General features: G+C 39.5%; 6 protein-coding genes across 7 annotated transcripts; 3 read left to right on the forward strand and 3 right to left on the reverse strand.

Annotated features, from left to right (window-relative positions):
- Positions 1–20,744: 20,744 nt before the first annotated feature.
- Positions 20,745–82,432, reverse strand: rspo2 (R-spondin 2). 2 transcript variants are annotated; one of them, XM_086154636.1, is made up of 6 exons: positions 82,008–82,432; positions 81,433–81,752; positions 55,278–55,454; positions 46,465–46,608; positions 45,980–46,168; positions 20,745–22,262 (listed from the first exon to the last, which is right to left on the reverse strand). In XM_086154636.1, the coding sequence occupies exons 2-6, from the start codon at positions 81,653–81,655 to the stop codon at positions 22,147–22,149; spliced, it is 849 nt and encodes a 282-aa protein (XP_086010762.1). In that variant the 5' UTR covers positions 81,656–81,752; positions 82,008–82,432; the 3' UTR covers positions 20,745–22,146. The 2 variants fall into 2 exon arrangements, with proteins under 2 accessions (XP_086010762.1, XP_086010763.1); XM_086154637.1 differs by lacking the exon at positions 46,465–46,608.
- A 3,983-nt stretch (positions 82,433–86,415) lies between these two features.
- On the reverse strand, positions 86,416–120,197 carry eif3ea (eukaryotic translation initiation factor 3, subunit E, a). Its single transcript, XM_086154638.1, has 13 exons — positions 120,086–120,197; positions 118,572–118,689; positions 118,148–118,265; positions 115,524–115,566; positions 114,738–114,842; positions 105,931–106,056; positions 105,656–105,780; positions 102,219–102,345; positions 101,223–101,324; positions 96,218–96,327; positions 88,250–88,352; positions 87,674–87,808; positions 86,416–86,573 (listed from the first exon to the last, which is right to left on the reverse strand). The coding sequence occupies exons 1-13, from the start codon at positions 120,173–120,175 to the stop codon at positions 86,538–86,540; spliced, it is 1,338 nt and encodes a 445-aa protein (XP_086010764.1). The 5' UTR covers positions 120,176–120,197; the 3' UTR covers positions 86,416–86,537.
- An 8,180-nt stretch (positions 120,198–128,377) lies between these two features.
- emc2 (ER membrane protein complex subunit 2) lies at positions 128,378–153,422 on the forward strand. The gene is made up of 11 exons (XM_086154639.1): positions 128,378–128,431; positions 129,117–129,230; positions 130,736–130,800; positions 132,424–132,509; positions 134,142–134,199; positions 140,483–140,568; positions 140,830–140,889; positions 144,051–144,132; positions 144,386–144,496; positions 146,235–146,339; positions 152,869–153,422. Exons 1-11 carry the CDS (start codon positions 128,392–128,394, stop codon positions 152,953–152,955), a joined length of 894 nt encoding a protein of 297 aa, XP_086010765.1. The 5' UTR covers positions 128,378–128,391; the 3' UTR covers positions 152,956–153,422.
- Positions 153,423–206,726: 53,304 nt separating this feature from the next.
- tmem74 (transmembrane protein 74) lies at positions 206,727–208,851 on the reverse strand. Its single transcript, XM_086155843.1, has 2 exons — positions 208,743–208,851; positions 206,727–208,067 (listed from the first exon to the last, which is right to left on the reverse strand). The coding sequence occupies exon 2, from the start codon at positions 208,005–208,007 to the stop codon at positions 207,174–207,176; it is 834 nt and encodes a 277-aa protein (XP_086011969.1). The 5' UTR covers positions 208,008–208,067; positions 208,743–208,851; the 3' UTR covers positions 206,727–207,173.
- An 8,925-nt stretch (positions 208,852–217,776) lies between these two features.
- On the forward strand, positions 217,777–227,077 carry trhra (thyrotropin-releasing hormone receptor a). Its single transcript, XM_086155844.1, has 2 exons — positions 217,777–218,670; positions 224,778–227,077. Exons 1-2 carry the CDS (start codon positions 217,864–217,866, stop codon positions 225,216–225,218), a joined length of 1,248 nt encoding a protein of 415 aa, XP_086011970.1. The 5' UTR covers positions 217,777–217,863; the 3' UTR covers positions 225,219–227,077.
- Positions 227,078–260,767: 33,690 nt separating this feature from the next.
- eny2 (ENY2 transcription and export complex 2 subunit) lies at positions 260,768–263,968 on the forward strand. Its single transcript, XM_086155845.1, has 5 exons — positions 260,768–260,971; positions 261,047–261,121; positions 261,399–261,469; positions 263,555–263,629; positions 263,752–263,968. Exons 2-5 carry the CDS (start codon positions 261,054–261,056, stop codon positions 263,823–263,825), a joined length of 288 nt encoding a protein of 95 aa, XP_086011971.1. The 5' UTR covers positions 260,768–260,971; positions 261,047–261,053; the 3' UTR covers positions 263,826–263,968.
- Positions 263,969–288,358: the final 24,390 nt, after the last annotated feature.

A 288,358-nucleotide genomic window follows, 5' to 3' on the forward strand; every position in this document is an offset into this window, starting at 1 on the left:
GAAAGGGAAAATGTCAATAAAATAGATTCAACCGAGAGCCTCTGTGAAGTTGTTTCCTTTTTTTTCGGTCCTCACATCTCCGATCGAACATAATGGAAAGATGAACTCAAATTAAAGGTATATTGACTCTTATGTTGCTTTTTCAAATTCGGGGATTGACAAAATATTTTAAAATGCACATTTATAATAGAACTAGATGCTGCCTGTCAACCTGTTGAGTCCTTTCATAGCCACAGAAAAGCATCTTCTGCTGAAAGCCCCACAGTAAATCCCTTTCACACTGTAATAAGCCCTGCTTTGTTTCCTAAGTATCCAAGGGAAAACATTTATTGGACTAATTATGTTGGATTTTCTTCCTGTGTAACAAATGCTTTGGCAAACTTCCCAGCAAAGTGTCAAAACTTCTCACCTACTCTATACCACTGAGCATTGAGAGGCGAAAGAGGGGGCATAACTGCAGGGTATTATTAATGGCGGAGAAAATGTTTGTTGTACAACAAATAATGTCCCTTCAGTCTTTACAGAATATTATCTTGAAAAAAGAGGGGAAATGGTGTGACAAAGTGACACAGGAAGATCATAAAATAGTGGCAGGCACAGTCAGTGCTCCACCGCTATGTGCCTGTTGTTGCAGCGAAGTGATTTAGATGCAACAGACATTGTCCAAAACATAGCCAGTATTAAATAAATTAAAAGAGCATATGACTTTTGTATACTCTGGCATTTCTCCAGGAAGTCCTGGCTTATGTTGGAGTCATCAAGAGACACTTACAGGGCTGTGTTTGCAGCCTCAGGGAAGCACTGCAAACAGGATCTAGGATGTGCTCATTTTATTAATAGATCCCGCTGGCTTGAGGACTCAATTCAATATACAATTGTATTTCAAATGAGTGTCTGTTTTATTAATTAACTAAATCAATTTCACTGAATCAACAGCTTCTCACAAATGGTGCACAGCATTAAGAAGTTTCCGAGAATACCGACTAGTAGGACTTGGGCGTTCTAGGATGTGTTTTGTGTGTTGTTGTTGTTACACTTGTGTCACACTTGACTTTACAATGACATATTCTTAGTTTGCTGGATTAAGCACACATTTTGCTGCGTATCCACTTCTACTTAAGTGCAGTTAATATCCTTAAAATAACACTTATTGGCCCTGCGATTGGCTGGCGACCAATCCAGGGTGTACCCCGCCTCTCAGCCGATGACAGCTGGGCCAGCCTCCAGCATCCCCCCGCGACCCTGAGAGCAGGAAAAGCGGTAGAAGATGGATGGATGGATGATGGATGGATGGATGGATGGATGGATGGAGCACTTGTTATATTACAAGATTCAAAACATATATTATCACATGTACAGTGTAGAAATGTGTTTCCCCATACAGTGAAATTCCTACTTTTTGCTGTCCACCATGCATTCAGATATGTATTGGTAAGAAATAATGACAGCGTAAAGATTATTATAAATACGAACAGTGTGGGCAGTGCAAATAAGACGTCAGCTTGGTCTGCAGAAAAAAAAACACGATTGAGTGTCAGTTTTTTAAGAGTCTGATGGCAGTTGGGGAGAACAAGGTCTTTAGTTGTGTTGTTCTACATTTCACACTCTGGTACCTCCGGCCGAAGGTTAGGAATGTGAACAGTCCATGATGAGGGTGGCCATGGTCCTTTGCAATAGAGGCAGCTCCCTTGCAGACTCTGTAGAGGTAGATGCTCTGCAGAGAAGGGTTCTGGTAATCCTCTCTGCAGTCTTTAGCAGGCGTCTGCGGTCCAGAGTGTGCGGTGCTGCCGTACCACACCATGATGCAGCTGGTCAGGATGCCCTCAACAATGCAGCTGTAGAAATTGCTGAGGTTCTTGGATGACATGTCAAACCTCCTCAGCCTCCTCAAGAAGTACAATTGGTGTTGAGCCCTCCTAACCGTCTCTGTCGTGTTGAGGGACCAGGTGAGGTTCTCGCTTATGTGAACACCCTGGTATTTGAAGATGCTCACCCTCTCGACTTCAAAACCTTGGAGGAACAGTGGCTGATGAGTTCTTGACACTGCCAAAAGGAAATTGATAAAAGGAAGAAAATGCAAGGGTTTTTGTGCGAGAGCCATTTTTATTTTCAAACCCTAATGCTTTTGCCTGATTAAAAAAAAATTAAAATCAGGGAAATGATGAACAAAGTGAAAAGGGTCTCTGGAATTTTTGAATAAAAAAAAAATATACTCACACACAAAAACAAACAAGTGTATGATAAGCATTCAGGAGTAAACAGAAGAGAGAGAAAAAAAAAGAGTATGCCAACTATTGCACTGATGCATCAGCTGAATCAAGTTGATTTGAGTTGGTGTGCAGACACTGGGGCCAGCAATCACCAGAAAGTATTTCCTATTCTCAGTGCCATGCAGTCCAACTCCTTGAGGCAGGTACAATCTGAGGTCAAGCCAGTTTAAAATAATATAATATTTTTTTCAAGTTCAAGCTTTGCCAAAATAGAAAAACGCAAAGGAAAACAGAAAAGTTCAAGTCTTTCCATGAATTGTGATTGGTAGCTGTGCGATTGTGCTATTAGACACAAGGTAAGTAGATCAATCATTTTTTATAACTTGGTATGAAGTAGTTTAATGTAAACCCTTGATTTTTGTCTTTTGTCTTTCACATAGAGCATCACAAGCACAACAGACATCTGCAATACCTGATTAAAAAAAAAATATTAAGGAAAAACAAAAAAAAACGGAGTCAAAGATGATTCCCCCCCAAAAACTGAAAATTGCACCAACAAAAATCTGATGATTTCAACAATGATCAATGACACATTATATTTTGGATTATGTTCACTAGCAATGCTAAAAGCAAAAAAAAAAATATGAATAGACATAGCATTGTTTGTGCTTGCTGATGTTGAATCATTAGGATCATTATTTGTGGCCTGGGTAATTTGGTCTTCATTTCACTGACTGCATGTTTTGGATTGTGGGAGGAAAAGAGAGAAAAGCGTCCACACCAAAAAACTGCGGTTGGAATCAAACCATGAACCATCTTGATGTTAAGGGGGAGGCACTGGCCACACCTGTCCTTTGTCTTTCATTTAAATAACTTGAAATAACAAGTTATTTATTTCTTTTATTTATTTAAAAAGAGTGTGATCTTAAGTACACAGGAATCATAAGTCTGATTGTCAGAACACCCTCTTGTTTAATAATTTGGAAAGAAATCCAGAAAAAATGTATTCATTATATTTTTCTTTTTCATTTTCTGACACAGTGTTTGTCATTTCAACTAAGTTTGTATCTATTCATGCTTTTTTACAAAACTTGTACTACAGGTCACAGCAGCATTTTTATTTGCTGTAGATATTAAATGTACTTTACTGCTCCAGTGTTGTATATACAAGGTCAGGATTAATGTTACTTTCTTAAATCTTCTTCTTTCGGCTTTTCCCTTCAGGGGTCGCCACAGCAAATCAACTTTCTCCATGTTTTCTATCATTATCTCTCTGTTTCGCCAACCTGTATAGCTCATTCTCACCCTCCTTACTATCCAACTGAGCATACAAGTCATCGTACGCCCTTTGTTTTGCCTTTGCTACCTCTATCTTTACCTTACATTGTATCTCCCTGTACTCCTGTCTGTTCCTCAAGTCCTCTCAGCATCCCACTTTTTTGCTAACCGCTTTCTTTGTATATACTCCTGCACTTCCTCATTCCTTCACCAAGTCTCCTTATCTACTTTCCTTCCAGATGGCACACCAAGTACTTTTCTACCTGTCTCCCTGATAACACCAGCTATAGTTGTCCAATCATCTGGAAGCTCACCCTGACCACCCAGACCCTTTCTCAACTCCTCCCTTAAAACCATACACCACTCCCCCCTTTTCAGCTTCCACCACTTTGTCCTCTTCTCTGTCTTTGTCCTCTTGATCTTCTTTGTCACCAGAGTCATCATACAAACCACCATCCTATTCTGTCTGGCTACACTTTCACCTACAACTACTTTGCAGTCACTGATCTCTTTCAGGTTACCTCGTCTATACAAGATGTACTCTACCTGCGTGCTTCTACCTTCGCTCTTATAAGTTACCCTATGTTCCTGTTTTTTCTGGAAAAAGGTGTTCACTACAGCCATTTCCATCATTTTTTGCTAAATCTACCACCATCTGTCCCTCTGCATTCCTGTCCTGGATGCCAAATCTGCCCATTACTTCTTCATCCCCTCTATTGCCTTCACCAACATGTCCATTAAAGTCTGCACCAATTACCACTCTCTCATTTCTGGGAATATTCTGCATCACTTCATCTAACTCATTCCAGAACTTCTCCTTCTCCTCAAATTCACATCCCTCCTGCAGGGCATAGGCACTGACAACATTGCGCATCCAACCTTCAATTTCCATTTCGGACTCATAAGTCTATCTGACGGTCTTTTCACCTTCAGAACGTTCCTAACAAACTCCTCCTTCAAGATAACCCCTACACCATTTCTCTTCTTGTCAGTACCATAATAGTACAACTTAAAGCCTGCTCCTAAGCTTCTAGCCTTACTACCTTTCCACTTGGTCTCCTGGATACACAGTATATCCACCTTCCTTCTCTGCATCATGTCGACCAACTCTCTACCTTTTCCTGTAATCGTCCTGATATTCAAAGTCCCTACTCTCAGTCCCAGGCTCTTTCCTTTCCTCCTCTCTCTCTGCTTCCGAACACGACCTCCTCCTCTTCTTCTTGTTCTTTTCTTCGACCCACAGTAGCCCACTTTCAACTGGGGCCCTGTAGGTCATCAGTACCAATGGCGGTCGTTGTTAACCCGGTCCTCAACCGATCTGGTATGATATGGTTATGGTTGACTCGCATGTTTGGTTTTACGCCGGATGCCCTTCCTGACGCAACCCTCTGCATTTATCTGAGCTTGGGACCGGCTCAGTGCCCCCCCAAGGTTTCCACGGGCCAGTGCCTCCCTGAGGCTGCAATAATGTTACTTTCTTAAATAAATCTTCATATTAGTGAGGGACGGAACTATACATTGGCACTGATGTCAACTTTGCCAGGAATGTGAAGCAAGTGCTTATTTCTATATTCTTCATAAACAGGTCTCATTATTTTTTAATACATAGTACAATAATAAATGTGGTTGTAAGTACAGATTAAGTATACGCAGACATATACTATATAGCTGTATTTCAGCCTGTAGGGAGGAAAAAGAAGCAAATATTCTGCTTGAAGTAAAAAAGAATAATGATCTTGTTGCTGTAAATCTGAAATATTTAGGGAAACCAGGAATGTCAAAAGTGGCTGTTAGGCAAAGTAACTTTATGCTACGTACTTGATAATGCTGTAGTTGAGTATGTTGCCCCTGGGTCTTTTGTCTTTCACACATATGTGGCATTTGGCTTCTGCAGCCTTGGTGTCTGCTGTGTGCTGCAGATTGATTCCTGCACCACAACCATGAAATAATAATGACTAACATAAATTTTATGTGGGTTTAACTGACAGTGCAGGAAGAAGTCAAATGTACCACTTCCTGCTCTAAAAACCTATCATATGTATAGAATGAATCACTGTTATGTATTTGAGTATGTAATGCTGATTTATAATAAAGCTTCAGACTGACATAGAACAGCACACAGACATGATTCTGGTGTATCTCATTCACATATCATGAAGTACTGATGCTATTCATTGTTTCTATAGTTAGCAGGTGAATGTTTCTCATGCCTCTTAGATTTCCAGCTGCTGTTGTCATAAATGTGATACATTTTCGATAGATTATTGCAGATTTTCAGGGAAGGCAGCATTGCATCATCCAGAGGGCATCACCTTGCACATAAGTACAGCCACTTTTTAATTATACTCTTTTTATATCTATCTGTTTTTAATTTATTGTAGTCTCTTTTTATATACTCTTGTCTATATTTATATTTTCTTGTTTATATTTTATTTCTTCATCCAGATATTTATTGAATGTTTACAATTCGCGTGCCCCCAAATTGTCCCTCGGGGAAAAATAAAGTTTCCGATTCTGATTCTGATTGCCTAATCATTGATGTTGTTTAATAAATAGAGGGGGGAAAAGAGCAATTTGTATTTGGGAGAAAAAAATAGAATCGCTTTTAATGAATACATTGCAACGTTGCTGTCAAATTTTGTTGTTTAAATTATTTGGATCATGAACCGATTCTTTAAAGGCGATGAAAGACTGAATCGATCAATGTTGTTATGGTAATATGTATAAATGCATTGGCATAATGATTATTGATTTCATGCATATAGAAATAATTTTATAGATATATATTTCTTTGTTTTTGTAGTCAGGGCTCAAAAGATATCTTCAGTTTTCACTTTAACATTTTCATTTAAATGACAGAGAAGTTTTTCATATTAATGAACTGACAACTGTATAAATACTCGAACATTTTCCCAGTAAACAGAATCTAAGATCAGAAAATCTAGTTTGTTCTCGGTAGAATCTTTGTAAAACTCTAAAAGATGAAGACACCCATTATTGCTGTCGTAGCTATTATCATTCTCCCATGTCTTTTCCTCCCTGAGAGCATTGCCACCTGCACTAATGTAAGTACTTCTTTTCCTTTTTGCCTTTCCCCTTCAGGGGTCACCACGGCGACTCAACCTCCTCCATCCCTGTTCTCTGTATCCTCTCCTCTCACCAACTCCATTCATATCCTCTTTCATTACATCCATGAATGTTCTCTTTTATCTTCCTCTAGACCTCCTACCCAGCAACTCCAACCCCAAAACACCAATATATTTACTATCCCTCCTCTGTACATGATCGAACCATCTCCTCTCTGACCTTCTCACCAAAACATCTAACATGTGCTGTCCCTTTGACGGACTCATTCCTGATCGTATCCATCCTCGTCAAAGAGAACCTCAACATCTTCATCTCTGCTACCTCCAGCTTTGCTTCCTGTCTTTTCTTCAATGCACCGGTCTCCAAATCACACACCATGGCTGGTCTCACAATTGGTACACCTTCTCTTTCATTCTGGCTTAACGTCTTTCACCACATATTACCCCTGACACATTTCTCCACCCGCTCCAACCTGTTTTGCCTCTTTTCACTAACCATTGCTCTAGACTTTTGAACCCAAGTACTTAAAATCCTCCACCTTCTTTATTTCCACTGTAACCAGAAACCGCTACTCGCGGACACTTCCATCCCTCCACGGGTACATCATCAGGACCAACCACTTCCTCTCGTCATCCTCTTCACCTTTCCCTCTTCTGCCCCTCCCTCTCTTTCATTTCTCTCATTCATCAGATCAGATCCTTTATATCCTTTCCATCTCTATCTCTTTGCTTTTGCCAACCTGTATGAAGAATTCTCCCCCCTCCCCCTTACTGTCCAACCCAGCATACAAGTCACAACTGTTTGAAGTACTTGAGCGTTATTGAATCTCATGTCATGTTTTCTTCTCTTTTTTTCACTATTTTGAACCGTATTACAGTCAGAGTTGCAACCATCCTTGGGGATGATGAGGAGACGTTCAAAATCAAAAGGGATGATAGGAGGCCAAGAACCGGATGTAGCGTCTGAAGAAATATCTATAATGTCTCCTAAGGTATGCTCATTTAAAAGAATTAGCTAAGCCGTAATCTGCAGTGACATTTAAATGTAGTGCTGAAGATATATTTTTTTATTCATGTGTTGCAAACAGACACCGCATGAGAGGTCAAAATATGGTGTCAAGTGCAAATCTCATGTCATGTTTTCTCTCTTTTTCACTATTTTGAACCATGAAATATTATTACAGTCAGAGTTGCAACCATCCTTGGGGATGATGAGGAGCCGTTCAAAACCAAAAGGGATGATAAGAGGCCAAGTAGTCGATGTGGCCTCTGAAGAAACATCCGTAGTATCTCCTAAGGTATGCTCATTTAGCAGAATTAGCAAAGTCGTAATCGGCAATGACATTTAAATGCAGTACTGAATTTTTTTTTTTATTCATGTCTTGTAAACAGATACCACGTGTGAGGTCAAAACGCGGTGTCAGGTGTAGATTTTGCTGCAGATGCTGTGGACTTATGGGATGCGGTTATTGCTGCAGATCATGAGGATTCTTGGTGTGGGGGCAAACAATACAGATTACGTGGACAACATGGTTTCATCAATAATTTTGGTTTATTCTATCAGGGCACTTTTATATTCTTGACCGAATTTTAAAAAGTTTCAGCCCAAGCATTTTATTAGGGTGTCTATATCATTTTTGGTCCATTATCTTTTGTTTTATCTCTATTTTTGGTCAAATTACTAATCATAAACAGAATACATAGTGAGAACATGATGATAACTTGGTGTTGGGGGTAAAGACCTCTTAGAGATGCTGCATACTTTAAGCTTGCCATCCTACTTAGTGATCTGTGGCCACTACAAACTAAGAGGATGTAGATTGTGCTGTAAGTTATGCTGATTCTTGAACCCCTTATGGTAAATATTTAATCCAAATTTGTTTCTGAAAACACATTTTGACATTGTTGAATGATGTCAATGAATATGTTGTATTATGAATTTGTATTTACAGTGTTGTTCACCTTAAACATTGGTCACATTACTTAAACATCATATGGGAATGGATGGCTGTAAAAATATACGTCATAATTCCTTTCTTAATTTTTTTGATCCAGAAAATTTTATGTGATTTTTGGTGTATTATGTTTGACCCAGTGAATAAAAAAAAAACATGACTTCCATTTGCTGTAACTTCATCGGCACATTAAAACATTCAATGATAATTTTATCGTGGTTACAAATGTGTGTTTAATTTCTTGAGAAAAAAAAGCATGAGTTCGTTCCTTGAAATGAGTTCCTAAAAAGAGAAGCAGGTTTTTCCTTTTAATAGACAATAAAAAATGGAGAAATAGGAAATCAAGTCTTACACTACTCAGTTTTTTTAAATAAAAAAGGTATGAGAGTAAGATATAGAGAATTTCCAAGTTCCTGTATCGATGAATCTTCCATCCTTATTCCAAGCATTATTCAGTAATAGAAGCCTAGGGTATAGCCTGAGGTAAAATTCAAACTTGCATAAACACTCAAAAATGTTCAGACTCAATAATCAGTACTGGTAAGAAGCCCACAAAAGAAAAAGCATTTAAAATATAAACCTTCAAAACCTCCAAATGATAAAAACATTCATTGTGGAAGTTGTTTCAAGTGACATTTTCACCTGCACTTTCCTTCATGAGAGCGTTCCCGTGATCACAGTATTGGTTTTGTTAAATCTCATTTCATATTTTCTAGAGTGTTTCAATTATGGCTAACTGTAAATGATCAATAAAGGCATAAGCGCCAAAACCAGAACAGGTACTGAAGAGCCATGAACTGGTTATGCCGTGTGAAGATTCACCTGCACCATGCAAAAACACACTGTCAACTAGATGACTGATTTCTTTCATCGGTAAATAGTCATTTGTTTATTTGCAAATATATTAAGCTTACTACACATTTTAATAGATTTAAAAATTATTGAAGTCTGTCAAGTAATAGCTGTATTGGTTTTTATGGGGCAGTTACATACACATCCTCCCCTCCCTTTACATCACAACATGTCCCAAATACATTCTCAAATGTTGCAAATACAGTGGAAAAAGGAACAGCATCGCTTCAGGATTAGGTTACTTGTGATTAGTTTCTTTTTCTTTAACCACAGCATTACTTCTGCAGTAATGCTCAAAAGTCATCAGCCAGAAAATATCTTAAAATGTAGCTGTCATGTTTATATCAAATAAACAATTTGTAACCACACAAATACGTCACCATTAAACATAACATATTTTCCTGTGTCAGTTTTTCGGTGTGTATTGTTTTTCTTCCACAATTGCATTGAAGATCATTAGTTTTCAACAAACTAGCGTGACGCTTTTTATTTACAATGCTACACAACAGAGTTTTCTGAGCTTATAAGTAGGTCTTTTTGCTATTTTTGTGCCTCAGTGACAAGGTGTCTGGAGTGGTATCATTGGAGCAGGTTTGGACATGCGGGTTGTTGGAAAACAAAAGAAGTCTGTTGACTTATTCTGAGTTGGGGATTGTTGGGGTCAGGTGTGAGTCTTTGATTTTACTGTTTGATACAGATGGGTCTGCAGGTAGGTGCATGTTGATCTGTCTTTGGATTGATATAAACTTTGAGTCACACACTCAATGGCTCTACGGGCTTTACATTGACAGTATTGGGCTGGACCCCTGGTACTAGCACTGCTATTTCGGAACTGCCAGAATTCCTTTGTGCCGTGGATTCAAGATGCTTGAAACATTCCTCAGAGATTTTGCGTGTGTCAAGAAAATATACCTTACATCATGACACCACTTCCCCCATCAGCCTAAACCATTGATAAAAGGCAGGATACAGCCATTGCCTCCCTCTTATTTGCAGCATTTGTATATTTGCAACATTCTTGATGAACTTTGAATAAGAATATCGTTTGGAGTCATACATTGGGGTCCTTTTTTTTACATCTGATTGTCCTTTTACAGATAAAACCACTAACCAATGCATAAAAGGGAATCTGAGGGAGTGATAAAATGATATAAGATACGACTCATTAGAATTCAACACCACAGTGGTGAGACAATTCCTACAAAGGCAGAAGGAAATAGCACAAAAGTGCAGTACACTTGGAAAGCAAAAACACACAAGTATCAAAATAGTTAAGAAAAGGGCAGGGGAATTGCAGAGTAACAAAATGAAGACATCTTTGCCTATGCAGTTATTGTCATTCTCATCTGTATTTTCCCCCGAGAGCTTTGCCTCTTGCACTGATGTGAGTACTTGAGTTTTGTCAAATCTCATGTCATGTATTCTCAAGTTGTTTCCATTATTTCAAGCTGTAAATAATGAATACAGACAAAGGTGCAAACACCAGGGGATATGATGAGGACCCTGTACCAGTTACAGCCTGTGAAGAAACATCTGTAGTGCCTTCAGAGTTATGTTAATTTTGCAGAATCAGCAAAGTTGTAGCATACAGTAATTCTAATTTTATGCTGAAGATGTACTGTATGTTTTATTCATGTCTTGCAAACAGATGCTGCGCACCGAAACGAAATGGTGTAGATTTCACTGCGGCTGTTGTGGACAAGGATGTTCACTTTGCTGCAAGCATTGAGGATTCTTGAACCAACCATTTACCATAGCTATGCAATGTTTAACATGAATGTTTCATTCACAATTTAATTCCAAATGTATAAACAATTGCATTGCAGTCCTCAAGCGAAGCATTTCATGTCATGTTCTGAAGTGACTGCCATACTGTATTTCCATAAACAATTTACACTTTCATAATATTTATTGAGTATATTCATGTTTTGGCTTTTCAGAATTATAAGAAAAAATAAATAACTAAAAGCATCCCTTTCTTGAATGAGTGTCTGTAATTCGGGGGACCAAATGTCAAATACCTCAGAGTGACATGGACAACTCACCATTTTTACTGTGGTTTTGGCAATGTTCACAGTTTACTTTGAAAAAATTAAAAATATAATAGAACATATTCTTGAGTGAATTTGATGAAGTATCAGCCCCAACAATTTAGTGGCATTTCCTTATTTATGTTTCTCATACCATTCTTGGTTAAATCCCTTATTGGTTGCAGAGGACACTCTGGGAAATGAACACATTTAAAATAATTGTAGAATTGAGGTATATCTATTCAGCTTAAAATTTTCTACAGGGCTGAATCACAAAAGGTTGTACTTACACAAGTATAACAAGTTGCTTATCTGACCAGCAGGCTGATCATTAAACAAGACTGGATTTAGAAGTTAAGTTGATGAGACCCCAGTTCATCAGTACAAGGCAGAATAGAACCATGTTTTCAAGTGTCCATTAAATGGCTCAACCCACCCAGTGGATCACCAGCTTGGGGGAAAAGGCTGGGACACCACAGTAGCACACCAATGTCCTGAGCAGCACACATTTGTCCCAGGAGCAAAATTCTCTCCTTTACAACAACTGTTTGGACCAAGCCTCAGTGAGGGCTTGCCTAGCCAGGCCGTTCACTACCGAGTCATTCTCGAGGATGATACTGGTAGCCCAAGCCAGGCTCCTCTCCTGCCTCTGACTCTGGGTCCAAAAACCGAGTCCAGAGATGCGCATAAGGGCAAAAAACATAAGGACCATTGGGATACAGTTGGTGGCCTCTGAATGGCTAGATGATTTACCCACAGGACCAGTGGTAGGTGGCAGGTTGCCGCTGCCAGTTGGTCGGGATCCCAAGTTGGATGGCAAGGGGGCGGTTGGACCCTTTGACTAAACCAACGCTCTCAGGAAGCAGTGTAGTAAAAGACAATTCTTCAAGGATAATACTCTGTGATAAACACACAGGTTGTGATCCATACATCAAGCAGGGAAAAGCCTTGGGTCTGATTGGATGCACAATTATGGTGCCTCCACATTCTGCTACCTCTGATTCTGCAGCACAGCATACTTCATTGCACCACAAGTGTAAATGTACAGCACAGAGAAACACTTGGTTTCCCAAGATGTTATTTAACTGATTGTCACCTTTCTGTTGTCTTGAATCGTTTGAGCCATTCTCATCTGACCTGATATTTTGACCCAGAGAACTGCTGCTATTTTCTCTTTTTTGGATCATCCTCTGTAGACCTTAGAGATGGTTCTGAGTGAAAATCCCTGTAGATCAGCAGTTTCTAAAACACCCAGACCACATTCAAACTCCCTTTTCTTTCCTATTTTCATGCTCGGTTTGGACTTCAGCAGGTCATCGTGATCATGTTTGTATGCCAAGATACACTGAGTTGCTTCTATATAACTGACTGATCAGCTATTTGAATTAGTCTTTCTTTCTTTCTGATAAAGCAATATCTCATAAAGTGAGCAATGAGTTCATGAAGCTGAAAGATTGTGTTTGAGACTGCAGTTCTCTTTTAAGGAATGTTTTTTTTTGCTTTGCTCTCAAATAATCTGTCTTCTTTGGACACTACTGTCCTCAAACGACAGTGTGTGCAGGGGGGTGTCATCAAAAAGTGAAATAATAAAAGCAACATGAGTTTGTTCATTGAAATGCCAATTGAAACGAGGAACAAGTTTTAATGCAAATGAACTGAATCCTGTATAAATATGGCCACATTCAGATTCAATAAATGGGAGTTTAGAAGTGAAGATTTTGTTCATTCAACATCGAAACTGTCTAAATCCTTTGCATGATGAAGACATCCATTATTGTGGTCACAGTTGCAGTCGTTCTCACCTGTAACTTCCTTCATGAGAGCTTTGCTGCATGCATTGAAGTAAGTACTTGAATTTTGGTTTATTTAATTTCATGTTTTCCAAAAGTTTTTGAATTGTGTTAAATTGAAAATTATACATCCAGTCAGAGCCGCGAATACAAGGACACATGACTGAGAATGATGGGCCACAAAGGATCTTTGAGGTGAAAGCTTCTCCATATTTGAGGGAACATTTATTTAACAGAATCATTGAAGAAATCAAAATGTAATGTAATTTGAATTTGATGCTGAAGATTTGCATTCTATTCTTATCTTTTAAGCTGATAGTAAAAAGGCTAAGACACAACACACAATGTTGATGGCCCTGGAGCTGCAGAGGACAACTGTTGGGACGGTGCTGCGGAACAATATCAACCATCGCTTAAAAGTATTTTGTTTTTTCCATTGAAACATGCCCCTTTCATGTTCAATATGGATGTATCATTAAAAATCAATTCAAATTACAAAAAGTGAATTGTTTCAAGGGATGTTGTGTAGGGATTTTTCCTCATTCATACACAATGCTTTACGTAAGAGAGTCTCCAGACCCTTTACATCCAAAGCCGTTTATGTACATCTATCTTAAGCTGTTAATAAAAAAGGACAACAGTATTGTTAAAGAATAACTCGAGTCTCTAAAAAGATATTGCCAAATCATTGCTATGAGTGCTCCTGAGTGCTTAGAAGTCCTGAGTCAGATGATATCCATTTCATTGCGTCTTTAAGTACAACATTTATTTTTATTACGAGAATACACGGATGCAGTTTGTAACACTGTAGTTTTCTGTTGGCCACTGCAACCCTCCCTGTAAATGTTGTTTTCGCAACAAATTCTAACATTACTGAAATGTGTCAACACTTTGTTGAGCATAAAAAATGTCTGCCACACTTTTAATATACAGATATTTGATATACAAATATTTAAAAATATGGAGCATTCAACTGGCTTATGGAAATAGTCAAGTGTCATTTTCATTCTTGATGTTACGGATACTGCCAGTATTGCATATTTTCAGTTACTGGAATTTGACCCAGGAAAAACATAAATAACTTCAAACAGTCATCTGTAGGTGGTTGGTTCGCTTCAGATGTATTCTCAAATGTAACAGCACCCATGATATGCAAACAGCCATTTATCAACAGTGGCCAGCACTGTGAGGCAAGGCTAATTGCCCATTCATTTTGCAGTGGCTGGAAATATTGTCCTTCAAAACGTTGGAATCTCAAAAGATTGTTGTTGCCTCACATCTTGACATGTGAATTCCTGCCAGAGTTAACAAATCAACGCTCCCGTCCCTGCAAGAGGGTTATACCCGAGTCATGTGAGGTCTAGCTCCCTCAAATATATTTAACTCACTGTAGAACGGTCATCTTACGGCGTTTGACAAGCAGAACAATAGCAACCCTGAGGCTGCAGTGGCAGAGTTTGTGATTTAGTTACTCTCACACAAATAGTCTCTCAGAAACACATATATTGAGACATATGCACAGACAACCAGACTGGAGCCTGGCAGACTTCTACTCTGATCCCACACTCGAGAAGGCTTGCAGGAGACCAAGCAATGTGCCAGGACTCACTCATGCCCAGATGGATGCTCACTTTACACCCCCCATAACACAGGACTACTGCCAAGCCATAGAAGGAGATACAGTAATAGATGAGATGCTTCTGGTGACCCCCCACCACCACCACCACCACCACACACACACACACACACACACACACACACACACACACACACACATTTAATTTAACAGACTCTCTGAACACATATGAAACACAATGCAGGCAAGTAGGGGGCCTGTTATCGTGAACTCCAGTATACTACCTCCATAAATATTCAAGCTATTTTTTAAAGCTTTGGAAACTGTATACCTATTTCAGGTGGAGGGCTTGGGAACATGGAATCGGTCATTGGTCATCTATTGGTAGACTTTGCGAACAGTAGTTTTAGATCAAATCATCTTTGTGTCTTCGCTTTGTCTTCTTTGCATTTTCTGCCATTTAATGGTGAAAAGCTAATACTGAACTTCATTTTAAAGTGAATAACTTGCTCCCGGGTATGTGTTTCAAATGCTACATACCATCATATCACACTAATTGGCAGATACTACCGTTGGAAAGTCCGTTAACGTGTACAATGCGTGTCACCCATGAAACATTCTGGTCACATTTTCATGAACTGATGAATTTGTATGAAAGCTTGATTTCGTCGGGGCCATGAAACTGACTGTTAAAGTTCTATGTACATTTTTGTGAAAACCACTTGGTGACTTGTTGGAATGTGCAGCCCCTACATCTTTATCTCTTGTCAGATAGACTTTAGGGAGATGCATATCAGGCTGTGCAAGAGGCTGTGCATCCAGTGATTCATACCTATGCACAAGATTGATTTGGCAATTTGATATATAACTGTAATCAAGCTTTAGTTATAATAAATGACAATCTGCCACTGTAGGATAGAACTGTGAAATTAATTGCTGTTATTTTTCTTCTCGACTGAATCCATATGTCCTTGTTACATTCATTTTTTATCTTTAATTTGTAATTTAACAACAGCTCATTAACTGACAAATGACTCATCATTTTCTGTTCTTAATCACATAAACCAGCAACGGAGGACGGCAAAGTGTGAACCAGAAATTCAAACAGAGGTCACACCCCTCAGCCAAGCTGTGAACCATTTACATACACATGCACACATCTCCAGATACACACATGTAGGCGCACATACACGTGCAGAAACACACGCAGAAATACAATTAAGGATGAGAACCAGTGACACAAGGTCAAGACCTCCCTTTCTGCTGAGTTGATTAAGCACGTTTCTACAACCCACACACAGCGGAATAAATTCTGATCTGTTGTGCTGAGGATGATGACTGTGTTGCGCTCAGTGGGAGCATCACTGGCTCCAGCCTTCCCAGAAAGCCCATCCAAGCAAACAAGCAAGACTTAAGTTTAATGCGGTGGTTGTAGAGCCTCACTTCCACCTACTTGCTGTGCCTTGGGGGAGCAATCAACCTAGCCCCTTTTTTTTTTTTGTAAGATAATGCCTGTTTGTACATGTGCATGTATGTAAGAATGAATATTTCCTCTGCAGACCCTCCAAGTGGAGGCAAAGGTTGCTTGTGAGGCATGGCAGTGCATAATCCAACCCTGAATGAAAGCGTGGGGGGATAGACATTCCTGGACAATGAGACCCTCCTCGACCCCCTACTGTACTCATACCCACTTAAAATCTGCTTACCCACAATTCAACACTTGGCCCAAGTGCCCAGCCCCCCTGGAACCGGTGCAGTGCCACTTATGCATTTCCCACCCATGGAAGCCACAAGTGTCAGTTATGGCTCAAATACATCCCTTCTGGGCCCTTACTGAGAACATTATATCCTATTCAACTGGTTTTAATATAGTTTAATAAGATCTGTTTTTGATTAATTCTCCCTTGAAACCGGTAGTAACACGGCTTCTAGGTACATATAAAAAATCGCATGAATGGAGAAGGACTGCCGGAGAGTCGGGAGGGGAATAAAAGAATCCTTGTGGATTTGTTCTCAACAGCTGGCCTGTGAGCCCAATATAATGGTTGTGCCCATGGCTCTAAAAAGTACCAGTAAGGGGAAATATTCGCCTGGACTGTAATGTTTTTAAGGTGCGCATTCAGTTGAGGTCATAAAGAACTTGCATGTCACATCCTGTGTGAAAGGACAGAGTTTCTCGGCCTAAATTTCCCTTGAGTGGACAAGGAGAATGGGTGTGTGTTTTGTTTGGTGTTTCCCAGTGTACAAGTAAAAGTTTTTTTAAACAACCTGTGGTTAAATGTGCAAAAAAAAAAAAAAAGCATAAGGAAAGAGCTAGTTTGGTGAAAAATGCCCATTTGTTTCATATGATGGATGGTGATGAAAATGTTCCCAATTGCACCTGCTGTTAAGAACAGCAGAAACACTTCCACAGGAAACACTCGTAAATATCCCATGAATATCCCAAGATTCGTCATCCAAGAATTGAAACCAGAAATTATAACATACAAGTTTAGCAATAAAAAGCAAAGCAATCCCTTTCCTGCAGATGTGGAGGGGCTACGACTTCTGAGTGAGGGGGGCTCCAGGCCAACACAAAATCATTAGGCGTATTCAAGTTTGAAATGTGTCTGCAATGAAAGAAAGTTCTCTCTCGGTAACAGATCTGGAAAGCAGATAACTGTCACCAACAGTGAGGGAGTTGTTTACTTTTCAGATGTATTAAATATGCAGCGACTTCAGATATAGTAGAAATGTGCGTTTAGAGTTGACTTTGGATTGAATATTAGTAATAACTTGAGTGATAAGTCAGCCATTCATGCCATCATTAGGGTCATGCACATCATGATTTCTCACATGTGGCAGTCTTGTCTGAAAAATTAATATCCGCTGTGAGTTGACACCGGGATGTCCCCTCTCTTTAGTCTTGCCCGGACTCATGGCGATGAATGACTCCAGATTTCCTTTGCCTCAAAGGGAACGCGATGGCTCATTATAGTTATTAAAGCACCAAATTATTACGGCATTTATTATCCCAGGTAATATTTCTCCGTGCCGCAAATGTCATAACTTTCATTTCGGTAATCTGCATTGGAACAAATGTGTCACACATGCACACTCGGGCTCCACTGAGTGAATGTAGAGCAGAGGTCTCTGAGCCCCTCCTCTTATCCTCTTACTGTCTTAGTCTGGTGTGGTATATACATTGTGGACAATACATGCACTTACGCACTATATAGAGATTGCTATCGCTGATCAGCGCACAATGCAGAGGGTCATTTCCTGTTAGCGGTTTCACTTGTTGTGTTTTTGACGCAGGCTTCAATAATAGGACCCAACAGAACTAATGAAAATGCTCCCTGTCAGATTAAAAGAGAACTTCAGTCTCAGCCACCTAACCACATTTAGCACAAACATCTAAACGCACAGACACTCGTGGAAAGACAGGGAGATAGACACACACACACACACGCACACAGACAAACACACACACGCAGGCATGCAAGAGCACATACACAAAGTTTACAGAAGTGGTTTAAAAGGATAGGACCATTCTCTTTGCTTTCAGGATCAATGTTGACCCTTTGGATAGCAGCACTGACAATGCTACCAGTGTCTATCAAATTGGTCAAAAAGAAATAGATAAATAAAAAGAAAAGTTGAAGAGGTGAGGAGGAAATAAAGACATTCATTCAATTGAGATGTGTGACAGGATTGCCTTTGTGCCTCCCGCTCTCTTTTACTTTTTCCATTTTAGACTCCGCAGTATGTGCTTTAGTGGTGGTCTTGTGCTTAATGAATCCACTTCACTTCAGTTCCTCTCCATAAGCCCTTAGGTTTAATCTCCCAGTCTGGAGTAGTGATAGTCTGGCCCAGGGGATGACATCTGTGAATCGTTCATTAACTTGTAACCAGCAGCAGATGTCTTTAAAAACAACTCGCAACATGTAAGCCTTGTTCATTCCCTGCAACAGTCATTTTTGCTTTGCTTCATTTACTGTTCATCTTAACTGGCAGCCTGACGTGGTTTGGTGACCAAGTGTTGAGCATTATTTTGGAAAAAAAAAAAAAAATCATGCCAATTAGGCGGTGCAATATGGAAGATTAAAAAGCGATCCCAAACTATAACTAAACATTCACCAATTCTTCTTTCTTTTTCTTGATATATCAACAATTAAAAAATTAAAAAAAGAGACTTCTATTTTAACAAACTTCCTTTGATTTCCCCAACCCTTTTCACATATTTCCGTAAGGCTACAATATTACATATATTTGCTCGAAACATGATATTGATTTTCTTGCTGTCAGGTTTCCTTCTTGTAGAAAGGGGAGGAGTTATATAGTTTGATAGCCACAGGTAAGAAAGACCTTCCGTGGTGGTCCCAGTCTATGGCTGAAAGCGCTCCGGTAGGACTTCAGTAAAGCGTGCAAAGGATGAGAGGCCATGATACTGAGCAGCTTCTTCAGCATCCTCCTCTCAGACACCTCCACTAACAAGTCCAATTCGACTCCCAGGATGGAGCCAGCCTTCTTGAAAAGCTACCTGCAGCCCCAGCACAGCGCAGAAGATGCCGGACACCACAATGCGATAAAACATCTGCAGCATGGCTCTGCAGATGTTGAAAGACCTGAGTCTCATGAGAAACAACAGCTCTGACCTTTCAGTCCAGTCTAGTTTATTGTCCATATGGACACCCAGGTACTTGTATTCATCTACAATGTCCACATCTGCTCCACTGATGGAGACGGAGTTTGGACGTGTCGTCCACCACCGACTATTTCGTCTTCATTATCTTGAGTTACGGGTGGTTTAGTCCACGCCACTCCACAAACCTGGCCACCACACTCCTGTGCTCAGCCCGAGATGGCAGAAACGTCCGAGAAATGAGAACAAATATCTCACATACTATAAGTGGAAATGATACGTCTGTCTTTCATCTCTTATCAACCCTAAGTAATTTGTGAAAAGTATCAGTAAGGCGTTTATATAAGTAAGTAATAAGTAAGGCATTTATATGCCTTACTTCTTTTCAAAAGAGCTTATACAACAATGCTACAGTGTTGTTAAGTTAGGTATATGATGATTGATATCATATTCTAGCAAGTGTCTGGTAAAGAGGACGGTAAGCCAGTTAGTAGCATATCATGATGAATTTACTGATCATTGTCTTTGGCCTACAGATATAGATTTTAAAATCTTTTGTCCATTTAAGCCTGCCATAGCTTAAAGGTCTCTCAATGGATGTGTAAAAATATATGACCCTTCTGTAAATGGTGTAAAGGCACTTCAGACACCAGTGGAGAGAGGAGAAGGGAAAGATTCCGATGGAAATATTGTACGAGATATCTGGAAGTGCTTTCGGGGGCCGGGAGACCGTGTGCTTGATCCAGAATGATAAATATTTTAAATGCAGTGATTCATCTGCTACTGTTCACCCGTGAGCTCTATGACAGATTTGGCTGATGATGGGGCTTTGGGGCTAAATTAGGTGTGACTTACATTAAACACTTTGTCATTCCCCATATAGCATGAGGATTTAGCTGTAATAAGACTTTTACATTTGTTTATTTGATGTTTTTAGAACCATAAAAATGATTAAATGCAATGCACATCCCACAAAGACGGCACTGAATGTGTTTGCATGATGAAAGACAAGCGCCACAGCCAAACACATGTTGTTATGGCATTACTGTACGGATGGTGGAAATGAATGAGCCACCAACAACATGCACTGGTTTGGTATCATTCATGAGGATACGTCATAGCGGATTACAAACCCTCTACAGTGCCGTCATGCCATTAAGGCCCAATTGACCGTATCCAATCCTCTGGCTGGAGGTCCAACTTGTGTCATGCAGCGCAACATGATGGAATTCACAAATGCTTTCACGATCACATAATTACACTGGAGTCAGACAAGGAAACGGCAGTTTTCAGAGTTTAGCCACATATATTATAGCATTAGACAATAATGAAAGGCTTCATCATACAGTCACATGAAATGTATTTTAATAAAACACAATGTACACATATGCAGTCCTAGGACCATACATTTGCTGGAGTCTAATTATTAAACCTAGAATATATCAAAGCAGAGCTGTGTTTGTCTTTTTCTTCTTCAAAACATTGAAATCAGTAGATGAGGTCAAACAAATGTAATACAACACTTTGCGTGACGTCAGACACAAACTTTTATCCAGGTGTTAATGATATGCACTGTTATGAGGAATTCAAATAATATTTAAGCATATAAGAGTAACAGTATGAGGCAGAATTCTCACTGACAAAGAAGTACAAAATAGAATTAATAAATAAATCAAATATATACCATATAAATGAAATAGCTATGTGGTGGCTATGTTTATTAATTGTTTTTAATCACTTAAATCTGCAGCTTTGTATTACATCCTGTTTTTTAATCTCTAAAACATTTAGAACGGTGAACAAGTCAATACTGAAAATACAGTAATAAGCTTTCATAATTCGATAAACTATGTACACATGAGTCTGTTGCCATGCTAGTTATACAACTAAATTTTCTTTTTTTGTTCTTTTACTTATCCACACTATACAGTTAGAGCATAAAGCGGCCTGAACGTAAACAGTTTGTGCTGAGAATAAAATACTTTGCATCTATGTATGGTAATTTCTTTAATATTACTCTCAAAAATGTACATAACATAAAGGCCACAGATGGGAACACTCTGTCTCCATTCAGAACGAAAGGTGAGGGTAGCTTTGACATAAATATAGGAACCAAAAACAGTCTCATTCAGCTCACGAAGCCATTTTCTTGTCCATCGGCATCATTTCCTTAAGCCGAATCTCTTTCACCTCTTCATCCTCCATCTTGTTTCAGCCTCCCCATTTACCTCTTCTGTGTCGGGGTTTTTTTTTTTTTCGTTTTTTTTCCCTGCCTCCCTTTCCTTCCCGGCGCGGTTTAGCTTCGCCAACTCACAACCTCTCCTTTCAACCCCCCTCGATTCTGGTTCTCCCACCCCCGCAGTCTCTGGGTGCCCCTCCGTCTTCCATCACCCTGGACGGTTAATGACATTGTTAATGACAGGAAATGAGTTCAGTAATGCCAACTGTAAAGGTCCACAAGGCAAGGCATGGGTGGGGGCTGCGGGAACAGAGTCACCTGGGGAGAAGCAGCAGGAGGCAGAGGCATGTGTGTGTGGGATGTGTGTGGATACCAATATTGTATGTTAGACATATATTTTTGTGGTGATAGATTTGTGAGTCATGCCGGTGGTCTGGTGGGCGGGGGGGGGGGCGGGGGGGAGGTCTGGGCGGCGGTGGGGTTTGTGATAGACGTTGGTCGGAGTATGGGTGCAGCAGCAGTTAGCAGCTTTGCGTTGTTCAACGGGTAGTTCGTGGTTTACGTCCTCACTGGCTGGAGCGTGCAGAGGCCAAGTGGTCACTGTGTTGGTTTTGGGCTCGAAACCGCAGCCGCTGCTTGTTCTTCTTCTTTGGTTCTTTGGGCCGGTGCTTCCCTGAGCCTCCTGAAAGGGGAAAAACAAAGATTTTTTTTTTTTTTTTTTTCCACACAAATGTTGCACTGAGCTTTTTGAATCAACGGGTACTGAAATGGGGAGATATTAACCTGGAAATTGATCTTGATTCAAATACAGGGGGGTACAAATGTTTCGAAGCAAAGATATCATCAAAGTAGCTCGTGGCCTCCGTTCGGTACTGAGGCGCCCTGAAAGTTGTCAATATGCATCAGTGAAACACACTGTCACTTGAACTTAAAGTCGCGTTCTGGTTTTACACCGCTCATTGCCGTTCAAGCTGCGAAACAGGACAAGAGCTGGTAAGTCAACCAAGGTAATTAATTCAGTACTAAACCAAAATGCTACTGCCAAACCTCGGACCAAGTCATGCAGTCATCGTGTAACGCCAGCACTGATCTCTTTACACTGACATTCAACTAAATTTATTCAGTTCAAGATTCTTGTGATTATATGTGGCGAATTGCGTGGCTACACACCTGCTTATATTTAGAGGCTATTGCAGCCATATAATACAAGTTGAAACATGGGGTTATTTGACCAGCGTTTGTTGGTTGTTTCCCTTGCCAAAGTTTAAGTGCTACAACCTCAGAGTTACAGTTCTTTTGAGGCTGTAGCACTTAAACTTTGGAACTCTCCTCTATTTGAACTGGGATCTGATGACATTGGAAAATTTAAAAAAAGCATCAAGACCCTTTGTTCAAAGTTTTCTTTTTTTCCCCCTTTGTTTTTGTCTCTTATTTCTTCTTTTCTTATTTTATCTAACTTCACTTCGACTTTTCTTTTCACTGCAAAATCAGATGCACGCGCACATGAAACGCACATTTAAAAAGAACTGAACATGAGAAACTCGTCAAAAGACAATGGCAGTTACCCAGTAGAGATGATGTTGCGTGATAAATGCAACAAATGCATAACCCATAATGTCCTGGATAACTTGGAATATTCTATAATGGCATGTAAAGGCAAAGGCATGATATGTGTGGAATTTAATGGTGATTGCATTTTAAGTTTGAACATTTATAAAAGGCCGATGGGACATTAGTGAGAAGTGTGAAAGCGTTCAAAATGCTACATTCCTGCCCGAACTACAAAGTTGATCCACCGAAAAAAGTTGATTTTTTTTATAATTTTAGACGCCATTAGTGTATTTAGAATTCCACAAATTGCATTACACAAAAACAATGGCAACATCACACAGGGATGTAAATTTCACATAAGGGAACATCATCAGGTTCGGCTCTTAGGACCCAACTTCGATTTCAAATGAATGCCCCCCAGCTCAACGCTTTTCCCTGTCAATGTCAGAGATATGGGAGACATAGGGGAAGTTGCATAATTCTTTCCAATTTAGTCACCAGCCCAAGGTTAATCCATCCCAGGTTTGGATGGGTGGGCAAGCCATGCTGCGAACTGACTTCCTACTCGCATGGAAGCTTGTGTGGTGTAGGCTCTGCACACACGACTCTCTGTGACAGAGAATACTCTGGCTACCGAACCACAAGGCAACAATCTGGCTGCCAAGGCCACAAATAAGATAACGAGGTGTGTGTGCGAGATGTGTGCAAGGGGGAGTGAGTGTGAGGGAATTTAAAGGAAAAGAAAATCTAATGGGGGGAAAAGTGGAGTAAGACTTCTCTGATGTGACCCTATCTGGATCCTGATCTGGAACACAAAGAAACAGACCGTAGCATGGTTCGTTGAGGGGTGAAGCACAGAAAACGGATACAGATAAACGAGTCCTGAGTGCATTTCTTCATTTTGGGTTAATCTTCAAGCTTCTTCTCTCACGGGCGAACATGCAACATGATGTAAAATGGATTTATCTCTAATTGCTGTCTAATACATGCTGAAATGTGGCCTTTTAAGCAAACCCGAAAACCAAACCATTGCTCATTCTCTGGAAAACAAGTGAAAATATACACTTGTTTAATCTGACATACATGGTACCGCTCCTTATAGGGTTTATCATTGAATAATACGGATGCATGAAAACATCAAACCATCTCAGAGGTATTTCCTGCAATTAATCTAATCTCCCTATTTTGAATCCCATTGCCAATCTGACCCATAGCTATAAAGATTCTCACAACCGCTCCCAAGTTAAAGTCATGCTTTGAAAACTACTTTTTTTTAAATTGCTTCCATCAAAATTGTATGCCGTTCAGTCGAAGAATGTTACCAAAAGGATCGCTGAACTTGCCTCACAGATGCCACTTTATTTATCTTGCGGGACTTGCGTTGGATAAAAGTTGCAAGGCTGTCCACGCAAACTTTGAGCGAAAAGGCTTTTAGCCCATAGGGTCATTTTCCTGCTTACCATTTAAAGTATAATATTCATTCAAAACAGTGTTGCTACGTGCGTAATAACACAAGTCTCAGTGTAATCACCTCAAGCTGAACTACATTTGACAGCAATAAATAACCTGGGGCAACATTAAACTGAAGGACCGCATGGTCCATTCTTTGGACGCAATGCTGCATTTAAAACTGAATGCGTTGGTTGCATTTACAGCAATTGCTTGAAACATAAATGAACATGGGAGAGTTAAGTTAAAGAGCAGTTTTTGTAGCTAGTTCCAAGCTGGGCAGGAGATCTGTGACACAAAAGTGTTTTGTACTCTTGTCAGAACACATGCAGCACGCACATAAAACGGCAGGAGAGAAACAATGTTCGAGGTTTTACATTCAGGCTAAGCTACCGAGTTCAGGAGGTACAAAGTGCACTTGAATTTCAAACAGTGGTTAATCACCTTATATTGAATAGACAGATAATGTACGGCTTTTGATTGAATTGAAGTCAATGATACGCTTTCGCACAACAGCAAAAGTTTGACACGGACAAACATCTGTTTTGCGAAAGGAAATTTTTGCCATGTTTTCTTATAAAAAAAAAAAAAATCCTTTTTATATTTGCAGCAACTGCAAAATGGAGTGAGCAGCTAAGCCAAAGTGAGGAACCACACCCTGGCTTGGTCATCCATATACTCTGGGAGCTGCCATAGCCTCAGCCAGCCTTGGCTTAACAATATTCTTTAACAATTCTATTTAAAAAGGAAGAAAAAACACAATAATAAATCATTTTTGAGGAAGAGAAGTCTGTCATTTCAAAAAGTGTTTGGCATTTCAAGTGTCAGGACGGGAAGACACAGCCCAAAATGGTGTTAAATATCACCTCCCTAAAATCTCTGAGAGAATTTCTATCAGTTTATTGTCACTGAGTTTTAACATGGGATTATAAGTACATGTAGGAATACGAATACTAAGAACGCAAGATAGAAATGTACCTAGAAAGTTCTTGAGCGGAGGAAGATGGAACACTTCATGATACAAAACGATTTGACTGGTTGATAAACAACTATGACATTTATGGAGGAAAATTAACAGCTATGCACATATGAAATCTCCACTATCTTTGGAAACAATTACATTTGTCCACTACAAACACACACACACACACATATATATATTGTGGAATTAATTAATTAGAGGTCAAAAATCAGTCTAACACCACATTTATCTGTTTTTTTACATTTTTATTTTCTCAGTCCGAAGACTTCTGTGCTCCCTATTCCCAGCATTTATTCGACATTTTCTTTCAAGCCGTCTCCCCCTAGCCTTGTTGTGCCTTTAGCTGCAGTGAGTTGATGACAGCTGTCAAGGCAGCGAACAAGTAAAATTATCATCTTACACATGAAATACACAAACCATCCATTCTCAAAGAAAAAGAGAAAGTTATGGAAGCCATTACATCAGAAGCCAAATACACTCCATGAGCTGATCCCTGATGCTTTCCAGTCATCGCCTTCAAATTATTACATCATAAATCACCAGATTCTGGATCTTGTAAAGATACTGTAAGTATTCAGACAATATCCAGTGTACTTCAGCTCTGTTCCATACTGAATCTTAATGTAATCAACACAGATGTCCTCACGTCTTCAATAATAATTTAGACAAGGAACAGGTTACACAGATTCTCCTGAAAACTGGATCTTTTCAGTCTGGCGTCTCCGTATTAGTATCATCGATGTACAATATATCAATTTGCAGTATGAAATTCTCAAATTAAATGACCACACTTTATGAAATTACTTTCAGTGCATATTTAGATATTTTTTTAACCCATACTTCTTGACGCTGACAGCTAGAGGGCAACCAATCCCCACATAAGTCCCTTGCTCTTACTTCTGATACAATACAAACCTAATGAGATTGTCTATCATATCTGTTCAAAAAGTACCATTTCTTTCTTTCTGTTTTTTTTTTTTTTTAATTCTAAGCTCCAGGCACTCTGAACACTAAGCTTTCATCATCTCATATTTACCACCGATGTAATCACTTAAGCTGATTACAAAGGTTCACAGAGGAAACTGTTTAATTTGCCTGGAAAGAAATGATTAAGTCATCTCATTTGCTTTCAAACCCAAGAACAAATTCATGAATCTTACAGCATTTATAGATAATTTTGTCTTGGAAAGCGCTGTGAGTTTCAAATCATCTTTGGTCTGTGTTTTTGCATTGTGACCGGCACAGTAAGGATTCAATCACAAGAGAATGGCTTTTATCAGAAAATTATAATCCCGGTTTATACTTTTCTTTCCACTCTGGCTGCGCTGACTCTCACTGCAGCGAGCCATAATTTCACCAATGTTTAGTTTTCCCTCGTAGATACCATCTTTCACTGCCAGCTTGACATTTATGTTTGAGTTCGAAATGAAAGTAAATCAAACAAACAAACAAAAATAAATCTCAAGCTCAAATCAAAATGTTTTGTATTTCTGAATCAGAAGCAGAGCTTGTGGTGGGATGGCTGTTTACCACTGTCAAAAATGACCTTTGTGGAATTTGTTTATGAAAATGTGTACGTGCGTGTGCACGATTCAAGGTCGGTCTGTATGCCGGTGCACCACCATTGCAAGCGTCTATATCACCTATGTGAGTTTAAAAACAGCCCAAAAGTTACAACTGCCAAACCAGTGAGCAAAAAGATATTAAAGTTGTCTGCACGCACTGCGGTGGACGTTCCTCAATAACCCCTCTAAGCTGTTGGGATCTATACTTTTTTCCTTTGTGTTCCCCCTCTTACTTTTCCCTGTGATGATATTTGAAGCTTTTAGCAACACACGAGAAGACTGGATGGTGAAGATCCAACAATGTGTTAAGCACTATGAGATGTATCATATTATTGGGCTCACGCTGCACAGTAATATCTCCTTGCGGAATGGCAGTATGACTACTAGTCCAACTGATGCACTGAAAGATAATCAGTCAAATCCATATCCACAGGGAAGGGAGCCAAAGCCAAAGCTCCCTTCATCTGTGTCAAAGCTAATATCTTTGTTTTGGAAAAGGGGACCAAACTCCATAATATGTATAAGTTTACATGAGAGAGAGAGTGCGCATTATGCAACCGTGTCGTATTCCAATGAAATCAGACTTATATTTACCTTTGTGTCACTATTCATTGTTAAAACAATTTCTCCTACTTCTCCCCCAAGAATGGAATATTCCTTACTTTATTAGCATTGAGACTATGGCGGGGTTATCTATTTGCTAGCCTGTAATCACAGAGGCCATGACCTGCTAAAAAATAGCTGTGCACTAAATGTCAGAAAAGGCCAAATGATTTCATCCCCTCACGGCGCTGCAAGAATCGAAAGCCTAATCTTATCTCCATTGCTTGTGGTTTGAAAAAAATCAATGGCTGACCTAGAGAAGGCATTAAGACATACGGTAAATGGGATTCTATACTGCTGAAAACTCTCCCCCAATCTCCTGTTACCCCATTGCCTCGCCGGACGCAAGCAGTCAATTAATAACCTTCGTAGGACGGAAGAGGGGAGGCGGCTCGGCCACGAAACAAATCAGAAATAATTTTCGAGAAAATTCCGGTGGCCTTAAAGATGGTAAAGCCAGAACTTTTGGTGGTTCCTCTTTTTTTTTTTTTTTTTTTTTTTTTTCATAACAAGACAGAAGCGGAGGCCATTATTTGTGAGGGAAGGAGAGAACTACTGGCGCCAGTAAGATTTGATTTCAGTGGCAGAAATTGGATTAGCAGCCATTAAGGGCCTCCTCACACATACATTTATAATGCTGTGAAGGGGAAACGATCTTTAGCCAGCATGCACTCTCCTCACTCACACACCGACGACTGTCTGGCTAAAGGTTACATACGTCGACATAGCCCCATTCTTCTGCTGAACATGGTTTTCACTTGATTTAGAGGTAATACTCAATGAGATGACCTTAGGCGACCTGTCATTCATTAAGGTGCCGGCCCAGGCGATGCTGCGACTTTATTTTTTTGCACGCACGCATGGAAAAGCTGTGAGCAAACGTCCACTTTTTCGCACAGGGGAACGTATTACAAATAAATGAATTTTAAAAGCGCTGAACCCGCGATGAATGAAAACGCTTCAATCTTTGGGAGAGAAAAGTACAGCGCGATCCCGCAGCATAAACACAAAGACAGTGAGATCTAGGGGGGAATCAACCTTTTGACAGAGGACAATCAGTTACAAGAAGCTCATCTTGCCAACCAACTGACAAGAGGTTCTCTGCACAGTGTCACTTAGCTCTAACAAGGTTACTCTGGATCACACTTTTTCATTCAGTCTTTCATTCTGCCATTTTCCTTCCCCCATGCTCTGCTTACTATCCCTTTGCTGCAGGGTGAAAATGATTTAAAACATACACGTCGCAATTTCAAAACATAATCTCGGGATTAAGTTGGTCATTATTTTCTCATCAATGACCCGGTTGAGGATCTGCACAGACATTAAAAATCAGGTTAGCTCACCGCTGACCTCTTTGATGCTCCGTTTCATTGACAATAAGTTAAAGTGAAAATCCGACTCGGAGATTAATATCTCTAAGCGGAAAAGTCCTGGCAAAACATGCATGAATGACACAGTGATTAATTTGCCCTATGGTCAGTGCAGACAGTTTGTTTTTCCCCCTCTGGAGAGGGTCTATCACACCAGCAACAGTCAGCCACAACTGGTCCAGGAAGCCAAAAGAACAGATGATGACCCTGGACATTAAAGTTCTACATCATTCTGCTCACAGTTCAAAGTGACGCTATGGTGCGTTTCACAATATGTTAACTGCTCCCTTGTGCTGTTTGGGTAACCACCTCTGGCTTCAGGACTCAAAGGTAGGTTATCAAATAGAAGCCTTCCATGACAGATGTTACATCGGGCCACATTCCAAAAAGCTGCAAATAGTCCAAAATCTGGCAACCCTGATCCACTTTCTCCCATTACGCCTTCACTTATATATTTCAACTATGTTTCAGGATGATTTCTTCCAGCTGAACATGGAGAAGTATAATTCAAACATGTATTTCTGCAGATCACCTGGTGGGGAAACATGGGATGTGATTGCTCCTGTTTCCAAGATAGATTTTGGTGCTTCATTTAAATGTGATTAAAAAAAAAAAGGATATACCAGGGGTGGGAATTGCAGTGAGCATGTGCAGTGAACTGCTCCAGCCATATCTGTTTTTTGATCATTATGTAGTGGATATTAACTATATAACTATGTAAGTGGGATACGTTTAACTATTTAGGCGTTGTTGATGGGGGGGGCACACGAGTGGAAGGGGGTGCAAAATTTACTGTCATGGAGCAGGGACACAAAAATATAATAAAACTATTTTTCTAGTCGTAAAATAAACGCTGAGGGCAGGGATGAGTCACCTAATATTTTAAACCGTTTTTCCAGGAACAGTAATGTCCAGCAAAACATAATTATGTTGTAATGCTTTTTTGAAATCTATTTGGCATACATAATGAGATAAATGATGTTTAGCAAAGTGACAAAGGTTAAAAGCTGGGAAAGTTCAGTGGACAAATTGAGAATCTCCAAGGGGGCAATTTTTCAGCCTCGGCTTTTGAAAATAATTTTTTTTCTCTCACTAGCTGGACAACAGTTGATTAAATGGAGGGCAAACAATGTTGACTGCTCAAGCTATTGCAAGTTTCCCTTTTTTTTTTTTGTTTTCCGAGTTCTTCAAGTTTCATTCAAAGAAAAGAAAAAAAGGCCTGGGAAAATTAATGTCAGATATCCAAAGTAAACATCTTGGGTTTTAATTCTATTGTGAAGGCAAAATTGAGCTATAATATAAGTCAAGTTTAAGAGCACTACATTGGCTTGTAAAATTTCTCTGTTGGAAAATTCCATAAATATTAGTGAAGGAAAGCTTACATAATAAGTTAGCTTTTGTTGCATTGAAAGAAAACATCAGTTATTGTTATGAGAGGAGTATTAAATGGCATCACAGAGTAGCAACAGGGGAAATACAAATAACTGAAGGTACATCTTTCTCCTCTTTCAAATGTCAATATAACATCAAAATCTGAAAGGCCTATCCAGCGCTGGGCGAGAGGCAGAGGATCAGCCTGGATGGCTGCGGGTCGATTGCAAATGAAGCAGTAGAGACATCTTTTCAGATTCACTGCAATATGAAATCTAGAGTCTCCAATTATCCAGCGACAAGTTTTTGCGAGAGGAACCAGGAAAACCTGGAATGAAACTCATATGAGCACAGTAGGCATCTCAGTAAACTCCATGATAAAAGAACATCTGTTAAATACATGAAATGATGGCATGAAAACTTTTGCTGATATGATAGTGATGGCTGATAATATCCACCTGTTGCTTAATGAAAATAGAAGATTTGAATCTAATGCTGTTAACATCTAATCAACGCATTTGTGTGATATTTGCATTTTTTCCAAATACAGAAAATGATTGACCTCAAAGTCTGGTTGAAGAACACATGCTTGCCCTGAACTGCTGCATACATTCTGCTTCCTGCTGAGAAAATCAGCAGCAGCGGATAGATTTCCACTTGGTAAATTAGTTTAGCTATTATTTCTAAATGTCTGGTCTGGGTACTATACCAGACACCAAGAAAAAGAAGAGTTGAGCTGTTAAATCACATGACATTATATGGTTTCTGGGCTATGACATTCTGCCAACTGTTAGTTTTCCCACTTCCACTCGAAGCTGCCAAAATGTAAAGTGTAAATTTAATGCAGTAATCTGCACACACACACACACACACACACACACACACACACACACACACAGACACACACACACACGCACACACACAATATGCCCCCCTGCAGCAGTGAGGTAAAACTGTCATCAGAAGTCCAACAAATGCCTGCTGTTTATGAAACTCAACCTCTCCAAAACAGTGCCAGCTAGTGAGGTATGACACTCCTCTTTCAGGACTGAATTAAGAAGTATAATATTTTTTTTCCACGGAATGGAACCTTGCTCTTTTGCAGTGGTTTCACACAACCGACGGTGTCATGAGTGGAAGCAGCCAGGCAGTGAACAGGCATAAAGACAGACCCGCTGAGCCTGGTGTGCCTGGAAACCACAGGACCCAGAGAAGTGAGCAGCCCCCTCTGCGGTCTGCTATCTCCCGACTGACTCATCGACACATCTGGGCTTAAGTATATGGGGCTCTCCTGCTGCATGGGCACTTGGGTAAATGAGGGATAATTAGCTTTAGTTGACTTTAATGAATGGCTTAATGTTTTTTTTATTTCTGATGTGAAAAATATAAAGCTCAGTACTTATCAAAGGGAAAAGGGTCTGCTGCGCTCGAGCTTCTGAAGGCTTGCTGCTGGTGCGGGTCTTGTTTGTGTTGCTATTTGTATGGGGGGTGGAGGTTTGAGCTCAGCTGAAGATAGTTGCAACACATCAGGGAGTGGTTAAAATGTGACCACAGATGCAAAAATCAGGAACATTCAGGGGACATACAGTAGCAAATTCATCAATGGAGCTGTTAAGTTACCGCAGATATGAGCAGAAGTTATGGCACTCCATTTGAATTTCAACCTATTCTTTGTCACGGCACAATCTATCAAAGGCTGTGAGCAATCTTATAATTCCACATCCCATTTGATAAGACGGGTATTTTGTTCACACTGATATACAAGTGCTTACTGCTGCAGCTCAGAATGATGTTTAATATGTGAAGTTTGATTACTTTATGTGGCTGATAAAACTAAACTTTTCTTTTCAGTTATTGTAAACATGCGAGCAATCTATCCCACTTCATTTTTTAAGCAAAAACACATCGGCATCCCGTGACTAAATTAATACACGCTCGCTTTCTCTCAGATATCTGCCGCCGCATAAACCGGCATCTATCTCACTGCTAGTAATGGCATATCTACAAGCATCCCAACAGTGTGTCAAGACAGGAAAAGGATGTCCTGCACAAGAGGAGTAAAGGACACAATGGAAAAGGCATTTATTATCTGATCGGTTGAATCTGCATGTCAGCAGCTAGTTGTGTTTTCTGTCAGCTCGGGCCTTCGGTAAGTTGGAGTCACCCCCCGATAGGAGGAGATTTACGCAGCTCACTCCCCTCACGAGCCTCCAGGCACCATGCCCCACTTAACGGAATACAGGAGTACAGATGTTGACACGGCTACAAGGGAGCAGGCAAAGAGGTGACTCGGGGGTTGCCAATAAAGGAAAAAGATTGGGTGGCCAAACCCCTTTTTTACCCTAAAACAGTAGCATTAAGTCTGGAAACAGTTCCCATACGTGGGACATAGATGAAATCCATGCTTGCAGCAGCATGGTCGCGCCTCAGCTTAACAACTGGGAGGAGAGAAAATTCTCCTGTGTTAATGTGTTTGGAGGATGGTGTCGGTCGTTTTTGTCTTTCCATGACTGAAAGCACAAATATCGCAACTAGGAGAAGCCGAAAAAGGGAGCAGAATGCTTTATCTTCTTAACTGCAGTTACTTTCTGACAAGGCAAATAGAAAAGGCAAAAGATGTATGTTACTTCTATTGACAGGAGATCGGTTATAGTCTGTTTACATGTACAATTTAAAGATTTAATTCCAAATGATTATCGTGGATAGTCGTGATCTACTATGAACTACAGTTTACATACACAGAAAAATTTCAATACAATTATTGAGACAATAACAGTGGTACTGCTATGGAATTCTGCGTGATATTATTCTTTGGGTTAATTTTCCCAATTTTCTAGCTGATGTTAACTTCAGAAATTGCTTGTATCAAAACATACTTCTTTTCATCACAAGATTTATTGTAAAACTCATTTTATAGCTTCATTCTCACAGGTTCACGAATGCTGCGCCATCTTGTCTGAAATTCAATAGTTACTTCTAGTTTACTGAAGTGATTAGTAAAATAAGTATCAACATTACAACTATTTTAGGGTTTTAAATGTTTAAAAAAGACAATCAGCAATGTTTTGTTGCGTGACATTAAGTGGCTCCATACATTTGGTGACTTTTAATTCAGGAAACATGATCCATTTGATGGCCGCTATCAAAGTCAATTGTTATGTAGAAACAGATTGCAGGCTTAGGGTGCAACAGTAATGAAGTTGAAATGCTGCCTGCATGAACAGTGCAACCAAGACAGCCACAGCACGGCACAGATGTGATACAGACACAGGATATGTGAGCCAAGGGTTACAGTACATAGTTCTGTGAGGGGATGGTTACAATAAAAGTATAGAGCTGATTTCAATATTGCCATATATCACACCTTGGTTTTATTTCACAGTTTAGTCTTTAAACAAAAATGAGCCCATTCAACTGACCATGGCGCTCGTCACATTCCTTCAGAGACTATCAGTCGGCGATAAAATGATCACTTCTTTATAGTACGATCTTCAGCCACAGATTGGTGCAATACTATTTAAAGATATTATTAGAACAGATTCTATCATTGTATTTTGCACTATTGTTTCGCTGTTGCTATCAATCAGTTGTAATAATTGTTTTAAATGTAGGAATTCATTATCAACTGCCCAGTTGCATCTGTTATGTTAGTCCCTTAAAACATAGTATGCATAGTTTTAAAGACTGGACACAACGTTGCTATGGTTTGACCCTTCTGTTCCATCAAGCTTGCTATACTGTAGCTTTGTAGTAATAAAAAAATCCCTGAAATTACAGATATCGCCTTCCTTCTCCACGCTGGCCAATGCTTCTGCTATAAAACTTCCTCAATTGAGATTTACAGTGAAGGGTTTCCATTCAGTTGTATTACTGACACCTTAACATTCTGTTCACACTGATGACAGAGGCATCTTTCAAGTCTAGTTTTCCTTCACATTCATCTCCTGTTACTGCAGCCTTCGAGCATTGCTTTCCCTCTTTTATGATCTCACTGTCACATATGTAAATGCATGATGAAAAAACATATGCAACTGCGTCAACCTCACTGAAAAGGCCTGTCAGTCATTTTACTCCCGTGTGCAATGTTAAAACTTGCATTATTATTATTGCTCGTTCTATTAGCCCTCATTCCTTTCAAAGTCATCCTCCAGGTTGCATTGCCTTTAGAAAATTATATATGTACCTGTATACACACATATACAAACACACAAATTTCTTAAGAATAGTAATTAATGCATAAATATAATGGTTTCTTGAGAAATTATCATAGATCAGAAAAAAAAGATGAGGTAGATTGGAAAACATTAACTGAAATGATGAAGTTAATACAAAAAATATGATAAAGTTAGTCCACATTGTTCAGAATGTTAATTTGAATGACGTAGAAAACGGGATAAACAATCAACAGTAAAAAGTAGGGAGGCAAGACACAGTGTCACTACTATACCATTATAGTACTGGCCAAGTTCGGGTTTGCAGTGGCCAATAAGAATTGAAGATAATAGCTCAGGAGCACGCTCTTTAATAGAGGATCATTGAACACCATAACAGGTAAACTTCGGCTATAATTCCCAATGCGAACAGTCAGTCCCTCCATGATGCCAAAAAATATTGAACAGGTTATTGCATCGCAACAGTTGTAACATGGAACACCGACACAAACAACCGGGCTTCTTAGGACGAGGCTCACAAAGTTGTAACTATTACAGCAACAAAAGGATGCTGGGAAGCTTCCTGTGGCCCGTCTCCTCACAGCACGTGACAATATCGAGACAAAACATGGCAGCTACATTCTCCCATCCCACCATGCATTCGTGCTGCTCTGTGTCTGCGCACGAGTGTTTTCATGCATTTTCGATGGCACACTCTTCTGTCTCTAATTCCACCTGGTCTCCGTCCTCTGGGTCTCTGTGGGTCTGCAAGGGAACGAAGGAGGATATAGGAGGAAATTGTTTGTATGATTCCCTCTTATATCTCATTTCTACTAAAGTCCTTTCATCCCCGCTTCTCTCTTCTGGGAAACTCCGAGAGGAAATCCCTCACATGTTTGGACATGGAGCACAACTGTCCCGAATCAGGACGGGGCCCGAGCGAGCGGGGAGCCAAGCTAAGTCAGAAAGGCTTAGAGACTAAAACAGAGACAGGGGCCATCAGGATCATGCTACAATCCCCATGCAATGACCAGAGATGAGGGAATCAAGTCGGGCCGGTAGTTTTTGTTTTCTCTCGATGGTACCGCTAACTCTGAAAGGCGCTGCTGTTCGGTCTCGTACGACGAGCCCTACAGATTGCACATGTTTTTTTTTGGACAAATATAGCTCATTACTTCACAGACTTCAACGGAAGAGGGGGGGGCGGGTTAGAGTGTTTGATGTGTTGACCGAGCTGCTGTTGCACAGAGAGAGAGAGAGGAAAAGCCAATTCAGGAAAGGCCTGATCCTCTTTAAGGCCTGTGCTGTATCAAACACTTGTCAAACAGCAGGCAGGCAGACAGCTGAGTGGCTCTGACAGATCTGATCATAGGCACCACGAGTCACTGCCGCTCAGCTCATCTATCCAGGGACCACTCTCCCACTCTTGTCAATAATCCCCCTTCAACTCACTAAAACGTAAACAGAGGGCTTTAAGGCATATGGCAGACATTTTCTTGTTGTTTTTAGATGTGTATGATTACAGTGCAATTTCAACGGTCATTTCAGGGTCTCACCTCGCCGAGGAGAGGTATGTGTACTACAGAAGGCAGCGGCGTCTGTCAGAGATGCGAAAAAGGGAAGGAGAAAGAAATCGAATCAAAGGGAGAGTTAAGCCCCGGCTAATCCGAAAGAAATGTCTCAAGGTCTGTTGAGATCATGGTCCTGAACCTTACCGCCCAATGGGAAAGTACTTTTGTGTTTGAAGAGATTTGATATGGTACCTGGAGGAGATTGAGTTTCATGACAGCGACCGCTAATTTCATAATTTTATGAGAGGAATTCCATAAATACCAGAGGACTCAAAAACCTAAAATTAGATTTTGAAATTACCCAACACATATTCGCTTGACTTGTTCAAAGTAGCGTATGTTCCTAGAATACAATTTGCAGTTAAATGACACAATTTACTGATTGATTCTCGTAGAAATGGCAAATGGACCGTCTTCCCTCATTCGAGAGGCTTCTTCGGTTTAGTTCGGATGAGGGTCGAAACGTCTTCCCGTGAAGAAATTCAAGTCCAGTTGCCACGAAAAGAAGGTATCGACAATAATTCACCGTGACCTGGATGACTGAGAACCTCCGCGGATATTTACCGATAAACTTTTCCCAAATTCTAATTAAAATGTTCTCGGTTTTTGTGTTCAGAAATATTTGGCTGCAAACGCATACCAGAGATAGTTGTGGAATGCATATCACATCCTCTCCTTTCTAAAATTTCAAAAAAAGGATTTTAGTCGTGGCAACATATTTCATAGAGAATTCCCCTCAAATTTAACAGTATGTAGTATCAAAGGAGGATTATCTTTACAGGATGTCTGGGATTTTCTCACAGTATTTCATGTGAAAGGTGACGCTTGTAGGGATTGAGCCCACAGGAAATTATCACCTGGCTCTAGAGTTGCCTTCACCTCTACACAACACCCTTTTAGTCTTTCACCTCATTGTTTTATTTTTACGGGCTGCATTTTTTACCGCAAATTTCCTCTTATGGCTCCAATTGTTGTTTCTGGAAACAAATGGTAGTAGTTGCCTCTACTTTAACAGTTCTACACCTGACTGCAAAGTAGCCGACTGACAAGCCAATTAAGGACCACATTTAGAATACATATGTCTCTCGGCGGTTACTGAAAACTAAAAACAGACGGAAGGGAACGGAGGGCTTACATTCAACATATGTCGAATACATTACTTCACATACTAATTGTCACAGTGTTACACTCGTGATAGTTCAATTCAGTGTTTAAAGCAAGATATGCTGCCACCGGTTGTGCTCGTTCAGGAAAAAAAAAAAGCCCGACCGATTTTCGAGAAAATGTTTTCCGTTCAGTTCCCTTCTCTGACCGACCTTAACAAGCTGTTAGACAGACCTGTGGAAGTAGGCCGGTGCTTGGTTGAAGTTTTTGTTGACCTTCCTCTAATTGCTAACGTGTAACATCACCTTAGTCCTCAGCTTTTCTCTCATGATGGGAGTGTGCGACAGAACTCTGCAACCTGCCCTCTACTTACAACGGTAATGGCCCTGCTTTTAGCCAGCTCAGCCCTGAATTTGTTACAGTTAGTTGACACATACACAAGCACGTGCACAGATGTACAAACTCGTATAGACACATGTTAACACACACACACACACACAGAAACACGACCAATCATACACAGCGAAGGGCTAACAGGTCTCTACTTGTTGTGTCTGCATGTCTGTATTCTGGGTGCAAGCTCGTGGACACGAGTGGGTCAGAAGCCAAAACCTGAATTACTAGATGTAATTAAAAGCCGTGATGTCTCTATAAAAACACCCGCCAGATATGGGGAAAAGGCAGGGAGGGAGGATGGAAAGAGGAGGAGAGGAGAGGACAGGGCTTCTGGTGGCTGAGCCTGTGCAACTGTGCACCAGATGTTTTCTGGAACCCCTGTTCAGCTCCTCGTCTCCCTTCGTTTCTCCTCAAGCCAGACCGCTAGAGAGGGTGGACTCCACTGCATGCAGGGCTGCTCTGAACAATGTGCGCCACGCGAACACATCCTCCTCTGTGGCATGCACATTGTTCCTCAAACAGCCACGTACTATGATATGTGATACATGCGCAAGGCAGTGTCATTTCAAATCTGAGACAGGAAAAGAGAATGGAAACAGGGCAGAGAATGTGAGCTGATAATGCAGTGACTTGTTCTGCCTGTGAGGTCTGTTTTATTGTTTATCAGTGTCTATTACGTCTTTCTCATACTCTGTGTGAGAATCTATGTCTTTGTGCATCCTCATCTGCTTGGCGTGGTGAATGCGGAGATAAAAGTTTTCATGGCCCACACGAGAGTTGGCAGCGGCGCTGGACTAGAGGTCTGGCAGACAGAGAGAGGAGGTGCAGAGATGCAACACAAATAGACAAAGCTCAGTCTGACCAGTTTTGGTTAGCGAGAAACGAGGTAAGAAACCCTGAAACAAGGGCCTAGTTCAAACAAGGGTTAGTTAGATGTAGGTGCTTCACAGTTTTGGACCAGACCCAATCGGAAAACAGATACGTTGATTAAAAACAGTTGTTTTTTTTTTTGTGCAAGAGGAATATCTAACTAAACCGCAAAGTCTGACGTTTTCATAGAATGAGGGAGTATCGTTTACTTCTGTTGGGGTGTATCTTTGCACTTTATTCACACTTATCTATGTATTTATCGTAGACCAAACAAATAACACTACATTTGCATTTTTGCTTTTAATAGTACATCATTGAAAAAATGACTATGGTAAGCCATGCTATTAAAATGAGGAATTATTACTTATCATCACTGCTGAAGATATTTTACAAATGGCAGTCCCAGATGATCTAATCCTGCTTAACAGGTAGCATCACAAGCTGTTGCCATCCATCCTTGTAAAGACTTGGACCGTGTCTCTGCTGCAGTAAAAAAATCATTGGGTGAAACAGCACAAACAGCCCATCAAGGAGAACGTTCACCAAAGGTCTGTTTTACAGTCCCAAACGTGTCATGGGCAATATCAGCCCATATACTGCACAGCAGGGGGAAATAGCTCCCATTTGTGGGGCATGGGAACAAGAAAACATTCCTCTTTGCCCAGTATTTCCACTCTTACTCCTTCGTTTCCCTCTCAACCACTTCCTGAACGACTGACACTTTGTTTGTTTGTGTTTGTCTATTTTCATGGCATCGTTGACGCCTGTTTGTATACTTCAGTTACAAAATACAACAATTAAGCGTTTCCTGCAGCAGAACAAGATTTTGAACTTATTCATGAATGCCTGAAGATATTCAAGCATTCGCTCAAAGAAATTCATAACAAGAGGTGAAGAAAGATCATCGGGTAGATCACTAGCCGGATGGACAGACGTTAATTTCGGAATAAAAATACAAACATTAGGCAATGTTTGTGTGGAAATGACCTCAACACAAGTCTGGAGTGCAAAAGAGAAAAGTAAGAAGGGAAGAGGATTGTAGAGGGCTAAGGGATTTCATGAAAACATTTTTGAAAGGCAAAGTGATGAGGCTGGAACAAGTGCAACGGGGGGAGGAAGCGAAAGAGAGTAATGACAATTCAGAGCACGGTAAGAAACGGCGCGGCCATTAATGTTTACCAGCCTTGTAACAGCACCTAACAGGTCGGCGGGGTGTCCGCGGCTGGACTGCCAGTCAGCCTGTATCCAATGCATGTACATTAGCCAATGAAAGACGGTTCGGCAAAACTCAATACAGCCATGGAGTGTGGGGAAAAAAAAAAAAAAAAAAAAAGAACTAATTCACACCCCACCTCTTTCTTAAAAGACCAGATGACAATAATGTGCAGTATGGAGTCTCCATGAACACCGCTGACCCTCCTCTTCCACCTCCCTCCCTCCACCGCCTGGTCTTTGAAAGGCCTCCACATATTTATGGCTCATGCCTGTGGTATGACGATGGATGCTCCATATAAAAGCCAGCAGGATGATGGGGAGTTTCAAGTATTGCTCTCCGAACACAACGACAGCAGCCATATTTATTTTGGTCAAAGAGCAGGGGCACTTCATGAGAAGTTAATCAGAGATTCCCCACGCTAAAAAGGAATGTGTCCAGGGTAGAATAGTCTCCTCACACATCGCCGGTAATGACATTCTTCTCTGATGGAGGATTTAAAACAGCTGAGCCGTACAAGAGTTCAGACAAACAAACTGACATTTGGTTGATGATAAAGGTTTGGTTGATATCTGGTCCAAATGCTCGCCTAGATGATCGGTGATCATCTGGTGAGCGCGGGCGAATAAAAGTGTACGAACGAGGGGGGCGGGCGGGCGAGCGATATTAGCAAATATGACGCCTGAAATACAGAATATGTTCATTTATGACCCCGACCACGGTGGACTGGCTATAACTGCAATTGGCATTGGAATGCAAAAAACTTGGCCATGGCAGTGACAGGTTGATGTTTCTTTCCTTCTCACCCATAATGTTATTTACTACTGCTCAGTTGAAAGCTTCCAAAACACTATCCATTCAGGGTTTCACATTATGTGTCCCTCACAAGGAAATCCTGCTAAAGTTCTGCAACTTGCACAATCAGTTTTGAATGACATTTAATTAAATTAATGAGCCTTGTGAGGCTCTGAGGTGAGTAGCGATGAAAGGGGAGGGGCGAGGAGTCACACTGAGGCACAACCACAGCCTTGTATCCAGATTCAAGCCAGATCCTCGCCTTCCTTCCATGCTACCCAAAGGAGGCAAGGTACTAACCAGCTACTGTGTCAGCCCCTGTGGAGCAGCCTTATTAAATGAAGATTAAGTCGTGGCTCCCCTAGTCACAACAGGCTGCAGTGTGAGGCACACATAATCAGTATGACAGGGCGACTGCCAATTAGTGCTTTCCTTCTGTCCTGGGAAAACGCTCCTTGCTCTGCTCCCGCTGGCGGGGAGAACTGATCCAGATTGTCCATGATATTACCCGGGCCAGAGATCGCCGTTAATCACCACCCGTCATTCCAGGGCGGCAAAAATCAGAACAGGGCTTGTCATCTGTGCCCCAGCTCTCCCTTCCAAAAGTTTTCACTTCCCATAGAGCCGACCCGGGGAAGATTAATTGAAATAATGAGATAAGTACAAAAATAAGTGCAAACCTCTATGCTCAAGTTCTTTAGGTAGCACTCAGTGGTGGCTCAAACAGAGACAGATTGCTGCTTGGCTTGGGCTAACCACACCATGAGCTCTTTGGCTGAGACAAGATGAACATGCTCCCTCAATTAGCCTCATGTTGAAAGCGTGTGCCTGTTTAAGAAAGGCTGCTCTCATGGTAGACGACTGCATCTGACAAAAACACGTCCAGAAATGTCTTTGGGTGCTGACTTCCAAACCAAACACTGGCCCGGACCTCAGATTTTGTGGACGAAAGTGAAACTAAAATGCTCCGATGTGAATGGCATCTTTCATTAGAACAACCGGCTGGGCACAATAAGCACAAGCTCCATAATCGTCAGCAAAATGCACATTTGAGCATTTGCTCGTTCGCCAGAGAGCAGAATTGTTTGGAGTTTTAAGCAATGTGTACAACAGACAAGGTGGTTGAGCTTCCTCCAGAACAGATTTCAAGCAATTACAATTGCTCTGTGCAGTGCATTAACGGAGCAGATGGTCCGCAGACGGTGAAGACCAGGAGGTCCAAAGCACTGTGAATTCACCGCAGAACCAGACTAGCTTCAGACAGAACCTGGCGTGTGTCCCAGCAGTCAACCAAATCCTCCCAGATTCTGGTGCATCCAGGTTGAATCTGGATTCCCTTTGGCTCCTTGCCCTGACTGGAGGTGCTTGTGTGTAAATAAACAAGTATCTCCCATGTATATCCAATGGCCTGAAATGCAGGCCTTTTTTTTTTTTTCTTTCCCCAGTGTCAATGTCATTGATTAAGGGTTGTCAAGGAGGGGTGACAAATATGAACCCCGTTGGTACGTGAACTCCCCTCGACGTGTGGAAAATTCTGCGCAGACGCGGACCCATGTTGACCTTTTTCACACTCGTAGCTCACAGCAGGACTTTTACTGCATCAGAAACTGAGGCAACAGGGTTTGGGGTGAAAAACGCAAGAGGCTGAATGTGACGCTGCACTCTAGCAATCGCGGTGACTTTTATAACGCCCTTCACCAGAGTGTCCTCAAAGTTCCTGAATCTCATATAATTCATATCAACAACACACTCCCTTGGAGAAAGCACCGTCTCCATAGACAGACAATAAATATGGGATGGAGGGAGGGGAAGTACAATGACAAGTATTGTTTGATGACAGATTTGTCACACATATGAACAACTATTAATAGATTGAGATTTTGTTTTTGCTGTTGTCGACTGGACTATACTCGGACTTTCTAATCCTGATCCGGCTTGCTTCTCTCATATCAGGGACTCAGGATCATCAACCCAAAAATTTACTTGAACACTAAACTCAATTAATTTGCACAGGAGGAAAAAAAAAAAAAAAGTCTTGTTTGGGTTCACTTTGGGCTTGACTGCCTCTTAAACTACAAATGCCCTTTTAATTAATTTGTTTTTGCCTACAAGTCAAGCAAACAAGGCACAAGAAATGTCTGAGAATCTCAAAGCCGATTCGTAAAAAAATCGGAAATTAGCCGGTGGTATGTTTGTATTGGACTTTACTCCCTCTTAAATCCAAAATCATGGATTAGCATGGAACTTTTGAGAGGTTTAACATTTCACATTGTTTATGCAGCATCTAATGTAAATAGTAGAATCAGTGGTTTGCTGATCGTAGTAGAGTGGGTGGGCGAGTGAGAAGAAACGACAAAGATCGATCGATGGGCAAAGAAGATCAGTGAAATTGACACATGCTAATGTTTGCAAACCGGTGAAACTGTTGTGGACGGGTCAGAAAATACATCCAGAGAATTTCTAAATGACAGCCACAGCCAGATCCTTGTGTGTTATCATTCTCACCTTTCCTCTCCTCCCCTTTCATCACTGTATACGAAAGAGAGCGAAGCCGATTCTATGTCTATGCTGATAGCACCAGACCAGCTATTAATAAAGTCTCTTTATTGTTTATAGCCTTTTTGGATGAGCTCTCCAGGGATCCAGAGGATTGAAAGCATTTACTATCTTAAAGGGGGAGGGGGGGTGCAAACGTCTGGCACACACACCGACCACGCAGACACTATTTCAGACTTCCTGATTCCTCAAGAGATGGTCTGGGACATTTTCCAACTAAGTGTGACATGGAACTTAAGTATTAAGCCTAAAAAGAGTGACTGGCCCCATTGTTAGAAATTTCCCGCAGTGTTATAATCAGTTTATGTTTTTAGAGGTAATGCTTTTACACACACACATTTTCATTTGTTAAATGTCATCGTCAAAAAGCTCTAATGAACAGGTTTTAACTTTCCGGAATGCGTTAGGATACTGAGAATAAAATGTTCAAGTTAATATTTACCCACTAAAATGGTCTTAATTTGCCACAGAGGTGGAGCTTTATAATACCCTCAGGAGATATCTCTTAAAACAAGTCCAACCAGGCACATCAATTCAGTCAAATCTGTTTTTGCCAAAGCTGAAGTTAAAATAAAATGTAGCTTGGCAGTTAGTAAAGAAAAAAATATGTTAATAATAAAAACATGTGATAATGCCACCAGATATTTTCATTTCCGCTACCAAAGGCGTTTTAAGGGAACAAAGTGTATTATTAGGACGCTGCTGTTTTGACAAAGCTGGCTGAGAACACCAAATGAATCACAGCAGAGCAAATGATAAACATTGTTTAAAGAGATCTGTAACTTATAAGGAGCAAAGAAGACCTGGTTTACACGATACATCATGTTTGGTGTGAAAGTGCTTAGACTTTTGACATCATCTGGGCTTCAGTTCCAGTGCTTGTGTATTGTTTCACACAGAAGGATTAGATCTTTCCTGACACTGAGGGGAAGAACTCAAATCGTTCGGATTGTCCTTATGTGTCTTGGCTAAGCTCGACGACGGGGCTCTGCCTGTGACATCCAGGGGAAATATACTGTAAATACACAAATCCAAGCAGGCCTGACCGGATAAGCGTAAACATTACATACCAACCTATTCTGTTTTTTCTTATTTCACGTCTCTATTTAATTCCCAGTATCAGTGGGTGCGTGAGTTATATAACCCTAGATTTGTCCGGGAAAGGGGAGCTGATGCAATATTCATTTTTAATATTAAACCTACATCGTGCAAAGCTGTCAGCTAAACACGCCGAGTTTGTCCATCGTCCCTTGCAAACTGTTTCATGTTTACCTCTTGAGCTGCTCTTACAGCCTCTGGCCGGCTGTTGATAACCTGATTGGAGTGTTGGCCTCTGCTTCCCTTTGGTCTAAGCTTTACCAGCACTTGCAGGAAGTGATAATTTTACAGTGGCAAGAGCGGCAAGGTTCCTGGAACTGTGAAGTGTTTCTTTTGGCCTTTTTTGCTTTCTCAATCCTCCTCAGCTTTGTATTTATTCTTAAAAAAAAAAAAAAAAAAAAAAAAGTGTTGCACCAGCTTTAGCTAAGTGGGGAATTTCTCACCGGTGGTTAAGTGGTTGGCAATTAACTGCTCATGACTGATGATTTTATGTCTGAAATGTACCTTTGTAAAAACGTTTCGCATGAGAATGGAGTGTGAAAGTTGCAGCTGCACTTTGAAACAGATTTAAAACTCCGCAGATGAGAATGAAATCTCTTACCAAAAAAAAAAAATGTAAAAGATGAACAATATCACTGGGGAAGAATAGCTTTAAGTGAGATTGAGAGAGGATGTTGGTTCTGCTTTAAGACTTTAAAAATCATTTTCATCAGTAACTTTACGCAAGTGAAAAAGAAACCTTGCAGACAATAGCAGATTTTAATTAAAGAAGGTCAGAAAGTCCCCCGAAAAGGTCAAACAGAAAAGGAAAAGGGAGGAGGCCCGAAGAGGTGTGTGGGGGTTGGGGAGCGCTTCCCTGACAAGGAGGACAAGCTTTAGGAACTAAATGTGCCATGGAATCACAATTTCCAACCCCGACAGCAGTGACTGCCTTGGTAGTGTTGAAATATGAGAAACCGACAGGGTTTATTTCAAGTTTATTAACTCTTTCAACACCTCAGTAGTATATCATCCTCCCATTCAGCATGGTGGAAATATTTTTCTCTGTTGAACAATGTTTTCTTTTTTGACAGCTTAAATGATAGCCACCACTGTAATTGCCTTCTTATATAGTGAATTAAATATTTACATTTGGCCAACCCTAATCCAAACTTTATGAAAGAGGTAAAAGTACACTAAGGCAGAGGCCATTTATTTTAAAAGCACTGCAAACTAAGGCCATCACCTAAATAGTGTGTTTGGTTGAATGGTTTACTTTTGAAAAAAAAAAAAAAAAAAATTTCCTTTAACTGTATTCACACACAGAGAAATTCCAGATTTGACTTCTCATTTAACGGTCTGACACACATACTGCGTGTGCCGCAAATATCTCTCAAACTGACGGGAGGAAACAGAGATGGCCATTTAGGAAACCTGCAGATCATACTTTAAGGGAGATGGGGGGAAAAATATACCTCAGAAAAAGAACCGCCTCGAACAAGGCCGCCGTGGAAAAATACTGATATTTCATGCACAGAAACACCACGGCGCACCTCAAAAACACAGACGATGAAAAAAAACAAGGCCGAGTGGGCTACGGGAGACAGGTGGAACTGTAAAAGCGGGAGTACTCCTATGGGATAAGTGGACTGTTTTTCTTTAATATTCACCCGGGCGGTGTAAACGTTAAAGTGAACGTGCATGGAGTCACAACTGACTGACAAACTGTCTCACACACACACACACCCCCATATATATGGCTGGAACATCCTTACCTCTCCTGCAGTGCCTCATTGCCATTTTGCACATCCTGGACTCAGCAATGGTGGGACAGGGTATCGTGTCCTTGGGTGGCTTTTTTACAATGTGCCGCGTCCGGGTCTCCAGACCCCACTTATAGCCACAGGTTTTGTTTCTCCTGGTACAGGCTCCCCATTCACTCCACTGCCCCACCTCACAGCCCTCTGCAGAGACACCGAAAAAAAAAAAAGGATGTGCAGTCAGACCATAGCGGAGTGCCATTTAGATGAAACTCAAAGACCCCAGGTCAAGATTTAAGACTGGGTAGTGGAGCTTTACTAGAATGCTATAATCTCTTTGTGTGTGGTCGAAACTGAAATGCTTTTTCTTTTTATTCCATAGAAGCAAGCCAACTGAAGTGTTACACAATTCTGTTAGCACAGAAAGAAACAGAGTAAAGGTTTACTGTTTGGATTCCCAAATTTTGAATTTGTTTTCCTCCCTGTGTTATTTCACGTACCTCCGCACTCCATGGTGTCGTCGAGCGGGGCAAAGCCCTCGGGACACTTATCAAAGCAGCGTCCTTTGTGCAGGTAGAAACCTGACTTGCACTTTGTGCAGAAATCTTTACTGAAGCAGGACTCGCAGTTCTCTATCCTGCACCCTGGAGAAAGAAGAGGAGAAAGAGGAGAGATCATGGTCTGTAGAGCCCTCTCATCTGGAGTTGATAGAGCGCTATGGGGTTTGGGAAGGGGGGTCCTTGAAAGGATTATATCGTCTATGCCGCAAAAAAAAAAAAAAAAAAAAAAAGCTGCCAATGCCATATGAATCATTTTTCTCCAGGCCTCAAGTGTATCTCAGAAAACTTGTTTTGCCTAAGATTTCTAACTTCCTGCTCTTGTTCTTAAAAGGCAAAAAGGGGGAGACGGTGGGGAAATTCGTTATGATGACCTCTTTCAAGACATTTCGGTGAAACCCAAGGGCCTGGATACAAACACACACGCTCACATGTTTTTAACTAATACAGCACTGCAACGGAAGAATACATCCCATTAGGGCTTTGAATTGTGTCTCTAATACGCTGTTGTGTCACTCCACGCTGCTCAAACGTGTGTCTCTTTCCATAACTGAAATCGGGTTTTCATTAAAGTGTGAATGGTGGCTCATGACCATTGAGTTGGCCAGCTGTATGAATCCTTTAAGTTTTGGCTACGATATAACGCAACAGCACACTTATCCACTCACACCACACCCTGCCGCTGCACATGACACACAGCGCCGCACTTGCAAAGACGTCCACATCAATGTGTCTTCGAACTCTTGCTCTGCAAATAGCACCTCAGGCAGGGCCAAATTACACCGACCACACCATCAGGGTGATACACAGGCTCACATGATTAGAAGGAGCCTCCAACAGTGTTCTAATTTATGACACTCCTCAGAATCCCTACATTGTGCAACAGCCCGATAGGCTTCCAGTAATCGGGAGCCGCAGCCTTTAACCTGATGCCACTGTCTCTCTGCTCGCGAGAGGCTTCTCAGGTAGGGTGTCATCTGGTCCTCTGACTTTGACACTGACATAACCATGAATTAGCGTGTTTGTTTCTCGAGGCCCGAATGTGCATTTCTGTGATTTTCCATATGTGAGACTGGTGGAGGCTGGGGGCTGCTCTTTTATCTATGACCCTTGCAGGGCCCAGGGAAGGGAAGGTTCTCACAATCACACCCCTTAATTACACCATCTCCAGCTAACCATCAGGCCTCCTCCTCGACATTCCTCGAAAACAAGGGGGTCCCTCCCCGCTTTACTTTGAACCCTAAAGTATGGCCTCTGCCCACTCACTCTGGTCTCACGCTTCTCGACCAGTCTAAACAAACCATGGACACACATACAAACACACACACGCACACACAAACGTGTGCACAAACATACACATACCAATCAGATATGGCAAAAGTTAAAACCAACTCTGCAACCGAGTTGTTCACCACAAACTGATATAATATACTCACCTCGCCCATTCAATTCCTATTTTCTCATATTATTATCAATTACACCATTTGATATATTTCAGTTATCTGGTTATGTTCCTGACCATTTATTACATTGCATCCTAAGTGTCAACATAAGCGTGGCATGGAAAAACGGATTGTACGATGCTTGAATTTTGTAAAGGTAATGAAAATCAAATTTGCGAATTCATCGTTTCAAAACCATCTTACTTTTCCTCACTTCTGTCTGAAACTAAATCGGGTATGATAAAAAAGGTAAAGCCAATACGGGGAACAAACTAATAAACCACAAAGCGAAGCAAAATGCTGTCTTTTACTCTTCACACCTCCCAGCCCTGTCATCACCTGAGAGACTTTGAGTTTTCAAGCAAAAAAAAAAAAAAAAAGAGTTGGCGGGTGAACATCTGGCAGCAATCCCACGCACCCTTCTTGTTGTGTAATCCACAGTTTCTACAGTAACAAAAAGTGACACCAACGAGAGATATAGTAAATACTTGCGGTATATGAGGAAAATATATAATTTGAAAAATCATATATGCTTCTATGTTTCGTTGAAGTCAGCCAAAAACATGCAGGGAAAGCTCATTTTCTAAATAGAAGATAAGTCATGATGCCATCCTATCAGATGGATGACAAGTCAGTGTGTCTCCCGGGAGTTAGAATGCAGGGAGGAAAAGCTTGAGAGTCAACAGTCATCAGAGACAGGAACAGATAGAGAAGGGATCCCTATGATAGACATTCATCCCTCTGTCCACTTATCACCAAAAGGCTATCTAGGACACCGTGGGGTATCTGTGACAGTGGGGAAGCTCCCACACTGGCCACTAGTCTGTCAGCCGGCCAAGTCAGAAGTCAGACAGCTTGTTCAACAGGTCCGAGGAAGGATACAGGGGAGCGAGTTCATTCTCCTTGCAGGATTAACCTCTGGACCACCTTTAAAGGCTTCATCTAGGTGCCTCAGGGAAACTAATGAGAAATAATGAGGTCATCAGATCCCACTGAAGGCCTGGTGTTAGAGACTTAAACGTATTATCATCATTATCTCCTGGTCTGGTTCTGCAATGAGTTATATTGTGAAGGCAGGAAGAAACACCTAATGTATCAGCTTAGAGAGGAATTTTAAAAGCTGCTAATTAAGCTACTTTGGAGAAAAGCTGTCGGATCTGAACGATTCTTCGTTTTACACGTGAATTAATGGCACGATGCATTTCGAGCGTATTTCGAGATGAGACGTTTTTACCGAATATGATCGTTCGCGTCATTAGCAGAGCCTATTCTCTGAATTACCGAAGATCATCCACGCTCCAACACGACGTCGGCGTTGGTGAAATGCTGTGCCTCCACAGTATCAGAAAGTATAATTTCAATCGCCCCATTTAATTATATGAATATATACTTCCCAAAGACAGGGTGCTCAATTATTTTGTGAAAACTAAATAAACTCTCGTGTTCCAAATTGGATCTGGTATGTTATCTGAGCTGGATATGGTTTGTTAGACCACTCATCTCAGCGTCCTCCAGAAAACTAACCAGACCTGATGTTGCACAGCAGGAGTGTCCGTGTCGTAAAAGAACTGGCAGCACGAAGGGGAAAACAAGTCCTATTTTTCCATCCGTTGACTCCAAGCTGAGTCGTACAGCTCTGACCTACTCTCTACGCCTGAGGTTTGGCTGACATGGAAGCTTTGGCTTGCTCGCTGCCACTCAGCCATGTCATATGGAGCTGTGGATGGCAAGAGTTCATGGCAAAGGCCAGAGCTGCCATGTTCTCCTCAACTCTTTCCATGCAGTTTTTTTTCCACATGGGTGCTCCCATGCATGCCGCTGCAGATCTAGGTGAAAGGAAGGTGGTGTTCCTGTCAATCAGCACCTCCCAAAGAGAGCACGGAGATGGCAGGCTCGTCGGTGGTTCTGCTTGCGTCTTTACTCCAAGATACACATATTATGATATACCGGGATCAGCTCCTGTGTCTGCTCAGCCAGCTCTAGCATACACACAAACAGCATTGAGGTTCAGACAGTGGTCAAGCACACATAGCCTTTAGTCACACAATAGTATGCACAATTACACTTTTTTAAGAAAATAACCAATCCAACCCTGTGTCTAGTTGTTATGTCCTGGGAGATGGGCTTGCCTTGGTTGGTGCATTGTGTTGTCTGGCAAATCTGAAATTGCGGTTAGTAAAGCTGTGATGATTAAATGTCCCTTGGTAAAGCTGAAAGGCCAAAAGCAACTGGTCTTTTTCTTGGTTTGTCTGCTCAGTGGAAATACCCGCAAGCTCAGAATTAGAACTAGAAAGTGAGAACTTGAATGAGAAACATGAGATTGAAAGCTGCCAGTACTATCAAGTGAATGTTGCAAAATCCATGACAGCTCTTTTAAACAGCCTTGGTACCCGTTTGACTGAAACCCGTGGTGCAACACTGCAAGAAAATTCCGATTCTCTTCCCGATCTCCCCGCTATCAGAAACGAAGTAAACATATCACAAACGGCAATCTCAGAAAAATCCCTCTGACAAAATAGTCTCTAGCGGGACGTTATGTTGGCACAGAAGGAGCTGTGATATTCAAACCATGTTTCCAGGATATTGGCAATCCCTGGCCTTGATCAGACTGGATGCTGGTTGGCAGTGAATTCAGCTGAGCTGTTTTCTAAATACACAGGGGGGGTAAGAATTATTAGATTGGTGGAGCCACTATGTGAATGTGTGTATAGCAGTTGGGGGCCTCTAATACACCTCCACGGAGAGAGTTTAGAGCGCAGCCTTGCTCCCACTTTGACTTTTCCGAAACGTTCTCCCCTTAAAAGACTGCTCCGATAGTCGCCACTCAGCTCATAGTTCTTCTAGCCAGACAGCTCGCCTGTGATGCAAAATGTCAGAAAATATCTTGGCGTAGGAATGTGCTGTATGTTAAAACCAACATATTATGAAATGTGAGGCAACAGCATGACTGCACCACATTCACACAAATTTGGCTGCAAAAAGGAGCCCACTGTTTGACCATTGCTACAAATCATCCCAGTGGAGCAGTGGGTTGACACCCACAGACACTGGTGTGGGGCCTCTTTTGGGCAGCTGATAAGAAACCTTGTGGACCCCGCTAGAGTTGCTACATATGGTTTATGGCTCTTATAAATCCATCCATTTCCTCCTAAACACGGTTTTAGCAACCGAAAGCTCCAGAAACATAATGAACATAAAGAATTTACTATGAAACAAGTTGGACCAAACATCTCAATGATGGCAGTTCACACCGTGGTTGCCTTGTCCTGGATTTTATTTGAACCTAAGCAAAAAAAATAGATTAATATTTATATGTTGCAGAAAATATGTAGCATTGTTTTTTGGGGGGGGAACCGGTTACGGCTTTTTCTTTTTGTGCATGCGTATTTTTTTCTCTGAAATGTAGAGACAAATCCTTAAACCAAAAAATCTTGACATTAAAAATAATCAAGTAAAATAGTTTGTTCAGAAAAAATGTGTAGTTATTATGGTAAGTCAAAAGAGCTGGAATAATGCAAACATGTTTGCAACGGGAATATCAAACATGACTTGTGCATTTCTGCTGATAAGCAACAGTCTACTACAAAACTTTTTTTTGTTTTTTTTTCCCCTAAGCCCAAATGATGTTGGCCAGCTAAATTGTTGCTCTATTTATTTATTTCATAAAATTTATTAACAAACACAGAAATATAAAGAAATGCATCCACACATTTCATGTAAACTTCACACCAGTTTAACATAGATTTGCGGATTTTTCTAGGGGTCACTCAGATCAAATCCTTGCGGTAAAATCAATTGTTAATTTCTTCTTTAACCTACAGCTGTCTCTTTTTAGTCCCTTACAGAAAACCTGAAGACAAACTTTCAAATGGTAAGCGAATGGGTATGTAAGTCTCTTACTTGTCTAGTTCTTGTTTTACTTTACCAAGGCTGTCCACAAAAAAATTCTTCAATGAGATAAGATCACACAGACAAACTCTAGTGTAATAATAAGCAGCTGCTCCTTAAGTGATTTCAGAGCCTGTGTTTGAAAAGCTCATGATAACAGAGATGTAATGCCATGTTCCAGGACTCCTCGGAAACCAGGAGCGCACAGCAGCCATTGCTGCGTCACTGGACAACAGTTTACCTCGCTTTAACTTTACCTCGGATACCGAGGAGCTGATCATGAGCTTCCATCCGAAAAACATTTCTCTTAACGGGGGTCAGTCGTGAAGTTTGCATTGAAAATGACAGAGAGAACAGCCGAAAATGAGGGTCAAATAGAGAAATGGATTAGAGAGCCATGACGAAAGCTGTATTCACATCAAAGTAATTCTAACTCTGACATCTGATGCTATGTGACAATACAAGATGTTGCTCTATGTGCAGCTTTTATAAAGACAGATTCAGATTAACTGGCCGCACATCAGGACGAGTTACAGTCAAAGTACAACCGGCAGGGGAATACAGCATTCAGCGGGCTTAAAGTAAGAATAAGATGTTACTCTCTTCTTAGAGTTTTGACAATACGATGAAATGACAGAGGGGCCTTTAAGAATCTTTGTTGTACGCGGCAGCGTGTGTCCTGACAAGAGCAAGTCAATTTAAATATATTACTCTGATAGATATATATATATATATATATATATATATATATATGTAATACATTACTCCTTGCTCTGCTGGCTTCCTGTTCGGGTGACAGCAGACTTTAAGGTGTTGATCCTCACCTAGAAAATTGTCAATTGCACCATCTTATCCGACTTGGTGAAATCATGTGCTTGGACATATATTGGAACCAAGCCTCACTTCCCAAGCGTCAACCTCCCGACGAAATGTGAAACATCTGTTAGTGTCACGCACCGATGCATTAGACACCCCTTTTTTATAATTTTCTGATGAACCTAGAGCAGCATGCCTTCATCAACATCGGTATCTCTTTCTAAACCTAACCTAAACAAAAGCGGACTTTGTATTTTCCACATATTTTTGTTGTAAATGAGAAATCGCATTCTTCCACCGACGCCGTACCTGAAAGCAGACGCTTCTCCAGGTGCATCTAAAAATGAAGCTCCTGGTTTGTCAAAAAATGACAAAAAAAGGGTGTCTAATGCATCTGCATGTGACGCCAAGGGAAGTTTCACATTCGGTCAGGTATTTGGAGAGAGGATCTGTCGTACCCTGGGTTCCTTGGGTTCTAACTCTGTGTCCCCAAGGTCCAAAAAAAGACTGTCAGCGAGAGGGCCTTTTATTTTAATGAATCAACCTGCGGCGTTAATGTCTTTGAAGCAAAGCTCAAGACCCATTTGTTTGCCACTACAAATGAATTCTGAGTAATGTTGAGTTTTTATTGTGTTCCTTTTTTTTTTTTTTTTTCAGTTGCACAGTGGTTGGCGCTTCCGTCTCACAGCAAGAAGGTCCCTGGTTTGATCCCAACAGGGGGCCTTTCTGTGTGGAGTTTGCATATTCTGCCCAGGTCTGCGTGGGTTTCCTCTGATTTCCTCCCACAGTCCAAAAACATGCAGGAGGTTAATTGAAAGCCTTCAGCCCCATTGTATCCGTCATTATAGGGTAGGCAGAATGAATAATAGTGTGATCTTTTTTTCCATTAGTGTTCTACTCTTTAATGGAAAGCGCGCTATAAATGTATATATATTTGACAAACATGTGTTTGCAGCTGCATATGATCAGACAGAGCGCAGTAATTTATTTATAGATATCTAATAACTTGTTTTCTCCAAAAAGATATTAAAACACATTAATCCAACAGTGCACCCCATTTTATCGATACATTTAAATAAAGTTTCAAACATTTAATGAATCACTAATTCCTATGTTAGCGCACATTACTTATGGTCAAAGATTAAACTGGTTGGAAAACATGTGGCACCATAATGTAAGATTTGGGGGGATTCAAATTCCAGTTCCCAAAACCTCTGTCATCTGAAGTAACCAACTAGCCAGCTTGGTTGGCTGGTGAAACTTCAAAATGATTTTAATTTTCATAATCACATGGGGACAGCAGATGTATTGCAATCCACGTCAGCAGTGATTGGGTGAGCAGACTGTACACTACTTTTCTCTTCCTGTGGTTTCTGCATGTTCATATTATTGGGCCTTAAGGTCTGGACACCCTCCTCTGGGTCTGTCAGGAGTTTGGCTCGGGGAACCGAATGGGTTCAGTTCCTCTCTTTTTCATATGAAACACTCAGCCAACACCTCAGGCTCTGTGTAAACCTATAAAGTCTCTTGCTCACTTGCTGTTCCAGTGCATATTCCATGTTAAAATAAGGTTATGAGATCGCAGTGCTATACGAGGAGGTGAGAGAGACATTTCATTAATTGGATTTTAAAATTATTCTTTGACAGGAATAACAAGAACATTTTAAAATTTCAATATTATTGTTGGGGTTTTCTTGTTATTATAGTAAAATGTAATTCAGCATGTGAGGCCGAAAAGGTGTGGTCTGTTTTAAGTTATGAAACCAAAACAGTGTTTTCCACAAAACAGTAGGTAGAAAAAAAATAGAGAAAGACAAAAAAAAAAAAAAAAAAAACTATTAACTAAATTTACTGCCGTCTGACAGAGCACTATGTGCCTGCACTGAGACAACTATTTGCAGGATATTTAATGTGGTTTTATCTGTGGAACAATAAAAAATGTGAGCTTACATTCATTTTCTCATTAGAGAACACTATTCAAAACATTATCAATCTTAAGAGTTAATGCTTTGTTTTCTGTTCTTAAGACTTTCTGTTATTTCTTATCAAGCTTTGGTCAAAATACAGTTGTAGAGAAGCTGGACGTTTCGGCTGAAACTGGCTGCGTGTTCAAAGTCAAAATGACTTTGTCTGCCAATAAATTACACTGTCTAGTGAAAATCTCAATCCTCAAGACCCTGCAAACATTTGCCAAAAGACGTTTAGTTTCATGCCTTAATGCAAATATACAATCATCTTTGTAGTTAAAATGATGTTAAATGGCACAGCTACTATTTTGCATGTTACTCTCAATGGTACAATAGAAGCCGTGATGGAATTGAATCGATGAAACTCAAGTGCGCTCTGATTGTATTTTAATGTATATTAAATGCCTTCAAAAAATACATTGGATTCTATGGGTGTCATGCAGGTGAAGCCAGAGGAATAAGTCCCAAGGTAAACAGGGCTCTAACCATGCACCACAAACACACATGTGAACAGATGAACTCTTTGATTGAGACGTGCGTGTGTGTGTGATAACCGATGATGAACAACAATACCGGGGGGGGGGGGGGGGGGTCAGGTGTACGAGCTGGCGAAGACAAATCGGAAGAGTCGAGGAGAACTTACTGGAGCACATGTTGAGTTCAGGGCTGCGCATGCCGTAGTATCCAGCTGGGCAGTCATGAAGACACTCCCCATACTGCCTCATCCTCTCTCTCCTCAAGAAGAGAAAGAGTTTTGGCTGGCAGTTTACACAGCCGTTGTCTCTGGAGCATACCGAGCAGCCTTTACAGATGGGGTTAGCTGAGAATACAAAGAGCAAAAATCGGAAAGGTGATTAGAGGGACAGAAATAACAGAAAGCACATTGGAGAAAACGTATCCTGTAGTTATTGCTCTGAGCATAAATATACTTTGTATTCCTCAAAGCTCATAAAATGCTCCCCTTGAGGTTCAACGACTGTCGTCGAGGGGCCTCAGCAAAATAGTGCTTGTGTAAATTCAGTATTTAAATATAATAAATCTGAAAACCGCAGCATTAATTATCGTATGTGTTTTGATTATCATCCAAACTGTTTCCCGGTGTAGTATTTTATTCAAATATTGTGCTTCTAACTTCCAGCTTGTTTGTCTTGAGTTATTTTTTTTCAGTCATTGTTGTGGAACATTATTTTCCAATTCTCAGCCTTCGCAAACGGCCGCTTTCATGTTAAGATCAGAAGGAGGGACGAAACCCATACAAACCACTCAGGGTCAGAATAACAAAAATCAACAATTTTTTTAACAAAGTGGGGAAAAAGGTCTCTTATTGAGGGAGAGGGAAGGGACAAAACTTGAAAGCGGATAGGAAATAAGACGTACTGGCAACGTTCATGAGAACAATAATTCGAGGAGTGAAGGGATAGGAACCTGATGAAGGGAAATGCAGACAACGTTTATATGCACACTTAGATGGAAACAGGTGGACACAATCAAGACTAAAATGGAGGCCAGGAACAGGTGTGGACGAATCACGGCTTCCTGACCCCGACACAAATCACATCGCTTTCCTGGAAAATAGTATTAAAAAAATCAATAGTTAAAATATATTGACATTTTTTTGTGCGCGCTCCACTTACGGTTTGTTTTTTCATTTGTTTGATTTACTGTTTTGTTTCAGATGGTTTGGAGGAGTGGGGGTCAGGTCGGCGATCGTGGATAATATTTTTTTGTGTTTAACTGCATGTGAAGCAAAAATGATTGCTGGAATGAAGAGTTTTAAAAACCGATCCCTGGAAGACCGCTAGGAACTGGCGCCATCGCAGAAAGACGCTACCATCATTGAAATTGTGCTGTTTCGGTGTCTTTAGGGCTTTTATACGTGACCTTTCAATACACAAACAATCAGATGACTTTTGGCGGGTAGCTTAAACTGACCAAGGACAGATGAGAAGGACGGAGCATTTTCACATAATCAACAGATTTAGTTTTTCCTGGCACTGTCTTCCTATTGAGCCCATTTGCAGAAAAATGTATAGCACACTTTCGCTGGCGATACTTGAACTCAGCTGATCCGAGTCAGCCTAAGAGAATGGGCTTAAGTGTGAGGTCGGTTGTGATGTTAGTTTTTGCAGCGGCGGTATTGGAACATGCTTCTGACATGGTGGTTCAAATGTCTGTTTATTCTGTAGTTGCAAAAGAAAAGTGGAATAATTTTAGATATTTGGGTCATTATTCAACTGTGGACGACCTCAGCTTCAAATGATGGCGAGGCTGGGGCGAGAGACACAACTGTGGGAGGGCTGACCAGCTAAATACAACCCAAGTGTGAGTATAAATCGAAAAACCGCCATAATAGATAAATTAGCAGAATATTCTCTAAATTATAGTAAATATGTCCAATTCAGCAAATTGTCATTCATGCAAACTCTGGTTCCCCTCTCAGCGTTGAGATGCTGATTGGTTATGAATATGAATATTGCATTAATTCTGGTGGAGCTGGCCTCCTGAACAATTGCAAGACAGCCGTTGAAAGCCCCCGAACCCGCAGTATCTGTAGTCTCAGCTCGAGTTCCCTGCAGAAGACAAAGGAGCCAGTAAAAAGACAGTCCACTCCATAAAATGTGACTTTCAATGTAAACTCCTTTAGCGTCCCGGTTACAGAAAAATGTCCTTGGGTGAATCCAATATCTCCATATGAGAGACACTTCAATTGACATCGGCCAAGTTTTAAATATCACGAGCACGGACCGTGTAACAGCTCCGCTCTGAGTGAACGACCTACCACAACGTTTAATAAAACACCGCGCAGCAAACCGGACAAACCCGGAGAGACAGAGCAGAGAGAGGCTGCTTTACTGGCTGTGGATCAGCATATTAGATTTCTCTGAACAGATTCATCCAGACGAAAATGAGTGCTAAGTGGGCCCAGCGCAAGCATCAGTTTGTAATCATGTGAAAATCAGTCAGTAGATGTCAGTGGCTGCCTAAGTCTCATCATTTTTTTTTTTTTTTTTTTTAATTTATTTTTTTTTTATTTCTTTTCCTGGAGCGCAGGGGGATGGTCTTCACAGAGGTATGCTGGCTCCGCCACAATATGCTCGTTCTCCTGCAGCCAGAGTAGATGGAGGTAAGATTAAGTGCTAATCAGAATGTGTCTCTGATGGTCTTTAGGGATGAGGTTTACAGCAACACCCCATTGATCACAGCAGGGCCCGAGCACGCGTTCCAAGCCCATTCATCACATGGACTGGTGATTGTTCATCTCCAGTCGACGCTCCCTCAGTAAGACATGATGGTAAAATGAAAACCCCAAATTATAACTAGTTCGGGTGCGTCAAATTCTCAGATGGAAAATTGCAATATATGTTCAACTGTCAGTCAGCTGTCTAACTGTTATATATATGTATATATATATATATATATATATAATTTTTTTTTTTTTTTTTTTTTCATTTCAATCCCGCCAAGGCAACCTGTCTTGGCAGAATTGAAATAAAAGCTGTCTTTCACTTCAAAATATTATCCTCAGAGTCACTCAGCTCAATTTGGGAGACGCAGGTCCCGTTGATCAAATTTACAGCCGGCTGAAACGGCAGACGTGCCCTTGGTCGGTCCCGATTCCGCATATAGGTTTTAAAATACCAAGGGCAAATACTTGCTTTTAAACATCCTCATACATTCGTTTAAATACTTTATAGCCATTATCCCTACAACATACCGAAGATGTTTCATTTCTTTATGTCACTGCCTACATATTGTAAGACTAAAACCTTAATACTTAACCACATTTTTCTATAAAATATACAATCTGGAGGTGTTTACAGCAAACTGACATTCGCATTAACTTGGTCACATTCACTCCCTCTGCCCTTGCCAAACTTGAACACAACACTGACAGAAACGGAAAGCCAACTTGGCAAAACTAAAGAACGGCAAGGCTGGAAAGCTTATTTCTTCAGCCTGTTTTGAGCAGTTTCAGACTTATAACTATCGACAGTGCGCTAACAATACTATCCTTGCAATAATAGAAAAATAAAATCTGGGCTTACGGTCATCTTAGATCATTGGCTGGTCAATCAGCAGAGAAATTACACTCACTGAAAAGCCTCTTCATCAGTCTGGCTCACAAATTCCACTCACTCTTTTTGTTGTCAAACATTTGTTTTGCCGGTTGCTAATCTCACAATGCACACTGATTGAAAATAATATAATTTTCTGCCGTTTCAATGCAGCAGATACCACATCCTGGAAATAGCATACGACTGGGGAAAAAAAGGGGGGAAAGAAAGGCTGTATACGGCGGAGAGAACCTCGAGTGCTGATCTTGGGAGATTAGCTTGTGTGTGTCTGTGGAAAGGTTTGGAGGTTCAGGCCACAGGTATGTCAGGAAGGAGGCCACAATTCACAGTGTCTGGAGCTGCGCTGTCCAACTCACGTCCTACACTATCAGCATAACGTCTAACGCACTTTACATCAGTCTGCCAACTGCCAGCAGGTCTCAGCCATTTGAAAAGAAAACATTTAAATATGACTCAATTTTTTTTTTTTTTTTTTTTTTTCTTTAGTCTAGATGAAAAATGCAAGAGCAACACGAGAAATGAAACGGCTAAAAAGTCAATTTGGAGAAAGTTTGTAATAATATTTTGAACCTCATTGTGCTTTATTGGTATGAAAATTGAAAACAGTGCTCTCGAACATGTAATAACCATATTTTAAGTGGCAATAAAGAAGAGAAAATCGTAGGAAATTGAGTGCGCTTTTGCCTCTCAGGTCTCTATAGATCTTGGCAGCTTAACCTAATTTGGCCGTATGTTTAGTGTGCTGGGGGTTTGTTCTGAACGTTGGATGTGGTCTTTGTTTTTCCTCTTGTTTTTCTTTTTTTTTTTCCTGTTTTAGAACAGCAGAGCCAGTCTTTTCTTTGACACATGCTCGCCGGCCTTCTTCGGCTTCTTTTTTCCCACAAATCATGTAATGCCTTAGTTCTTCTTGGGCATTTTTTCTGTCAATCAGGGTGAAACTGAAGTGACACAGATATATAGAAAATCCACAAAGAAAGTGATCATTGTGAGATTATGGATACCGACTTTACCATACCCTAAATGTTTCTTGAGACAGGAGAGAGGGGGCACATGCCATTTGAAGTGCCACTCCCTGCATGTGATAAACCAGTGTCGTTTATGGTTTCAACCACAGAATACATATTACGTGAAACAAAACAAATCCGCAGTTCCCACTTCTGACATTCAAACTAAATATCCCTCTGAGCCTCAAGTATTGTATTTACAAAAGCCAGAGTACATATGAACATCACTGAAGAAGCCTCAGCACGGACTTTTAACACAAAGGCTTAATATGTGCCTGAATGTGTCATGCCTGCAAGGCAAAGGGCTGGTAGAACGCAGTTGTTCTGGTACAAGAACCACATGAAGAAGTCCTCACATATCCTCTTCCTTACCCGGCCACAATACATAGTGACAGCTCGACTGTGGATGATTCTGCTGTATGCTAAATAGGGAAAAATATGACACTTTTCAATTTACAAAGGAAAGTGTACTTAACGAAACATCAAAAGAACATAATATTCAAGCTGAAACAAAAGATTTAACACTTCTCAGTCGGTTCAATCAATGTTCTAAAGTGACCTGACATGTAGTTTTGTTAGCCTTCCTGAAGAAAATAAAAGAATATAAAATTGACAGTAAAAACTACAAACACTACTACTGCCATAATAATAATAATAATAATAATAATAATAATAATTAGTATGATTGTTGTCAAAACATATTATTTAATGATAATAATTATTATTATTGTTATCGTCATTTTATTATTACTATTATTATTATTAAAATCTATTATTTAATAATTATTATTATTATTGTTATTATCATTGTCCGATGACAGCTGGGATAGGCTCCAGCATCCCCTACGACCCCGAGTGCAGGATAAGCAGCAGACGATGGATGGAATAATTGGAGCTGCAGAATAATGGTAACCAACAATTAATCTGTCGGAAGGGTCATAAGAGATAAATTAAGTAATTAAATCTGGCACAAAATGAACGGCTATCGCTGAATTACTTCCCTCTGCATGAAAAGTAATCAGTGCTTTAAAACCATTTTACAGGAGAAAATATACCAATCTGACTTCTATGCTTTTGAGATGATTTCAAGATGACAAAGCGGAATGGCCTTTCAGATATTCATTGATAAGAATCCTTTTTTTTTTTTTTTTTTTTTTTTTTCAAAAAGTCTTTCAGTCACCCAGGAGAGTGAAGCTCACAACATGAGAAATGACGACATGTTTGGAAAGCAACGCGTTTATGCGACAGCGGAGAACTCGCTGGGAGGTTTGATCTGAATGCAACTCAAGAACAATTAAGGCTGTTGTGAGATCCAACAGAAACCCAACCTCCATCTCAGGTACATTTTTATGAGCACAGAGCAAGCGTGACAGGCTGTACTCTGGCCTGCCAAAATCCTCCACATATACATGGGGTTCCGCCCACGTCGGCTAGCTTCCTGCCTTCCACTCACCTACCATTACCCATGAAATCATTCACATTGACCCATTCCAACATTCTGCAACCCGAAACCCTAACAAGGCAAATTGCACATAATTTTTGTGTTTCTTTTAGAGTCCTGAATTTAACACTGAGAACAAGAAGACATTATTACAAAGGGTTTTACTGATGTGGGTTCTCACAGCTCTAAAATATTGGCACAAAAAATATTTTAAGGCTGCTGAAAACTGATACTTTTCAACTGTTTCCACTTGTTTCAAATTGACAATTTTATGATAATTCAAAAAAAAAAAAAAAAATGCAATGTGTTATCGTGTTATAAATATAGCATGGTATGTACATACCATTATGATGTTTTTAATAAAACTTCATGAGATCCCTGAAGGCGTCCTAGTATCTTAAAATCATGTGTTTAAACAACAGACAAGAAACACTTATATAAACATAATACATTATACAATAAATATATGCATATATACAGAATTTATATTGACACGGTCTTATAAATCATCCACGCCAAATGTTGACATGTGAAATATTAGAATAAATTTTGCCGAGAATAACAGCTGAGCTGATGTGGACTTGCAGCAGGTTTTTAATTATCATAATGCAGTGGTGAATTCCAAAGGCAGCAGATACAGGACAAGAGATTTAAAGCACAAATGCCTCTATTCTCACAGTTCTCAAACATTTCTCCGAGGGCCTTCGGTATGTAAATCTAATAACGAAGAATGTGAGAAGCATTCATATCGCCTGTTGCACGGAAAAGGAACTTACAGTAAAGCGCATACAGCCCGTGGTATCATCGAGTCATACATGAAAACGATTTATTCGCTTTATCTTTCCCAATTGAAAATGTTTTACGGCGAAGAAGCAGCGAGTATAAAGCGTCAGCAGATCTCATGTGGAACACATCACGTTCACAAACAAATTGTCCTCTTTCCTCGTGGCACTGAGACAATTATTGTTTATTGTCCACCTCTCTTGTTCCTCTTAAATGATGGTATAAGCTTGCCGCTGCTTCTCTCCAGAGAGAAAAGGGCACAGACGGGACAGCAAAGCATTGCGGCCACCAGAAGACCGGAGGCAAATCAAGCCATAAGAAGTAACAGCCTGTTTTTGGATCTGTGTTCAAACAGCCCAACTATGTAGGATTTGCTGTAAAAGGCAAGAGTGGCAACAGTGTCAACCCTCGCACCCAGGGTTCATGAGCCGCCTTAACGGCTCAGCGTGGTTCGAGCAGGGAGAATGACATCGAATCGGCTGCTTTTCAGGACCATGACTTTTTCAGTCATGGATCTGGAAGTTGCACTTCGCTCAAAAATTGTGGAAAAAAAAAAAAATGGGAGTTGGAGGGAAGTACATCAGGACTGCGCGCTGAAGGCACATTTCTATTCCAATTTAGCAGAAAATATGTTGGACTTGCCTCGGACTCTTTTCCAGCTGGAAATAGTCAGGTTCTAGGATCTACGTCTTTTCCCGAGTTTACTTTACCAGATCATACTGTAAGCACATGTTTATAATTTAGGACAGTCCTGGTGCTTATAATGATTTTGCAGCTTTAGACTGAGCAAACACATTTGCTATTAGCTCGGCCAAAGTGACACAGATCCACCAGGCGGGGCCGACAGAGTGGGGATTTGAACCTTTACTTGAAAGGTTGGTGGTTTATTTCGACGATTGGTAAAACAGACAGTCATAGTTCAAACAGGCAACTGGAAAATTGGGGCCAATTTAAAGCTAAAATTTCTGGTGCACAATAAAACAGAAGCCCGAGGTAATTTACTGTGATGTGATTCGGCAAACTGAGCCAGTCACACGCAGGTGAAAAGATTATGTTTGGCTCAACGGTGGGCCTCGATATAAAGTAAATGTTATAAAAGGGCTAGTCTGACATATCTGCTTTCTTGCAGACGTTTAGATGGAAATATTTTGGAAAGAACAAAAATAACTTCCTGTAGTTTTCGTAACTTTATGGCATTAATGCTAATATATACAAACACAAATGAGATCCATGCTATTCAAACGGCCTTGGAGATGAAATCAAAATGCATTTACTCATAATCAAAATGAACCTCCTCAGACAGACATACGCATACTGTGCGTGGATAGAAAAATATGCTTTAAACAGCTGTTTGCCGCCCACAACCACTCAAAGCTAAAATATGCATTCCCAAAAAAAGCATATGGTAATTACGGTAATCTTAATGAACACCCATCGGAGCAGTTTAACGGATTATGAAGCCGTGTTGATTTGTTTTAGTTTTACAAGGAGCATGACAGAACTAATCACTGTCTGGTAAGTTTCACAATTGCCATATAAATTAATACTCCCTCACAATTTAGGTAATTGACTACACTTGCCATTGTTCTCCTGCCAAATGATCAATATTCAAAGTTTCTAGTCATTGTTTGAAGCCAATAAGGATAAAAGGCACTGGTAGGTGGATTTGAACAGCGGTTTTATACCATCCGGCTGAGCGTTTGGTCTACCGGCTCCGACGTTTATCAATCTCCCGACCGAAAGTTAGACGCAAACATTTCCGGCAATTTCCAAATACCCATTCAAAGTCAGAGAAAGAGAATTGAGTTGAACTTTTGTTGTATGTCTAACACTGCACATCGTGCGAGTCTGCTCCTGCTCAAACCTTTCTGTTGGCAAACTGTTTATACATATGCGTGTTTATGTGGAATCCCAATGCATTGAAAAGAGACTTGACGTGACAGGAAGCATTTTTATTTCCATTTTGTTTTCTTCTGTCCAAATGTAAACTCTCATACCATGATACTGTGTCTTCAGAATAAAAAAAATAAAAAATCTTCAAATGAAAGACTACATGAAAAAACAAAAACAATCAAAATTAAATCAAGAGGTGCAGATGACAGTTTAATTATCGTACGATCAAAAACGGTACTGAACCAAATGAGTCAGATGAGTTGGATATGGATTTCGCTTACTTTCGATTTGCAGCAGCTTAAAGCCGATAGACAGAGATATTACGTCTATTACACCTTTCACTCATCTGCCCGTCTGAACCTGTTGTGACTCTCAACCCCGCATTGGTTCAAGATGAATAGAAGACTATAGTTTACCATATCCTGAGTGAAAGACCACATCTGGATGTCCTGGTGTGAAAGTGATCTTATAATTAATGTTTAAAGGAAGATTAGGAGAGAAAAACAGGTGACTTGGCAGACCTCGTTTTAAAATTGGTTCTTCGGTCCTTCCGAATCTCCCCGGACACTTGAAGCCTTGACCTTAATAACCATGTGACTGCCATGGAAAAGAAAAACCTTGAAGAATTAGATTGATATGTTGGTCATGCCGCGTCGCCTCCGCATTGTGAATTGCGGTTCTGCAAAGAGTTTTACTGTTCCGCTGTGGCATGAAAACATCGGAATCTCTGTTCACAGTCATTGTCGATGTTGTTTAAAGCCTCCCCAGGCACAATGCAAACCTCTATTAATGTTCGATGTTTATTTCACTGAAAGGAAAGTTTCATTCTTTTCAAAGTATTGGACATGTATTTATTGCCCCATTTTTTTTTTTTTTTTTTTTTTGAGAGGGTGTGTTTTCTGTATTTATGGCAAAGCTGCACCACAGTCACGTTGTGCTAATTGCGACACTTCGTCATTATAAAATGCATGGAACATCCCAAAAGAGAGTGAACTATTCCTCCCAAGCGAAAACTCTTCATAGCAAAAATCTGCACAGTCTATAAGGCTTAAGCCAATGTGAGTTCTTTCTCATCATTTTTTTTCTCAGCCCATCTCTTTCTGCTGAGTGGCACAGGTCATCACTCAGCTTCTCCCTTTGATTCTCATAATGGGCGATATTTGGTTTATATGTGATGATAGACTTTATCGCTCTCTGGGCATGCACAAGAGACGAGCATGCGGTTTGCGTTTTCTTGCCAGCTCTTTTTCTTCTGCCCATCTTTATTCACTCTCTCACACAGAAAACAGCCGATCTTCTTGTGAAACGCCCCAGTTTAAACACCCCCAGAACTATAAATCAGCAAAGCACTGTTTACATATTTAGTCAGTTTAAAATATAAAATTTTTCCTGACAAAGATGATGAAATTATTACAATCGTAACATTTTTCTAGGATCGAACTTGATAAATTATAGCTCTCTGTGTAAATATGCCAAGAAACACATTGGCCTTTAGCTGCAAAACTATATGGAGTACAATAAATCTCTCTGTAGTTTTTGGTTCCATCCAGAAATTATGCACGCTACATTTGGAAATTATTAGTTCAACTGTGCAGTAGGTGTTTGCAATATACAGTAGGTTTGTCAGGAAATTTAACTTGTATGGGAAATCCAAAAATCCAACATAACGAAAATTTATGGCACGACATGCAGAGAATGCAACTGCATCAAGTGAGAGGACAAGAAATCCATTACAAGTAGGTTGATTCTAGTCAAAATAGTTCGCTGTGAATTGTATGGCTTTAAGTCTGCTTTCTACTTTCATAAAGAAGGGGAAAAACATGAGAAGCCGGGCATATTTTTCCCCCAAATCCTTTCTTTTTTTACTGACCAGACATTAGAATAAAAGGTCCCGAACTCAACGTTATAGCAGAATGTTTATTCAAAAAAGATGTGGAAACAAACTGGAGATGATTTATTCCTTCAGAAAATTATTTAACTCAGAAGCAACAACTGACACGGTCCCCCCCAAGAAATCCTGTTAACTGTGGGAAAAGTTCACCTCCCCCTTTAACAAAACCAAGCAAAGAAAACAGGTGGATTTCAAGTCTAGTGATTAGTTTCTCTAAAGCTGCATATAAATCTGCTAAGGTCCCTAAAACAAGGATGAATGACAGGAGCCAATCAACCAAGGAAATGCAACTCAGACACATGCTGTGCTTGAAAAAGAAATGCCCCCCCCCCCCTCAAAAAAAAAGGGGGGGGGAGTTTGGAATATTTCATTATATACACTCCCTCAAATCCACTCAAGCTGTGAGAGAAATGTGTTTTCCCTCAGAAAAGAAAGAAGAAAATGCTGGGTGGAGTGGCTCCGATTAGCCCACATGTTGGTAATTCATGACACATAAATCTCACACCTAATTTTCACACCTGTAGCTCAATGTGCTGGAAGTCTAGTAATTCACTCACTTGCACAAGCACACGTATGCATACACGCATGCCACGCATGCACGCAAAGACACACACACACACATATATACATACAGAGAGTGTGGCTCAGGAGTGGGTTTCCCTCTGCGTGCAAGGGGAACAAGGACATCACAGAAGAGGATCAGTAAAATCATCGGGCATGCTCGGCATATTTGCACCCCATGTAGCATTGCTCCATCTGTCCCACCCTAACCCCACTTCCCTCTCCTTCTCCCATTTGTCATCACAATGACTAAACTCAGCTTCACTTCCAGCTCGCACATCTGACAACCAAGAAAAGTTGGATCTGGATTTTTCAAACTTGCCAGAAAGCATAACACGAGCTACAGATCCAGATGGAGGACACTTTTATTCAGGTGTCACGCAACAGCCGCGTGTGGAAAAGACAACAAAAAAAAAAAACAATCTTCATATAAATAACATTTTTATTATTTCCTATCAGTGAAGGTGCTGCCAAACCCTTAATTCATGAACAGATGGTTTTGCCGATAAATCAATCACATTGAAAGTGCATTATATGTGTGTGTGTGTGTGTGCTATTAAATAAAATGTACCTTTACTAAAACGAATAATAAAATAACATTTTCACTTCAAGGTCCACATCTTTCCAAGCTTTCAAACTGAAAGTCATTAAACAGCGACTGATTTTGTCTCAAGGAAGTAAAAAATAACAACCACATGGCCTGCTGCGTATTTTGGATACTGTTATTATAAAATCCACAGTTATCTGTCGCAGTAACTGTATATAAAAGTGAATCTGCATCGTTTAGGATGTAATGTTGGTTTATATAGTCCACTTTCCACAGATGTTTCTTTTTTTCTGTTATGTTTGTGAGAAATCTCAAAGACCAATTGTATCCGTCTGCACACCACAAACAAGAGGCAGGGAAATTAATCTGGTGGGGCACGGCGGAGCATTTAGTGCAAGATATTTCCCCCAGGATTCAGTGGAGAGTGAATATGGGACTGAGATTCATCAAGTGGATACAAATATGATTCCAAATCAATGCTAATATTGTTCTGTTACTGTAGGATGAGTAAAGACATGTCATATTGACTGAAGAGTTGATGTGTTTGCGGCTTCCAATGTGCCCAACGCTGACAGATGATTTCAAATAATTGTATTGCAAGTTTACTTTTCCAGCTATTACTTCATTGACTTTATTGCTAGTTGTGATTTGTTTTGCTCTTTTAAGCTCTTTCTTATTCAAGCAAACTTTAAATCAGTTAGTTGATGAGAAATCGCCAGACGTAATATGCTCGTGATATAGGAGATAGTCTCATAACACCGTGAATACACAATAAAATCACTGCACATACTAACTGAAAAAAGCAATAGGTCGATTTCTAGGCTTAGCATCTGCCCTAAAGTTATACCTCACTGACCCTTTAACAAGACAGAGCTTCCGACCCCCATTGCCTCGCCAGTGGGGAGATCTAAGGTGATCGCCAGGGTCAAAAGTGGAGCGCACCACAGGAGACAGACGACAGAAACCCGCTGGTCTCGCTTTCACACATGGCGCATGCCGCAAAAAAACAAAAACACACACACAGAAACATCAAAGAAAGCCTTATTTTTCTCCGTAAAAACCCTACTTTGGATCCAATATCTACATCAGGTCCTTCACAGGAATCCAAGAAACGCTTGTTAACTTTCCGAAGTGAATGACGTCTGTTTCCTATAAGATAAATGGAACGGGGGTAAGAGGATTAAATACTGAAAATTGCATATTTTTCCTTCGGTTGAAACTAATGAGCGGTGTCTGTATTTCTACTAATGATGACATTTGCTCAACTTCATTTTTATTCCACTCCCAGCGCACTCAAACCAACCTCAGAGACTAACAAGCGCATGTCCAGACAAACACCACCTTTTCATCGAACAGGTGTCTGGGCCACATATGGTGCTTCTCTCGCCACCACAAAACTGCTCCTGAGAGGCTGGTACTGCCAGGGCATAGAAACAGGAGACGGCTTATGTTGGCTCGAAAAGTTTATACTCAGCGTTGAGATTTTTTTTTTTTTTTTTCTAATTTTTTTTTTTTTTTTTTCTTTTCTCATCACTGCAGTTACACTATAAAAATCCCGGGGATGAACGCTTTCATAAACTGGAAAATGGATCTCATAAAGTAAAATGAAAACCTTGATGTCTGTGCAAAGTTAATTTGTTTTCGGCAAAGGTATTTCATCTGCTCGCGCTCTTGGATGTTCTGCCAGCGTCTGCTTTGGTATGCAGGTAAAGCAGACTAAGGTGTTAGGTGTGACTATTAAAGATGAGGAAACAAAAATTGCACCGCAAATTGGGTGGCAGGAGTTGCTCAGCGTATTGTTACAGGAAGCAACAGCGTCAGATGCAAGCTTTACCTGTCTTGTTCCTACATGCCATAGTGTTTACTGCTACAAATGAGCCACAAATGTGGTTGTCAAGTGTTGGCAGCTGTTGGGACGGCGTTGAAAGAGATACGCAATATACTTCCCTAAATTTGAATCCGTATGCGAGTTTGCACACTCATACCGGTTGGTGGTAAACAGCTCGGCTTTTGGTTAACTACGGTTTGTTTCTGCGCGTATTGTAGAACCGTCCCTAAACCCATCGTGGAGTAAACATGTAAACTACATGTGACCCCTGTCCATAGATACCTATTCATTTTGAGTCCTACCGGTGACAACTGTTTACACAGCGGCGGCTGCTGCTGCTTCTGCGACCTGGCCCCTGTCCAAATAAAACAATATCCAGTTTAGGAGAAGTCAGCCAAGATGTAATATAAGTGCATAACTGGGGGGAGTGAAGGCATTTGAGAAATGTTAATGGACTTTTCTTTCTGTTAAAGCTTTATACTTTTCTGTCAACCATTTTTCTCCACCACAGTCTTCTATCATTGCCTGGAAACAGTAATAGGATTACCGAGCAATACTAATGGAGAAAGAAGACTCGAGATCAGTCACCATAAGTGGCATTTTCTTTGATGAAGTGCAAAATTAAATGGAACGTTTCAACCCGAGAACACAACTTATAAACTTCCCTGGCAATAAGACTTCCACATGCTCTTTTAATGATATGCATGAGTGTATTGTTGCTTCATCATCGCACGCCTGTGTGACATGTGTCTAGGGCTTAGCGGGGAGCCAACACGGATAATAACAATCACCACCGCAACACAAATGGGTCAACATGCATCGTAATGCGGATCCAACAGCCATTCAACAAAACCAGCTCTCAGGAGTATGTCTATAATATCTATTCCGATCAAGAAGCTCCAAGGATCATATCAACGACATTGGAGGAGTGATAAATGGCGGTAGCATTCAATAAACAGGTTGTAAAGTTCAATTTACAGGTAAAAAACTCAAAGTTCTCCACCAACTCCATGCATTACAAATTACAGGGAGGCTAACATTTGTTAACTTACTATCACACAGGGACTGGCGATGTCATCAAAGTGCATGGACGTCATTTATTTTCTACAAAAACCAGCATCTCGCAGTGGTGAGCAGTGAGATGACTGCAGCTTTATTTAGATGTCAATGGCCAAGATGTTACGCTGACAGTCTGGGTAAGCTATGGTAATGGGCTATGCCCTGATTTTTTTTCCACCATACAGAATCCAGAGACCTTGTACACTTAAGTTCAGGGGTGTCCAAAATTTTTATTCAACTTGATTTTCTTAACTTGAAGATGTTTCACCCCTCATCCGAGAGGCCTCTTCAGTTCTGATAATGAAAGATTCCTGGAGGCCAAAGAGCCCCCTTGACTGCTTTTTGGCTGTATAAAATCAGATTTTGGTGGATTTGGACACACTTACTTTAGTTACTCCCAAAAAATACACGCAAAAAATTCATCCCGAACCCCATATATGTAAATTAACAAACCGTGGCCAAAATTTGTCTTTGACATTTGTGTTCCCGCCAAGTTAATGAGTTGTTATTTTGTACTTTATGCACAACTTTTAATACAATATAATTTGCTGAAAATAAATTGCATACCACCACAGCATGCAGAGCAGAGGAGCCTGATTGGAATAACGCTGTAACAGTTTTAAAAGGAAGAATTTTGTGCCTGAATATTTTGTTTATTTCATTGGAGCTTCCACTTCACAGACTCGGATTATGTTCGGCCGGCCAAATTAAATTTGAAGATGCACTGAAAAGAGGCCACATATCGAAACAGCTCCTTACCAAACAAAAACCGGCACGTCTACAAACAGTGATGAACTTAGCAAGTACACCATCAGTGGGGGCGGGGAGTAACATCATTTTGTGATGATTTAAGTGTATGGGCAAGATATCGGCTCTGACCAAAAAGGTCCAACTGTGAGAGCTGTCAGAAGTCTATTCAACCTTAAATCAAACACTTCTACTTTTACACTTATTTTAACATGGACAGGAATTTTACCATTTATTTGGAATTGATTGACGGCTACCCAAGACAAAAGTCAAATTTTAACTTTTCCTCTCAACGTGTTCTCTTGCTGTTTTGCTATCAGATTTTCTTTTGTGACAGCTTTTCTTCAACCGCAGGATTTCAAAGGTTCAGCTGTTGGACGTGCGTCTGTATATTATGCCGTTGACATCAGAAAGATCGGGTGTGAAAAGGACACAGGAGCTTTTTATGCAGGAGAAGTGCCAGGACTCTTCTCTATTAAACAACCTGATTCTTATGGCCCTGCTGCAGGAATTACAGCTTAAAAAAATGCCTAGTTTACATTTACACCAATAATATATGAACCAAGAAGTGAAAATGACTAAAAGTCCAATGACTAAATCCGTCCCTTAGTATCGACAAAACAAATCAAGGTGCCGGATGACTTTAACGCACAATATCGGTTGGAAACGCTTCTGTTGAAACTTGACAAACTCACACTTACTGAAATGTTGTTATGCAACTGTGCATTTGTGAGGCTATATAAGATACACTAAAGGGGTAATCAACCATTAATTGCATCATGTTTGAACCTAAATATTTTGGCCCTATTGTGCTTTGTGAAAAACCTGCTTTTAAGGGATGGTATTTTATTTGTTTTAGTTTGACCTTTGACCTTCCATGGAGATGTTTGAATGGGAAGGGAGTGATGGCTCTTTTTATCACTCATGCTTTAATCATGGTAATTTCCAAATACAGTGGACCACATCTGGATTTTTTTTCCAACAACTTTTTCATTGTGTTGGCAACTTACCCTGCTAACTAGTCTGGATAATAACAATTATCACTATTATAATATTATAACTGGCAAATGAGCTCTTAGCTCAGCAATGGGTAAATTGTCTGATGATAGAATTGAAACTTTACTCCATGAAAGCAACTTTCAGTGTCACAGATTTGCCTGCTGGAATGGTTTGGCCTTCAGCTCTTCAACTCAGTTGGGCTTTGGCTGCTCTTTATTAAACTTGCCATTATGTATTGCAGAAAGAGGGTGGGTGTTGAACATCCTCTGGCAAAGCACTGTTTAAAGGATTCTGTTGACAGAATCTTGTCTCCTTGGCATTGGGAAGCACTTCTGGTATTATGTGTTCCCATGAGTCAAATTTCCCTCTCAATCTTCTTTTTAAACCGCCCTCCTCTTAGTGCTGACATCAGCAACGGGGGTGTGTTGTCTCTGTGTGTTGTAGGTTGTGTCATCCCAACTCTGTGTTGATGAGGTTCACACTATTTTCACAGTCCAATTGTTTATATTCACTTAAATATTTACACATTTCTTCGTTAGGGAGCTTTGTCTCACAGACAAAGTTTATCATATGATCCGCCCTATTCGGAACACTGACGTAGAGCAAACGTTAATCAATTCAAGCACATTATTCTTTTGTGAATCTCGGAGGGGGCCTTAAAAGCAGCGACTATGTCATTTTTAGTATGGTTAAATCAGACAGGAAGTGTTGTGTGGCGTTGGCAGTTGGAAATTAAAATATACAACCAGCTCCACATCCAGTACATCATCACACATGCACCAATGTGCCATGAAAGGAGGGTCGGAGACTTATTCGGCGGCTGCGTTGTCTCCATCCATTCCCTGGCAGTGACAGGCGCCTGCGCGGTGGTGTCACAGGCTCTTTCCTTTTAAATTTTAAATGATGCTCATAAAAAAGCCAAATGTTATGTGCTTACATTTTACTCGTGTACCAAATGCCTTCTCGGTTGATCACAGTTTTTCATTTGAGTTGCTACACTGGGAAATATTCAATCATATTCATGTGACTCCCCTTCATGCATGATATATTTGTCTTATTTAACATCTTGTGGATCAGAGAGTCCCCATGAGCAACAAAAGGAATGACTCTGTTTTGTTTTTGATGCTATGATTAATATTCTAGCCATGTAGGACTGTTTCAGTGGCAATGGTTGAAAAAAAAGGCTGTCATATTGGTTATATCCTGGATGTGTGATTATATGGTCTGTCTATTTTCACAACCACATGCATAATAAATAAAAAGGCCTTATAACAGGGACTAAAGAAGGCAAACCGACTTCATCAGAAATCAAAGAGGGTTATGTTTATTATGTTGGTTAAACTAAAAGAAAAATAATAACAATCATAGAATATTTTTCAAAGCTGACCAAAACAACTTAAATACAAGCAGAATTTCCAAGATAGATGAAAATTATCCATCCACTGAGTGGCAGTGTTGAAATTAACTTTAGCTTCTGGATCCTTTAGAAACACAAACATGTATTATTTCAATGACTTTGAGTACTTGCACTCCAAAGGAGTACGACCTGCAACAGTCACTGCAACGAAAAGTCGATTTCTGTTGCTTGCTGGTTCAGTGAGACTAAAAGGGGAACCTAAACATCTCTGGGCATTTTAATTTGTTCTGCAATCATAATGAAGAGCACAAGAGGCCTTGGCTAGCCTCTTACGGTTACAACTTGAGCAAACCAAAACGAAGCAGATGTGTATTGAAGACCAAATGTCCTCTCTTGTTTTAGAGGAAGTTATAAAACTGACTGACAATTATTGAGGAATCACCTTGAACAATCCCAGCAGGATAAGCTCTGTACCAAGTCAGCATCAGGCAGCATTTTGCATCCTCTTGCTTCTGTTGCTTAAGTGATCTACAGTCTTATTGCTTTGCTCTAAAAACAGACAGATGCATGTCTCATCCAATGACTCTTCCGCTGATATGAGCATCCTCTTCCCTTCACTTTCCTTCCCCCCGCACCCTCTAGTTTGACCACATAAATCTGAAGCGGATGACCCTCTAAAACCTCTTTACATCTGACATGCACGCTAGGCTACGTTTCCCCTCTCTATTTTTTTCCTCTCACTCTCTGAGAGACAATGAGCTCAGCATCAAGGCCCAGTAATGATTCCCAGGCTTGTTCCTGATTAAAAACACGCCGGGTGCTTCTGCACTCCGCAAGCAGCCATGAGGCCTTCTCCTCACACCACAGGGCCAGAGAGCTTTGAGAGGGAAGCGAAAAAAAAAAAAAACGGCTTGACACAGCTCCACAGCTCAATGCCCAACAAAACAAAAAAACAAGAAAAAAAAAAGTCCAGTGTAAACCTCTCTCACTGCAACATCCAAAGCGCTTGTTCTGACTAGCCCAGGCCTTATTAAATAAGCAAGTCTTCATTTATTCTAAGGGTGCCCACATTAACATCAACCACAGCCAAAACCATAAAAAAGGCATAACAGAGGCCGCATACAATCGTTGGCTTGGGTGCATCCGGGTGAGGATATATAACATGTGTCGGGTTTATCTTTCACACAACACGATGAAACAAAACAAAGCGAGGAGATGAAGGGAAGTGCAGTATATTTCATGTAGTCGGTGCCAGAGATTTGCTACTAGTCAAATTGCATCAGACAGTCACCTGGCACTGATGGAGGCAACAACACCCTTCCCTGGCTGTGCACGGGCTGCAAAAATTACTGGCAAGCTTCACAAAAAGACGCTGTATTGCAGCTCAGCAGCCCGCTTCCTTTCCATACCAAACATATTGTATGTTACGCATTATTTTGATGTGGGGTGTAAGTGTAATTGCGGGTCCTATAAAAGTGGGGACACCGAGGGGAAAATGTAGTCTTGTCCATCTGTCAAATGTTAAGGAGCGGGGATAAGTTTTTAAATCACATTTCTATGCCTCGCTGATATACGAGCAGCAGCTATTCAACAGGCATTGATAGATGCAGAGCGCTAGTGACGTGGTGTGTGTTTGTATGTGTGTGTGTGTGTGTGTGTGTGAGTGAGAGAGAGTGTGTGTGTGTGTTTGTTTCTGCATACTTTGGTGTATTTTCTCAAGGGGCCTCTGTAAGTTTTGAATTTCCAGGCCTTGTGGATCGATGCAAAGTAGGCACTAGTCAGCACGCACACAGAGGAGAAAAATGACATGGCAAACAATAGCAGATAAAGTGCGAGGGCTCTCGAGAAACATTAGACATCAAACATCCATTTTGAACTCCAGGTCACTGAAAATATCAACGTTTTCAAGAAATGTATACAGGGCAGGAAAATACAATCTACCCATTCAGTCACACAGAGCACATAGAATGACTGTGGCGGAAATGTGTATTTTCACATTAAGTACAAATCTAATTTGACTAAATGTAAAACTCTCCAAATAGAAAAAATTCAAAGTTGCTCTTCACTTTTTCAAAACATTCTTTAATCTTTATATATTTGTGAGCAAACTGAGCCTTTAACCGCGTCTTGGTGCAACGGCAGCAGGCAGCTTTCCATTTGAAAACTGGGGATTTTCGTACTTTTATTAAAAAATTCAACAACAAAAAAATGATGTTCATATTAAATTGTATTCATGCATCCACAATTGTACTTGGTTTTTATGTCATGTGTTTTAAAGCCCTGTCAAGAAGAACCCAGGTACACAATATTATTTCCTGATTCCAATAGACAATATCCAAGCTTGAAGAGTTACTGTCAGTTTATAAATCTTGTCTGGGTATTAGTTTGTCATTCAAGGATTATCTAAACACACATCAGTCAAATCTCTGAATGGCAGTTGTTCACTCTTATTCAAATATTACAAAAGACAAACTCAGCTCGGAATAAAATCGCTCTATGTCATTCTTGCCAATGGTAACCTTTCTTTTAATTCATAATGTGTGTTTAATGCTCTCCAGTGCTACATTTGAAGTCATAAAAAAAAAAAATATATATATATATATATATATATATATAGTTTTTTAATGTATATATACATATGTATATATATATTCTGTCAAAAATTGCACTCAAATGAAATAATCCTTTTTTTAAGTTAAAAAAAACAACTGTGACATGTGGGTACAATATATGCCCAGAGATGGGAATGAATGAATTACAAAAAAATAATAAAATTATGAATTTAGAAATGAACTGCTCATCAACATTGCAAATAAAAATGTAGAACAGTGGCACTATTATTTTTATTGGTTTTGAAATAATATATATATATATGCTTTGCGGAAAATCCGGAAGTGAAAATTGATCAGAAATAGGACCTTCTTCAATTGCTCTTTTAATTTGAATAAAAATATTATAGAATTTATATTGATTATCATTTTTTAATTTACATTCTATATTTATTTTTAAAGTTTGGACATGACAAAGCTTACGCTTTTCTCCAATGGCCAAACTTTATTCCCACTCTGGGTCTAACTGTTTGACTCCTGCAGATATAATAGAGGTACTGGCAAGAAACCAAGAATGCCCATTTTCCCCCCAAAAAATCCAACACTGACTTGGTTGCTTTATTTTGTAAACAACGAAGAGGAAATTGGAAATTTTTAACAATCTCCAAGATCAGATTCATTGGTAGGAAAAACACAATGGATACCTATTGTATCCACATCATTACCTCTCCACAGCTCTTCATTGAATACTTAGAGGTGTGTATTAGTAATGTGAGAGGTAAGTAGTTTGGAAGTGCACTGCAGTCTGAGCCCGGGGCTCTGGGCAAGTCTCCTACCTCTGAACCCAGCATATGAGTCATTTTTTTCAAAAAATGCTCCTTTTGTGTTGTTGTTTTATGCGTGGCACTTAGCAATGATTCCCACATTAGAAATTTTACTGCCCAATAAAGTTGAGAGATTCGGACCAAACTGGCTGGTCATATTTAGTAGCCCTACAAGGAAACGTATTAATGTGTAATTGCAATGAGGGAGAATGAACTTGGGGGAAAGAACACGGGGCGAATTTACATCGCTCTTGTACTCGGGAGGGACACTGCACTTTTTGTCTGCAGCTGCCGCTGCTGCTCAGGGGTTTCCGAGCTCGGCGAGGAAATATGGAGCGTATTATAGCTTTTTATATAATATGTTTTTTCTTTCTTTTTTCTTTTTAAATTTCATTTTATTTCATTTCACATTTCCGAAAAATTAAGTTTTACACTGTGGTAAAAAGTTGCTTAAAATAAAAAACATGTGTTTGGCATTTATCTTTGCCAGGATATGGGATCCTCTGATGACAGTGATTCAGGGTGGAAGAGAAAAGGAAAGAAAAGGAGTGAAGCATGAACGCACACAATGAATGTTTCCTCGCTATAATGTGATCGATGGACGCATGCAGTAAAGGTTACAATAAGGGCTTTTCTCATCGCTCTCTCTCATTCTGTTTAAACATGGAGCAACAGCTGAAAGAAATAATATTAACCCCGCTGTCCCACCTCTAATTCCTCAAGCACTTTCTCATGTATGATTGCATGACAAAGGATTGTCAGGCTCTTTCTCGTGCGTCCGGTGAAATGTAACTTTTGAGATAAGAGACAAAATATTGGAATCACAACGTAAAAAAAAAAAAAAACAATCAAGATTTGTCGTGTCCATTTTGTCAAACGGGGAAGGAAAGAATCTTTCTTAGTGTGTCTCTCTGCCATAGAATGTTCATGCTACTCCATGCTATTCCTCTGCTGAGATTTTCGGCAGCGTAGCATGGCATTAGTGCACTGAGGAGCCTTTCACCAGCTTCATCTGATACCACCGTGACTTGGAGAACGAGCTGCACTACAGGCCTGGATTGACATGCATGGGTTAGTAGGTCAAACAAGGGGCTACTCTTTCAATAGTCTAGAGCTTCGGTCAGACTAATGTAATTTATCAATACAGTGCATAAGTGAATCCTTGTCCTGAAGGGCCGGGATAATCTCTTGGACAGACCGCAGTCATGATTGGACGGTTTGTTAGGAGGTGTCAGACGGAGGTGCTACCTGGCGAAATGTGAAAGCCTGATTGTTCTCAACTTTGTGACGGCATTAGAAGGATGCACCTGTGGGGAGACAATGTGTGTCTCCCTCAAGTACCTTCAGTTATTCCCAGGAAAAAAAAAAAAAAATGAAAAGGAAGAGAGAAAAGAGTAATGCAACCAGACTTATCGGGACCTGACTAATGGGGCCTGGGAGAAAAAAGCCAGAGCTCTGTTCCTTAACGCTAGAGCTAAGGTTCAGGTCAAGACTTGGCTCACTGTAATCCCTCTCAGGTGATGGTGTTCACATTCAGCTGTTTTCAGCTGATCTGCTTAAATATGCCTTCCTCATCCCTGAAAAAAGTCCCCTATTTGTCCCATCGGCACAAAACCATCAAGGGCGCTAAGATAGTGGGAGGGCAGCTGCTCATACTGATAAACCTCAGATCACTTTCCAGCCTTTCCATATATCCTCTGCTTGGTTAGCCAATTTAAAAAAAAAAAAGAGAGAGAGAGAGAGAGAGGAAAAAAAAGGGAAAGAAAAACACCAAAAGTTTTGTGGAAAGAAACAAGACAGGATGCGGGCATAACACCACCTGGATTAGAGTGGCATCATTTGAAAAAAAAACAAAAAAAAAACTTGTGAACAGACACAGCATCTGTGTGAATTTTATCACTTTTTCCAAAGGCAAGAATGACAAGGCTGGTTGAACGGCTACGGGACCTCTGGGAACGCTCCCCCTCTGCCCTGTCAGGCACATAATCAACAAGCAACATTGCAATAAAGTGCCAGTTTCCAACATTAAAAAGCTAAAAACCCTGCAAACAGGAGACTTTTAGCAAGACGCCCGATGAACTCCACTTGAAATTGCATATTTACATCTAGAGGCATTCGAATTTTTCACTTTGCACACACCAAAAACCTGCTGTTGAGTTTAAGAGCCTGTACAGATCATGGTTTTCTCAGCTTTTTGTTTCCAAAAAAATCTAATTTATGCACATCCTTACTTTATCTTAGATTTATTCATTCAGTATTTTAAAGCTCCCACGTAGAACCTCGGGCATAATCAGCCACACATGACAATATTCCTTAGATATCGGCCTTAAAACACCACACACACACAAACACACACATGCACGCGCATTATTGTTGCCAACTGTCATCAGCGCTACAAAATATTGTGCATCTCTGACTTCACTCCCTCCGCCCTGCTAGGCTGGCGCTGGTTTCACTTTTGTCCTTCAAAACATCTGGAGATGCACTCCAAAAACAGATTGAACTGATCTGCCCAGGAGAACTATGTGAGAGTTTTCGGCCAGTCCGGAATTCAACTTTTATTTCCCAGTGTGGATGGGTAAGGGTTAACAGTATCACCTGGCACCTTTTCACAATTCTGAGGCGTTACATATTCATAAGCCTGTTTAAATGTGTGCATGTGTGTGTGTGTGTGTGTGTGTGTGTGTGTGTCTGTCAGTTCCTTCAGGCAGCAATGGTACTTGAAGTTGATTTTATGTAGTCAGCAGGTGGCATCATTAGCCAGCGAATAAAAATGAAAAGTAGCACCTCTGTGTTTTTCGCTCCATCACCGCAGTGATCGCGGCATCATTTTCCAGTTTCTGTTTGAGAGGTCGGGAGGTGTAAATTTAATGTGTTTTGTCATCTATGGGTTTCGAAAAAGACAATAAATTACAAAAGCGTGTGCATGTACATAAACTGTCACCGCAGGCAAAGGGGAGGTTAGTGGGTCATGCCACGCGGAGTGTGAGCAAGACAAGATCAGCCCAGAAAACCACAAAAAGATCCTAATCTCAAATATTCTCATTCATTTTAAAAGAACTCCAGTCATGAGCAATGACTGCTTTTCTGCTTGACGTTCCCCTCTTATAATTCCTTGTACACCCCTTACAACCAACTCCACGGGAATGTGCACACAATAAACTGTATGATATGCCAATTTTTCTTTTTCCCCATGTAAAAAGGAAAAAAAAAAAAAAAAGGACATTTGTTAAATTATGCAGGATGTGTTTTGTTATGCATAAAACGGCTACACTCAGGGAGCAGAGTGTGTCCAAATTGTGTTTCAAATGTGTCTGGGACTCAACACTCCTGAACGGTTTGGATAGCTCCCTGTGCATGCCAGACAGACTGTATATAAAGCTGTCACAGGAACCTTGAGGGCTAGAAAAATATTCAAGCATTTCTGGGAGTATTGGACAATGATCTCTTACACATGCTTCTTTCAATATAAGCGTGATAAATAAAGGAAGGAAACAAATACCGAAAAAGCTGTCCGGCTCCCACTGCTTCCTACATGCTTTTTTTTTTTTTTTTTTAAAAACTTACAGTAAAGGGAATGTGAGCATATTTGCACGGGATTCGCTTGACAAGTGTAACACAGGTACGAGGAGCTGGACACAACAATGCATACCTTAAGCCAAGACCCGGCCTGCTGCTGTTGTGGAGGTCACATGTAAAAGTTCAACTCTTGATCTCAGTGGTTTCTCAGTGGTAAACCCCATACACACACACACACACACTCTCAGAAACACAAGGCACGCATACAAGAGACCCCCCCCCCAACACACACACACTCTTGAGAAGGGGGAGGTGGGGGGACGGTGTCAAGGTTCACTTTAAGACAAAGTAAAACTGGATTTGTTACTTCATCACCCAACAGATGTTTGCTGTCCCAAAGCAAGTTTTCTACATTCTGTCCTGCAGATACGTCGTGGCACAAAGAAACACACTTTCAAGAACACACACACACACACACGCACACACACACGGGGGCTGAAAAACGTGTGTGTGCCAGTACCCCGCAGTGACTGCCTGATTATTTGCAGATGGGCAGTGGAGGGGCTTTTTCAAAATGTGTAGGTTCCCCCTGGCACGCAGTGCATATGATTAAATCTGTGATTGCCATACAATTTACAAGACGGACCCCCCCTTCCCCCCCCAACACCACCCCCTCTACCCCCCCACCCCCGCCCCGACTTTAAATGAGTAATTCTAATGTACTAACACACACGGTGGCGGTGAAAAAAAAAGAAGTTTGCCGCCTAAACCAAGTCACTCTGGGGATGTGGGCGTTATGTCACAGGTCTAATGGGGTGTGTTTTGTGTATGTGTGTGTGTGTGTGGGGGGGGGGGGGGGTCCGCAGGGGGCCACGTTTCTAATCCCACTGTCTCCTCATCCATCCCGAATACGGAGCTGTATTTACAAAGAGGCTGATCCCCCTCCCTCCTCCTCCTCCTCCTCCTCCTCCTCTTCCTCCTCAACTCCTGCGCCTCCGCCGGGAGATTGTTCTGCGGGTTTCCTACCGACGGTTCAAAGTGCTTATGAGATCAATTAAAACCAGCTTACGGGGTCGGAGTGGAGATGTGCGATTCATAAGTCAGAGGAAGAGGGGACTATTCATCGGAACCCCCACCACCCCCCTCAAATAAGTAGTCCGATCCGCACCGGTGAACTTAAAAAAAAAATCAATTACAACATTTTCACTTGTCTGCTGCTTCATTGCGGGCAATGCCGGTGTTAACATCTAGTCAGTAGCTAAGAGTTAAATAAGATGAACTAGTGGGGGTGGGGGTGGAGGAGAGGACGGGTCGTGCCAAATACGCACGCCGCGATCCAAACGCGTGTCCCATAATAACGCCTTATCGGACCGGTTTTCAAAATCGTTACATAATCAGAGTAGGGGGGGGGCGGATCTTCCATCGGTGTTTTCAAGGAAAACGGCATTCTTTCAAGTTTGAGATTTATGTTAAATCTGTTTATTTCTGGAAGATTCGTCTCACCTGTGCGCCGGCAGAGCCAAACACAGGTGAGGTGCGGGGGGGAGCGGCTGGGGACCGATCCGCCCGACCGCTGTCACAAATCCGGAGTTTGCGCCCCACGCTGTGAAAACGTGACTTTCTTTTTTTTTTTTTTAAAGCAAAGCAGAGAAAATGACGCTATTTATCGAACCGTCGGTCCCGGATGCTGCCACGGGATCCGGATCCGAAAACGTCTTACCTCTTTTGCTTCTCCTCCAGCGGTGCGACGGCGCCTGACAGTTGCTGTACTCCATACAGTTCAATACGATCAGGGCAAATGAGAAAAGTCGAAACTGCATCTGGACGGCGATCTGTCTTTCCAACTCCGATAAAAAGGTGCCGGCGGTGCTCGGGGACGAACTCTCTGACTCGGTAACGCTCTCCTCCAGGTTCTCCGGTCGCTCCTCAAACGTGTCAAACATCAGCCGGGATGCGACATGGAAGTACCTCGTCGCCAATTTGGATCATTTTTCGAAGCGCGCCGGTTCTCCAGTCACTAAAAGCGTCTTTCTCGTCGCGCTGCGGGGGGAACAAAAAAAAAAAACACGAGAAGAGGAGGGTTACTGTGATAACAATGTAACGAAATCAACACCTACTACTGAAAGCAAAAAAAAAAAAAAATAAATAATGTGTACTGTGTGTTAATGCGCTTGATCAGTAGCAAATGCAGCGAGAAGGCGCGCTGCTCGGACCCCCCTCCAAAAAAAAAAAAAAAAAATCGAGCGCAACCGTGCGTAATAGTCGCCAAGACGCTCCTTGAAACGCGCCTGATACCTTGGCATCGGATGAAATGTAATCCCCGTTCCGATCCACCTTTAGGTTCCCCCTGAGTGCAAGTGCAGCTCGGGCACGGGCAGAAGCATCCCTCTTTGTGCGAGAAACTTGTGTTCCTCCTGAAGAGAGAGCAGAAGGTCCGAGGAGGGGAGGAAAAAAAAAAAAAAAAGTAGCTGTTGGGTGAGTAGGGGGTGTGTGTGTGGGGGGGGTGTTTCCTCCTCTCTTGAAAAAAAAAAGCTTAGAATCCCCCTTTACCTGCGTTTCCTCACTTGAGCTCGTCCCTGTGGCGCGGCAGAAACAAACTCATATGTGCCGCGTTCTGGAAGCGAAAAGGAGGAGGAGGAGGAGGAGGAGGAGGGAGGGGAAGAAGAAGAGGAGAAGCGGTCAGTGAGTGTGCGCTCTGCTGAGGTTGTGGGACTGACTCCCGACTGGTCCTGATGCTTTCTGCCTTTTTTTTTTCCTCCCCCCCTCTCATATAGCGCCGGGTTCCTGTCACGTGTGGCGGCTCCTCGTTTCGGTGCGCCCCCCCGCCCCCCCTTCCCACCTCCCGGTTCGGAGATGTTGATGATGATGATGACATTTCTCGTAGTCTCCCCTCTCTCTCTCTCTCTCTCTCTCTCTCCACGCACACGCACACACACACACACACACGCACTCACCCACGCGTTGGAGATCGCCTCCGGGTCCTAGTGAGTGTAAACAGCTGTTGCGCCCTGAGATACAAACATCACAGGGGGGGAGAGGTCGTTACAGTTGCGTGGTACTGATAATAATACTAATATATTAATGAAATTTTCAATAGGGAAGGGAAGGGGTGTTTTATCCACTTCCAATCAAGTCATTAGGTAAGGATTCTTATCCTTAAGGGTGTTTTCCAATAAACCGGGAATTAAGTTGGAAAAAAAAAAGTAAAGGCAACACACATTCCCTCTCACTTTTAGATGTCCTCCACCGATAATAAGCCCAATTGAATCATTTGAGGCGAGCCAGAAAAGCAAGTATCTGCCTAATGTGTATAATGAGATGAGCCCGCAGGCGACCATCCCGCTTATTGCGCGCCCAGAACGAAGTCCCTCACCCGGTGCCCTGAAATTAATGGAAATCGTCGGGAGAGGCTGTAATTGTGGATCGCGGATAAATCATTTAGTAATTTCAGGGTTTTCAGAGATTCGGGCCTTTAACGCCGTCCCATGCGACCTCATCAATGGAGACCATCTCGGCTTCTCCTTCGATCAAAACCACCTTGTGGGGAGCGACATGACGGGCTGGCAGTCTTCCACCCCTCGGTGACATTCAAAGGCTGGAAGCTTGACAACTCCGGAGCTCATTGCGAGGAATGATTAGGGATCGCTCACGACGTGCGTCTGCTGCATTATGGGATGTAATGATTGTTGGGGGAAGTTTCTCAATTTACATGCTTTTTTTTTAAGAAAAAAAAAAAAAGATTTGTCAGTAAACTGCAAAGGCATTTCTGGTATCATGTTTTGTTTTTTGTTTTTTTATCTGACCGGAAACTGCTCATGGTTTGTGATGGGAATATAAGTGGTGAATGTTCCTCCTTCAGCCACTAGGTGTGGCACTTAATCTTTTATGTATTTCAAGAAATCATTTTCATGTCAGGCCCTCCAAGCGCCGCCGAGGCAGCCAGCACATCACATGCTTAAGTCTTTTGAGATTAAATAACAACAACAATAATAATACTAATAACAATAATAGAAATTTGTCGGTAGCCCAGGAAGCACATTTGACCAAAATCGATACCATATTAACATTTCAAATATTCATTTTTTTTTTGTACTGCTTTTACACTAATCTGACTAACACAACATGGACATGGGTAAAGAGATTTTCTAACCGCTCACATATATGAAGCAAGGCAAGTTTCATCACATCATAATTTCATCATTGGGGCATATTAAAAAACAAACAAACTGAATTAAAAGAAAAAAACAAGTCTGGGGCGGTTGGATGGCCTTGAACAATACATTTTTTTGAATTGGAAAAAAAAAAAAAAAAGGAGGGAGATTCTTATATATTTCCTCTCCAAAACCTATAATGACCTTTGTCCTGACTTTGTTTATTTATTTATCCACCCAGAGAGCAGTGACAGACATTGTGGTCAGGGGGCCTGTTCACCACAGGCAGCACTGTTGGTTTGGATACTTCTCTAAAACAACATCTGAGAGTGCAACGTTAAGGTGAATGTGATAATTTAGGTCTCCAGCACTTTTATTTTCATGATGTGTCATGGAGCAGGGGGCCGGTAAACCAATCAGTGTATACTCTCCATCCCTCCTTTCCTCTCCTCCCTCCCCCATCGCTCTCCTTCATGGGCACAGAAGTGGAGGTGACGTAAGCATTTGGATGGTCTGGCTCGGAGCCCTCAGTGCCATAACAGCAATGAGGGGAGTTGCTGTAAGCTTTCTTCAGAGATCCAGATTTGATGGTTTTTTGCATGAGCCATCGCAGTGTTGTTGTCAAATCACAATTAATGTTTGCCACAAATGTAGTTGAAAAGTTCTGTGTTGTACATCATTTAAGGATTTATGTCTTGAATGACAGGTTTGAGGGGGGAAAAAGCCCTGTTATACAACTTGGAAACCTTGTTGCAGTAAATTTGTTATATTTGGCTACGTGACTAAATTTGACATAACTACATGAGGAGTATTGGTCGTTAAGAGTTGGGTGCCCACATAATGACATCTGAAGTTGCTTAACATCTGGATACATCTCCTACACTCAAAGGAAATGTATCAGACTGGTCATGAAAGTTTTTTTTTGATTGTGTATTTTGATCATATGCTCTTAAGGTCATATCTCATGCAGTTAGAACAGCCTAAATGGTAAATTTAATTGATATAATTGTTCCGCAAAAAAATCTATCAAGTTGCCTGTAGATATCCCTCACGCAGGGACTTTAGATCAGTTGTTGGAATATCAATAAATATATATATATATATATATATATATATATATATACACACACACACACACACACACACACACACACACACACACACACACACATTTATATATATATATATATGACATGATTTCTGGACATGTACTATTTATTGATGAAGACGTCAAATATATGGCCAGAAGAACTGTCATTAAGGATTAAGGAGATCCCGGCTTCCTTTTACAAGGACAAAAAAGATGAGGCAAAAACCTTTGTAGCCTCAAATAAATTGATTGGGGAAAGATATTTGAACTTCCTTTGAATGGTTAGAAATCTCGACAGAGATTTTTTTTCGAAATTTTAACTGAATTAACTGCTTGGCCTTTGACTAAACTCAGTGGGCTTGCCCAAAAAGTTTTATTAAAGGACGTCAAGAGAACTTCCTCTCTCAAAATCTTGATATATTTTGTCATTTAACTTAAGTGACAAAAATGCCAATAATTTGATATCTGATTCAAGGAAACACACATCCCCTTTCATTTGGCCATGTTGCTGTTACCACCTGAAAACCCTGTGGAGGGCAGCAAGGGCTGGCTTATTATAGGTTGTAACAAAGCAAATGGAAACAAACGCAAAGCTCGACAACTTCAGCACCCCCTGCCCCCGGTTTGAGACACCTTATGAGAAAATAAAATGCACTAATGACCTCCAAGAACTTGGTTTAAAAAAAGTGCTTTTACACACACACATAAACACATACATGCACACATACTTTGCTTACTTCTATCTAGTAAGTATGCAATGGTTACTGGACAGATCATGAAAAAGAGGAAACTTATACCCCTGTTCTGTTTCACTGATTAAAACACTTGCATGACAGTCTGGTCTTTTTCTTCAGGGCCAACCGATTGCACCTTCCAGAATTTGGAAAGCAGGTGTATTTTTACATAAAAAATATCCCCAGTAGTTTAACTGCAGACAACAAGAGGGGAAATTAAAGGCACATGAAGGAATGACTGCCTGTTTGTGAGTAACTGCGATAAAAACGGAGGGAGGGAAAGGAAGAGGACTGAATTATGAGAAGGTCGAAAGCAGGGAAAAGTGGGGGTGGGGTGGGACATTAAAAAGATTGTGTCCGTCTGGCTAATGGTTCTTTATGGCTCCCTCATGTCCTCAGATGGGCAAGATGACTGGCAGAGAGTGTGACCACTGGTAACTGTACATCACCTCTGTTTGCCCCTTTCAGCTAACGTCCCACTCAGTGAGACTGCCTGCCACGGTGAAGCGCACCACTTAAACACCATAAAACCAACAGACTAAACAGCCATTCATCATTACAGTGCACACATGAGCTCCATCACACACACAACAGTCTCCACCGTCCCACTCGGTGACTCAATGCACACATTAAAACTTCATCAAGTATTACTGATTCAAAAAGGTCTGACCGCTCAAACCTCAACCATAGTTTGTAATGTCCAGAAATAAGGCGATCATGGGTGAAAATGGTTTTGTTGGTTGCTTTTATTGAACTGGTGATGACTTGAACCTAGTACAAAACTGTACTGTGAAATGTGGAAAAAAAAACCTGTGACTCCATGCATACAATGCAATCATCTTCTGTGTCACTAAAATCCCATTTCCTGACCTGCCCAGGTGGGTGTCTGCAAGAAAAGAAAACTTTAAATTAGGCCATTAGTAGATTAAAAACAACTTTATGTTGTTGATTGCGGCATAAATGTGCAAGTAGTTAAGAGCTGACTTTTTCGTGTGTGTGTGTGCGCGTGTGTGTGTTCGGCTTGTAAGCGTTGGGTGGTGGTGAAGCTGACAGGGACCCTAAGCAGAAGGCCCAGATGGCAGGCAGTAAATGTTCTCTATATGTAAGTCATTTGTTGCCTTGAGGACAGCAGGATCTGTGAGTTGTTTGCAGACTTTTTTTTTTTTGTCCAATTACAAAAACTCTTTAATGAGGGGGGTCTTTTCTTTTTCTTCCTTTTTTTTTTTCGGGAACAGGACAGAGTTATGGCTTCTCTCCTGCAGATATTTCGGCGGCTAACTGTGACAGCCTTTTTAAGAGCTGCACAATTGAAAACGTGACGATCGAAGACGTGCGATGTGTCCCCGTGGCCTTAATGCTGGTGAGACTTACGGATTTAATCCCCTTTCACAAACAAAATTGTCCTCGCCAGTTTCAGGGGCCATATGAACTGAGAGCCCCGGTTCAGAGTATGTGCGTGATTATGACATTTTAGCTAGTTGTAGTACTTGAACTGTCTACATACCACTAAAAAGCGCAAGGTCAACATCAAAAACATACTTAAATGGGATGACTGGACCCTGAGCCAGACATCTGCACCCGGTCCTAAGTGCAGGGAACTTAAAGCTTTGAGTAATGTTCACCAAGAGCCAATGTAAGGGTCCACCTTATTTACGTTACTGAGCTGAGTCATTGTGCAGTCAAGCCTCGTTTTATGGTTGTTTGGAATCTACCTTGTCATTAGGCCTTTGAAGAGCAACGGAAGGATGAAAGCACGAGCTCTGTTAAACTTGCTCTTACTAGCTTATTTCGTGTAAAGAGAGTTTTGGTTGATGGTTCATCAACATTCTTCAGCCTTGTTCTGAGCTGATCATTTAAGATGCTTTGAACTGACTTTGTGTTGACCCAGCAATCCGATCGGTTAATAGATGGATGATTGCCCTCAGCGACAAACTAGGGTGTTGAGGTTTGCGTGCATTTTGTATATACAGTACGTATGTTGCTCACCTCGTTCTTCTTGCTGGTGGCCTGCTTTTTCTCGATGTTCATCGCCAACATTTGGCTGCGGAAAGACAGACTCTTGGTCTTCTCAATCACCTGCTGGTACGGTGATACGGCATTGTTCCCCATGACCACATGGCCCTTAAATTAAAACATGAAAATGGAAAACAAATTCACGAAACACTCATCTTTTGTCTTGAAGACACCTCCAACCGCAAAGTCATCATCCAGAGGACACACAGATAATGGTAGAAATATTCAGATATTTCTGTCATTCCCATTAGACTGAGCTATGACTTGCCGATTACAGAGGGCTACTCGTACTGTGTAGGGCAAAAGATGCAGTTTCAACACATAGCTGCAAATCAATGAGAGAACCCAACAAGGCTGAGCTATAGTTGTGACAATGTCCTGACAGTGTCACCTTCAATTACATCAGGGCACGAATAATGACTCTTTCTATTCTTAAGTCAAACAGGAGGACAACTGGTAGGCGACTAACATTGCTACCCCCAATTTTCAAAGGGCTGTTTACAAAGCTTTGATTAATTAGGTAAGTACTGCGCTGAGAGAACGTCTCACCAGTTTGGAGTCTATCTTGGCATCCAGCCTGGCATTGCGGATAAGGTTGACAATCCATCTCTCAGCCTCCTCAGACGTCATGTTCAGTTTGTCTGCCAGCATGCTGTTGAGAGAGAGAGACAGATACTCTGCTCTAGTCTGGTAACTTAAAGCTTAAAGGGGTTTGTTCCCCAGCTTGGCAGATTCACCTGAATGTTAAGAGAATACAGAGGAATCCTCATACAAGAAAAGAAATCAGTGGCATCGAGATCACAGAGCTCAGGGGCACATTATAATTTCTTAAAAAAAATAAAAGCAATCAAAATAATTCTCACATATTTTATTACATTTTTAATGTTTATGACAGATGTGATCATTCACAGTGGACAGCATAAGCCTCCCTCACATTTGTGTTGCCATGTGTACAAAATGCACTAAATATCTATTATGTCATAATGAACTACATTAGGATGGCTATCGCATATTACGTGCCAATTACGACTAGTGACAGCAGTGGACATGGCCAACAGAATATAGTTCAGGATAGAGGGTAATATAATAATAATTAATAATAATTTATACTTTATTAATCCCTCATGGAGAAATTCATTCTCCGCATTTTAGCCATCATGGATGAACTATGAGCAGTTGCCTGCCGTCCATCAGCGCCAGGGGAGCAGTTAGGGGTTCAGTGTCTTGCTCTACCTCCTGCATCATGCCACCCCTACAGACATTTGACCACTGCATTAAACCCATCATGGATGAACCATGAGCAGAAGGTAGCTGAGGAACAGCGCCAGTTGTGGGTTCAGTGTCTTGCACTATAGCAAATAGCTCTCAATAGCTTTTTATCTGTTAATCAATCAGGCCATTTTGGTAACTCTGTCAGTGATATTCCGTGTCCTCGTTCATACAAATGTTGTGGGAAATAACCAAAAACAAATCGAGAGTCTTTTATTGATGTCAGCTCTGTCTATAAGATGTGCCAACGGCACCACTTGAGTGCATAACCTTGTCATGACACAAGTGTCAGTCGGTGACTGTCCCTCAGCATGCAAGCCAGGCCGGGGACTGGACCGCCCTTTGATAAAGCTAGACATGAATGTGTCACAGAAAAGGGAGGAGGTATGAGGGTGGCTGCGGTTCTTTGATCCAAAGCTTTCCCCAGTGCAGCTGGCTTCCCTTGTGGCTTTCAAAATAACTAGACCCCCCTCAACTCCCAACTACCCCCCACCCCAACACACACACACATTTCCTGCCCCCTTCCTCCTGCCTGACCCCCCACCAACCTCCATGCCTACCACATTTCATATAAGAGCCCCAATAAATATCCCAAAACGCTATATGCAATGGCCACAATTACTGGAGGCCCCCTAACGTCCCATCCAGAAATCAAGATGCCACACCCAATGCCACACCCAATCCAAATCCAATGAGGCGACTACTACAGGACAAATTCGTCATTGTGTAATATGCCCTTAAATTTGGTTACCTGATCAATTGTTGCTTCCTGATCCATTAATCCCATTGAGTGGGGCTCCTTCAATTAGCTGACTACTGACCTAGACCGCTTATTCTATCAAAGTACCGCAAACGCACATCAGACTATTACTACTGATGTCAACTGTTTCACAGATGTTTACTGTTTTACCTCACTACCTCACTCATTCACACATATCATGTCCTAATTTTGTTATCTATTTTTTTTTCATCCTTGTTGTTGTCACTCCATTCTCACCCTGCTTATCCAATTTTTCCCCTGTTTGTTAATTTCTTTCATTCTGTCTTATTGACATGGTTATTGTTGCGCTGCTGTGACAATGAATTTCCCCTATGGGGATCAATGAAGTACTATCTTATCTTATCTTAACTGTTACAGAGACTGACTTCTTTGAGACATGGAAGATAATCACATTTTAAGTTTGTGAAAGTGCCAGTCTCACCTCAAGGCCACACAGAAGAGAAAAACAGGGTGCTGTTCTCATACCACTTACTTGGAAAAAGTTATAGAAAGAGACACATATAGGAACATGAAATTATATCGGTGTCCGGAGAGAACAATCTACAAAAAGTATTGCTGGATATTGAAAACAGGTTAGGTATTTTTGATGTGTGTGCTGTACTCCGGATTGTCAACCTCATCCAAGATGAACTTCTGGTCAGAGAAACAGTTTACAAGTGATGCCGGTGTTCATGTTCCATTTTAGGTCTTTGAAGAACAATGGAACAAAAACAACAAAGTAGACACAGATTAACACAAATGTGTCACTGGCTAAAGTAGTATGCTGATATGATCTTTAAGATAATACCTTATTAATCCTCATACGGGAAGTTTGTTTGTCACAGCAGCGCAACGATAACGATAAATATGAATATAAATAGAAGAGACAATGAAAAGGACAAAGACAACAACAAGGATAAAAATAGATAACAGAATGCCAACAAAGATAAAAAATAAAACTGAATTAGTCTTATTTGACATTGTTTAGTAAGTGATGTGTGATTGTCAATATCGAATAATACCTGAATCACAAACTTCAGTGAAGATTTGCATTAACATTGTTAAGCCATGCATCACATCAAAGTTATCCCTGAGGTATCATGCAAGCAAATATGCTCCCACCCCCAGGCCAAATCATCATCTCATATAACATGAAATAGCAGGACAAGAGATACACAAAATAGTATCTTTGGGGCAAAACATTTTGAACTTGCAGACCCTTTTTTGGACCGAATTAATATTACCTAATACTTTATTGAATTTTAATCGGGTGTTTTGTGGTTACAGTACTTGTATCTACCATATCATAACATAGTTTATCAAGTGTGGTAATTTTAGATACTGTATATAAAATGCAACTGCAGATTATATCCGAAGCATTATTGAGTACAACTGTTAAAAACAGAAAATGTATACACACGCAACTGAATGTTAACTATCGTTGTCTGAGATCGATTCTGTGATGAATTCCGTGAAATTTTCAGACATGAGCAACGGTGCTACTAGTGGAAAGTGTTAGTTTGGAGCCTTAAATCGACAAAATGAGGCTCTGTCATACTGAACCCTTTCAGTTTTGTGAGGTGATGGAGGAGGTGTATAATTGACTGAAGAATTACAACCTTTGTGGTATGATTCTTGTGGAAGGGAAAAAGGAAACAGAAACTGATCAACCTGCCACTCATACCACCCAAATGTAAGACTAACTCTGCTGGACAGATGATTATACTTCAGCCCATCAAAATCCATGGAAAATGATGCATGACAACAAAATAGCTCTGACGGATCATTACTGTAGACCTAACAAGTATGGAAAAAGTGTCAACTGTCTAATGACTCAAGTTTAGGTTCTGATGGATAACATATGCTTGGCGATCACGGAGTGACACTATTGTTTCACAGGAAGGCCGAATAAAGTCGACAGGCTCAAACACCACTAATGTAAACCAAACGGTCCACTGATGAATAGCTGTAACTCATATCAAAATCCAAACGTAACCAAAAATGGTCTACTATGACAGCAGCTGCGTAGCAGGGAAGGGTTGCCATGCCAATTTGTTTGGAACATGACATTTGGCCAAAGACTGAGGGTAACATAGATACTGTATGACCGCATACTGTTTGTATGCGTTGGTTTAAGTCTGGACTGAATTTCTTTGTCTTTTATATGGCAGAGTTAAATTTTAGCTGACCCTGACAAAAGAAACACCTGAGGGCCTGCTGCCAAGTTTGGTGTCAATATATCTATTATTCAATCCTCCTGTCTTCCTTCAAATGCCATTGGCAGTGGTGGATGAAATACTCTTGAAAAGATAATCTGTGAAACACTTGGGTAAATCACACATCACATATACATCATTCTACATTTTTTTTCTTTTTTTAAAACCCTTTGGACAGAAATTGTTGTCATGGAGTACACTTAACACAGTGTGATCGCAAAAATTCAGTTTAATATTTCTATTTACTGTCTAAGTATAGCACTGGTGTGAAAAGTAATAGATGAAAATTTGTCTTAATACTTGGCCCAAGTCAAAGTTGCCATGGATGAGCAGAAAGGACTTTCCTTGATCACTGAACAACTAGAAACAAAATTAAAATCCCAAGAGAGATAGCTTGATATGGGTGTAAATCTCGATGAACTCAACAACAACTAATTTAAGGGCACCAGGTAAAATCAATAATACCCAATGGCACCTTTCACTTATTGCCAAACTATCAAGTAATCTATCGGAAATTTAAACAATATTGGCTCCTTTGTAACCCATGTGAAGAAATGATTGTAGTGTAGCAGTGCTGGATGTTTTGTTTGGAAATTCAGTAAAGTGGGGGTACATGTCAGTCAAGTCCTGGTCAAATACGATGATCAAAACAAAGTTGATCTGGTTTCCTCACAAGGGACTTATGCTAACCCATAACCCCTCTAATGTGATCACTGCAGCAAAACATGAGAATACAAAACGCCCAGAAGGGCCCAGAGCCTAGGCCTGTACCCACCAAACTTCTTTAATCTAATATATAAAAGAAGGTCTGGCAATGCTTTACTCCTAGGAAGGACATTTGTGTATCAGAGCGGGGTTGCTTTATCTCATTGTCTCAGAGGCCTGTATGACAGTGAGGCCTGTACCCCTGTACAGATCTCAGAGACAAAGCATGGAATGAGGGGAACAAAAAAAAAAAAAGAGCAAAGGATAGAGATATGAGAGGGAGGAGGGAATAGGTCAGACTTAAACAACCTATACTATTGACATCCTTTGGCCCTAAAGCCAAGCAGACAGCCTCCACGAATGGTTTTACTTTACACAACTATGATCCCGTTCCTTTGGGGAGAGGGGATCACTTACATTTCGACCCCAATGCTTACTCTGGCTCCTGAGCTTTCGACTTCAGGCTAGGGACTCCTGTGGGTCTCAATACCAACCTCACACTTAGAGAAAGGGGTCAAGAAGTGGGGTCTAACTCTGTTAGGGAGGAGGATGGGGGATCTTTCTCAAAAGTAGCCCTCTTCTCAACATGCCTTGCCTAAAATGAGTGCATTGTTAAACACTAACATATGATAGTATTTGGGAGACTCCAAGCCATTTGGAGCAACCTCGCTTTGGGCTTGGGGTAAAATAGATTTTTCGGGGAAACAGAAATGATTGTGTGGTCTTTTTAATGACTCAATTGTGAGGTGGAAAGATCTTCGGTGTGGCATCCAAATACACAAAACCCTCGTTCCAACTACCAGTGAGCTGCTGTGTATAAATGCTATCTAGTTAAAAATAAATAAATAAATAAAAATCAGGTCTCGAGCGTCGGATAACAACGTCATAGGACAAGTGTGCGTTTGAGGTCACAGTTGGGTCTCACACTGACACATTCAGGGATTGACTGGGGGAAAAAACATAAATCAAACTGGGAAACAAAGCTAAATTGGAAACATACACATGGGACACTGAAAAGTCTAGACAAAAGGATGTGTGTGCATGTAATTTAGGCACAGGCAGAATCTCATTTTCACTGCCTACAGTACTTTTTACGTAAGCCTTTATTGCATGAAACAACTCAATTACACCAACTTCTGGTCTAATTTTGAGTCCCGAACTGTGGGCGAAAGGCGGACTAAATATCTGTGAAACCATCATGGCCAGCAGCTGTAAAAATGTCCTCATTAAAAACAGCCATCAAATTCATTTGAATCCACGCTTGAGTGCAGAAGGCTTCTGGGTAGAGGACTAATGACTTGGAATTTGGGTGTCTGTCAAAAATAGGCATGTTCTGCCCATCGTCATAATGCTGCCAAAAATAAACACGGAAATCCCTGAAACTGCCTCTGATATGTGTTCTGTTTTCAAACCTCAACAAAGATCCAAAAACACAGAAAAAACTGGAAAAATTGCAATTTGACTTCCTCTTTCAGTGTTACCACTAACCTTTGTGGTCCTTAACAAGTAAATGGATCCAATTGCAGAAAGACTGCCAAAAAAGAACCAGGACTCCTAATCAATTCCAGACAATCTGCAACTGGAGAGTTCGACAGGCCGTGATCATGTTCCATGGTTCAACCTTGACTATAGTCCTCCACGGCTCTATATAACATTGAATGCAATCATTTTCGTGTCAACAGAAGTAAATCATTCCCTCTTTCCACCGAACATAATATGTTTGTTGACCATATTTAAAATTCTGAGCTTTCCTCACATCTGCAGCATTTACATTACGACTTATCCACAATATTAGGCCTTGGCAATATAATGTGTGCGTGTGTGTATGTGTGTGTGTGTGGGGGGGGGGGGGATACAATACAAGCTGTAGACACATCAATAATAATAAAATAAAAAAACACATTCCACAAAATGTTTACTAATTTAAATGCCAAAAAGAAAAAAATAAATAAATATTCAACAAATGTACAACCTTTTATTGCAGGAGTATTGCAGGAGCAAATCTCAACTTTACAGTGCAGCAACGAAAGCTTTCTTTCCTTCTTTATTACCTTCTTTCTTTCTCTTTTTTTTCAATTCCATTGCCGCAGGAGGCAGAGCAATTGTCTCTGGAATCGAACATTCCTGGTTCGATTCCCGGCTCCTCCTAGTGTCTCGAAGTGATTGTTGAGAAAGACACTGAACCCCTAATTGCTCCCCTGGCACTGGTGGACGGCAGCCTACTCCTCATGGTTCATCCATGATGAGTTAATTGCAGAGAATGAATTTCTCCACAGGGATCAATAAAGGATACATTTTTAATAATTATAATTATTATTTTTCAATTCAAGTACTTGTTTTGAGTTAAAGCGATTTAGAGGGAGAAAATACTGGGCTTGGTTCATTATTGAGGGAGAGCACTAAGACTTGGAAGTGCAAAACAGCTGCAGTTGGGAATCTGTCCGACTCCGAACAAAATATGGAAAAGGATTGGAAAACCAAGCACAATTTTAAAAATACTGGAATTTATGGTCTGGTTGTTTGGCATTAAACGCTTGGTTTTGGTTCAAATAATCACTGCTGTTTACACTTGCCTATTCGATTGTCACATCTATAGCTGATGCTGATCAAATGAAATTAGTGTCGACAGTCCAAAAATAAATGATAAAGAAAAAAATAGGACAGGTCGGCTAGCATTTTCTCTTCTTTTTAACTTAGTTATAGTGATTTAATTCAAAATAATGCGAGTGATAGGTAACAACTCCCACGAACAGCTTGATATAAAAATATATTTAGCCAGCACCATCATTGACAAAAACATAATGTCTGAGGGTCGACATTTCCCCCCACTTTAGCAAAGAAGTTGCCGCCAAGGCGTCTGTTCATAACACCACCTTTTATAAGAGCAGAAACTGAAATCACTAGTTAATTGTGTCTTTGGCACAGTTGAGGGTAAGTGGCTCATAAGGGTGAATGATCTGTCTTTTTTTTGCATCCGCAAGAACAGCAAAAAGCCAAATCCTACAATCTTTCCGAATCTCAGACAACTAATTCAATTTGTTGAAGTTAACAATTTCTTGGTTTTAGGTAGGTATCCAAGGTCAATATAGTACTATAATGCTTAAAGTACAAGTTCGTAGAGTAGGAAACATTTGGCTTACATCTATTAAAGGAAAAAGAGGCGATCTCTTTCAGTCTGCAACAGCAGCTGGTTGCATCTAAATTCCTTGAAACGAACGTCTTTCTATAGGAAACACTGTCCATGAATTGACCTTAAACAGGTGGTCTTGAAGACCTGGAAGCAGTTAAACCTCACAATACCTAATCCTTAAGATGTCCAAGGTGAGTGTGGTTATGTGTAGAGGGGGCAATAAACACTTATCTGTAGGGAAAATTGCACTAATCATAAAATCCAATACTCAAACTTATCGTGCATGTCTTATGATGTTGTTGGTTTTTGTATTTTTGAATGGCAGTGTATTTTCTTGTTTAAGGAAGTCAAGATTAATAAATGTAGCTGATGTCTCCATATAGCACCACAAAAGATCACTACAGCATGGTCAATTTAGTTTGACGGGCGCAACTGACCTGATGCTAATGCACTGGTGAATTCTGCAGAAGGTTTCAAAAATAAAGAGACGGGCATTCTCAATGAAGTCCTCCAGGCAGGCGACAAGGAAGAAGTCATTCACAAGCACCTGAAAACAGAAAAAAACATATCGTGCTGAAGACTAACAAAGTTTGATTTCTGTTGAGATTAGCTCATGACAATTTGATTGCAAAGGAATAAGATTGAGGCATTGCTTAATTTATTCCAACCTTTGCTTAAGGTCTTTGCTCATGCGCAGATGTTTGTGAGAGACTATATTTGTCCAGATTTAAGGCAAACTGTAACTGTTTACTGAATTGTTATTTGGTCTCCGAGATTCAAATCTGTGCATGTCTCCTGTGTTTAACTGACACATGGCAACTTTTCTCTTGATTTTACGCTGTCAATGTTTTACCATGCCAGGAACCTGGGGCAAAAACAGGACTTTTGGCTACCTTACCCTGTAATGTCTATTCAAGTTGTTTTTCCTTAACTGCTAAATCAAAAAATAAACCACAATAAAGTGTAGAGAGGTCAGAAGCCCTCAGGAAATTAAGTGATTAATTGCAATAGAAAATCTTGAATGGACCATGGCCAGATACAGTCTCTTGGCATCTGGAAAGTGTAACCCGTTTATTGTAATTGTAAGTTAATGCAAGTTTACACGGGGTCAGAAAGATCCTATTGTCTTTATTCAAGATACCAAAACACGGCTTTCCTCCGCTAATGCAAGGCAAGGCAAGGTGGCCTGTACCAATACACTTTCACTCCTGTAAACACTGGAAGCCAACAGATGACCACATTATCACTGATGCCTGAACCATGATCTGGTGTGGTGGTCCAATTTAAACTAATGAAAGACTGGCAAAATTCACCAAATTTATCATCTGATCAAGGCTGCCCCCCAAAAGCAAATAAATTCACCAATGATAGCAAGTCAGCCGTCCATATGGAGTGACGCCCGTGCCCTGTTACAGTACAAAATTATTCCAGCTCTCTTGACACCACAGCAGATGGCCAAGTCATCTACTTCAACTATCATAAATGTTCACAACCCAGCAATGGACCCAGAGGTGCCACAGCGTGAAACACTCATATTTCCCAGTACTTGCTGCATTCCAACTCTCCAGTAAATGCTAGTTCATATCACAGGCCTCAATCTTCAAAAGTTCTTAGAATTACCAGCTGCTTGCAGAGAGTTGCTATCTGCCCAGAGTTCTGCTTGAATAAATCCTAACTACATGACACTATCAGGCACAGCACATTTCAGCTAAGACAACACTTATCTAAGGCTGATAAACTTTGAACAGTTAACTGCCCTAATTACTGTCATCTGAGATTCAGACCACAAAGCTTAAACAAATTCTGAAAGGAACATGAAGAATTCTTTTATGCGCCACCCAAAGGCCTGAATATAGGTAGAGCTATACTTTTCATTCTTTGACATGCAAGCATCTAACATCTGACAGTGATTCCAGAATTTGGTGGGAAAAGCAACACACACACACACAGACGCACACACGCATTGACAAATGCACAGCTTGAACTGTACAATTTCAAGAGAACATTACTATCCACTTGGCCAAAACCATTGTGAAAGGTACAGAGAACTGAAGACAGGGGAACTGAAATGAGTATCCCTATCTTGCTTTTACAGGAATGAGTAAATAAATGTGTCACTCTTCTCAGTGTCTCAAAATTGATGCATTATGATAGCTCATCAAGATGAGAGTGCACCCCAATGGGGTATTCTTTTACATCAATCATTCCACGGTCTCTGAAACACCCTTGTACTTCTGAAATACTGCATTTTTTGAAGGCTTGGGTGTGGATTTCTTCAAGAAAAAAAAAGCTGCCTCACTGACTTCAAACAAAACCATTTTGGGGGAAATGTTTGCCGACCATCACAGGTGATGCGTTAAAAGGGCTGTTAAACATTTTTGGAACCACCCACCTTGTTAGGGCAGCTTGTGAGCTGAATAAGGTCAATAGAGGGCTTTTTGTGCCTACTGGACATGCTCTGATAAGACTGACAGGTAGTATAGTGTTAAAAGCACCTGAAATTACTTGACCTGAGAGCTAGATGGTATTGAGCATCTGTTTCACCCACAGTGGAGTCTGTGTAAACAAAACCCTATGAGAGGAGGTCAAGACAATACAGAGAGGTCCTAAAAAGTTCATGGAAGTGTATGTGCAGGTTCATGTTCGAGGATGGGTGTCATGTCTTGGTTGAAAATTGACACAGCTCAGACTTTGTTGCAAAGATTTTATTCACACATAACCCTTGGAGGCAAATCCGCGGGAAAAATTAAATTTGTCTTAGAACGTGAGACCTAATGTTTTGCTTTTCAAAAGATATAACAAAGTAAAAAAAGAACATGTGGGAAAAAAAATGATTAGGGACTTACTTTTTAATAAAAAGATAACTTTGGAAACTGTGGTCTATTGGAATGAAAAAATTATGACATGGAACCTCTAATATTTCTCCTGTGAAAAGCCAATTGATCAGACCATTTTCATTGCAGGTGTTTAAGGGGCAGGACACCTGCTAGGTATAATAAACTTATTACTCTCCATCAATGATGCTCACAAATAATGAAAGAGTGATTATAAAAGCTGTTGTTTCTGTTGCAGTAGCATATAATTTTAAGTAAAATCATACATATTTTACTGGTGTTTCATTGGTTGTGTTCATACTATGGAGTATCTTTGAATCATTCAATATCAGCCAAAATAATAATTAAACAAACCAATCAAATAAATGAATGGACTTTGTGTTATCTCTTTTGTCATTGAAGTGGTGGTCAAATGTTTGTAAAAAAAAAGGGAAAAAAAGTCTGGATAGAGTGAGGATCATATTAAAATAATCCTTCTTTACATTGGAATTATTTAAATGTCATTTTCATACATTGTGCTATTTAAGTATCTTGACATTTCTAAAATTCTAATTTCAGTAAGTTCAATAGAAAAACTAAAATGAATAAACAGCTGTATAAAGAGCCATGAGAAAATGGGCCTTGGAATTGGAAATTATACTAATGCATTTGAAATGCATTGAGATTTCCATGACATACTGTAGCAACATGATACATGTTGTGATACCTCTAATTTTTATATTCTAAATGATATGCTGAAAATGCAGACATTTCCTGTGCCTGTTTTTTTTCCTGAATTACTCAAAGTGTCACATTTAAAAGACATGTAAATGACATCTGATGTATTTCAGCAGCTTGCTTCTTTTTAAGAAAAAACAAAGAAAAAAACACACGAGATTATCCAAATGTCAGTTTTGAACCAAAGGCTCTGATGCTGACTTTACATGTTGGTACGATAGATGCCATGACTAATGGCAGAAATATGATATGGGAGGAGTATAGATGCAGTACATTATAAATATCAGTATTGCAATCACAATAATATTACAAGAATGTTAGGGGGGAAAAAAAGCACCAAAAGGCCTGTCATTCCAGTAAAATAAAAAGGCTTTCGATTGGGTAAAAGTCATTATTCTTTTTGAAAGTGTTAAGTGTGAGTGTTGTGTGCAACAAGCGTAAACACTTATTGCAAACAGGACTTGGAGGCTTTGATCCTTCTTGCTGTTTTTGTCTGCGATGTAACAAAATCCATATTTATTGCACTACAACTCATACTTGTGTTTTGCTATTGTTCCAACAGCTGGAATGAGAAGCTCTTACTACTGGGACCGTGTCACTTTATTGCTACTGCCTGCTGCTGCTTTGGGAAATCTACTGCATTCAGAATAAAACCGCAGCAAAAGAAATTTTGGATACTTCAAAATGAAACTGATTTTGCCCGACAACTTTTTCCCCCCTGGCAAAAAACATCTGGCCAAAAGTGCCTCACAGACCAGATTAGACAATTTGCATGACTGGATTGAGATCAGGTGACTGACTTGGTCATTGAAAACTATTCAATTTCTTTGTTTCCAGTATGTCTTGGTCATTATCCAACTGCACTAAGTTGTTGTCTTATCAGTTTTGAAGTTCAGTTTAGTTGAACTGAAGCGGAGAGCAAAGCCCTGTGCAATTCAGAATTAATCCCGCTACATCAATCCACACTCACATCATCAATAAAAACAAGTGACCCAGTTACTTTGACAGTCATGTATGCCGTTGCCATGACACTTCCTCTACTATGTTTGACAGATGATGTGGGACACTTCAGATCATGAGGCGTTCTTTTCCTTCTCCAGTTTTCTAGTTTTCCCTTCATTATGGCAAAAGTTAATCTTGCTGTCATCTGTCCAATGAATCTTGTTCCAGAACTAGAGGCTTTTTCAGATGTTTATAGGCAAAATCTGCTCTGGGTCTCCCTTTCCTGAGCCTTACCAGTGGTTTGGCCTCAAATGTAATTATAATATATTCGTGAAGATGTCTTTCGATTATAAACACTTAATGATACACCTCGCTCTAACAGAATGCACTTGACTTTTTAAAGAGTTTGATCGTCACTTTTGGCCTCATATTACAATCATCAGTGGATAGGTTTGAAATAAGAACAGACCTGGGCATGAAAGTACATATCTGTCAGAGGACCAGCTAATGAAAATGAATTTGTCTGTGTAATATAAATGTTATGTGTTACTGAAATATTTATATTTGTAGAATACTGAAATATTTATGATATAATCTGACATTAATGACTAGAACAAGAAACCTTAGAATAAAATAGAAGTCACACAGCTACAATTAAAATGGAAGGCCTGCACACCCTAATTTTTTCTGTTTTGCTACTTACCATGACCAACAGGCCTGGTCCGTCATGGTAAATTGCAACTACAGCAATTTCCTGTCTGAAACTTATGCAGACCTTCAGATAATAGTAAAGCTGTGTTACTGAACAGAGGGTCATATTATTATTACCAATTATATAATTATATTAACTGTTTTATGTGAGGATTTAGCAATTAAATCCACATATTAAGAGTCTTCAGTCGATCTCTTTGTTGTCGCAGAAGTACAGGAGTGTGATATGCCTACTCACCAACTCACACTCTCTCAGTTTCTTCTGAGCACCATCAAAGTCGAAGTTCACATACAGGCACTCAATAAACTCTGTTATTGGATCTTTGTATGTGTAGCATTCCTGAAAAAAAAGACACAAATAATATTATCTACTTAAATAGATTGACATGTATTTTACTTTCCCTTTTTATAAAATTCAAGTTTATTTATGTGTGGATGGAAATAAATTAGGTAGATATGTATATGTATATGTTTATGTATAGAACATAAAAAATAATACAGCAACCAAAACAATTCAGTACCAGGTCTGAGACCAAAGAGCCCAGAGTTTGAAACATGATTTTGTCACATACTGCATAGGCTCTAAAAATGGTGTTTTGTGCATGGGTCCAATTGGTCTACTCCAAATGTGGAGGAACCAGTTCAGTCTAGTCCCATCAAGACCATTCAGATACCATAAGTTGAAGATTTTTTTAAAAGGTTCAGAGCATTCAAGAATTATGTCAAATCTTCTTCTGGACTGGAATGTTTTCCCTTCAAGGGAAGACAATCAAGACAATCCAATTGCTTAAAGAAGAGGATTTTGACAAGAATTGACCATGAGGTGGATGACTGAGACCCTCCACAGACATTTAAATACTATGTGATTTAAACTATAAATTATAAAGGGATAATTATATTGTCAATAAGGTGACAGTTCTGTCTTGTCTTTGTATCCCATGTTCTATATACAGTAATGGTAAGATATAAAATATCTCTTTTGAGCTCTTCACCAGCATGTAGCAGGTAATTTGGGATGAAAATTAAACTTCACAATGTCGCATTACAGAGAGCATTAGTCAAGTTCAGCCGATGTTTGTGGGAAGAAAAAAAAAACTTTTGGCTGCACCATTCTCAAACTTGATGTAGCAAAAGTTATTTTGGACGATAAAATATGAAGAGGTTTTGTGCAGATCTGCTACGATAAGCACAAGGTGGTAGCAGTGAGACTTTGCAAACAACAGGAGTCTGTTACCTGCTGTATGACCTTCACCAAGTCCTTCAGAACCTGACGACGCTTGCGGACATCCTTATTTGTTATAACCGCAGTGGTTAAATAACGCAAGATGTGGGGACACATCATCTGGATGGCATTGAGATATCTGGATTAATGAGGATAAAAGTAATAGGTTATACAAATGACAGATATTAGGAAAATATAACATTTTGATATTTTTGAGGTCCTGACAGTTAAAAGGGAAATAAAAGGTTTCTGCAGCTAAACAAATAAATGTCCTGACAACAGCTGCCCTGCAGGATACGTGTCCAGCTTTAAGTGGTCTCTTTCATTAGTGTCCCTTGCAAGTGTGGAGGAAAAGGAAACCTGGCAAAAAGATATAGATCAGTAAGCAAGGACCTGCCCGATAGCTGAAACCCAATCCATCAGGGACTGATTCCTTAACCACAGGTCAACTGGCTAAGAGCTAAACATAAGAGACAAGACGCTGTACAGACTGGCAAACTCAAAAACAACCCCGAAGACAACTCTGCAAAAATGAACAGAGAAGTTTTAACACACGCTACTTTCTGTAATCTTTCCCCTCCACTGAGAGGAGTCAGCACTTTCATGTGTGCACTTGCTGAAGACCTGTGAAATTAAGGAAAGAAGGCGTCTTAATAAGATCATGGGAAATCAAGAGCTACCAAAACATCCAAATGCACCTTGGAAGAAGTTGGAATAGTATCAAGAACTATACTGTTGGAATAAACCATTAAGAAGGCAATTAATCAATTGTCTTGACTTCTGAACCAGCTTATTATAACACTGATGGGAGACTGGACAAAAAGTGTCAGTGCAGCACCTTACACCTGCTAGTCTAATTGAAAACAAATGAAGAACAGGGCAAAACGCAGTGACAGTCTTAATAACTAAAAATAAAATTTTGGTAGTAACTTAGTAAATTCGCTCTTTCGTCGATCCACGCAATATGACTGTCACAGTGATACTGCATCATTTTGCTCCCTTTGAAAGAAGTACTTGGACAGAACCTACACGGACATGGGAAGAACACACTAGCTCCAAACTGAATAGTAAGGGTTTACTGGCAAGTCAGAAGCGTAATTGTCAACAATTACTCAACCACACTACATTTAACGTAGGGAAAGACAATTTGGTTTATGTGCTTATCCTCCTCCTGCTGAACAGCCATAGTTTAGCAGTTCAGTTCATTGTCAATAGAAAATAAATTTCACAGCTAGTCCCCCTTTTGTGCAAGCAAAGGTGTAAAGTCAATAACTAAAATATTTATTGCTATCATGAAGAGTAATTGATGTTTTATTGACCTGTTGCACCTGCTTCCTTCTGGAAAGATCTAGAACATGGGACAAATTGTGACACACTACAACTCAGCTGTATTTATTTTATAAGAATTTTGTTGGGTTATGAGTGAGAGAACTTGGCAAAGAAAAATTACAAAAATGTATTTTTCAGTGTTAACAGGCTACATTACTTGAAAACAAAGACATAGGGTCTAAAACACATATACACTCATATTTATACCCCCCCCCCCCAGAATCTATTAATTCCTATATGAATAGGGAAAAGTATTTCTCCAATAATTTATTTGTAGCACCTCAAATGTTGAAGTAAAATAGATGGTGTTCAGAGAAAGATTGCAAACAGCAGTATAACAATCAATCAAAATGCCTAATAAAGGGCAAGGGATCGGTGGCAATTGTGATGTTAAAACAGAAAAAAAAACAAATCCTTCGATTAACTCAGGATGACACAAGGGGACATTTTTGATACGGGAGGTTGTTTCTCCAAAGGTCAGATTTGTTTGAATATCTTTGAAGCCCAGCGTTATGTTGTTGCAATGGATGGTGGATTTTCCTGCTGAAAAAATGCCCCCCTTTACACCACCACCCTTATATCAATCGTATGGAAAAGAAACTGCATTGAACTGGAATGGCTCTCACTCAGCCCATTGGCTATAGAATTACCTTCATGATGTGCAGTTCTGATCGGCAACTTGTGATGCATGGATAGAGTTGGTATTGATTATATTCCATATTTTATGAGTACAATATGGCAGAAGTGATCAATATCTCAAATAGCTAGTTAACCAGACTGAACTTAATCATTGGACTTGCTTTCATTGTTCACCGATTCTTTCTCCTTGAAAGTAATGCTCAAGAAGCAGAAATCAAAATACAACTGGAATCTTTTCTCTCCTAGCACAACTTGGAATTCGGATATTTTGGGATCATTTTGAGTGAATTTGCAGAATCCGCTTTATTTGCTGCTAAAACGTAAAACTGACAATGAGGTTGCATGGAATATAGGATTTTCTTTTAAAAAATCCATTATTGCTCAACTAACATTTCCATAACACTTAGAAACGGGGTAATGTTTATGTTCAAACAAGTTTATTCTATCAACAAAGCAAACAAGGCTTTGGTCAACATTTAGGGACCGCTGGGGTAAGGGAGGTCAAATTTGGAGCTGGAGAACAAGCACTGGTCACTGACTTTAGCCAAAGGAAGCACTGGTCAAGAGATGGGAAACAAGGACAAAGCCAAGCCAAGCCTCAGTGAGGAAAACATGAGGTTTTGAGATTGTGAAACTGCAAAGCACACAAAACTACCTCAGTTTGTCCACACAGATGGCTGGGTGAACATTTCATGAGTAATTATTGGGCAGACCTCCTTAATCATCCACAATAAAATTAAAAACTAAGTAAAATTGAGGGACCCAGACATTTGAGTATGCTGTGTTGTGGTCTCCTGTCATACTGTCTGTGGAGCCCAATCATCTTTACAGTTATACAAGCCTGCAATCAGAACAGGGGGAGGGAGTAAAAACATCAAAATAGGTGGTGTGCAAACTTTAACACAGTGTATAAAGTTTCCGATCTGCGTTACACATGGCCCCCTTCTCAACTTGGACAGTAAACAGACCACACGAAAATGCACACTTCTGAAACCACTTTAAAAACACCAGCAGGGTTCATGAAGAACCCCACCACCCAGAAAAGAGTGTGAAAGCAAATGGTGTTCTAAAAATCAAATAACTTATGATTTCTTCGAATGTTTCAGCAATAAATAATTAACTTAAGGAAATGATAACGCTTAAACCCCATTATATCTTGGTTTCTATTGAAAAACTACCGGTATCGATATTATGTAGATGCTTTTAACTATGGTAGGCATTATCTAACAATATACACAAATATACAGTGTGCACAAATTTAATTGAACCATGACGGGCAGCAACACATGAGATTAACACAAGCTGCTTTGTTTATACCATTGCCATTGCTTGACAAGATTTTAAAAAAGATAAATAGATGAAAAAATTTCTTAACCTCATAACTTATAATTTTTTTTTTCTAGGACTGTTTTTCTTGGTGTGAAACCAGAGGCTAAAACAAGAAACTCAAAAGAATGTTTGGTAAAATAAAGTATACTTACTGTTGCTGATACAGAAAGAGCTCGATTATATTGTCTCTGCCTTTTGGGTGGTTGAAGAAGACAAAGAGAGACCAATGGATGAGCCATGTCCTCTGCTGCAGAGCCTGGAGAGGGGAGCTCACAGACTGGAAATAAAAAACACGTAAAATGCTTAATAAAAAGACCATTTTGAAGCCATTTAAATGGCTATCAGTGCAGTAACAGATAAAGCCATAGAGGAAGTCTGTAGGAATAGGAAATTCAAAATGAATTGTCCTGAAAGGACCATTGAATACATTGTTGTCGATAGTCTCCCTCAGGCGGGTAAGATCTTCCATGGCTGCTTCCCAGTTCTGCATCAGGATCTCAGAGGCCAACTTGCCCCACAGAGAATTCAGGGCATTTCTGTCTGTAGATGGAACCTTGGGAATAGACAATAAAGAGCACTTGTTCAAATCAGAAACACACAACAATAAGACAAATTACTTTTCTTTCTTTCCATCATAAGCTAATTGAAGAAACATTAACTGGGAGGTTTCTCATTTAGGTCTGATTCTCTTAAGAAGACTGGGTTTGCCACTTTATTTGAAACGCTGCAGTCACTTTTTTTTATCTATTCTGGATAAATGAATTAAAACATATCATCTGCAGGGAAATAGAACTAGACAGGAAATGAAAAATTAATCTGGAGGGACTGTTGAGCTTTTTTTTTTTTTTTTTTTAAACCAAAGCTTTTGCACTATAGACACTCCACTGCAGTCAATCATTTACTTTGATCATTTAAAATGACCATACTATCAAGCCATCATGGCAATAGTACAATACCTTTTATTTCTACCACATTCAAAAATGGCAATAGCCACTGGAAACAGCAATGCGGCTAAAGGGTTCCACTATGGGATATATGTCATATAATTGATACAGATGAAGGGACAGAACAAAATGCAAAAATGTTTATGAAGCAGCAGCATCCAAAACACCATTAACTCAGAGCTGGATGGACAATAAGATTCAAAAGCAGAACATTTACTCTATTCACCAGATGCTGCTCCCTGTAATAATTTAATATGATCTCACCACAGCCGCCTATTTTGTACACAAGCCATTCCCGATGAAACATATTGCATACTTGGTTGCAGAAAAATAAGCACCTACATTCCATACCAAGCAGACAAAATTGAAATCCATGCGGAAAAATAGATCTCCATAAATACTGCAAGTCTATGGCTGCTAAAAGAAGTACAGAACAACAACAAAATATAGCATGGCTGACCAAAATGTACAAAACTAGAAGCATGATTTATTCAAATGGAATGTTTTTCTTAAAAGGAATAGTCAAATGCTATCTTTTGACCGTTTGACAGGCTGTTTTCTGCAGCTGTACAGGCAACAGTGATGTAACTGTCTGAAGTCTGTTTGTTGTTAACAACAGAACAAAAGTTCATAAAGTTGTCAGAATTTAAAAAATTAAAAAAATAAAATAAAAAATAGAAGAGTAATTGTGAAACTTTAAGTGCAGCAGTAGGGTCTGAGCACACAGGAAAACAACAAGCATGTGATTATTTGAAAATATTGGTGATTACAGTATGTAGAGTGATTTTAATGATTATCATGAATGTTACACTATACCTGGATTTTATTTTTCTGCTGATGTTTGTACTAAACAAGACAACAAATCAGTGTGGGGCTACATGCTAACATGCAGCATGGTATGGTATTTTCTAGTGATACACAATTTCATCTATAACAGTGGTTATAGACAGTTATAGATTTTATATAATAAAAAATTCTGTCCGTAAAGCCCCCCTTACACACAAATAGAATGAAATCTCTCACACTGAGTTATTGCTTACACAACTGAACAGTTTATTAAAAAATTACCAGCATTTTCAGAGAACAATACTATTTAGTCATTTACTTCTTTTTGGAAAACCCCCTATATCAATTTGCATTCCTGAAGGTGTGCCATTTTGGGAACCACATACTTAAGAAACTATTTGCGTTCAACAAGCTACTTCTTTTGAGCGCATCACTTCCTCTCAAAACCAAACATTTTGTCATTGTTTCTCTTTTACGTCCTCCTACATGCTAATGATGTTTCCCTGCACTCAAATTTGTTAGTTACCTACACAAATTCATGCTGTGGTACTTTAGTCCTTCAACATCTCAGTCAAAATTTCTCTAATAATCAAATGTTGGTTGGATGAGAATTTTGTCCCCTCTGTGAAGGAATGTTTGCTTTACCTAATACACCCTTTTTAAGGGGCATATATGAAGTTTGAATGTTTGTATTTCCATTTTCTTTATAACTTTTGGAAGAAAACACATTTGTTCTTTGGCAGTAATTATACTAAGTAAGCTTCATAATGGTATCAATTTGGCAAAACCAACCAAGCCCAATAAGGAAAAGGCTGGAGGATTGGTGGCAGTTCATGAGCTCAAATGATTTCTTTTTTTATCTTATGTAATTTTTATCATTTTAGTTCTGTGTTTCTTTAAACAAGTGTGAAATTATGAAAACCAAAGGGGTTCTGTGTGTGTGTATACACACACACACACACACACCCATATTATGCAACACTACATCAAAGGGCTACTGTGATAAAACATCAAATTTGCCAATGGACTGCTGTTAACTTATTTACCTCAATATATCTTGCTGTACATATGAAAGTAGCTTTAATTTCTTAAATTAAACGTAACTTACATTTCCTGTCTTTTCAACCTACTGCAGACTTCAACTGAAGAAAACGGTGCTGAAACGTGCATTAAATTGAGGCATAGCTACTTTTCATACAAGACAAGCTATGCTGTGAGCCAAAGTCTTTGGTTTTGTGGTCAAGATTAACACCATTCACCGCTCTTGGAATTTCTATCGCAGTACTTTTCTTCTAAAACAATACATTTATGGAGGAATGCTGTATAAATGAATTGGAACGAAGAAATTGAAATGTAATCCGACTCACTACAGTAATCACCATTCCCTGAGATATAGTTTGGCTTACTATGAATTATACATACATCAAACATAATTTACAACATGCATTGATGATGAATATCATTCATATAACAGTTTACTATCTGACCCAAAGGCTATCAAGATAACAGAACATAATTGGGATACTGTTCAGGATAATTATTCTAGCTTTGGGCTTATAAAAAAAACATTGTTTTTTTTTTTGCAACTGCAACACATACAGCTTCCTATGGACATCACAAACATATAGTAGTTGGAATATTTAGCTTTAGATAACAGCTGATGATGCGATCATAAGTCCACTTACGATATGCAGTTCATAGTGATGACCATGAAGCACTGACACGGTCACTGAACTTAAAGCTGAGGGAAAATAAAACTTACATAAATTCCTCGACCTTAAAGGGAAGTCCATATCGGCCAGTGATCCCTGCTTCTGACAGAGGGTCGTTTTCTTGTCTAAGAACACGGAGGAGAGGCCAGTTTGCCTCATGGCTGCAATTATGTGGGTGATATAGTTAAAAGAACTGACATTGTGAAAATGTCAAAAATGTGTTCGTTTATTCCAAAAGTCATGATGAAGGCAATGGAAGTACACATGATGAAGCTCTATAATCGCCCATATGGAATGCTTACTAGTCTGAAAGCAAATGCCACCAATTGGTAAACCCAACAGCTTGCATTCCATTGGCTGGGGAGTTAGGGTAGGGTTGTTCAACAAAAAAAAAAAAGCAAAGGGCAGCAATTCTAAAAGAGTGCAGGGTTTGTACAAAAGGTGAAAGGCTAAAGCTCAAATCCAGAAAATCTTTGTGGACATAAACTTGTTTGAGCACAAGCAAACCATGTGAGGAATATGACATAAAATCTAAGGCTAAACAGGGGATGCTTCAGTGCAAGAGACAGCTAAAATTAATTTCAAAGTGAACTGAATTGAACTCAAACGGCAGATCTCATTTTTGCATGAATAAAACTTAAATAACTGTTAAAATCACGTGCCGAGCCTTAGACAAAGAGGACAATGCAGTCAAATGATGGTTGAGGAAACAGCATTCTTTTAGGAGTTGGTGTTACTGTTGGCTGCACAACATATCTAGATAAAACTAGAACTTCTGAGACAAATGACTGTGTTACTATTTTCCCAAATAAATATCCCTAAAAAAATCTGCACTTTCCAGTAAGAAGTTATTTCAGGGGTTGTGATCTAACTGGGTAGTTATCTAAGGACAAATCTGTTCTACTATAGTGATGCTGAATCCTGCCTGATCAGTGTGAATTTTTTTCCCTCTTTAAATAAAGTAACAACAATCAAGTTATCTTTTGAAAAAAATTGTGAGAAAAATGTAAAAAAGCAAAAGGTCTCAACTTCTCAACCTCAAGTTATGCCCCCGTAATTCTTTTACAATTTTTAATGTTGGCATTCATTTCAAGAAATAAAAGAGAAGGAGCCAGAAGAGCACTGAATAAATTCATCAATTCGGGAAATTACAATAAATTGGCTAGTCTATCTGATGCAGGCATCACACTGTAGTATAATACCCTATCAAATGAGGTTTGCTTAATTTTCCAAGTTAACACCAATTCAGTCCTGATAAAGATAACTGCAACAATTTCAATCCATTTCAACAAACTGGGCAATTGGCCTGTAATAAAACATGCTAAGAAGTTACATCTTTCAAAGAACGGTCATTCATAAAAATGTTATATGCCACAGCTTCAGCTTTCCAGAGCAGGCGAAAACAAAACAAAACTCAGATCATGAGATGCAGGTTTAGAAGGCCTCTGAAATGAAGAGGAACAATCATTCCCAAGTGGACACTAGACAACACCCAAAGGCCCATGAGGAAACACTATAATAGTTCACGATAACACCAAACACAGGTTGCAGTGACATGAGTCAAGCAGGAAGCGAGGGTGGGTGTCTGCTGAGTGGCCAGAGAAACCTAGATGCTAACCACACTCCCCCAGTTGTTCGACAGTTGCTGAAGTGGATGGTGAGACACGACAGATGTACATAGGTTTGGGAAATACTAAAAAAAGAACAGGTCCCTGCTGGAACCAAAGAAATTGGCAAGATTATACAGATATACAGTCAATGAGGCGTTTAAACTTGCCACGGGGCTGATATAGCCTGATTCAGTGAAGTGCAATCATTTGAGACGATGGCAAGAAAATATTTGGAATACGTTTTGCAGTGTTCTCCAGGGGAGAAAACCGGATTGTTTGACCACGTATCTAAATCAGAGCAGCTGCAATTATGGATAACAGATGCGAATTGAAGTCCAATAGCATATTTTGTGTACATGTCAAAAAAGCTCAGTATGTTAACAACAGACATTGACATGACAGTTAAAAAATTACAAAAAAAGTCTCTGTCAATTTGAAAGGTCAGCATTTCATCTATTAAAGTGTTTTGTTTGTTGTTTTCCCTTTTTGAAAGTCCCTGCCTGCCAGGTTTGGATGACCTCCAGGTCATTATGGCAGCTTTCTACACACGGTCTGGCTTTCCCTAGTGGCCACGCTAGAAAAGTCTCAATACCGGTGTTTTTCCAGCAGTTACCTTAAGTTTCCATTGCTTTCTGAAATGGGCACATTTTCCCTGACTGACCAGCAACAATAAATTTACTGTGCTGGGGATCCGTCGGGATACTCAATCTTTATTCTTAACATCCAATCCCTGTATTAAGTGATGATATGAATAAGTTGCTCTTTTCGGACCAGGCCAACCTGTAACAAGACCCGAGGCATGGATTTTGCAAGGCTGGCTTCATTCATTTAATTGACTGGGTTTCCCACGTTAAATGACTTTATGGACCCTCACCTCTTTCATGCGGGGAGGGAAAACAGACAAGGGGCCTGTGAAGATGGGAGGTCCACAAAACACAGAAAAAAGAGGAGAGAGAGACTGGTATACAGACTTTCACTGATGAAATCCTTCTCTACCATTCCCCCCCTTTCTGAAAAGCCTCTTGCATTGTCAAGAGTAAGCAACAGATCTAGTTACAGAGTCTGATCTCGCTGGAACTTAAAATGAGAGGTCTAACATTTTGAGGGGTAAAAAAATATCTATGCTGGATTTGCAATGGCATACCTCAATTAGAACAATTTTGGTTTATTTAGACTGAGTTACAACGCCATGTAAACAACTGTTGTTGGAAAAGTGAGCTTTGTAAGTTTTTCTTAAATTCATTTTTCTTTGGAATGGAATGAATGTTGAATACCCATTGATATTGTCTAAAACACACTCCCGTACTGAGCAGATTATTGATGAGTAAACAAACAAATAAAAAGGATCACATATTCAACTGCATTTATTTGATGTATCTGAAGGACCCACATGCAACATTCTTAATGTGCTAACTTTTCCTGACTAACTAGCATCACAGACATTTGGATGGCAAGAGACAAGGCAATGGAATATGAAGGGCCAATTAGAATGAAATGAAACCATTGTCTTAATATTTTTCCTTCTAATGAGTAGACAAAATTACAATATTTTTCTTGTCCATGCTTCCCAGCCTGGCAAGAGAACTTGGCTTACCACAAAGCTAAATATTCAGCTAAACACAGACAAAAGCAGGAGGACATATGAGTGACACTTGGAAACCACTGACGATGAATGGTGGTTCCCCTTGTCCTACGGCACTCAACTGAGTTGAACTTAGTAACATTTGATCAACAGGATTCAAAAGTGTGTTTACCCGCCACACTACCGCTGACATTGACCTTTTACAGACATGATGGTATATGATCATACTGCGATCGGTCTTCACTTCCTGACACACACTGATATGAAAACTTAATTGAGTTTTGCCAGTAGCCTGGCAACCAGATAGAGATGCCGATCTCAGATTCATTTTAATCTGCAAATCCATCAGGCGCCTTTCCCATTCCAGCCTGATTTCTAACGTCTATAACCAAACTGGGCCAACAACAGACAGGTTTAAAAAGAGAACTGGCAAAATAACTACAGAGAAACATAACTGCTTCGTAAATTACAGTTATTTTTGTAACCCAGTTGGCTGAAACTATCAAAGTACACTGAAAATTGAGACAGTATATTTACTTTTGATGATCAACAAAACCAGACTTGGAGCTTTCACAGGGAAGAGGGATGCATTACTGGAATTCCGATTGCATTAGGTAAGCGGCATGTAGTATATTACATTTTTCAAAGTCTCAGCAAAATGTTACAAAATCCATTAGACTGACAAATTGTTCTGCTGCCTGTTCCATTTTTGATTAGTAGCTGTTGTGCACAAAAGTGTTCCACTTTCCTGATAAATGTCAGAAGAACAAGAATAGCGACATCAAAAATAAATTGTCAACATGTGATTTTGACTTGTTGGCAAAGAACAAAGTAATTTTTGAATGAAACTTTGTTTAAAGTTGATTCTTTCTTTGGTCTGAAAGCTAGCCAACACTATGTGCATTTTGGCAGTTTGAATCCATGACCAGTCACCCAGTGCTCAAATTTGTACAAAATGATCTCAGAGTATGACAACCAAAGCTCTCCGAATCAGCGTTTCAGTTAATGTTTACATCAAATTGAAATGAACATCAACAGTTTCAACTTGTTCTGATGAAACTGCCATGTAGCCACAAACATTTGTCATGATATAATGCTTAAAGTCACTGTTATTAGGCTAACACAATGTATTGTGATCGGGAGGCTAACACTAACCTGCGAATAATCGTACATCAAGTAATGTTGGTATTTTTTGGATTGCATGACGATAGGTCTGTTGCTGTGAGCCCATCCTACCCAATCACACAGGCCTAGATTCTTGATAACTGAACAATCCATTAATATGGGAATTTTTTCCTATGGTAGGAGATCCACCATCAACCAGGTACCACTTGATCGTAAATACAGTCTGAGACTTTTCTAAAAACCTATTTCACTGTGGTTTCTTTAAACAACAATTAAAGAGCAGACCTTCAATACAGCCCCAAAATATAGTTTTACTTAGAATGCAGAAAGGTTTTTGGGGTCATTTCTGTGTAGTACTGAATATACAATGCAATAATGTTTACTGTACGTCTCAGAGAGGCTTAGAACTTTTCACACAATTGAAATATAAAAGTGACAATACAATAAAAACCACAGTCAGGTTTTGACAACCAAAAACGTTGAGCTCTTTTAAGGGGTAGCTGTTCATGCTCCATATTATCTCAAGCAAAAAGCAGCAAAGCCAAATGCAAGACAACTGGTCTATGTAGAGAAAAATAGTTTATGTATACACTTATAAGAATACAGTTCAGAGTTCTAATTATCTTCTGTAAAGATTACTTGAGCAACTTCTCATCATCAGAAACATTTATTTCATACAAGTCTTCCAAATACACACGCACGCACGCACGCACGCACGCACGCACACACACACACACACTCTGGTTAACTCTTGGATGTCAAAACAGATATGCCTTTTATATCAGAAGCTTAGACATGACTGCAGACTGTATCCACAGTACTCAAATCAGTGATGTGACAACCGAGGCCCAGCCGATGAAAAGAATACAGAGCTATTATGCAGCCCACTACTGATCACTTGGCCTTGTAAAAGATCCTCTTCAAAATGACCAAGAGCAGCAGTTTCCCCTTAATACAGAGAATGTGCATGGAATTGAGTAAGTTGAGAAGGAAATTAGGTGAGCTTTTCACTGTTTCTCCCAAGTGTTCTTTGGTTTCCTAAGCAAGCATTGGCTTTTTGATTAATTGAAATAATGTCCGAAAACATTGTTTGATATCAAATTTCACATAAAAATTGGATTGTAGTAGAAAAATTATATTCACGCTGTCAAGTGAGACAGGTCTACTACAGCAGTCAGTTTATTACATTTCACTTTATCCCATATTCTATATTCTTTATGCTTAAATCATAAGAAAATCTATTATCTATTTTAAGATAATGTTAAAAGCCACATTGATCCCATGCAACTATGGTCTATGATATTCCTTACAACAGAGTACAGTATAAGCTTGTCAAACAAAAACAAAAGACAATCATTGTAAAAGGTTGACCCATCTCTTTTTGAAATGTGCGTAAATATCATGAATAACAGTATATTCCGACTCCCGTGATATCTATTAATATTACCTGGGGTAGAAAAAAATTGCAAACTTACCAAGACACGGAAAAAGTAGAGATATTCAGCAGCTCCAGAGTAGTTTCCACACTCGTATTGGAATTTGGCATATCTGTATAGTGTGTCCAAGTATCCCTGACGAAACTTTGAAAGAAATATGAACGCATCAATATTGCTAAATGGAAAAACGTGAATAGTTGTCGGGCTCAGTTATACAATATTTGGAGAGAGAATAGAGAATAGAACTTTTGTAAGAATTTTGCGTATGAAGGGGTAATTTGAACTAAATTTGAAAAGTATACAAAGGCCTCTCATTTATGACCTTCTTGGCTCTCCATATATCTGTGTAGTTCTCCTACCATCAATTGTTTATGATGTCACTGTGACCTGAGGCCATTCAAGACTCAATGAAACAGTAACATACAGCGGTTCTCAGGCTCTGCAAGCCACAGCGAACCAAAGGACATTGAGCCTGGGTTGAGTGGAGGTACACTGAGGACAGCATGCAGGTCAGCGGGATAATAGAGTGGGAAAGGACAGATGGAGCAAGAAGGCAAACATCATGGTAAATATAGAACCTCCGGCATTCTTGCGGCTCTATCCACGAGTCCCCAACTACTCGGTTTATTCTTAACCAAAGAATGTAAATGTCTGCAAAATTGGGGCAAGCCATACAAACCAAGTAAAAGACTTAAGGATTTGAAAAGTAGAATGTACATTTGCCTGTTGACCCTATTCAGTCCTATAAAAAACAAAAGCGGTTGAAACAAAAACAATGGGAAATGCACTATAGAAGTAAGATGTCCTCAAATCAAGCCTACTTACGTCATGCTTTTCTGCCAAATACTCAAAGAGCATCCGTCCATCCCTGGAAAAACAATATCATATTCAGTAGTTAAGAACTGTATTGCAAAAGTTACTGTTCACCAAAAATCCTAGGTTTTGGAACTGCATTCAGGTAAGTGTTTACACTGATGGTCAGAATCAGGGCCAATACATAAATGAAAGTCATTTGAAATTGTTAACAACACAATGGATTTCACAAATCTGTGCAAACCCTGTCTAAAATTAAATTTGGTGAACAAAGTGAGTACTAATCTTCCAGCTCGGGCTTTCGGTCTAGGGATTTTTTAAAACAAAGTCAAAAAATCTCTCCTCTCAACTGTTGCGTGGTTTAAAATCTTTGTATTTATTTGGATAATTTACTAAATGTGTGTTTACATGCTATTTAGCTGTATTAAAAGGTGAGGGTGTACATTTTCTTGCTCATATGTTCCATAATAACTGCCATTTTATTTAAACAGTGCCAAGATGAGTTCAGGTAGGATCTTGATTATGGGACGGGCCATGTAACCTCCTGTGTGACTTTGCTTCAGTGTGGAGGGTCAGAAATTATATGGCAAATCTACTGGAAAGATATTTCAAATTTCAATTGTTGTTTGATTTAGAGAAAATCAGTGGCAGAGAATTCCATCCTAAACAATGATTCAAAGAAAAAAAAACAATGCACAGATGCTCCACCACCTTCTACACTGAAAAAGTGAAAGGCCTTTTTAAATGTGTTATTAAAGTGCTTTCAGAGTTATCAAATCACAAACTGACAGTTTTATTTACAGATGTAAAACACTCACAAGAAGCTGTTGATGCTCTGACATCCACTATCAATTATAGGTCATCTGGATTACTGAGAATTAATGAATGACTTTCTGATCCCCTGATTACCTCTGTTTAGGCAAAACTATGTACAACATGAAGCCAGACCAATATTAAAATGACACTTTTGTGGCTTCCCTTTTTGATGTTGTGTGTACTTTTACCAAGGCAAAACTGTGAGTAGCTTACAGAAAAATAATAAAAACAATCAATTTTCCCCTCTTAGTTTTTGCATTTCTCTACATTGGAAAGACATACCCTACATAATGCATTTCGTTTGTTCAGCTCACCAATCACTCTCTCTCATTAAAAATAAATCTCTCTCAGACAGCAGTCCATCTCCTGCTCTCATTCAATAATTATCCAGCTATCCAAACTATGAACTTTTAATGCCTGTAAACAATGAAAGAAACGCTGAATCTCGATAAATGTTGCACTCTAACCATTTTTTCAACAAATTTCTGATATCATACACTTGGAGTTGTCCTTTTATAATCAGGTAACTCAGAATGCATTTTAATGGCAGTTTAATGGCAGAGTGAAAAGCACTGAAAAAGTCAAGTGGAGTTGTTGTTGTTTTCAAACAAAATGCTAGCCTACTTAACATGTTATCAAAACAGTGTTCAACTCAAGGATTATGCCGGACATTGGTTTTTCATACATTGTATTAAAGTGGCTTATATGTTTACTTAAGAAGTTCAAGGTGGGCACTGGACAAATGTAATTGCTAAAAAAAGGAGGCTGTGTATAGGCTTATGTCAATGAGTGTGAGGTCTTCAGATTTAAGCCTAGTCACAACAAGCTTTAAAAAAAAATGTGACAATTAGTTAAATCAGAATACCTCAACCATGCACTGCTATCCTAATCCAACAAACCAGGTTCAAGAAAATGGATAATTATTATTAGGGTTCTGCAAAGCTTGATGTCAGAGGTAGGTGGCCAATTAGGCAGTGATTTAAACGGTTGTAAACTCTTATTTCCAGCTTAACCTGCACTTGAGGGAAAAAAGTTCTTGCTGAAAAAAGTAACACTAAAATTTCAGGGTTGATGCTTCAGTTATCCCACTAACCCACTAATCATGCTTCGTGATACGAGTTCTTAAAGCATGCAGACGAAACGACTATTTGGTCAATAAAGATTCTTAGAACAATAGTTGGCATTACCTTTAAAAGTGCATTGCAGATCTGTTTGCATTTATCCTAATGGAGAAGGCACTGGGATTCAAATATGAACCCATTTCTCATTTTCAGCACTGAGCGACCCTCTAATCGAGACATAACGTTGAAAACGCGTTCATCACACATAATTTAGGCCATAATAGCACACTAAACTGCCTTTGGCTGGAGAGAAAATTGTTCATTGACACCAGATGAGTGTTCTATTGTTTTAAAAATCCAGTGGTATGAACAAAAATAAAGCATAACTTAAAACAGACAAATCAGTCCTCAAACAATTGAGGGTATCCTTTCTACACAGCAAACCTATCAATAACAATCAATGACATGTGCTAAGACACTGAAATAAAATCTCACAAATTTATGCTGTGAATAGACCAACTGCTGGCCAAAACTTTAAAAAGGCAGAGAAGAAAAAAAGACATCTTAATAAAAAAATGCTACCCAAAAATGCTTACTCACTGTAAACAATAAAATTAAATAAACAATGAAAATGTTTTAATTTTTGTCTGGCAATCACATTTAAAAAAATCTTAAAAATATAAATCTAAAAAACAAAAAGCAGGCCCATCACCTGGTATGCAACTACAAATTCGTCTAGAAAGAATTCAAAGGCTTTACCGGGTAGATTGCATCTGCTTTGTTGTCTCCGGATCCTCAAACATTTTCACAATTGGTTCTGTCTCAGACTGCAGCTGCTTCAGCTGGGCCACAACCTCAGTCCTCTTCTCTCGAAGAGCTAAAAAGGAGGATAATTAGTCTTATTAGCAACAGAATGTCCATAAAGTATTGTGTCTTGCATCTGAGCATTGGAATAGAAAAGCTATAAAATATAAGTTAACTGCTACATAAATTCTGAGTGAGTAGAGTATGGTTTCTGAGGTCTTTCAAGCTATAGAACCATCTTACTTTGTTTTGTGCAAAATTAAATTTGAAAAAAAAAAAAAAAAGAAGGTTGGTTTTGAGGTGCGAGCTGGTTAATATAGGTAATTTTGCTATCACTTCACAAATACTAAAGGAGAAATAAAGATAAGGCAATACTTACTTTGGGGAATCTCTTTATCAGAAAAGAGGCTCCTGTACACATCCATAGCAAAATCCACCATGTTTGTGTCACTGAGGAGTTCCAACTTCCCCTGAAGCAGTTCCTGCTCATTATAGATCTAGGAACAATACAAACAACTTACATTGAAGGCAACAAGCTTTTTTTATTAGTTATAGCAATGCAAAAGTACCTTCGGATACACTATGTTATCAGTTCAGCATCAGTCAATATCCTAATTTTTCCAGTATTTCATGACAGTCTCTTAACATCTACACTTGAACAACTTTTTGTTGTTACAGTGATGTGCTCAAGTAATATTACCTAAGACTAGCTTTGAAAGCATGACATTGATGAATTCTGGTAATTTTAGTAATAGTTCACCATTATATTTGGAATGAGTAATGTGCTATACGGCACATGAGCAAAATATCGATTTTCAAGGATTGCATTTCCCTAAAGAGCTTCTTTGTGAGAAAGGAAAAAAATGGTCAAGTGCGTGTATGAATAAGTGATATATATATATATATATATATAAATATATATATATACATACACACACACACACACACAAATATACATACACACGCATATATATGTATACCCATTATTTTTGTTATTATAAACAATCACATATCAGCATATACGGGCCATCATCCAGAGAAGATGCAGTAATAGGAGTTCCTTGCTGCAGCTGATCGGCAGTACTGCCAGAACTTTTCAGGCCTTATCAAATGAAATAATGTGACAGAGAGCAGGCTTTATCCGCTTCATCTGTGCATGCAGGGACCTGAGGAGCTCCTTGCTCACATATGGGAGCGAGCACTGTTGAGAGTTGGGCAGTAGAAGCTTGACTCTGCTTCAGTAAAATCAGTGATATTTTATAAACATTGTCATTAAATGTTATTAAAACGAAGCTACATAACCTCAGCTGTGAGAAACCGGTAATCAATCACGTAGTGACGTCAGACATGTGGGAGACACGTGATACGTATACGCTCGAACGAGTACGCGTGCGCAGACAGGTCCACGTGCGCCGGAAAGAGTCTAAACGAATTGCTGAATGATTTGAGTTAAAATCATGATTTGCACTGCAAGCACGCAATTAAATATTGCAAAAAGCGAACAACTTTCTCAAATACACTGGCGAACATACAGTCCCTGGCACAACCACTACGAAGGTAATAGGTAGACAAAATATTCAAAATAATTTGACCGTTTCTTGCATTAATGAGACGTTAGACCAGGATGTGCTTTATATAACATTATATTTTATTTGACTCATCGCATTAACGTTACTATTAATTTTAGTTTAGAAGGAGTACGTGTTCACTTATTTTGAACTCGGGAAGTTTGATTTCCGGCTGACCGTCTGTTAATTCCGGATACTTCACAACTAAAAAGTGACCAGCCCAGAAGCATGGTGCGGGCTTTAAGACCGTTTTTAAGTCGTGTCTAGTGTTATAAAACTAATGCCAACACGAACCGAAGTGAGCGAGTTTTCATGTACTCCGTACCTCTTTCACAGACAGGAACTCCAGCAGGGGGAAAACGAGATGACGGTCTAAAAAGTTGGCAATTTTTGTGGTGAGATCGTATTCCGCCATGTTTGCGCTTGCGAAACGGAAGTGACGTAGCAGTCGAGCAGGGAGGAGCAACCCAGTCAACTTCCTGATTAAGAAACAGAACAAAGACGAGTGACGGTAACTTTCTGTGCAATAATAAAACATAACTTTAAATAAAACAGTCTAAGGAAGCTGTCGCATCTCAAATTAAAAAAAAAATCAAATACGAAGCAACAACTTAATAAAAACAGATCCTGGGAGTTCTTATAAAGCCATAAATAAATAGGTTATTTGGGTATTTTTAGACTAAAAGTGTTTCAGAAACGTTACATGGCATGATAAACTGCTGTATCCATGTGTGCATTAGTAATAATGAAAATAATAGTAAGACGTTATCATTATTATTGTTGTAAAACTAGTTTCTGTTATAGACAGGTTGTTGTAATTGTTTATAATAATACAGTTAACATTGGTATATATAATAATACAGTTAACATTGGTATAGATGAAAAACAACAATTTATGATTGACCTGTATAGACATATTTTTCTATGAAAAGTGCAGTGATGCAGTGGCTGACACTATCATGTCACAATTGGGAGAGTGTGATTACAGGCTGCTTATTTGTTGAATGTGAATGTCCTGAGAAGTGCTCCAAATTAGTAAATTGTTAATAGTGGAGGTGCATAAGTGACTGTGGATTGTTGTTTTTGTGTACCAAATAAGTGTTCAGTCATTGATCACTGAGCTTTCCAAGGTGTACCGCAATGTAAGCTGGGTTTGGCTGCAGCCTCTCCGCAATATAGCTGTGGACAAACTCTGTTCACCAGCATGCTTGCTCATTTATTTTTATTTGCCTCGCTTGTTTCTCTGAATGATGCAAGACTTTGTCTTGTAAACCTTTCAAAATTCCCATAATTTCCTTGCGGTGTTGAAACAGTAAAACATTTCATTTATAAAGATTGATCCAAGCAATGTTTCTGTTGAATTCGAAACCACAGTCTTTCCTCCAGACACCACCAATGTTTCCTCTAAAACTTGCGTATGACTTCTTTATGGAACTAAAACTTTTTAAGGCCAAATATAATGATGATGATGAACCCACACTAACCAGACTGCTAAATTTTAATGAAAACAATCAGATAATTTCCGATCATTTCACTTTCCACAAGGTTAGGGAGTCTTCACTGTGCATGTGACATCCATCTTTTGCCCCTTTTCAGTTCTGCAGCTGCCTCATAAAGGTGCCCATGTATTAAGCATACTTACATGAGCTGATATCACATTCAATTGCCCATTTCTAATAGTGTTCATGTTACCATCAAAACAACCCCAATGACACTGTGCTGTACCCTCAAACAATTGTTCCCTTGTTACCACTCAGCACTCTCTCCTTTTCTCTCTCCCCTCCCTTTCCCTCTCTTTTTCATACTTAGTGTCTTAGAAATACAGTAAGTCACAAACAGACTCCTACTTAGTGGCACTCTGCAACATTTCAGCAAACCAGCAAAAAGTGTCAACCGCACAATATCTTGGTTTAGCATTTTTGAGGAATTCTGTCCCTATTAGATCACTTACACATCTAATTTAAAGCTCAAGTTTGTCTACTGATGAGTTGGCTTTTTAAATATTCTTTCAGTATCCCTTTCAGTATCGTGTTATTTCCAATCAGTACTTTTTTTTTTTAAATATGTCCTTAATGAATTCACATGCATTCATAACCCCGAGTGTTATATTATGGTTTTATTCATTGAAATTCAATAATTAAGTCACAATGCTCTCAGTGCTCATCTAATTTTTCTTACTGATTGAAATCACTTAAGTCCCATCTGTGTCATGCCTTAATGTATAATAGTTATAACCCTGTAATTCTGTGTTATTGTTCATTCTCAGAGTAACTTGAGTTGTGTTTTTGCATTCAACATGCAGGGAATGATAGTTGTTATTACACAATATTGAATTAGGAAGTAACATGAAAAATATTCACTGGTACAGGCAGAGTCAATAAGCATTCTCACATAGGTTACATACCACAAGCTAAATTTTAAATGACAAGAAATCATGTATTTTGAAGATGAATATGAAGGCCAAATAATATTGGCTTCTCTTGTTTCAACCAGCCAATCTTCATTTTGAAAAAAGGTGCCCAAGTAAAGGAAAAACATGCTCAGGGATTTTTCCCTGCTTCAGATTTTGTGTCAACTTTACTTTCCAACACCACAGTAAAATTATTTTTCTAATAATATGCTGCAGTCATATAAATTTGTTAAATCCCAGCCCCAAAGGAATCCAGATTCTTTGAGTACTTCACCAAGGAGCTTCACTAATCCTTTTTTTTTTACATGTTTTTGTTTTTTACTCACAGTATTGGAAGTATTTCTTTAAAACAGCTTAGATGAAGCATATTGCAATGCAAAATAATACTAGTGTTTTGTAACAGAAGACTTTATGTTTTTGAAACATATTCGGAACTTTCAATACAAAATAAAACAGAATGTATTAAGTATTTTGTGGAACATTCTAAAAAATGCTTTTCCTGATTTCTCGACTATTTGTCAGCAATGGTGTTGTCAGGAAAAAATGTTAGCTTAGAGTAAAAAATAAGGAGCTGACACTTTTTTCTGCTGCCTTTCAAAAACAGTCTAAATATAATTTGTTGTGATGTCACACATTTTTTTGGACCACGAACAAGGATTTTCTCTGGATTATAGTAATGGCTATTTTGTAACTGAAAAAGGCTGCTTGAAGAAACTGCCTCCAGCCAAGTCATGCACCTGGAAAAATGTACAGTGTTACAGGTTAATACAAGCTGTATTCAGATGATTAAATAAAAAGATATCAAAATAATGATGAATTTCAAAAAGTGTCAATGAGCAAAGGACAGAGCAAAAATATAGCTATTCTCTTCCACGCCTCATGCTAAGAAATTGGTCAAAGCCCATTTTGAACAGATAGATATGACAGTGTTATATTATCTCACTTTGTGTGTCAAGCAACTCCTCTAAAACTGCAGTTGTTTTTGCAAATGTCAATCTACTGCTTTAGGTGACCCATCCTGGTGGTTTGCATTCTAACATAACTGTCCTGTAAATGTATTTGCAATTTGGAAAGCTTCATTTGCCAAGTTGCTCCTCAGTCAACCAAAAACCACAGAGTAAATGTAACAGATAACAATGATTATCAAATTTATATTGCAACCTCATAAAAAAAAAAAAAAAAAAAAAAAAAAAAAAAAAATGAGCTTCCAATAAAGATAGTTAAAAATTGAACTGAAGTTATATCACTCCATTTGAGGTTTGTCCATTGTCTATCGCTTATCCTACTCGAGGTCACGGGGGATGCTGGAGCCTATCCCAGCTGCGTTTGGGCAATAGGTAGGGTACACCCTGGACTGGTCACCCATCAATCGCAAGGCCATATATACAGACCGACAACCATTCACACTCTCATTCGCACATCTGGGCAATTTTTCCTATTTTTCCAATTAACCTGCTATATGTTTTTGGGCTGTGCGAGGAAACCAGAGAAAACCCATGCAGACACAGGGAGAATGTGCAAACTCCACACATAAGGGTCCCGTTTCAGAATCAAGCCAGGGTCCTTTGTGCTTCGCCCACAGTGTTGGTCAAAACCTTATGATAATACAGAAACAATAGTTTGACGACAGCAGCTCTCACTATGATCAAGCATTCAGCAACAGCGAAGAGAAAAAAGTCGACAAGAAATGGGAAAAACTCTGATTTGGGAAAAAAAAGAAACCTTAAAAGTAATGTGAACTCAAGGTCAGCAGTTGTCTGCCTCAACATGATAGGGAAAGACGAGTTGAGAGTAGACAGAGAGGACCAAAAAATAGAACAAGCAAAAAATTTAGCAACAGCAATCAATATTAAAGTTAGAAAAAGCAGTGTATAAATGAGAATCTCCAGGTTTGCCTGTGTGAGGTCTTCTGGCAGCAAGTCATGTTACAAGCTGTGATCTTGGGAAAATGCATTAAAATACTCACTTCAGAGACAGACTAAATTTTCTGTTCTTTGCTCGTCTGCCTTATCCAGTTTGATCCCAGACATTAACCATATCCTATCAAAACTGATATTTAGGACTTTTTACCATCTTAATTTGTCCATTTGCACTCATTTGATTTATGCTCTTTCTGTTGCTGGTATTCACTCAAAGTTGATCACATGAATGAGGTGAGTAGAAACCTACTTGTGGGCTCAGAAGCACTGAGCCCACAAAATCCGTTTTTGTCCATTAAATGCAAGTGAGGTATATGTCTGAAATGTTTGGGGGGTCACCGTGGTTAAGATGTTAAGGGTGGTTATCTTGGAATCATAATTCTCTTTCAATTCCCAAGGTCCTGGTTGTCTGCCGACGTGTTCTTGAGCAAGATACTGAACCCCTTATGTGGCTCAGTGGCTGACCACTATTCGTGGTCTGGCCATGATGGGTTAAATGCAAAGGATTACTAATTTCCCTCATAGGATTAAAGTATTCAAAATTTCCAAAAAGTCAGATAACAATGCTATTTACTGGAAACTGTTTACCCCGGTCCAATGAACAGCCAGACAAGAGAATTAATATTATTTTTTTTAAAGGGTTTTCACATAGTTTAAGCAAGCTGCATAAAAGGGATGTAAATGAAGTGATCTGTGATGATTTTGTACTTTTGTAGGATGAGCAGTTGCAGGGAGTGATATATGCTTGTTTGTGTAAGATAAAGCAAAAAAAGTGACTGCTCTAATCACACACGACATCTACTTTGAATACATGGGTGTTGCCTGGAACTCAGAACGTATAATTAAATGCAGAATATTGCTTCACGTATTTGTCTTGCAGAGAATGTTTCCTTGCATTAACAGAATAACATGTAAAGGGCTAGATATTCCATGAAAAACCTCATCCAATAGTTCCCTGAAAACTTTCTTGGTCATTGAATGAATCCAAGAGAGGAAGAGGAGAGGATACTGCCAAAGACATCCACGACCAGCTTCATTGCAATATCTGTCAAACTATAAATCAATATGAGCAGAAGACAAATGACTGTGCTGGATTTTGCAAAGCCAAGCATCCCTGCTCTGAACTGGAATTTCAGCAACGCTTGTGAATTTAAATTATTCCTTCGTAAACTTTTTTTCATATGCATCACCTCACTCTTGGTTCGTGTCAGGTTATAAATCAGCAGCCCACACTTCTGTTTTCAGAACCCATGCTGACGTCAGTACTGTCACACTCGATGGCAATCGGATGAAGATTATCAACCAGGCTCATGGGCTAGAAAACAATGCAAACTTACTGCCAGCACCTAATGGCATCAAGCATGGCAGAACATCTGGGAAACACATGTCTGGTGGACAAGAGTAACTTGTGCTCATACAGAACTGCAATATCACAGAACAAAGAAAGAAGTGGCCATTAATATTTGACCCCCCTTGTACTTCAGCAACAACCTCCGTTCCCATGTTCCTTTCCCCTGTTATGCAGAAACCTAAGTTGTCCACTGCAATTTTCTTTGAAAACATGACATTACAGGGAAACCTGGAGGTATCTCCAAATTTGCGGTTAAAAATATACTGAAGAAAAGCGAAATCTGATAACACCAGTCTATACTGTTTTGTTGCAAGATTTCACTGTACAGGGGACAAGCTTTGAATGATCTTCCTGTGGATTCAAAAATTCTGCAATAATTGCTATTGTGTGTATTTATGTAGTTAAGAGGGTTGTGAATAAAACCACTCCTGAAATAATGGAAAGAAATCTAGCACAGTGACTGGCCATTACTCCTATGAAAGTCAAACCTCAAGCTCGACCCCCTGAGAGGTTGTAGAAGTGCTTTATTATTCAAAAAAGTGCTTCTGCTGAATGAACTTCATCAGTTGCCACAATGAAGATGATGTGATTTTTGGATACCACACAGAATCTTTTTCAATATTTGGCTCAGAGGTGTCAAAATGGTCACATCGCTGCCAAATCCTATCTCAAACATCCAACTTTCCCTTTAATGAGCCTGTATGAGGGTAATGTTAGATTGGCATCTTCTGTCATTATTCATTTTTTTTTAAATGAATTCCAGAAGGAGTGCAGTAATTTGCTTATAAAAAAAAGGACTCTTTCTAATTCTAAATTACCATCACATCTCATGATGGATGTCACAGATGACACTCAAATCCAAACCAGTGTGGCAATGCCGTATCTACATGTGGTTACACTCGAAACTTCAAGAAGCAGTCCTTCCACACAAGGTGCTGTAAGAGCAATTCATCTTCAGCTATGGACTAAAGTGAGCAATGTCAATTACAATTCTGGTGCTACTCTGACATGAGGCTGAATATTGTTCTTGGCACTGAAGCAACATTGAAGAACAAGAGGATAACGAAGCCTAGCTGTGATATTCCATAGGTTCCAAACTCAGGGCCTCTCACTCAGGATATGGGTGAGGTCAAAGGTGCAATAGAGGGAGTCCATCATAGGCAAAGCGTGCTGAAGTCATCTGTACAGAGTTATTCGCGGTGAGGTGAAAGCAACTTGGTCAGACAGGGAACCTAATCAGATTTCAAAGTAAACACAGTGCCGCCGGCTCCAGAAGGCTTAGTCCAAACATTGTTGCTAATTGCATCTGTCTTCATTTTCCGCAACTCACTGTACAACACCAATGAAAAAGAAATCTAGATGGAACAGGAACTATTTTGAAACCACAGAAAGCACCTCTACCTTACCTCAATTTTTAGTCCATAACTGTTCATTTTAGAGATTGCCAGCTCTGATTGCTTTTGTCAGAAATCAAAATATAATGCCTGTGAAGTGTTTCTATAGGAATATTTCTTTTTCATGCATGGAGAGAGAAAATGAATACACACACACATTACATGCATATATGTTTGTCTAATGTGGTACTTGGAGGGAACTTCCAGAATGAGGAAATATAAGCAAGGACCAGTCTAGCAGTACAGATCATCCCAAAAGGTGTCATTGTGTTATGCATTCACAACGGAGCTGCTCCAATATCAAATGGACATTTTTGGGGGGAGATTCTCAACCAACTACTTTCTATAAGCTACACACAACATTTTAACACAGCGCTTTTATCACCATGGAATCTCTGGCTGGGCCCTGCTATGTGACGTTTATTGCAGGTCACTATTAGGGTCTTGGCCTTCAAGGCACCTTGGGAAACGGGGAAAACACTCCACCCAAAAGACGGTGCATGAAAGGTTTAATGTGGTTACTTTGGTATTTGGTGTTCATGCAAAAATTCAACCACATATCAACTGACTGCCATGCATCGACTCTAAAATTACGGGATGTCAAAAATGAGAGTAACTCATTCTATACTGCTATTATTTATATCCCTGACAGCGATGAGCTTCTTTCCTTCTTGTGCACTTGCTGGTTGGCAATGATGATAATATATCCCCCCATCCCACACTACACCATAAAAAAGGCCAACATTATCCTTTTACTTTAGAGCACTGACCAAGTGTATGTAAACAATATAGAGCTACACTGGATAAGATGTATTTCTAAAAGTTTTCAAACTTTGTCAGAAGCTCTGGTCTACAATTAATATAAACAACTATGTGATCTTTAAGCGTGGTACTTGTTCAAACTTATCCAGCAACTAATAAGGTTTGAGTATGCTCATTCAATAAAATAAGAATATATTGCCATCATTTTTGGCTCTCATCCCAGTGGTTGTTCATTCATATTTAAGATTTAGAGAAGGGTCAGAGTTATGACTGTTGATGAACCAAAATCCATATACTTTGGAATAAGAATTATATTTATTTTAAAAATATAGTAATAAACCAGTCAAAAATAGTTACACCAACATGTTGTTCTCTACCAATGTTTGTAATACCCAAATTATTTTGCAAAACCTTTTCTAAAACTTGTGGTTGTTTGTGGCTTGTCATTCTAATCATTCTAAATTTGTGTATGTTACCCTCAACATACATAAAAGATAAACAATCAATTTCAATAAACATTTTTGACACAATTCATTTTTTTTCAATGAAATTACTGCTATTTTATTATTGTTATTGTTAAAGTTTTTAACGTTAATAATAATAATAGCAACAAAACATTATCACCAACAACAACAACAGCAATAACATTAATAGTAATAATAATAATAATAACAATAACAACAACAATAATAATAATAATAATAATAATAATAATAATAATAATATACCAGATCCCGCCCATAGCTTGCTACGCTATGACGTAACGGTCGGGCATGTGTTGTCAAAAAAGGAAAGATGGCGTCGGTTTCAGAAATGTACGATGTGGGTTGGGAAGGTAAGGCCAAACATTTAAATGCCATTTATGCATCCTTTAATATTTCAAAAAATGGTGTGTATTGTGCTCTGTGCATGAACCTGTCTACGATTGTAATTGCTCCTCTCAAATTGATCGATTTTACAGTATTAACGTATCAACGCCCGTTATATAGCAAGCTACCAGCTAGCAAAGTCAACGTTAACGTTCTACAGAGTCGTATATTGTGTTCGTATAAACAGTTTTGTGTCACGTTGTTGATTATTCTGTAAATGTACCAGTCGTTGTTAGATGAAATTATTTTGATGTTCGATGTCAACCGATTTTTGTCACAGATCGAAGACCATTTGACGTTAGCACGGCTATGTTTAGCTAATGCTAACTGGCAATTAGTGATTGTCTCCCCGTTAAAAATGAAGGGTATCTTTCACATATTACTGCAGTAGTGATTTTAGAGGTAGAGATACTTCTGCCCGAGTTTGTTGTGTACAGAGACCCTTTCACATTAAAAAGAGATTAGAGTATCTCCTTTGTGCAGATTGCATTGCTAATTTCGGAAATTTAAACAATAAATTGATATATGTATGACATTTCACCATCTTCATTCCCATCGTGCTTGATGTTGTTGCAATATCTATGTAAACGGGATTATGGAGCCATGAACTCTGTGTGCCAGTTGTTCTCACTCCAGTCTCTTGATCCACAGAGATGAGAGATAAGCTGCGAAAGTGGAGAGAAGATACCTGCAGGAACAGTGAACAGATTGTCGAGGTTGGCGAAGAGCTCATCAGTGAACATTCTTCAAAACTTGGAGATGACAGTAAGTACATTAATTATTATATTGTGTGTTTAAGAATTGAATTAAATAAAGAGAATACTCCCAACATACACAATACTGAGGACCGTGGGTTACAGAAAAAAAAGATAACATGTAAATCTATCCAATAGTCTGGATTTTTCAATACAATTACAAACCCTCTGGTATGAAAAGGACAATCAAAGTCATGATTCAGTTTTTAATAATGCACTGTAATTAAAGACAATTTGGTTTTATTTTATTCTGTGGGCATTCCCTTTCCCCTCTTCCTTCTCTTTGCATGTTATATCAAAAATCATGTCATTTTTAACATGTAACAGAATATGATAGTACTGTAATGAGTATAATTATAAATGGCTTCAAGTACTGTATCAGTATCCCAATAACTGGATACATTTGGTCTCCTCATCAAAACTCATTGTGACTCTGTTGTAATTAGTCTGGGATCAGATACACTCAAAAACAGTGAGAGGCCATTATTAGTTTTCATTTGTAAAAAGGCATTAAAACCCCTGAAAGACAACATTCACCTTTAACTTACATTTTAAACACACTGCAACATAAAATGAAGACAAGCAGAAGTAACTTTTTTATCTTTTTTTTCAAATATGCAATATGTTATATTATAATATAGAGCGGTACCTTTTGAAACATTGGGACCTTTCTGGAAGCAACAGTAATGTCAACTGCTACCCTTGTTAGCTTGCCTTCGGTCACTTGTCTTAAGATGCAAGCAATCTGCTGATTCTGGCTAAGCAACATCCAAAGACACTCAGTCTCCCAAAACATGGCCGTAGAGGATGCAAAATAAGCAAAAATATTATCAAGCACTAAGAAATTAATGTATAATATGAACCTTAATGATTCAAAATGTTTTTTTTCAACAGTACAAAAACAAAAATCAGCAGACATTTGTGTCAATACCTTTGCAATCACTTATTCAAATAATTGAATTTCTTTGGATAGAAAAATGGTCTTGTCACTGTTAAAAGAAAAACACAAATTGAAAATGCTAAATGAACATATAATTGGACTACCATTCCACTTATATCATTTAGTACAAATTTCATCACATATCACAAGGTTGTAGGTCAACATGTAATCGTGGCCACTGACAGCTTTTGCATTTGTGTCATGAAAGTTGTACATCTGATAAGATGTTCATGTAACTGTACATGTCAGACAGAGGGTCCACTCAGTCATTTACATGACTATCATAAACCTTATCTGTGTTGTTGTAGCCTCCAAAATGACCATGAAGATATTTTTTCCTTTTGGTCATGATGTATCAAATACATAATACAGAAGATAGATTCTAAGTTTCGTCTTATTGTGGGAAGGTTTTTCACTCTTATAATGGAAGGTTGTTTTAGTAAAGCTATGGATAAGCAGGACAAAGTTTGTGTGGGTGCCTCAGTTGCACTGTACTTTTTATGTTACACAGACAGTGGAATTGACAGAGGTTTTAACAAGATTTTATCTGTTTTTGTTTTTCTCCTCTTGTTCAGTATGGATCATTTATGAACAGGTCATGGTTGCAGCACTGGACTGCAGTCGGGATGACCTAGCTCTGGTTAGTTTTTATCATTCTTCTTTACATTTCCAAGTGCTTCTAAAGATATTGTTTAGTCTTTCACAGTCATTGTTCCACAGTAGAATTCTCTGCACAAAGAACAAATCTGATTATGTGAACAAATGGTTTTAGTCTTTCCATCGACCTAGAAAGTTGGAAATTGAGAGGTCATTGCACAAGGATGGAGTAGCATGCTTCAAGTGCTTGCTGAAATGGACCGGGTTTTAAAAAGACAAGAGGTTACGGTAACTAAAATATTAATCTATATTCAGTGTGGATCTGACCCCCCTGGCCAAATTAATGACTCACTCAGTACTCGGGAGGAAGTACACCCTCATTAGAATAAGTTGTCTCTTGGCTATCTGTGCAGCCCCATGCCAGACATAAAAATAGCAGCAGGAAAAAAAAAAGATCAGTGAATAGCAAAAAAAAATTCTGGTCACAGTGCAGATTTTTCATTTTCACTAAGAGAAAGATTGAATATATTTCCAACAAATTCTTTAAAGCATTTAATTGCAAACTTAAAGGTAGCAGTGGCACTTAAGTTTCAAATGCGTGGCAGTATCATTGCTGTGTTCAGAACTGAATTGTTTTCTATAACTTAGTTCATTCGTGGGATTGAATCAATTCAAGCTTCAAGACACACTCAAGAAACGTACTCTGTATGTGTGTATACATACATACATTATATATATATATATATATATATATATATATTACTATAAGCTGTTAATCAGTGAATAAATGTTGATACTGTTTGTGACTAATTGAAGTTATTTATTAGTTTATTCATTCTATTCTGCTTGTCCTGCACTCTTGTGTTTAACAACCTCACCAATCATCCATCTATCCATTGTCTACCGCTTATGCTACTGGGTCAGGGGGGATGCTGGAGCCTATCCCAGCTGCCATCGGGCAAGAGACGGGGTCAATCGCAGGGCCACATATGCGGACAGACAACTATTCAATCTGTCATTCGCACATCTGGGCAATTTTTTTTCTTATTAACCTGCAGCAGGTTAATTTTTCAAATTAACCTGCTGCATGTTTTTAGACTGTGGGAGGAAACCGGAGAACCTGGAGGAAACCCACTCCCGACATGGGGAAGACATGCAAACGCCACACAGAAAGGTCTCATGTTGGAATTGAACTTTTGTGCTGTGAGGCCAAAGCGCTACCACTACGTCACCGCGCTGCCCCCGCACTGATCATATTGATCCAAATCATACTCAAGTAGACATATGAATAATTAAAGGTGCTTGTCAAAATGTTATTTGAGGATACATTAATTCTGGGCTTTGGCAATTTTTTTTAAGTAGAGTTTCCACAGGTCTATTTGACAGTGACAAAGCGTGAGAACACCATCAAACCGACTATAGACAAATTCCAAAATCATTGTGCTTTTTGGACTAAATGTTATGGAAATATAATATTCCCAAATCTCTCAATTGACCATTGAGTGTTTTTACTGGCTATGTCTTTCCTTAAGTTTGTCGACATGGAATCTGACATTTTCAAAACAGGTGGTTTGTGTCTGTAGAATGATGTTTGAGAGCAAAAGTTTAAAATCCGTTTATTTACAGCCAACTATAAATGGTGTCTCCTCTTCCCACATCCTCACAGACCTGTCTACAGGAACTGAGGGCGCAGTTTCCAGATAGCCACAGAGTGAAGCGATTATCAGGCATGAGGCTTGAGGCTTTGGAAAGGTAAGCATGGAGTTGGAAAAACTCCAAAAGGGAGAGGAGGCAAAAAGACAACCTCACTGTTTTGCCTGGTTCTTTGGGAGACCCAACTGTTTGTAGTTCTGTTGTCTGGGTGTGTGTCTGCACTGAATATGTCCAGGGTAGGGTGTGTTTAAATTGGATCACCCAGCATTCCTTTGGAGAAGTGGGGAATTTAGAGCGGAAAGGTTTGGTGCTGGGTAGCTCTGTGGCCCTGTAGCCCAAGTTAGGGATTCCCGGGAAGGAAGTGGTTTGATACCACTGTTATTCTGGGGGTCCCTCAATCTCTGATTTTACTCCTCCATTGGTTCCCCTCTTCTTTTAGTCCCAGTCTTTTTTTCTATTTTTCTTTTTCCCATGCTTTTTTTGTGTCCTTTTTCGGTTCTGGTGTGCTACGTGTGTTTAGGTCCTTTAACTTTTATCACCACCCTAATTTCAATCCCCATTCAGTAGTTTTATTTTTGAACCGGCAGTTGATTTAAGAAAATATGCAGAGAGGAAAGTATTAGTCCCAAGTGTGTATTTTCGTCTGTTCTTTGCAGAAGTTAATCAATGTGCCTCTCTCACATTCTTCAACCAGATTACCATTTCTGGTTTATCGGTTATGTCAGAGTCTATGTGATAATTGAGAGTGATTGCCTTGGTACTGTCAGATTAAATAAACAGCAAACAGGGATCTAATTAGCAGCAGACATAGCCAGATTTGAATGACACAGCTTCAGACAGCGAGGCCCTTCCCCTTCACATACACACAGAGAAACACATGCACGCACATGCAGAAAAGCACACACTGCGTTCCTAAATAAATAAAGTAAATCAAAGTGGCTTGTGAGTGGTTGCCTGGTGCCATCTGAAATCTCCCTAAGTGTGGCTGAGTAATAAAGTGAATGTGAGGGAAGTAGTAGTGCTGGAAGTGGGGCTGCTCAGCACTAATGGGAACCAGAGTCGCTTCTGTCTGTTGTAGACTGTGGGTGGGATGCTTTGTGATAACTGAACCTCATTTTTGGCAGTTTAAACATCAGTAATTTGAAAACTCCTTCATGAGGAAAAAAAGTTCTAAAATAATCTATCAGCGCCTGATTTGTCACAGCAGGAGAAAGTCTCATATCTCTTCTTCCCAAGTTTCTTTACAGTTTGATATTTACAGCTCATAAATTTTTCCTTTTTAACCAAAGTCATGTGGTCTCATGCTAACAACTTCGGATTTGTGTAGGACATTGCTCATTGCTTCACGTGTATGTTTTGGTATCATTTGTAAGTCAGACAACTGAATAAGAAATTTGTTGTAAATCTAGGTAGATTATAAAGCAAAACAAAATTGACACAACGCAATGAAAGATTGATCTTTAAAGCGGTGAACTTTACGTTGACAAGATGTATTGTGGCGATATGAGCCTCTCATTGTATTTGCCTCCTGACTATTTAACTTAACAAAAAATAAGTATTTATTCCCTTCTTAAGGTCATCACTCTTTGTACTGTCCCCACAGTAATCATAGAAAGCTGCCATTTGATATATAGGAACGTGATCATCCTGAACTCTGTAACGTTTCCTGGCTTAAGACTGGAAGAGGTTTGAAAAACAAAAAATGTCTCCTTTTTTTTTCTCCTTTTGAAGATATGATGAGGCCAACAAGCACTATGATGCCATTCTTCAGGATGACCCCACTAATACGGTAAGGAAGAGAAGTAGAGGGAAAAAAATCCTTCTTCTCTGTGTTCTACTTGCTTTACTCTGTGGTTTCTGCTTTTGGATGGCTTTAAATCTTCAGAGGCACTTTGGTGTTAGTGGTGTGAGTTTGCTAAGTTAAACTCCCCGTGGCCTCTCTGACCTCAACCACAGTGCTGATCAGCCTATCACCCACACAAATGAAAATTGAGGGGGCTTTGTGGGCGGTAACTCATGGTCTTAGTCAGTAGCCTACATGTTTGTTGGAAGTTAAGTGTCAATAAAACTGTGGCTTTGAAGATGGTGATTTTTAACCTCCTGTCTCACCTTCCTCATTGCAATCCACTGCAGGTGCAAAGTGTGAGCTAAGCAGGTTAACACATAAGAATCTCAACATAATTCAACAATAATTCACTTACTTATCAACTCTAACTTGATTTATTTTGTCTCATCCCTCCTGCCTGGCAGCAAAGATGTTCATCCACCTTCCTCTGATTTGTTGTTGCGTCTATCACTGGAGTTTTTTTTCCATAGCTGGCACTTTGCTACAGGCGTAGCAAATATGTACAGTGTTATGCATATACACAAAGTCAAATCCAAAATTCTTCATACCCCAGATGTATGAATAGTTTTGGGTTTGACTGCATGTCCACTAGACAGCATGGGATTTTTGAAATGCAATTTATTTTGTTGTGCGCCATAACAGCTATAACGGTTCCCCTTCTCTTATGCAGTCTACCTTGCTTACTTACGGGGGCATGGGGAGACTTAGGTTTTTATCTTATTTTGTCCTGTATATGGCCATAGTTGCTGCTTTCCATCTTGGTTTGTCTCACTTCCAGCTCGATGTCAACAGCAGAGATATGCATTCCAACTAATTTCTAAGGGAAGTGGCAATTTGTTAGATGTGACTTGTATGATGGGTCGATGCCATTACTTTTTATACCTTAGAAAATCCTAAATAATAGAAGATATATTTTTGAAAAATCAACCATATAACTTTTTTGTGCTAAAATGCTTTCTGGGGGTGCTTGCATGATGTCCTATATCAGAGTCAGTGATTTTGAGGATTCTAAATTAAACTCTTCTGGATCATGGCAATGAGGGATTTTGGAACTCCATGTCAGTTCAGATCCTGACCAAAATGCATGTATAACAGCCAGATTATATGTTTCCTGCAAAAAATGTCGATCTGTAGAGCAATTTATGTTCTGCACAACAGCCATCATATATTCTGATACTGATCTTTGTCTATATATTAATGTCTGTGCCATATAATCTGACCATTATGAATTGGGGCGAGACACAAGTTTCCTTTTCATCGATCCAAAGACTTGCATTTGGAACTCTCCCTCACTGTGGTGAGAGGACCTTAAATCTACATTTAATCTCAATATTTCTTATCATGAAAGGACATTAGTCATCAGTTTGCCAGAATGGTTATTTTTTGTCTTTATGTAAAAGGAGTTTGCCATGGCTCCGGAATGAGCTTTTATGAGCTCTTGCTATGGTCTGTTTTAACAAAGTTCTAGTAGATGGGTAATGGTGCTTATCATCCGTTTATTATTTTAACTATTCACACACACATTAACACTTAAAGTAGATTCAGTGTCTTTATATAAACCAAAATTAGGCTGTTTAGATCAGATCTATTGCAAGGACTATGTTTGGTGGATTTTTTCAGAGAGCCAGGTAGATTGGAAAGTATTAAATGCATATATTCAACTCTAATTTTGTTAATACTGTTCCATCAGCTGTAGTTCATGGTTTTCAGAAATTGTATTGGTCACTGAATTTTTAAAAGAAACCCATAATCTTGTTTGACTGCACTCAATTTTTTTTTTTTTTTTTTTTTTTTTTAAACCATCACTTCATAATGTAATACCCCAGTAAAAGATGACAATACTGTGCCTAAAAGCTGTTTGACAAACACTGCTAACCATCAGCAGAGGAATGTGTCACCACTAATCTTCACTTTCTGGGTCAGTGAGCCCCTAAATGAAAAAGCCCTTGTTAATTTGTCCTTTTACCACAGCCACTCGGCAGGTTAAGTGTCTATGTAGAGCCCTGATGCTGAAAAAATAAACGAAATGGAAGACAATTTCAGCAAGTTGGGACTGTAGGCAAATTAAATACAGTGGTCTTTGTGATCTTATTTTCTGTTTTGAAACAAGGATTAGTAAAAAAAAGGATAGGGTGGGTCATAGGAGATTAACGACTTTTTAATGACTGTGTTTTGTGATCTTATGTGAGGCAAGAGACAGCAGGGAAAAATGTTCCTTGTATTTTTCTCCAATTGTTTCACTTTAAAAGTCTAAGGGAATCAAGGTTTGGTCTCTTTGAGGGAAAAAAAGAAAAAGAAACAGAAAACCATTTCATTTAAAATTGGGAAAAAGTGTTGAGATTGTGTGAACAGTACACTGCGTCTAATGAGACAAATGGTAAAGACGAAACAGGACTTCCAGCTATGTGCTGATTGAATAGAAGAAATGAAAGGTCCAATCCTGTTTGCCACACAGCATCTCTAAGAGCATATCTACTCTCCACAGCGAAATCTTGTCTGATTGTAGAAAACATTATCCTGGAGGCTGCAAATTTGATCTACTGACCGGTCACCATTTTGTCAGCAAACAATTACACTTAAAATTATTTCATGTTTTGGGCCCTGTTGGTCTAACATGAAGTTTCCAGCACATTAAGATCTCTGGTACTGTGATCATGTTTTGCCCATCAAAATGGCCATGAAGTAACTGAAGATGATTTTTACCAAACCAGTAAAGACAGGAGCCTGAAATCTGTTGTTTTTTTTCTCTTTTTAATAACTGTTGTCAGTACAAGGCTGTAATTAACGAAGTGGTTATAAGTCAGCTGCTTTAAACTGATGGCATGGATATATAACACATTTTGTAAGGTATAAAGTAGTAGAATGTCTAAAGAGGTTTTCAGTCATCCAGGTCATAGTTAATTTTTCTTCATCCAAAGATGATCTGTTAAAATGATTTGCACCAAGGGGTTTCTCATATATTTGCCATCATAAACATTTATATATTTTAATTGAGTTGAATACCTGAATCACTTGATGTAATTCTTTGCTGTAATAAATTTTATTCTTTTGAGACTAGGGACTAGAGAAATATGGGTGTAAATCAATTATAATGTAACAGCATGTAATGTAACAACAGGTAATGTAATTTGATTGGGATTGCTTGCAACTATAAGTACTGATTATGATGATGCTTAAAGCAAATGCAATGCTTTTTAAAAGCTTTTTAAAATCTCTAGTGTTCCTCAGAGCAGCGTTGTCAAGCAAAAAATATTTTGATGTGCTGCTCTGAATTATGCCGTAGTCTCGTTCCATACCATGCCTGACAAGAAACCAACATTATGGATGGTTTTTGCAAATGTTTTGAAAACTGAAAAAAGATGCCACAATTATTCTCTTCAAGACAAGAATGACGTGAAACCCACTAATCATGTTACTTTTTTGTAACACTGTCATTTTTAAATACAAAATGGGTGTGCTCTTACCAAGATCATTTATGTTTAAGTAATTTGCGTAATTTTCAGCAAATTGCTTTGCATTTATCCTCTGTTATGACAATGGGAGTTGAAATTTCAGTGAATCCCAGGGCGCCTCCCCAACATTTCACTGATCATCTTGGGATCCACGAACATCCTCAGACAGGGAATGGTTGGTTTCCTGGTCCATAAATCCCGAGCACTACCACCCTAGTGCGCTTGGGCTGTCAATCAAACTTAGGTCTGGGAACATAACAATCCCAAGATGCTAACATAAAACTATTTTCTCACAATTCTTTCCCAGCAAGAGTTGGGAGGAGCGCTAGAGTGTGGTGCAATGACAATGGCATTATTTGTGTCACCTGTGTTGGAATGAGGGCTGTTTCAGCATGTTCTCCAACATGCGCAAGAGTCAGGCAGAGGATGGACTTGAGAAATGGCGGAAAATTGGCGACCACAAGGAAGACTTGTGAGGCATGCCAGCATGCAAAGCAGAGATTGGAAACTGAGCTGTTGTAATTACAGGCTGTGGAATAGATGTGGTACCCATTAACCAAAATTGTTGAATCAACAAAAAATGCTCAAGGTTTTTTTGCCATGGCGGTGTCCAAAAAATGTTTCTAGCTCTTAGCCCTTCCATTGCTTGCTATGTTCCAGTGCCTTCAGCAATGATCTGGCAAAATTCTTGTCTGCATGCGTAGTGGCATTTTTTTCACCTTTCTATTTCTTTTGAATATTTTAATAATGCCTACATGGATACACCAATTGATAATTTATTTAACATTGCGCTGACTGTGTCAATATTAAATTACGTCACCCTTATTACACCCAAAATGTTCAGTTGAAAACCTTTTATTTCTTAAATAAGTCACTGAGGTCACATGCACGACTCCTGAGGTTTATCCACAATCATAGACAATAACAGGTTCATCGAAGGAGAGGAAAAGATCAGTATTGGTCAATTGATTTGAAAAATAAATCCCCAATTATGAATTGTTGACCACATAACTGTCAAGAAGTCCCAATCAATATTAAGGATTTACAGGCTAAAAATAGTCATTTGTTTTGTGACATAGTGAATTTTAAATTGCAACCACCTTTTTCCTCTAAACAAATGTGTGACCCTTTTCTGTCATTGGCTTAGTCCAGGCAGGTTACAGTTGGCTGTTATAGTGAGAAAAGAAATCATGAAAACAGAGATCTGCTGCCAAAATATTCTGGATTATTTGTTTAAGAAAGAGCGAGAGGCGTGGTTTGAAATTGCTTCTGATTTAACTAAGTGCAGTTTGACTCTAGGCTTCAACCTCCCATATGTTCTTTTCTGCCCCAAATATTTTTTTAATCCTAGAAAGAAAAAGGTAAAAAGTGTTTTTTTTTTTTATGGCAGAAGCGCTAACCTGCAAAAATCTTTGTTCATCATTACTGTAATAGTTGTATATTTTGCTGTTTCCTTTAGTCAGTATTGGATGAGAAAAGATCCCAGATGCTTGTAATTTAGTCTGAAGTGAGTATAAATTCCAGCGTCTCACATAGCATCAAATTCTGGTTAAATGCTTTTGAAGTAAATGATGTGATCTTAAATACAGCTCAAAAAAGTAAATAATGAATTGAACTTTCACTGCTCCCTGTTGCTTGATAACTTCATAACACATGTAATTTATAGCTTTTAAAATTGCTCTCAGACCACCCAAATACTTAACATAGTTGCTCTTAAGATAGTTACATTGAGTTTGGCCAAAAAGGAAGAATAGGTAGAAAGCCTCGATGTTGAAACTCTGGATTATGAACGTGGCGTACCATTGCTGCATTCTTTCCCAAGACGACAAAATACTACTTGTTTGTGGCACCGGGATTCGGGACTGCAGTGCCTTTGCAGGATTATTACCCATCGAAATGTGTTAGTGATTTTTTTTTTTTTTTGCAATTTGCAATGGTAGTGACAGAGGACTCCTAAATTTACAGCCTCCTGGATATGACTCACACACAGTCCTCAATTGCTTTGGCTATGAGTGCAGGAGAGGAAGCCCCACTCAATCAAGTGCCAGTCCATAAATAAAATAAGCTGTGGCAGGGCAGTGCACTTCTAATGGAGCAGCAGCTCTTGTTAAGGTTTTCACTTACTACAAAGACGAGGAGGATGGTCAGGGGGAGTAAAACATTCGGAAAAGTCTGTGCAGCAGGAGTAATACTTTGTAATTCAGATTGATGAGAATCTAATCCACCTTAAGGTCACTCCAACATCAAAACGAAGCGGAAAGCAATTTTTAGCTGATGTAAGTTGGGTGCAGCTCTAGATGTGTGCCGTGCCAGCAGGAAGACAGGCATTGGGGTTTGGGGGAGTATGCCATTTTCCCCACATGGTTTAGAGATGACTCACCACTTTATCTCAGCCAGTGAGCTCATTTTAACTCCCAAACATTGACTCATAAAGTGTATGTCCGTCTGTTGGTGGACATTGCCTCTATCTATTGTAATGTCTCAGTCAGTTCAAATTGGCAGAAATTCTTTGTCGGTGAAATAAATAATGTTTGCAAATTTGATATTATGAAGAGTGTCTTTTGTCCTTATTTGTCCTTGGAAGCAACAATGTGATGATTGATCTTCTAGAAATTATTTAATCTCATACTAAAGCAGTGAGGAGGTTCGTAGAGGATCAAAATAATACTACTGAAGACACTTAACACAATTCTTAAGACTAACTTGTTCTCTTGACCCCACCAGACAGTCACCCTGAGCTAAATTCCTAATCCTGTTTACTCTCTACTCTTCAGGCAGCGAGGAAGCGCAAGATCTCTATACTGAAGGCCCAGGGGAAGAGCACTGAAGCCATCCGTGAGCTCAATGAGTATTTGGAGCAGTGAGTCTTCCCCCACCCCTCCACAACCTCATAGCTCTTATTTTAATTAAAAAAAGAGTTTCGCTCTCAACTGAGATGACACACCATTGGTCACACTTAAATGGAAAGAAAGAAAATTCATAAGACTCCTGGAATGTCGCAAGAATTGTCATTGGCATTGCATGAAGAAATGTTCTACTTCGTAAAATGAAAGTAATTTGACGTATCTTATAATTTGATTTTCAGTGCTAATTTCTGTTTTCCATCCGTTTGTGTTTATAGGTTTGTTGGTGACCAAGAAGCGTGGCATGAATTGTCAGAGCTCTACATCAACGAACATGAGTAAATGCCCATTTATGTTAAGTAACCCTATGAGATATTGGATAAGTTCAGTGATTATTTACTTTTCAAATCCATATAATTAGAGACTATCAAAATTAAATTCACCCAGAAAGTTATATAACACCCAAACTAAGGGTTGGCAGTTATTATTTAAAGCAAGGATTTTTGCATCAAAGGCATTATTTCAGATTTCTGCAAAAAAGACCAGAACTGGTACAGGAATACAAAGAAGTCTTCTATTTATTCATGTCCAATAGGCCTTATAGCTGTATTTGCATTTACAAACCAAGGAATTAAGAACACTATTAACAAGCCAAAGAAACTCCAATAGACATCTAAGCCTCTAAGCTGAAACATATGTCTTTTATGACAAACATTTCATCGTTATAAGAAACAGTTTTAGAGCATACAAAAACGTAGCAATTAAGTAGTCTGGCTCCTTACATTTTCAAAGTAATGGTTATGTCAGTAACTTATATAAAAAAAAACAACAACAATTCTTTGTCTGTTTAAATGTAAACAGTTTGGCTCAGCATCACAAAATTTTTCCTCACAATAAGAAGTTTCAACGAACTCAAGTATTATGAATTTGTTGAAAAACACCCCATGGCAGAATTTATACCAATTAAAACTTCCATAATTCATGCAAATAACAGACATGATGTCACTTAATGTAATGTAATTCTCCTCTTGAATTGATAATCAAATCAAGCATTTCTTAGATATAAGTTTACAGCTATTTGGGCAACATTATCTGCTGGAGTGTCAGACCTGTACTATTCCACAGACTGATGGCTTAATCTCCAATCGGCTGTCGGGTGACTACAAAAGAAAGTGTTGAGATTCTGATCTCAGCTAGAGATTTAAATGGAGCCTTTTCCATGCTATTCACATAAGATAATTTTAATAGGATTTCCATCCAATACCCTCTCTTCTACTTCCATGAATGGACTCTTAACTGTCCCATTGAGATCTCATTTGTCAGAAGAATGGCCAATAGACAAGAAAATTGTAAGAAAAAACATGTCTAGTAGTGTTTTCTGTTGTTTGGCCATGGTTTTGTATGTATATTTGACACACTGACTCTATGGGTGCCTGGTTGCTCTGGTATGAAGGTTGCGCCAAAAGGAATGTGTAGTATGGTGAGAAGGCTACTTATTGGATATTTCATGCTTTTGTCTGAGAGGTTTTATTGCTGTAGTAGCCGGAGGAAATCCAGGGGTGAGCGGATTATCTCCCGGCTTATCCCGAGACTTCTAATATCACAGTATTCACTCCCACAGCGTCTTATCTGCAGGCGTGTCAATATCTTTTCTTTGTTTTCTTTATTGTGGGCTACAAACTCCCTGTTTCCCCTTCTCCTCCTCTTCCGGATAGCCCAGCTTTATCACTACCCTTTTCCAGACGGATAGAGAAGGAGGCAGGGAGAGTGAGCACTTGCTATGAAATTCCCAGGAGAGGGTGGTGGAACCCCAACCCCCCCTCTTCAAGAAAACAAGCTGATGGAGGAGTAAGAGAAATAAACTATCCTCCCACAACACCCTGGGACCTAAAAATAAACAAAGCACCATGTCTCTGCGATGTCACTCTCAGGGTTGGCGCAGGTATCAGTGTTAACACATTAAAAACCTAACCAATCTACTCAGTGATGTTTAAAGAGAAGAGTAGTTTGTATTTTTGCTTGTATTGCACAGAGACAGCATTATGAGGCTGTTCAACAAAATTGGACTGGTCATCCAAAATTACAGGATAAATAGTAATATTTTTTTCAAACATACTTGGTGCAGTCTGAATCAATTTTTGTCTTATACTCAGTCAGAATGTGGTATTGAAATGGGGGGGTGGAGGTGGGCGGGGGTGCTGCTGATGGTTTTACTAACCTCCAAAAGAAACAAACATGATTCTTACAGGCTCACTCATTATGGTGGCTACAGCCTTGCTCAAGAGCTGTGGTATTGAGTGAGCTAAGCAGCAGTCATGGAGAACAGCTTGGTGATTGTGGGGTTGAGTGGCAGAGGTAAAGGTCCATCCCTGGTAAAAGATTTTTGTTAAAGGCAAACGGAACAAGCCCTTTTGCAGGCCAGGGCCACTGCATGAGCACATCTGAAAGTCTTTATGCAGAGGAAGTGGTAATTGTAAGCAGCCCCCCAACCTTCCAAGCCCTCTGATCTCCCTCTCTACACAAACCCCTTCCCCTAGTTTATTTCTTTTTTTCTCTGTCCCCACCTTCCTTTGACTATTCCTTAACAACTATGTTGTTAATTTTTCAGTTAGTCACTGTGGTAGTCTTTATTGGAGTTCTGAATGTTGTAGCAGGCACGATTGAAATCCTGTGTTACCACAAGAACTATGCATCTTACTTGAGCTAAAAGATATGTTAGTGAATAAATTGTGGTTATTTTGACAGATATTACAATTGTAAGATCATGAATCATTATGTGGGAATTCCCCACTTTCATGTGAACAGTTAAATTGCTCTGTATCATTCAAAAGAGAGAGCTATTGCTCTGTCTTTTAAGTGATGTATTTCTCCCAGACAAATATGATCTGGTGATGCATACCAAAAAAAAAACCCTTTGTTTTTCTGTTGCCGATGTGCATTAGACTCTCTCTTTAGGTATACAGTTGATTTATGGATTTGTGTTCAATAATCAAGTGTATCTTAGCTTGTCTTGGCCTAGTATTGTGAAGGGGAAACTGCGTATTAGACGTGGAGTGGCAGCAGATTACTGTGAGGTCAACAGCTCAGCAGTCTGCTGCTGAGAAGTGATCTCATCTGAGTATAGGTACAGTTTGCCAGCTCATGCTGTAGTGCTGACCTCAGGAAGGTAGTTAACTACACATTAAAGACTGAAAAAACACAGATGGACAAGATTGATCCTCTGTGTCCCCAAAGGAATGAGAATTACCACATTAGATAGGCTTTTATCTTCTCCCACTCTGGATTGAGCAACATTTACTGTAATCCTGTAAATAAACATGGTGGATCACTCCAACATAGGTAGTCAAGGCCATGAATATGACCACTGTCGTTTTCGGTCCAGACTTTTACCTGCAAATTTATTGGGCATGGATGTTGGATTTCACAGTTGAGCAAGCTAAATAATGACATATCCACAGCTCTGTCAATCGGCTCTCTGTTTTCCTTCTGATTTCCACAGCTATGGAAAAGCTGCGTTTTGTCTGGAGGAGCTGATGATGACCAATCCTCACAATCACTTGTACTGTGAGCAGTACGCTGAGGTAGGTACCCGCATGGATGTCCGTCATCAAGCATGGAGGCTAACCGTGGAATGAACGCTACCTCTTTGAATGATAGCTCTCTCTAACACAGAGGGACACAGACCTGTACTTAACGTCACTGGGAATATAGGCTCATGAACAGAAAAATGTTTACACAGGATAGTCATGTATTGTTTATTCAGATGTCATGATGTCATTGCCTCGGCTCCTAGTTCGCACAGCTTTTTAGCTGTTTTTATGCCTCCTCACACAGGTGAAGTACACTCAAGGGGGCCTGGAAAACCTCGAGCTGTCCAGAAAATATTTTGCCCAGGCGCTGAGGCTGAACAACAGAAATATGAGGGCATTGTTTGGTCTGTACATGGTGAGTACATCTTTGCATGAAGAGAAAATGGATTAAAGATTAAAGAAAAAAAAGCACCAGTTTTGCGTAACCCTGCACTTTGGCAACGTTGAGCCTGCCCTGTGTGTGTGTGTGTGTGCGTGTGTGTGTGCGTGTGTGTGTGTGTGTGTGTGTGTGTTTTGGGGGGGCAGTTGAAGAAGGGGCTCTCAGACAGGTCAGCTCACTGCTGACTCAGATGGTGAACTCCAGCATCGGAAAGTCTTCTCCTTTCGAACTTGTTTTTTTTTTTTTTTTTTTTTAAGTAATAATACCCCTTTGGTGAGACCATTTTATGTTTATGACTTAAGTAAATAAAGTAGTCACATAACGAAAGAGAGAAGAGCTCGAAAGAGAACAGGACCCCTACAGCTAGCATTTTGTCACCAGCAAATTATCCAACCAGGTGCCAGTTTGATTGTAGCCTTTGCCAAACAGAGCACTTTCCTCTGCATACATGTTTAAACAGGATGTTGTCTGGTGACCCTAATGCATGGTATTTAAGTGAGACCTGACATATGAACACAAATGAAAAAGTGCATGGAAAAAGAGTAGAACAGGAGAAACGGGGTCTAACATAGAAAGCCATTGTGTTTTTCTGTTTGCTGCACTGGGATTTTTCTGGAAGTCCAGACACTTTGAAAGGGCATAGTGCTCACGCCCTCTCCAACCATTTAGAGGCTCAGCCTATGAGTACAGGAGGAAAAGGGCAGGACCAAAGCATTGGCTTCTGTTAACTTTCAAGTTTGTCTGGAGACAGGGCAGACCCTGTAAGATTTCCTGACAAGTCATCCAGTGACACTCCGATCATTAACGGTGAGATTTTATCATTCAGTAATCACAGATCAGCTTTACTGATTGCTAGCTCTTGCTGGTGGTCCAGATGTTGACAGGTGCAAGTTCAATGAGAGGGCAAGAAACTTTTGCCATCCCTCACCAGCTCAGACAGATCCACAAAAGACCTGGCAGCACTGACCGCAGTCGGGCTTTAAGTTTAGTTATTCGCAACCCTCGTGTGGGGATTCCCCTCTATAATAGTACACTTTGTTATTCAGGGATTGCCTGTCTGGGTTGACATCATCTAAATTGAGGTTTCTGTTGAGGTGAAAAAAATCTGAATAAAGAAAATGCTTACTAAAAAGTCCAGAAGCCAAACCATTTTATATAAAAAAAAAAAGGAAAAAAAAGAAAAAACAGGGACAGGTTGATTGGTGTGCAGTTAAAGTTTCAGCATGCTGGTAGGGCGGGCTTTGAACTCCAGGCTGTGTAAGCCCTCTGGGGTGTGCTGTGTGGAGATGATGGCAGGAACATGGGAAAGACATGGGATTTGTGGTTTGGTGGGGAGCTGTCAGGGCAGGCAGAGACCGTGATTCACACAACGCTTCACTCAATGCGTGATGTTTCTTTTTTTTTTTTTTTTAAAGACATACATGGTCTTTTCATCACTCGTAATCGATGGTGTTCGAGAAATTAGGTGCAGTTAAGTGACAATGTACGCACGAAGCATTAAAACACTCATTTTTTCCTCCCCCTAAATGATTTCTCCTGTGTCATCAAGCCCATGGTCTGTCTTTTTTCTCTTATTCTGCCACAATGACTAGTGAAGTGGTAGAGGGTAAGAGTGGTTGCACATTCATCTCAATTACACTTTCACTGCTGTTTCACCAAGTTTTGATACAAGAACACCCATTTCTCTGTTCTCTCCTTTGCTTTTTCCTCTTAGTCCGCAAGTCACATTGCTGCTAGCCCAAAGGTTAGTGCCAAAGTGAAGAAGGACAATATGAAGTATGCTGCTTGGGCTGCTACTCAAATAAACAGGGCCTATAAGGTAAGTTACTGCAGAAGTGTCAAACCCTACTGATCCAAACCCATATTATAGTTGTCTGTATCCTGCCCTGGCCTCCATGCATATAAAACATGCAGCCAGAGCATTTGTACTTTCAATCCCCGCTTGTGTGTCTTTTTTTTTAATTTTATTTTTTTTTATTTGAAAAACCTTTAAGGAGTCATTTGCACACAACACCACGACGACTTGAAATCCCCTTCATTTGCATTGTATGTGCAAAGAATTCACAGCAGCTAAATGAGATCTGAATTCTCGACACTCCCGCAGGATGCCTTTGACTTGCATGGTTACAACAACAACCCTTGTGTCTTTCAGTGCGTCTGGGTACATTTAATGTTAATGTGTTTACTTAAGGCCACAACGTCTGCTAAGACTTTATCCCACACCCTGACTTCTCAGATGAACTTCTCCCAGAACCACAAGATGATTCTCCCAGGACAACGATCACGCTAGACTATGGCAGAGGAGAGTTGTCTATTTTAATAGTTCTCAAAATGGAATTTAGTACCTTTGTATTGAGTTCCAACAGCAATCAAAGACCTAATTTTGGATTTCAATTTTGGAGTTTACAGTGTTTCCTTATGAAACATTTGATTTTTGTATGGAAACATTTGAACTGATACAGTCTCTGAAATCTGATCAGCTTGATAATAAAAATATATAGTGCCTTGAGAGTTACATATAGTTAGTCATTCTTTTCTATTACAAATAGAGAAACAGTGGGCAAAAATGGGTCATACGCTGTAGTGTGTGTATGCTTTTATTCACACGTATGTCTGCGCATGTAACAAAGGCGGAAAAGGCTGGGAACTGTTTACACAGTTGTCATAGCAATTTCAAGTATCAGAACGCATTGAAAAGAAAGCTTATTGGCTCTACAGAGCCATATGTGTTGCTTATTTGGGAATCAACATTTAAACATGTAATAAGCGGTTCAGAGCCCAACATGTGCGGGTCTTGTTTAGAGAGGGGCTCCCCACTGAGGCTCTAAAGACCTCGTCTCACCACACTCGGCTTCCCTCATCTTATGCATACATTTAATGTTTGTCTGAGAAGACAAGTCTTAGTGTGCCATTGGAAAAAGTTTTTTTTTCGTAAGACCTGTTGTATTGCGGCTTTTCTTTCTCAACTTTTGTAAATGTGTCATAGACGGGCCATGACTTTAAATCATCCAGAAGCAGGTATGGATGGAAGTATTAAACAATAAACGCTATCTGGAAAGAGTCATTCACATATCAGGCAGACAAGTAAGTGGTCAGAGTCATCAGTTTTTTTATAAGACAGCTGAAATTTAATCGAACGATAAAATGAAAAACAAAACGAAAAAAAAAAATCAACCTGCCAGTCAGATTACATTAGACTGAGGCAACAAAGATTCTGCCAAAATCATTCAAATGTTTCTTTTATTTTCAGTGGCATTATCTACGAAATAGTCTTTTTTTCCCCATTACAATGTCAAACTGTTCATTCATATTGAAATAGTAAAGATGCATGTTGTAATACCAAATAAGTTTATAAAATTACTTGGTGAGTTCATCTGAAATCTGAGAGCAATTTGACGGTAGCAGACCCGGCAGTCTTCCTAATGGTCTTGTTTTGTTTGTCTTGTAGTCACTGAAGTATGGGTGGAGTGTCAGTGTTTGTTTTATTCATGATAACAGGTTATTAGATATATTGTCCAAAGAGCTACACCCCAGAATCATTTCTGTATAGTCCTCTGAAGTTTCTGTCTTGGTTTTATTTATGGCAGCTTTAACTGTGTAATTAACTTCATTATTGGGGTATGTTTTAAACAGTTCTGGGACATGAAATGTATCGAGCCAAACTGCAGTAGGCAAAACACACAAGACTTTGCCCAGGCACATTTATTCTAAAAAAATTCTTAAAATACCTTAAAGTAACACTGTTTAAAGTAAAACTTAATTATGATATCAAGTGCCACAGGCAACAGGTGCTTCTCTCTTAATATTTTGTAAGAAAACCTTTGGTGGTGTCAGACTTAAAGAGATGCTGCTGATTGATTTTCACATATTTCAGGGTTTACTATGTGGTGATTCAAACATTGACTTGTATTGTTCAAGTCTGCAACTACTGTCATCTGACATAACTTGCATATTCCCCTTTTTTGTTTATTGTCATTCAGATCTGGGTCAATATAATGGAAGTTGAAGCCCTCCCCTGCAACTTAATGTATACAAAAGACATTTTTTTGTAATGTTGCACTGCTTTCGCAGAGTTCCAGAACCTTGTATGAACTCATAGCCACAACAGTGCGGCTATTATTTGAAAGCTGTAGCCATTGAGCTATTAAATGATGTATGTAGTATGTCAACAATTTGCCTGATGACATCAGTGACAAATAAATTCTGCAGAAAATCCTGGGACAATGCTTCCCCCTTTTTTTGGGCATGCATACAAAAGAGCTCTACCAATCAGCGCAAAATCCTGACCATTGAGAATGCATGCAGATGAAGTCATCAGTGTTCAACCACCCCAACTCAAATTTGTGGTTTTGACCTTCTAATGATCACAATAATATACCTCAGTAAGTCACACCTTTTCCTTCCAAGCTATATGACTCAATGTTGTCCCTCCCCTCTTGTCTTGTAACTTGCCTGGTTATATCAGGGTTTTGAATGGACCTTCTAGTCTGATGTAAGCATGTGGATACCCGGTATGTGTTTGCGACCCTGGCATACCATGTGTTCCTTAAGATGAATTTTTTCATTGAGACAAGTTAAATCACAAGGTGTAAGGTTGCCTCCTTTATATTTTTCCTCCTTGGTTAAGTGACCTCATAGATCTTTAACAGGGAGCGGCAGTGTGGGCCCCGGTCAGGCAGCTGTGGGCTGCTTGGGGCTTGTGCTGACTGATTGATGGCTCCTTTTAAGCATTGCTCGTGTCAGTCGTCCGCTTTTATTAGGCCTCAGTACCTGGTGATTGTCATACCTTAGTGAGAGAAAAAGGTGGGCAGGTGAGTGCAAGTGGGAGCAGATGTCAGCAAAGGGTCACGACTGACCGGACTCATTAAAAAAAGTAATTAGTCGGGGGTCAGCTGACATGTAAAAGACATCGAGATGTGTGGGTTGTTAGTAGCGGGGGCTTGAATTTAGCCCTACACGGCCTGCCCCCCCTGCCCTGTCTCTAAACAAATTCTCTGATTAGCTCCTTGGTCACGGACCACAGGCTCTCACTATGTCATGACTCTATTATGAGATGCTTTAAATAGATATGGGGCTGTCTGATCAGCCCCACTATTTGAGATCAGGGCAGGAGTTAATGTGGTGGTCTCACCTCAGGCTGAGGAGATAATTGACTACCGGGCCCGGAGTAATGGCACATTAAGGCAGCAGGGCAATGAAATGCACCGATCATTATAGCTACTGCATCACACACACACATGCACGCATAAACACACACACACACACACCCTAAATCTAGAAGAATGAGTCACACTTGGAAATTATGTAGCCAATTGTACACCTTCGCCAACTGCCCTGTCTATGTTGGAGTTTGGCAAAAGAGGAAGGAAAAAACCTTTGCCATGGAAATGGTGTGTAGGCTATTCAGAAAAGCAATTTACACAGACATATAGACTACATCAAGGTTTTCTGTTGGCTGTAGCCCAAAAAGGAGCAGATGTTTTAAAAATAAAGATACTCCACAGCCGTCCACATTGTCTTATGTTGAAAGTAGATGCTTTACTATATAAGCTAACAAATGGGTGAATTATTAATGAACTCAGTATGAACAATGTAGAACAGACATACAAACTTTATCTGTACATCTGTATCTCTGTCTGACAGTGCATAATACATACATTCAGTATATGCTCATGTCACAATCAAGAGCACGCAGAATGTTCTTTTCCCATAGGAAAAAGCAATTTTCATGAATGTGAAAATTTGTTTCTGTACTTCACATTGCCTAAAAATATCCTTATAATTGAATTGGGCCGTTGCTGTTATATAAATCTGTATCCGGGATTTGTTTGGATGTGAGAAATGCTGTGTTCCAAACTCAGTAGGATCCATTTACCACTAGAGAGCATGGAACAAGACCCAGGAAGAATGACAAAACGAGTTACCTGAATTTACCCGGGAGATGGCGAACTGAGTAGTGCAGATTTCAAAATGATTTATATCAACAGGTTAATGGTAGCATAGAAACAAATATTGCGGTGTACTTATTGTTACATTTTATTGTTCGTGTTTTGCTGTGAGGTGTAATCATTACTCTGTGCCAAGTCAGTGACCATTTATCACAAAATGGCAGGTCATATATGGAGTAGACAAATATCCCCCCAGCTTTTGTGACTAAACCTGAAGAAACAAAATGATTTCAGCCAAAAAAAAAATGAACATTTAATTGTTCATTTCAGAAAAAGAGAGTACATTATGGCGCAGCATGGCGGCACAGTGGTTAGCGCTTCCGCCTCACGACAAGTTCAATTCCGAAAAGGGGCGTTTGTCTGTAGAGTTTGCATGTTATCCCCTTGCTTTTGTGGGTTCCACTGTTTCCCCCCACAGTCCAAAAAACAACAGACAGTTGGTGTAATGGAGACCCTAAATAGCCCAGAATGTGAATGAGAGAGTGAATGATTGGATTTTTGTTTTTATTTGGCATGGTGATTGCCTGGATGACCCTCACTCAAAGACAGCTGGGAAAGCCTGTTGTCCCAAGTGCAGTAGCAGCTATATAGATAATGAATGAATGAATAAATGAATGAATACAGAACATTAAGGTAAGACAAACCAGTGCATATACTTTATACTTCTTAATTAAGGCACTTAATTTCACCATGTAAAACTAGCATGCAGATCATCATCATACCATGATTCACTTGTTTTAACTCGTTCTTTGTTTATACTTTTAGTGGAGGGGATATAGGACACAACTGCCGTCACTCTTTCACTTCAATATTGTAAAGATTTTTTTGCAACAATGTTGGAAATAACCTCAAACCCTTGGTAATGAGTATTGCAGCATACCAGATGTTATGCATGGTGGAAATATAATGTATGGTTTTTTTTTCCCTTTTATGCATCAAGCCACAACGAAGTTTCCATTATCCTGTTCTCAAAATTATCATTAAGAAATGCAGGCAGTGCAGCAATGTGTTTGTACGACTTCAGTTCAATAAAATCAGTAAATAATACAAAAAAGTCATAAAAAACAAATAAAGCAGTTTTAAATTAGACAATGATAAACCCTCTAAATTGAATAATATGGATTCAGACATTTAACAATCATTGCATAAGTCAACTAAGATTTTGTCTAGATTATAAACAGGCTAATGTTAAATTGTGAAAACTGATAAGGCTCAAAAAGTTTTCTCTGGAAACTCCTCCTAAAATGTCTTGCTGCTGATATAAAGGAGCTGTCTGGAGGGACTCCGAGCTACACCCTCTAATAAATAAGGAGCTTAGTTCTAGAAGCATTGGATGTCCCCAACCATCCAAGTCACTGCATCACATTTAGAATTACCCAGACATATGGTAGGTGGTGAGATCTTTGACTGCCTTGGCTCAGGAGAGAAATTAAGGATTTGCTGTTTTTTACTTTGATTTTTTTCCCCTAATTTCAATAAGTAAGCCTGTAGAATTTGCTTAGGTAAGGCTGTAATATCCCAAGTATCCTATTTAAATTCATGCATTCATTCAGTGCATTTTGTTTGTGCCCAGAAAGTCTAATCTCTTCAGATCAAAATTTGTAAAATACGTAAAGTTACCACAAGTATATTGAATAACACCCACTCCTATGGCTTATGACATTATCGATGACATAATTTGTGTCCTACCATTCACTTGATATGTTGAGTGGAGTCGACCTGAGCAAAAATTGTGCATCTCATTACATTACCAGTCATGATATAATGATTTTATTGTATTTGTTTCGATTCTGTCAGAGTGATTTATGGCCACTCTTAATGGTTGGCACAGTTAGGTCAATTGGACTGACCCTTATATTTGTGGTTTTCAGCCCAAAGTTAAGGAAGTTCTGTTTTGTCCGATATTTTTGGAGGAGGTGCCCCAGTCTATTTGAAAGATTAATTGGACAGAAACGGCTAACAGTTTGTGCACACAAATAATCTCATCTAGGTTTTGGGATTATAAAAAGCAGCGTTTAAAAAACCCTTTGGCCAAAATTGTGGAGATCAGAGTTGAGTGTTATTTGCTTCTGTACTAGAGGCCATGGAAGTGAACTATTCATGTGGGCATTCTGTCTCCGAGCTAACAGACAAAACTAAAATGGCACTTATACAACAGTTAAGAAGTCTTATTAGATGTATGGTTTTACTTTGCATGAACTGTTTATTAGTTCCGTTCTATTCTTGATTACTTTTGCTCTAAGCTTTGCAGATTCCATGTTCCTGCTCATTTTCAGAGACTGGGTTCAATCATGTTTGGCTCGCCAACGCCTAATCAACTGATGTACTCTCCTTCTCTCCACATCTTTCTGTGTTTCTCTTTCTCTCCCATTCTGCCTCTTTTCCCTTTCTTACATGCAGCTGGCTGGTCGTGGAACCAAGGAGAACAAATGCTCTGTGAAAGCAGTGGAGGAGATGCTGGAGTCCATGCAGATTACAATGTCTTAGACATCATCATACATGCCTTCCTTCCCTCTTCAGTCCTCTTGACACTGTAAGAGCAGTATGGCAGCTCAAATAGTCTTGCAGTGTGACCAGAAATGGAGCTTCATCTGATTTACTTTTGTTTGTTTGTATCCCGATAAATTTGATTTTGTAATTGACTGAAATTGACATGGAAAATGGAGGAATCGTGTCCCAAACACCAAACCTTTTCCAACTATCTGTGGCACAAATACTCCAATTTACCTAAACTTGGGTTTACAGTGAACTGTTATTACTCACTGCCACATCAAGGCTGGTACTGTATGACCATAAAAGATGAGAAAGTGTATAGTAAATCTTATTTATAAAGAGAAAGTTTGGAGACTGAGGTGTTTTACTTTTTAATTGCTATATGTAAATGAGCATAATTGTTTAATAAGAACATTGTTTTGTCAAATCTAACAAAACCAATAAAAGTAGATCGTACTGTTCTTTATTTGAAAACACATTTTTGTGCATGTTTGTGTGTGTGTGTGTGTGTGTGTGTGTGTGTGTGTGTGTGTGTGTGTGTGTGTGCGTGCGTGCGCATGGACTGGGGGGGAGGGAGATGGGCTCCACATCGATAGTTTTCCAAGTTTCTTAATACTAATATCCTTCCACTGTGCCTCTATTGTTTCATTACAAACCTAAACAGAAAGGGCTTTTTCTTGAAAAGATAATGAAGGACTTGTCTTCTAGAGGTACTAGCTATGAAGAGCTGCCCTTCAATTATCATGGACAGTAACTTAACAAACCTAAACACACCTAAAAACAACTCTGTCATTTTATTTTAGAAAACTCTGGCAGTAATTAACACACCACTAGTGGGCTTGGGATGAGGGGGGTCATGATTCTGGGAACATTCATGATCACAGACTGCCAGAGAGACTTGAGAAGCAGCCCTGGTTTCCTTGGCTGTTCGAGAAGTAAATTTAGTTGACTTGTTTCTGTAATTGCTGAAGCAGATCCAAAAGGTCATCCTGAATTGTCACTCGTCCATGCATGGTCAGCTGTTACTTCCATTTCTTTTGTTTATTAAGTCATGGCAATTGTCTCATAATTTCACTCTTCAACCGTTGGAAAACTTGAGTGTTGTGTTTATGGTCTTCGTTGGACAGCTTCTAAATTTAGAGAGGTCAACAATTTGAAACCTTAAGTATGAAAAGCCATTTTCTCAAATTTTCTAATATTGTCTGGCGTTGGTCAGTGGATGAAAAAGTCTGCATTTGATTTGCCCTACCAATCCGGTGGTACCAACAAGAGCCAAGGGAAGTTTGAGCATAAACTGACTTGAGTAATTGTTACAGGAAAAAGGCTGAGGCTAAATAAATCTCCACTAAAGTCACCAAGGGAATACTGTTTGATTTTAAGCAGAGAGTACTATCTGTGAGGCTCCCATGTAAACATTGCTGTATTTGTAAAGGTCATATATGAACTTCTTTGAAGGGAGCAAAGGTTGTCCATCATTTTGATGGGTTGCTATCATTTCCGCCTGCCATATTGAAACAATAGTGCCATCTGTAGTCTAAATAGAGAACTTTGAGTCAAACCTAGTCAGTGTTGTTCAGCAGTGAGACATGCATGCCCAAGAAAATGTTGCTGTTCTGCACAATGCATTTATATAGTATTATTTCCAGAGAGTTTGCAGCTGTTGAATGGATAGAACGAGTGGGTTATAGATAATTTACCAGTTGCAATGCCTTCAATGTTTTCCAAACATCTTCGTAGTCAAGAAAATTTACCCGTTGACCCTTCGTTGGATTATAGTGTCTGAAAAAGCTCAAACATAATTTGTCTCGTCTCAGTTTATGTCCCTCCTGGCTTGTGACAACCTGCCAACCATGTCCCTGCAGTCCAGACATGGCCTGTAAGCAACCTGTGTACCTGGTCAGCAGGAACACACCTAAAGACTGAGAATGGCGAGGAGAGACCCTCGCAACCTCTTTAATCCCATGGATTAGTTTAGTGTGTGTAGGGGATTCACTATTAGTGCTCCCCATAATCCTGGATTCCCTGGAAGATTAGCCCCTCAGGAGAGTTTGCTTGTCCTTGGCGGCTCTACACATTCCAGGTTAGCGGAACAGGATGAGCTTTCTGATGACAAGCTTACACCAGGATATCGTTGTGCCTGATCGACCAATTACTCAAAAGGCTGAACATGGGTTTTCAAAGGTCTGAAATTAAAGTATATGGTATATGGTCATTCAAGGGCTGTTTGTACTTTCCCCATCAGACTTTGGAGACAATAGAAATATACAATTCATGTTCAAGCACGGTGCAATTTGTTGTCATTTGAAGAGCAAAGTTACCATTGAGTGCTTACTTTGAAAATATGACAACACACGCTATATTATGAAAGGATTTGTCTTTTTTTAAAATGTTAAAATATGTTACCATCATTTGAGAAAGCTGCCAAAAGAGTTACATGCTTTGAAAAGATTGTGAGAAAACTTTTAAGTCATGTTTGTGAGCTATTCCAATATTTTGTACAGGCCCCGTTATCTCCGTGACCAATATGATTTCATTGAGACGCTCATGTTTCCCCTGATAATGATTCACACAGACAAATGGACAAAATCTTTCAGGGTCCCTAGACATAAACTTGTTGCATTTGACTTTTTTTTTTTTTTTTTAAAGTAATTTATGACCAACTGACGATGCATAAATCTAACCTCTGTGAGTGGGATGTATTCAAACTATAGCATCAGTATATCAAAAAGACTTGAAGTAGGAGTTTTAAAATACAAGCATTATGCTTTTCTGAAATGTCACTATAAGTTTCCGAATGAGTCACAGTCATCAAACTCAACATAAACAATATTGTGGGAAACAAACCAAAACAGAGTATTGTGAGTTGGAACCAGATGTAGATACTTGGGTGGCGATATGCGGTGGCGTTCTGACCCAACACAGAACTAAAGAGAGGCTGCAGTTTATAATTAGTTGCACCAAAACATTAAAAAAGTACAAACAACTTAATGTAATGTTGGTAGTCCTGTGGCCTTAAACAACACCAGTCGATCTGCATTTGCCAATTTCTTTTCCAGATTAAATAATTCATGTTTGGCCCACAAATTTGGTTCCTGTACCTCTCTTTTTCATCGAGTGATGGAACAACCAGTGAACAAGAGTTTTACATTTGTCTTGTCTTTTTTCAAGTTGTCAAGTTGATAAGATTAAAACAGGGAAGTGACCATGACTGCACAAAATGAAAAGTGCAACAAAGGGGCAAGACCAAAGAGAAGACCGATCTGCTGTTGTCAGTCAGCTGCCCTGCAGATTGGTTGCCCCTAACAATTTAAAGTTGTTAAACCTTACTTGCGCTTGACTGATAACACACCTTTAGGAGCCTTAGGGCCACGGTGGTTTGTGCAGATCCTGGCCTGCACATAGAAACACTGCTTAGAATGTGAGTGAGCAGTGTTGGCTGCAAGTGGTGTAGATTACAGAGTGGAGACACTCAAGACACAAGTACCCTCAGTCAGCACCAGAGTCACAGCCGTTGACTGTCAGCTAATAAGTCCCTGTAAAACCCATCCCTACAACACACATACAAATGAAGGTGTCATCCCAACCTCCCTCACAGGCTGCGAACTGACCAGTTTCATCAGTGTATGAATCCAAAAATGAATTGGCAGTTGCATGAAAGATAAGGTATAATTGAATCACACGTAATTCAGTGTTTGCCAAAATCTAACTTTGTTATTAACATGCAACATGCAACTTACAACAATGTAAGATAGATAGATAGATGGATGGATGGATGGATGGATGGATGGATGGATGGATGGATGGATGGATGGATAGATAGATAGATAGATAGATAGATAGATAGATAGATAGATAGATAGATAGATAGATAGATAGATAGATAGATAGAAAGGTAAAGAAAAAAATATCAGAGAGCTTTACAGAACAAGCACGTGCAAGAATACAAGTTCCTTTTTGATACTCGGGACCAGAACATGGAAGTTTCCCAAGGTAAGGAGAGAGTGGAAAGGGGGAGCAGGGCTCTGGCTAGCTCATCTATCTCTGTCTGTTTTAGGGGGAGAGGCTGGGAGTGCTAAAGATGGATGAGGTATGCCGTCCTAAATCCTGCCTTGTCCAGGCTGGTGATGAAATACTGTTTTGGCTACATGCAGGGACGGCCTGATCCGCTCCCTTTTTTCTTGGAATAGAGATACAGAACGGCAGACAGTTGGACCGGTGAGGATGGATCACTCAAATAACACCTGACATGAAGATGAGAGTTGTCAGCAGATAACTGCTCAAGCCTGCTCGCACTCGGCCATTGAAAACACATGCATATTCAAAATAATTTGCAACTGTAAGCATTTCCAATCTTTGGACCTCGTTCAATTAGCTTTGAATATTAGCATCTGTTCACCGAAATAAATGCACAGTTATAAATGTTATATTCACATTGATTGGCTCGGTTTGTGATGAGAAATTTATTTTGTCTCTACCCTAGGACTCATTTTTGGCGCACAATATGAGGCAAACAAATTCACAAGGGGTGATTTCTTTACAATGCAAATATGTCTTACCTTCTTTGGTTCAGATAAAAAAGTTTAATCCATGATAGTAATCAAATAATTTATACTGTTTTGCCCCCCCCCCCCCCCCACACACACACACACACTAATACACACACTAACACACACATACACAGTTGGACCAATATGAATACACACTTGGGTTGCTGGGAAAGTATTTCCTCCAAAGGGAAAAGAGCATCTGAGCAAAGCGCATGTGAGAGAACAAGGGGAGAGAATTTGTGGTTATGAAAGTGTGACTATGAATGTGGAGACAATGAGCAGGCATGCCTTTGCGTCAGATTGAGTTTGTGTGTGCAAGAGAGCGATTGTGTGAGACCATGTGGTAATTTACACAATATGAAGCACTTTTGCCCAAGGTATTAAAGTATTGGCTTTAGGCTGTCTATCTACTCCTAAGCCTATTGACCAGTAGGCTCCAGACTGCTGCAATCTTCTTCAAGAGGGTATTCAGTGGCCTCCACAGGCCTCTGGTTGTCGGGTCGAGACCCTGGCGATACTGCCAGAGACCCTGGCAGTATCCTCGGCTGTGCACATGTTGAGACTGCATCCTGTCTGAAAACTCTTGTCACTGTGTAGGGCATGATTTAAATCAGCGAGAGGCAAGTTGCTGGCTCGGATGAACAGTTGTTCTTTCCAGCCAAGGCTCCCCAGACCGCAAATTCCCATCTCAGAGTGTCTTCTCAGCCAAAATGCACGGGCTTACCCCATACTGCCTGGGGCCTAATTACAAAAGGAGGGAAAACCAGAACTGGCTACTGATTGAGCTTCCTGGGTGAATGTTAATGGCGACCACAGAGGGATATTTTATACTCTGAGAGGGATGCAGCAAAGGCTTGAAGCATGAGGAAGTAGGGAATGATTTTGGCTGTAGTTGTACAATAGTTTATCAATATCGGAAAGATATAACATGCTTGTTCCATAGCCACTCAGGAGCATCTCTTGTCTATGTATCTAAGCTATCTCTACTGACATAATTCAATTCACGAAAGGTAAACACTACTTTACTATGTTAATGTGCCACAGTTCTATGGCATTGGGCCAAACCTCATTGTAACTGGGAAAAATGAGACACATATTCCTCCTCATTGGAACTTCAGTGGTGTGTGAACACTTCCTTTTCTGGATTTTGATTACCCACACACCACGCTATCAGTGATGGAATGTAGTAAACTACATGCACTGGAGTTTTCTTCGAAGCGATTCTGTAGCTACGCTCTGCCTCCGTCTCCAGAGCCAGACCGATCTTCTCTGTTGTTTCTGTCAATTCTCCAGACCTGCCAGCCTCAGGTTGTTCACCGGTCATCCTTGGATTTTCCATCTTTTTCCAATCAAATCACCTGTTCTGCATTCTGTCCTCAGCTGCAGTGCATTTGCATTGCTCCCCTTCCAACTGTTTGTTGCCTGATCATAGATGTTTCTTCAGGCCGTTGCTGTCGAACCCTATTTTTTACTGCTGGTTCTTCAACCCTGATGGTTTATTTGCTTGTTTATCTTTACATTGTTTGCTCATCTTTTCAACCCCTTTGCCTCTTGAGTTTTTTTCCACTTTGTTTTAGCAAATCCTTAACTTCATCCAGTTTGCCTTCGAGCCCGCCTTTAACGTTTTTTTTTTCCCCTTTATTCCATGCCCACACCTGTGGCAACTAATCCTTTCTGCAACTTTTTTCCTCTTTGTTTTTTATATTCTTCTGAAGCCAACCATAGAAACCCTAAAAAGAGTATTCTGGCAACATTCGGTAATATATTTCTTTCTTACTGAGAGTTTAGAAGAGATGTATAAAACCACAGTTAGACGCCAGTAATCTTTGCTCAGCATAAAATATTAATCAGCGCACTGCGTCCAGATTGGCCTTTCATTTGATGTTTTCCAACTGGTCGTCTGGCTAAAAAGTGAAATGACTGCTATGGATGGCAACCAGGAAATCTGGTTGATTGCAACACTTTTGAGAGTCTTTTTTTTTTGAACATAGAGCCAAACTCAAGGTCTAATTAAGTTTAAGATTTTTAAAACATCCTTCAAAAAACTTTTTTGGTTGGTATGTGCAAGCATAAATCAGATCATGATATTAACCAAAATTATTTGTAGAGTGTGCAGATGTAATGTTCTTTTATCTGAGAATGTGTTTCTAAACTCTTTTTTTCTAGCCAAATAGAAGATGTCGGCACAACCAGATACCCACTGATTTATTTTATGGAGAATGAATACATTATACCTGTCCTTTAAGAGGCATTTTAGCTGCATTCACAATACCTATAATGGATATTCTTGTTGACTGACAGAGAGAAAGAGAGTGAGAGAGTGATCAAGTGTTGAGTGGTATAAATTAACTTTTAGCAAGACAGAGAGCTAGAGTCAATGGTCTTTGTTTAAACGCTTACTTATAGAGTTCCTCGATGCTTCGACATATACTACAGGCCAAATATCAGGCTGATCAGTCATAGTATTTTTCATGATCATCTGCCAATAACCTGTTTCCTCCTCTAACTCAATATGACAAGCATGTCATGAATCAGTGCACATTACATATAACCAAAGATATAACATAATAATAACTGTAAATAGAGGAAAACATGCAGAGAGATAGTACGCAAACTCCTCACAGAAAGTCTGCTTATAGGAATTGAAGCTGGGACCTTCTTTCTATGAGATGGGAGCACTAACCTGTGTGCCACCGTGTTACACCATAGTTATACATATTGTACATATTTTATTATATAATGTGACAATTTGGGCAATATTGCTCTCATGCAGTTCTTAAGCCGTGTATTTATTTATTTATGTATTTATTGATAAACTCTCTGTTAATACTTCAAGTCCTGCCACATAATTTGATTCCTGTTTACACAATATTCTGGAGGACCCTCTATTTTAAATAATTATTCCTAAAATATAGTTTTATGGGAAATGCTTAAATGTTGTGCCATAAGGCAGAGATTAGCTTTGCAGAAACGTCTGTATTCTGCCACGAATAAATACTGCGTATTTAGATTTATTCAATATTTAGAGTTCTGGTCTCCCAGTTACTAAACGTGTTGTACAGTTTGATAGATAATATCTAGGCTGCACTGCATTTAACCTGCAATCCAAAATTATAGTGGTCTCAGTATAAGTAGTAAACTATTATAGTGAACTACACTTAAAAAATATTTTCTGTTCTTTCAGTTTGATTTCAGTTTGATTCACTGTGTCTTCTTAAATATGCACAGTTTTATGTGATAAATCTTTTGCCACATTCATTTGCAAAAGGGGTACTCTTCTCATTAACGTCCGGTTTCATGGGTGGACTTGCTGGATGTGGAAATTTCCACTGAACATACTTTGAGAATGGTATTGAAAGGGATATTTTGTGTCCAACAGTTGAAATATTTAAATGGAAAATATTTCATATGTTTTTTTAAAGGATAAATTTTAAGGATTTTTAATGAGTTAACTGAGCTGTGTCTGTGGAAAAACATGTCAGTCACACTTTATTATTCCAGGAAAACATTTATATGTCTTAAAATGTTTTAAGGGGATCTTTGAGAAAAAAAAAAAGAAAAGTAAAAGAGCAACTTTACAAATGAAGTATTTTTAACGTAACATAATACTCCAGATAATCTGAATAAATGAGTTGCTATATTAACATTTCCTTACCTGCATTTTCACATAAAACCAATAACATTTTTCCTTTTCAATCATCTGTCTCATCGAATGTATTCATTTCAGTCCTATATGCTTATAAAATTATTTTACCATGCAAGGTTTAGTTCATCAGATGGCTTTTTCATGTTTCCTCATGGTAGGGGTTTGTTTCTTGCAAAATCTGCAGGTTTTGTCATCACCGGTAGTTTCCCCACAACTATAATAACTGGCAAATATAGAGAGCAGATTAGCACACACACCAATCCCTGGGAAAATGCGTGAGTTTGGTTTGCCCGCCGTTGTTTGATATGTGTAAATTATGGCATCATAAGAGATCCAAGCTTCCATATGCAGGACATAGTGACATGCAATGTGGTCTGGTGATTTGCTTTGACTGTATTCATTCACCACTATTCACTTGCCATCTCATTTTGCAGCACAGTAAATGTACAATATTACATGGTGTCTCACATATATCCAGTCTGGACCTATCACTTTCTGTTTTTGTGACATGACTTGTAATGAAGACAAACATGCAGCACACCCCGTGTTATGGAAGATACAAGAGGATTTTAAGCAGACTTTTGTGATGGCAGGGGATGAACTCTGCAGTGTTATTGCCACGTGCAATTTTATGTGCGGTCAACTACACACATATACACCAGTGAATACTCGTGTCACATGCACACAAACACTCACACATTCTTGTTAGCGTATACTTGGCAGGCTAGCGACGCTACCATCTGCTTGTGGGGAGAAGGATATGGCAGGCGGATGACCACAAACAGCCAAGGTAATAGTGATGGGTTCCACTCAGTCTCTATCTCCCAGACAGCAGTAGACTCCTCACTCCATTTTGATTTTTGCCACAGCACAGCGACAAAATGTTTCTCCAGTTCGTTGGCAGTATTATTTTTGCACTGCCAATTGATGTAAACCGAAAAAGAAAAAAAAAAAGTACAATTTAGCCAATGTAAACCTTAGACGCACTAGAAATACATCCAGGTGGAGGTTTCCTTTTTTTTCAGAAGATTACATGAGTAGCAATTAGCTATTCAGTCATTAGACTAAGAAAAAGATAAACTTTGACTATGTTTATAAGCTGGTTCCTCAATCAATCCAATATGCTTCGGCATCAAATGATTTTGGCTACTTTATATTGGACTCTGTTCATCTTGACTGCGGACAGCAATTAAAAAGTAAATAAATAAATAAAAACGGGGGAAAAAAAAACATATTCAAAGAACACTTGAACATTCAGATGTTCATGGAACCACTAATAACACTTGCTAAATTTTCTTTTCGGTGATCATATAAAGCAAGAATCCCTCCAACATCATGTTTCTCCAATTAAATATATAGAGCAGGGGCAAATTCTCACATGTAAAACATTACATTTTCTATATTAAATTACACTGTTGATCAGTTCATTTACTGTTGCCCTGGTGACCTTCCATTACTCTTGGCAAAAGTTTTCAGCTTTTTTTCATTGGTTTTGAGAGAGCCAACGCATACAGGCTAATTCACCCTACATTTTCCTCTGAGAGCGTTCAAAAAAGGTAACACTTGCACACTTTTTCCAAGCCACAAAATTTGATTAAAGACTAAGTTTCGATTTTACATGGATCTGTGTTCTGATCTGATTAAGACGTGAGTTGCATGAAAATTCTGTCTGAAATGAACATTTTCTCTTATTTTCAATGGACGCAGTGTTTGACAGCTTGGTACCTACTTCACGTGCCAATTTGATTTCCCATTCAATCAAAGAAAGATCCCTCGTAAGAAATCAAGTTTTGTGGCCGCTCCATCAAGGAACTGTCCGTCTGCTAAAAGTTATCGTATCACTTTCAACATCCTCCTCAATCAATCAGTTGAGCATTAAAAGCAACACAGGCAGAAAGAAGATTTGAGGGATGGCAAGGTCACTGAATCACGATGTAAAATATGGTCCTAATATTCCAGGATATCTTTTTGAGTGATTATCACATAGGCTTTAGGAGCAGTTATCTGATACCACTCTGGAAATTCCAGCTATGTATCAGCAGATCCAAAGGACCATCAACACTACCACAGTGAGCAAAGGGGATAGATCAGATTCCTTTTAAAGTTATCAAATTCTGCAAGGTTCAATAAACCTTATTTCTCATTGGCATCAGAGTCCTGCTCAATACCCTCAATTACCACTGCCTGCTCTCATTAAGCCCAATGTATTGTGCAGCACTTCAACACTTCTGAAGTATGTGCATAAGTAATACATATCGTCGAACAATGCTTACTCATCATAAGGGTAAGGTTACCTTTGTGGGGGCTGTTTGTCAATAATTGCGCTGTTTATAACTGTGGAAAGTCTTTGCAAGAATTTTCCCCCCTTGGAAAATAATCACTGATGCAAATTTGTTTTGTTGTGGAGGCTATGATTCAGTCCAAGATCGAGGCCGGTCCGGTTTCCTTACAGTCCAATTTGGGCTATTTTTCCTCTGAGAGGTCTCAGCGAATGGGATTAAAAAACCAAAACTATTAAGTTCCTTGACTGAGAGCATTACTGTTTTGCCCTTGTGCGTCAACACTCTTATGGTTCTTATTTTCTTTTGATATATTTTTGGAGTGTTATCAAACCCTTTCAGGATTAGAGTCAGCAAGTCTACTGTACCTGAATGCTTTGTGGGCATATTCGACCCAGGAAAGACAACATGCCTTTTAGTCATGTGGATCACAATTTAAACAGATGGTAGCATTAACTTGGATTGTGGTATATCAACTGTAAGAAATCCGAGTTTGACTGGTTGCGATGCCAAAACATTTGTAAGAAGGGGAATGGGTTGATTCAGGGGAGAATAAGTAAGATTTGGATGGACTTATGCTTCGTTGCTTGTTTCTACCACGAAGAAGCTGACTTCATGCTATGTATTCGATGGCGAAGTGGTGCGTTCTCCTGGTCTTTCAGGGCTCGGGCCGGTCCCTGGAGATTAATCACCCAAACTCGGTCCCACGGACAAAATTCTACAGACACCGCAATATTTCAAACTGACAGATGCAGCATTGGCACTTAAGGTATGATGCAGTTGTATAAATAACTCTCCTCTGTGATTTGTTCCATCTCATTCCATATCCTCTCTTTGCCTCTACTGACGTCACTGCCACTTTTTTTTTTAAATTCTGTTGTCTTTGTCGAGGGCCAGACCGAACATCCTCTATCTGGTAAAAGGACAATATGAAAAGTAAATGGTCGCTTGTCGGGAGGTAGAGAGAGAGAAAGAGACAGAGACAGTGTTCACGGTCAGACAGTCCAGCCTGTAGCAAATGATGCAGAACAGATGCCCTGGCATCCCTCCTTTCTCCTTGCTGGCTCGCTCTGCAGTCTGAGAGTCAGAGATGCTGTCACTCATCATCATCCAGACAAGAGGGAAGCCAGAACTTTATATGAATGCGCAACTTGAGAGAGTAAGACTGAGAACAAGCCAGCAGCTGTGAATCCCCAGCCTCTGGCGGGGTTACCTGTGGTTGTGGGAGAAGGAGAAACTGTACCCTTTTGGTGGCAGTTGCCACAGTTGGCAACGCAGCTATTTTAAAATAGATTCTAAATCTCATTAATATTCGTAGTCTCCTTGTTTTTGCATTGTCAATGTGAAACATTTCATGGACCTTTGTTTTCGGATCAATTTCCTCTCAATGTTACGTTGGTGCAATTTCATCATTCTGCTAAATTGGTCTGAACGGTTCTCATTCGTTCTGTGTCATAAGCCTGCCAGCATTCGGTGATTTCACACCGTCGGTATTCCACGCGTACAAACCCTGCATAATCTGTGTCGTTTTGCTAACTTGTGAACATTTCAGTGTCTGCATCACATTACCGATTACATTCTTACATCCCATGAGGCGAACTATGCATTTGGATTGACGGTGAATTTGATTTCTAGTACACCAGTCATTCCCCGTAGTTAACATACGACTATTTACTCGGTTAGAATGAAGTAAAAAAAAAAAAAACACGTGCTTGCTTATCATCAGTCATCAGAAAAAAAATGAATATGGACCGGTTGGCAAGGCAAAATGACTTCCACAATATTGCACAATGGTTCTTGGGACACCTTGGCGTTGTGTTTCATGTCTTCTCACTTTAATCATAGCGCTCATCCATCAACACAGCAATGGAGAACTTTCTCCCTCTGCAGCTATAAACACATCCCCACCTTCAGCATCTACCAGCGGTGACTTTGCTGTTGGCTCGGTGATAGTGTAGACAGCCGAGTCCTACGTCAGTGACTCGTGGTCACTTCGGCCGCTTTGGAAAATATCAGTAAGACAAGTGTACCGTATATGTTGCCTTTTGTCATAAAATGACCAGTGTGGTCATTCAAGGAAATCATCTCCAGCCATGGAGAAAAAGAATAATATGAATGATAGTCTACTTACGTCTATTACATTTAACTACATATAATTTCACAAAGAAGAACAGACAGACGTGATGATGAGGTAGAATTTATGACATGAAATTCACACAATATAAATTTTCTTTCTGTCATTCCATTGGGCCTAATGATAAACTTAGATTCATGATGCAAAATAGTGGCTTTGTATTTATATTATATTTTCTCACATAATTATTGTGTTCTACACTGTGTTTATAATGAAAAATGTATTCCAAAAACCAGAAATTTATAGCAGTTTAGGTCTATATTAATGTGCAAAAGACGACGGATACTGCAAACTCTCACGAAATGGGACTTTCTGGAACCGTGTGTATGTTGGAAACTTTGACATGCTGGGCCTGCTGTGGTACAGGCTTGTTTGTGTTGCATGAGCAGGTCTAGGCTTTAATAAATCCATTGGCTCAACCCAGGACGTGTTTGAGCGTCCAGCATGATTTTACTGCAGGTCAGTTGACATACTGTATTCCACACCCCCTCTGACCAGGGGACATTATATTTACACGTTCTCAGAATGCTATTTGATATTTCTGAGAATCAAGAAATGAAGTCACATTTTCCATCGATAAGACCAAAGTGCACCTTCGGTAGTTTGCTTCTCTTTCCGAGTATCCATTGAAAATATGCTGATTGACTGAAAATAAGGTAGCACGCTATTAACCTCATATTGTCAGCGGGCTTTCTTTGCACAGGTTTGGTAGTCATTGTCATCATTGTCACCAATGACCGATCAAGATGTTGGTTAAAGCCAGATATATGTGATAATAGTGGAGTAAATGTTTAAATTACTTAACCAGAAATCACATTATATTTTAAGAATCTACAACCATTGCAAAGTCTTAGTCAGGTAATACACATGGAGACCTTCGCATGAGCTTACTCTATAGACAGAACTAACAATATGGCAGGCCGGAAGGGGGGAAATAATAAAACAAAATATTTGAAATGTTTATCACAAGTGAAATACAGTATAATAATGCTGATTTTATGAGTAAATTCCGAATGATGGATCTCCTAAGGTATGAAAAATCCGTTCCCGAAGGCTCATAATTCTCTGTGACTACATCCTGCATTGAATTACGCTATGGTTTATGGTGCATTAAACATAAAACTGCTCAAGGTAGTGGCAACTGACTGACAACAACATCAAGGGCCATTGTAATAGTGACAATGAAAAAAAAAAAACAAATCATACATGCAATATTTCCACATCTAAACATTCGTATCCAAACCGTCTTGACTGATACAGATAGAGCAGAACTGGCAAAGGGAGAACTATTTATTGAAATGGGCCCATACTTTTTTTTTAAATTTTGAATAGAATAATAAATCAGTATCAAGTATTGAAAATAAGTATCTTGATGTTGTGATGGCACTTGATTAGAGAGTTAAAATATACATTTCTTTAAATGTCAAACTCCATTCATAGCAAAACATGGATATCTTACCTGACAATAATATCTCTATTTTTTATGATAGTCTGTCTCATAAAGAGTCGACTGCTGGGAGCTCACGGTGAAATAAATTAAAAGTTTATGGATTATTACTTTCCACCATCTTGACTACCATTATTATTTCATGGCTATGTTTTAAACTATTGCTTGCTGCATTGTTTCTTTAAAAACTACACATGCACACCATTACATACAGTCCGTTGCACGTCATATCAGGCAACTACGAGCGAGTTCTTGAGCACTAGACTTTTCAAATGAACCCTTGTGAATGTACCGCAGCCTGAAACAACTCTGTAGCATCAGGTAGCCAATGAATAAAAAGATTGTGGTGGAGCGGGAGGCAGGAGAGGTTTGACCTGTTCCAGTTTTGTGGAAACTGTGAGAATGTGCTCTGGGTCAAATTTGAGTTGTAGAGAACGCCTGGCTTAACGGCAAAAGGCTTGGAGTTACTAAACATAGCCATTAGAGCTTGGTAGACGAGTGGTCTGGCCTGAAGGCCATGTTGAACGGCAGGGGTCCTGTGGTAGGAAGTCGTGGTCGGTTGAAGGGAGGCAAGGGGCTTGGGAAGCGTGAAGCCCAATACACATGATTTGCTGGCTGGACTGGAGAATGAAAGAGATAGGGTGTCTGGGAAAATATGTGGATATTTTGAATTCATCACATTCAAACCACAGACACTGAATTTCACTATCTTCCCTAAACAGCCTCTTGACAAGCATAACCAGGGAAACTGTTGCATATAGTTAAAAACATTGTTTTATCCTCAAGACTCCTCCTTTTGCTTTTTTTCTATACCTCTTAAAGAATGCACCATATAATGTTGCATTATACATATGCGTGTTTGTGTGTGTGTGTGTGTGTGTGTATGTGTGTGTGTGTGTGTGTGTGAAATATATTGCACATGTCTATGCCTATGCTTATGCCTATGCTTATGTATATGTATATGCATATGTATATGTATATGTATATGTATGTGTATGTGTGTATGTATATACACATTTGTATATGTGTGTATGTGTATGTGTGTGTGTGTGTGTGTGTGTGTGTGTATGTTTGTGTTGGCTGGACTTAGGGGAAGGGGGGTCAGCAGAATATGAATGAGCTGTTACTATATTCCAGGAGAAAGATTAATTTCACTATTTTTTGCAATTTTGTGTAATCACATACCAATGTTATCCTAAAACTCTCTTCCGGTCACAGGATCATTATCGAAACACATTATTTCACAAAGATATAATTTGATACTTTGCACTTTTATCTCTACTATTCTTGTACCCTTGTGAGCTGTCATGGGCTTAGCACCGTCGCAATTTAAAGTTCTATCTAAATGCGTTGGTTTCCGAGCAGCATGTGATGAACGATGGTTAGGAGCTGATGTTGTTACCCATTATTTAAATCAATGTGCAAATTACAGTCACTGGCCACTTTATTAGTGTGATTAGGAATGTCAAGAGGTAAAACATTCAGTTACTCATTTGTAAGTTGTTGCTTTCAATAAAGGAACGGCATAATGTAGAGATTTGTCACATGGAAATGTAAAATTGTCGGGAGACCTTCAAATAAAAAGCACCGGCAAAATAGCACCGACCATTTTAGCCTCATTTATAGTACAGTCATGCTCTTCCTCAGTGCCGACAAAAATTGAATTATCGCTGGAAAAGTAATATAGAAGCAGTGTGATGAGATGTACCTTAGGTTAGCTTAAAATCAGGCAGAAAGCACCCGTGTTTAAGTTGTTGACAATGTTTTTAGTTACATATCACTGCAATACTTGGTCAAGTAACAATATAAAGTATTTGATAACGAGTTAACAAAAAAGTAAAGCACCTATCCATACGAAAGGAAAAAGATTTCAAAATGACAAAAAGGGGGAAACTGATAAATCTAGAAGAAGCAGACAGATGCAGTCGAAAAAGGTTTGAAATCAAATATTTGAAAACACTAAAAGAACAAATCAGAACATCCTACACCCATGGTCCTGACGCACAAATCCAAGCAGTATAAGGAAACACATTTCTGAAGTTCTAGTTAAGAGTAGAGATCAAATGGACCTTTAAGTTGACACAACTGCTTAACATAAATTTCCATGTGTCTTTTAATGTGATGTCATTGTTAACATCAGTCCCAGCTACGAAGGCAGCTTTAGGGCAATGAGGTAACTGATGCACTTTATTATTTTAGTTACAGTAGCCACAGTGTTTCTTATTCTCGCAGAATTGCTCCTTATGGTATTTTTACAGAGCCTTTATGGTTTGTGAGCTCAAGCATTGAAACACACCCTGACTCATTGGAAATGTCCAAGTTTCCAGTCAGCTTTGTCCTCCCCCTTCCCCTTTTTAAGTGTATTTATTTATTCATTTATTTTTATCGTGATTCCTCAAAACGTTGTGGGTTTTGCATCAGCACAAAACGCACAAGCCGTCATTTGTATAAGTAAACAGGGAACTGTCAAACATTAATTTTACAAAATGCTCGTCTTTTGCTTTTGGTGGGATTTGTCATGTGTGTTTTAAATATGCAAAAATGTGGGTTCTCAATTAAAACAGACAAACAGTGACACTCTTTAAACAACAAAAGCAAATGCAAAACATTTATGCTCTCTGTTTATCTCTCAGTTCTTTGAAACATGCATGGCTTCAGTTTAGCGGACCATTATTGTGGTATTTCACAGATTACTTGTTTTACTAAAGATATTACATGTGTAATGGTTGTCAATGGTTGGCAACATGGGTTGATCCCAGTTAATTTGATCTCATCAGTTATTATATTATTTACTTCTCTTCTTTATCTTTCTTTCTCCTGCTCTCCTTAATATTACACCTCTTTATTAAGGAGAGTTAGAATCAATATTGGGCTTATGGTCCAAACCTACTAGTTGGCTATTTACCTATGTTATACTGCATAATCACCATGTAACTCAGTGAGTTCAATAGCTTGAACTGTTTTAACTCCACATCAATGATTAATCTTGACTACAAATATAGAATTTTGATTAAATCATTTTTCATATAACATGCACAGTCATGGGCGGCATGTTGGCGCAGTGGTTGGCGCTTCCGCCTCACAACACGAAGGACTCTTGTTTGATTCCCACAGGGAGCCTGTCTGTGTGGAGATTGCATGTTCTCACTATGTCTGCGTGGGTTTCCTCCAGGCTCTCCGGTTTCCTCCCACAGTCCAAAATCACGCAGAGTTAATTGGAAAAAGTTGGAAAATTGCCCTATTTTGTGAACAAAGGACTTAATAGTTGTTTGTCTCCATTTGCGGCCCCTACAATTGACTGGCGACCAGTCCAGGGCGCCCCCCGCCTCACGCCCGATGACAGCTAGGATTGATAACAAATGAATGAATGTACAGTGATTGTCACCGTTTAATTTTGTTCAAAATGATGAATCAATGAACGGTTCAAGACTTCGATCTTAAGAAGCACCCTAAATACAATGCAACCCTCTGTCAGGCTTTGTGTCATTCCGGTGTTTTATTCATTTTACTCAAACATTTATTGGTATCAGGTTTTTCATTGTGTGCCCACATCAATTCAATATTCTGAATGATTTCCCGTCGAGGTAGTCATTTTTTATGTAATTAATGTAGTGGTGCTTTGGCTGTACCTTTGTTGTCCTATTCTGGAATAACTCCTGGCCATTCAGATGAAAACATTGACCTTAATTGAACCTGTCTAATGTTACATTTGGAATATGTTAAAACTCTTAACAACGCTATGTGTTTTTTTGTGTACTGACAGTATCCCTTTTTACGGGAAAAGCATCTGCTTCTTTTGGGTTGTGTATGAAAGAGTTGTTGGTCTGGACAAAATCGGTGTGTGTACCGGTTTTGTCCAGCAACCATCACTTCAAACACATACTATATCTTTCTGCTTCCAGGAGGGTTTTACCTGTGGTTTACAAGTGCTTCCAACTCTGATGGAATCCCACAAACCTAAGAGCAACATAAAAAGCCAACAGTTAATTAGTTTACTTTCAATGTCTCTGTTCCCTTCCACGCAATCTCTTGGTTTTAGAAGCCTCTGGCACCTGCTAAGAGTTTTTCTTTGATGCAAGGGTCAGCCAGACTATCCTCATCACCCATGTAGCTCACTTCAATTCTGCTGGATCTGGTAGGGAGGAGAGAATTCTGCTTGAGCCGCCGAATCATTTCTGTTGCATAGAAACAACGGTTTCTTTAGAATAATGGCTGTGGTGAGCTACGAGATGGTGCCATGTATCAAATCCAGATCGATTTTATCATTACATCAGTCATCGTGATTGTGTTTGATGAAAGTCTAGCCATCCGTTCACGTTGCTTTGCGTGAGCGTGTACGCGTGCGCGCACACACACACACACACACACACACGCATGCACGCACACTCACAAAACACACCCCTTTACAATAATTCAAAGCCTCTGAGTGAATGAGGTAGCAATGAAGTGTATCAGCCTGGTTTCTTTTTCCCTGTTCCCCCCCTTCGCTGCACGGTCTTGTCCCAGAGAGGAAGAACATCTGAAGATAATCAGAGGGGGTATTTTCAAACCTTGTCGTGCAGGGGCCCATCTGATGCAGCTCCCCTACAATGGGGAGGTCCACTATATCTCAGGGTTCTCGGCACAATGACTCTTTCAAGGTCATATTTTGTAATAGCAGGGCTTCCGTTATGTAGCATGCCACACTTCTCAGGAGATCATCTTTCCAACCACCATGGGGCTAAATTCCTCATGTAAGTGTTTAGTTGTGTTACACCTGAGGCCTGAAGTTTTACCCCAAGCAAGAGGTCAAGTGAAGTCAGATAAGCAGGTATTACATGTATGTGATACTTGTCAGAAAAAAAAACAAAACAATTTCCAGTTGTTTTAATGCCTGAAGTAATGCCTCGCTTTTTTTTTTAGGAAAATAACTCGCTGGCAAAAAGTACAAATATGCTTGCTCTGATTTTGTACGTGGATATAAATATTTCATTGTCTGCTAACGTGACGCACAAAAGGAGGAGCGCTTCATGGGAATGGGGACGGGGGATTATTTATGTCTTTCTGGAAAAGACCTTGCATGAAAAGAAACGTGTGTGTCACAGACATTTCACATAACTGTATATAATGTAACCTTTGGAATCAATTGCAGATATTATGTGTGTACATTATCCTACACGCACCCACAAAGGACACCATAGGAAGAACCCTTTAACCAGCTTGTCTGGTGTTTCCTTTTTCATCTTGTGCCAGTCAGCCTTCACTTGGTCCTGATCAATGGCTAGAACACTTTTGTACCATCATTTTCACATGCATATGAAAATAATATTTTTTTGTTTGAAGTGCCCTTAGCTAGACACTCACAGGGAAGGTCCTGCTGTTTTCTCCTGAACAAAAACACTTTGGTATTTGCACCATTTGGTGCATACAACCATTTAATAAAGGGGCAATTCTAGGCCTCATTTCATGTAAAGTTTATTAAATGAGGTATACAGCTGTAATAAGTGAACCACCATCTTCTTTCATGTCAGTTTAAAAAAAAAAAAAGCCTTCCAGCCTTTTATTTCTTAGAATATTTTACAATTTGCATCATATTTTGAGTGTTTTTTTATATTTTCTCATTAACCCTTGTCATTATTTGGAATTGCATTTGAAGGTCTTTGTAATTTGTTTTTTGAAGCCTTTTTATATGTAAATGTGCACATCAATCAATGTGGCACTAGTAAACTGCATCCCCTCTGAGTGATTACCATTTACCACTCATCAATTTTTACTGCTGTTTTATATTGCCTGTATAACACCAGAGTTTAATTTTTGGGCATGTGCTTGAGACTCGTGTAACTATCTGTTCTGACCATTTCATCATTCCTGTTGCTTTGGCTTTAATATCCTGCTTTCAACACATTTGGATTTATAGAGGATCCATTCTAACATCCATGAGAGGTTTATGAACCCCAGTAAAATGTTATTTTGTTCAGTCTTCCAAATGGTCAGACCACAAACCATCCAATCGTAGCATTAACAGTCTGTATTGACCTGTTTTTCCTGCAGCAGGCCGCTCACATGGCATTTAGTCAAGATGAAGACAGGGCTCCAGTCTAAACCTTTGGTCATATGGAGAGCGTACAGACAGCCAAGCTTTTCTGATTATACAATTGTCCAGAACATTTGGACATATTCCCTCGTGTTTGATTGATCCAGGCCCTTTGAGCTCTTGCCTTGATCACAGCATCCATTTTTAAGTTCCAGGGATATTTCATGTGAACCAAGGATCATGTTAGGTCAGATATTTTCAAACATTCCCTGTGGTCTTTGTCTTCTGTGATTGGCCACGATAAAATCTTTGTTTGATAAGCTGCAATAAAGGGGTGTTTATTCTGAGTGAGACGAATATGGATTTTGATGTGAATCTCAACCTGCTGACTTTGATGAACAGAGGGCTGAACCTTTTAAAGTTCTCAGAATATTATATTTCAATAAGTAATAACTTTTGCATTAGTGAACATTATTTAATTTAAATGCAATGTTCTATCATTGGATAATAGCAATGTTATAGATCCCTTGTCAATTTGAAGCCCTGCGTTCGTTTCATATTGGCTTTTACTTTTGACCATTATTATTTTTTATGCTGCTGAGTCTGATGCTTACTTCAAAGGGCCAAAGAATAACATCTTTGCACAGTTCATGCTCCTCATTTGATTAAAAATGACACAAATTAAGATAAAAATTGTGCTGAGTCTCCTTTCGAATCAGTTTCAATCTCGGTACTCTTTCGTAGACAACCGACACGCAAATCATCTCTTTTAATATACTGTATTTTATACCTACCCACCTTGTTAAATACATGCAGAATTGCCAGCGCTTTTTTGGCATAATCCCTGTCCTTGTCAAATTGCTTTAGCAGTGCCACATACACGGCAATTATTTCCAATGAACGGTACAATCTGTGACAGTCCCATGAATCTCAAACTGCAGAAGTGAGAAATACATTTTCCCACCACAAAAGGATTACATGATGGAGTCATGAATTGTAGGAGGCCGTGAAATATTGCAGTGGAAAGGAAGGCCATTGTGGTTAAGCTGGTGGAAGGCAGTGTGCTTTTGCCTTTAAATGCAGTGACCCAGGTTCATTTCACAACTCAGAACAAGAGACTGCTGGACTGTTAGTCATTTTAGGAGATGTACATGCATGTTATTGCCATGGTTTAATCCTATTAGCTCATTGCTAAAAGTTGGATTTGGTCATAACCAATTTTCAAAATTTGGGGTCCCTTTGACATAGTGACAGATTAAACCGTTTTTTAATATCGTAATCTTGAGAATTCCCTCACCAGAGACAAGCAATAACCCCACTTTGCAATTATTCTAAATTGGCGGGTGGCGAGATACAGGTCCAAGGATTCAGTTTTACGGAAACATGCGGGATTAAACATGGCTTCAAACAAACATGGGTCTGACATTAAAATGGTTTGCACTTTTGCATTGCTGTTTGCACTGAAAACTATCAACAACAACTACAGCATTGGATGGAGTTAATGTAACATCAATAAAAGTAGCAAAATTACATAATGTTGCAGACCAAGCTTGGGGTAAAATCCAAATAAACTCAAAATGAGCCAGTGGCAGCCACTCTAATTATTAAGCTTGCTCTCATTGAGTTTCTCAGTCTGATTTTATCTGTAAATAGAAATGTAGGAATTTCTAATCCAGTCGCACCACAAAACAGTCATCGGAACAGAGAGTCATCTCAGATCTGCCTCAAACTGGAAATAGAAATGGACAAAATGGCTGAATTGGACTGAAACTACAACTATCCTGTGAGCACCATGCCTCACCCAGCACAAAATAAACAGATAGGCGATCTTTATAAAGCATTCAGTTACTTAAGCCTTGTGTAATTCAACCACAATACCCCAAGTGTAAATGGTGCAAATTGAAAACAATGTAGAGAATGACCATTAACAACAGACAACTTGGTCATTTATAAGAATTATAGAGTAACATAAAATGTGTCGTTCCGCCTCGGCTACAGACGAGCGGCAGCATTTGAAATATTTTTTGCATTTTTCTCATCAAATATATTTGCTCTGATTCAAAAAGATAGCTCGAGAGACAAGTTTCAACTTAACTCCACATACCCGGCCTGTCACTGTGTAGCGGTTGAGATTGACAGACTGTTTAAAGTCCGCCCATCCCAAATTCTGAGGCTGGAATCGGGGTTACATGATCGCAGTCTTTGGTATTGTGAGGATTTGAGTCTGCATCCAAGAAAACTTAATTTACTTGACAGGGAGAATGCATATCACTAACATTTATGAAAATATGACAGCGTTAGTCCTAAAGCTTATTTCCTCCTGCAGTCCCTGGGCAGGCTATAGTTTGAAGAACAAAGAAAAATAATTGAATTGAATAAAAAGCATTGAAAACATAATAGAAAATAAAAGCAATGAAAATAAACAGATACAAACAGTGCCTGCACCACATAAAGACAAAAGAGATGTTTCATAAAACAGAACAATGGCATGGCCACAATCAACTGAACAACAATTAGCACAGCAGCACATTAAACAAACAGCACGATAACATAATACAAGGCTGGGGGAAATCTGGATATCATGTGCAATAACCATGATGGACTGAAGCATTTCCTGCAGAGGAATTGTTATATAAAAGATACGCTTGCCAGCAAAGAATATAAAGAGGGCCTTGGTAATTGTGTGTTTACAAATTTGTGCAAGGTTCTTAATATACTAGGAAAAAAAAAGCGAGTACACAGATCCCCAGAAATTTTGTATTTGGCAGAATCGGAATAAATAGGACAGGGTTCCAATTGCTTTTTCATGTTGGATGTATCCACAAAGTCAAAAATTAAAAATTCAAACAAATCCATATTATAAAAATTTGTAGCTACTTGGTGTGACTTTGATTTGTTCAACTTTTACTTGGTGTCAAGAGTATTTTATTGCTTTGGTTCACACTTTCTCTTCAACAGGCTCTCATTGTCATGTCAGTAGTAAAAGAAACACTGAAGCTCTAGGCTCTGCGCCTGGGATTATTCATACATACAAATTAGTAACAAGTCATATATGGTTTGACCTTTGATTGTATCTATAGTTTTGATGTCTATGGAGTTTCTCCATCATCCGGGTCATGGTTAATTCTTATTGAATAGTTTTGATGTTTTTGCATCTGTTTTTGTGGCTGTTGTTTGTTAGTTTTATTATTATTTTTTGCAAAGATTAAAAACAACATTGTGGTATAGGAAAAATGGAACCGTGCCCTGCATTAAAGAGTGCGACAGAGTCCCTTCTTGCAAGAAAAATAAATTACATTTTATTCCAAGTGACCACAATACAAATTGACAGATCATAATATGATCAAAAGCGGGACCAAACTGCGCACCATAGCAATAACTCAGAGAGACACTGATCCTCCACAGACACTGTGTACCTTCCGCATTTCACAAAAGAGGACACCCAGCGGCTGTGCATGACTGAGGTTCATCCTGGGAAACAATGCTGCCATGGTCACATACATTGTGACAAGTAAATTTCCATGTGCTCTCTCTTAAACACAATGAATCAATCAAGCTCACATGCAATAAAACCAAAAAAGGGGTGCGATTATTATTGCCTAAATGCTATGTTGTCAGTGCAGTTTTTTCTTTCTTTTTTTTTTTTTTTTCTTTTTTTTTTTGCTCTGCTGCCTCTTTTACTGCTAAAACACAGATGAGTGTTTTATGGCCCAATGGGCCCTCGCTCACGGTCTTGATTCGGTATTGGGGCCCTCACATTCCCGTAAGTCTGCTTTTTAAACAGACTGACATTGTAATTATGCCTGGCAAAGGGCTATGACGCAGCATAAAGCAGTGTGGCTATCTTTGTGCCGTCTGTGTAAAAACTTCTCTTGGATGTCTGAGGCTGGATGACTGTAAGACAGACCTCTGCACCAGAGCTCACACGACCCTCACTGATGGCCAAGCCAGTGAAAACCACGCTGCATTGGTTATTTTAGGTTCTGAAATAACAATGAAAAACAATAGAGGCGCCAGGCCACAACCCACTCTAATCTGGACACATCTAGTCTTCAACTGATGCTCAACACTCGACTTTGAATAGCTGCGACCATAGTTTTTTTTTTTTGTTTTTTTTTTTTTAAATGTTTTAAGAGAGTAAAAAGGGCAAATGAGCTGAGAGTTGTCGAGCTCGTCTATCGGACCGTTGTCGGGGTCCCTGCCCGATGTAGAGGTCACCCAGGCAGAAGGTGGGATTTTACCGGTAAGTGACCAGCACTCTGTGGGTGGTGCGCAGCAAAAAAAGGAGACCACCTTATTAACCGAGATGCTTGTATCTAAATATTACATTTCTGTGAAATAATATTTTTGTTTCCCGGTGACTCCTCCTACCCGGGGTTTGTTTGACCGTCAAACCTCTGAGAGGCATGTGCGAATATAAAAGATATCACCTCAAACATGACAAGAATGTGTAACATTACCCAGAGGCTGATGTTGTGTTTCCTTTTTTCATCCACTGTATTTCAATGGGGCATGACAGTTTCATTCATCTGCAAATTATTAAGAAATGATGGTGGGAAAAGAATTCAATGTGCTTTCTCTGTAAACTGAAGTATATTACTATAACTTATGTGAAAATCTATTTACATTCACGTTAAGTCAAACAAATGAACTAATACCACCTTTCCATCACATCTTTGCAAGGTGCGTTTTCTCATAGCTTCAAATATAATTTATGGGGAAAATGAAGCTTAAGCAGGCATTGCATGTGATCTATTTGGAACTCCACTGAGGGAGAAATATTATTTAAAGGTGGTCTGGTTTAAGTCTGGTACAGTTTTGAACATTTGCTTCATCTTGATGTTTCCCAACACTGACTGGATTAAGATAAGACATGGGATGTTTGTTGTGGAGTGTACAACTTTACCTTCACAACTCTCACCAAATGAAATGTCGCTCTAGCTGTTAAGAGTCATCAATATGCTCCAGCTTCTCCTGCAGACAACTCCTCAAGTGAAATGTCAAGTTGTTGACACTTCCATTGCCCTTTTTGATGCTCTCTGTAAGTGACCATTGACAGTAACAGATTCCATAAATCCCATAATAAATTAACAAGTGCCTAAAAGATTACCTCAAAGACCTCCACTTCTCACTTTTTTTTTTCTCCCAATAGGTATATTCTTAATCAAGTCCTTCTGTCTGAGTTCCTCTCTGGTTTGATTTATATTTGATGTTTTACTAACACTCATAACCTTTCAGAGTTTTTATAAGAATCATAAAAAAGAAAAGAAGATCTCTGCTTTTTTTCAAACATACACCTTATTCCTTTTAATACCATGACAATTGTATGGCTTTCTGAATTAGAAATCTATGTGAAAATCTTTCTATTTAGTGTAATAGAATGGTATTTTATCGCCTTTTATGAGTTATGGATAAAATCTTGTAATTGTAACCTCTTCAGTGAAGGTATGATGTTTATTTGATGGGAATACAAATACATGAGAAGGAAATATATATACACATCCTAAAGTATATGTATATAGTTATATACTGAAAATGTGATCAATAACATAGGGGAAGATTTAAAACAATTTAAATTTCAGACACAAGTGTATCTGTCCTACCATAAATGTATTTGACACCCACTTGCTTCAGTATGAAAGTTAGGGAATTCTACAACTCTGTGAATTGAAATGCGATCGCCTTGGCGGAAAACGTGTTCAGTATTCATTTATTTACTTATTTACCATCAAAATCCATTACCACAAAGGGTTTATTATAAAGGATTTAGTATGTAATGTTTTTTTCAATGACCGTGCAATGACCGGATCACATCAGCCTCAACATCAGTACACATTTCAATAATCCAGGTACTCAGTGGTCATCGTTGCATTATTGCATCAGTACTGAGTATTTGTCAGATAAAACTCATCTTCACACTGAGCGTCCCCAACATCCTCAGAGAACTTAGAAAAACAACAAAAAAAACCCCAACATGAGAATAAATAAATAAAATATATAATGTAGGGGTGTACTTGCACCCATGCCCTGTTTTGTATGAGTGTACTTTTTCAGAGGTCTAGGCAGTAACTGGTAATGTTTTAATGATTTCATCATGGTGACACAACCTGGCCATATACACTTCTGAGACATTTCAGTCATATCAACCAAAATCCTTAACACTCCTTTTGCCAGAACTCCTTCTTTTGAAAGTGTCTGCAAAAACCTCATTTTATGATTATCACACACTCAATTTGAAAACAATACCAGTCACACATTGTGACAACTGGTGAAAAAAAAAAACAAATAAAAAAAAAAAAATCACAATTTCGCAAACAAGCTGAATGTATTTGAGGTCCTGTTCACATGAGACAAGTATTAGCGGGGGACGTTTAGCGATTTAGGAACCCCCCCCCCCCCCATGTTTTTTTCTTGTGGCTTGCTTGCACAAAATGAGCAAAGTCTGGCACTGACATTTATACCACTTCCTCTACTGATACACAATTTTCATGATTATAGCAGCAGCCCCTGCCCCACAAAAAAACATTATGTGACCAAAATGACAAAGATCAATCCATTTCTTCCACAAGCAGATGGCTTGTCACCACAGCATACAGCGCTGCACGACTGTGGGTGGCTTCGATCACAGAGATACCCTTCTGCATATGGGACTAAATCTATCCCATGGCCACTTTGAATTTGATCAAATCATGTTTGAGGTGAACATTGAACTGCTGAAATTATAGATCATCAAGTTTGTGTGATTTGAGGATATCATTACAATCATTACAAATTTACTCATGGTCCCAAGGGAATTACAAGCAGGACCTTAATCAGTCACCTGCCAGCTAGTAAACACTCACCAATAGCGAGTATTATGGCCTTAGGAATTGAATGTGAAAAGGTCAATACCAATATTACATCCCCAAGAGTAGGCGGCTCTGATTTGTTATCTGCCTGAAAAAAACCTGAGGGAGCTCAGCTTGGACATGGCAAGAATTTGGAGTCAAAAGACAGAGGTACTGAAGAAAAACACTGAGGTTCTTTAAAAAAAACAGACAAAATAAATGCAAAAGACACATCTGAATAAAATCTTCAATTGGTACGAGGCAGTTTGGCTCACGAGATCATGCCAGTTGTGCTCAAGAAAGATTCTGGAGGGTTCACTTGGGCCAAACCATCTGGTCGTGGCATTCCAGTGAGATAACAAAACACCTGCAAGTTTAGATTCATGTCAAACACAGATTTCAAGGTCACACCTTCATAACAGACTCCACTCTTGCACACAGGCAAACAGTTATGGGCCGGCCAGAACTTTTCGGGAGGGTAAGATTATTCCGAGCCTCATTTATGCAAGAACTTCATTTAAGATATGAAACTTCTGCAACTTCTTTTTGTGTGTACTTCATGTATTGGCTGATGCATCCAAGCCTAAAGTGGCTGTAAGTGTGATAGGCTATAATTTGGCAATAGTTGTGCATCCAGATATTATATCTTGTTTTATGGTCACACGGTGTTTGTTAGTGGCTTGTAGTTTTGTTCACAATGCTGTTTGGATTGTGTGCAGCTTATTTGACTGATTTGACACAGCAACAAGCCCTGCTGAGGGGCACAGTCTCCATTCTGTCCCAACCTTTTGCCACTGCAAGGGATAATAGCAAACAGGAGGCTGTTCTTAACAGAGTATTATTTCTTTTGATCTCCTCGTAAACCTGTAGTTTCGCGATTGACCACTTAATTTCACCCCCCCCCCCCCCCCCAAAAAAAAAAAAAAAAAACCTTAAATCATTTAGGCTTTTTAGGTAGACTTACTGACTTACTGTTATTTAGGTGGAGACATTTGCCAGCAGTTGTCCGTGTAATCCTTTTTTAATCAAATAGCAGTTAAATTAATGTGTCATTGTGGAACACAAGATTAGACTTTACTTGTTTTGATAGACTGTAGAGCATATCATCAACCCAACGTAGTGTACCGACTGCTTTCAAACATTGCATTTCTGCAATGGCATGTGAGTTAATTCTCCGATCAATGTATTTGCATTTTCAGATGACTTACATATGCATAGAATAGCTGTCAGCTTCTTTTCCTTTCAGCTTTTCCCTTCAGGGGTCTCCACAGCGAATCAACCTTCTCCATCTAACCCTATTCTCTATATCCTCCTCTCTCACACCAACTAACTTCCTATCCTCTCTCACTTTGTCCATAAATCTTCTCTTTGGTCTTCCTCGAGACCTCCTGCCTGGCAGCTCCAATTCCAGTATTCGTCTATCAATATATTCTCTATCCCTCCTCTGTAGATGACCCAACCATCTCAGTCTGGCTTCTCTGACCTTCTCTCCAAAACATCTAACATGTGCCGTTCCTCTGATAGACTCATTCCTGATCCGATCCATCCTGGTCACTCCCAAAGAGAACCTCAACATCTTCATCTCTACGACCTCGAGTTCTGCCTCCTGTCTTTTGGTCAATGTTACTGTTTCTAAGCCATACAGCATCACTGGTCTCACCACTGTCTCCTTCACCTTTCCTTTCATTCTGGCTGATAGTCTTCTATCACATCGTACCCGTGACATTTTTCTCCATCCATTCCAACCTGCTTGGACCGTCTCTTCACCTCTTTTCCACACTCTCTGTTACTCTGGACTGTTTACCCCAATTACCTGAAATCCTCCAACTTCTTGATCTCCACTCCCTGTAGCCTCACCGTTCCAACCGAGTTCCTCTCATTCACAAGCATATATTCTTTTCACACACATATATTCTATATAGCTGTCATCTAGATCATCTATTTCATCAATTTTATGAAGCCAGCCATGTGATCCATACCACGCAAAACTATGCTGAAAATGTTTCAAGGGAAGACAGGAGATTAGAAATGTATATTATTTTTTTACCTCCTTTTTCAAAGGTTTTGAAACTTGAAGTAATCTCTCATATATTCGAGATGTTGCTAAGCAGCAAAAACATCTCCAATGAAGAGGCAGGTCTTCCTTATTTAGGGATCCTTCACAGACGGGGGTTAAGAAGGATGTCTCAGCTCTTAACTGTAATACTACAAGAAGTCTGACGGGTAGTGGAGAAGTAATTGAGTTGGAGAGGGACACATTCTGTCTGTGAAGGACACAGAGGAACTGATCGGGTCAATCTGGAGTTTGCCTGACTATAGGAAAACCACTGAAGATAAGTTGTTTAGAGCATTTGGTGTGTATGATTTTAGGAGCTTTATGAACTGATTGGTTGAAGAAAATTGACCATACTTTGTTATGATAATTTGCTAATGAAACATAAGGGACCTTTACCTCGGCCATCTTTTGCCCGTGCAGCTTTAAGCCACTAACTGAACTGGATGTCACTTGCATGGAAATCAGGAGCAGTTGAGGATCTCTGAGGTCGGATCATGTAAGGATCAGCTATCAGCCCAGGTTACTTATCTCTAGCTGTGCATGATGTGCATGTAGACCAGTGGTCCCCAAACTACGGCCAGGGGGCTGGATACGGCCCAACGCCGCATTTTGCCCGGCCCCCGAACAACACCAAAGATACATTATCATTTTTTTTTTTAAATTCTGGCCTCATAATTGTGACATGTACATGCATAGAACGTAACATTCTGTTCTACCCTTCTGCAGTCTGTGCCTTATCTGAAACCCCCTCCCTTAAAGGAAAAAATCCTGGACACAAGTAACATCAAATAACGCGTGATAATGGCGAAAAGATTAGGCAAGAGAAAAATAGATTCAGAATGCAGGGTATTTTACCTGGTGGGTGTATTTAACTTGGTAGGGGTTGGTATCAGTTCGGTTTCATAGTATGCTTGCTTTCTGGTTTTCACAGCGAATTTGATATGAGAGTGCTGCAAACAGTTGTGTCTACAAGAAAGTTTATGTTCCTTGGTCTTTTTATCTGTGAAAAACTTGAAAAGGGTGATTTGGTAATTATGTATTTAATAAATTGTGTTATTTATTTCATTAATAATGTTATTATTTATTTTCAGATTTTTTTCTTTGCTGTAAAGATCCCAGAAAGGGTTAATTTTTGGTTGCGAAAACAATAAATGTCTATGTTTAGAGTCTAAACATAAACATTTATAAACTTCAGACGCCACGGTGATCGTCACACGTTTTTTTTTACAAACTGGCCCGGGCCCCCCGTCAGAGAATCGAAAAGTTATTTGGCCCTTGCAGGCAAAAGTTTGGGGACCCCTGATGTAGACAAATTGGCTCCAGTTAAACATCACATGCCGGAAAAAAAAGACAATATTGTGACAGATACATAATGCCATATGAATAAAAGGGAACCAACTTCAACAGCCGCTTCTTAAAATGTTCTGTGTATGTCACACTCCTTCAGCTTTTACTCCTAAAGATGAACATTTTAAATTGAATAGTTCTATTGCTGTAAATAAAGATGATAAAATGCAAAATAAGTGCCTTGACTATTAAACAGCAATCTAAAATCAAAAGACAAAAAATAAAGGTCAGAATGGTCTAGATAGCCACATGTTGTTTTTATTCCTTTTTTTCTGTTCCTTGAATAAGGGGATAGGGATGTTTCTTTTGTTTACAAGAGGTGGCTGAGAAAGGTATGTTATAACGGACGTCACAGGTGAGGTTAGTGGTGGCATCTTTGGGAGCTCGACCTGACCGGGTTTTCGACATGCCATGCTGAAAATATGAGGAAAAAGAATATTGCAGAAACTGCCTCTGAATAAACCACCTGCATGTCACATGTAGGTGGTTAATGTTGGGTTAATGAGGTAACAGCACCAAATAAGGATCTGGACTAGTACCCTGGGCCAACAGAGCTGGTCTTTGGGCAACATAGGGAGTCGCCAGGTAGCAAATTCACTTTGCCATATGCCCATCTCTCGAGAAAGGGATACTTACATTTCACACTGGCATGATCAGGTTGCCCCTTCATGTCTAATGCAATGTCGGTGGAAAGGCACTAGGTTATGGGCTTGCTTAGCCATGTTAAAAATTAAGGATATTATAAACCACGTTTATTGAATAATCTTACATTCAGCCTTTTATCTGATTAGCTGCTCCTGTCTAAAGGGGCTTGCAAATTGAAATAAACCAATCTCCCTGTTACAGTGATCCTTAAATTGAATTTTCATCATTTCACTTGAAGAAGTTAGCTGGAGAAAGATGTGATAGACAGTGCATTTTGGTGGACACCTCCACCCATACATAATATTTGCAGACAATTTAGTATTATAAGACTAAATCAGCCACCCACGGCCTTCTTTAGTCTACAACATTAGATATTGTTATTTCAAGCGACATCAAGGGAACAATGTTTTTACTATTTATTACTGCGCGCACATACATTTTTACTTATGTGATACTTGATCTATTCTTATGGTGTGCTGAAGATTTAGTGCAGATGCATGTAATTAACTTTGTTGAAATGTTCTTGATTGTGGTCCAAAAAAGTTTAATAACATGTAAATACACCTCACCTCCCAGCTAGTTAACATATAACATATAGCTGTGAAACCAAAAAAAAAAAAAAATATAACAAAACATTAGCAAACCTCCCCCCTGAAAGTTTTACCTCTCAGGCCAGGATCACAGCAGCCGAAGCTAAATAAAAACGGAACACCATCAAGGTCACAGTGCCACAATCCACTCAAGCGCATTGCCATGGGAAGTGGGAATGTCGAAACAGATGTTTTTCATATTAGTTTTGTGGTGCAGAGTTGATGAGTGCTCTGTTGCATTAGCACAATATGCTGTGCCCCTAAAGGAATCATATTCAATTTCAACTCTCCCTAATTATTCGCAATAAACGCCCACTCTCTCAGCGTCAATTCATGAAACTCTCTCTTAGGACCTGCACTGCCAACAGCCATTAGCCACCCCTGCACACTTTACAGAGGTGGTACTGGTCTGTTTCCGTGTCCTCCAAAGGTCTATTAAAATGACCTTTCAACATCATCATCATTATGACAATTTACACTTGAGGTTCTGACAAATACAGCATGTATTCATTTTTTTTTTTTTAGTTTTGTGTTTTAAATGTGATAAACCACACATAGCAAATTCTAAATAAATTGCCCCTGATCATAAGCATAATATTAAAGGAGTGGTAGTTTTTAGAGACACAACCTTCTTTGCCAGCATATTTAATGGTTCTGCTGTTTACATAAAGATTACTGAATAAGTTAAGGGTATAAGGTACTGTATAAGATAAGAATTTGTGCTGGAATACTTTGGAATCATGCTATGGTTGTGAGAAACTGTAGTAGAATTAAAAATAATGATAATGATAATAATGATTTCACACAGTCTCATTTTGTCAAACAAATGTGTTTGTCCTTGGTCTCCTTGCACTTACCTATAGTTACTCCCCCATTCACACACAAACAGACAGAAGCAGAAAGACACACACACACACACACACACACAAAAGCACAGATGGGCACACACATAGCTGCACTGTCCCAGGATGGTAACAATGAAAAAGGACATGCCTTTAAGAATACTAAAAAGGACTCCAATAATGGCTGTCTCTGTCCTCCTTTATATCTCTGTCCTGTCCCTCAGTTTCAATGACAGCAAAGCTTATTTCCAAATTCTACTACTGCGCTCACTGCAGAGAGACAAGACAACGTGTGCTGAATCATATTGAATTGTGGAAAAATTAAAGTTATAAGAAAATGATTGCAGGGGTCTCCGCACAAGAACTATGTAAATCCACTGGTGAGCAGTGAGTAAATATATGTGTATGTAAAATAAAAAAATAAAAAAATAAAAAAAATAATAAAAAAAAATAAAAACACACACACATACATATATATATACTGTATATATATATATATATATATTACTTACATATATGTTCAAATCAAATAAATATCCCACCTAAGGTTTTAGAAGTTCATGTTTTTGTATTTTTTATATTCTTTTATGGAAAATTTCACCTCATCTTTACTGAAGAAGTTTCAAATTAGGTTTTATCCACAACTCACAAAAGCAATAAAGTATCATTCAATTCACGTATTCTGTACTGGGATGCTTGCATGTTCTAATAATACTTAGATTGAAAATGTATACTTAATAGAAGGATTTTCACATAGATTTTCAATCCTTAAAGCCACACAATTGTCAAGTCATTAAAACGAATAAGGTGTATGTTCGAAAAAAGGTTACAACAGATTTATCTGACAGTGACGTGATTGAAACAAGATGTGAGATATTTTGAGGGAAAAGGGGTGTAAAAAGAACATATGGAAATACATGGCAACTGGATTTTCATTCTCTCCATTCTCATTCATTCATTCTGGTTTATTCAGGTGTTACTTCATGAGCAGTTGTTGGGGTTTGGTTTGGGAGCAAGTCTAAGTTGAAAGACTGCGGTATATTAATGAATCAGTTGGGGGTGAATGGGGTTGCTTTGTCGTTGTTTGGCCTGGTTTTCGTTGTTGACCTCATCAGGTGAGTTGTTAGGCGCACATGGATCTGCAGGTATGCATGTGCTGATCTGTCTAAGAACGGTGTATGTAGGTGAAAGGTTGGGTCGAAGACCCCCTCCCCTGTTAACTTAAGGTGGCTCCAGTTTGACAAGGATGGTTTCTTTTGACTCCTCTCTCAAACCATATGTCTTCTGTGGCCAGAATGCGGACACTGCTGTTTTCAAAGGAGTTGCCCTTCCCCTTTTGATGTAAGAGGATCACGGAGATCTGTCCTCAAAACCTGGCTCTCCTGGGTTGCTTTTGATGAGGTTTTGTTTCACCAATGAAGAGGTCATCACAATTCTCATTGCACTTAACAGCGTTCACCGCATTCTCAACTTTGTGTATAAGTGCTCTTTCTTTGGGATGCACTACCTTAGGGTGTTGTGGGGTCTGAAATGTCCCAAAATTCGATGTTTGTTGAAATTCCCTATGAGTTTGTCAGAAATATCGGCAAAATATGGTATTGCAATGTCCTTGCATTTGTTTCTGTTTTCATTGTGCTTTCTTCTCGCGGTTTCTGTTTTGGCGAAGGCCCAATTAGAGTAGCCACAACATTTTAGGGCTTTCCTCATGTGTTGGACCATGTGTTTTCCTTCCTTCAGCAGTTGTCGGGCTGTTTTCCGCCCAATGGTGGAAAGTTTTAATGACCTCTAGTTTGTGTTTCAAGAGGGTTGTAAGAGTCAAAAAAACAACTACTGTATGATATGCTTTGGTTTTAGGTAGATCCTTGTGTCCAAACTCTATCCAGTAGAAGACGTAGTGAGAAGTTCAAGATGGGTAGTTTATCATCAGAGGCATCTTCCCTGGTGAATTTAATGTGGGCTTCAACCATGTAGAGGTGTGCCATGAAAGCTTCCACCTCTTGTTTCCTGATTTTAATCCACATACCTGAACCATGGGTTGGTGTGGTGCCCCAGAAAAAGAGGAACGCCCTGTTCTTTTCCTCTTCTGCATATAAAACTTGTAAGTTTGCTGCTACGGGAGATATCATTGAACCCATGGCACAATTAGCAACCCCATTCAACCCAACTGCTGCACATCATTCCCTCATTAAACGCAACAAACCCTTTCAACTTTAGACCAATGCCCAATCCCAAACCCAGTACTTATATACCAGAAGCACCCCATTGTCTGTAAGAAGTGAAGAAACCCCTCAGATTAGAGGGGAAACATCTTCAGATACTAAGTTTGTTATCAACAATATGACTTGACAATGACTGACCATGACCTGGATGACTTGTGTGTTGTCATTAAACATCAAGTGAACCCTGCCTGGCCAGTTTTTGGAATCAGAAATCGACTACCGGTACCTATGATCCTATTATTGCTAAAATGTCTTGAAGCAACTAAGCAAGCAACCAATCACATCAATGAACCAAGCACACGTCAGAGCACTCAAAACCTCCCCTAACAATCACCCTTTCACCTCAGAAGAGGGTTTGTATTCCAGTTCAGCGCAATATGCCAACAGCCCTCAAGCCGCACAAATGCTTCTTATTTTCACTGCCGTCTCTCTATGTCTCTTTTATGAGGCTTCTGCCAGAGCAGGACGGCTCTTTGGGTTTAGGAAAGAAAAGGCCCCACACCCGCCAAAAAACGGTCAGTGGCGGAGAAACAATGGCACGCCCTGTGTGATTCTCACTGCTGCTCGAACCCCTTCCTCCTTCCTCTAATCCTCTGTTCCTTTCATTTGTCAGATCACGGTTGCCTCCTTGAATTGGTTGTGTCAGCTTTGGCCCAGGAACACTGAGACAACCTGACCAATATGGTTGTGTCTCTTGCCAAACGGACAGAGAAGAAAGGGGAACGGAATGAAAGATATGTGTTAATTGCTACAGGAATCTAGACAGTTTGGATAAACTTGTTTGAGAAATGTCTGAGTATTAAGACAGAGGCAGGGCTAAAAGCGGCCCTATAATACAGCCGACTCAGATTTGCTACACTTCCACTTGCGCTTTGTGTGGCAGTCGCTCTCAGCTGGGTGCGTGTTTGTGCATGTGTTTGTCGCAGTGATGTGGATGCTGGCGGTTATGTAAATGGGAAGCCATGAGTAATTGGTGTTGGCAGATATTGAAGCGATCTATATATTAAAGATGCAAAAAAAAAAAAAAAAAAGATTGAGCAGAGGCTGTTCCCACAGACGTGAAGTCAGCGTACCATAGTCTAATAATTAGAATTTTCCTGGAGGAGGGGGGAATTTGTTCAGATGTCCCATTTTTATTTGCTAGTTTTTACAAACTATGCGGACGCCTGTAAGACAGTTATACATAGAGCTGTGAAAGTGATTCATGCGGTGGTATGTGTCTGCATTTCAACCCCCAGCAATACTTTTATTCATTGTTAAAGCTCTTACAAAAACTATTAGAATAAATCATGAAATCTTGTCATCAAATACCTTCACTCTCATTCACATCTCAGGGGCTCGGGGCAAAGAGACATTACAAGCAATTTCAATGAGTTTATGGGACGGGATGCATGGAGAGACGAAGATTAATGGTTTCAACTTTATCTTGGCAAATCAATTTCCAATAAAGCTCAATGAGAAATTAAATTGTGACCATTAAACAGAGACTTGATTGATGTTTTAGGGTAAAGTGATTCCAAAAGCCTGCAGGTGATTCTTTTACAACTCTGATATGGAATTCCAACCGGAGTTTTTATTAGTTGACAGTGTTCCACAGCTCGTTACCTCGACATGTCTGTGAGAAAGAAAGCCCTGGCGAAGTACTTTTCCTTATATTCTTTTGGAACCAGTCATTGAATTTACTCCTCAGAATATTGCAAACATATTGTAATATCGTCTTTTTCTCAAAGTTCAAATATTTCAGTATTTGATCTGAGATTTGTTGCTTTGATAGATAGAAGATACTTGTTGAATTCAAAGATATAACAACCTTTCAGTCTGACTTTGCTCCTTAATTTCTTTGTGTAATGAAGAAAAGCTGGCATTTTGATAGTTAGCCTTTCAGTGTAAAGGAAGTGCTCCGATAAAGGAATTTTAACCATTTCATAATAACTCCTTTTTATTGCTATCCTTACATCACTGTACCTCCTCCCAGATTCACATTAATCCCTGCTGTTATCTCTGTATTTATGATGTATTAGAGCCAGAAATTCCACTTTTAAGGGTCACAGTAGGTTGACACAAGGCAAGCGTTCCATCTTGTTCTCTGCAGGTTGCCCTGCTGACGTTGGAGTTCAGGATGAGGGCAGATTTTGGATGGTTGCAGTCTTAGAGGCATTGATAGGGCAGGCCAGTGGGAAGTCTGATAGATGGAAACCATTAAAGATCTTGGGCCCCTTTAAGTTTGGGTCAAAGAGGACCAACTGAGAACCAGACTTGACAAATATGAATGACCTGACTGGCAAGCACAGTTGTAACCTCAAAAACCTCAACCAGACCTTTGACCACTTTGTAAATTGAGTGCGATGTCGCTCTAGACGCGACGCTGACCTATAGAAACAAAAGCTGACGCTGAGAAGCATTTTGTTTTCTTTCTGGCTGCTCTGAAATTTTTAACGGTACCAGACGAAGCATGATGTTCCGTGGGCGCTACATGAAGAAAATGCCAGCATCGTGGCCTGTGGTCGTGTGCCAGTCAGGCCATCATCAGAAGAAAGGCCATCCCCATGAGGGAAGATATCACCATAGCCTTTTGGCTGACAGCTCCAGGGCCCTTACTGAAAAATCAATGTCCATTTGTGGGTCCAGCTCACCTGGCTGTCTGCCAGCTCTGCTGAAGTCACCTAATGAAGCCTGATCCCGTTACCTGATTCCTGATTCACTGAGTCAAAGTGACTTTGCAGCTGAAGTCATCTGCCCATGAGGGACCCCTGGGGGTGGGCTCAAAACAAGCCGTGCAGCATGCTGTTTTGTTGTTTTTATTTACATTCCCTGCTGAAAAATAGATGATTAGCATGCAAATCTGCAACACTCTACAATAGCATGAAGATATAACAATTTTAGTCAAGTTTTAGAACCGATTTTCAATGCTTCTGCATTTTTGCATTCGTGGTGAATCTTACAGACTTTACATGCATATTTGTATCCAAAAGCATGAAAATGTTTCAAAATGTTTAGTGATACAGGATTACAAAATTCAAACACAAGGCAACTTTTATCTGAGAAATCTTATTGTTCCCTGTAACAGTATGCACAGATGATATCTGAGTAATCAGACATATCAGTGATTGGCCAACAAATATGCTTCATGGCATTATCTGTGCTTTTTATTTTTTGTAAAATCAAAGGAAAATGATATCAGCTAAGTATAGAGTTCAAAAAATGTTTATCCACAGCTATTTCAACAAAACACATCATTTTGACCCTCCCGATGCATTCTTATCAAACTGGCTAGGATTATATATTAACTCGATAAAAGCTCATTTTTAGTAGTATTCATAAGGTTCCCATTGTGTGTCTAGACATGATATCTGAGCACAAAAAGAGGATTTTTTTAATCAAACAGCATGTTTCGTTTTTTGCTTTGTTTGCTTCAGAATTTGAATGTATGATGAAATAATCACTGTCCATTTTAGCATCAATAATAACACATTTTTCAGACCAAGCAAACAGCCGAGGGAAGACGGAATAGTCCGTGTGGATGTGATGTGAATGTTTGCCATTTGATGGTCTTTGCTGACCAACAAGTGTCAGGAGAACACAAACCAATTGGTTTTCATTCAACAATTTATTGATTTATGATTAAATTATTGGAAAATTATTTATGTGTGTATGTATGAATATTAACCGCATGTGGTTTTGAAACACATGCAATTGCTCTACGAAACATTGTTAATTTAGACTTGAATCTATTTCTTTAGATGGAGAACAGATAAGAATGTAGCAGCTTAGATTATTTCCATAATATGTTTTCTCTTCACTTTTCATCTGTACAGCATTTTAATGGAAAGTACTGTAGAGATAAACCATCCATCCATCCATTGTCTGACGCTTATCCTGCACTCAAGGTCGCGGGGGATGCTGGAGCCTATCTCAGCTGTCATCGGGCAAAAAGCGGGGTACACCTTGGACTGGTCGGCACATATACAAACAAACAACTATTCACTCACTCACTCACTCACTCACTCACTCACTCATTCGGGGCAATTTTCCCATTTTTTTCCAATTAACCTGCTGCATGTTTTTAGACTGTGGGAGGAAACCAGAGGAAAACCCATGCAGACACGAGGAGAACTTGCAAACTCTAGGCAGAAAGGTTCCCCTTGTCGGAATCGAACCGGGGACCGTCGTGCCATGAGGCCGAAGCGCTAACCTTTTCTTACTGCACACGTATATCTATGTGTGTATGTATTTATCCCCCCTCCCATTTTTTATCGGGTCCTCTGTACAATGAAATTGCAGAATATGTTCGGAACTGGAAATGCAAGACTTTTTCATGTATTGGATATACACTGCTCAAAAAAATAAAGGGAACACTTAAAAAACACATCCTTGATCTAAATGAATGAAATATTCTTATGAAATACTTTGCTCTTTACACAGTTGAATGTGCTGACAACAAAATCACACAAAAATGATCAATGGAAATCAATTGTATCAACCCATGGAGGTCTGGATTAGGAATCCCACTCAAAATTTAAGTGTAAAAACAAACTCCAGGTTGATCCAACTTTGATGTAATGTCCTTAAAACAAGTCAAAATGAATCTGTGTTGCTTCCTGAGTGGACACTATGATTTCACAGAAGTGTGATTGACTTGGAGTTACATTGTGTTGTTCAAGTGTTCCCTTTATTTTTTTGAGCAGTATATTTTGACACCAATTGGCACCTATTTGACACCAAAATAATCTTGTGTTTATTTCACTCTAGATTAAACTTAGACCATTGAGCTGGAGAGACAATTAGTATCTTTGCAGTGCATGGTATGTAAGATAAAAAAAATGAAGTTGTGACAGCCCGACTGACAATTCATTCATCCATTCATTCATTCATTATCCTGCACTTAGGGTCGCAGGGGGTGGTGGAGTCTATCGCAGCTGTGATTGGGTGAGAGATGGGATACAACCTGGACCGGTCACCAGACGATCGTAAGGCCACAAATAGGGACAAACAACCATTCGGTGTCTCGTTGACACAATAGGGCAATTTTCCCGATTTTTCACTGAGTGCTCTAAGTTCAAATTTCATATATTACTTTATTTCAGCGTGGACTGAAACAAACAGTTCTGAATCATCTGGAAGGTTATTCAATCTTTCAACAAGTGACAATTTCTATGCAATACACCGAGAAAGCAACTTTAGCTCGGAGGCTTTGGGCTTCCAGTCAGAGCTGTGAAAGTGATTACCGCTGTGGTTTATGTCTGCTTCCACCCCTCAGCAACACTTTCATTTTCTGTTCAACTTTGACAGAAAATATTTGAATCAAGCATGAAATTGTGTCATCAAATACCTTCACTCTCATTCACATCTCCAGGGCTTAGGGCAAGGAGACATTACCACCCATTTGAGTAAATTTATTGAAAGAGACGCGTGGGGAGAACAAGATTAATGGCTTCAACTTTATCTTGGCAAATCAGTTTCCAATAAAGCTCAAAGAGAAATTAAAATCTGGCCAGTGTGAGCAGTAAACTGACTTGATTGATGTTTTAGGATAAAGCAGCCCCAAAAGCCTGTAGGTGATTCTTTTAAAGCCCGGATACTCAATTCAAGCTGAAAATGAAACGACACAAATAACAATAGTAATAAAATGCATGCTTATATTTTGATATGTAATTAGCATACCGTGAACACAACAGAAACATTTACTATAACACGCATCATTCTGTGGTCTCAAAACCATCTCATATCATCGAATAATGGGAACGTCCGCAAATATGGAAGCGTATCTATCTTCATCCATCACATAGGATGCTTGAGTGACTTTGTTCTCACTACATCTGGTTAAATCATTTAAATGAGCAATTTTCTCAAAAAACGTTGCCGCTGCTTTGCGGCTTCCTCGGTCGGTCGGGTCCGGCCCGTTCGGAGCTCTCTCGCTGGCCCGCTTGACCCAAAGCGGTGACTGACGGGAGGCATTAATACACCGATATTATACCGAAATGACATGTGTTTTTGACATATTGAAAATGTTGTTGGATCGCGCTGCACAACATTAACAGTCTGAGTGATGACAACTTAAATGTCAGAACTATAGTTTAAAACCTTTTCACGTTGGAAAACCAAAGCATCCCCACGCTGTAATAGCTTACTGTTAATGAGTCATACCGAGATGGATTGCTTTGACCAAAACGTGGCCTGTATGCTAGACTATACACTCTACTGTGGATTGAAGCTGTGGTCATCTTTCTAGCCTTGTGGATAAACCACCATAATATCACAGCTGAGACTGAGGCTTTTCTTCCAGTCACGCGACTCAGTTTACCATTAGATGGATAGAAGGACCGGTATTGTGTATTGAGATTCATTTTTAGCCCGTTCTCGGACTGTGGTCTAATTGTATCCGGGAAACCTTTTCTGTGTGTAAACGCTCGGCCACTCTTCCTGATCATTATGTTAAATGTCAGCTGGCTCTAAAGTTGTGGCCGAGGCAGCTGAGCAGCAAAGCCACCCTTCTTCGGTGGATTAATGCTCTCTGTGAAGTTTCATCTGTCCACGGATGAAGGGCCGGCAAGCAGCGGCGGGCTGTAATCCGTCGAGCCACAACAGCGGTGCCTGATCCAAGGTGGAATGAAACATCCAACTGTAAAACCCCAATCAGAATTAAAATCCCAGTAACTCGAGCGGACTGGGGCAGCAAGCTGATCCGGTGGCCGATGATTACTACATGAAGCAGATATACAATCCCTCTCCGTCCCTCTCGGTGCTTTGCTCTTCCCTCCAGCCTTGGATAAGAACAGGGGGTTTTAATGATGAGGTGTTTAAAAGAGCATTCCTGGTGTACCTTCACGAAAGTGTGAGTCATATTGGTCAGGGGGAGAGGAAGGAGGAGGGGTGAGGTCAGTGAGGGTGAGGAGTCGAGAATGATGTGGAGGAAGTTGCCGTAAGAACGGAGGGAGGAAGAGAAATCGAGTGTTCCGCCACTAAAGCGGACGATGTTCTCCGAGCTTTCATTATCATATGACGTAGTCTGTCTGTACCCCTCGTCCGTCCCCGGTCTAACCCTGAAATCGCACCGGCTTTCGGGCTGCGCCAACCGAAAGGGGACACGGAGCAAAAGAGGCCCGCCCGGTTGCACTTCGTCAACATGCGTGCGAAAAATACGTCGGCGCCGTGGGCGCCTCCTTCGGTGTCGCCGTCCGACACGACAGCGAACATCCTTGTCGCCAGAGCTCCGGCTCTCCGGTCCCTCCTGTCTCAACACAGCGGAGCCTCATAGAGAAAGCAGTGTGTAATGCAATTTGGTTGATTAAAAGAAAACATTAAAGCACTACCTTATTGAATTTGATGGCACGTACGGATCCGGATCTCACCGGCCACTCTGTTTTATTGGCTAGGATAAAGGGAATCACGTCATTCCTCATCACCCCCTACCTCCGCACCACCCTCCCCACCCTCGAGCCCCGCCTTCCTTCATCTTTTCCAGCCACAGACAAACCTTGGCAGTAGGACGTCCTGGCAGGGAAAGAGATTTGTTTGGACCCCCCCTCGCAAACTCTCTTTTCCCCATCTCTTTTTTTTTGACTCCCCGTCCTTTCTCGTTGCACCCCTCTAACCTTGGCCGCGGCAGCGGTGAGCTTAGGGGACAGAGTGATAGAACATTACGGAGAGACGACGAGAAAGAGAGGGAGCATAACTGAAGAGAAGTCATTTTGTTTGTGTCCATAAACAGACTGACGATCATTAATCTCATGAGCGGGCAGGTCAGAGGTAACAACCTCCGTCACTCTCTGATCAAGATGACTCATCCCTTGTTCCTGACAGTTTTTAAGTCTTGTAGTCTATAATTTAGACTCAGACATGACTTTTCAAGGGGTTGGGGGTGCAGGAGATGGGGGCGGGTTGCCTTCAGTGAATATCAAACACCTGCCAGTCTCCTCGGCGGAGGCCAAGTACGCTCTTAGCTCGCCATATCCAGTCCATTTATTAGAGTTATGGTGATGGGTCTGGTCCGCCCCGGTCGTGTGCGGGAGCAACAAAACAACTTCTGAACAGAAGTCCTGTATTTAGATGACATCATCTGTGGCTGCAAGAAATAAATAAAGGCCCGGGCTGACGTAATGTATCGGCGGTATGTGAAGCCACTGATTTAGACTTTTAATCAATATTGGCCTCGGTGCATTGTCAACTCCAAAGACTTCATTACATCACCAAAAGAACAAAGAAACTTTTTTTTGTGCATATAGGAATGACAGCAGACTTTTTTTGGTGGATTTGGGATTGATGTTCACTTCCACTTAAGGTGATTGATAAATCGCAAGGCAAGAAGATCAGCAGGCTTAAAACAAAGGGCTTGTCAGATGTTTGAAAACAACCATAAAATGTGATTTTCTGTAAGAATTTCATCAAAACATTGCATTGAATGACGTCACGTTCTGACCATCGGGGGTCTCGGCTTGTTTTGTTTTTTGCCTTAAGCCAAGTTTTCTTGGAGGTGCGACAGTACAGCCATCTCTCTGACGCTTTTCCAACAAAACGACCACAGCTAATAATTGTGTTTTCACTGCCGGACGATCACAAACTCGCATGAAGTAAACATGCAACCAGTCGGAGACACTCAACACAAAGCGCCTTTGGAACCAATAAGGATGTAGTCGGATTTTCATACATTCTGCTGCCAATGACGCAGTTTTTGAGAGCTGCTTGGCCGTAGTCACAATCGGCAGAAAAGATTTTAAAGAGTTTGCAAGGGATACTGACAAAGACTTCAGAAACAAAACAAAATTACCACATTTGGTTTCCAGTGCAGCTTCCTGGAACACGACCTGATCAATGACTGTGACCATTGCAAAGTCAGTTGGCTCTGGAATAAATGCTACTCTGTGGAGTCGATAGCCAGATATTGGCGTGATTTTATTGATTTTTGGACCAGTGGAAATCGGGTATGTGTTAACTGGAGTAGAACATACAAAGTCATAAAAACACTTCAACCGCCGGTCTTGTCAGAGAGTAAATTTGATAAAAGAAAACAACAAACTTTTTTTACAAGTCCCAGAGGTGAATCGTGTCCTTAAACATACCGAGCGCATTCTACTTAGGCTTTGGAGCCGTCTCCCGTAGTATGTGAGGAGAATATTATATTGAGCGCCATTAACAACCTCCCCACATGCATCTAAAAGGGTTTTTACAATTAGTTTGGATGCTGTGTGAAACTTTGCCAGTGAAACATTTTCTCTTGTGTAACACATTTAACAGCTGCCTCTGAGCAAACCCACATGTTCTGCATTGTCAAGGGGAAGAAGGGGATATAGTATCAATTAGCGGAGGAGGGAAGCTTTATCGAAACAAAATTCCCAAATTATTAGCTGTACACAGGAAACCCTACAATTAGAGCCCCGTTTGGCAGATTTATTGGCTACATGGGTGTCTTTTAGGTCCAATAAATATCTGCGCAGGCATTATTTGAATTCCTCCTTGTCAGTTTACTAATCTAATTTTCCTCTGCATCACTGCAAGGTGGAACATGAGGTGAGGGAATATTGGAAAGAGAAATATGAGCACCGAGTAGATGAATTTCAGAAATAAAAGAGAAGAGGTGGGGGTGGGGGGGTGGGGTCAGGCAGCGAAAGCAAATTTGAAGGTTAGAATGATGCGAAAGCGCCGCCTCGCATCGGTGCGCGATGCCCCTAGGAAACCCGAGATGCGAACAGATACAGTTCTGTGCTAGAGTTTCCCGCAAAGAGCCCCCTTCACGGCAAAGCATCGAGGGAGGCGGGGGCAGGGAGGTTAGCAGGGTGGAGGTATTATTGCGTTAAGACATCAGATCCAGGGCATCATCAACTGTGTATCAGTTGCATAATACTTTGAGTACATGGAAAAAATGTGCACAAAAAAACGAAACCGAAAAACAAGATGCGCGGGGAAATTAGGAGGAGAAGCGCGCTGGTGAGAAGCGGGAGAACAGAGACTGGAAGTCATCGGAGAAAAATACCGAGATGAGTGTGAATCTGACAATTCAATGAGATTGTGAAAGATCTTTGGTGGTGAAATGGAGCTTTATAACCTCTCATCATCTCGGACCGGCGGTGATGTGAAGAGGCACAGGCCTGAATGAATTATTCAGATTCTGGCGGGTTGAGATCCTCCGGGACTCTTGTTCTCCTTGAGCGATAGAGCTCCACTTGACGGTAAACACTCACTGGGACAAACAAAAGGTCCTTAAAAAAAAAAAAAAAAAAAAAAAAGACCTATGCACTTAACTCCAACTGCATCCCCCTCTCTTACCCCTCATCCCGACCTCAGCCAAGATCAATACACAGCTGGAGCCAGATGTTGCACAAGACCTCACTGGGGAAAGAAGGTCTCTAAGAGGAAACCTCCAAAGGAAGTTGTGTTCCTGCATTTATGAATGTTCTCCGGTGTATGCCAAGAGATTGCAGGGGGCAAAAACATTGATGTGACAGGGCGCGGTGACTTCGGTGTAACGTTCACGCCTATTTTTTTTTTCTTTTTGTGTCTGTTTTTCAAACCGTGTACGTTTGTAGAGAACCACAGTGATTTACAGAGCTCAGCTATGTAATCCTGGGATTTCACACAGCCTATTCTCAGAGCATTAGACTCTCGATGCTGACAAGGCAATAAGTGTAATGCGTTGGGTTTCTCGTGTTGTGAGGTCTAATGCTGCCATCTTCAGGTCAGCAGCAGCTATTAAGAAAACAAGCCACAGCCAAAACATCTGTTGCATCTCACCCTTGCCTTTTCTTACATGAGTTTCAGTGCAGGTGATTAGTGTTTTATTCTTAAGAATGAATTCATATAGACTTGCGTATATTTATTTATTTTTTCAGTTCTTTTAAACTAATGGAAGGTGTTGGACAAAATTCAGCAAATTCCCAAGCACGATGTAAAATATCTTCTGTATCCCCTAACTTTTATTGTTGTTTGTGAAAAACACAAGCATTTAGCTCCATGTGAAATTCTGGTGGGATTTGCGTGCGAGGATATGATGTGGGTGCACTTACACCCATCTCAGTGTTGAAATACCGTTGACATGCTCTCCCGCCAGTATCATCTCATCACCACCCGGAGGCTTGCTGACAGCTTTCACACAACACCGGGGTCAAATCAAACGTAACACAGACCATCAGCTGTGCAGCGCCAGCGGGGTCTCAACCCCAGACACAACATCAGCACTGATTCAAACGCCTGCGCAAGATTTGCTTTCAAGGTCGGAGTTCAAAAAGAAAAGTAATTGCCCGGAACCAATTTTTCTGAAATTTCTTAAAAATGGAACTAAAGTCAAACATATACATGTTGTAAGATGTGTAAAATGAATAATCCCTTTCCTCGTTTCTATACGGTTTCAGTTTCTGCGTAGCGTGATGAAGAGGACGGTCTTAAGAGGTTCGGTTCAGTACAAGTCTATTAGAAAGTGACTGTAAGTGATCCTTTTTAGTTGGTTCATTACATCACTAATGGTATTTTTCAGTAATACTCTTGTGGTCTCGGTTTCAAGTTTTGAGGAAAATGGACAATAAAACAAAGTGTGCTTTAGGATGTGGTCACAATGTGATTGGCATGTTGTAACAACAGCCGGCCTGAATCAAGGCCAGGATATATGTGCTCCACCAAAACTTCTCTGTCTTGTCCTAATATAGTAATGTCTTGTTCCAGAGTACCAAGGTGGGCAGAGCTAAAAGGAAATGCTTGTTACTTTTCCTTCCAACCGCAGCTCTACGAAGTACACAAGGAACACCAAAACAGCAGCATTTAAATTTAACAGCCAACTAGGGTTTTTAATATTATTGTGTAATAATGACTTAATAGCACCACCTCCCTGTTGGTAGTTGTGTGCGGCCCCCGATCATTATCAGAATCCAGGGTTAACAAGGGCAATGTTAGTCTTGCAGCACAACTAAAGGGACTGCACTAAAATTATGGACAGACAAACGCGGCGTACATAGTTAGAAACCCAATGATGAGTGACTTTCCTACTCTGGACCCTTCATTAGTTTGGTGTTTTATCAAGATAGAAGGTCTGAGAGAACGAATCGTCGTGACCATCCCGAGACATTTTCACCAGGCCTCAAACAGACGCTCACATATTCAGTTTGACATGCGCCGCAGTAAATTATGTATTAAATGCTACCTTTAGATGTAAAAATATATTCAGAACACAAATCTCATGATCGATTTTGCAGACCGGGCTACTCGGTCTGTGCCTTTTACCTTGACAACAGAGCGATCAATCAAAATATCTCTCTGGGACGTTCACATAGACGTTCAATTCTATGAAACTCATGACACATCCAAGCTATTTCTGTAATCCTTTTTTTTTTTTTTCTTTTGAATCACCCACTCTGAAGTCGACATTTTCAAGAGAACTTTGAAAAAGTCACTTGAAGACTTCTTTGTAGAATATATGCTGCAACGGACTCAATTCTTACATTCCATTCACCATGCACGCTTTTATAAATGGCCAAGATTCTCTTCTCTGCACAACAAGTGGTTTGATTTGATTTTAACCAGACATCAATTTTAATATTTATGAACAGATTATCTAAAATTCAAGAAATGGATGGGGTTTCTTTGAGTAACCATTTAAAACTATATATTATTACATTATCAAACGCTGTCTTTGTGGCTATTGTAAAAACACTCATCAATCTTATGCAATAAAGAAGGCCTGTTGCAAACTATTCATCTCCATTCTGGTGATGGACTTTTACTCTCGCTGTCGCTGGCATTGCCAGTGCTGCTGAGTCTGCCCTGTGGTTCAGGTGGTGTCACTTTGAAATAGGAGCAAAGAGCATTCGAAGCATCACCAGAAAGAGCCTCCTCCAGATCCTGTTGCCTGCTGTGAGCTAAGCTCATTCCATGTGACAATGGTTGTGAAGGGATGATTTGTCAAAGATTTTGTGGAATATGGAAACCTGGCAACAGTCTTTCCATCTCTTGAGGTGCATGTTACTTTGTATAGTTGTCCATTTCTCATTTTTGACAGTGCGGTCAATAATAATGACTGGTTTTATGTCCTCCTGAGCTCTTGTTCCTGCAGCCCTATCTAATTTGCGTATAATGAATTACATTTTCAGCTTCCATCTGCATGCAACCAGATATGGAGGAACGGACAGGCTAATTGTGTTTTTTCTTATAATGTCAAGTTTTCTTTCTCTTCCTCCCCTCCATCCATCTACATATGAATGGCTGTTGTTCTACTGCTCTGACATTTCATCATTTTGGGAGGCCATCGAAAGGCACTCATTATAAATCTTAATGACGATTGGGTTTCTCAGCCAGGTCCCCCTTGAGGCTTGTTAATACCTTCTTGTACCATTCATTAATGCACAATATATAAAGTTTTAAGACATACCCGAAATCATATGGACCCGCCGTTCAGATGAATGGGCCAATAGCTATGGACGAATGACAACGCTTGATGATGCACAATGATGCACTTTTATGATCACAGTTGGACTCCCTCTGTGTATTTTACTAAGTAGGTTAATTAATTCTGAAAGATGAAAAGGAACACACTGAAATATTCTCCTTTGAAGAAACTGCTTTTTCAGAACCTGTAAGTAAATTCATGAGCAGTGTGTAGCTCGTTCTATTTTTTCTGACTTGCGTTATTCAATTTGATTGGCCATTCTGTTGTTCCTCCATTGCTGTGATTGGTTTTACGTTATAGGATGAAATCAACAAGCGAGTAAATGCCACTCACATCCTTGTTCACTTATTCATTGTGAGAAATTTTGCGAGCGACCGCTATTTACCGAAATTTGTCGTAAAATCAAGGGCATAATGGGGTAAACAAGTACCCAAGGGAGACCACGCATGACTGAAAAATTGTATTACCATTTAATACAAATGAAATCAGTGGAGCCCTGCGAGCTTATGATATAGAAAATAACAGACTACAGTGCGGTGATCAAGAGGTGAAGTGATTTGTTTTAGCAATATATCTGTATTAGTTGTCTCATCTGACAATAAAACCCATGTAAAAATTTATAGTAATTATATCATTAAACCAGCCAGCGTGTAACTACATCAGGTGCATTCAATGCATTCAAAGTCCTTTGTGTGGATGATCAGGGATGTGACGTGGATTGCCTCTCTGCAGTTGCTGAGCGGTTTTACTGTGAGATTGATCCAACTGATCACCTCATTTCCGTTCTCATCTGCCATTTCGGCCAAAGGGCAGATGGTTTGGCCATTGTAGGCGTCAAATACAACACAGAAAAAGTCTATGGAGACATTTGCCTTGTTATGGTGGGTCTGATTGCGTCCTGCGCAAGGAGGAACATAAGAGACAACGGTTGAGTTTGACCGGGGGGGCAAAAGACCAAACAACTCTGAGGACTTTCATTTTTATAACCACGTATAGAAGATGGCGAACTGAAAATGGAAATTGATTCGATACAGAGCTATAGATTTCTGCCGGGAAAAAAAAAAGATGTCATTTGATAGAGCTCACTACACACTGGTGACCTAATTTGAATTTTGAACTAATTTGTCACATAAGGATGGGAAGAAAAGGTGGCAAAAGCTGAAACTAAATTTACCGAGTGCACAGGCAACATGAGCGTATAGCTATTCATTCCAAAAACAAGGAGAAACAGTCCAAGAGTGCCTTATAAAAAGGATGTTGTTGCAGTAAATTTAAAACAGTCTGGCTAAGTGCATCCAGGGCAATGAGTTTTGGAGACTACATTTACAATGCAACAAGCTTTCTCAAGAACCAATATGCACATTGACTAAAAATATCCCATCTGAGTAGAGCAGTGGAAGGAGCAATCAAGAATGAAGTCATTTCCCTGAAGAGTTTGGCTTAAGTTGTCCTCCTCTAAAGCAATCAGTTGGAGTGGAAACTTTTTTTTGTTGACCTCACTCTCTACTGATAGTTGGAGTTACAGCTTAGCACGAATATCACTGCATTTAATGGACAGGCGATGAGCAAACCGGTGTAGCTTCAAACCTTACGCCCACTTAACAGCAAATCATACCACACAGCTCCCCGATGTTTTGGGAAATTTGAACATGCAAGATAAATCACATTAACTCTAGCCCTAGAACCAGGTTGGCGTCTCTTACATAGAGAACTGTTTCCAAGTAAAATATGCTTGTCTTTTCATCAATTTCTATTTTTTGTACCTTCATTGTCATGGTGCACGAAGAAAACACTAACTGTAGATATTACTCATCCCCCAGAAGAACACTGGTGCGCCCTGTGTTGTGGTATATCTGCAAAACGTTTTCTTCAGACAGCAAGTCCAGAGATGGTGCTTTATCCTCATTCCAGGATTATGGAAAATATTGTTCAAGAAAGACGTCTATTGGAGAAAACAAAGAGGCACACCGCAATCAATAACATGGGTTTACATATATTTAACTTCTTCAACCTTAGACAAAACACATAACATCAGCCCGTGTCCGGGGCGCCAACGAGTCCAAATAAGGACACTTGCCCTTGTGGATGAAAGAAAAATGACTAATGGTGGTAAAATTCTACAATCAGAACATCTATAGGTAGCCAAAATATTCCATGCCAATAGAAATGTTATCAGAATATTAAAATGATCATGAAAATCACAATTCTGTAATAATTGACAGTTGATTGTCAACTGTATCATGCACCAGAAGTTATTAGTAAGACATTAATAGTGTCATAAAACAATAAAATTTGTACATAGTCTGAGTGTAGGCTGTGCAGGGAATCAGCAGGCTCTACTGTGAATTTGTTTGGATTACTGGTGCAGGCTGGATGTGGTTATTAACTGATTATTTACGGATGTGCCGAAATAAACTTGCACGCTTGCAGCTATGCATGAATCTTCACAAAAGAGCAAAAGTAAGTCATATCAGTGCACAAGGCCTAAATGTGTTAAAGTTTCCCGTTCATCCTTGCAAAATAGATCATCCAGTCAGTCTTTCATTCACTCGTCCGTTTGCACGGAGGACTGGATAAATGCAGGCTGATTCTGGCCAATAGCAAAGATGTAGTCAGGACTCATTGCCAGGTGATCGCAGGGACGTATATAGAGGCATGAGAATATTCACTCTCTTATTCACACATACGGACAATTGTGAATCTTCAACTGTTACATTTTGGAATGTGGGGAGAAACTGGAGAGCTCGGAGGAAACCCAGAGAGCCATGTTGAGAACATGCAAACTTCACTTACAAATGCCCCGATGGGAATCAAACCAAAGACCTTCTTGCTGTGAGGCAAAATTGCTAACCACTGCACCACTTTGCCACCCACAAACTACATGTCAAACATATATTTTGTGTGTTTTGTTCTCCACTCAGTTTGACTCCTTTACTTTATCGACTGCATTTCATGTGACTGCTGCCAATTTAACGTCTCCCTGTTTTTTTTTGTCTATGATTCTCATGAACTGCGCTCTGAGAAAAAAGGGAACGTCTGATTGACAACAGATTATTTCCTGTTGAAAAATGCATTCGGTAATTGAAACAAGATCAAGAAATCTAAAAAAAAAAAAAAAATCAATGCACAAAAGAAGTTAAGTTAATAATTAAGTGCTTTGGAATGTCACTTCAATCATTTGTAACAACAAAACCCATATCATCCAAACATTTTGATGGATATGTTGAATACTTGAATACTTTTTAACAACATCCATGTGTGATTTTTTTTTTTTTTTACATATAACGAAAAAATTGGGTTGTTACTCTGATTCCCATAAAGGAATTCACTGGTGTATTCTACTATTTATTCCCTCTTGTAAATTACAATATAGTAAATGATGATCCTGATCAGGACTTCAGGGGATGGCTAACGGTTTCCATTAGTACTTGTGTATTCATGTGTTTCTAAATGGCAGCGACTGGCTGAAGCTGCCAGCTTCACTTAACTATGTAATAGGAATTGAATGATATTGCCAATAAGCTTGTTTCCCAAAATCATGTACCATTTATCAGTATTGAACTTTCTCATTTCTCTGATTGATTAATTTTACAGCGGAAACTAAATGAATCAGGAATCTATTAACTGAGTTTGGTCACCAGCTAATAAAAGGTGGCATAGAGTGCTTTTATTAATTTCGGTAGATAGAGAGTCCAACATACTTACAGGGAGTCAGTAGTGAAAAGACGGAGCGCTGTTATTACACCTTTGGGAAATTAGCTGATGGCAGCCACTCAGCTTAGCCTTGGCCTCACCTGAGGGGATCGACTTACAGAGAAGCCGACCAAATATCAATAAGGCTGCTTTAGCTGTGCACTGCCGCAGGATAAAGAGCTTATGCATGGAATCGCTAGAAATATACTTGAGCTTGGCGTGTAAAATGCTGTCACTTCAAGCAAATCCCTGATTAAATCCCTCAGACATGTTTACTTGGCTGTGTGAAGGGAAGCTCGGTGTTGGCTCGAAAGCTCTATGTCAACCGTGGGGGAGGACAGGAAGACAAGAGAGAGAGGATATAGAAGGAAAAGGTGATAGAGGGAGGAATAGTAAATGTCTGAAAAGCACAGTGTATCTTATGAATGTCTGAAGTCTGCACAGTTAGAGGCTTCACTCAGGTCTCCATGATCCTCCGCATTAAACAGTTGGATTCTGATAAATGTTGACATGTTAGAGTTTGACTCTATTAATGGAAGGCGGCTACTGACTTACCTGGTGCATAATCTGGCCTTACATTTCCCATCTTACCATGCTCATTAGGGCCTTACAGTTCCTTTTCACAAGTTTGACATCATGAGCAAGAAAATGACAGGGCTGGCAAAGATTAATTCTGAGAAACCTCATCTCAAGAAACTCTGGAAATCTGTAGTAGTGGTTTTTGATTGACAGCTTCACTGAAAGAAATGAAATAATGTCCCATCACATGGCTCAATATATGTTTATTACCTTGACTGGAAAACTCTTCATTTGGCTTTTCATTGCCATTGCAGAGGTAACGGTTAGTTTTTAGGGATTGTAAATTCAAAAAAATAATTAAATGTCGTCATATCAAATTCCTACACTTCCATTATTACAATAAGCATGCAGTCTTTAAAAAAAAACAAAAAAAAAAACCTGCGTGATAATGCTGGCTGAATACCACACAGAGTTAAGTGATACTGTCTCTGTATCACATACCTTCTTCCTATATATTCAACAGTTCACAGAAAATATACATACAAAGTGAAAAGTGCTTACAAAAAGATAACGCAACAGAGTAAAGCACAGCACTGGTCTGGCCTTGAGCTGTTTACCAAAGAGTGATCAACCTACGCATCTCATTAAGAGAGGCTGACACGTAATTTTGAACGTAAGCTTTGAAAAAAAATAAAAAAGCAAAGAGAATAGAGGCCAGAGTAACAAAATGACCCTGCATAAGAATCATCTGTTTGAAATATTTTACAGAAGATGCAAATAGAAATTACACAAGTAAGCGCACACGCGGTTATGTGCATTTCCTTATTTTCTGTAACCTTCAAAAAAGTAGAACGCATAAAACACAGAATTTGTTAAAAGCTAGCCTTATTTATTTATTTATTTATTTATTTATCTATCTATTTATTTATTTGTTTGATTGTTTGTTTGTTTTTGCTGTTCTACCCACAGGAAAGAAACATATCACCGGCCTTTTTGTAACGTGCAGTTTCTTTGTTAGTGAGTCGGCGTGATTTGACTTTCAGACCGATTGTTATCTTCAGGAGAGCTGTTAGTACTGTAGTTGTGTTTGCACTGATTTAAAAGCTTCATCGGTCCTTACGATGTGTGTGTGTGTTTTTAAGAACGTTCTCACATTTGGAAGTGGGAAACGCCAACGGTGTTTACCGTGTAAACGTCACATCATCCTTGAATATTTCACAGGCAACATGACCTCCGAGACCCAGGGCCTTTCCAACATTCTCCTACGTGAGCCTGGCAATGCAGCTATAGCTTCTTATTGGGTTTTGTGTGAGACACAATTGAAAAGAGACAGGGATGGGATGTGAAGCGCAGAGCAGATTGTACAATGCCTGTCAGAAACGTCGAACATTGTCATAATTCTTAGTACAATCAAAGTGACTTGAAGCTTTGTCTCTCATCCACTGAGCCATCCTTACTGGCTTACCTCAGCACTGCACCAGAGAGGAACTGTCACTGGATATTACGATGTGAATTGCTGAGAATTCCAGCATCAGAGTGGACAGCTTTAGATCCCCCACCCCCACCCGCACCCTCCACCCCCATCCCACTCCACTCTCCCCTGGGGGCCCACATTTCCCTGTTACTTCCTGAAATGTGTTTGTGCATGATCTCACGGTGGGAGACGTCCACATTAAAAATGAATCGCTTTAATAATAAATGAAAGCTCTAAAACATTTCGTCCAGTGTGTGTGACACTTAACTCAAAACAGTCTTCTATCCCTTTATGATATCGTGTCATGTGGGCACAACCTGAGACCACAGCTTTCTTCTCCATCTGTATCTCACGTTGCTTTGCAGTGCTGTGTTGTTCAATATGTCTGCAATGTGGATATAAATATTTCTACAAGATAAGCAAAAAAAAAAAAAAGTTGCAGAATTGCATTTCGAAAGTTCCAGGCTACAGCTCGCCAGAGAATGCAAAAAGTGTGTGAGCCTTAAATGCATCACTTCATTACACAAAGAGCTGACAGCAAGCACAGGAGCAGTTTTTCTTTTTCTTTTTAAGTTAAAGTTTCCGCCGTTTCCTCCTGCAGGGACAAGTGCGCAGACGAGTGACTCGGGCTGGATCTGGTTTTCAGGCTGATCGAACCGTACAGTTTGGCCGAGCGCTTGGAATAAGCGATGACCTTCCTCCTGTACATCTCCCCCTTCCACATGGAGATCATGAGCAGCGTGGAAAGCACCACGCCGCCCAGCGTGAGCAGGCACAGTCCGGCTATTACGCACCGGTCCAAGTGGGCGCCGATCCGGGCGCTCTCCATCTCCAGCCTCTCCATCTCCCTCGCGGACACGCTCTCTCTGTCCACTTCCACGTCACGGGGCACCGCGTAGGAGATGATCACCAAGGAAATCCCCGTCACCAAAAAAGTGACCGCGCTGATGAACCCGTAGTCTATGGAGGTCCCGGGACCCTCGACGAAGGAGAGATCGTCCTCGGACATGAAGGAGCATTCGGGCAGGGAGTCGGTGCCGGGCTCCCCCCCGCTGCGCGCAGGCCTTAGCGGGGTCTTGGAACTCAACTCCGGGCTGGCGAGTCGCAGGTTGACGTTTTCATCCACGTACGTGAACGACGTCTCCAGTTCCTCGTCGCAGCACACTCGCACCTTCTCATCGCCGATGTGGCCGAGTTTAACGCCCGCGTTGTTTTTCCGCGACGCCGTCCTTGACGCACACCGGTCATGGCAGCCCCGGGCCGGGTTACAGCAGCCGTCCCCCGGGGGGCCAGTTCCTGTTGATCCGCCCGACTTTCGGACGTGCAGAGCCCTGGAGAGGCGTTCAAGGACGTCAGGAGGAACTGGCCGTTTGCCCCCTTCATCCAGCTCTACGGAAGCCATTCGTTCCCGCCACCTGCCGGCTCTCTCTTCTCCCCCACGACGTTACGCTCCGCAGCATCCCTAATGAGAGGACGAGGAGTTAAACGATGCATCTTAATCACATCCCAGAGGGTGAGAGTGGATCCGTTTATACCTGTGCGTAATATGGCACCGTGTACTCGATTACAAGACCGCCTCAAAGTTGATTTAAAGTTGATCAGATCATTTTTTAAGACAAATAAAATCAACAACAAAAAAGAAAAGCCCTGGTACTGATTTTGAAAGGCGCTTACCGTGGCCACGACGAGCCAAATTCCCCTTGTATCCAATTAGGAAGAACAATCCGCGTTTAAAACCCGATTATACTGGCTTCTAAATCTGTCGTGACACTGACGCCGCCTATTGTATAGACCCAGTTGTGAGTGAATGAGACCCCCACCCCGCCAACAACAAAAAAAAAAAAAACCTCAACCCTACATAAGAAATGAAAGATTAAAAAAAAATCATGCTGATACTAAATACAGACGATTTAATACACGCAGGATGGATTCATTTGCAGACAGCAGAGATGGTTGGAAAGTATTCGTAGGCACATTCTTGTGCTTCCTTATCTAGAATTCACGGGATATGAAATGCAGCTCTGCATCAGGGTGGACCATCCTGCACAATCCGCTTTCCCTTTAATCCGGAACAAACCCCTCACACACAGCTGGGTTGGTGGAAGAAGAAGAAGAAAAAAAGAAGAAATAAACTAACCGCGGCTACTTCGGCATCTTCCCCTCTTTTCCTCGTCTTCGCATCCCCGGTTTGTCACCTCATCGCGATGGCTTTTCCGGTGGTTCGATGCTGTGGCTGCAGGTTGTACGCAGGGGAGCTCTGCGCTTCGCCCCGCCCACGCCGAGCAAGCCGCGGGCGGCGGAGCGCCGGAAGAAGCGCCGCTATCCGGGGAGCCGATGGAGATCCTTGGCTGTCAGTCAGCACAGGAGGAGGGGGAAGGGGAGGTTGAGCTGAAAGAAACCTGACGATCGTACTTCACTTGCATCGACCTTCTCCTCCCTCCTTGGAAGGTTTAAGGGTAATTCTATGTCTCAAAAAAAGCAACTGGAGAGCTCTTCAAGGGGCGTTTTCCGGATGCATACAAATACTATAAATGACATTTGGCTGACAATCCCATTCATAAAATATAATCTCAAAAAAAAAAAAAAAATGCAAAAAATAAGAAGCCTCAAAGGCCAGCAGGGCTCTTAAGGTTAGCACACCACACTCATTCCTGGAGGAATATTTAATATAAATATTTGATGTTAGACGAGATCCATATCAGTTGTGTGAAGTTATAGGTACGGGAAAAATCAATACGAAGTCATATATTGAGAAAACAAACAAACAAACACATTCCTTATAGAGCATCCGGCAGTAGATACCCGCTGTGTTGTTAACATAATGGTGACATCATATCATAAAACATCCAGCAGTCTTAAGCAAAGCACATTATTAGATTGTGTATAAATGCACCATCTGTCGCTCTATGCGCTCTCAGAAGATTACCAGTTCTGTCACAACCATCTAGGTTTTTGTTTTTTTAAATCCAAAGGTCTAATAGGTTGCGGGATGTGACATCGTGTAAATCTTTGGTGCTTGTCAAATAATTAATCCAACATCATCTGTGCCATTCTCATGGCCATGTTTTCTTGGTGGTAAAAGCAATTCATTGAGATGAGAAATGCCTGTTCTTCTGCAAACACCGTCATCCTCAACTATTCATTGCTAAATCAAACTTTGAAATGAGTATTAATTTGCTTACATTTTCATCTTATTTAGCACAAACCTGGAAGCTGTTACAAATATAGTAGGCACTTGGAGTCCTAGTGACGTCCTAGTGGCTGGGCAAATGGCTTTGGCCCATTTCCCAAAAAAGATTCAATTTAGAAGATGAGCAAAGAAGAAGCGAGGGATGGCAAGAGGAAGTAGGAGACACACAAAGATTTATTCCTGCGTTTATGTCCCAGAAATGATATTGCAGCTAGCGTAAGGGAGAGTCAGGGAGATTATTGGTTGATATATCTCAAGTGCATATGGTGTTTGGTCGTATTTTTGGATACCTCATGCAGAAAATGAGATAGGAAGCTATAATCTGACTCTGGGCTTCTCCAAACGACTAAAATAGTCAACTCTCAGATGCTATCTGTCTGCAAAAGCACTGCTTTTCGTGTTAGCAAGGACACCACAAAAAAGGAGTATCAAGGGAGAATCAGTTCTTCCACAAACCCAAATCCCTTGTGGCCCATCTCCCTCAAAAATGAACTTACCTGCCTTTAGCATAGAGATTTTGGATTTTAAACATAAATGTGGAGCTGCTTTTGCTGTGCCCAGTTGCTGCAGTATTTTACTGTGAAGGGCATGTTTTTTCTGGCTTTATTTTTAAAAGAAGGCCAGAGCTGGTGTGTTTACATTTGCAGAATCTTACTGAGAATCGGTTTCGCTGGCCAAGCATTTTTCACACGTACAGGAAATTTAATGCCAGTTTTGTTACACCTTGTACTGACATGACGTTAAACAAAGACCGGGCGAAAAATTTTATATTCACCAGAATGCAAAGTGCAGAGTACAGTGTGGTTAGGTAATATTCCACATAAGTTGATGCGGTAATGCAAAGAGATAAATAAACATGGATAAACATGTCTGCATTTACACCGTACGTATATCATTTAAAACGGTGGATGCATGCAACGTGCGGTTGGGGATTTATGTGCTTAGTAGAGCGATGGCTTGTGGGAAAAAGCTGTTCCTATGTCTGGTAGTGCTGGTGTACAGTGATCTATACATCCCTACCAGAAGATAGAAGGGAGAAAAGGTTGTTATGTTTTGAAACTCACAAATGACAATCACAAGCATGCTGCCATCATGTCTAAGAGAGGCCTGACAGCCAAACACACAGGGGCTCCCTGAGCTGAGCTGGTGAAATTTCTCTAAAAGTAAGTCAGCTGTCATTGTACTATAGTTTTAATCCTATCAGTTGATGCCTGACAACACATGCATTCAGAAGTCGACACCTCCCTCCCCTTCTTTATTCTATGCTAAATGTACCTCATAATTAGCCAACGATACTAGTCTTCTTTTGATTCACGTCCAAATGGAGCAAAAAAAAAGAAAACAACACACCCTAGGATCATTTCTCACTATCTCGCATCACCATAAATCTTCAATTTTGGCCTGTTTCTGAAATGCAATGACTATTCTATTCTATTCTATTCTATTCTATTCTATTCTATTCTATTCTATTCAGTCACAATGCTGTTTGGCAATTATTATTTCTGCATTATGGAAGGGTTGCGTTTTTAAGTTCTCCCTTTGAATTTACCTGAATACTGATTTGGTAATATTCACTGCAAATTTCGCTCTTTCTTTGCTTACAATCGTATAATTGTCCAAGTATAGTCCTGCTATGTTTTTGGTATTTGTGTTTTTTTAATGTGTTTATAGTATTCTCCATAATAGTTGGGATTTAGTTATTTCTAACACAGGAAGACAAAGGTTCTGAGCGACTGCAGGTTTGTTCTCGGCATGATAGAGCACTCCAATCCTCCTTTACTAAACTGACTAAGGATTTAATGGGGAGGGCAAACAGGTCATTGAGGTACTATGTCTGCCGCTTTTAGCCTACCTTGCCTGTCCTTCAGATTGCCATATGGATGTTGCAGAGTTTGAGCGCGAGCCAAGGCCCCCCCTTTGTGAGGTGAAATACCTGAGCTCAGGTGGGCCACTTTTGTTCGAGTGTTAAATTGGTCTTGGCAGTCCTAATAATAGATATCGAGGATTACGATGCCCCTAATTTCTTGTGGTGTTATATCTCAGCTCTGCACTCTCATCCCCTCATGCTGCATGTCTGTAGGTGATCTGAGGATGGCTGCTAGCTATTCATCTAAGCATATAAGGTGACTGCTGTGACTCTGGCCCAACAGCTGCAGCAAAGAATGTGATCTTGTGATCTCGATAAGAAATCCAAAATGATGTACAAGGTTTGATTCTTGTGCAGTTTTCTCAGGAAGCTCCATAGATTCTGTAAGTGAAATACATAACTGCATACTTGAATGTGGGTTAATTTATGATGCCTTAAGGATGAGGTTGAGATCCCAGTAATTTGATATAACTCATATTAATGATAACGCTATAGTTTTATCAAAACTCTCTTATCTTTTCCTGTTGTCATCAATATATCCTAATTGCTTCAGTACTGTTAATCTCACATTACGTTTTGCTGCATGTTTGTTTTGCTTTTTATTGCTATATCTTGGTTTGACAATAATTTTTAGGGCTCGGTTCTGTTCACTTTTAATCGCAACTACTTTAGATTCTCATAGTCTTCAAATAGAAAAAACTCATTATGAATTCTTCAGTCTGACCTGATGTTTTTGAATTCTCTTTATTGCTGAAGCCAAATGACACATGCACTAATGCTGTTGGATGACGATATGGACCCACATATATTGCAGTAATGCCAATGAAAACCTTCAGTTTATGGTCTTAAACAGTATTAACTGGGTTTGTTTAACAGAATCACTGAATCAAACTCTCTTCGTGGTGCCATTGGGTGTCCCCACAACCAGCCTGTACAAGAATATGTAGCTTAACTCCAAGAGTATGGAAAAAAAATATAACAGGTTAAATACAGCAAGAAAATAACATCATCCAGGTTGTTTGATCTTCTTTGGGTAAAAGCAACCATCTCGTGTCAACAAAAGCATCCGTGCCGTTCAGCATTCCCACTCCTCTTTTCTTTTTGACTGGTCCAATTCTAAGGTCGAGGTTCAGCCGGCATGAAAATTTAACTTGAAAAAAAAAATCCCCAGCGGCACAAGAGTATCTCAAGGTCTCTGTCAGGTTAGTGTGTCCATGATGAAAGCGTACTGTGGATTATTAATAAGCAGGTGCACATGGTCCCCTGGGTTGACTTTGGCAAGTGTGGCACGCAAACCCTTCAGCTACTCCTAGAAAGTCTTCTGGAGGCGAGAGCGGGGGCAGACGGGAGGATGACGAGGGGCTTGAAAGAAAGGAAAACTGTTGTTCGGTTGAGATTTTTTTTTTTTCTTAGAAAGGCTGGCGTGTCAGCCGCAGACACGCATATTAAATATTAAGAACTTGAAACGTCAAGTTAATTTACAGCAACCGTGCTAATTGAAGCGGTGAGGCTGGCTTCCACACAGACACTTGGATAATGGAAGGACATTAATGCCCTCCCCCAAAATAAAGATGATTGACCAAACTGTCTTGGATAATTAATTCCTCCATTTCAGCAACCTCTCTTCTCTTATTATCTCTTCATCATAATTAATATGATGTTATCCGCTAACAGCAGTTTGGACTTGTGATTATCTCTAACAGCGGCAACGCTTTATCCCGTAATAATGCTGCCCTCATTGTAGCCATAACAAACATTTAGTTTTATCTAGTACATTTCATTTGCTCAGGAAAATGGTCTGTCAAGCTTCATTTGAGATCTGGTATTGTTTCCATGAAAAATAAAGAACAATACGAGAGCAACCGTTAAAAATAGGCTAGACAAACAGTAGGAGCGGCATTCATTAGGAAATTAGAAAGTCTTGACTTTTGGCCAAACTTACAAATTAAATTTGATGAAATAAGAGCCAAGGGCTGAGTAGTCTGCTGGCAGTGCTGGCATTTGTAAAAATTTGCTCTTCAGTTTTTGTTGTTCCCCATCACATTTGGGGAACAGCAAGAAGAATTGCACTGCTGCACGGTTGCTAAATAATGCATCACACAGATGACGCATTTGAGAGGTTGTGAATTTTTCAATTTTAAAATTCAAGGATTTTTATTTATGGATATATAACTGTTATTTTTGAAGAATTAACAAAGGAAAACTATGTTTTGCTCTCGGGTTTTGATTTGTCAATGATGACTTTCCATACTTCGTTTTACTTCCTGAGATAAATGCAGTAGAAGAAACTTCAAGAAAGTAAAAGACGGAAGTGAAGGAAATCTCCCTGAGCCTCAAATTAATAATTTTACACACATATACACACACACACACATATATATATATATGTGTGTGTGTGTGTGTGTGTGTGTGTGTGTATGTGTATGTGTATGTGTGTAAAATTATTAATTTGAGGCTCAGGGAGTTTTCCTTCACTGCCGTCTACAAAAACACACACACACACATACACACACACACACACACACACACACACACATATATATACACACACACACACACACACACACACACACACACACACACACACACACATATATATATATATACTGAATATATATATTCAGTTCATGTATGAAGAGAAATATTTTTACAAATCTCAATTTAAGCAGACATGGAAATACCTACTTTTTCGTCTTTTATTCCTAAAACTTTCTAATACAAGAGTATATTGACACGGTGTTGCAGACACTTGAGGTAAAAATAGATTAATGGTTAAATGAAGCAAAAAGAATGGCTCATATTAGCAGTAACTGTTTATTTTTAATTTTTCAGTCACTACATTTCACCATGGGGTGGCAGTAAGGTTCTACCAAGAAGATTGAAAAGTAACTTCTATGCAAAACAGTGAGAAACCTTTTTGAAGTATGCGAGCAGTGCAGAAAGGTCACTGTATTGACTTACATGTTATCATATTGGTACGTCATGGATGTCATACTTAAACCACTGAGTGGTAATTATGGAATATTTAAAAATTAATAAGAATCGTGCAAGTTGCTTGCATCTCATCAAAGAACGTCAACCCGTGTCACCTTCAGGAGGGTTTTACTTTCAGTTAATTACTTTAAATAGCATTTCGAAGGCCGGCCTCAAGATTTGAAATTATGACAGAGTCGTAATTTCAATTTTAATGAAATTTCCTGTGATATATATTTTATTGTAATAGCAATCTATCAAATGTGGGTATTTCATGCCATGAGATGACACAGTAATGACCCTAAATCACAGCATAAACCAACTCGACAAGGCCCTTCAGTAGAGGTAGAGCTTATATCAATGTCATCCCATTTTCATAGAGAGTTTGAAAAAATACAATAAACACCACCTTTCTATGTTAAAAAGTTATCCAACCGTGGGTTCACACAGTGGGGGAATTTAGATGCTCAAGAGACAAAAATGGCCATCGGTGATTGCACATTGAATTTATGTCGCTCCCAAACCGGCAGGGTGTTTAAAGAATTTACATTGTGCTATGAAATGTACATATCAACTGAAAAGGTCACGTGCAGGGTGTTTAATGTTCGATTCTGCTGCCCTCAAGTGGCTCCAAAATGTCAGTGAATACTGTGCAGCATTCACTATCTAGTATTTGTTTTTTTAAGTTAGAAAGATTCCTACAGCTGTTTTACCAGTCAGCGTTGCTTGTCTTGAAATAATAGAATTATGAAACAGTCACAGTCCTTCTGTCTGCATCATCTCTGCTATAGTTATTGGTCATTAAAACATTAGTCAACCACCTGTGAATTGCATGATTTCACCTCTGGTCCCTCCAGCTGTGAAAACTGATGACCTGCCATCACCTCCCCACCTGAACCAAACACTTCATTTGGACACCCTGCGTTAGGGTGTAATGGCCTCTCAGTGGATCGATACAGTAGACACGATGAATTATGTCACATGGACAGTCAAGGAAAATGATTTGGCAGTCTAATCTACAACCCGTGGAGGGACTGTTCAGTGAAGGCATCAACCTGCTTGAATTAATACTTAGGATTCATAAGGTGTCCTTGGTGGCTTTTATCAGCATTATCACTCAGTTCATGATTCATCTTCTGCCCCTTGTTGTGTAAATAATCTCCACACAGTCTAAATAAATAGCCTGGGAAGCTAGACGGCGTTACTGTTGACTACTGCGCTCATTGCCGTGCCAGCCTCACTGATAGAAGAGTAATATAAACAACTGTATCGCCCGCTGAGCTGCGATCTGAGTCATTTTCACAGTCTCCACTTTACACTTTAGCAAATGCATATTCCCTGGAAATAGGAAGCATGCAGACACAGAGTTAAGAAACTGCCTGAAACCTCAGCCTGTTTGTTTATCTTTTTGGCTACGGGCATAAAACAAAAACACAAGAGGGGAATGCTTATCACAAATGGTTGAATAACAACCGTGTGCATCTTGGCTTCAGATTGTAGACGGTGGAGGACTCTTTCTCCCTCACTCCCGCTCCCGCTGAGAAGAAGCTCCATTAACTGGCACAGATACACTTCTCTCTCACTGCTTCTAACCCAAAGGTTATCTTCCTGGTCGGTGAATCACTGCAACTATATTGATTTCTAAACAGTGAAACCTGATGGTGGTGGTGTTGGCGGGGGTCTCATCATGATTTGAACCATGAGAAGTCATCAGGGTTCAGGTAGTTAACAGCGAGGGCGGACAAATCACAAGAAATATCAGAACGCAGGGAAGATTGCACAGGGAGAGAAGAAGCCAATTTCCAGGCCACTTACAACATGGGGATAACGTGTGAGGCAGCCTTTGAAAAAAACAATAAAAATTAACAAAGTACTGAGCAGTAATAAAGATAAACAGGGATAAAATGGAAGCTTGTATTTCAACTAAAGCGTTGCCTTTTTGCATCGTTGTAGTTTGACAGAGGATGGAAATTACAGGTCCCAGCATCACACTAAACAAATACTATCATATGTTTGTTCTCCCTTTTTGGTATTAGGTATCTACAGTCCATGAATGTGACAGGTGTCTGAACAATGGAAACAGTGTTATTTAAACTGCATTAAGCAGGATCCTGTGATTTTTATAGCACTTATTCTGTATCTCCTGTTTTTTAATCATATTCATGCCTTGAATCTCCTATGAATAGATGATTGCGCTACATTATGTGTGTGTACCCTCAATCCAGTATTTATATATCTTAAAATATATGTGATGTTGATTGTAATTCAGTATTTGATTTGCATTGTATGTCTTGCTAGTACAATTGCCAGTATTATTTTCATTACAAAAAAATAAAATGAAAATTATAAATACATTTACAAACAAAGAAAGAAATAAAAAATGAAATCCAGAGAAGTCTTTCCTTGGTCCTGTTTCAATTCAACATGTTAATAATATTATTAGAAGAGTTCTTAGCTACAAATGGTACACTATCAGTCATGTTCTTTATTTGTGCGTTTGGATTTCCCAAGTGTAGACACACAGGCAGCGGGTATAAATTATACTTTTATTTCATTTGAATTGGGAGATGATGAGGGAGAGAGAAGCAGGCGTATGGCGAGCTCATCATTACAATGAAACAAAAGAAAATACGTCTTTAACATTCGCCTGGAAATGAAACTAATTGAGCACAAAACATACATTTATGTCTTAAAGACTAGGAAATAAATGTCAATATCACACTTGCAGTTTTCACAAAACGCCCTGCGCTCCCTGCGCCCTGATGCCTTCAAACAACCAGTTTGTCACCACGACGTGTGCGTGAATTTGTGTGTGCGTGCGTACGTGCGTATGTGCGTGATGTAGACGAGCTGACACTCTTGCGAGGCGGCAGAAGTTTCACGCTGAGGCTCCACAGAGGAGCTGAGGAGCGGCAGGAAAGCTCGCAGTCACGCGTTTGCGGGCGGCGGCAACAGGACGCGGGGCTTCTGCCTGCAACGCAAACTTTGGCTGCGCGTCTTATCCAAAAGCTGACTGGAAAATACAAAATATTAGGTTTAATGGAGAAGAAAGGAGAGGGTGACTAAAAAAATTATACGTGGATACTTTTTTTGCACATTTAAATGTATATATTTTGTATTTTTTTCCGGTTCTGGGTGGACTTTGACGCCGGGGCCCTGATGTGAAATGCAATGATTTTCTCCCATTTGCACGTTGCGCGCCTGCCGCCCTTTCCCTGAGAGCGCATCATGGAAAACCTCACCGTGGATAACGTGACCGTGGAAAACGACACGTCGGAGCAGGACAATCAAACCCTGGGCGTGTGGACGGACTACACAGTGCAGTACAAAGTGGTCAGCGTGTTTTTGGTGTCCCTCATCTGCGGAGTGGGCATCGTGGGTAACAGCATGGTCATACTGGTGGTCCTCACCACCAAACACATGCGTACTCCGACTAACTGTTACCTAGTGAGTCTGGCCGCCGCCGACTTGATGGTCCTGACAGCCGCCGGGCTGCCCAACATCACCGACGCCCTGTACGGGCAGTGGGTGTACGGTTACGCGGGCTGCCTGGGGATCACCTACTTCCAGTACTTGGGAATAAACGCGTCCTCCTGCTCCATCACCGCTTTCACCGTGGAGCGCTACATCGCCATCTGCCATCCGATCAAAGCCCAGTTCCTGTGCACTTTATCCCGGGCCAAGAAGATCATCATGCTGGTTTGGGCGCTCACCTCAGTCTACTGCGTCATGTGGCTCTTTCTGTCCGACACGAAAAAGCTGGTGTACGAGAACGCGGTGCTGCTCAGCTGCGCCTACAAGGTGTCCCGGAGTCAGTACCTGCCCATTTACTTCATCGATTTCGCGGTGTTTTACGTGCTGCCCCTCATGTTGGCCACGGTTTTATACGGACTGATCGCCAGGATACTTTTTCTCAACCCGCTGCCGTCGGATCCGAAGGAGAACACCAAGAAGTGGAAGCGGGAGGCGAGTCAGGGAGGGAGGATGGTCAGCACCAGCTCCTCCAGCAGCACCACGGCGTCCTCCCGCAGGCAGGTGAGGGAAGTGCATCAGCATCACCCAAGATCAGCTTGAGGGATTTTTTTTTTTATTTTTTATTTTTTCCAAGCCATTATGGGTTTATGTAAACAATCTGCAGCAATCGAATTCCATTCACGCATGTTTAGCATCACTGATTTATTTTTTTCCCCAAAGACAGTAAGAATGACCCACCTCCCACGAAAACAGACAGCAAGAAGTCTGATGCTCCTCCCGCCTCCCTTTTTTTAGAGCAATTTTTGAAGCAAACATTTGCAGTCACATATCCCTGTCATGCAAACACTCAATAAAATCCACAAAACATAAATGTAAATGCAATACCCATACAGCTTATTCTCCACACAGCGATGAAAGGTTGGAGCGGAGGACAGTACGACCCCCTGAGCCAAAATCTCACATGACCAGTTCATTAGAAAAGAAATTTCACTTAAATCCCCTTTCAGCCATTCATTGAGTGTAAACTGTTTGCAGTGCTGTTGCTGCATCACGGTAAAGTAACAAGCTCGTATTATATTACATAACCTATCAGTCAAAATCACTCATTGCTCAAACAATAACCCTCATAATAATGGAATAATTAAAAAAAAACAATATTTTAGAGACCCTGTCACATTTGTTATTATATCTACAAATTTTTATCATAAAATATCATATGTATAAATATATATGCTTGTTATTATAGGTTTTTTTTCTCCTCACACAGCCATTTAAATCCACCCAAATGCTGTATAATCACCAACACATTTGTCGTTCATTTTTCTTCCCATATGCTACAGGTTGAATGTGGTATATTTTGTTGGGTTGCCGTTGCACTCGAGGTCACCATGCATTCGCAGTATTCAAAGCAGACTCACCATCCTGGTCTTACCGTTCAACTAATAATAAAAATAAAAAAAAAGTGAAGGGAAAAAGAGAGAAACAAAATTCTCGAGGTGAACACTGTGTTTGTGCTCCATTGTCTCCATAATTCCATAGAGGGTATGGATGGGGTTGTTCTCTCAAATTGAAAATGTCCAAACGGATTTACCGAATCAAACTCTCCCTGTTTATTTGTTCCTTTGGCTCACAGGACATGAAAGTGCACCCAGCCCTCATTTATTTTAATACCGAGTCTTGTGAAGGGCAAATCCACAGAACTCAGTATGTCTCTATCTTCTTCTGAGGGACAGCTTCTATCATTTTAGCACTTTGAAGAATGTCCTTAATGCTCAGCAAAATGAGTTAAATTCACAGGAGCCATGAGATTTTTCTAACCATCAAATACCTTGATAATTTTTTTTTTTTAAAACCTCATGGTCAGAGAAGATTTTCTGTAATTAGCTCTCCCTACATTGTTTGGTTGACACATGCTGAAAAAGAAGATCATCACAGCTCTCTGAAACTAACCAGGTCTGCGCTTCTTCTCAGCTGTCATCTCGACCCTTCGAACAAATGGATGGCTGCAAAGAGTTACCTTAGTTTTGTTGAAATTGTGACCTCTGAAGGCACAACCAGAGGCATGGCACGCCAGACACGCAGGTAGATAAGAGAGCGAGATGTTTGTTTATCAGATCAAGGGAAGAAGCTTTCCTGGAATGACAGAGGGCGTGTTAGCCTGAGGGAGCTCCACGCTCTATTGGATGGTCTAATCTGTTATCCTGAACTCAAATAACGTTTATCTCCATCTGTGTTGCTTAGGTTTAATCTTTTTCAAGTGCACACCCACAAACACAAATTTACATGTGTTTCTGGAAGCTAGTGCTAACCACATCATTGTAGATAGATGAACCGATCCAGACCTTGTATTTTCTCAAATTGCCTAAAGGTTAGGGGGTAATGAGGATTCAGGAATTGGTATTTTGCCCGCTGTTTACATGTGTTTTGCTTCTGTCTAATGAAATAGATTCATTTTATTGGCTCATAGGTTTGTGATGCTGTTTCCAAAGTGAATAATTATGTGGTGCTTTTCCCAGTCATTTATTAAGGCATAAATTAAGTCAGAATAATAGTTACACCACTTAGTACATCCTTGTACAGTCACACAACAGAACTTTGCATTTAAATCACCATTAAAATAAATTAGCACCTCTCTTAATTCATTGGCAAGGGGATATACAAGGGTTTTACACCGGCCTTTTAAATGAATCACCATTATCTGATTAGATGACAACAACTTTATGGAACAGCAGTACACTATAACACCACCATTTCTATTTCTTACTCAGAATGTGAAGACATTGTTGTGTTATGACAACAGTATTTCAAGTCTAAAACATAATCAAAATTATTATCATTATTATTATTATTATTATTATTATTATTATTAGTAGTAGTAGTAGTAGTAGTAGTATTATCTTTAAATAATAATAATAATAATAATAATAATGATAACTTAACTGTGATTTCTTTTAATCTGCTAATCAGTAAGGCTTCTTTTTTGACATACAAATTAGCAATCAACAAGAGAAGCAATTATACTTCTGATTATGTCGGTCAATCAAATCAAGATGAGAGAAATGTGATCAAATTGAGTTCAAGACAGCAGGCCTCTCAGATTGTAATAGTTTTGATAGTTACAAAGTTTTGGGTCAGGCATTTTCATTGACTCAGTATCAGTGGATTATTGTTTTTTTCTGTTGTGAAACATTTAGGGTTCAAGCTGCAAATGTGAAAAATGACTTGTTCATGTGCTATGCTTCTTGTTTATGTTAGAGAATATGGCATGCATGAGCTTAAGGCGTTTCCCTCTGTTTTTTTTGTGCCAAGTTCCCGTACATCAGCTCATTAAAACCAAACTAGCATAAGTCGTATATATACCATCTATACAACCATGTAAATGTTATCTTTTACAGTGGAATTGGATATGCCTCTGTGAAATTGTAAGTTACATGTACCAGGGCGAAGAACTAACATCTCCAAAAAATGTTCAATCAGATCATTCCATAGTTCACTGTGATGAAGATATCAGTGAGTCTGAATGCCAAATCTTAAAAAAAATTACATTTCCAAGGATACTTTATAATGTATTCTGTCCAATTGTTTTGTTCAGATTTTTGGAGAGTTAAAACAACATGCAGGGATTGCATGGATTTATACTGTGTTGAATATGAAGGACCTGTATTATTATATTATTATAAAGAGGTTGTGATGACCTGATCTACCGGAGTTACATGAGGCTTTTCACCCAAACCCCAGCTCGCTGATAAGGAGCCGCTGCTCATTAACAGCAGATCCTGCCAGGTTTGGAAAGCTAACAGCAACTGAACAACAGGCCTGCCTGAATGTGTGAACTGGTTACAAAGGTAATGGTGAAGGAAGTACATGAACCGACACGTGCAAGTGGGCAATCATGAAACAATCATCCAGGGACCCCGTCAGCATCCTCTCATCTCTGAATCTGAATCTCCTCCATCAGAAAGAGGTTACAGGATGTCAAAGTGCAAATCAAGCCACTCAAATAGTTTTTGATTTTTCTGTTGCCTATCCACTGTTAAATTGTACAAAATGTAAATGTGCAATGCACACACGCACATCTACGACAATGATTCTTGTCATATATCAAATTACCAAATATTTAAACTCTATAATAAACTCTTGCGTTTGTGTAGTGTACAGAATGTCCAATACTGTTCTAAACTAAAGAAGTGTGCTACAGCACTGTGACAAGGCCCAATGCTTCTTGGTGTCAAACCAGTTTAAATTACATTACATTTGGCTTATGTACAGGGTGACCTTTTATACATTACTTCTTTTATACTTGTGAAAGCCCACTAGACTAATATAATTGTTATACTATGTTTTATCAACAAAACGTTTTTTTTTTTCTAGCTCTTAAAATGCTGTATAGTTTGTAATTGGGCTTGATAATATTGATTGTTAAACATTAGAGGGATACGGAAAGGAAACGGGAGACACATTACTGAACCTAATGGGATGAGAGGTTGTCGAGAACCGCCAAAGCTCCTATTACCAGTTGTACCTCTCAAGTAGTATACAAAACATCCATCACAAATTGCATAAGAAATTGATTGAAAATTTTACAGAAATGAAGAAGCAATGTTTAGATATTAGCGTTATAGGTTAAGTATTTATTAATTACACTTAAATAGTTTCAATTGGCCAGTGGGAGATGACTTCAATTTTTTTTTTTTTTTTAAATTAACGTTTATATTTGAGATACTCACTGGACTAACTGGACAATTTAGAATCTTTCACTCACATACTGCTTTTTATTTAATTATCTATTTGATTGGCTAATCTTTTTTTAAGTCCGTGGGAGGAAACCAGGCTTGGCTATGGAGTTAACATGATGCCACAGAGAAAAGCCCTGGTCTGGCACTTGAAATGAGTCAGGAACCTTGTTACTACAAGGCAAAAGCACTGCATCACCATATTGCCCCTGATACAAATATATGGAAGGTTAAAATTCAATTGGGAATTTATATTTATACAAGTAGATGCCCGTTAATGGATATATTTGACCTGCGTGTGCTATAGGTCATTAACATTTTCAAAGTTTGTAAATAATACCAGTGTGTTGAATAGCATTTTGTTTCATTTTTTACATTATTCCAAAGGAATAAAATTATATTAATGCCAATACTGTATTTTTTCCGTACAGAAATAGAAAAAGTGACTGATGCAGTTTATTATACTGCAGAATGTGACTTTTCTCAGGAATAGTTGGGTCTATGTTGCAAATTCACTTTATGTTTTTGTTTTATTTTGATCATATTTTGATTTAGTTTATCCTTGTTTATTGGAAGATGGTAGCAATTTAATGCAGTGGTTAGTTGTTCTCTCTGGAAAGCTGTTCTGGCTCTTTGGACCTCTTTTCTTTATAAATGCTCTACACCTTACAAGGGTTCTCCAGCTTCAACCCCAATTGCAGAAACATGAAGTTTCCAGAAACTGCTCAATGTCTCTGTGAGGCCCCATGGGTTTACCAATGCAGGATGAATCCCGTCTTTTGTCCAGTGCCAGCTGAGACTGGCTCACAGGAACCCGTAACCGTGTGTGTAGAATGGTATAGATTTCGAATAAATAAATAAATAAATAAATAAATAAATAAATAAATAAATAAATAAATAAATAAATAACATATGAATGGACTTGAAAGAGACATCTTTACTTTCTCTCTGTAGATAGTCCATGGAAAAGTGTTTTCATGAAGTGGCAACTCGAATGACATCGAGAGTCTATAGCAGTGGGAAACATGAAAACTTCAGAAAAGCCAAGTATTTGTCGCCATCTGACGCTTTTATAACAATACATTTGTTACACAGCTGTGACTTTTTTTTCTCTTTGTAACCACTCTTTTCCTGAATTGCATTGTTTCTTTGTAGCTGAAGCTAGTGTTGTGATCATTTTCATGTTTCTCCCATATATAAATATTATTGAATGTTTTTTTTTTTGTCAAAACATACAGAAATGCAAACACCTTCTGTATGAATCTTATCAGTTCTAGATGATTTTTTTTGTTGCATGGCTCAAATTATGTCTTTCAAAACTGGTTGAAATGTGTCTCTGTCAATATAAGAGCCCGGTTACTGCACTTCGACACAGTCTTTGTCATGAGCAGTGTCAAGGAGAGGGTTTCATGATGAGAGAGAAATAGTTCCTTTCAGAAGTACTGATGACAAGATAATCAACAAATTGATTACTCTGAGGAAGCAGGCCACAGGTTCTGGTCATGTTTGCCAAATTTAATTTTTTGCCACACTAACCTACCATATCTAGTGCCATCACCTGACATAAAGCATACGATAAATCAAAACGGGCACATAACAAACGATAACTTGAACTAGTCAGGCTACATGGCTGAAGAGCTGTAAAATACTGTTGCAATTTTATCTTCAATTTGGGCTCGGCTCTTTAAAATCCCCCGATAGCTCAAAATGTGTTTTCTCGCCTTGCTCCGACAGTGCAGCCCATCTTCTGTAAGTGCTATAGTTTAAAAGTCATATTCTTTTTCCTCCACCTCGGCTCTAAGAGGATGTTCATTAATGGCACACACGCATTACATATGTCAAACCCCGAGGCCATCAAGAGTAAGAAATAATCATATTCATGTCTCTTTGCACAAAACATTTTGTGACATCTTTAACACTATTCAATGTTTTTAGGTGACTAAGATGCTGGCTGTGGTTGTGATCCTCTTTGCCTTACTTTGGATGCCATATCGAACCTTAGTGGTCGTCAACTCCTTCCTGAACAAGGCCTACCTGGACACCGCATTCCTGCTCTTCTGTCGCCTCTGCATCTACTTGAACAGCGCGATCAATCCAGTCATCTACAACGCCATGTCCCAGAAATTTCGGGCAGCCTTTAAAAAGCTGTGTCACTGTGGACCCCAACGCATGGACAAACCAGCGTCCTACAGCGTGGCGCTCACCTACAGCGTCATTAAGGAGACATCCAATGGGGAAAGTCCTGACCACTTCACCACGGAAATGGACGACCTAAACACACCCAGTGACCACTTTCTATCTGCCAGCGTCCTGCCAGGTGCCAAGAAGATGCCGTTCGAGGAGCCCTCCCTCTTGGGGAGAGATGTCAAAGTTTGACTAAAAATGAACTTTATAAACAAAGAGGGTAGCAGGGATTCTGTCAGCTGCGGTTAAGTTTTCATCACCCATGAAAATTTTAACAGACATTTGATTTAACTACATAGACTCCCATTTTATCCAGGGTGTTTTTCTTTTTTTGTTTTTGTTTTTCAATTTTTTGTTTGTGAAACGAATATCCTTTGCCAGAAGCCTAACATGATTTGATGAGTACATTGTAAAGAATAAACCACAGATTATGTTTGAATTATAATTAGTGCGTACAGTGAAAATCATACATTGAAAGACAGGTGTTGTTCTCACTTTTGAGGAGAAAATCTCTGTGTATACATCAGTTTGTCCTATGATACACTTCATATATACTTTTAACAAAATCATATATGTTTTGAGTATATACTAAACTTGTGAAGAAAAAAACACAGTGTAGAGTAGAGGAATAAATCCTGTAATCTATATTTTATTGGTTAAAGGTCGCTCCATCCACCCACATCACCCTCCTTCCCAGCTGGACAGTGAACCAGAGTCTGTAATATGTCACCGTCAACTGCAGGGAACGAGGAGAACTGTTCATCACCCTACAAATCTCAAGATTTAAAAAAAATTACACCGGTTGCAAAACTGCTTCCTTGTTATCTACAGTATGTACTATCCTGTCAGAAGGGAATTCCAGAGATGCTAATATTTCAATATCACAACCAGAGAGAAAGCACAGATGTAGAATTACCATTAATTTTCTATAACTGCTACAAAACTGGCACTTGCAGCCAGAGCTGTAAATACGAAATTAACAATGCATCGGTGTTTTCTGCCTGGACTTATATGTGAATAATTGAAAGGCAAACCAAAGCTGACTGTTGCTTTGGCCGTTGAGCATAAGTGTGGGCTCAGTGTGTAGGTGCTGGTGAAGGTCAGCGGCTGGCTTATTATGAGGAAGAGAAATATTGTATGTCGTCCTGCTGTGCAGACAGAGGGAATGTTAGTCACAGGGTCAGACAACTGTTGTGGCAGTAATTCACTGATACTGCCCGAGGCTGCAGAGAGCAGCACTTTTCAGTGATTTACCTGCTCAGAGAGACCCAAAGAGCAGCGATAGAATATGTAAATATATCTCAACAAAGTGCCATACTCAAGGAAGACGCCGCAATCTACAGTATGTATAGAACTCAACCGTGCTATTAATGGGATTTCTGTTCTGTTCTATAGAGAAAATGAAAAGCACTCAAGTGGCAATGAATACTTAGGGGTTTTAAAATTAAATGGACCTGTTTTGTTTTTGTTTTTACTGTAAAGTTGCTTGAAAATGATTGTGCAGTGCAATGTGAAATCAATGCAATATTGTGTTTTTTTTTTTTTCAAAGCCTGTGCCAGGGAGTGCATTTTAAAAATAATAGCAGCTTGCTGATCCATTGTTCCATTATTGAGATTTCTATCTTTCCTGGCCAGACAGCGAAAAATAATAAGCTTCAAAGGATTGTTGTATGTGATGTGTAGTAGATTTTAGTGTAAAGACACCCTCATTTGTGCACTTTATTTCATTTCTGCCTTGGTTTTCAGTTAGAGCATGTGGCAAGTTCTAGAGCGACCAAGCCATTGTGTTTGACTTGTTTTCAGCGTACAGTTTGTAGCATAAACACAGAACTTCTGAAAGTCTGATAAAAAGCTGATACCTGTTTCTTATCCATCTCAGGTTTGTGCACATCTGTCTTTCGGTAACATTTCTCTGCTCCTACTGTTTGATGGATTGTTTTGTTTTTGTCTTGAATTAAAAAAACTTAATGAAATAAATGAGAGAGAGCGAGAGAGAAAGAGAAAAAAAATCAACTATAACAACAAAAAAAAAACCTCTTTTAGCAACTGTACTGTTGTGTGAATTTTGATTCGATGCTAAACTTCAATGCCTCACAGGATGAGCCATTTTGTTCACAACTCTATGCACATCCTCAGCCTCTGATGCTTTAACAGCAGCCATTGCACAAACTGTCTTATACAAGATATTGCAATGAATCAGACACTTGCAGTTTCAGCATGAGCAACACCCACAAGGAGGAAATCAATCAGAGAGGACAGACGCTTCGTTTTGATGTCATTAAAGTATGTAGCCAGCTTAGACACAAATTCATCTCCTTGGAGCGATCTAGACTGGACCAATAACACAAACAATATGACACCTATATTGAGCTTCTGTTAGTGAACATCGGATTCATCACGCCTCTCTCACTCTGGTCAAGTGATAAAGAAATGTTTGAATACAATAATACGTGCACCCACGATGTAATGACGTAGAAAAGTACAATGAAAGAATAGGTACTTATGGATGGCAAATGTCTTTATGTGCGACACATTTCAGCGGAGGATATTTGTCACACATAATTGTTAGTGATTCCATTCGGTTGGTATCATGTTTTTAAATAACACACCACACTGTGTGTACATCCGAATGTCAACAATTGTACATTTTGTAGATTAAAAAATGGACGGTCAGTTAAATTCACAAACTACTGTTTCAGATAAAATTACCCTCATATCTCAAGACCATTGGAAAAAAACAAAAAAAAAACATTAAAAAAGACAAATATAGATGGGACCTGGCAAAAAAAAAAAAAAATTTAACTCTGGCATTTTTGTGACAAACTGACAGTGACATATCAAAGTATATCAAAGTAATATAGCACTTTCCCTGTAACTTGACAAGTTTTACAATTGGTTCTGACCTCGAGCATAATGAGCTCACTGTTCTGAGCCCTACTCTGTTCTCAACTGCAATGCAGTATCATTATTACATATCTCCATATTATCACTGTCCAGGTTAATCACACATGGATTTGCTCTGTGAATAGTCTGTACCCCATAGTTAACCTCTCTAATGACAGCTTTAAAAAAACAGCAACCTAAAGTGTATTTAACTGTTATATAACAACTCTGCTTGCCATCCATTGATAAATCATGGCATCTGAGATGGTTTCAATAGACCAGAAAAAAAGAAAAAAATAGAAGGAGAATATATTAACATTGCAACAATGTAGTCCAAAATGTCATAGTTGATTCACTTTATTTTCAGAAGTGATCACAAATTTCCGTGTTACACTTCACTTGAGGTCATTTAAAAGTCTTGTAAGTTGTTACTTATGCTCGCAAGCACTTGATTTATTCCAGGCTCCATGTTTATGACCTTTAGAGTCAAATATATCCATTTTTATGGGATTTGTCCTCTGTTCAGTACTAAAACAAGATCGATGCCTCGGAAAAATTGCTGAAGAAGACCTGTCGGGTGTCAGGCAGGATGGATAAAATAACCATCAGCATTATATTTGTGTTATTTTGAAGGCATTTGAGTCCCTCGTTGGGGTTGCTTTTCATTACGGTCGCGTCAGGATGTTGGGTGGGGATTAGTTTTCAGAAGTTTATTTAATTTATAAAGCAGGCATACACCAACTATAACAGGCAAATTATTCTCTGGGAGGCAAAAAAGGGACAGAAAACAATCCGGCTACCTGGAGAGCAAAACTGATTTAGAGTTAGAGAGCCAAACAGTCAGAAATGAAACAATGAGTTGAGCTGAAATGGCTGGGATGAAGAGCCACCAGAATAAACCTCAGCTAACCAATAAAGCAAAATTTATTCGCATGCCTCTCCCATCACGCCCGTTGCATTAAGCCCTGAATAGATTAATGATTATTATGATGATACAAAACAAGAAGGGAGGTGATGGCTTTCCATCAGCAGAGTGCCAATAATTTTGAATCAACCGGGTACATGAATCTTTTACAGGATTCATACACCTGGCTAGGATTCTAGATCATCAGAAATATCCCCACCCTTAACTAAATACATATTTTCATCTACTCATGGTATATATTGTCCTAGCTTCAGAAAAAAAATAGATGTTGCAATGGGTTTTACTCTGACAAATTTGCATTTTTTTAAGCTCCTTCAAAGTTGTGAAGCTGCAAGCTTTTCTTTGTGCATAGTACTAATGTAATGCTAAATTAAAAAACGCAACTTTAGTCTTGTTATTGGACATTCGGCTGGTTGCACTGTGTTAATAATGTGCATTCAGGCGAGCTGACAGAGATCCGTGTCTGACTTGCCGATTTGTGATGGATTCCTTGATGCCCGTCTTCATTTATCAAGAGACGACAAGACTGTTATGCGGAACATATTTTTTGGTCAAATTTAAGTTTTGTTTTTTAGCAAAACAAAAAGTTGTGGAAAGAGAGAAAACATATCTTGAATTTCAGCAATTCCTTATTGTGAAAAAACAAACTAAAATTTACGCTGACGGTAACTAGTCTCAAGTTAAAGGCCCTAATACCAAGCCAATTTATCAGGTTCTGAATGTACAGCCTTGATATCGCCTCATGTCAAGCACATTAGAACTTAAGATTGGGTTTAGTCTTAATACAGAATAAGGATAAAATGTTTTGAACCTCTTGATAAAGCTAGATAATATTCATTCATTCATTCAATTGTTCTCCATACTGCTTGTTCAGCGGTCAGGGTGGCAGGTGGGCTCGGGTTTATCCCAGCTGCCATCAGGTGAGAGGCGTGGCACACCTTTGACCCCGATCAATAACAGGCCCAGATACTGAGACATGCAACCATTCACACTCTCATTCACATTCATCCATCAAATAACCTCCTGTATGTTTATGGATTGTGGGAGGAAGTCGGAAAACCCATGGGAAACCCCACGCAATCGTAGGACAACATGCAAAGTCCACACAAACACACAGAAAGCCCCCCTGTTGGAATCAAACCAGGAAACTTCTTACTGTGGGGCAGAAGGACAAACAATTGCTCCATCGTGATGCCCCATTTTCTTGTTGCTTAATCTGTACAGACTTGTTTTTTCGTGAGCCAGTCGGGATGATTATGATTAAGTCCTGAGAATTCTAACTCAAGAAAAATTTGGGTTTTATATATATATATATATACTTAACAAATTATATAAATTATACATTTAAAAAGGTTCCTTGTTTGTCATATATATATATATGACAAATATATATATATATATATATATATATATATGACAAACAAGGAACCTTTTTAAATGTATAATTTATATAATTTGTTAAGTCCAATTAGGGGAAATTGGCTCATCAGATATATATTTATTGTCCTCATGTTTTATGAATGACTGAATAGTTTGGATAGAGAAAAAAACAAAACAATATATCTTAAGACAGACATTACATTCGTTACAGTCATTTTGCAAAAGCTTTTATCCAAAGCGACTACAAAAATTGCAATTCAATAACCGCAAATCCAAAGTACCAGTAGCTGTTATTCAGAAGTGCAAAATAACAATCTCAAAACCATATACATATATACATTAATTTCTTCGTTTTTTTTTTTGTTTGTTTTTTTTAATTCAAACTTTATTTCACAACTTCATTTGACACGCTCCATGCCAGCATTGCTCGGTTTGTGAGAGGAGTGTCTAATCTATCCAAAGAATAAATTGCATTGAGGAACAGTTTGAAAGTTACATTAAATTATGGGAATCTGATCTGATATTTTATGACTATTGTCATAAATAATCTGTGTAGAGAAGGAAAGACCTCTATTTTATAGAAACTGTATAGCTTGGGTTTAGCCAGCTTCATCTGCACCTTTTTTTCTGAACAACAGTGCATTTAGAATTTGTTTGTCCTTAAAGAGCAAATCACTCATACATGATTGCCCATTAGGCGGCATTTTCCAAACAGCTTCAAGTCAAAAGCTACCGATATTGCATATAGGGTGAAATGACGCATGAAAAATTTTGTCTGGGAAGGTGAAAGTGATACAATTCAGGCTAATATGTCTATCGCCTTTGCCAATCAAGCTGTGAAAAGAAAAAGATAGACCACAGTGGGAAAGAAGCCATGTAATCACAGCTTGTTTCACAGGTGCCCCAGGAAATCTCTCACCGGAGTGCAGCCTTTATGAAAAATGTCAGGCGTCGATAATACCAGAGGGGAAGAGGCTGAAAACAATTTGTGTAAAGCAAGTAGTGACTGCGGAGATTGGCTTGTACCGACAATTAAGTGAGTCCATTCCCTGGCTACATTTAGAGACATAAGTATTATTATTATTGGTCTGAACAATTATTGTCATTTTGAGTACTGTGTTAAGTGTTAATCAACTGATGGTATAGCGTAGAAGTTACTATATTTTCTTTCTTTCTTGGAACTAATAATCTTGCCTCAGACAGAGACTTTATTTATAGGGCTTTATTTGGATTCTCACACGACAATCAACATAAACAGAAAGAAGTGTTGGGTTCTTTTTTGTCCCTATTCTTTAGTATGGTTTGCCATAATTATTTATACACAAACATTCAAACTGCTTTTTCTGTTGTGTTTTTTTTCGTCTTTTCATTTTTTTTCTTTTTTTTCCTGATTGATATTTTTGGTATGCTGGCGTGATGACATGCTGTGATAACCCTTCTAGGTATATTTAGTGTTTTTAAAATAAAGAAACCAAAAGGAGTGACTGTGTTGCAACTTTGGGAGATAATCTAGTATAATTTTAGAATTAGCTTGCACAATGTGTGCGCATTCTTTCTTTTATTATCAGCCTTTTTTTATATTTTGGTGTGTCAATAACACTTTGCACTTGACTCTATTAGATGGACTTTTTTCAATTGTAACTTCTTTCTCACAGGAACTTTAAGGAGTGGAAAGTGTTTCATCGGTTTGTGTTCTACATTCTGTTCCTGGCATGTGAGAAGTGGCATGTGGATGCAGATTGAGTCTCAGGTCATTTGACGCCTATCCGCTACGCTGCTTTTGGGCTTTACTGTTCAAAGTAGCCCATATTTCTCACCTATGAACATGATGGGTGGGTGTTTGCTTCACAGTGTTTCTAGAAGAGTGTTGACTAAGTCATTCAGTGGGATTGAACATTTCCACCCTCTGTAGGCATGAAGAAAAAGTACAAAACTGGCAAAACACTCAAACATATCCAAGCAATCAGCTCCAATGTGATTTAACAATAGCATGAGCACTGGTGTAAATGAGAGAGTAATTACACAGGCATGGAATCACATTTGAAACATTATCAGATAATTCAAATATTTGCAGCGGAATAAGCATCCGACAACTGCTTCCAAACAAAGTATAGATAAGAACCATAAAAAGCAGGTGAGGGAGGAGAGCTGTGTACATTTTCCATTGATGTGATGGGAGCCTTGTCAGGTGTGCGTCCAACAAAGCACATTGACTTCCCAGCTCCGTGCCATGCCATCCTGCTGATGGGGTGAGCAGCTAAAAGCCTCATTGACCTTAGCCCCCCCTTTCTTCGGGGCCAAGACGAAGGAAACGTTGCCGGGCAACAACAGTTATCTGTCCCATCTAGTCTGTCTAGCTGCCCATTTCAGGGAAATAAATGACAATTTAGTCATTCATTCATTAACATACCTATTAAGGGCTATTGAGATGACAATGTATTGGACCTTGTAATTGTGATGGCTGTAGAAGTATTTGATAAGGCAACAATTTTGCCTTGATGGATCACACAGCTTTGTATAGTGTCAATGCAATACGAGTGGAAAGATATGTAATGGGATGTCTTCGTATGAATTTAATTCATTAAGCGTAATTGGAAAAGTTGATAATTCATCTTTTACAACAGTTTTCCGTGTTTTGAGGCTAACAGCGGGAGATGAATGACACCGGAGATCACATTTAATGTCCACTTCCCTTCCTCCTGAATCACTGTGCAATGATATCATAAAACCAGTCTTGTGAGTGTGGCCACGCCTGGAGAAAAGCCAGAAACTCCGTCGTCACCGAGAAAAAAGAGCCAGCCTGTGGAAAACATTTGTCATGTTGAAAACAAGTGTATGAACAATCCCGCCTGTAGATGTTGCGGTCCGTCTTTATTATCTACATGGTTTTATACCAGCGTCGATAAACATCATTTTGCACAAGCTGAAATAAAAAACAATATTTAGACAAAAACCAAGAGTTTAACTTGGTGACATACACTGTATCTGTATATCAATTGGAACACAAGTGGTTCTTGTCTTGCAAGAGTGCTTGTCTGATAGTGAGGTAAAAGTTTTTAATGTAAAACTTTTAAAATGTTGCATTTCAACTGACATGACTTATGGGAGTGTCTTGAAGGCTAAATCATTTTTTTTTATATTGAGCACATTTGGCAACACCGGCAAACCAAAAGTGATTTACAAAGGACATGAAATAAAACACACAATAATCTAATAACAGCAGCAAGCCGAATAGCTGACTCAAATGAAAAAAAAAAAAAAATCAAGTACAGATCAAAAGTGATTTTTTTTGTGTCTAATTATTACAAAAACTCATTACAATTGTGTGTTTTATGTTTGTTTATATCATCAATACACATTTTAGAAAAAAAGAGTTGATTGATCTAAGTCCTGCAGGAAAATGAATGCCATTCTTTGTTAGTGATTTGATATACCATTCAGAAAAGGTCATTTAACAGTCTATTTTTCTCATAGACAATAACAGCAAAATGAATTCAGCCAGAATAACAACTTTCTGAATATACATTATTAGTAGCTATGGGGCAGGTATGAAACTGAGGTATACATAGATTAATGTCAATTAATAATGTCAATTCATGAAAAATATACAAAAAACAATAAAGACAGACAATTCTGAGTTAGTGCAGCCACAGTTTGTGTTCAGGAAAGCTTGATTGGGTAAATCTTATTTACATGTATTTCTTTTCTCCTTATCTATTTGTTACGCAATGCGACAAAATTAAACATCTGGAAATAGGGATATGGGGGTCATTGTTAATTCTAGACAAAATGCTAATTCACTTAACTCTTTCTGATAATATATCTTCACCGTGTCTTATGTCAATTCAGTAATACTTTATACTCATCAACTTGGCATTGATAGTTATATTCATATATTCTATGCCACCAAAAATCAACAGATTTGTTGTAGAGATTTTCTGTGAAACATGACCGACCCTCCTCCACATCCCAACAGGATAATTAGATTGGATGCCAGGAAGGATCTTGTCAAATTAAGAAGATCTCAGAGTGCAACTGGACAGGCCATCACAATTAATATTGACTAAGAGAAGATTTGGATATTTGTGGTGGAACTGGATTCGACTGGTAGGTCTTTGTGAGTTGCTGCTCTAGCAAGTCACCCGTATCCTACACTACAGGCCATGATTGGCAGAATATAACACTTCTATATATCTCTGTAAATGAGTTGGGTAGTTTTTGATAATTTACATGAGTAGTAAGTAATGCCTGAAGCGTTGCATGCTACCGCCAATGAGGAAAATATCACCATAATAATGAAGTCCGACCTATAAATTCACATTAATGATGTATTCTAAGTAGTAAACAGGATATTATGCACACACTCATGGCTTTTGTGGATATTATGTCAGACCTGCACTGTTTATGATATATAACTTCAAGAGAATTTGTTTTCTAGTAAGTCACTTTTAAGATGAATTCCAGTCCATATAGACACAACTATAATAAAGTCAAATTTTCATATGCTTTTTATTAGCCATAAAGTTGAGATATTAAAATTAGAAGGTTAGAGAAGCGGATCGAGTTTCGGGGCCAGACATACTGAATCTAAGAAATACCTCCCACTCATACACTCACTTGACAGATAATCACATGCGTGTGGGAGTCAGGCAGGTGGCACATCATTCACAGCAAAATAAATAGAATTGTACAAATTTGTTTGTCTAGATTACTTGAAATCAAATCATTGTATGTTTGACCTAAAGGAACTGTTAGTCACTGTTGGTGCACTGTTAAAAATGTATGTGAAATGTCTATGATTACAAAACCTTATCCTAGTTGGGACCATATAATTGTTAGTTATATCAGTCATTCATTAACTAAAATGCGTATCCTGCACTCAGAGCCATGGGTAGGATTGAACCTATCCAAGATGTCATCGGGCAATAGGTGGGGCTCACCCCGGACCAGTCGGCAGTTGATCACAGGGGCCATATGTAGACGCACAATCATTTTCTCTCTTATTTACATTGGGACGGTCTTCAGTGAACCTACTTACTGCTTGTGTTTGTGTGGGGGAACTGGAAAACCTAGAAGAAACCCACAGAGACACAGGGAAGAGTCCACGTTAACTCCACACAGAGAAGCTCCCTATCCAAATCGAACCAGGGACCTTCTTGCTGTGAGGTAGAAGTGCTAACTACTGTGCGCGCACACACACACACACACACTCACAGAATCATATTTTGCATTCCCAAAATGTATTTAATATATTTATTGTATGGATAGAAAATTCAGTTATACAATGAAATGTCTTTTTATAACCGAACACACAAAGTAGGGTTCAGAGAGTGTTCAACATGCATTGTTGTTAAAAAAATCCCTTTGACAAGTCCCAAAATAAAATAAAGAAGAAATTAAAATCAAAATCTCTGAAAAGAGATAATGATATAAAGAAATATCTCCTCTCAGAATTTCAATTGCTCTTTTTTCAAGTCTCCCCATAAAAAAGAAAATGAACAACATTTAAAAAAAATAGTTTTTCTGTATTAGAAAGTCCTTTTTAAAAACAAAATATACCTCGTTCTCTTTTCAATGTAAATATGTAAATAAGAAAACAATAGCCCAATGACAAAACAAAAAATATTTCCTCAGTAATCCCCTTCACTTACACACACCACCTTCATGTCCTCTCACTCTATATCCATAAACCTGCATTTCAGTCTTCCTCTAGACTATACTGTATATCCACCCTCCCTCCTCTGTACATGTCCAAACCATCTCAGTCTGGCTTCTCTGACTCTTTCTCCAAAACATCTCGCATGTGTTGTCCCACTGACAAACTCATTTCTGATCCTATCCATCCCGGTCGCTCCCAAAGAGAACCTGCAATACCTCAATTTCTGCGACCTCCGGCTCTGCCTCCAATCTTTCCTTCAATGCCACTATCTCTAAGCTATACAGCATCGCTGGTCTCACCACTGTCTTGCACACCTTACATTTCATTCTAGCCGCCACTCTTTTATCGCACAATATCCCTGGCGTTTTTCTGCACCTGCTCGAGCCCATGCTCTCCCTTGCTCTGGACTATTGATCCTGAGTGCTTAAAATCATCCACCTTCTTCATCTCTACTTCCTGTAACCTCGCCGTACACTTGGGTCCCTCTCACTCACTCGTGGTTATTCTGTCTTTCTGCAGGAAATCTTCATTCCTTCATTCTCTTTGTCTACTTGTCCATATTTTCCTGTACAGCTATTTTTTATCCGACCCAGCAGTTCTCGGTTGCCCGATAAATAAATATTAAAGCTTTTGCAAAACGTGCCTCCTATATTATAGTGGGCCAGCAGAATCACTGTTATGGTACGGCGCAATGCTAGGGAAATACTGCACCATCCTGTGCAAAGCGCCAGCTAACCTACTTTCATGCTTGATGGTCCTGTGAAAAACAATGAAAGTCGGACATGTTGATCAATTTAACTGATCGGATGATTCTGGATTGAACTCATCAATTCGACACAAAAAAGGACATTTGGTAATCCAAATATATATAACTGGAGAGGAATTTCATCTTCCAACAGCTGGTACATCACAGTTACTGAACGATGTTGACGCAAACCAAGGGTTACCCCAAAACTGTTTAAATCCTTCACTGTAATTTCATGGAGAAGAACAGACAGAAAACGTTCGGGGTCAGGTTTGAAAGCAAAATGGCAGGCGAACGGCCTTTCAAACCAAAAACAGAAAGAGCGTCAAACTCAAAACCTTTCAGAAATCAGCGAAGAGAAAAGGAAAATTATTCTCCTGGGTTGATATTTATAAAAAACACACTGACCAATATGGACAGTGGTCTGTTAGGTCTTTATTATTAACCCTTTTGGGCACACTTATTTCAGAATTCACACAGTTCTTCTATCTAAACCCAGCACAATGAAACGAGAGAGGGTCGTTATTAGTTTCACCAGTATCTATCGGTCCTACATGAGAACATCATTTTATCAAATGAACTTCCCCCCCAAATTATTTTACTTTCTTCTCTGTTCAATATTGGAACAGGGCCTTCACAAAGGGATTTTTCTTCACATGAAACTGGCTTTTTTAGGGTAGTTTTACCAACGCACCTAACAACAAAGCAACATTTTTCATATTTAGTTCGGTGAAAGAACCTTGCTTGTAATTTGATAATATCATAACATGTTTTGAAACGTATCTAAATAATTGCCGCCAGTTCTTTGAATGGCCTTTATGCATTATGGATGGACATAATACAGAATCGTGGTCTGGCGGGCTCATAAAGAAAATGAATATGACTCTTTACTTTCATGCTCCATCAGTGACTCTTTCTTCTATTACGTGAAAAGAACAATTAGTACAGGATGAGTATTCCCTTTCTTTTGAATCAGGCAACCAAGTTTTGAAGGTGAGGCTGCTAAATTCAGAGGGTAATGGATTTAATGATTCTCATTACCAAGGCAACATGGGGACTTCAACTTTCTGGAAACAAAAAGTGAGCTGAATTATATGCACGAACATTACGCAGGATCTTTGTATTCATAATATTTCCAACATGTTGACTTTTTCTATGACATTGGAAAAGAACCGAAAGCAAAGCCGTTACCTATACTTTGACAGTATGTACTACATAGCAAAAAACACAATACACAAATTACATTTGGGCCTTGAGAAGAAGCGTGTAACTCAGGTACATTATTACATCTCTAATTTGTCTGAAATCTGATTTTCTCCACCCAAGAGATTTCAGGTAAGACCAGTTTTTATGTATAAATTAATTTCAAACTTAAAACAAAACCCATCTATGAAGACATACTGGAACCCGAAGTGTTCCAGGGGAATCAGTTACTACAATGTTCATGGCACTGACAGACTGTTTTGTAATTCCCCATATGATCAGACAATTAGTGTACTTCATAAGCTTACATCCAGATAAATACTGTCAGATTGGACTTTTTGGTCTCCATTTGGCTGCTGAGTGTTGATTTCACTCATTCCAGGTTTTAATGTGCAACTGGCTGGGACATGGAGCTGTTTATTTTCAACACCAAAATATCCCAAATGGCTGATCAAGCTAGCGTCTGCAAAGCACTACTGCTGTGTTTAATGTATGAAAACAAACAAAGAAACAAATAATTCTTCATCATTTGTTTCTTCCCTGTTTACTTTGTGTTGATGAACTGCTGAACCTGTAGCTTCTATTTTATACCTTATAATTCATCATCTTTCCTTCATCCACATCAATGACACAATTGCTCTCCAATGGAAGAAAAGCTAGAGAAGGTGACGTCAATTCATCCCCTTGTCTTTTAACTATTCTCGGTTTGTCGGTCGCGGTTTGATATTCTATGTTAGTGTCTCGCTTCAAAGCTGCGACAGTCATTCAGGGCAAGCTCTCTGATAAATAAAGCCTGCATGCCTTTTTACCACTTTTTCTTTTTTTTTTTTTTCCACAATAGTAAAGAGCTTTTCCAAATTGCAAAACACAAACCTTTCAAGTGAAAGATCCGACCACTACATCACAAGTCTTCTCCCTTCCATTCCAGCCTCCCATAGGAGTTTGCCTTTTAGCTGCTCAGCTCTGGCGTATTTTCAAGAAATGCTGCTTGGCATTTATACAAAAATGATTCTTGATACCACTGTGATCAGGTCCTATAGATGATTAAAAACCACACAGTAAAGCTGAGCTTAAACTAAAGTGTCAGTCTACTAACTGCTTTATAATCAACTGAGTGTCTGGCAATAACAGATAGAGGTGGAAAGACTCCCAAGTCTTTCAATTTCGCTCCAAGATTCTTTCATGTAGATTATTTATTTATTCATGATTTGATAGCTTCTTTTAGCAGTATGGAAATAACTGACAATATCCAAAAATAAAGAAATAAACCAAATTGCCCATTGAAAATTTAGCTCTGAACAATAGTTTTGTTCTATTGTTTATTTACCATTTTTTAAATGTTGACATTTTTCCAGATATTTTAATATATACCAAGATACAAGTGTCACAGTAACTATTTGTCTTGGGTTTTTTTTTTTAATTTTTTTTCTGCATATATGAATCCCAGCTGCCTTTGTTTGAACGATCATTTTACTTTGTTTTTGTGAGCACTTTTCAGTTAGGAGTTTTAATGACACAAAGATCCACTAAGCTTTCATTGGACATGGTGGAAAATGTGTTTCACACTCCATAGCTTTCAGACTAAAAGGTCTTAAACATGCACTAAATGGAGGCTGCCTCCGAACAGACCTAATTTCAGATTTACACAGTACATTTTTTGTAAAAATGTGTTGACATTTTTAAAACACCATCTAAACACAAAGGCTGATTAAATATTTTCTCGTGAGATTCTAAATCCTCATACTTTAAGAGCAGTAAAAACAGCTCTGCAAGGTCAGTCAATCAAGCTAGACGCTGTATTTTAGAAAACCCCTGATAGCAAAGTGTTTCACAATTTATTTTGTGTGTGTGTTTGGGATCTGAAGTGACTTCTCAATGTAAATGCAGCTTTCTGACGGTTTTGTTTTGTCGGAAAACACAAAACAGACATACCTCAGGGGCAAAACTATTCTCTTCAACCAGAATGTGAGACTGAGATCTGGCTCGACAGCTGAGATGAAGAAACAGACTGAAAGACCCGGGTCTCCGCTTTACTCTCGGTGCTTCACATTACTATCTGTGCCGTGAGCATCTTGCACTTACCTCACAAGTCCGTTCAATTCAGTGGTTTTGGTATTGCTTGTGGGGAAGATATGTTATTTTAGGTTTCACGAACAGCTATTTGAGGTGAGAAATGTATGTCTTTGTGCATTTATCTTCCTTAACCTCAATAGTGCTCGAAACTTTTTCATCTCCTTGCACTGAGGCACATCAAGAAAAAAAGAAAGAAAAAGAAAAACACTCCTCCTTTCCATTTCCACTGACTGCATTTTGAACATCGCAGATTATCTCGTACATGTCTGTCACATGTGATTAGCAAAATGACTCACACGAGGTAAAGATCAGACGCATCCCCTCTGAAGGGTTAGCAGTGGAGCCAGGAGGCCAGAGAAAGGCAGAGTTTTTGCTGGCGCGTCTACCGTAAACAGACAGCAAAGATACATGTCAAAACTTCTGTCCTTTATGGCTCATTAAACCCCACTGGTGCATGGCCACCCACAGCCAGACTGGCAGACATAAGTGGGGGGGCCGACAGGAAGGAAGGGAAGCGAGCAGGTAGAGAGACATGTAAGCACGCAAGCAAGCGTGAGCGCAGTACAGCAGGCTCCTGACAGAGGACATTAACATACTCTTATTTTTCATGCTGCGAACACACGTGATTAATGACGACAGGCCCGTCGGCTGAGCGAGGTGCCGAACAAAGAGAGAGATTCGAGTGTATAAAAAAGTGACACATTGCACACATGACAAAAATCAATAATGGGGAAAAAAAATCATCGATGTGACATTTAAAATGCATCTGTTTAAAATATTCAAACATGCACAGCGTTGTTCTAGGGAATCTTTCCTTCAATTATATTTCTCTGGATTCGTTTATGATGCATTTATGATTTAAATGAAAACCTTTCTCATGACATTGTCATTTTCAACTTCAGTGATGCCGAAGTTCTGGTTTGCGGCCAAGCCACTTATGGTGATGAAGTGTTGACATAATTACACGTCAAACCGTTACATTATTCCACAATCCGCAAACATGGTCTTGTTACAAGCATACATGTGGTTGTTTTGCATAAAGAAACCTATTGAGCAAATCTATCTGTATACAGCATATATCATTTCTTGCCGCTCATGAGAAAGAGTTAGAGACTGCATGTCCATTACTATTTCTTATATTTACTTCCCAGAATTTGTTTTTGCTTCCAGTCTTTTCATGAAAGTTTTGATTTTCAACCAGAGTGGCAACTCAATGCAGAGTTCGCTGTGAATCTGGAAATGTCACAACATGTAATGTGTTTGGGAGACATGCTGAACAGAAATAGTTCAAGGTTATGAACACAAACTAGTTTTTTAGCGCTGCCACTTTATACATATTATCATTTCCTTAATGGCAATTTTCTTCCTCATCAGAACTTTTTATTATAATTTCCTTAATGGCAATTTTCTTCCTCATTAGAACCTTTAAAGATCCAGGTTCAATTATGGCAAATTTGATATTTTCTCTAAGATTCAGTGATTGAGGCTCCAGGCGAGGCTTATATTAAATAAAATGATCCAGCTGAACATCAGTGGTTGTATATGCCACTTCCAAACAGACTGGACTTTCTCAAAAAGAAAGGTGTTGTATCAATACAAAACAACTTAACAGTCATTCATGCAACTAAACAACTATACAGCTGTTGATGATAACTGAATGACAGAGGTAGACACTGAAATTTAAATTACAAACTTGGAATTTTCTAAAAATGACAGTCACCACAGCGTCCTTGTATGTGAATAAGAACCCGTTACACCGAGATGTTTTCACGGATGAAAAAGAAAGTTTGGCGAGACCACGTTAAGATAACCAAACCTTATTTCTCGGTGATTTCCTCAGGTCACAGAGTTGAAAAAGTCTTACAGAGTTGAAATGTTTTTATCTGTTGGGGAAAAGTTCACTTAATCACAGTCATTTTTTGAAGCAACTGCATGATCACAATTGGGGAGTGGCAGGAACAAAAAGCACGGAGACCAACCATGACATCCTACATGCTCAACAACATAAAAGAATAAACTGCTCTGAATCAGGACAGAAACAGGGCATTGAGATATTTCCTCATGACACCGCAAATGTTGACGGGTATCGTCTCCCTCGATGCCAGCTTTTTTGTGTCAGCCGCTATTGAATAAGTACCAAAGGCCAGTACTATTAAGTTGATATTTTACTTCTCTGGCTAGACTGTCATGGCAACGGAAGTCTTATTACCCTTATTCACTCCGCTGAGGACGCTGTCTTGGAAGTGCTCCCAGGAGTGTCTAGCTGTGCATTTTCAGAGGATTACCAGATGTTTTGAGATGTGAAAAATGCATAAGCAGTTAGAGGCTCCAAATCCATTTAATGGTAGAAGCTCAAAAAGGTATTGTGCTTCGTCCTGGGCTCAGTTGGGGTGAGGGTAGAGGCAGTCTGATCGGCAAACAAACTAGATAGTGCTGCAAAAAAGAAATTTCAGCCATGGCTGAACCCTGTTGGACCTGGTGTATTGCTGACTGTACAAAAGAATCCTTACGAAAACAGGCAACATCCAAATGTCCTTTCTCCAAAATCATGAAAATGAATGGAAATTGAATCACTGTGAACATAAAATGGAGATTCTCTATTGTTCTTTTGTTCCGTCGAAACAATAATTCACCACCCCAAGCATTCAGAGGTCCCTCCAAAGCTCACGGCATGATGTGAATCATACCTGCTCACTTTTATTTGCCATTACTCTATTTTAACATCCATTACTTTGTGAGCATCTACATCCTCGCATAGGGCCTCCGAAAGATATCTTACATTTGTAGTTCACGGGACCGGCTTGTGCACAGTTACACGCAGTTCACCTATCCACTCTATGAGTTTCACCAGTGCTTACATGTTAACACATATTTGCCATTTTTATGGCAGATGAGCTGTGAACGTCTTAAAAAAAAAAAAGCTTGATAAGACGTGGGCTAGGCAGAACAGTGCATGACAGGATGAATTGTTAACTGAGAAAAGGCCACCCACAGAGAGGCTGCCAGAGCTCTGATCAGCCTTTTGATGGTCCATTATCAGTTGGAACTGTCATAGTTGGAGCAGCTGTGTCAAATCCGAGTTTACCCAAATACATTGGCTTTTTTTCTGGTGGCTTTCATGAAAATGATGAGATGACACCTGCTAGATTGTTCATATAAACCTAGTTGAAAATACAATATAAATGTGAAAACAAAAAAAAAACTTTTTTCATGAGTTTCAGGTTGATTTAGGATAGGGAAAATGTTCATAGGATAGTACTCGTCATTGCATTAAGATAAATCCTGGGGGGGGGGGGAATTGATATTTGACCTCCAAATATAAAGATATGGAAATGTCCATGAAATGCCCGAGCTGTTTCATCACATTTTGGCCAGAGAAGTAGTCAGACCAGCTGTCTCCCCGTTGTTAAAAATGCTTCGGTTTGGCTAGCCGAATCCCGGCTGTAAGTTAATCTTTGGGATACCGATTTGCATGAATGAACTTTGATTTTCCTCATCTGACTTTTGGTGAAAAAACAGATAAAAGTTTATACCAAAATGTCAAGCTGTTTCTGCAAGGATGGAAATGATTTTATTTTTAAAGATAACTGCTCTTTGGGTATTTGTGGAAAAAATAGTTTTCTTATTATTTCATTTTCCATCCATTCAAGTAAGTATGATTTTGATGTAGGAAATGAATATATTGGAGTTTATGGTCAGGGTAAACATGGAGATTAGAAAAGGGTTTATCATTTTTACATACCTCTGCCAAAAGCATTCCAGTTACAAAGAATTGGAGGTTATGTATGATACAACCATTCCTCTTCCTTCATGAGACTCTCAAGTCACCGAAAAGTGTTGATATGAAGATAGCATCCAAAGGAGGCCATCTAGATAACAGCATTTACCTTGTCACTGTATCCATGACAAATGACATTTTAACTTCACAAAGTCGACTGAATAGATGTTAATGGGAGTTTCTCAGGAGTTTCTCGATGAGCAAACATCTACTGCACCCAAAGCTCAAATCATATCATAAATATGATAGATATGTCTGTAATCGGTAAAGGGTATGAGCTGTTTGTCCAAAATAAGAAGCTTGCGTTTGGTTAGGGTGGTATATAAATCCATAATCTGATCTTCATATGAATAATAGTGTGGGGGCAATAAAAGTTAATTTACCTTTGCCAAGGATTTTGATATTGTGTGAATTCCAATATTCCATTTTTGTTTTATTTGTGTTGTATGATGTAAAATTTGTATGAATACACTGTAATTCCACCCAACAGACTGCATTGTACATGGATAGATGAACGGAAAACCTGTTTGGAAAGTGGAGACCACTGATTGAAAATCCATGAGGAATTTCACACCTATATGTTTCTAAACTACATTTCTAATCCTCAGAGGCTAACACCAACTACTTTCCACTTGTTTTCCATTTTGCAGAGTTCAAAAAATGTGAAACAATAGTTCAGGAAACAAGGTTTTATAGGATGTATTGCTTCCAAAAAAATGAGACAGCATAAATGCAAATTAGTGCACGCACGCACACACACACACACACAGACACACTAGTGACATCACTCGGTGTGTTTCTCAGTGGCAGTCATGTGTGCTATTCCAGTGCAGCCCCATTATCTCCCATTGCTTTATTCATAGGTAAATCAACTCCATAATTCCTCCTGATATGTTGTGAATATTCCAAGAATTAAGTGTCACCATCAATATGCCTTAAAAACAGCATCAGATGGCACTATTAATTAAGAGAATTCAGATTTTATTGTGCAGGTTGTTGGCTGCGCCCATCCAGTTAGCATCATAAATTGTTCAGCTGCAGGTTTGTTGACAGGTTTTCAAACCTGCACGTTATACTACACAGAGATTTAAATCAATAGAGCCAACCGGAGAGAGTCCTTGAGGTAGGCACGGGGATTCATTATATAATAATGGAGACTGCAAATGATGTTCCTTCGAATCACCTGGGATTGTTTTATGCATGCATGCAAGCACACGTTTGCGTATACACACACCTAAATCAGCCTCTCAGTGAGCGTGTCAAATGAACTCTTATCCACAGTAGCTTCAAACCATTGCTTTCGGGAGCAACATCCATCTCTTCTCACAGATGAGCCTCAGAATACAGACTGCTCTCTTTAAGTGATTTACAGCCTCTTATACCAGCTGTGTTCCAGTTTCAATATACAAGGAGCAGATGGCCACTTGGAGGCGCAAGTGGTCATCAACAAGGGTGAAGGTAACAAGAGATGCTGAGGGGGCCTCAAGATGTCTGCCTCGAATGCATGCATGAACAGACAAATTTTAACCGCAACATAACAAGTGCTAGAAATATAAATATGTGAGAAATGTTGAAAGCATCACATAGGCCACAAGTGGATGAAAGCTGTCAAAAACAATACCCACTGGGTTTATGTGTACATTTCAACACCATAATGACTGGAACAGAACCAACCACGAGAAATGAAAGCGCAAGCACGAGAGCACACCACGGCATCTGTCGCAGTGGTGCAACCATGAATTTGCGAAATGGGGGACTTCATCTATCAGTATGGAACTGAACGGTTTGAAATGCAGTAGAACGGAAGTACGAAAAAGATTTGAACTCTGCAGATTCCCAGGAGGCAACAAGATTAAGCGCCTCATTCTGGAAAGGCCGCACTTAAGGAAGCAGTGGAAAAAGGACCTCTGAGGAGGATATGGAGGGAATAAAGGTACCAAGCTGACACTAAAACACGCTGGCAAGCTTTTGCAGGGAGGAGACCCTATGGAAGCATAGGAGGATAAAAGAAACAACTACAACTCGATTCCTTTCAAATTCCTTAAGAGCCTCTTTCCAAACGAAGAGACTGGAGTCCTGAAAACAACTAAATTGGATCTTAGTGTTTTAGGTCGGGGTGTCAAACTCATTTTCACAGAGGACCACATCAGCACAATACTTGCCTTCAAAGGGCCACATGTCACGGTAACAGTATAAATGTAAATAAATGTAACCAACTGTAACATCAAATTAATGGGACTACTCCTTAATATTAAATAATTCTGAATTTATTACTCATTCAAATCCAAAATGCTACATGTGCATTTGCATTGATGTGAAAAAGAAAAATATATCTTAACAAGTTGCTCTGTTACAAAGCTAGCTTTCACCGCTGCAATGTTTTTGTGTTTTTGGATGCAGCTTTCATGAACACATTCTGTTGCCGTCGTAGTTTGGCTTTTAATTCTTGGACAATTATTTGTTTTTCTGGAAGGCTAAACTTGGTATACTTAGTTCCGTGTTTGGTGTCAAAATGCCAACGTAGATTGTACTCTTTCACAACCGACACTGCCTGATAACACAAAAGAATACTGTTTTTTTTTCTCCTTGAAGCATAAACATGTAGTCACCTTCCCATCTTTCTTAAAACAGCCTTCCATCTGCATCAACTTTTCTCTTTCTGGAGATTTAGAGATCATTTGTATTTCTCTGTGTTGAAAATTGCATTGATGTGGATACACCGCAATCTAATGGTGGGATGCCGTCACTTCTTAATATGACCGGCATGAATTGTGGAAAATGTAGTTTATGGTCAATGTGCACATTTTACCTATTTATTTTGAGACAATCAGACGTTTAAGACTTTCTCGTGGGCCACATAAAATGACGTGGCGGGCGGGACTTGCATTTGACACATGAGATTTAGGCCAAAACACCTGCGGAAACTTAGGTACACTACTGAAGATATGCTCCCAAATTCAGGTTTATTTTTACTGGTGTCTCTTCTATGTCTAAGGACTGAAACATCTAGTACTGTATTTACTGAATCCAATATACTTATAATGTCATTATAAATTTTAGATCTTTCAAAATGTATGATGGAGGCATGTCTTTTTTATTGCTGCGATTTCCCCATGGTATTTTACCTAAACTGTTCAAACTTTGGTGCGTGCACAAAAACCAATAGTTAAATAAATCCTAAAAGTCCTATTTTGGGGAGTTTTGGTGGTCGAGCTGTATTTTACTCTCCAGTGTGTCTTTTAATGCTGCTAAAATTAAAGGAAGAGGTACAATTAACGCCAAGTGACTCCCCTCTCGAATCTCTATTGTAATTTCATTCTGTGCTTTTTGCCACAACTATGTTGGAATGTAAATATTGAAATGATCTTACTGCTGTAGAGATCTCAGTTTAAGCAGAATCAATCAGGGGGGACTGGACCTTTCTTTATCGCGACCCAGTGCATGTTAAGACTTCCAGAATAATGCCAGAGGCCACTTCACGTGTAATAGAGCCGTTTTAATTCTGGCCACTTTTCATTGCCTTGTTTTTAAAGACAGGTTTAAACAGGTCAAATATCCGCCTGCCTTAAAATTATTATTTGCATCTCTGAGGCTTAAGATGTTATTGAGGTCACAGGGGTAATGTGTGTGGATACCCATGTGCACAAATTTGTCAGTTAACAGAACAAGTGCAATATACTAAGTCCAAAAAAGTAAAAGAATTGGTCAATGTTCGTGTTCCTAAATTGTGTTGCAAAGGATTCACAGATGATATTTCAGGGCAAGAGAAAGATACACTCCTATCGTTGCTAACTTATTATCCACACATGGGAGAAAACACCCCGTTCAAATTGTACCCTGTAGTCCATCCTGTAATGGATGTGTTGATTGGAATAGTGGAGTGCAAGTGACCATTCGTCTTCTGTGCCTGTTGACTCCGTTGACCTCTTCATGACTGCGTTATCTCCTTCCTGTCTTTCATTGAGTAACAAGAGCAAATGGAAATTTCTTTCTTTCTTTCTCTAATCATTTTTTGGGGTGGGCTGTTTGTGACACTGAAATATTTGGTTACATTAAAACCCGAGGAATCTCACGCTGAGACTCGGAATCCTCATATAGCTTATCTCACCGTTTATCACTTGCCGCAGTCAAACAAAGACCTAATGTTTCTGCAAAAAGTATTAAAGGATTCTTAAGTAAACAGCAAAGGGTGATAACACTTATCATAAACTAAGAGGCTACCAACCTCACCTAGGTTGATGTTTTACATTAAGTTTCCCCATGGATTTTTATAGTCAACCATTAGAATCTGCAGGTTTCTCCTCCAAAATCTTAAAATAATATTTCTGATTTATTAAAGTGGGTTGTCTGAGGTATTGATCAAAAGTCGATTAGATGTCGATCCATGGGCTGCCACTTTGAAGATTCATGTAGAAGCCTCTGCACAGAAGCTAGGCAATATGATGACTATGAATGTTTGGATTATTGGATTAATTTTGGATCATTTTCCCCAGTTTATATGCCGACAAGCAGAGCGCTGATGTGAAGCAAACCGACCCTTCAAGGCACCCTTCAAAGTTCCTTACGAAAATATTTAATTTATCTGAATAAAAGACAGGACCTTGATTTGTTTGAATTAACTTAAACGAGAGGAAAAAGCAGACCAGAAAATCATATCTCTGAACTAAATTACCATTTTGTTCCTTGTGTTGTTTCTGATTGCATTGAGGAGAAAAATATCCAAAAAATATAATAAAATTTTATAAAAAAACAGACTTCAGATCACCAGTACATAAATATACCAAGTCTAGGCACATATACAATATGTCATGTATACCAACATCTATAATTTTTCCAAATTACAAATGAAAAATAAAAACACATTCAAATATAATTTTATTTGTAAATTGGATATAAAAAAAGATCTGCAATGCAAACAAGGTTGTGTAAAAATTATAACGAAATGGGATTAGCAATGATCTTGATATATCTTAAGAGCCACTGAGGAGCCAAAAAGACATAAATACACCATGTTTAATGGACCATATAGAGCATTTTGAGATAATCTCTAATTATTCTTCATCCTGTCACATTTGGTGATGCACTATTTGAAACCCCGTTACTAACAGCTTACTGACGCAATGTTTGACTACTTGAGCTGAACAATGACCATTAGGGGTCTCATTCAAAAAAAAAAGAGAAAAAACATAAACTTCATATTGAGTAACAAAGACTCATTATTTCCTTGGCAAAAACAAGCCTGAAAAGTATCTTGGGTTATTTAATGTCAATTTGATGAAGAAATAAGCTTGAACACCTGAATGGAATCAGGGCCTTTGCAAATTTGCGTATATTTCTTGATATCACTATTGCATGTAGTGTTTCTTCTCGATCAGACATCTACTATGGAAATGGTCAAAACATAGGAATGTATACGTTAAAGAAATACCAGCTCCGTTTGGGAGAAAACCATCTTTTATTTTAATCGTTTGAATGGTTTCTCCTTAACAAGTTCTCGACTCAGAGTCATCGATCCGGTGGTATTCCTTGCTCTCTCTTTTTGCTCCCTGAAGACATTGCCCTCTCAGAATTTCCTCCAGAGTGTTATCTTTGCCTGGTTAACGTTGCCTACTCGTCACTTCCTATCTCCTCTGTCAATTAGAGGCCGTTGGAGGTTTCCGTAGACTGAACACACTGTGAGGTACCTGCAGCCGACGTTCACAGAAAAAAACATCCTCTTGTAGCTCCCCAAAAAGGTGAGCAACAGTATATTCATCAATGCTGTATCAGATAACACCGGACCGCAACTATTTTTATAAAATGCTAACCCAATTGTTACCCCTGATTTGAAACTGATTACAAAAGACAAGTGACAACTATATATTTCATATGAATTGTGAGAAACAGAAACCTAGATTTTTTTTTTTTTTTAATCACGCCGTGAGATACTTTGGCGGGCTCCAGGCTACTTTATACTGTACATATAAAAATTCCTAGAGTTGAAGCAGTTTTTTTGATAAAACTTCCGCCCACTATCTTTGTGTCCATTCTTTCTCACCTTAAAAGTCTTATTTTGGATGCAAGACGGAGGTAAGTCTGTCATCAATTATCTCAGGGACCCTACAGCGTTATATGTCAAATAAAAGTCATTGAAATATTTACTTACAATAAGAGCAGCAGCCTGAGTTACAATGCAAATGAATCCTCACACCCTATAAATCAATACTGGTTTTATACTAAAGGCAATTGTTAAAGTTAATACATTTATATAAAACAAAAGAGCAGCAGAACAGTCACATCATGATATTATATCATTTTACACCACAATTAATTTACATGATGCATTTGTATTTTCTTTTCCCCCTTCAATTTTTTATGGCGCAAAATTAAACTAAAAAATCCTGCCATTTGTGTAATCAGAATTGGAGGGAGGAAACTTTTGGATGAGACGCAACATGAAAAACGACACGCTTCTGACAGCCATCGTCTTTGTTTATGACATTAAAACCTCTTCTTCAGCATTCACATCATAATAGAGAGAGAACTCAAAAAGCTTGCTGGTAAAAACAGAACATTGGGGAAGAATTTCTGTGGTAATCCATTAACCTTTCAGGGATACGGAAAAATAGCGGATACTTACTGACCCCCTTTCACAGGGTGTCGTGGGTACTCTACTATACGACATGAAATGCTGGTTACTTTGCAGTTACTGTGGCAACCTGAGAGAATAAAGGGTCGCTTCATAATTTGGGAATTATACAAGTTTATTATAGAGTACAAGAGGAAGAATGAAAGGTAGAGGCAAAGCAGACAAATGTGTCCACTATGAGATTAAATATAATTATTCACATGCTAAAAAAGCAATGTGCTCTAACCTGTCTTTCAAGAAATAATGATAGGTTCATCTCATTGAGTGATAAGTGAAAATGTTGTGAAAAATGAGCAACAACTGTAAAGTAGGTGACGTGAAAGGTATCATGTCTTGATTGAGGAGCGAGATTGGCAGCGGATCTGCTGTTTCCAAGAACATTGCTTTATTCATGCTGTTGGTGGCATCAGAGCATCATCCAAGTCATCGGGATTCACAACTTTCATTCATTTTTATTTATTACTTGAGCATCATGCATTGTTCAGGTAACTCAAGTCATGTAATCTTGAAGCCATAGTATTTTGCACACCACACACACCAACATAGAGCATCGCAATCAAAATATTCAAAAGCAAAACTCCCAGTTTATCACAACCACAAACACATTAACACACCATAATTTCAAATCAAACACAGACTTGACTCAAATACCCACATATCACTGACATGTCAAAGGGTTCAGCCTCCCTCCTTACTTTTTCACCCAGTCCTGCCAATTCACCTCCATTCTGACCTCCCCCCGACCTTCTGTCTGCTCGCTGTCCTTCTGACCTCCCTCTGCGTCCCTAATACATCAGGACATAAATGTCAACTCACCATCACCTGTGCCATCCTTGGTAGTATAAAAACAGCAACAAAAAAAATAAATAAACTTGACCAACATCCAAAAGTTTCAATCCTCCTCTTTGATCAGTTAACTCAATACATTTATTTTCCAATCTTTCACCTTTCCATCGATCCCCTCCACTGTCTTAAACTGAGGAATGGTCTGTTTTGACTTGTAGACTGTGACAAAGAGCTTGTTCATTTGGCCCCTCTGTTCTCCTTAGTGATTTTATTCAGCAGATAAAAAGGCCGTCCCATCTCTCCCTGTTATTCGTTTCACTCCAAAAAGTGGACACCCACAGTGAAAATGTTTGAGCAAAGGCAGTTTTTTTTTTTAACTCCATTATAAGAAATTTAGCTTTCTAGATTGCATATTTTCTATGCAATCTATGCAATTCCATAGTTTCTATGCAATCTAGTATTTGCATAGATATGTCTAAGGTGTGATGGAGGTGGGAGAAAAGAAAAACAAAATGGAAATTACCTAAGAATGTTTTGCACATGGAGGATGTTTCAGTTTGCCACACCAAATTTTATATCCTCTTCCTTCTCTCTCTTCCCTAATAGAATTCATCAATCAGTGGCTAAGCAGCCTGGACCGACCGCTGCATAAAGTAGTTATAGAGATAGGCTTTCCCTTTTCATGTCATATCATTTTTTTTCCAGGTGTCAGATTGAAGAATGCAAACTCATTATAACTTGTTTAACAAGACAGGTGTATAAAGGGAATAGGTTGCCAGATAATGCACCATTTGAAGGTTATTTATGCATATATGCATACATACTGTGTTATTCAGGACAAACTCAAGTTTTAAGATTTCATTTCAGAAAGGAAAGCGACTGTCAAAACAAAAATAATATGTAATAAGAACTGAAACATGAAATCATACCCAGAAACACACATATCCATGGATCCAAACAAATAAAATCAATCGATAAAATAAAATAAAAAGATTTTTTTAGATACAAATGCTTTGAAAAGAGAGGACCCTGTTTGCAGCCGACCGATTACTTCTTTCGATTCCCCCAGATATTTTTAGTTTTCAATCATTGGACCTTGATTCTTGGCCGTGTCATGATAAATGAAGAGTTTAGGGAGCGGCAGTGGGTCGGTGGCAAACACTTTGGCTCAGCCTCTTTTGTCACTGACACCATGATAACTGGTCCTGTCTCGCAGCTATTGGGAAAAAAAGTGCCTTGAGAAAACACTGGCTGTATGTGACCACCTTTTTTTGGGCTGGGTGTGCAGAGAGCCATCCAATTGTCACTTTATGTGTGTGTGCGTGTATGTGTGCGTGTATTTGGGGGTGATATAGTGCGAGTCTGGTGACAAATACATTCATCAATTGAACCATTTATTAAGACCAACTGCCCCTCTAGTTAATTAAGTCAGGGAGCCTCAGAGCACAAAGAGCTGCCCTCTGTTATTAACATGGAGCAGCAGGAAAGTATCAGCATCCACGCTTTGCTTCTTCTGCATCTCTTCGAAAAGAACAAATAAAAAATTACCATACAGTGTGTAACCATATAATTCGTTTGTAACAAAGCATAATGGGCAACTCTGATAAAAGCACACACTGAGTTTAATGCTGAAAAACAGCAGCTGTGCCATATTCAATGTGTACTACAATAATATTATTATCAATATTTTTTTTCTCTTGTGAGAATTAAAGCTGGGTTGAAAATGTGACAGAGATTAACAGCAGAATAACTTGCTCATTCTGAGTTTGGCAGATCAAGTCAGTCCAATATATAAAAACAATGAGTCGTCCCATATCTTTCCATAAATAACCCTGTCTCTTCTGTTACATGTTGATTCTCAGAAATGTCTTTGTTGAACAAAACATTATCTAGTGAAGCAAACACTACAGACATTCCATGTGGGATTTGTGGTCTTAACATGCTGATAAACATCTTGATACACCACTTGAGACGTATTCGAAACGCTGTCTCTGCACCTTCTATGGGTCTGAGGTATGCTTAAAAAATCAAGTTTACATAAAATGCATGCTACAAGTCCAAATCATCATATTCTAGTTTGAGAGCTGGTCTTATTTTTATACAAAGCACAGATCAATTGTATCAGAGCCTAATGTAGCTATAATAATCTTCTAGATGAAGTCATGGCCAAAAGATATTTTTTTTGTTTATCAAAATTGAATGTCTTAATACACTTCAAGGCCTAAAAGTGTGGGTGTCAGATCAACAATAGAAAACCACTAATAATCTGATGGGAGCTGAGATAGGTTTGTGTGTAAATGTGTATTATCTGAAGCACCTGCACGAGTCTGTGACTTGGAAATCTAAAGCGAATCTCTATTCGTCTGGACGATTAACATTTCTTTTCAGCAGGAAAGCTCGGGTGAAAGGCGGGTGTAATGCTCACTGCAGCTCCATGTCTTTTTGGATATTGGATATGAAAGAGTGTGTGCTGGCATTTTGATGGCCTCTCAAAATTCAATATCGTGTTTCTTTTTGGACTTACAGACAATTTATAACATCACCGATTTCATTCATTCTAAATGTGTCAGACTTAATGAAATACATTTTCTCACATGATATAGCGCTCGGTTTTATGAAACAAGGTGATATGTAATCTGTATCTAGGACGATGCTTTATCATTTCTTTTAATATTACCACTACTATTAGGTTTATAAATTCTTCTTGATCTGATGTCTTTTCTCATCGGATCAGATCGTTGCTTGCCCTCATCTCAGGCTCTAAATCTTTCCGTCATTTTTTTTCAAGTCAATCTGTTTCCCGAGTAGGTCAGTCATCACAGATCTACAAAGGTATATTTGCAAGTTTTCACTGATAAAACATACGAAAAACTTTCTTGTGAATAATCAACCAGTTGCTCTTTATTAACGGCTATTAATTTATTGTGAGTGGAGAGAGAACACAAAGGAGTATTTTAAGTAACCTTCATGTTAATCCTGGTGTAAAAAGTTCTCACCAGGCAGATGATTTGACTCTCCAGTGATTTTAAGAGTTTTATTAAATGACTCACATTTGAGAATTGATTCAATAGCCTTTAATGGCAGAATCAAATTGAAATTTAATCATTTTACAAAAAAAGAAAGAACCTACTTTGGCCTCTTCCACAATTCTTTCTTTATCATTGTTCAGTGTGACTTTGGTGAAATCAATCATATCAACTATTTGATCATTTGTATATGTGTCATCTGTCACTGAGCTGAGTTGTTTTTCTCACATATTTAATGTCTGTATCCCCTCTTTGCCATTTTTATCTGTCACTTTAGAGGATGATTTGCTTTCCAGACAACCCTTTACTTAATGCATTTTTCAACAAACCAATAAAAAAGTAGGTGGCCTTCTGTCCTCCATGACTACGGCCATGTCCTCTGCCACAACCACTCTCTGAAATATAAATGTCAAATGTTATCAGTTGCGCTTTCTACTGCCTGCCCTGCAGCTTGCCTTGGATTTTGTTTCAACTTTCTTTTTCACTTGTCATTGTCGAGTTTTGTCACATTGCTAACACGTTGTTGAGTAAGTGTAAGTTTGCCAGAATCTCAAGTGACAGCCTGTAACTGGATCCTTGTGAGTTATAGAAATAAAGCATCATCTGGTGTTGATAGTCCGCAATTCTCTCGTCATTTATTGATTACAGGTTTCACGCTTTGCCATGCCCATTCTCAATTAGAAAATCCCTTTAATTCTGTTATTTGGATGACTAATTGGTGTAAAACCGTCCAAATCATCATTTAGTTAGCATTATCAAGGGTATTTGTGGCGGCACCTCCAACTCTGCGAGTTAACGGCACTCATTTCTTCGTTACGAGTCTGTCAGTCAACTTAAAGTAAAAACAATTTTCTTGCGTCACAACTTGACGGTATTTTTGTTATTTATGAAGCAGCTAAACCTCAAACTCTCCTTGCCACGTCTTTTTTTTTTTCCTTATACGTCTGGGTGCCACGGTTAGGAAATGGAGCAGTCAAAACACTCATCAGAGCTCCCACAGCGCCCTCCTCCTGGTGATTTTCACCAAGGTGGTTGATCTCAAAACAGCAGTGAATTATGACTTAGCTGAAAATACTTGTCAGGCTGTGACTGTTGAGGGTGCTGAGGATCCTGAGGATGCTGAGGTTGTGGTAATTTAAGACATGCCCTTAGTTAAGTCAGGTTTATATTACAGTTTGAAAGTTTCAATGAATAATGTGCAGGTGTCAGTAGAGTTATCCAGAGTTATCTTTGTTTTCCCATTTGCCCCTCACTACTTTATGTAATCTCCCGTGGGGATCCGAGAAAAACACATTATTCAACTGAAAACTGGGGTTTGCTTTGTTGACTTGATAAATAAATCAAACAAAATAATGAATTTTTATCAAATTTTTAAAAAATCAAAATTACTTGATAAAATACTTAAGACTGGAGACTTTAAAAGTGAATTGAATGAGCAAAATTTCCTTTGTCAGTCACATCATTTCTGATAAGAAATTACAATAAATTAAAAAAAATCAAATGTAGTTGATAAAATACTTGAGACTTGGGATTTTAGATGGGAAGTTAATGAACAAAAATAGCTTAAAATTAGTGACATCGCCTGTTACTCTACAACAGGGGTCTCAGACTTGCGTCCCGCGGGCCAATTACGACTCTCGGAACAATATTTTGTGGCTCCCTGCTTGAAATCAAATCTTTGTGTTTGTACGGCCTGCGTGTTTTTTCTCACATGCATCTGGGGGTTTTATACACTGGGTTTCAAAAAAAAAAAAGGGCAAGGAAAAATTGAAAAAGTAACTTTGCAATTTTTTTTTTATTCAAAATTTGAAAACAGATTGTTTTTTGGATGAAAAAAAAGTCTTGTGACATTGTTAAAATGATATATTGTTTTCTTATTTCTATAATAAACACAAAAATGATAGCAAAAAAAAACAAAAAACGGTAACATTAAATAGATTGATTTAACGACGAGAATAGCCACCATTCGCCCTGTAAACATTATTCCTCCTCTTATGCATCCTACCAATCAATTTTCTAATAAATTCTAGTGGCAAATTTTCCCAAGGTGACAACATTTTCTCTTTTAATTCAACAGTATTTTGAGGGTGTAATTTCAACAATTCTTTTTTAATATTCATTCTTAATATTATTTCATCATTTATTTTTGGGAGGAATAGTTAATTAAATATAAAGATTTTTATAATTTACCTGTTTATACCTCCTTTACACTATAACAAAGGAAAAAAAATTGGACTTGGCGTCACCTCTAGGTGATGATTTTACTGGTCCAGCCCCCTTGACATCATATTAAGCCATATGTGGCCCCCGGACCAAAATGAGTTTGACACCCATCCTCTACAAGATATATATCAAAATTGCACAACAAAATGTCTTTTTTCTCAAATGATCCCTGTCTCTCTCTCCCTCTTTCTGTTTCTCTCTCAAGCAGTGATCAGTCGAGACAAACATGCATTTTCAGACATTTTCCACTTGATTCTTTCCTTGGCGCTTTGAATACTTTGAATTCAGCATCATTCAGCCCTACAGCATGTCAGTCACACAAAGTATTACAAGCATTGCAAAGATCATTTTTCAATTTTTACACTCCTCCTGGTGATCCATATGACTGAAATAAAATATGCAGAACAGAGAAGACTAGGCAAATACATGAAAAATATTATCTAAGCTACTGAGCCAAAATTTTTGAGTGATCATGTTCATGCCAGAAATGCATTATCCAGTGGTGTATAGTGCATCTGGGAGAAGGAAGACGAAGGTCTCAGATGGGCAGAAGTGCTACTAATAGTGTTCCCTGGAAGCTTCTAAGGAGATACAAGTGGTCCAGCTTTGGCAGATGCTTGAAGAGCAGATGGCCGATTGAAATGATTGAGTGTTCAATTTGAACATTCAAAGTCAGGATAAAGAATCATGAATACTTGCAACATCATTACCACTATGACACGAATTTCCACTATTACCACTATCACACTTGCAACATCATTACCACTATCACACGAATTTGACATAAATTCACAAGTGAAAATGATGAATGTGTTTTGCGTGCATTCCCTCAACGCAACACGTCACAATACACACTGACATATGACAGTAAGAGAAAACAACAATCGTAAAGAAAACACTCACTTATGGGATATATTGCTCTTTCTCTTTATAGATAGAGACTTGATTTTTCATTTGCAGACATTTTTTACCCTCCCCTTCATACTTCATGGTGTAAGAACATGTATGCTATGCAAGCCAGTGCAGCAGCATATATCTACAATTAGCACATCAGATACAAAACTTACTTCTTAGAAATAAAACTCTGGTCAGCTTGAAAGCAAAACTATATAACCTACCAATTTAATGTAGGCTCAGGACAGTCTCTGGGGCTCTTGGCTAAAGGCTGAACTCGCTGAACTATCAACTGCTTTTGAGCCTCAGTATTGGCCTCTTTTTTTCCTCCACACTTATTCGCTGGTTGCACCATCATGTCTGGCAGGGAAAATAATTGCCACTTTGCATGAAAAAAAAAAGATCTGTCCTGTGCTACGCTCATGCTGAGAAGCACCACGTTCAAACCACCTCTCATGGCGTATGGTCATTGTATCATTGTGGATTTTTGCTCTGCAGGGAGCATGGCACATCTTTTCCTCGAGCGATCCAGCTGCTCCAGGCTGCTTGAACCAGATAAGTGTGGTGAGAGCTACGGGACTACGTCTACTGCAGAGGGGGAGGGAGAGAAGATAAGAAGTCTCTTGAAAGAGGGAGAGAAATTCCTTCTATACCTTGTTGCATAGAGTTCCTCCCCTTCCATCCTGAAGGCATGCACATCTACTTGGGCACGTATTTTAAAGTAAACAGAGGCGAAAACATTTCCAATGGTGTCCAAGCTGTAGAAATGAGTATCAGTAGCCATTGGAAAATGCATAAAAAGAGAAAAAAAACACATTCCTCTCATTAGGCAGGGATATTCTCAGCTTGGAGGCAAATAATGAAGGCCCCGCAAACAGACAGACATGGAAACATCTTCTCTCACATAGGGCTATTACTCTTTCTGAGACAGGTAAGACATCAGTCAGTCTGTCAAGAAGGGTGAAGAGCACGGGTGAATATTTCCCCCCTTCACCACAAGCGAAGCCTGACTAAATTCCAGTCACAGACAGACAGGGGGCCATTCTGAGCTCTCAGATGGTAGATCCTCCTATTTGGGCATGAAATTCACTCCTGTACAGCCTCGTGCATTACATGTAAAATCTCTCAGCCTTGTCACTCTGTGTTAAAAGCTGTACTTTCCCTAAAGAAGTTGAACTTTCCAGGCAGAGTACTCTGAGAGTTAAGGCTAAATGTAACACGGTTTGATTTTAGGGTGGAATAAATGAAACAGACGCAATTAAATTTAAGCAGCTAGCAGGAGTCGGCAAAGTGGTTAATTAAACTGAGCAACTGAGCAGAACAGAAATGTAGCTGTGTCACAGGTTCTTCTGTAATAAGGGGATAATATTTGCCCTTTAAATAAGAGAATTTTGAATGTTTCAGGCTCAGTGCTGTTCCAACTTATTATTGGAGGTCTAACATTATTTTCCAAATTCATATCACAAAAGAAACGATCCAAAGCATTTATACGAGTAGAAAGGTATTGAGACAAAAAACAATATTCAATCTTCTGTTAAATGTATTGTAAGTTTATCAATGTGCAAACCTTGTACTCTATGTACTCTGTTTTCTGTAACATGCAGCAGGATATATGCAAATACATTAGAGGTGTGATTGGAATATTACAGCTGTGGATTTGCAAAAGAGCTTGGGCTAGTGATAAGATTTACTCTCTTTGATGAGTTTTCATAGTTAATCCTTTCACAAAACAATTCATTTGTCCTGACAAATTTAAGAAACAAAACACCTTTTTTTTTTTTTCTGCCAAAATACTGGGTGAACAATAGGAGTGGAAATTGATCTCCAGAGGTAGAACCTGGATAAAGTTAGATCAAATTGAAAAATTAACAAGATAATGAAATACTTTATCAGAAAATGTTGCAGTGGCTTAAAGACTTACAATAGACTGACTAATCATTAAAAAGGTTTTATTGGGACTAATACACCCCTATAAGAGGCTACATTTTTCTTGCAAACAACATTGGATATTATATATTATTATATATTCTGTATTTACGATTAAGCTTAGTTGTGTGTGGGGGATTTTGTGGAAGGAGGAGAGCATAAATTGCAGATCTTTTGGTTTAGATTCCCCCCTGGGAACACTGCTTTTTCTTGTTGCAGTCCAGTGTCCCTCCCAAATGAACCACCGTCGAGTCGCGCCATATGAATATTGTTGGATAGTAAGTGACTATTAAAATAATCCACAAATCAACTTCCACTCTCCTACATCTAGTGTCAGTTAATTTGAAGAAGCAGCTTTAATTTAACATCCTACCACATCAGTGACCAGAAAATGAGGCTTTGTATCCTGCTGTTTTTTCAATTCTCTTCGTATTACCTGCAAAAATACATTTCACCATTTTCCTAGCGTTCATCTTTTCACTAATATTCAATGTATTATGATCATTATGATGAAAAAAAAACTGCTTTTCCTCCTCTGCCTTCTTTAACCCAATTTGTAAGGTTTTGACACTACAAGGGATTGCACAATAATAGGAACTCATGTGATCTGGGTGTTAATTACACCAGTATTGGAACATGTCCATACAGACAGTTCTGTCATTCAAATGGATGAAAGAAATGTGTAATTAAAAAGACATACAGTAGTTTTGAGGAAACATTATTTGACTGTCCTCTGAAAGACAAGAATCTCACATTAATGGTATTCCGTGCACTCCTTTATATCTTGAACAATGCCTTTTTAATGTGCAATGCACATACTGCCCATAAGAATGTCTATTCTATAAAATTCCACCGTTGCTCATCATATCAAGCATATCATTCATATGTTGCCATAGAGAACTAAGGAACTGTCAATCCATCATAAGAAATTGCATTGCTTTCAGTGAATGCAATGGTTAAAAACACTCATGCAAGTGCACTGTCATCATGCAATTTATCAAATGCGGTTTGTATTAGGGCAATTACACAACTGGATTCAGATCACACTAGACAGAAACTTATAACATGCTTATTATAGCTGACGTCCTCAGGCTACAGGTTCTCATGAAGGTTGATAGTGCCGACAGGATGCTTCACAGAAGATTATCCTTTCCATGATACCCAGCTTGAGCATGTTCACCAGCAGGTAAATTCTAAATGAATCCTCTGGGGTAAGACTTCAGCTTTTGCAGAGGTTAGGGTTAAATAGATACAATACAGTTTTAAAAACTGAGGTTATGTGCGATGCAAGTTGGAAAAAACAACTGCCTTTTCAATTATGTGTTACTAGTACTCACATAGACAGGATCTGATATTGATTCACTTTGACATTTTCTTTCCTAGTATTAATTGAGTTTGAAGAATATTTTTTTAACTGAAAATCGGTTTAATTCCCATTAAATCTGTAATTTCGGTTTAATCTTTGTAACAACCGTAAGAAAACAATCGCGTTGGAAACTGGAATTAATGGCCAACACTGTCCCCTTGTGGCCATTCGAGGTACTGCATCTCGTGGTCTCGGTGGGGCTCGGAACCTTTGCCGCAACCATTGTTTCCCCCGGAACATTGCTGATGGTAAAATCTCAGGTGGTTCATGTAGCTACCAAAGCTAAGACTTGCACAAAGGTGTTTTTTTCGTTGCTTACCTCGGCTCTGTCTGCAGTTTTGTGAATGAAAATTTTCCGATCCTAACTTTTATATATGCGCCTGAATGTGGCGAAGCTAATTGACGCCGAAGACTCATTTCTCCGCCGTCAGTCAAATCATAACATCCCAAGTAAGTGTAATGTCAGTCGCCTATAGCCTCTGGATGCATTCAATTTAATATCTGACATATTATCACCCTTTTAAGGAAGATAATGAGCAAAGAGACCAAAATGAGAGCGGCGATGAACCAGAAGCTGACTGAGATGGGGGAGAGGGAGAGGTGAGCTGCGGCACAACGATTTGTTTCGACAAGTAGGCTGGCTAATGCTAATGCTAATGCTAATACTCATGCTATTGCTAGTTCATGTTATGGGGTGCTGCAGGATAGCTACAAACTCACCGTGATTCTCTTCCTTCGCTGTGCTGATCTTGCACACGCAAATACATGCACGCAGTCATTTCTGCTCCACACTATGAATGCGACATATGCTTAGAGAAGCTTAAAGTGGTGCTTCGCAGTTAAAGTTGATAATCACGTTTTTTTTGTGCTTATGCAGACTGGAAGAATTTCTCAGAGCTAAGCTCACAGAGTGCGGGTGGAAGGACCAGATGAAGGCGCACTGCAAAGGTAAACATTTAGCATAAGTAGGTCCCTCCTCTCCTCCATTCGTTCAAAATATGATTGCCAAAATTATTAAATGTATGTCTTTAACTTCAAATTGTATTGCAACGTATTTTCAATTTTTAAGTCTGAGTTTAAACCAGAATACACTTTCAAAATGTACGAGTATCCAATCCTGTCTCTTTAATTTCATTTAAATAACACCATTTAGAGATTTATGAAGTCATACTATTATTTGATGAACACACGGAATAAAAGAATTCAAGCTCAAAGTACTATAATCTGAACGAACACATGATAAAGACAACATGGAACAACAATGTCTGGGAAATCACAGGGAAACGATACACAACGGATCACCTTTTATGGCAGTATTTCTTGTGATCACAAAAATGAGTCAGTAATTGTGCTGCAAGAGAATTGTGCTGTAATTGTGCTGCATGATGTGTTAATTGCCTTGCTTTGCCTGTAGTTGAAGGGCACGTTTCCTTTGCAGCAGTGGTCACATAACTGTTTTTATGAAAATAGACTGTTGTTGTCTGCCTCGGGTAGAGTCTGTTCTTGCATTTCAATTCCTCCAATGCTGATACAGTAAATTTTTCTGAGTGATGAATCAACATTAAGGACGATATAACAGATATGTTGTCATAATAGTTATGTCTAGTATCTCTCAAAAAAAACTGTTGTTGTCTACCTCGGGGAGAGTCTGTTCTTGCATTTCCATTCCTCCAACACTGATACATTAAAATTTACTGAGTGATGAATCAACATTAAGGACAATATAACAGATATGTTGTCATGATGGTTATGTCAAGTATCTCTCAGATCAAACCACGCAGTTTTCAGTATCTTTCTCTTTACTTCGGTGGACAAATCTCCTTGGTTAGTCTCTGAACAACAGAGCTTCAACAGGTTACCTTTTTTGATTGGTTAAATGATGATTATTGATGCCATTCCCTTATTTTTTTTTCTCCATCACAAAAGTAAAATTTTTTCAGTTCAGTCCATTTTTGATTTTCCAAGATAATCTCCTCCATATCTGCAGCAAAACAAAAAAAAAAAAACATAATGCCCATGGATTTCAGATTTTGTATAACATCATTTGTCATAGTATTGAATTGATAGGAGATGCATCAAGCATCTGTCATTGGTATCATTTGCCCTAATTGCTCCTCGAGGATAAATAAAGTTTGTTTTGATTCCGATTCAAAGTTTCTGAATGTAGCACTGTTTTGTGTCTCACGTGCTTTCCATGGTTTAGCATTCGTTTCAATGGTACGCACAGAAAATTACAGATCCAAAGGGCATGTACCCCTATTAAAAGGGCCGGTGCCATTTAGTTTGTTTACACAACACCAAAATTCTATCTGGACAAATCATATAGAAAGTCTTGTATGAGAAAGTTTTGCCACAGCTTTTCTTAAACCATCAAACCACAGATTGCATGAGCATTCTTCTACTAGTAGCTTTTAGCTTTTTGGCACATTATTGCCACCCTCAGGCCAAAGCGCCTTAATAATATAGCAGGTGCAGCTAATACAAGGTGATAATATACAGCATCCTAAGGATACAAGAGAGTTCCTAAAATTGTCACCTTTTGGTGGTGAAACAACTGATCCCGCAATTGAAAATAATGACCCATATTCTCTGGGAATGTGGATTCTAAGGGGACAGATTGTAAACATCAGGTTAAAACAAAAACCCTGTGTTAAAGTTTAAAAAAGAAATACGATGATGTTCCCTATTTACTGAGTAATTGTTTTTAACAATCTCTTGGTCAATGATTGGATTGTGATTTCTGCCGTAACTGAGCAACCCCTACCAGCATTACTTGTGTAAACACTCTTGTCTGAAAAGGGCGAAACAAATGTTTTGCTTGCAAATATAAGTGTTTTAACATGATTAATCTTCATTCTATTTTACATTAACAAGGCTTTTCAAAATTGCTTGCACACAAAAAATATTTTTGGAGCCATGTTCGTGGTTAATCTTCACTGCCTGCTGAGAGTTAAGTGCTTGTACAGGTTCACTGTTCTACCCTGTTTCCCCTTAACATTAGTTACAAATTGGTAACATAGCATTTATTTGCAGAAGTCATCAAAGAAAAAGGACTGGAGCATGTCACTGTAGAGGACCTGATGGTCAACATCACACCAAAAGGAAGAGGTACATTTCCTTATTTTGCTTGCATTTTAACAAAAACGATACAAACCTGAATCATGGAGATCTTTTCATATTTCAATTTCTTCCGTAGCTGTTTTAACTGTGGGCACGTTTTCCTCTTTCAGCCTTGGTGCCAGACAGTGTCAAGAAAGAACTTCTACAGAGAATAAGAGCCTTCCTCACTCAGCATGCCACATAATTATTTTTGAAATTTTGTTTTTGTTTTTTTTAATTTGTTGAAGAAATTGTTTTCAATCCATATAGTGCCTATGGTTATTAACATTTGGATAAAATCACGTGAAATTGTATGTGCCCTTTTGTGTGTGAAACTTTTTTTTTTTTTTAATAAAATTGTTCATTTATGTTGCTGTAGTTGGCATCGGTTAATTGCATTTTACCAAAACAAACAGGCCGGGCATATTTGGGTTCTGGCTTGAATGGGGAAACCATATAAGTATGTTAAAGAAGACTGAGTTTGTCAGTGAATTAGAATACAAACTGGTGTATTGAACCTGTCGGATTGTTTTTAACAGATAATTATAGGGGATCTCAATTGTTTACTGCGGGGCCGAAGGGCAGGACACCAGGGGCTTTGGACAGTGAACAGGGTGTCTTTGACGTCTTCTGAGGAAGAGGTGGGAAAGGATCGGAGTGCTACTCACTAGACGATGTTGGTGTCAGAGCCGAAATGAAAACATCTCTAAAAATTGACAGCAAGCTGATGATTGGTTAGCTTGCAACCACCAAGTAGTTAATGGTTGGAAAACAAGTGAAAGAAAACAGTATTTGACCATGAGATTAAAGATTACATTTTAAAGATTGAATTTTTGCTAAACTCCCACTTATAAACCCCGCGGTACAACACAGATTTGGAAACCAGAGTAATTCTACATTCTCAAGAGTTCATATATTCATACTGCATTATCAGAGGCTTGCAGGGAGTTGTCTTATTAAAAACATTTTAATTATATTCAGCTTGAACAATCTACACCCAAAAAAGAATTAATTCATTTTGTCATTTTGGTCCATGTTTTATTTCAACTTTTGATGAGATCTTCCCTATCAACTGCCAGCGTCACGCCTTGAGTTCAAGGTAGGACTAAAAACTTTGACAAATAGCAGAATAAACTGAAACAGCTGACAGGGAAAAAAAAGGACTTTTCCACGGTTCCATGAATCACACCTTGCTGGCGCTGTGAATTATTATTGTCCTTTGATTAAATGTGCCTATATCCAGAGAACCAGGAGCCTGTAATGACAGGCTTCCCAGAATAACAGTCTGTTCCCAACAGGGTAGAGTGGGGGCTGGATAACAGGGAGAGGTGACTTCACTAGAGCTGGTTGACATGTTATTTTAAGGTCCACTGTGGGTAACACATGAAGTGATCAAGTGCATACAAGTGTTCGAGCAGGTACAGGCACCAAAACAACTTACACCATAGTGAATAAAAAAATCCTGGCTGTTAGCTGATTGTTTATTGAATCTAGTGTTTTTTTCTGTTTTGATGGTGTCATACAACTTCAACACCTCTCCATCAAGTCAATAAAAAACTACCATCGAATGCATTTTGGTCCAGATGAAGTTTATATTTCTTTTTTTCTCCCCCACTTCGTGTTCTGAGCCAAATGGTTTTGTTTTGCTCAAACATTTTCTATAGTTACACACATAATGCTTGATTTTTGTTGGATTTCATACGGAGGGGCCGTGAACTCAAAACAACGCACCTCTGGGCACGAATTGGACATTAGCGGGTAGTGAGTGACTCTGCGTCGGTCACCAAACCAAGACAGAGAGGGTGTTTTCTTTGCCGACAGACCTGACGTGACATCAACCCAGGTGACAACATGCTGATATACAGCACTGTATATCCCTCCCTCCCCCCGATCCAATGCACACAGGCGCACGCGCGCACGCACTCCATTAATGGCCTACATCAGTCCCTATGTTATCAGCAGATCTCCCAGGGTTTCCACTTTTAAAGCAAGCACAGCGCACTGCAGTGAACCACAGAGCACCACTGGATAGAATTACTTGTGATGCAATTTATTATCATATAGATTTTTTATTTACTTTCTCACTCTCTGTTCTCAGCTTTTCGCCATCACTCAGGACCCGCGCGGCTCTGCCGAGGAGCTGTACAGAAACCAGATGACTCTACACATCATAAAAACAAATATATAGAAAAGTCAAGTTGTGCAAATGAAGGGAAAACATGATTTAAAAAAAAAAAAAAATCCAACTCTCCCAAGCTTTGGATTGGTGTTACATGACTTGGATGTGGATGGCAGAGATGTAGTAAAATGAAAAACACTCCTTTCGGAGTTTAAGGAAACTGCTGATTGTGTGTATCCTGTGAGGGAGCCCCTGATTGAACCAAATGTGTGGGGCAACCCACAAGGTCAAGAGATCCCTAATTCCTTCAAAGTTAATATCAAGCCTCGTCTGAGTAGTATGCAGTGACATTTAGAGGGAAAAGACCAACATGTTCTATGTATTTCCATGTGGATTTTTGGTGCATGTTGGTAGATTAGTGCAGAACTGTTCACCACCCTTGCAATTAGATCATTTCAGCTTGATAGCAGCTGTGTCAATAGCCGACGGAGCCAAAAGTGTGATCCCGCGCGCTCACTCCCTTAGGTGCTCCAAGGTGCTCTCTCCGGTGAGACTGGCAGCGTGCAAAGATCATAGAGAGTTCCCTTACCGAACAAACTGAAGAAAAGGCGATGCAGGATGAGAACAGATGCCAAGACCGAGCTCATATGATAAACAAATGCTGGAGAAATAATGTGATAAAATGCTTCCTTGTTGGGCAGAAGAGTGCACCTGCTTCAGAGGATATTAGTTTAAGCAATGAAATACTGAATGTTAAGCCCTGGTCATATAACATCGATAGATAAATCTCCGTGTGTTTACACCCATATATCTGCCACTTCTGATTTATAGGACACATAGATAGGCTTTGTCTCATATACCTCTTTCCAACTTTTTTTTTTTTTTTTTCCAAAATGTAAAGGGCAACGGCATTTCTAAAGCAGACAAAGGGTGAAAGTCGGTGTTTCAGACATGTAAAATGGTGCATGCGCCTCTTACGAATTCCCGAGACCCAGTGTGCAGTTAGCCTCCTTTACTGTCAACATGTGTGAGCACCATGCTCGATAAATTTCACCTTGAATTCTCTAACTAGAATTTATGAGACGTGCAACATGGGGTTGCCGTTCTTTTCAAGCCTGCACAATCGCATTGACTGACCTCTCATCTCGAGGAAAATACAGAAATGAAAGAGGTAAAAGCTGGCATGTATTACCCAGCAATGTAAAGACTTTTAAATGTATTGACACCATGTTGTGTCTCTCGGGAACCTTTTTTTTTTCGGCACACTAATGAGTCCGAGGAGCAAGTTTCATTCTGTTATTCCTGGCATCGGTGCACCAGTCACAGGCATACCAGTCACACTGTTTTTTTTTTTTTTTTCAGCCGCTTTCCCTCTCAGTAGCCCAGTGCAAATAATAAATAAGAGGAAATACATCATCCCTTTTTTAAGCTGAGTGCCAAGACTCGGTCTGCCAAAGTTAACACAAGGCAATCTTAGGTAATGATCAGCAAATGTGTATAAAGTTTCATAGAGCATGACTTCACATATTTCTTGTTTAGATCACATTGGCTGGCTAAGCCTCAACATTGATGCCGCTGTAGTAGAAACCACAAATTCATACACACGCACAAGCGCCGTGTTGGTTCCAGCATCAGATTCGTTTCGACTCTGTTTTGAGCAACACTTGTGTTTTACAAGGGAATTTAATTGATTTGATATAGTGTCACATTGTGGCTAGGATTAGCTACCAGTCATAAATTTTGGAATTTTAACAGCCACTTTTCTCATTCCTATTTATCTTGCTAAAAATAAAGGGTCAACTTTTCCATTCATTTGTAACAACACATCGGCGTCATCGATAAGAAACATTTCGTCTTGGCTCGATTTATGAAAATGAAGGAAAAAAACAAAAGTCGTCGAGCCGGTACCTACAGCAAAGCCAGACCACTGTGCAGATGGAGAACTGAGGGGGGGGGGGGGGGTCTCCATGCAACAACACGGAGGAAAGAAGCGAAACACAATCCAGACATTGTTTACCCTGTTTCTGATGTAAAGGCCACTTACTGTCGTGTCCAATGCCTAACCCTTAATTTGCTGCCCGAGCCTTTGAAGCGCACGCATATTTCTGTTTCCTGACACTACCTTTCCTCTCACTCTCTCTCTCTCCTCCCAGTGCAGCAGTTGATATTGCAACTGGATAGGCAATGTTTCCATGTAGGGGCTCTTTTGGGCTCGCTATGATGATAGAAAACACAAGTGGGAAAGGGGAAAGGAGTGCTGGGATCGCAGATCCACAGAGAGGCCCCAGCCCTGGCCCAGACAACGCTGCAGGGGATTAGAGCACACCCTGGCAGCAGAATGGTTTCACTTAAGAATTTCAGTAATCACTTTTAGGAGTGTAATATATAGCTGACCTTCGGCAGCGCCACACGACCCCCCGCTCCCCCAACCATTTGATCAAAGGAAGCGGCAGTGGCTGTGCAAACAGGCGCTATCAGTGGACTCCAATGGATTTACTGCCTGCTTCTTCTCTCTTGTCTCCCCTGAGTCGTGTGCTGATATACACAGAAACCCAGTTTCATCTTACAGAACCTATTTTTCTCCTAGTACTAATTTATGGGCCAGATCATGACTTGGGGGAACTTTAAGCAGAAGGGAGGGAGGGCAAAGGGGGCCTCGGGGAAGGGGAGAGAGCGAAGGTGGGAGCAACTTGGGGCCCTTATCCACTGCCTGCTGACTAGGCCAAGCAGTGCAGCTCTCATCATGGGAAAAGCCCAGTAGGTTCTCAGCTGGAGCAGCCAAACACTGTGGCCCGTGCTCCGTAAGAATAATAGCAACCAGAAAAGGACAGAGGGCTAGCACAGTAGGGTTTATATAGTGCCCTAAATCACATGAGGCTCAGACAAAGAAGAGGGGCGAGAGGATGTGGGTATCATAGCAACTATTAATAACCCAATACATACCAGTGTGAACATAGCCAAGACGTCTTTGTCTCTTAATATATGGAGTTTAATCGCTTCTTTATTTTAAATCAAACCCAGGCACATGCTCAAACATTATTTGACCTACACATTCTCGCTGACCATTTTTATCACTTCATTCAAGAAAGTTTGAAGACACTAAGTGTCCTTCAGCTATGAACGGACATGAACTTCCGCAACGAAGAGTAGAGATTTCCACATCTATCTCCAGGAATTTGGGAATCGTATAGTATATCATAAAGTCATAAATATTGTGCTTATGAGTAGCATGTGTGTTGATACAGGCTTTCTAAACAACCCACAACAAGCATTTCATGTAAAGGCTGGCAAAACCTCAAATGCTTATAAAACTTTAAAGGTTAGTTTCTCACAGATGAAACAAATGTGATATATATATAACATCTGAAAATGCAATGCAATATAAAAACAGTGCACAACAAAATGTAAAAGTTCTCTCCCAGGAGACGACAGAATCATCCATATCACATAACAGTTATACTGGTGACAGTGTGAGGTCCAATAGTTTTCATTTGCACGACAATGCAGTAGACCTTGGTAATATGAGTATTCGTTTGTACTTCCTTGCAATCTGTTTCCCAAATGCACTATCGCTATGTTTCTTTGTGAAAAATACATTCCATTCGATGAGCGCAACCTTTAAAACACGCTGGAGGTGTTATTCCTGGCTTGATAAGCACAGGCAGACATTTGAGATATTTAATTGAAATGCCTATGATAAATCTACAAACAAATATTTGAAAATTGATGGAGATCTCTCCTCTTCATTGGTGTTATCAGGCTTTTATTGTAATCCCATGTTACTCCTGCTGGGTGGCGGGACTCCATGAAGAAACCCTGACGACCCATTGTCATTGTTCCCCATGTAAAATTTGGTGCTCTTCTAGTCCATGATGCTTACCAAAAAAAGAGGGAGGCGGCAGTTTTCAGCAATATTTAGGCAAAATTTCCAAATCGTTATATCAAAAATGCATGTTAGTTGAAAATCGGTCCACCGATCAAAGTTAAATGAATGGGTGTCAAAGAAACATTGTGATGGTGCATATGGGAGAGTTACTGAAAGAAAGAAAAACAAAACAAACAAATGCATCAGAAAATCACAAAATTAGAACTATTGGGACTTGTCTGGTAGGATCATGGAAAAAAAGAAGCAATGTTCTCCAAAAGAAAAACACTTCCTCTGAAAGATCATTTTATTATCATTTTTAAAGGGTATAAATAATGACTTTAGATTAGCAACTATATTTAATACTAATGGCAAGTACATGATTTTCACTACCATATATTTTTTTCATTTGACAATGACAAAAGAATTTCCCCTACGGGGATCGATAAAGTTTATCCTATCTTACCGTATTCGTAAGTTTTATAAACAACTTCACTCTCACCTACCAGGACCTCAGAAAGAGTCACTAGTATTGCAGCCGCTGTACTAAATCTGGATCATAGTGAAGTAACTAATAAACCACAGCATAAGTGAACATATTCCATAATACACATGTAAGTATTTCATTAAACTTCCCCTATAAAAGATCAGGTATCTTAAATCCATCATTGATTTATTGTTTGAATAAAATAATCAAACACATTTTAGACAAGACCATGAATCAAGGATGAAATATTAATGGGTGTGCTCACTGATAACTGGGCTATGTTTACCCATGTATCAAATGTTCTATTAATGGCTGATAGTGCTTTTACAAGTTATTTTGCAATGCATTTTGTGTTAATGATATTTCTCACTTTACTGCACACAGAATTTTTTTGCTCAAGTTGGAAAATCTTAATCTACAAAAGAAAAGAAAAATAATGAATTTCTTCTGTTTGTGCATGAATGCCAGAGCTTGGTAGCAGTCACTACCCTGTGCAACCAGTTGAGGGCATCATAGAACAGGTGACAAAGGAGGGTCTAAACATAGAGTGGGGAGTTCCTGCAGGTGATTTAAGCCACTACTGATGCCTGATTTAAAATAGGTCCTTTGGGATTTTGTACTCTGTAAATGATCCCCCTCCCAAAAAAAAAAAAAAAAACTTTGCCATGTGAGTGCTAATGTCAGGATCTCAGGCAATATTTGTGTGGCTCAGCAAGATATGGCATTCAGTGACCACAGAAAACCATGTGCTTTTGCGTGTAAGAGTCACTCATGACACATATGTCTCAGAAACTATTGGTTACGAGCCAAAAATACCAAGCACTGTATACAGGCCCGAAACCTCAGATTCTACCTCCCTGTTTATCTTCAAGGGTCACAGCAGGTCAAGCTTACCTCTACAGATCTTTCATAGGGCAGTTTGCCAGAGGAGGAAGCTGTGCTGAGGTTTTCCCACTGATAGAAATGTAATGCTGTAGTAACATTAGGTCAGTTTTTGAGGAAACAGTGGAAGCATAGCACATTTAAATACTAAAATATTCCTGCATTCCTTTAATCAGTTGATAAGGTTCATTGCCTGGAGAGCAAACACCTGCTACAAAGGCTCCTTGGTCCGTGTATATTTTATATTCAGATATTTTTATGAGGAGAATAATATGTCAGATACCTGAGTGTCTGCCATGTCATTACCGTAAAACAGCTGGCCATTTTGATGCGAGCTGATGTTGAGTCAGTTACAGTAAGAAGTAATAACTTCTCCCATTGCTGGAATGGATTCCACATAGACTCTAATACTGCAAATTCCTTATTAGTTTGGAGGTGAGAGCCAGTTCCATTAACATGTGGTCAACATTTGGTCTTGGGAAAACCGGGGGAACTCTACTGACCCCCATGATTATTTCCTTTCTAATTTTGCAGAAGGTTGTGCGACTTCCTGGGTGGGCGAATAAGCTTAAAGATGATTAACAACATGTCAATTTAAATTATCATCACCACCAAAGCTATTGCACATGTAATGCCCTATACTACCCTGTTATCATCCCCGTCCCCTCTTGTTAATACATGTACTGAATGCGTTCAGTGTGATCATACAAATAGGTGCATGTGGACGAGCAGGTTGGTGTGTGTGTGTGTCTGCATGTGTGTGTGTGTGTGTGTGTGTGTGTGTGCATAGCAGTGGGTGTGTGAATCAGCTGAGCCTCATGTGGCTGGCCTGACCTTGCTCCCTGCGACCCAGCGGGGCTCAGCTTCCAGCTGCCTAGCACCCACTACACATTCCTGCTTTATTCCCAAACTCGCCTCCCCATCTACCCCTGTAAGGACAAAATGTATACCAGCTGCAACATCATTAAGTAAATGGGATCCTTGCACAGTTTTAAGGCATCAAATTGAAATGGTTGCCTACTTGTTATATGTGCAGACCCTCCCCAATGCAATCACATGCTCATACATCCACAGGTGTGTAATGTGCAGGGCAAGTAAAACAGATGCATCTCCAGCGTTCAATAACAGAAAAAAGTTGAGATTTTCCTTTTTTTCCAATACACTCATCATACACAACAATGATATAATGCATTATTTAGAAATTATTATTTCTGGTCACTTCAAATCAAATGTAATTGAAGAAAAATCACAGATTCTATCTTCAAACTGCTCATACAAGAATACTTCCTTCTGACAAACTATCTGCTTCACTGGCATCATCTGCTGCAAATAAATGCATCCGCCCCAGACCTCCTGTTCAATACGAATACTGATCAGACTGGATTTGGCTCAAGAAACTGTTCCCGGATATTTGTTTCATTTTTTTATAACATGAAGATTAACATTACAACTTTAAAGAGAAGGTTCCAAAATATTTTAGATATTGCATAGATTTGGAATTGTAATACTCTGATGGTGTTTCTTGTATAAATGATGTGTTTTTCAGAGATTCCAATCAGTGCTCCCTTCCAATGATAAGCCCATCAAAACGTGCACGCTCACTATGAATCCCGCTGCTGTGAGGTGGTCTGTGATCCTATCGACTTAGGAAAATGACCGGCTTTGATTTGCTTTCAAACATACAGTCCAACTGGCTGTAGCCTAGGTACAGTAATGTCAGGTTTGCAGTAAATTACTGAAAGGGGTGTTTGTTTGAGGTTTAAGATTTTGAAGCAACCTCGTGAGTACTGAGAATAGCAAGCCTCAGGTTTAATATTATTTTAACCACAGTCATTTTTCCGCATCATATTTTAATTTACGGATTGTCATTTAGAAATTCTTCATGTTTACCTTTCAAAATATTACTTTTCTTTTTTTTTTTTGTTGCCGCTTATCCGTTCATCTTACTATCGCTAAAACTCCAGTGCATTATTCGAGCAACCTGCACTCACACGGTGGTGATGTTTCTCCAGTTACGGGAATGGTGATTTTTATATCTATAAAAGTGGATTCCAGGCAGTATCGTGGCATTGTGGTTATTGATTACCTGGTTTAATTCCAACTGGGGCCTTTCTGAATGGAGTTTGCGTGTTGTCTCGATGTCTGTTTCCAGGTTCTCCAGTTTTCTCTGAGTCTAGAAACATGCAACAGGTTAATTGATAACTCTAAATCTCCATCCATAGATGGGAATGGAAGTCATGGAATGCAAATATTACATTTTCAGGATTTGCTGGAGCAACATATCATAATCTCTTAACAATGTATTATGTAATGACTTGTTAAACGTGCCCTGTGAAAACAAAGGCAAAACAGAAATCAGTACTACACTACTTTTTTTGACGTTACTTGATGTTTTGTCTTAACGCGTATCAAGTAAGAATATTTTTGAGGAACATATTTTACATAGTACTTATTGTTAGAAAATATATTACATATAAGCACTATATGTGTGCCTGTCAACAAAAGCACTTAAATGTAAAACCCATTGAGTCATCATGAAAAAACACAATATGTAAACTATTGCAAATTAATTACCTCACACTTGTGGCACACTGTTGCCTATTTCTGAGTGCGATTCATTTGCTTTTAACTTTTGTTTTGTTTGTTCATGGGGCATTTTAGTGTGCCTTCAGGTATGATTCATTCCATAGTCTACATTACCCAAACATGGCGGTGTGGCCCCACAGCTGATAACAATGTGGAAATTTGTGGGAACTTAAATGGGAAAAGACATGAATGTCATTTTAAAACCTAAATATCGAATCGAGGCATTCTAACAAAACAGATATTTATCAAGCTGACAAATACCATCACAGGAGTCAGGGAAATTTGCTTCAAAACATACGAACTTTAATTTCTTTCCTAAAACTAATATTCAGTGGATGGGGGCGTATTGAACACATACATTTAACCACCAATTATACACAACAAAACACAAAAACAATGAAATCATTCTTAAGATACAGGTGAAATGAACATCATTCTTGCAGCTGGGAAAGCCCAAGTATGTTGATATATCTGATTTCCACTTGGAGTTGCTTATCACTGACAACGTCACCCTTTTGTTTCAAGTCATACTTTGCAGTTTATGTTCTTTTTTATGTTTGTATAGACCTTTGCTGTTTGCGCTGACGAATGCGCCAATCTGAAAAAAAAATCTCTGTGAAATGAATGCCATCCAGCATTAATATTAATTTGCATCTGTTCTTAAGTGCATATTTATCCTGACATTTTTGGGCCAAAGACCATTTTATTATTGGATAGGCTTTTTGTTGTTTGAGCGGATGAAGGCACTAATCTGAAAAAAAGGGAAAAAAAAATCTTCATGTGAAATGAATGCCATCTAGCATTAACATTAATTTGCATCTGTTCTTAAATGCATATTTGTCAGGAGGCAATTTTTTTTTCACATTTTGTTCGGATCACATTCATGAGAAATTCCTCCTGAGACATTGGTATGCCAGATGCCTGGTGGGTCAGCACAGCATTGCAGTTTCTAACATTGATTATTAATAATTATTCTCTTTCATTGTTTCTAATTGTTTTTACAGATATCAGAGACAGTTTAGGTATGATATAAAAACCTTAGCTATGCGCCCTTTAAATATACTGTAAGTCTGCAATGTGTTATACACATCAACTATATTGATATACATATGCTAACCCTGAGGGCTTAACCTTCAACACTCACACCAATATTTGCAAAATACTGCACACCGAACTGTCCAAATCCACTACAAACCATCAGACAGCACGCTGCCAGACATACACACCCTTCCCTCCAGACTGCCGTCACAGCACTCCAAGCACAGCTGTCAAAACGCACGGACTTCCAACACAACAATTGAGAGATGGCTTGGGAGAGCCAGCAAAAGACAGATACGGGAAAGGAAATAAGCGGATGTTGAGCTGACACTGTTGGCTGACTGAAATGATCTGGATCAGGCAGGCATGGACTAATTCCATACTCCTCTGCTTTCTTCTTTCAGTCCATTCTGTCAGTCATGCTATTTTCCTCCTTTCTGACTTTTTCCACCTCTAACGCTGCCTCTCTTTTGCTCCGGGCACGGTCCACTGTTGTCTCACATCACGTCTCATAACAGCTCTGAAAAGACCTCCCACAACCTCACGCCTTGCATGAGAGTCCACACGTCAGAGAGGAGTAATAACACTGAAATCCTCCAAATCAGGTCATGTCAAATTAAGACAAGTATTTCAGGAGCCCACCCAAGTCTCTGAAGGGGTCGACAAAAAGCAGCTCAAAGCCAGATTTGCATGTCAAAATACACTTGATGATTCGAATTAGAAGGTGGGGTTACAACCCAGTGACAATGTCTCAGTGTCTTTTGGATGATGTGGACTGGCCCGCTGGGGCGATGTCAGGTGCGGACGCGGGCGAGAGGTCCTGTTGCTTCAGAGAGATGGCAAATCAAAACATTTTCTTTAATTAGAGAAAGCGAGTGGTCCTCGGTTTAACCGGAGGGCCGTACCGTTATTTTTATTTCGCCATTTCAATCCCAAATGCCAAGATGTTCTGAATCATTTCTGCACCCGGTGCTACTTGCGGAAAGTCAACAACGGCTTGAATGGGAGAAAAAAAAAATATGCATTGAGGATAGAACTGACATACGAGAGAAAGGAGATCCTCTCCTCAGCAAACATCCTTTATTTTTTAGTTTTTTAGTTTTTTGCTTGTTTTATCTATTTATTCATTTTAACCTTGAGACACCGTCTACAGAAATCTAAGCAGAAGAGATCACTTTTATCTCACCTTCGTCCCTGATAAGGCAGATGTGTTGAACATTGATAAGGTTTGGACCTTGCTTGGACTTAAAAACAGTCATTTGGCAACCCAACAAGCATTCCAGGGAAGTTTACACCATGTAGTGATTTATTGCCAGGATGTGGCGGTATAGAGTGTGTGTAAGCTCCAGGTTAAAGTAGCTGTTGGCACTGCAGGTCAGTCAGCTGATAATGGTCTGGGATTCATTCAGGAAGCTCCCATGGGGGCTGTTGAGTGGAAGGAGGTGGTAAATCTCCACTTTCAGGACTTTGTTTTTGCTGATGTTGTGCAACATCTCGTTAGGAAATGTCAGCTAATCTAATTTCACACACTGTCTCATCATTAGGTCTATTGTGTTGGTTTTGGAAATTGAGAGGAGGATGGATGGTTGCAATTACTGTCCGTCAAGCAAATACACAAACATTTTTCATTGCAGTAACTCTTTCCTCGAGCGTGCTACGAGCGGAGTCGGGCAAGAGGCCTTTTTTTTTCTGCAAATATACCAATTTGATACGCATATTTAAGCTGGAAATTCGGATAAAAATATCTCAGCCGTTGTCTGTATATATCATGTCACCAAAGACATGTTGGGTCGGGGAAGGAGACTTTACCACCGTCTATTAAAGATGACATTTTGAGTGCATACAATAATTTGCATCACCCTGTTGTTTTATAGTCGAGAAGTTACACAAAGCACCTCACAGCAGTGGTAATGATGCATGCCAGCGGTACGCAGCAGTGTACAGCACTGACGCATCACAATGTTTTGTGATAAAGCCGTCTGTGCCAATTTATAATTGCAACAAGAAGTAACGTTAAGGGGAAACTGTAAACCATTTGATTAACCCTCTGTACAATATTTTAGCAAAGCTATTCTAGCTCAGCTTTGTTGTCAATAAAATATGGATAGTACACAAGGCATATTAGCTGCTCGGCACATTTTCATAATCCTAATCCGGTTCATTCATGAACATTCGCCTGTTCATTATTGAATTTGTCCATGAACTCAGTGGTATTTGGTGATGTGTGGTGTTTTTTTTTCTTGTCTCTTGAAAATTCATTCTTCAAACAAGGAGGACGGAATGGTGAAACAAAAAACAGACAATCCAAAGCTGAGTTGAAGTGAGGAGATGGATGCCATGTCTAAATGACGAGGGGTAACAACTTCCACATTCAGTTGATGTGTCATTGTAGATGTTTGGTCATTACAACTTTACATTCCTTCTTTTTACTCGACACACTGGCGAACAGGGGTGATATATATTTTCTTTTTCTCTTCTCAGAATGTGCTGATGTTGATGCAGTTCAATGAAATGCTTGCCATTGGCTTCAGTTACAGCCATGGTAATATTTTTAAATAGTCACTTCCCCTGCGATTGTTCACCATCGTAAAATGATATCACATTGTCAATTCATTTACATGCACCAGTAGAGCTTATGTATGCAGGTTTAAAGCAGCCGAATGAAATGCCAAGCACTTCTCACATGCAAGGAAACGGTGCGGTTTCTCAATTCCTAGATTAGGACCGAAATCTGCAGTTCCCTGCACCACGTTAAGTGGCTGTGGTGCACAAACAAACCTACTGAGACCATAGAAACATACACAGTGGTTTAGTGTTGGGCCCTGGCCAAGATAAATGACTGCTTCAGGTGAAAACAAACTGTGGCCCCAGCAGATTGTTTTTTTCCATTTGCAGGTTTTGTGGCAACCTTGCTTTGTGTGTCAACTGTTCTTACACATATGCTCCGCTGTAGATTCCCCCGCCCTCTTACACTCTTCAGGCTCTTGACTCATTCAGACCAAGGGAGTAAAGTTGAAATGGAACTTCACAAGTGCTTAACATATGTTGAGGATTTAAGGCGGAATGACCGTATTCAAACAAATCAGAGAACATGTTGGACAATGCCAGTTTAGGAAAACAACAGAAAGGTTTTGAAAGATAAAGAATTTTCACACATTATAGCACATAAACCTGTGCGTAGTACATACCAACATATATGTAGTCACGAGAAAAGCATGTCTATTATGGTATTACAAAGTGTTTTATTGAACTGTGAAACTATTTTACACTGTTGAAAATATTGCTGTTTTTTCAAATTCTTTGTACATTTGAAATGATGAAATTATGATTGGCTATAAACAAAAAAAACTTTTATTTTCAGTGGTTTCTTTAGTGCTACCTGGAGTTTCTCATGACCAACTGAGTCCCACCTGTGGTAGAGAGCGGAAGCCGTTTGAGGTGCTGAAAGGCTTCAATTAAAAGAACAATTGCTTTAGTCACACAATTATGAGCTCAGAGTTATTAAATGCAAAAGGCCCTGAAGGAGCAACAGCAAAAGATCTCAGGCATCCCAATCAGTGTGGCCCGCCCGCCCCCCACTGTTCTTCACTGGGACCACCAACTGGGAGACAGAGTGTACTGACATAAAGAACAACAGCACAGCACTGCAACTGCAGTGAGATATTCATCTTTGACTGACACCTGAAGGATCTGCAGCATTTCAGAAACGACCAACAAAGGCTTCTGAAAGTTGAGGTCACTTCATAAGGTGACGGGATTTCTAGGTGATTTGGGGGTAATTTCGGAGAATGATTGTCAAGAGTTAGTTCACTTCTATGTCATGCATTTTCAACCATTTAACAAGCGTGGCAGGCTTTTACAGTGGCCACAAATCTAGAATGTGTAAAGAGGAGAAAACATGGTCCTTGTACTTTTAAAATAAAGGGAAGGAGAAGAATTATGGTAAGGATGTTAACATATGATATCTGCCTTTCTGCAATAGAGTGCAATTACTCTGGACTTGAACAACGGCAGTGACGTCAAGGGTTGGTATGTCGGTATATGTTGCATTAAACCGCCAGAACATCAGTATTTTTACTGAATGATATCTGAAACGACACTATGACGTTAAAGAATAATATAAACATCATAACAAGGAAAAAAAAATATTCAGAGCAAACTCTTTTTTCCCCTTAGTTTTGTGGTCAGGTCAGGATGCAAAATCATAGATGAAAATTGCAAGGCTCTCTGCATGTAGGCATCATATTTAAAGAATACATCGAGTACAGTAAGTATGAAAGGAGTGCGTCTGACAAGACACGGCACAACAATTTGCAGGCAGGAAACTATTAAACTTTGATTTTATGTCTCTTTTTCCATTGTATTTAAATTAAAACAAGTCTAAGCTTACCACCATAACCCCTAGCCCCCCCCTTTTTTCGGTTAAAAGACGATGAGTCTTTTAGTTGCAAGGGTACTGCGCATTTATATTTAGTATTTGAATACAGTTCAAAAATCCTGTTACATCTTTAAGTTTGAGGAACATTGTGTGAATAGTATTAAATACTTACAAAAGTATGGTCCAGAAGGATTTCTTCTTTTGCCTCTAATGAATACTTGAAATTAAGATCTCGGTGATTCATTCTGAAAAAAGAAACATGTTTTTTTTTTTTCTTTATTTAGAGAAAAGGTTATTCAGAGAAAAGACTGAGCTCATGGAAAAGCTCTAAATGAATGGTCTGGTATGTATACAGTTTGTGGCAAGATTAGCCGTTGAATTTATCATTTGATGTACTCATGTTTGTGAAATCCCTTTCACATGCCAGAGGGCTTCAGGACTGAGGAAACTCACTCCGACATTCCATAGGTCTCTCCTCCTCCCTCCCCTCATCTGTTTGCTGAGTGCGCATAAATGCACACAAATAAATGTTATACGCATGCCCTCACAGTTCTGCAGGATCTAAATGAGTTGATCAAATCAGCCGCCATCTTGGGTAAACTTGTAACACACTTCCACTCAGCTCAGGCTTTGCTTTGGCAACGAGATTTTTCCTTGGAGAGGAATGAACGTGCAAATGTGTTACAGGTGGGATTCATTAAAACTGAGACCTGGCACATTGGTACTTGCTCTGCACAATTACCATGTTACAAAATCAAGGAGCGGAGAAATGTAAACTCACAGCAGCAATAAAGATGAAAATTCCTTTTCTGTAGAAAAAAAAAAAAAAAAAGGGAAAAACTGACACACCAAACAAATACCTCCTGCATGTTCAGCAGTGTGCTAAGATTTTAGAGGCGTATTTCATTGTTCTTCTTAGACTTGGCTCAAACTTTCACTTTTTTTCTTCACAATTAGCCATGCAGTTTGTCCCTGAGTTTTGTTTTTGTTTTGTTTTTGTTTTTTTTCACAGAAGATGAAAATGGAAAAAGCTCAAATTAAACGTTTTTCTAAACCCATTTTACTCTAACTTTCCTCAAATTTACAAGAGTTTCAAACACTATATCCTCTGTATTTTGACTTAAAGAAAGGACTTTTATAAATGATACTGTCAAAACAAGGTTTGATTTGTTTTGACAGTATTTCAAGAGAGAGGGAGCCAGTTTCCTGGTGTTATTTGTTATGGTATTAAACATTTATCCATACATCATTATATAGCTTTTCATTTCATAGATTTGGTGTGCTGTAAAATCATATTTGCTTATTAGAAATGTAGCTAGCAGCCACTGAAAAGTTCTTTCCCTTTTGTTGACAAGAGTTTCCATCATGTATGATAAACTGTTGGCTTTTCCTCTCCAGAAACGTACGTTTTCCCCAGTATATTTTGGACGGAGGGGGGCTGCGATGAATCATCCTTTCAAATCAAGTCACCCAAACTAGAGAAGTACCGCTGATATGCAACAGAAGAAGTTAAAGGAAGTCTATGTACAATGTACATTCAGATGCCCACTTTGGCTGAGGCATAAACATTGCTTCAAAGTTTCATAGCATTAACTATAGCTATACATTAAGTTGAATATTTTCACATGTCTTCACCATTGTAACACAAAGCTACATCCAAAATTCAGCAAATATCTTTTTGAAATGTATTTTTGAGATGAGACCGCAAATACTAGCATGCACACAAAGAGATATAAAACCCCCAAAGTGCATTGCAGCCATGATGAATCAATAATGGCACACAAATAATAACAGCCCAAACATTTTTGATGATCTGTCTGCGAGATTAGACGCTTTGCTGCGGTGGCAATCAGAAATTTCAAGTGAACGTTAAGTCGAGAGGCCCAGGTTACCATGGCAACGTAGCTCCCGATAGCTATAATGGACTTTCTTCGTGTCACGTTCAGGTAGATAGACATAATGGTTTACACCGCTGCATCTCAAATTATTATATACTCACATGTGGTTTCAGAGGCAGCATTTGTCACTCTTATCCCTGAATTAGCAGCAGCTGCTGCTGCTGCGCAATCCCATCCAACTATGGTCACCTGTGGTCATGATGGTCACTGTCTTCCATTTGAACATCGTGTGTGTACAAGTTTACCCTCAACACTGAGGAATTTGTCCAGGTTTTGTTGAATAATGTATCTGCCATTTTAGTTCACCGACCTGCGATCACATCCCAGCGCATTCTTGCTGATTTTAACTACCCCCTCACTTCCCTCTTCAAGTTTCACAGAAACCATTAAAAGACTAAAGGCATTTATTGTGCAGTGATACTGAATATGTAAGAGCTGACTGGAACCTGAAGGTGTTCAACAGATCCTAATTATCACTGACTACTACAATGCATGGAATTCGTTTGCAGTGTTGGAAGCAATAAAGTCTTGGGTCATGCAGACCTAATGGGAGCTGGCTTGCATAGTTGTGTGCTTTTTGATTTGATTTGAGGCACATTTTTAATTTTCTCCAGTAAACTTTTGGACGAGCAGATGTTTTTTATCTCTCTACACATACCCTGGCGCATTCTTTGTAGTTGGTGAGCTCACAAAGTCAGGACTAACATTCAGCTGCGCCGATGAAATATTGAAGATCTCGGCTGTGATTCTTCTCATTAATATTTCAACCGTACACAAAAGTATAATTGTTGACATATGGAAATGTCGCGGGATCGAGGTCTGCCATGAAATATGATCGGTCACAAAATCTCACTTGTTCTAAATAAGCTCCCGGTCAGCCCATTGATTTAGATGGGAAAATGAAAGCAGACAGCGAGATTATCTTTTGCAAAACGTTCAATAATAAGAGTGACTCCTGTTTATCACATACAGAGTGAAGTTGCATGGACGTGGCTTTTCCAGCGTAGCGATGTATTTCTATTTGGTTGCACACATTCTATTAAAAAAGGGTATTATTCTAATCTGTGTAAATGTTAGTCCGCATAAAACCCATTCAAACCTATTTTCATACTATTTTCATATTTCAATACTTCACCAATGAGCCTGAAGGTATTTGAATCTCTTCCTAATCAAAGAAAGTGATTTGGGAAACAGATATGAAATGGAAAAATTATAGGTTAACAAGTTCTGTATACTCAATCTGTGATCACCCAGCACAGTAAGCATGTTGATGCTTCCAAATGAAAATAAGACATTTTGTTGAAAACTTTAACTTTATGCATTTATAGGAAATGCACATGAGAAAGTTTGCCTGTCTGGATATTTTTTACTGTGCTTTATCTTTTGATCACGTTATCGACAGAACCAGTGTGAAGTTTCTCGACAACAATCTCCAGCCAACATTTACTTTTTAATGAAAAGATAAAGCAGAATAAAGGGTTTATTTCAAATGAAAAAGTGACACTAGATTTTTAAAACATGGTCATTTATGATGATTTTCTATTCTTCCTTCATGAATTCTTTCATTCTGCATGACCATCTCCTATGGACCTTGAGAAATAAATAGAAATGAAAGTTGAATTAATGAATAACAACACACCTAAATCTAATAATCTATTAAACATTTAACTTCCAAATGGTGTTTGAAGTAAAGCATGTAAGGAAATACGTTTTTCATTGAGCAACTTCAACCACTGTATTCTTTTCATTTATACATTTTATTTTTACATGCAGTGAAGAATCGTTTCAGTTTTGCATACTTGATACAAAATGATGTACTTGCAATAACTGTAAGAGCTGGTAATTAATCAGTTAATCAATATATCAAGTTTTGTGATTCCTATTCATTAGTGTCTTGAAATGTTAGATCCAGGAAACATAGTAATAATCAAAGTGTTATTCATGATGTGGGAGGGTGTTGAGATAAGCTATTTATTAGGAATTCAAAATTGAAATGGAACATCGATTTCTTGTTTTGTAATAAAGGTGTTTTTCTGGGCAGGTACCGTCATGGGTTTTAAACATAAACGCATGTTGGCAGCAGGCTTGCAGGTTTCTCTGCAAACAGGACAGCTGGATGTCAATCATAAACACCGTCTCTTACCACTCAGTGATCAGGAAAGGGTGCTTTCAAGCGACCCACCTCACACAGTCCATGGCCAGATAATTATTTCCAGTTGCAATTAGAATAACATCAGCATTTTTTTTTGGTTCTGTGAGCAAAGAGGGATCAGCGAATATCCATTCCTCTCATTTTTGCTTCTCTGACACGCTTGTATAAATACCCTCCACCTGGTCATGGGAGTGCCTTTAGGGGAGCTATCAAAGCATTCATAAAAATCAAGATGTATGTGACATCCAGTGGATTTCCCCTGTGCTGCACACAGCAGGCCAACTCAAGAGGGCCAGAGCTGGGGTAAAGTTTCCCCTCTTTTTCTCCCTGACTAGCAGCCGACGCCTGATTGACTGTGATAGGCTTTTTTACGCCCTGCACGTGTTGTTCCGCTGCTCATTCCGTGCCTCGTCGTCCGTCTTCTCAGCATGGTGCTTCCCCGGCCGCTGCTGTCGCCGCTGTCGGACTTGAACGCCGTAGGTGTGTTTGTCAATCCCGAAGCCGACCTGAAGCGCCTGAAAACATTTGTCGACTCACGGGAAGTACTTGCCTCCCTCCGTTGCCTGCCTGCCTACCTGCCAATGTAAAACGGACAGAGAATAGGTATTAAGATATCAGGCTCAAGACTGTGAATGAATGCATCCAGATACAACACTGAGAGGTTTGACTTGCGTGTAAAACCTTTATGAACTTGGGACTAGTGACACGCACACTCATATCTGGTGATCAGAAACTCTGGGAAGGAAGCCATCATGGAGGGCTGCCTGACTCCTGTGTGTTTGACCCTGTGAGGACTGATTGTTCTGTCTGAAAACAGTTAGAGCACACTTTCCCCAAATGAAAAGGAAACAGGTTTGTTGGAAGGAGGGTGCAAAGTAGGGATCTGTTTGTGGATTTAAAAAAAAAAAAAAACAGTTGAGTGATGTGTACTTTGCTGATATATGAGCAAATATCGCATGTGACCGATTATGGTGTGTTGCTTTTTTATGTGATAAAAAGCAGAAACCTGTTTCCTCCTTAATTCATTTTCTCTCCCTAACATATACTGTGTTGCAGGGACATTCTCAACCCTGTAGGGGGCAGTGTTTATTTTACCCAATAGAGTCTTAACTGGGCATTTATGATACAGGTGAGGGCTAACACTGCTGTGGCCAGCCTGCAGGGATGGCTACATACTTTCCATTCTTTAATGAAGCCTTTCACCGACTCATGCACTACAGTACTTAAAAACACACGCATACACACTTTCCACCGGTGCACAGCTTCTGATAATAGAGTCTACATAGGAGGCCTGTGAAGTATTTTGAAATGCAGAGCGGCTGCAAGGGTGTAGATGTTTGAAAGACACTAATGTAGGAGCTGAGGCCTAATATAAACAGTGTTATTCACATGAAAGCCAGGAGGCTGCCATTAAGGCTTTTCAGAGTAGTGGCACTTATTCAGCAGCACACTAATGCCACTAGTTGTTTAAACATGCAGATAAGTACAGACTCCTTTGTAATGTTTCCTGAACTATCAAATGTAAAATGATTAGTCACACTTTTTCCTCCATGAAGATCATAATATTTAGGATCTCTTCATTCAAACTTTCAGGAACCGTTGTTTTCGGAATGTGCAACAACTGTGATCCTAGAATAAAAATCAATATTCTGCCGAGAAGCAACAAAAGCAGCTGTTCAAATACACTCTCCCTTCAATTGTGAAACCAAAAATGGAACTTTTTCATGTTCTTTTCCCCATTTTGAGGCCTGTAACTTACAACCACCCGGAGAATATAGCTGGCCAGGGGATCAGTCTCTCATGAAATTATTAATCCTACACAAATGCCGGCCCACCATCCAGCAGGGTTGTGCGGTTAAAGGCACCAGACCTCACCACTGTCAGCAGCAGTGTAATATGGCTGTCCTTACCAGGAGCTGATCGTAACAATAAGCAGAACAAAAAATCCTTGTAATCTTTGAGGAAGATCCAATCGGAGGAAGCAGGGAGTAACATGGAGTAGAGGGGAGGTGAAAGGGATGAATAACACATTTCTTTTTTGGCTGCGCCTGCAGTTGCCCACTCAGTAACAAATCAAAAATCTTTTCAAAGTCACAGACAATGAAGATTAATTTGATTGGTATTGTTCTCACCATTTGGAAAGTGTAGGAGAAGTCGTCTTCCCAGTTAATGTTGTGGTTTTGATCAGGAGTAGATGAGACAGCCAAATTGGTTTTTACTCGGCTGTTTTTGGCCTCTCTGCAGCACATCCATCATGTCAACACATGAACTAACTTCCCCTTTTTCCCTGATAGAGACTCGGACGTTTCAAACGCTTACGGTTGCTATAAGAGCTGAGCTGACGGAGAAGAACCATAAAGGATCATTTGTAGTCAGTTTTCAAGTCTCCATGATATTCTCATAAGTGGAGCTTTGCACGGTTTATAGTCCCGGTGCAATTCCCAGGTACGACATGTGGCGTTACACATTATGTAAACGTCTTTTGCGCCTCGGTGTGTCGCTTACATTTTTCATGGGGAGTTTCCAGACTGCAAATATTGCATTATGTGTAATTATGCTTGTCAATCTGCAAACAAAACAGTAAGTTTGTAAGTGACTGACAAACTCTTTAATTATTGACTCATTTTGGGTTAAATCCCGCAGAGCACTCTGTGACCCTTCCACTGGCCAGGCCCATTAGAGAATAAAGGTGAACACAGGGGCAAATCAGTTATCAAGTCACAAACACTCATTGTCAACTTCCCACAGCGCCATTACTGCAAATACACACACGTGGTCAACCCTAATTCTTCCTGTATAGGAGGTCGTGACCTCATGTACCAGTAGGAAAGGAGAAGGGATGAGGATGCAAGACCCTTTAAGACATTGCCAATTATTTTCGTCTCGGCGTGCATGAATGTTTAGGGGTCAAAAAGGATGAATACGTTATTGTGCGCATATCGCAGATACTTTAATCTTTGCTAAGAAGGGTCAACATTTTACAGTACACAATTTGTTGTGCTGAAAGGAAAATTATGAGATTTTTAATGTTGCAATGAACCCCGCAAGAGAAAATCGCATGCTGAAAGAAACCTGCTGAATCATTATGTATTCTCTCAACAGCCACACAATCTGACACATTCACACACAAATCGAAATCCACTGGCTTTTTAAATGATTTATTGACATATGTTATTGTCTTTTTTTTAATCTGCTTTGTGTGTGTTTTTGCGCACGCGCGCGCGTGTGTGTGTGTGTGTGTGTGTGTATGTGTGTATGTGTGTGTGAAATGAGTCAATCCAGAGTCATACTACTGAGAGCTTCACGGTGGTAAATGTATTTTTTAACCAAACAAAAAATCCAAATTGTAAAAACAACATTGAGATTATCAGGATTATGAGGACTTTCAATGATGTGCAGCGGAGCTTCTGCTGGTCTTCAAAGGTCACAGTTACTTTGCTGTGGTGTTTAAATGTCCTTTTAAATGTCCTGTTAAATGTCCAAAGCGACAGTAAAGATTTTTGCATGCTTAAGGTTGATGAAATCAATCCTTGAAATGTTCTCTTTAATAGCTGGGATCCTTGCAAAGAATGACTGGATTGTTTTTAGCTCCCGGAAGTAATGGTCTTGGGTAATCACAACAAATCCCACTATCTCGATACATTACTGCTTTGGCCAGATCCAGGCTTCCTGTTTCTGATTTTGCTTCTCTCTCTTATGGTATTTACATTTACATGCATATGAATGGTATCCATGTTTTTGATCTGGCTCCAAGCAATAAAGCAAATAATCTCTGTCTGTTTCTTTTGCCATATATCTTTAAAGGCCATGAATGGGAAAACTGTGGTCTTACATTTCTCGTGTTAAGAATACGTTTTGCTCAAGTTGTGGCTGGGTCTGCATCTTTCAACACTCCAAACACAGTGAAATCTGGACAAATGAGGCCCACTGAAACCGTAGGAGGCTAAACATAGATGAGTCCGAATGGGGAACTGGTGAGTGACAATTTATATGAGTTAGTAAGTCAGAGATGGAAAAAAATATTGTTTTAGCGAGGGAGAAAATAAAGACAGAATCAAAAAAAAGGAGGTCTGCATTCATGTGACAGGCGGAAATGGTTGCGGGTAACTGACCATAACGCCGCATGTGCCGGGCTGGGCCGGTCCCGGTCGCAGAATGCTATCTTCACGGCCACAGCGCAGGTGATTTGAATGCTAATGTTATTTAAGCCTCTTTCACACATGTTCTATAGTGAAAGCAAATTTCACAGTAAGTCAGGCTGGACATCATAAGGCCTTTGACCAATGTTCTCCCTCGTACGAAGAGCATATTATCTTTCATTGAGCCCATGTGTGACACAGCACTGCTTTCTCCACGGGACTCAAAACAAAAAGAGTGCTGATGGGTTTATCATTTAGCTCGAGCGAAATATAAAACATCTGCTGCTGGGGAAGCATCACTCAACCAAGAAATGTCATGGAAGTTCAATGAAGACACCAAAAATATCTGAAGAAACAGCAGGATTTGAGTTGTCCCGGGCTATTTCTTTTTGTTTTTATATTTTCTACAGAACACCGTGATTGGGGCTTTTTCTGCCACGCATCAGAGTAAACTCTTCTTTTTACACTCCATATGAAATGACTTGTTCTGCTTGTGGTTACATTGCAGTCAAGTTATTTTAACTTTCCTCACTTTCTGTGAAGGCATACACTGTTATTTCTCAACATAAAACACACCTTGCATGATGCAAATTAGATACAATTGCATCTAAATCTGTGAAATCTTTCCTTTTTTGTACCATCGGCGAAGAAGATTTAGAATTAGGGAGGAATTGAGGTTACTGTGGGATAATATGTACAATATCAGTGACTGGACATCCAGTGAGTCCTAGTCATTGGTTTGTAAGATAAATATATAGAATATAGGCAATTTATAAAAAACATTTCAGAGGTATTGGAAGCATATATACCTTAGCAGCAAGAGATGAAATTGTATTTTTATGAAACTTTTAACATTAATAAACCACCCAGGCCGTTGAATTCACCACGGCACTGGCAGCCATTGTATATATTCAGTATTGTCCCAGCAGCTTCAAGGATTGTCGTTCCTCAATACCTTTTCTTCAGTCCTCGTGTAGCCGCACCCTGCACGTGATGACTGAGTGTGATTGGCTTTATGGCAGAGAAACATCAGGTCATAAGAAAAAAAATCAAAATGAAATTAATAAAAATTTGCCAAACGCCTGAGTTGCAGTTTGCGTAGACTCAATTATTGATCCGATCGGTCTGTTTTTAACCAACTCCATGATTGGCAACCTTCCGCGGACCCTGGTCGAGAGAATGTTACCACTTCAG

Source organism: Fistularia commersonii, chromosome 11 (genome assembly GCF_037954325.1).
Source record: "Fistularia commersonii isolate RoL2024-O1a breed Wild chromosome 11, RoL_Fcom_v1.0, whole genome shotgun sequence".
In the NCBI taxonomy this organism is placed as follows: domain Eukaryota; kingdom Metazoa; phylum Chordata; class Actinopteri; order Syngnathiformes; family Fistulariidae; genus Fistularia; species Fistularia commersonii.

What these genes read in the sequence shown, in the direction of transcription:
- rspo2 (XM_086154636.1), bottom strand. Translation starts at nt 81,655, where the DNA reads ATGTTTGACACGTTTGAGGAGCGACCGGAGAACCTGGAGGAGAGCGTT. An exon ending in CTGGAGGAGAAGCAAAAGAG is followed by an intron (nt 55,455 to 81,432) that starts GTAAGACGTTTT and finishes TTGTATTCTCAG; the next exon opens with CTAACCCCATCTGTAAAGGC. An exon ending in CGACACCATGGAGTGCGGAG is followed by an intron (nt 46,169 to 46,464) that starts GTACGTGAAATA and finishes GTGTCTCTGCAG; the next exon opens with AGGGCTGTGAGGTGGGGCAG.
- eif3ea (XM_086154638.1), bottom strand. Translation starts at nt 120,175, where the DNA reads ATGGCGGAATACGATCTCACCACAAAAATTGCCAACTTTTTAGACCGT. An exon ending in TCTACTTTTTCCGTGTCTTG is followed by an intron (nt 106,057 to 114,737) that starts GTAAGTTTGCAA and finishes TCTATTCCCAAG; the next exon opens with GTTCCATCTACAGACAGAAA. An exon ending in CTCTTTCTGTATCAGCAACA is followed by an intron (nt 102,346 to 105,655) that starts GTAAGTATACTT and finishes TCATTAATCCAG; the next exon opens with ATATCTCAATGCCATCCAGA.
- emc2 (XM_086154639.1), top strand. Translation starts at nt 128,392, where the DNA reads ATGGCGTCGGTTTCAGAAATGTACGATGTGGGTTGGGAAG. An exon ending in AGGCTTGAGGCTTTGGAAAG is followed by an intron (nt 132,510 to 134,141) that starts GTAAGCATGGAG and finishes CTCCTTTTGAAG; the next exon opens with ATATGATGAGGCCAACAAGC. An exon ending in CATTGTTTGGTCTGTACATG is followed by an intron (nt 144,497 to 146,234) that starts GTGAGTACATCT and finishes TTTTCCTCTTAG; the next exon opens with TCCGCAAGTCACATTGCTGC.
- tmem74 (XM_086155843.1), bottom strand. Translation starts at nt 208,007, where the DNA reads ATGGCTTCCGTAGAGCTGGATGAAGGGGGCAAACGGCCAGTTCCTCCT.
- trhra (XM_086155844.1), top strand. Translation starts at nt 217,864, where the DNA reads ATGGAAAACCTCACCGTGGATAACGTGACCGTGGAAAACGACACGTCG. An exon ending in CGGCGTCCTCCCGCAGGCAG is followed by an intron (nt 218,671 to 224,777) that starts GTGAGGGAAGTG and finishes CAATGTTTTTAG; the next exon opens with GTGACTAAGATGCTGGCTGT.
- eny2 (XM_086155845.1), top strand. Translation starts at nt 261,054, where the DNA reads ATGAGCAAAGAGACCAAAATGAGAGCGGCGATGAACCAGAAGCTGACT. An exon ending in GAGATGGGGGAGAGGGAGAG is followed by an intron (nt 261,122 to 261,398) that starts GTGAGCTGCGGC and finishes GTGCTTATGCAG; the next exon opens with ACTGGAAGAATTTCTCAGAG. An exon ending in CATCACACCAAAAGGAAGAG is followed by an intron (nt 263,630 to 263,751) that starts GTACATTTCCTT and finishes TTCCTCTTTCAG; the next exon opens with CCTTGGTGCCAGACAGTGTC.